Below are 288,358 nucleotides of genomic sequence, written 5' to 3'. Positions count from 1 at the left end.
AGGGCCTGCGGCCTTATGGGGTTTCAGTGTGCGTAGTAGGCTACTGACTTCATTCGAAATGCTAAGCATCGTGGGGTATAGCGGATAATAGGAAGACCCTCGTGAAGTATGTGGTGAAATAATATAATGTTATCTTCAACATAATGATTGGCATGAGGCGTAAATTGTAATTCCAGTGTGTAAACAAATACTTCAGCTCTTTCCTCTGCGTACAATATAAGGCCTTGTGGACCATGAAGCGGCATGTTGCGAGGATAGGTTTGTGTGAAAGGGACTTAGCCAGGAGCCAGAAATCTCGGCTGTTGGGGGTAAGGAAAGCTATCTTTTTATCCTGTGCTTTGATCTGTAGACGATGAAGACGTTTGGTGAGACGGGATTTGAACATGTTGTAGAGTTGCATGAAACGAGGATGGTGAGTGCGCTGCAAATTTTTTCGTGTCCAGCGTTTCAAATGAAGTCTTAGCTTCGTGCGGAGATCTTCGTTTGAAGTATTAATGAACGTTAGAAGTGAAGAATTTGTACCGATTTTGTAAGCGATCTTTACTAAGGCAGTAGGATTGGATACTGTTACATCAATATCGGATGTGGTGTGTAATGACGAGCGCAAGTTGACCATAGTGGTTGAGTGCTGGCCATAGATGGCCCAGTCGTTACTCTTGGATGGTGGTGGAGCAATATGTTGGATAGTATCCGAATGGCTGTAGGCGACGTAAACTGAGTTATGGTCCGAGTCGAGAGCATTAACAATTCACGTTGAAAAAGAATATTGATATTATTATGAAGCATCATATGTAACAGGTCTGGCATCCCCCCATTGCGCGGAAAGGGAGTTGGTTCTTGTGGTGCTAATGGAATGAGTTGGATTCGTGGTAAAGAAGTAACTATTGTGTTGCCAGAGCAGTTGAAGCGACGAGAATTCCAGGAAAAATGGTTGGCACTGAGATCACCAGCTATTGTGATTCTGGGTCCCAGGTAGCGGACTGCAATGAAATCTTCTTATTGAAGAATGGCTCATGGAAGTTTGTAAACAGAAATAATATTAACGGATGAATTCGCTTCTAAAAGTTTCGTGCCTGTAGCCTCAATGGTATGTAGGTCTGGAAGTAGAATTTGCTGATATGCAAGATGCCGCTTAATGATGATAACAGTGCCTCCTTTTGGTGTGGAGTCGATCTTTACGAATGACTTCATAGTTTCTGGGAGTAAATTTATTTGGTGTTTTAGCCAGGTTTCAGAAAGTAAGGCGATGTCTGAGTGTCGTTCATGAAAAAATTGTTGGAAGAGAGTTTTTTTACGGTGAAGACCTTCAGCATTCCTATATATCATATTGAGTTGTCTCTGTCGCCTAGTCTGGGCCATTCAAATATGTCAACTATTAAATACATGATGATCCTGATATTTTCTATAGTATGCGTGGCTGCTTCGTATTGAGTAATTTCTTGTTTACGCCTAGCAAGAATATTTGATAATTGTAATCCTTTGAATAAGTCCAGCAGCTCATTAACAGTAGATGCAAATTCAATGGTTTTAGCAGGATTATTGGCAGTCGACTCAGTTGTGGGAGGCGTTGTGACTTTTTTAGCATAGGTACTTGAATCTTTGATAGTTAACCTTGGCGAAGAGTCAGAAGCATCTCTAGAGAGAGGAGATATGGCAGGTGTCTTGAGAACCGTGGCAGAGGTATCATTTTTGGCCTTTTGACGCGTTTCTTCTTCTGTTTTAAAGATAATTCATCCTCTGTAATTAGTAGGGTGGTTCGTCAAGGTCAAGGTCAAGGTATTAATGGCTGGTTTGATACTAGATTGATTCCCGGAACTACTCAAAGTCGATTACCTCATATATGTGTTAGATGAATATCTTGATATAAGTCCAGAGCTTGGAGTTAAAGAATGAGCGGACACCGACGTAGACTTATTACTAAAAATGATAGGAATACGTTCCTTGACGACGACCAGAAGAATTTTGCTGACGGGAGGAATTGCTGGATGCTGGAGGAAGGGCATTCAAACGTTCTTCATCATGAGATTTTTATATTTTTTAAATTTTCTTATGGTTTTCTTGGTATGCGGTATGAGTATCGAGGTGGTTCCAATATCTTGTAGTATAAGTATGTTGGAATTCCGAAGGTGAGTCCAAAATTTACGTGCTTGGGTCGGAAAAACAGTCCTGAGATAGAGAAGATCCAGATCTTCATGAAGTTGTGCGATGCTAGTGTCTCGACCTTGGCCGGTGATTATGCGTGCAGCTTTATTGTGAACGATCTGTAATTTGTTGTGGTGTGTTGGAGCAGCAATAGACCAAACTTGATCTGCATAGAGCATCATGGATCGGATGTACAAACTCTAGTATGATGATAAAGTTGATGTGATTGCAATAAAAGTCGTTGTGTGGCTTTTCTGGCGATTGTTGAGAGATGATGTTGGAAAGGATGCTTGCGATCCAGGTAAATGCCGAGATAGCGGACTCCTGGTTGAGGGAGGAGGTGTTGATGCTGGAGAGTTATGTTGAGTGCTGGATGAACTCAGCTTTTGAAAAACTGAACTAATGTGGTTTTATCGGCATTAATTTTGATGCGCCAGCTTCTAGCCCAATCAATTAGAAGATCCAAATGTTGCGGGAGCCAAATTTGAGCATAACGTAGATTGGGATGAAATATGAAGAAAGCCGTGTCATCTGCAAATATAGACATCAGAGACTGAGGAATGGTGAATATGTCCGTTGCATACAAGTTGTACAGAAGAGGAGCCAAGCAAGATCCCTGAGGTACACCAGGGGTTAGTGGACAAGACGTAGAAATTGCTTTGGGCAATTTCACTGAGAATATACTTTGATGTAGATAACAAGATACGATGTTGAGATATTGCATTGGAAAGGGTTGAGGACGTAGTTTATACAATCACCCAGAGTGTCAAACCTTATCAAACGCTGTTCCATATCCAAAAATAGACCAATCGAGTGCGACTGGTCGTTAAAATTATAGCAGATTCGTTCCATTAGGCGAAGAAGTTCAGGTATAGTACTGAATCCAGAGGGAAAGCCAAACTGATGATCTGGAAGTAGATGATGGTCAAACACATGCTTTTGTAGGTGACGTCGAAGTAGATGTTGGATCACTTTTCTAAGTTGCGACAGAAGGCTTATAGGGCGATAGTTCTATGATAATTTGTAATCTTTTCCTGGTTTTGGAAGCATGATTATTCGAGCATGTTTCCAAGTTGTGTGGAAGTGTCCAATACGTAATATAGCATATTATATGTTGGATATTTGAATGACCGCTATGTTTGGGTAGTTCTTCAGAGCAGATGCAGATATTTGATCCGGGCTAGCTGCCTTATCTGGGTTTAATGAGCGTAGTAGTCGACTGACTTCTACCGGTGTGATGAGCATTGCCGGGTCCAGCGGAGAGTCCGGAATATCCTGATGGAGATAGTGATGAACTAATCTAATGGTGTCTTCATCATAATGATTTTCATGAGGCGTGAATTGAAGTTCCAGTGTGTCTGCAAATGCTTCAGCCTTTTCTTCAGCGTAAAATATGTGGCCTTGTGAAACATGAAGTGGCGTGTTGCGAGGACTAGGAGTTTGAGAGAGCGACTTAGCCAGGAGGAAGAAGTCTCTGCTGTTAGGTGTAAGTGAAGCTATCTTTTTATCAAAAGCTTGAATATGCAGACGATTGAGGCGTTTGGTGAGACGAGATGTCAACTTGTACAGTTGCTGGAAGCAAGGATGGTGGATGCGCTGCCAATTTTTGCTAGCCCAAAGTTTGAGATGAATGAGTAGCCTCGTGCGGAGATTTTCACCAGAAGTATGAGTGAACGTTGAAGGTGAAAAGGTTGTAGCAATTTTGTAAGTACTATTGATGTGGGCCGTAAGTTTGGAAATTGTTTCGTAAATATCTGATGCTGTGTGCAATGGCGAGCGTAAATTGACCATAGAGTTTAATTACTGGCGACAGAAATCCCAGTTAGTGCTCTGCGATGGTGGTAAGGTAATATGTTCGATGGTGTCCAGATGGCCGAAGGTGATGTAAGCCGGGTTATGATCCGAGTCTTTCCTGGTGTTACGTCGTTGTAGAGCATCATATCTAACTCACCTGGCATCCCTCATTGCGCTAATGGAATGAGTTGAATCCGAGGTATGCTCCTACTAAAGCGTTACCAGTTCTTTTGAAGCGACGAGAGTTCCAGAAGAAATGTTTGGCGTTAAGATCGCCAGCTATTATAAATCTAGGTCCCAGATTGCGAAGTGCTATGGGATCTTCTAATTGGAAGAGGACTCCTGGAGGTCAATAGTTTGAGAGGATGATGACTGGTGATTGCGGTGCCAAAAGTAGAATACCGGTATTCTCAATGTTATAGAGATCTGGAAGATGCAGTTGCTGATAGAGAAGATGACTCGTAATGATGATAGTAGTGCCTTCTTTGTTTGTGTGAAGCCTATCGTCGTGAATGACATCGTAGTTACGTATTGTGAAGCGATTTTTTTGTTTTCAGTAATGTTTCAGAGAGTAAGGCGATGTCTATGTTTCTTTCATGAAAAAAGAGTTGAAAGAGAATTTCTGATGATTTAGTCCTTCGGAATTCCAAAATATCATATGTATTTGTCTCTGGCCCTTAGTCTGAACCATCATCAAACATGTCAACTACTAAGTCCATGAAGATTTTGATTTTGACTATAGTATCTGTAGCTGCGTTGAAATTGGTGATTGCTTGTTTGAGTTTAGCAAGAATTTTGGAGAGATGTAATCCTTTGAAGAGGTCGATAAGTTATTTAACAGTAGATGCAAAATCACTTCAGTGGAAGGAGCCGGGGAGGTCGAATTAGTTGCAGGAGACGTTGTGGCTTTCTAAGCATAGGTGGATGAATTGTTGGTAGGCAAGTTGGATGAAGAGTCTTGAGCATCTCTAGATGAAGGAGGCGTGACAGGTGACTGGAGTATTTGATCAGATGTTCCTTTTTTGACCTTTTGGCGTCTTTCTTTTTCTTTTTTAAAGACAATGCAACCTCTGTAATTAGCAGGGTGATTCTCACTACAGTTACAGCAATATGCACCGTCATCTCTGGTTTTCTTTGTGCAGGTGGAAGTGAGATGCATCGCTTTACATTTGAGACAACGAGGAGTCGCGTAACATGTTTGCTTACCATGGCCCAATCGTTGACATCTAAAACATTGAAGAAATTCAGCAGATTTGTAGCGTTCAATTTTGACACAATAACCGAGAATGTATTGGCAATTGTATGTGGATTGTGCTTCTTTGTTTTTTCCAATGAGACTAGGAAAAGAGGAAGAAGAATGCGACTCCATCAATTTTCCTTTTCCATTTCAATTGCGTAATATTTATTACTGGAAAATCTTGATCTATTAAATCCTAGTATATGTCTTCAGTGGTGGTGTCAATATGCAATTTACGTATTACAGCTTTAACAGGTTGGCCTTTTGGTCTAGTTTCAGTGGAGTATTAGTAGCCACTCTGCTTACAGAATGTAATCAGGGTATCATAATCGTCTTTTGTGCTGCATGTGAAGCGTATAAAGTCTTGTGATTGAAAGTATTTAGGTTGTTTTTTTGCAAACAGCCATCTATTTGTGAAATGGAATTTTTCCCTTACTCTATAAACGTACAGACATTTCGGGGTGTTAGAAGGTAACTTCTTATTTGAACAATTGACGACTGTTTTTATGGGTGTCATCCATTTATTGAGATGTATATCTTAGGCTCTCTGTGTGAGAATCAGTGGCCTTGCTGAGAGGAGAAAATTTATTTTGGTTCTGAAAGTCAACTATAGATTGGATTCCTGATGAGGGATTAATATGGCGACAACGACAAGTCTTCTTAGGATTACGTTGCTTAAATGGGGCTTCTTTAGTAGCATCTGTCTCCATTTCTTGACATAGTAAATCCAAATATTCAACATTAGAGTCAATTTGGGTTATCATTTCGGTTTCAGCTTGATCCATATTTGAAGGTGAGGTGTTGGATGCAGTCAGTGCAGATGAAGAATCAGAATTCATGGTGGGCAGAATGTATCCTAACGTACTATATTCGTATTCAAGTTGGGAACTCGTAAGAGAGACGTTCTTGACGTTTGTAAAGGAAGGGGCAATAATGTCCAGAATGCCTTTACAATTGCCATTTATATTCAACGTGTGTTTATCCAAGAGCAGAATTTTATGAAATTTAGTTGATTTATTCAGTTTTTCTTTGTTCTTTTAATTTTTGCGCCAAATGTGATGAACAGCGATATAGGTACTGCTCAGTGTGAAGTAAGCTCTTATTATCAGGGTTGTTCCATCCATCCATGTTTTCGACAGTTTCAATTCTAGATTTCCTGTTTCATATGAAAGCCCTGCCTCGCATGGGAAGTAAAAAGCATATGACGTGGTAGGCATACGATGTTGAAACACAGACTCGCAACTGTCGCAGCCTCAAACAGTATGGGTAATAAATGTAGAGATGATATTTAATGAATTACAAGAAGGAAGAACGAGGTTGGCTGGTTTAAGTGCATCGGGCTTGTTGATTGGCCTACAGTTTGTCCTATCGGTGGTGTCTGGAGTGGCCCTCATAAGGGTGTGGTCCTATACAGTGGTTGTTGTTCCAATTAGTCTTGAAGATCTTCTAAGATTTCACAGAAGATGATCAACTTGGTGAATATGTCGCGAGCTGTCTTGATTTGGTGGAAGCGTTTGTGGATGTCTCGAAGCAGTCTTCCAAGTTGCAAATCTTGAAATTAATGAATGATTTCGATCCAATACTCATCTGGGGCTGGTGTGGAAAAGGATGTTGGAATTGACGACTTCTTGAATGTAGTACTCGTTTTGTTAGCATATGAAGGTTGTGGTGTCTTCTTGGGTGCTTGTTCAGGTACAGAATCTGACGAAAGAGGAGGAAAGTCCTGAGGTGAAGGTAACTTCTCCTTGGTAGTTCGTCTTGATAACACTCGGTGGATGGTTGGGCATCTGGGATAGTTTGCAGGATGACCACCTCCACAGTTAGGGCACTTCACCGCACTGTCTTGATTGTTTCGTGTACATTCATATGTGAGATGTCCTGCGGCGTACTTAACACAACGGGTGTTAGCGTGGCATGATGATTGGGTGTGCCCAAGGCGCTGCCAACGATAACACTGAATATATGATCTTGCCTTGAACGGTTCTATTTTGATTTTATAAAATTTCAGATATTGCAAATCGAAGATGCTGTTAATATTGGGCGTCTTTAGTAGTGTGACTAGGAAGAGGGGAAAAGGGGTTCCACCTCGCCCTTACAACTGGTGCACTGAGAGAGCAGGATAAGCACGGTTTTCTAAGCCTTGTTTGATGTTGGCCAATGAGGTATCAATGGGTAGCTGGCGAATAACAACTTTGAGTACTTTTTCTTTCTTGACTGTATCCAGCGCATATTGCAATTTAAACTCCTTACAGAAGTTAATTAAGGCATTAAAGTCTTCTTGATTATTGCATTGAAACTTGATCTTATCTGAATAGACAGCACAGTGTGGGATCTCTTTGCAAACTGCGGTGGCGCCGTGAGTTAGCTTGTAGCCCTTATCAGATGGATAATCATAAATGGTTAGAGATTTAATGATACGTTGCAGGTTAGGAGTAATAGTAGTCCTAGATTTCGCTGAAGGTTTATCATTGCTGGTGGAGTCTTGAGAGGAGATATCCATGTTCCCAGCGCCAGTCTCCGCAGGAGGATCAGGTGCTGCTAATGGAGCATAACCATTAGTTGTTGCAACAGTTGAAGCTATTGATGGTCTTGGTTTAAGGGTACATTTCGGTTTTTTGAAAGTACGTTCTTCAGGATGTGAGTGAGTCTGGGCCAGAGGGGGATGAGTATCCGCAGCACTAGTATTTATTAAAAATGAAGTAAAAATATTATAATCAAAGTCTTGCCCTGTTGCTGCTTTTAGCTCATATGAGATATTAAAGATGTCAAGATCGACTTGACGATAACGCATCTCAATATATTTCGGAAGGTCTGCCGTGTGACGCCCGAAGCTCCTGGAGCTCCATATCCAGATGTCCGAAGCTCCTGGAGCCTCTTCCACTTAAATGACACATCCACTCTGGCTCAACCTGCTCTTTTTAGGAACACTGTTCCATCTGCTAATACTGAGGATGACTATATGCAGACTGTTTTACCAGATTCAGAGGACGAAGTAAACTCTAGCTATAACAAAGACTTAATGATGGCTTCCAACCAGTCAAAGGAAAGCATGCTTTTAAACAAAGCGCTAATACACATCAAAATGCCACTCTGAAAACAACGAATAATTATGCACCTCTGGGCAATTTATCTGCAGATGAAACTACGAGAGGCTCTTCACCCTGCTCTACCACTCACTCCACAGCTGGAAACCCAAGCCACGCTGTATTTACGTCTACGGAATCCAGGATAAATACGCTTTCACAAAATCTATCCTTGCTACTTGCAAAGACAAACCACATTCCGCAAAGGTCAATGATTTCATCCAGTTCAAATGTAGTACAAGAGAAGATTGCGATAAAATTGAAGCTTTTGCCAGCAAAATGGTCATGAATACGCCACCAAGCTACCACGCAAGGCACAGCTTCTAAAAGTACTTATCCGGAAACTACCGCTTGATACTCCAGTTGCAGATATCAAACAAGAGTTGCTTGATCTAGTATACCCGGTTGAGGAAGTACATCAGCTACGAGGCAAATCACAAAACTCCGAGGATAGATCGCCATTGCCGCTTTTCCTTGCTACAAAATTATTATTTTACAAAAAATTCACGAAGTTCAGAAATATATAACGAAAAATACCTGTTAAGCTACCGCATCACTGTTCAACCTTACCGCCCTAGGAATTTTTGCAGTGCTACAACTGCCAACGCCTTGGGCACTCCAAAGTTCCATGCAAAGCCAAGCCCAGATGCGTCAAGTGCAACGGATACCACCTTTCTCGCCTTTGCAATAAAAAAGAGCGCAATACCCAGCTTTCTGCAAAAACTGTCACGGCGATTATCCAGCCAACTTTCGTGGATGCCTGTTTTTTGTGCAAGAGAAGAAACGTTGTGAACAACAAAAAAGTGCCAATACAGAACGACGCAACTTGTCCAAGGACACCAATCGCAATCTCCTCCAAAGGAGTATTTTCCCTCTTTACCCACCAAGTCCACAGGCACCCAGGTTCCTCCTCTTCATCCACTTCTGCCACTCGCTCTCCAGAGTCTAACGCTTGGACAATACTAACTCTTCTTCGGACGTGACCAGCACATTCAAGGACATTTTCCAGCTATTTTAAGATCTCAATCTCAAGCGTGTTTTTTCCATAAATACAAAACTACCACCGATCAATTTGAGCGACTCACCATACTTGCAGAAACACCCATGGATATTTTAGATGATGGCAGCGACTAAACTGTTACGACGCAATCTCAAGATCACCTTCTGGAAAACTGAAAGAATTCGCACCCAAACGCAGGAGTTCAAGCACTTCCTTACTTTTCATAATATTGATCTGGCACACTTACAAGTAACTTCTCTTACTCCACAAATAACTTGGAAGATGCGGAATTACTCTAGCATCCGTTCAGACAGGCCCACACCTAAAGGCAGGAGTGCTATCCTATCAAAAACCACTTAGCATACGAAGTTGTTGCACCACAGTTGGACTCGTTCGAAGTTACAATCATAAAAGTTTTCACGCCAGCTGACCCTATTTACATTGTCTCAGCTTACAAGGCACCACCGAAACTACTCTGCATAGAAGACTTAAGGAAACTATGTCAGCTGGGCACTCACGTCTTAATTCCTGGTTACGTAAATGCAAAGCACCCTTCTTGGAACACTAGAGTTCGCAATAGGACAGGAACAAGACTTGAAGCAAACCTCAACAACCTAGATCTCACTGCCACGGCGCCCACTGAACCTACGCACTTTCCTCGTCATCTAGGCAATCCTGATATTCTGGACATGGTTCTCTACGCCAACATCAGTATCACCAAGAACCCTGTTTCCATATCGGCATTTTATTCAGACCATAACCCTGTCATCATGGAAATTCAACATTCTCACTCTGCTCCTGCACCACATGTTCCTACTACCACCTGAGTAAACTGGAACGAGTATCGCCATTTACTTCATGACTCTTTGGACACTCGCCTTCCGCTCACCACGTCCGAGCTTGTTGATACAGCTATTCACAAGATCACCAGCACCATCAAAAGCATTTACATTCGCACTTCTAACCGAATCTCCTCTGCCGCTTACCTGAACACCTCCGAGGAAAAACGCACTCAAGCCCTCTTGAATCTCAAGCATTGGGCTCGACGCAATGACATCCTGATTATCGCCAGATCTACAATAGACTTCAACTTCGCATCAAAAAGCGCCTCCTTCGTCTTCAATGTCAACACTGGGACCCCAAGCTGAAATCTCTCACAACTCCAAACAAGGACTTCTGGCGCCTTATCAAATTGTTGTTGCTATTTTCCATGCAGTTGGAAAATGTCGTGTACGAAGAATAGCATTGGTGATTCTGCATAACTGTACTATTGCTTTTCGTGGAAATTGCTTTAGTGCTGACGAAGGAATGTCATCCGGGTCAGCTGCTTTGTTAGGATGCAAAACACGAAGAGTTCTTTTTATTTCTGATGGTATAGATAGTTGATTTGCTCCTAGATTAACAGGTAAAGTTCTTGACTACTGTGTCGATGGACTTGGAATATTGTGTCTTCATCATAAACGTCTTGATGAGTTTGAAATTGTTGTTCCATTGCATTTCCGAATGCTTCTACTTTTTCTTCAGAATCAAAACGTAATCCTTGTGGTGTCTGTAATGGCAGGTTGTTTGAAGAAGTTGATGTTTTGCTGAGTGAGTTCAGTAACCTCCAAAATTCTCCTTTACTAAGTGTGATGTTGGCAACGTTTTCTTCCCACGATTGTATATTTAGTCTTTGGAGACGTTTAGACACTTTTTGTTTGAATTTGTTGCAGGGTTGTTTAAATTGTGGGTGACGTGTACGTTGCCAATTTTTGCGAGCCCAATGTTTGATGGCAATTAGTAACTTAGTGCAAGCTTTTTCACCTGTTGCCGTAGATGGACGATTGTTGATAGAAGTGGTGGAAAGTTTGAACGCACTGATAATGTGTGCAGTGAAGTGTTTAACGGTGTCATCTATGTCTGATTCTCTATGTAGCAGTGAGTGGAGATCCACTAATTCCGAGAGGAGTTGTTTATGGTTTTGGAGGTATCCCAGTTAGTAGTTTTGGATGTTTGTGATTTATGTTGTTGTATGGTGGTGAGATGGCTAAACTCAGCACCCAGTGGGTTATGATCAGAGTCCAGATCACTGATTGATTCAACTGATGGAAAGATTGTTACGTTATCATAAATCATTATATCCAGGATATCAGGTTGTGCTCCATTTCTTGGATAGTAGGCCGGTTCTGTTGGGGCCATGGGTGTAAGATGAAGATTTGGTAAAGCCTATTCCAGGATTATACCGGCTCTATTGATTCTTCGAGAGTTTCATAGGGGATGTTTGGCATTCAGATCTCCGGCTTTATGACACGTAGTCCAAGGATGTGCAGAAGTGTGAGGTCATTGGGATCCAGTTGTACTATTGGTCGTTTAGAAACAGAGATGATGTTCAGATTAGCTTGTGCTGCGAGAAGATGAATATCTGTAGCTTCAAGGGAGTTGAAAGCAGGAAGTGTTAGCTGAATGTACGGTAGATCTAGTTTTATTATTATGGTTGTGCCACCTTTATATGTGTGAATTCTGTCAGTTCTAATTACCCGATAATTTCGGATTTTCAATAAGATATTAGGTTTTAGCCATGTTTCTGAGATTAAAGCAAGTCTATTTTTTTATTATGTAGAAAGTGCTGGAGTCATGTCTTTGACGATATATTCCTTGTGCATTCCAGAAAATGATTGACAGTTGTGGTCTGATCTTATTTGGCGCCATCGTCGAATATTTCCAGGATAGTATCCATGACTATTGTGATTTTTGTAATTGTGTCTGAAGCCGTTTTTGTATTCCTTTTTTAAGGTGCTCAATAATGTACTGGAATTTGAGTCCATGAAAGGGCTCCACTATTTCTTTGAATGATGCTGTAAAGTCTGCAAATAAAGAAGTGGTTTCAGTTGATAGTGGTGTTGTTTTGGTAGAGTCCTTTGTTTGATGAGCATAATTAGTCTTCTTCGGCAGTGGAGGAAATTCAGTTGTTGTATCAGTTGCTGGTGATGTTGAGTTTTTGGTCTTGTTTGTAGTAGAGTTTGATGAGGACGATTTATTGTCCTTAGAGGTATGCTTGTCTTTGGTTCTGCGCTCTTTTTCTCTTTGAAAGACAGGACAGCCTCTATAGTTGGCAGGATGATCTCCACCGCAGTTCCGGCAGTAAGGCGGTGTACTTTTATCTTTCTTAGGGCATGTTATTGTAAGGTGTTCTTCCTGGCATTTCAGACAGCGAGGCTTAGCGTGGCAACTTTATTTGGCATGGGCAAGACGCTGACATCTCAAACATTGTAAATACAATTGTGGTTTGTAGGGTTCAATAGCTACTCGACAGTAAAGTATGGAGCGGCAGTCATAAATCTTGCGTTAGTGGTGTTTTTTTCAAAATATACTAGAAATAATGGTATTGGAATGCTAGTGTTATCTATTTTGCTGCGTCCCCTCATTTGTGTCATCTTTTCTACTGGGAGATTTTTGTCAAGTAATGCATTTTTTATAGCTTGAGAGTTGGTTTCACCAGGGAGTTGACGATTGACAACTTTTAACGGCTGATCTTTTTACGGGTCTCCCATGCATATTGATATTGTTGAGCTTCGCAGTAGTTAATTACTTTGGTGTAGCCATTTGCAGTTTTGCTGGTGAATAATACTGGTGGATATTCAAGATTCTGAACCAGTGTAGATGTGAGATTGAACTTTTTGTCTACTTGATAAACATACAGTCCTTTTGGTAATGCTGTAGTTGTTTTTGAAGTTGTTGGATTGGTGCCACTGACGGTAGCATCCATTTACAGATTGTCAGATAGAAATGAAGAATTGCTATCAGTTGAATAGTCATCTTCGCTAGATAAAGGAGAATACTTGTTAGCTGTGTTGAAGTTAACCAAGAATTGTACTCAATTGGTGGCAGTCAATTTGGAGGGTTTGAGAGCCCTCTCCGGAGGAAGACGTTGACATTTTCTTTCTGTTTCGATATCCAGAGGCATTGCATTATCATCGGAAAAATATTCCATATTTTCAGAATGTGCTTTATGAATGGTGTTTGTCCCCATCTCTTCTTCACTTGTATCCACTGATGTAGTTGATGTGGTAGGTATTTGATTAAGATGGCTCATTAGTAGCTTTAATTTTGGCTCTGCGATTAATGCTGTAGCGGCCAGTTTTGGCATTGGATCGGCTGAAAAAGCCGTAGTTATATGGTTTATTAATTCTTTTTCCAATCTTCCGATTAGCAGTAGCAGTAATTTATTTTTCATCAACAATTCTTTCGTTATTTTGCTTTTTCACAAAAGCGCGGGAAAATTTTGCAAAATTAGTCACAGACTGTTCGTCTATAACAACTCAGCATTATTTGGTTTAAATGTTCTCTTGGACATTTTAAAGCGACGTTCTTCTGTTACAAAAGTTGTATCTGACCGAGTTTTGTTTTCCAGGTCAGCTACTGGAGCTCCACCCGAGGATTCATGCTTGGAGGCAGGTTTACTATTACTCATGACGCACTAGTAAAACCTGACGGTAAACTACGATCTCAGCTCTGCAAATCTCTCTCCCCACGCTTCTTTATGGGCATCCTCTATATTATAGACATAACATAGAAGATGTGTCGAGAGCGGAACGCTGTTAGATAAGGAAAATCACCAACAACTTTCAAAATGATGATGTCAAACCATATTACGAATAATTTCGACTACTACCAATTAAACATGCAATACTCAAACTCAACATAAAGTAGAGAGATAGAACTTTGGAAGAACAGTGCTTCAAAGATAATTTCACCGACTCTGACAGAACCCCAACGAATCCACCAAAAACTACCCTTCATACTATCCTAACAATTTAAAAAAGAGACTTACAATCTACACGTAAACCCTAACCATACTCAGGCACGTTCTCCATCAGCCTCGTTTCAATCTAACCAAATAGAACCATCTTTACTCCTTAGCCCAAAATTACACACGCTCACTACCACACAAACTCTTTTACGAGTACAACCAAACTAGCACACGAAACATGATATCAACCTCATACACTGAATCTCAGAGCCACAGATAGAGTGCCGCTTCTTTTTCTATTCTCTTGTATCTGACACATTTATCGGTGTCGAGTTTTAGGTTCCTGTTGAGAAACCCTGCCTCTTATATGAGCTGAATGAGCATATGTAGTAAATGCTTAGGAACTGATGTTGAAGGGCAACTGTCGCACCTTCATTGTAGTATCGGAACCTGACCTGACCTGACTGTATTTGACAAATTGAGTGCGTGAGTACAGGGTTTCGTTGGAAACCCCTGCCTCGTATTTAAGGTAAGAGCATATGAGTTGGAGTGCATATAAGGTTAAAAGGGAAGTGCAACTGTCGCGACTTCCACTACGATTTTTTTTCAGTAAGTGTAGTCAGGTTCAGGTTTTAGGTCTTGAGTCGGCTGGAGTGCATAGCTTCTAGTTGATAGGCCCAAGTAGATGGTATTACTCTGGAGGTTGAGGACGAACATAAATGTGTCGAGTAGCTGGGATAGTGCCAATGTTTTTGAGAGAATCATGAGGTGAGGCCTGGAGTTGTAACCAAAACTTTCTTGAGTAGGCAGTCATCAGTTCGTGCAGATAAGGTAGTCCTGTATCTTCATGAAGTTGCAATATCATTGTACCTCGACTATGGACAGTGATGAGTCTGATGGCATGGTTTTGAAGAATTTGTAATTTGCGTTTATGCGTCTGGGCGGCATGTTGCCATGCAGGATGAGCATAGAGGAGCACTGGTCGGATGAGTTGCTTGTAGATGAGTAGTTTTGTTTCCAGTGTAAAGCCAGAGGAACGTAGCAAACATGTCAGTTCTTGAAGTCTCTGTTGTGCTTTGCCGGTGATTTGATGGATGTGTTGTTTAAATGTGAGTTTTCGATGCAACGTGATTCCTAGATACCTTACTAGGTTGGCCTGAGGTAATTGGTGGTTATCAAAGAAAAGTTGGATAGGAGGTGGTCGTGGACATTTAGAGAAGTATAGTACAATGGTTTAAGCAGGATTAATCTTGATGCGCCATTTAGTCGTCCAAGCAGCAAGAAGATTCAGCTGGCGTTCCATCCATAAGGTCGTAAAGCGGAGATTTCTGTTTGAAGCGATTAAGGCAGTGTCATCCGCAAAAGTGGCAATAGTGGTGTGTGCTGTTGGAAGATCAGCGGTATATAGTAAGTAAAGTAGTGGAGATAAACAAGATCCTTGAGGGACGCCTGCTTCTATGGTATAGACTGATGATATTGATGTTTGATATCGAACTTGGAATTTGCGGACGGAGTCCACAAGTGCGAGGTAATATGATGGCAATCCCAGGTGGTGAAGCTTGTAAAGGAGGCTTTCTTCACATCGATAAACACTGCTAGGGATGGAGCACGATTGTTGAGATTCTGGACAAGATGTTCCACTACTCTCGTAAGCTGTGCTGTGGTGCTGAACGTTAGTTGAAAGCCAAATTGGTGACTGGGAATTAGGTGGTTATCCTGAGTAAATCGGAAAAGTCGTGCATACAGAAGGCGTTCCATTATCTTGCTTAAGTGAGAGAGGAGGCTGATTGGTCGGTAATTTTCAGGGAATAATTGATTCTTCCCTGGTTTCGGTATCATGCAGATGGTTGCGATTTTCCAGGATGAAGGAAAGTGTCCTGTGAGGAGCATGGCGTTAAAAATCCGGCACAATATGATTGCTAATTTCCGTGGAGCATTCTTGAGAGCTGCTGCAGCAATGCGGTCAGAACCGGCGGCCTTCGTTGGGTTGAGGCGTTTCAGTAGATGTGTAACTTCTCTGGGAGTGCACAGTTGATGAGCTGGAAGAGGTAGGGCAGGCAATGGTTGATTAAGGAAGCGGCGAACCTTCTGATGGTACGTTCGTCTACCGGATCAGCGTTGGGTTGAAATTGGTCGTAAAGTTGTAGGGCACAAACCTGTGCTTTATCTTGATGGTCAAAGACTAAGGCATTTGGGCCATGAAGCTGTTGGATGTGCTAAAATTTGGATTTCGTGAGAGCACGAGTCAGTCGCCAGAAGTCCTTGGAAGCTGAAGGAAGAGATTTGAGTTTGTCATCCCATTGTTTGTAGTGTAGGCGTAGAAGTAGTTTCTTGATTTTCTGTTGTAGACAGTTGTAAATGTGCTTGTATTCAGGATGACGCAGATGCTGCCATTGGTGACGTGCCCAGTTCTTCAGTAGAAGTAAAGCCCGTGTTCGGTGTTCTTCAGGCGAAGTAGAAGGTTGATCTGCAGAGGCGGTCTTGTGAGTTGAACGTATGTAGACGCTGTTGATAGAAGACGTGAGTCGTTGAACCGCTTGGTCAATGAGGGCAGGTGAAGAAACTGGAATACGGGTGTCGAGAGTATCGTGGAGCAGTTGTCGGTATTCGTCCCAGTTGACTGTAGTGATGAGTGGAAGACGTCTGGTTGGTGGAACGTGAGTATGCTGAATTTCCAATAAAACTGGATTGTGATCTGAATTTAGTTCGGAAATGAAAGTTGGAGCGGATGTGATTGTTATATTTGCTGTTAGTAACATGCCCAATATATCCGGGTATCGAGGAAAATGTGTCGGTTCTCCTGGAGCTGTTGCGAGAAGCTCAAGGAGGTGAAGGTGCGCTTTCAAAGTAATTCCTGTCCTGTTCCTGACGTTTGAGTTCCGTGAAGGGTGTTTTTCGTTAATACCGCCAGCTATTAGGACGTGATGCCCCAATTGTCGGAGTTTTTGTAGGTGTGCGACGTTTAGCTTCTTCGGTGGTGATTTATAGGCGGATACTATGAAAAGAGGAACTTGAGGCGTAAGTACTTTAATTATTGTAACTTCCAGGGTGTCCAATGTTGGAGCTGGAACTTCTTCATAGGGAATGTGAATTTTTAAAAGAATGGCCGTGCCGCCCTTATGAGTTCTCCGAACTGTACGGATGACGGTGTAGTTCCTGACCTTCCATTGGATTGCCGGTGTTAGAAAAGTTTCTTGTAGGAGTGCTATATCAACCTGACGGTAGTTTAAGAATTTGGAGAATTCCAAAGTTTGTGATCTGACTCCTTCTGCGTTCCAATACGCTATCGTCAGCTGATGCCTTATTGAATTAGTCGCTGCCATTATCAAGGATGTCCATGAAGATTTCAGTAACTACAGTAAGTTTTTCAAAGTGATCGGAAGTGTTTCGGATTTTCTAAAGACCGGTCTTGTGTTTCGTGAATATTTTCTTAAGATTAAGATCCTTATATAGTTGGGGGACTTCTTTTAAAGTGCTAGTCATCTCTGAGGGAGAGTCAGAGGTAGAATTTGTCTGTTCGGAAGGTGGAGAAGAGGTGCTGCCATCGGTTAAGTCTTGACGAGTAGTTGGCCTTTGAGATGTTGCAGGAACGTTTGCTGGAAGTGATGGAAAGTCCTTGGGAGAGGTGAGGTTAGAAGGCGTAGTTTTACTTGAGTTTGCTTGTTGATTCTTGGTAGTTTTCTGCTGTTCTCTGCGTTGTTTTTCTTGAATAAAGACGGGGCAGCCACGATAATTGGCAGGATGATCTCCATGGCAATTATGGCAGTAAGCTGGAGTAGTGCGATCCGTTTTATTATAAAGGCGAGTTAAGTGGAAACCAGAACATTTCAAGCATCGAGGTTTGGCTCGGCAAGAGTTTTGGGAGTGGCCAAGTCTCTGGTAGTTATAACATTGTAGGAATTCCGCTGGGTGGTACGGTTCCACAGTGATTCTGTAACTGAGCAGGTACTTTTCATTAAAGATTGTTTGACTTTTAGCATTTTTGGTAAAAGTTGCTAGGAACAGTAGGAGTGGTTTCCTTGCATCTGTGTCTGTTTTCTTGCCTCTTAATTGATGGACTTCTTGCACAGGATATTCCAGGTAGATTAGGTCGTCTTTGATGTCCTGAACAGGTGTGTTGGTCGGCAGTTTGCGTATAATTACCTTGAGAAGTTGAGATTGCTTAGGCAGTTCAGTGGCGTATTCAATGTTATTATTTTGGCAGAATGTTGCTATTTTGTCCTAATCTTCTTGTGAGCTGCACTTGAATTGTATGACGTCTCCTGTCTGATGAGCGTGAAATTGCTTGGTTCAGTTGGGGAGTAAGGATTTAGAGAAGTTTTTCTCTACCCCATACACATAGAGACATCTTGGTTTGCGGAGTTTGGAAGGACCCTGGGTACTAGAGGTTGAAGGCAAGTCGGTTGTAGCATCAAAGGTGATCCCACCAAGCGGATCAAATTTATTCGTGGTTTTCAGATTGGAGGTTGGTGAGTCCTTGGAACGTTGTTTAAAGGCATGCTTAGGTTTGCCTGGCTCAAAACCATCAGAGAAACGTTGTTTCTTATTACCTGAGTGCTCATCTTCAGAGTCTGGTAAGTCTGTTTGCATAAAGTCGTCATTCTCAATTGCATCTGAGGTGGTGTCCCTAATAAGAGCCGGTTTTCCTGAATTCAGAGAAAATTGTGGAGAAAGGGACGCGCCAAACTGCTGGAGATGATCATCTGAGATGTGTTGCCCATTGCAATACGAACATTGAGGTGTTTCAGATAACTGACTGTTAGAACAAGCAGTGTCTGTAGTCAAGGAAAGAGTACGATTACGGCTGGCTAGCTGAATAGCAGCACGAAGTGCGTCAAATGTGTTCACATTTACTGTACCAGCAAATTTCTGGTACAGTGCAGTTGTACTGAGTGCGAAGAAAATTGCATTGTTCTTCAGTGATTCATGGAGTTTCTCTAGAACCCACGCTGAATTGTTGTTTTCTGAGGTTCTGACATGTATTTCCTCCAACTGGAGTGATTCCGAGTTGTCGTATTCTTTATTTAGAGCAATTTTTGCTTCGTTTCTTTGTTGCGTGAAAAACGCGGGAATAATTGCAAAAGCGCGGGAACTTGTGACGAGTAGTGATATAAACCGTCCGTGACAAACGAACTCAGCTCTTATTCTAGTATCGGAACGGTAATGATGATGAAGAATGATGGTGATTATGAATGATTGGTGAAGTGAGCGAGAAGTCGCTAGTGATTGGCTGTTGAGCTTGTTCTTTGCTGGATCTTTATTGGCTGGCACTTATCCAATGGTGTTCACTGGAGTGGCCCTCATAAGGATGTGGTCCTAGTTATGTATTCCGGTTAATCAGAGTTTCTTCTATTATTGCTAAAAAGAGATGAGTTTGTCAAAAAGGCCAGGTGCTGCTTTAATTCGATGATAACGTCTATGAAGAGCTGGAAGGAGTCGCTGAAGTTGCTGGTCGTGAAACAAGGTGAGTAGATCACGCAGACTTGAAACTGACTCTCCTATTGTAGATGGTGATAGTGATGTGATTATAGTTTTTAATCAATTGGAGGAAATACTTTTTTTTCAGCACATTTAGATTTGAAGTTCTTTTTGGATGTGGATACAGATGGAGTGTCTCATGATAGAAGTGGAAAATCCTGTGGTTGAGGTAACTTTTAGAGAGTAGAACATCTTAACAATATTCGATGTATCATGGGGATTTGGTGTAGTTCGCTGGGTGACCACCGCAATTAGGATACTTCACTGCACTGTCTTGAAAGTTTCTCGAACATTCATGCGTGAGATGACCTCCAGCGCACTTAACGCAACGAAGGTTGACATACCAGGATGACTGCGTACGTCCAAGACGCTGGCATTGATAGCTCTGGACATAAGGTCTTGCTTTATATAATTCAACTCTTATTTTGTAAAGTTCAAGATATTGTACCTCAAAGATACTATTAACTTTGGGTGTCTTTCGTAACGACACTAAGAAGAGGGGTAGTGGCACTCCTCCTCGACTTTTCAATTGTTGGACAGAGAGACTGGGATAACCACGATTCTCTAAATCTTGTTTGATATTAACCAATACGGTGTCTATTGGTAGCTGTCTAATAACTAATTTAAGAAATCTTTCTTTTTTAACTGAATCCAATGCATATTGTAATTTGAATTGTTTACACACTTCGATCAAAGCGGTGTATTCTTCTTGGTTGTTACACTGAAATTTTATTCTATCTGGGTGAACTGCGAAATGCGGAGTCTCTTTGCAAACAGTAATGGCACCATGAGTTAGTTTATATCCTTTTTCACTGCGGTAATCTTAAATTGTTAGATATTTAATAGTGCGTATAAATCTAGGCGTAGTCCTATTCCGTGGTTTCCATACAGCCACTCTCGTTCTCGTTCTGGTATCTGACAGGTTTTTTTGGTGGGAGTACCAGGTTCTTAATTAGGAACCCCTGCCTCCTATTTCCTGCTGAAAAGGCATATGAATTAAACGCATGTGAGATGATATCGAAGGGCAACTGTCGCATCTTCGTTGTAGTATCTGAAGTGTTGGAATGATGGAGAATGAGAGTGATCTGAATGATTGGCGATTTTAACGAGCCACTTGCCAACTTGCCAACTTATAATGACGGATTATTGAACTACTGAGTTCCGAGACTAGAATGTCCCTTGCCTCGCATATGAAGTAGCCAGTGAATTCAATAAACATACAACGTATAACTTAGGAATGGCCGGTTTCCGACGGCGACTCATTGAAGTCTTGTATGAAGAGTTCTAGTTTTATTTTAGAGGATGAAAACTGGTAAGGAGAGAGATTGGAAGAATTGAAGGATTAGTGGGCTAGGATTGGTGGAAGTGCAGGGCCAATGGGATTTGGGCAGTACAGTGGCTCTAAAACGGGTTTTGGTCCTGTATAGTAGTTTTGATTCAATTAATCTTGAAGTTCTTCCAAAATTTCACACAATATAATAATCTTGGTGAAAATATCTGTAGCTGTCTTGATTTTATTGTAACGTGTATGAAGAGCTCGAAGAAGTCGTTGAATTTGCAAATCTTGTAATAAATGAAAGAGATCTCGCCAACTTGCTGCTGGTTCGTCTGTATAAGATGATGGTTGAGAAAGGGCCGTCTGGAATGTGGAACTTGTTTTCTTGGATATGAAGTTTGAGGGTTCGTCGTGGGTATAGGTTCAGGTATTACTTCGGGAGAGAAAGGGGGAAAGTCTTGAGGTTTAGGTACCTTTTTTGAGTAGATCGTATTGACAAAACTCAATGAATTGTTGGACATCTTAGATAATTTGCAGGATGACCACCTCCACAATTAGGGCATTTCACGGCATCATATTGAACTTTGCGGGTACATTCATAAGTGAGATGTCTTCGGGCGTACATGACGCAACGTGGGTTTGCATGGCATGATGATTGGGTGTGTCCAAGGGGTTGACAGCGATAGCACTGAATGTATGGTCGAGCTTTAAACGGTTCGATTTTGATTTTGTAAAACTCTAAGTATTGTAATTCAAAAATACTATTAGATGTAGGCGTCTTTAGTAAGGTCATTAGGAAGAGGAGAAAGTGGTTTCCACCTCGACCTTTGAGTTGTTGCACTGAAAGAGTGGGACATCCACGATTTTCCAGGTCTTGTTTAATGTTGGCCACTGAAGTTTCAATGGGGAGTTGACGAATTACAACCTTAAGGACTTTTTCTATCTTGACGGAATTTAGCGCATATTGCAGTTTAAATTATTTGCAGAAGTTTATCAATGCAGAGTAGTCTTCTTGATTATTGCATTGGAAATTTATTCTATCTGAATAAACGGAACAATACGGAATCTCTTTACAGACTGTGCTGGCGCCATGGGTGAGCTTCTGTCCCTTATCATGAGGGTATTCATATATGGTTAAAGATTTCATAGTGCGCTGTGGATTTGGAATAAGGTTGATCTTGCTTTGCTCGGTAAAATCCTGAGAAGAAGTATCCTGAGAGGAAATATCCATATTCTCTGCACCTGATTCTGCAAGGGGATCAGGTGTTGCTAATGGAGTATAACTATTTGTTATGCGAAGAGTTAAAGGTAACAATGGTCTTGATTTAGCTGTACGTTTTGGCTTTTTAAAGGGGCGATCCTCAAGGGGGGAATTGGTGTTGACTTTTTGAAAGTCAGTATCTTCAGTGCGAATTGCCTTTAAAAAAGAAGTAAAGATATTATAATCAAATTCTTGTCCAGTTATTTTCTTCAGTTCAGGAGACAGAATAAACATATCAGCAACCGTCCGATGATATTCCTTACGGAGTTCCTCTGGAAGGATATCGACCTGGGTTTCTCAGGGGCCAGGTATTAGCCTGGGAGCACGACACTCGAGACATTCCTGAGACATTGGATTTTCAGACGTAATCTTGAATATGTTAAGGAGAAACGAATTATGTTTCCTTAATAAATACTGTTGTTTCTCACGTAATTCTTCAATAGCCTCTGCTTGGTCCGACATTGGAGAACGAAAAGTACAGGTCCGTCTCCGTTAAACTCAGCTATTGTGTATAACGAGCCTCTCTCTCTCTCTCTCTCTCTCTCTCTCTCTCTCTCTCTCTCTCTCTCTCTCTTGTATTTGACAGTTTGCCATGTGGGAGTACCGGGTTCCTGCTGGATCCCTTGCCTTCTATCTATGCTGTAAGAGCATGTGAGTTAGTACCATGGGTATGTATTGTCTAAGGGCGACTGTCGCACCTTGAATGACGTATATGATTTTTTCTGATCGTTCTGGCTAGTAGCGGTGGTGTTCTAGCTGATGTTAGCACTAGATGGTGTTATGATCACTGAGGAAGCTATGGTCGAGCGTAGATCTCTCGTATGGCTGGTAGAGTGCCGATTTGGCGAAGGATATCATGATCTGCGTTCTGAAGCTTCTGCCAGAATCTTCGTGAATGGACAGTCGTTATCATGTCTAGAGGGGGTATGCCGGTATCTTCATGAAGCTGTGCTACTCTCGTACCACGACTGTGTCCTGTAATGATGCATAATGCGTAATTTTGCACTCTTTGTAGCTTGACGAGGTGAGTTTTCGGTGCATGGCTCCATGCAGGGGGAGCATATAAGAGTCCAGGGCGGATGACGTGCTTGTAGACAAGAAGCTTTGTGTTGAGGCTAAGTGCTGGCGATCGAGGGGGACAGGTAAGTGTGTGAAGACGCTGGAGCGTTTTCGTGGCGACAGTCTGTATATGTGGCCCTAGAGTGAGCTTTCTGTCTAGTTGCACATCTAAATAGGTGACGTTGTCATTTTGCGGTAAGTGATGTTGTCCGTAGAATAGCGTAACTGCCGGTGGTCGGTATGCTTTCGTAAAGTGGATCACATAGGATTTCTGTGGGTTTATTTTGATGCGCTACAGCGTAGCCCAGTCTTCGACGACATGTAGATGTCGCTAAAGTCGGTGAGCTGCGAAACGGAGATTATGGTGAAAAGCAAAGAGAGCTCTATCTTCTGCAAAGGTGCCGACAGTCGTAGTTGTAGTAGTGGGGAAATCAGCGGTGTATAAGTTGTAGAGCAGAGGGGATAAACAAGAACCTTGTGGGACACCAGCTGTCATGGGATAGGGATCGGATAACGCTGGGTCTTGAGGTACTTGAAAACTTCGTGCATCTAGAAAGGAGGCGATTAAGGCCGTGAAATAAGTATGGAAACCCATATGATGTTGTTTGTAAATCAGACCCGCATGCCAGACGCGGTCAAATGTTTTTTCCACGTCCAAAAAAGCTGCTAGTACATGCAATTTATGGTTAAGTTGCTTAACGATAGCTTCCACTAATCTGGTGAGTTGGGCCGTCATACCGAAATCTGGTCTGAAGCCAAACTGATGGACAGGCACTAGATTGTGGTCCAGAGTGAAAGTGAGAATTCGACCGGTATAGTGGTCTTTCCAGAACTTTGCTTAGATGACAGAGGCTTATGGCTTCTGCTAAGCTTATGGGTTAATAATGATGGGGGAAGAGATGATTTTTCCCCGGTTTCGTAAGCATTCATATAATAGCCTTTTTCCAGGAAGTTTGAAAATGTGAATGTATAAGCATGGCATTGAAAAGGCGAGATAAGAGAACAACAAGTTTCCTGGGGGAGTTCTTCAAAGCAGCAGCAGGAATATGATCCGGACCAGCAGCCTTTCCTGTGAGGAGGCGTTTGGGAACTAAATTGACTTCTCGGGGTGTGGGGAGCAGATGATGCGGTAATGGTGTTACTGGATGAGCGTGAGAGAGAAAGCTATGTACTCGACGAATTGTGTCCTCATCACTGGGTTCTACATTACGCTGGAATTGGACGCTCAGTTGTTCAGCAAAGACTGTTGCTATGTGGTTATAAATCGGCTGGAAGACTGGTATGCGGTGAGGTTGCCAAATTTTGCGGGCTCAGTTCTTGAAATAAATAAGAGCAGAAGTACGTTTGGCATCAGGAGATCTCTGTGAAGAAGAAGAAGAAGTTCTTCTGGTGGCTTGGTGGTAAGCGCTTTGAAGAGAAGCACTAAGTTGAAGAACAGCGTGGTCTATATCAGCGGAATTTTGAAGTAGTATCTGGGTATTGAGCATATCGTGAAGTAGAGAACGATAATAATCCCAGTCTGTAATTGAGATCTGTGGGATCTGAGTTGCACGCAAGACATGCTGAGCTTGGATGCAGAAGATAACAGTGTTATGATCAGAGTTCAATGCCGAAACGGAGATTGGACCTTCAGTGAGCGTCACGTTGGCGAACAAACCATGTCGAATACATCCGAATGGCCGAATTTGGGCACGTATGTGGGCTCCCTAGGGGCAGTGGCGAAGAAATCTAATCTGTCCAAGTGAGCTTTCAAGGTTTGGCCGGCGGTGTTGTGCACTGTCGAGTGCCAGGCTGGATGTTTGGCACTGAGATCTTCAATTACGACAACTAGGACACCGAGTTCTTATCGCTGGTGGTCGTCTGTCACTAAGGTCTTCGGAGGTTGCTTGTAGGCTGAAAGGATATAGATGGGTTCGTTAGCCGTCAATACTTTCATTGTGGTAGCTTCTAAGGAGTTCATTGGCGGGGGCCTGATTTCTTCATAGGGGAGGTATTTCTTGATGGATATTGCTGTGCCGCCTTTCGGCTTATGAGGGTCGTAGCGGATGATGTTGTAGTTTCTGAGTTTCCAGGACAGATGTGGATTGAGAAAGGTTTTTTGAAGCAGAGCAATATCAATGTGATGCGAGTCTAAGAAATGTTGAAATTCATTGGTTTGTGCATGCGTGCCGTTAGCATTCCATGTGAAAATCTTGAGGTGTCTGCTGATGTGTTTAGTCGCAGGCATTATCTATGAGATCAACAATGAGTTCAGCACCTATTGTTATCTTAGTGAATGTATCCTGTGTTTGTTTGAATTTGTGAAGGCCAGTTTTTTAGTTTCTCTAGAAATTTGGCAAGCTGAAGACCTTTAAAATGTTCCAGGACTTCCTAGAGTGTGGTGCCAAGTCCGATGTAGAATTTTCAGTGGACGGAGTAGAATCCGTATCAGCAGTCTGTTTCAGTCTTGATTCATAATTAGTTGGTGAAGTCAAATCAGCCTGGCGATTGGGAGCGGTTTCTTTCTCAGGAGGATCTCTTGGTAACGTCGGTGTAGGCGGAGTTGGAGATTTTTGTTTTTCTCTTCTTTCCTTTCCGCGAAGGAAGACCGGGCATCCTCTGAAATTAGCTGGATGGTCTCCAGAGCAATTAGCACAGCGAGCTGCTTGACTCCTGTCAGTTTTGGGGCAATTTCTTGTATGATGTTGACCTGAGCTGCTGACACATCGTGGTGCAGCATGACATTGCGATTGTGAATGACCCAATCTCTGACAGTTGTAGCACTGTAGAAATTCTGTTGGACGATATTGTTCCACCTGTATCCTATAACTGAGAAGATATGGTGTTTGGAAGATTGTTTGACACTTTTCGTTGCAAGTGAAGGTGGCTAAAAACAAGGGAAGAGGTACTTTGTCGTCAGAGAGAAATTTTCCTCGAAATTTAACTTTTGACTGTACCGTAAAGTCCTGATGAAGGAGATCTTCGTTGATGTCTTCTACTGGAGTGTCCAGGATGAGTTTCCTAATGACAACCTTGAGAGGTTTAGCCTTGCGTGGAAGTTCAGTGGCATATTGACATTTTTCATGTTTGCAGAAGCTTTCAATTTTTTCATATGCTGGAACACTGGAGCACTGGAACACTGGAAGCGTATGTAGTCGCCTGTTTCCGTTGCTTTAGGCTCAACTTTACATGGTTGAATCAGATATTTTGTCAATGTGTATTGATCTCGGATGCCGCAAACAAAGATAGATTTGGGTTTGATCATCCCTTTCTTGCCAGCATCTTTCTCGGTAGGAGTGTCTTGTATTTGGAGGTCCTTGGAAGCAGAGTCATCAGTAGTGGGAGTCGAATCTTGAGCAAGGGCAGCAAATCTGTTTTTATGTTGAAAATCCACTATAGACTGGATCCTCGAAGAAGCCGTGGACTTTCGTCTGCGTTTAGCTTTTTCCGTTGTTGGTATCTTAAACGTATTGGCTTCTGCGTCTTGAACAACGTTCATGTCACTTTCTGTACAATCTGAATGGTCAGTGTTGGAATCAGGAGTAAGAGGCAGTCTGGATTCATGTGAAGACATGAGTGTCGTGGGTGAGGAAGACGAAGTTGAAGAAGCTTGCAGTTGCGTGATCCTTGAAAGAGCCTTTTGTTCTAGCATATTCAGGTTGACTTCCATCTTAGGTGAATGTGCAAGTTGCACAGGTGGTCCCCGTACTGGTAGTCGTGAATCCATGGTGGTAGATGACGCATCTACCTTGGTAGATGAGTTTAGAGCAATTGTATTGCCCGAATTTGCAATGTTAATACTTTGATTCCACAGCGTGTGTGATTCCGAGTTGCAGATAATCTTGTTGGCTTCAGTTTAGACGAAAGTCTTCGTAAATAGCTTGAAATCTTAACGAGGAATTGCGCGCGAAGTTAACGGAGCAATGATTACAGTGACTGCTCGCTGTTCCGCTGTTGTATTTGACGGGTTTTGTTAGTTTGGAGTACCGGGTTCGGGATGAGCCCTTGCCTCCTATTTGTATTGAGAGAAAATCATGAATTACAAGGTATTAGAGCTCAAAAATGGTCGGAGACCAAGGCCGACGCATATAGAATTTTTTAAAATATTTTTTACGGTGATGTAGGCATTGCATGCGTGAAACGTGGAGGGTCGAGTTGACCTAAGTCTTGTAATAGTGGATCGTCGGAGTGACGAAGCTTTCTCCAGAATTGCCGGGATAGTTCCTGAAGATAGTCTGGAAGCAGTGGAAGTTCTAGGTCCTCCAGTAGTTGTTGGATTCTTGTGGATCTATCATGGCCAGAGATCATTCTTGCTGCTTTATTTTGCACCAGCTGAAGCGTGTGGCGATGTGTTTGTGCTGCATGACTCCAAACTGGATGACCATAGATCATTGCTGAGCGAATATACATCTTGTATAAGGTAATGCGAGTTGACAGTTTCATCTGATGAGAGTGGAGAAGACAGTATATAGCCAGTAATCGTTCCTGAGCTCTCTGGGCTGTGGTAGTGAGATGTGACTTAAAGGTGAGTTTCCTGTCGAGGTATAAACCCAAGTATTTGACTCCTGGTTGAGGTATTATGCGCTGTTGATTTAAGAATATGTTGAGCTGGTGTTGCATGTGGCCACGTGAAAAGTGCACTAGTTCTGTTTTGGTTGCGTTGATTTTAATTCTCCATTTCAACATCCAGTCGGTGAGAAGATCAAGGTGTCGCTGTAACCATATTTCAGCATAGCGTATGTTTCGGCTGTATGTGAAGATGGCCGTGTCATCAGCGAAAGTTGCTATCATGGAATGTACAGTGGTTGGGATATCTGCTGTGTAGAGATTATATAATAGGGGAGCAAGGCAGGAGCCTTGTGGTACACCGGCTATGATTGATCGTGATGTGGAGATGGTTGAAGTAAATTTGACTTTGAAGGTTCAATCTTGAAGATAGGAGTCCAGGAGTTGTAGATATGGCGATGGTTGTTGCTGTAGGCGGAGTTTGTACAGTAGTCCAGGATGCCAAACTTTGTCGAAAGCTTTCTCCACGTCTAAAAATAGTCCTAAGGTGTGGGCCTTGTCATTGAAGTTGTATGTGATTCGTTCGACTATAGTTCTGTAACCAGGTTTGAAACCAAATTGATATTCTGGTAACAGAGAATGTTCTTGAACATGACGCTGTAGACGAATGTGTAGAACTCGTTCAATGATTTTGCTTAAATTTGATAATAAACTGATAGGCCGGTAATGCTGGAGGAATTTAGGATCTTTTCCTGGCTTTGGAAGCATGATGATGTGAGCTTCTCTCCAAGCAGGTGGAAAATGTCCTGTTGCAAGCATTACTTTGAAGATGCGACTGAGTTGGACAGCAACTATTCTTGGTGCATGTTTGAGCGCAGCTGATGGAATGCCATCTGGTCCGGCGGCCTTATTGGGATTCAGGGAACGAAGTATTTGACTTACTTCATCTGGAGTGGTGTATTGCTTGGCTTCTAATGGTTGATACGGAAGATCTTGTCTGTTGAGTCGATGTACTTGTTGAAGGGTGTGGTCATCGAGAGCATCGGCGAATGCTTCAGCTTTATCTGCAGGATCAAATAGTAGTCCATTGGGCGATTGTAGCGGAAGATTTGTGGAGATAGTTCTTTTGCTAAGGGAATGAGCCAGTTTCCAGAATTCTTTGTCTCCTGGTGAGAGTGAGGCTACTTTTGGTTCCCAGTTTTGGATGTTGTTACGTTGAAGGCACTTGGTGATGCGTGTCTTCAGTTTGTTGTACAGATGTTTGTATGGCAGTGGTCGTGTGGTTTGCCATCTTTTCCGGCCCAGCGTTTTAGGAAGATGAGGAATGATGTTCTGGCTTCCACTCCTGAGGAAGGCTTGTCTTCGTTAGTGCAGGTTGTAGTTGAAAGCTTGAGAGCACTGTTGATGTGTGCTGTGAAGGAAGCTATTGTTGCATCTATTTCGGCTGGTGTCGTTAATGGTGACCGTAAATTGACGAGCTGAGTGAGAAGGCAACGATAGGCGTCCCAGTCTGTTGATTTGGTGATGGATGGTCGGAATTGCTAGACTGTATGGAGATGGTTGAATTCAACATAAACATCCGAATCGAGTGCGTTGACTGACTCCAGAGGTGGTAAAACGGTCACATTATCATAGAGCATCATGTCCAGTATGTCCGGTGGTGCACCATTACGAGGAAAAGAGGTCGGTTCTAGTGGAGCCAAGGGAGTGAGGCGAAGATTAGGTAGTGCAGCTGCTAATGTGTTGCCTGCACGATTGGTTCTCCTGGAGTTCCAACGGGGATGCTTCTCATTAATGTCTCCTGCGATGATGATATGTGGTCCAAGTCGATGAAGAGTGATGAAGTCATGTGGATCAAGAGGCGTGGTTGGTCTTTTGTAGACGGAGATTATATGAAGGTTGGTGTTTGATGCTAATAATGTAATTCCTGTTGCTTCTACGGAATGTAGTGCCGGCAGTTGTAACAAGTTGTATGGTAGGTCTCGTTTTATAATGATGGCTGTTCCTCCTTTTGGTATGTGAAGACGGTCGGTCCTGATGACATTATAATTTCTAATCTTAAACTGAGTGCAGGGTTTTAGATGCGTTTCTGAAATAAGGGCGATGTGTATGTTGCGTTCCTGTAAAAAGTGTTGAAAGTCATGGCGTTGTCTGTTGATTCCTTCTGCATTCCAGAAGATCATGTTGAGTTGGCGGTGTAGTTTATTTTGTGCCATCATCAAAGATGTCCATTACGGTGTCCATGATGATCGTGAATTTAGTAATGACATCAGGAGCTGTTTTGAATTTCTGAATGCCCTTTTTCAACTGGTCCAGAATGCGAGTTAGATTTAGACCACGGAATAATTCCAGGATTTCCTTGAATGATGAAGCGAAGTCTCCAACAGATGCTGTAGAAGTGGATGAGGTAGTTGTTTGAGTTGATGGAGTGACTCTCTGAGCATAGGTAGGCTGCGTAGTTTTCTCTGAGGTTGTCGAGGTTGATGTAGATGGAGTGGCTGGAGTTGATGAAGTGGATGTATCAGAAGCGTTTGTGTTTGCTTCAGTGGAAGTCGTAGATTTAGCTTTGGTTCTGCTTTCTTTTTCTTTCTGGAAGGCTATGCAGCCACGATAGTTCGCGGGATGATCTCCTCCGCAATTCCAGCAGTATGCTGCAGTTGTCCTGTCCTTTTTGGAGCACTAGGATGTTAAGTGATTTTCTTTGCACTTGAGACATCGCGGAGTAGCATGACATGATAGTTGAGCGTGTCCAAGTCGCTGGCAACGGAAGCATTGGAGATATTCTTGCGGTTTGTAGGCTTCAACATGGATTCTATAGTAGAGTATATATTTACAGTTGTAGATGTTAGAAGTAAATGATGTTTTATCCAGAGACACTAGAAAAAGTGGAAGTGGAATACGTTTTTGATCCAGTTTGCTCCTGCCCATCATCTGTGTAACCTTCTGAACGGGGAATTTTTGATTTAGTAAGTCTTGCTTAATGTCGTTGGGATCTGTGTCCACTGGGAGCTGTCTGATTACTACTTTTGTATGTTGATCTTGCTTTCTGGTTTCTAAAGCATAATCTTTATGAGTCGTTTTACAGTAAGCTATAATCTTCTCATAATCTGCTGCTGTTTTGCAGGTGAACTTGACATAGTCTTTGGCCTGATATAATGTTGGTGGTTGCTGACAACTGCTGGTGATGGTGGAAGTGAAGGGAAATTTCTTGTCAATATCATATACGTAGATCCCTTTGGGCATGCAGGATGGCGGAGATTTGCGAGACGTTTGTGCTGAGGATGGAGAATCTTGACTGTTTGATAAAACATGAGTGGTGCTAGATGAGTTTTCAGTTTCTGCAATCTGTGCGTTCGCTAAAGGTGGGTCATTCATATTGGCTAATGGAGTAAATTTGTTAATTTGTTGAAATTCCACCATAGAATTTATATTGAAGTTGTTTGCAGCTTTCCTTCGCTTGCAGGTGCGTTTTAGCTTTGGGTGCTTAAAGGGTCCAGCCGCATGTGCATCAGTTTCAATCTCATGTTCTGATGAGGATGCTGCAGAGTATTCTGAGGTGGTGTCGTGATTGGGAAGTGGGGGATTTTCCTCCTGAAGCTTCTGATGACGTGCCGCAGCGTCTGTAGACGTTAGCAGATGATGAGGTTGAGTTTCCATTGTTTGCGGTATATAGCCTAACGTAGTGAATTGTGGATTCAGTGATATGTTGGCCAAGGCTATCGTTTCATAAGCTTTGACATTTGGTTTAATTGAGCCGTTGAATTTGCAGTGCTATCTTGAGTGGCAAGCCCCCCTGGGGGTGAGAGTGCCTGATAGAGATCAGAATTTTGAAGAATTTCTGTTATTTTTGCTGTGAAAGCCGGATTTTCAATGGGAGTTTCTTGTGAGTTTAACGTGCGTGTTGCCGAAGCAACAAATCGACGAAGAAAATCTTTATTTTGAGGTGTTTTCTTTGTTTTACCGATTTTGGCGTTTAAATTGAAGAGCAGCGATATAGGTCCCTTCTCCTCTAAACTCAGCTCTTATTATTGACTGCTCGGTTCTAACTCAGATCTTATTATAACGAGAACTATAATCGACCCTATCATTTATACTTCGGTAACGCACAACATTGAAATCACAAACAGTAAACAAAGCAACAAATTCAGTGACGTGTTTCGTAAACTCCTTGCCATACCAGTTTATACATTGCGCTTTGCAAAATGGAATAAATCGCTAGAATCCCGTCTCTGCATGCTTGGCAGAGAAAAGTTATTAATTTTGATTGATTAATTGAGAAAACTAATAGCAGTTTGATTCCACCAGCATCAATCCTCAGTTGGAAATTGCGTCGGATTTTCAAAAACAACAATGTCATCTCCTTTTAAACTCTACTTTAAATCTCAAATACCAAGTATTTCCAATACAAGGCAAGTGTTTGGCGATCAAACTCTGTACTCAGAAGAAAATAAATGTCATGTAATGATTGTGATTGCGATTTCAAAATGATTGTCGATATCATATTCATAGGACTATCCCTCAGACTACAGTTCGCTGAGATCATTAGGGATGTTCCGCTGCTACCTGATGCTGCCCCCTTCTTCAGATAATGAATAATATTAAATCTTCAAGGCAAGCATCTGTGATTTCTCATGTAGCTGCGACGCCATCACCTCCTCAAATTAAAGTGCCTTTCACTCCAGGAAATAAACACTGAACTAACTATCAGACGATGAATTTAAACTACTAAACGGACTTGTAAACCTGTTTCTTCTACTCCGCAAACAACCGTTCCCACTTTAATTAAAATTTTGGCCCTTACAAGTGCCGAACTACCGGAGGATTTAACGGATACAACGCCTGTCTTTTCTCATGCTCTTACTGAGACCATCAGTCAGAAATGTCCCAAGCCTCCTATGTTCTCATTTATGAAAGAATACATTAAGGTTAAGTGCCCTCAGCACGAAGATTATGCCATTATTCAGGACATTTTTTTGATGCTCAACATCTTCAGTGCGCCACTGAAATCAGAAAGAAAATAGACACTATTAAAATGGTCATTAGGAACTTACCTCTGGATACAAAGATGCCTGGCAAAGCTCTTCACGAAAAAGACTTCCCAGGATTTAACATCACTCAGCTATATAGTTATAATCGACCTACAGCCATGGGAAGAACACATCTTCCACTGATTTTAGTGACCTTACGGAAAACCCTCCGTGCCAGTACTACTTTTAAAGAAGATTTACTACTATCGATGAAGATTCGTGTTGAACCTTACCAGAAGAAGGCTTATTTAGAATGTTATAAGTGCCAGCGCTTTTACCATGCCCAAAGCACTTGCCACCCTGTGTCAAATGTGCCAGATTACATTGCACATAAGAGTGCTCCAAATTCGATAGACTAATACCTGCCAAACGAGCTAACTGTCAAGGGGCCCACTCCGCCAATTATTCCGGCTGCCCACATATTGACAAGCTCATTCAAACCAGGTCCAAGCACCAGAGTTACACGCCACCAGCATCTCGCACCTCTTCATTCCAGACCACTCCTTTTGTGTCTAAGGATGATCAGTCCCAGTGACCACTATCGAAGAAAACTGACGACAACAGTACCACTATACCAGATGTTTTTTCATCGCTAAAATCAGGGATTACAGGCTCTCCAAAAGTTACTTCCGACGATAAAGAACTGATTCAGTTCTTAAAGAACATCAATCTTTTAAGACTTATGTACATTTTTCGAAACATGTTTCAAAGCTAAAGGAAGCCACAAACTTCTTTACCAAAATGTCCATCTCTATTGACATGGTCTCTACACTTTTCCACTAAAGTTCAGTATTCCAGTACAGGACCACGTCCCTCAGGAGAGAAACTCCAGACAACTCCATTAGTTATCATACTTATCAATCAGGATACTCAGTTCTCGTCAATGTCAAATCTCCATCTCCAGAAACCGACAAGAGAAATTGAGCAAACATCAAGCTTTTTCAATCACTCAATCACATCATTGAAGGTAGTTGCCACCTACTACCAATTTCATCATACATTGGAAATTGCGCCTCTCTTTTCCAAACTATTTCATTTGCATGAACTCAAACAATCATTACCAGCAATATGAGGCAAGGTTTCATCTAATGAACCTGGTACTCAACATGAAAAAAACCGTCATATACCTGATTGATGGATTGATTGATAGCGGTACCATAATGATAACAAGAGGTTAGTTACAGCGAGGAAGACCTGAATCACTGAGTTCGCTTTTTTCCAAAAAGCTATCTGTCTGTAAATAACGAAGAAAAATTAAATCAGATAATGTAGTAAGACTTGATAAATACTGATCTGACTCTGGATAAAATTTGAGTTTGCTTCTTACGCAATGACAAGAACAAACGCTTGAAATATATTCTTGATATTCCTGCTGATTCAAGACAATTAAACACTTTCATATTGTGTCTGATACAGCCTGTACTTGGTGTTCAGGATTACATACTAGTGATCATAATCGTGACAATTATGGACCTTCGGAAATGACTAGAAATGACTCTCCAGCTCCAAATGTTACTAAATCGGAGAATTCTGCTTCCTCGCAGATGCAACCTAGTACAGGATGTCTTTAGAACATTTCCGAGGATAATTGCTAGACAACAAATGAAAGGCTAAACATACATTTAAACTGAAAGACGAACACAGTGTTCCTGTTCCGATCACGAACAACTTTAATCACATTGCTGAGTCCATGGAACCTACTGAAGACTCAGTTAGTCACATGGAAAAACATCTCCTGGAAAAGAAGAAGAAACACCTCCTGCTTCTAAAGCTAGTCCTGAAATTCCAAGAAAGATGAAATCTTTGAGTATATATGATTACCCGGTAAACAAGTGATATAAACTTACTCATGGAACATCTTTCGTATACAAAGAAATTCCTCACTGGTCAGTCTGCTCAGACCGCACTAAATTCGCCCCTAACTCTCAAGCTGACTACGATGCACTCATTCATTATTGTAAAGAGTTCAAATTACAATACACCTTAGAAATGGCTAAACAAACATCTCTGATTAAAGTGGTAATCCGTAAGTTACCTATTGATACATCCATTATTAATATTACAACAGATTTACTGAACAAAAAGTACCCTGTCCTCTTAGTGCAAAATATGAAAGGGAAATAGGGGCAGCCCGTACCCATATTTCTAGTGGCAAACCGCAAATAGCAAAGACGATTTATGAGCTACAATTCTTTGAATTTTATCGTATCAAAGTGGAGCCAAAAAGAGCACAACCTTTCATTCAATGCTACACATGTCAAAGAATCGGACATACGCAAACCTTTTGTTCCGCCAACCCACGATGTGTTAAATGTGCAGGACCTCACCTTTGCTATGAGTTCACACAAAAGTCTCAGGATGACGCTGTCAAGTGTCCAAATTGAGGAGGAGGACACTCCGCAAATTATCGAGGGTACACCATGACTCACAAGATACTGTCCCGGAGATCACTCCAATCAAAAATTCCATCACAGAAAGATTTTCCGCCCTTGACAGCAAATTCAATTCCTGATCTACCATATCTACCGCAGCCTCAAGATACTTATGCCAAGAGGACACATTCCACTTTTCAGAAGTTGAGAACATCGATTCTTGACACCGACTCTTAAGTTGGCAATAGCCTGTTATGGAAGATATCATAAACTTATTTCGAGACCCACAACTCACGAAACCCATTTCTGCTATTAGACGCAGATCACGACGTCTGACAATAGCACGAGACTTTTTCAGAAAATTATGTATTCTTTGTGAAATCACAGATGACTTCACTGCCGATCAAAAGTGGTTTTGCTTTGAGCGCCAATCCGGAACAGCTTTCGTATGAAGCTGCCAGTAGCAAACTAACAGCTAACTCCGACATACTACAAATAAAGTTATGAAATCGTCTTGGCGATCTTAACATGGAAGATCGTTAACCCTGTGCACAGAATTAAAAGAAGCATACTGTATCTTTCAAGAATTTCGGACGAGAAGAGACTTAGAGTGAAGAAACTATGCTTGATGTTACGCCGAATCCTAAAGATTTCCGCACACCGGGAAATGAAAATCGTAAATGCAAACTCTGGCAAGGACCACATACAATGTTTGACCATAAAATTCATTATGGTGATTCTTGTGTTACTTTCAAATCTGAAGATAGTGCAAGCACCAGCTCATTTTATGTTTAGATTCCCTGTCCTCCTCTACCTACTCAGAAAACAATTCAAACCTTCAATAAATTTCGGGCTCTTTCAAGTGCGAATGATATAGAAGAAGGAATGATTTTGGCGGATGACTCTCAGCCTCGCCGTGCAAAGGCTCCTGTTTCTCTCCGTCCATCTGCAAAAGGGTATAAAATGAGTCATGGTCCTTCAGACCTCTGTAAATATATACCTTATTTTGCTGTCTGCTGAGAATGGGGCGAAGTTTCAATGTGTGAATGAAGAAGACTACCATAGATTGGAACAGTTCTGTAAAGAATACATCTTTTCCTACTCTATGGATACCGCACCTAGTGACCGTTACCTTAAGGTAGTTATGCGCAAGCTTTCAATAAACACTAAGTTGTATAATATAAAAATTGATCTTACTAATACAGGCTATGAATTCGTAAATGTACAACAACTGACAGTGATAAATAAAAATATCATCCCAAATGTTCTTCTTACCTTACCAAAAACAACAACTTCCAAGCCAATTTTTGAACTCACCTATTTGGAATTCTACACAGTCTCTGTAGAACCATACCGAGCCAGGACCTGTATTCAGTGTTTTCGACGTCAACGATTAGGTCATACACAGTCTTTCTGTTATGTCATCCTAAATGCATGAAATGTGCCAACGATCACTTCAGATACCAATGTCCTCATAATAATGATGAAAAGCCATGTACGTATGCCAATTGTGGCAAATACCAGTATGCTAACTATAGGGGATGCACTATTATCAAACGTTTCAAGCATGTCGTGCTGCAGCTGATGTCAAACCTAAACAAGAAGACTTCCCGTTACAGGAGGATCAATCTACTCCTGTCAACCAGACGCGTGCTGAAATTATATCTTCCTACGCTAAGGCAGTCATTTCCAACATACATCCTTTTCAGCCTCCTGTGGACTCTTCAGATGATGCAAGAACTTCTTCACATTTTTCGAGGCCTACCATTCTCTGCCTTTATACATGCTGTCACGAAGAAAATGCCTCAACTACGCCGAGCGTCAAACACCTATAGCAAAATGACAATACTTTTGGAAATCCTAGCTGACTTCATTTAATATCTACGTCAAGCAGTATCTCTTCTGGTCAAGTTTTGTCTGGATGACAAATGATGAGAGTTCCATACCCTTATGAGGACCACGCAACTTTGTATTCCATTGGATATTTCAACTGTCAATAAGAAACTGAATACCTTTAAATGTCATATAACGCTTCGTACCACGTCAGAAGTTAGTTCTTTCGTAAAACACAAGACTTACCAGGCAAAACTCAAATATTGTACAGGGAATGTCATCTATCTCCAGAAGTAAGTGACAGGTGCAGCTTTTGTTACCACTTCATATACAGATATCTCAAATTCTGCTTCATTGCATGTACGAGGCAAGTTCTTCTATCCCGGTACTCAACTTCGCAAAATTGTCATTATTTTCTGTTCCTGTGTGTGCAAACAAAAAAAAATACATCACCCTCGAACATTTAACATTGTAATTTACAATACTAACAGGATTTTTGACATTCGCTTACCCCGCAATTCACATGCCACACCACTAGCCGGTTACGTAGACATACAACACGTTTGGTAGTAGACACAATTCACACTCAAACGTTCCTATGATGTCTTATGCCACTGCAATCGCAATCATTACATGACATTTATTTCTTTAAGAACCGAGTTCTATCGCCAAACTCTTGCCTCGAATTGGAAGTAGCTTATATTTGAGTTTAAGAGAAGATGACATTTTTTTTTTGGAAAAGCAGACGCAGTTTCCAACTGAGGATTGATGTTGGTGAAATCATATTGCTAACAGTTGTGTTGAATCAATCAATCAAATGAATAACTTTACTTTGCAGCGAGCCGAGATGGGCTTCTAGCAATTAATGCTATTTCGCCCAGTGAAATGCACAAAATGGTATGACAAGGAGTTATTCAAACGAGTCACTGAATTTGTTGCTTCGTTTATTGTGTGTGATTCCGATGTTGTGCGTTTCAAAAAATAAATGATATGGTAACCTGAGCAATAGTTTTGATCCTCATCTGTCCTTTAGAGTTTGCGTGCGCTTTTTGCGGTGAAGGCTTGATTGTTGAGAACTTTGTAGCTTATTGGGGGTGTGGGTATCCATAGATTTGTCGATTCACTCTGCTTTTTCTAGTTTCTTGTAAAGTCTGATGCAGTGAGTAATGTAGCCTGTGCCAGAACTTTCTTGAAATTGCTTCGATGATTTCTTTGAGATATGCTATTTCCAGATATTCGTGTAATTGTGTGATCCTTGTGTCTTTGGAGTGACCAGTTATTAGTCGGGGAGCGTAGTTTTTCACAATTTGCAGAGGTTGAATATCAGTTTTCGAGGCATATTTTCATGCTGGGCAGGCGTACAGCATGGTTGATCGGACCATTCTGTTATAGATGTGGATTTTGGTGTGAGTTTCCAGCTGTGGAGATCGGAGGAGACAACTTAGTACTCTGAGACGGTTTGTGGTTCTAGTGGTCATGCGTTGCAGGCGTAGCTTAAGAGTTAGTTTTCTATCGAAGATAATTCCCAGGTATGAGGTACTTTCTTCCTGTGGGAGACGTTGGTGGTCATAGTACACTTCTGCAGATATAAAGATCACACAAAAATCATAAAGAAGAAACTATCTAACACATACTGATGTGGAACTGTGACAGTCACGTTCCACAAAGAAAGACAAATGCAACACACTAACATACTCGAAACACACATAAGAGGCAGGGGTTTCAAGTAAGCCCGGAACTCAGAAAAAGAACTGGTCAATAATACCTTTGACCTTCAATAGTTTTGATGTTCTTTACTCTTATTAGCCACCTGCAGCAAATAAAGATCGACAAATGGATACTTCAACCAATGAGGAAAAAGAAACACATGATGTAAAAACCTGTACATATGCTGATTGTTGCGGTTATCTCAGAATCAAAAGAAAAGTTAAATCGTTGACTGTGTATGGTTACCTGAAAAGAGACACCCATGGTACTATCCAAGCATGTAACAAATTAACATACTGTCCAGTCTATTCTGACTGCATAAAATTTAGATGTCAATCTAATTCCGATTATAAAAAGCTGATCTACTACTGCAAACATTTCAAGTTTCAGTATGCATTAGAAATGATCACAAATGAACCACTGATTAAAGTGGTCATTCGTAAATTACGAGTTGACAAAAACCTGGATAATATTAACATAGATCCAACAAAACGAGAATACTCTGTAGTACTAGTACAGCAACTCACAGGACGTTCTGGGAAACCCTTCCGCCTTTTTCTGGTTACATTACGCAAGACTGCAAATGTTTTAACAATTCATCAGCTACCATACATTGACTTTCACTGCATTTCTCTGGAACCATATAAACCTACATTGTTTATACAATGTTACCGATGTCAAAGTTTTGGACACATCCAATTATAGTATGGTGCTGAACCAATCTGTATGAAATGTGAGAATCTCATCTTACGTGTGAATGTACAAAACCATCCTCAGACGTTCCAGCAAAATGTCTGAACTATGGAGAAGGTCGCCCAGGAATCTTGCAAGGCTGTCCAGTTCTCCATAAAATAATATCACGACGTAAGAATAAACAGAAAGTATTTTGTGAAGAATACTTTCCTGCTTTCACATCTGAATCTCCAGCTGTGCCCTTTGGCCCGCAGCGGTTCCTGCAGACACGTATTCCAAGCGGACGACCACTGTGCCTAAAACACAGGCTAATTTCACTTCTAAAGCTGACACTTCCTAAGAAGATACTTCTATAGACGATATTCTCGCTGATACAGAACTTACTTTAACACAACTTCTGAATATCCTTAGAGATCCACAGCTATATTATCTATTAAAAGCATTCAAGAAGAGACTTCCGTGGGCGTCATACTCCTGTGCAGGTAATTCAAGTTGATTCGGTTGGCTGAGTAGAAGCCGTCCGGACTGAATTCCTCGTGATCCCACGCAGAGAAAAATTTCAACTTTCTTCAAATGAGCGAAATGTTAAGTTCACACTATTTGGGTACTATATTTTCGTGGGTATAAATGGCACAACGTGCCTCATCTTTGTATTGAGGTCAGCGAACTTTTGGAGATCAACTGTTTCTTTCTTGTTGTGTATGTATAGAATATTATGCCGGTAGTCATCTGAAGGAAATTCTTCTGGTTGTGAGGATGACGTGACCCATTCTACGGAAGGGCTGGAGAAACGGCCCTTTCCTTTTGTGAACGTTTCTTGTACGTTGTTTTCCTCTTAGGCATGTTGACACGTCTTGTTGCGAGCAACTCTCCAATTGAAATGAATTGCGCGCAGTAACTAACTAACTAACTAAATAATAACTTTATTCTGCAGCAGGCAGAAATGGGCTTCTAGCAAATTGCTATTTCGCTTAGTGCAATGTAGGATTGGAATGGTAATCAGTTTTCAAAAACAAGTCGCAGTTTGCAGTTTTATCTTGACAAATTAATCGATTTTGAGTTACGCGCTACGCAGACCATTTCTCGTATATGTAGCGAAAATTGTATTTGAGGTGTCTCTCCATGATTGTAAGCCGAATCACCAACTGTCACTGATTTCTGCAGGTATGGGTATTCCAATGCATGATTTTAGTCCTACAAAGCTGCGATGCTGGGCAGTGCTGTAAAGGGAGAATGGGTGCTGGAAGCGTTTCGGATTTCTGATAGCCAGGTACGTGAGCCAATGGGGCGGCCTGGAGTGGCTCTGATAAGGGTGTGGTCCTGTACATAGAGAAGATCCTTGGTTAATTGAAGAACTCAGCAATCATGTCGATAAAGATGGACATTTTGCTGAACATTTCTTTTTCTTTTTTGAATTTTGGCACATATTTCTTAAGAATATGAAGTAATCTTATGAGATCGAAGTCTTTCAATAATTGAAGGAAGTCTTTAAAGGAGTTGGCAGTATTGTCTTCTGCAGCTGGATGGGATGAATCAGATGGTGGAAGGGGGGACAGGAGGCCCGGTCTTCTGTACGAGGAAAGTTCTTGGTAGCACGTGTGGGTAATTGGCGCTTTTGTGGTTCTGTTGTTTCAGATGAAGTAGTCTTGATGCTTTTCCCTTGGATAAGGTGCTGGATTCTAGGACACCTTGAATAGTTCGCCGGGTAGTCCCCAGCACAATTGTCACACTTGTCAGGCGTGAGTTGGTCTTCTTTCTACAGGCAAAAATCCAATGGTCTCCAGCATATTTTACACAACAGGGTTGCGCTTTCCATGTACTTTAGCCATGGCCAAAACGCTGACAGTTATAGCACTGTAAGTATGCTTTTGAATGGCATTGCTCTATACGAACTTTCACCTGAAGAAATAGATCTATTTTGAAAATTGAGGTTGCTTGAAGTGTTTTTCGCACAGTCACTAGGAAAAGGGGAATGAAAATTTTCCCCAACATTCCTTGAGTGTCCCATTTAGACAGTTGTGTAACTAAGAGAACTGGATAATCTTTCTCTTTCAGTACAGAAACAATGTCATCAACTGCTGTGTCAAGTGGTAAGTTACGTTTCACTGCTTTGATGACGTCGTTCTTTATCTTTATTTCTGTGGAATACTCAAGGTTTTCTTCTGAACAGAGTTTTTGAATAACTGAAAAGTCCTCTTGGAGAGCACATTTAATCTTGAGGAAACCTTTCATGAAGCGAAAGTTGGGGGTTTCTTTACACTTCTTCTGCATCTTGGCGATGAGGTCATAACCTCGATGATACGGGCAATTGTGTATATATACATCCTTGTTTTGGAAGATTCACTAGTAGCATCCATCGGTTCAGTGTCATGATCGGCTCCTGCAAGGGCCTCAAATTTGTTAGAGGTGAAAACAGTTGGTGCAGGTTTAATAGATGATTTACAAGTCCTTTTAGACAAGTGACACTCAGCGTCATTTGGATCTGAATTTTGGTGACGGCCTGGAGTAGAGATGGTTGAATTCCCCTGTGACACCGAATGTATTAGTTGCAAAGGCGCTTGTTGATAGTTTGGTGTGGTCGTGATGACAGAAGAGGAGGAAGAGACGGTCTTGGAAGAAACAGAGTAGACACCATAGGCCTACCGGAGGTGCATTGTCAAATGTGGTCCTGAACAGTACCGACACTCCCCGTCAAAATCCCGAAGAGTGTGGGTGTCAGATTGAAGTGGATCATCAGGAACATACCATTCGTATCTTCGATCGGTACCAGTATGATCTCTGAGATACAGAACACGTTTGGTAGTCTTCATTGTATTATCGTGAGAGTTATGCTTCATGCGTCGCTACTTTCCCTACTCTGAATGAACAATCGGTCGGTCGGTCGGTGTATTGACAGTTGCAATGCTAGAGTACCGGGTTTCCAGTTTCAGGTTGTCATCTGTAGGTGGTTGTGAAGTCTTCAATCCCTGATTTAGGCCAGGAAGCAACTTCTGGTGAACTGGTAAGGTTGGCATCCGTTTTCAGTAATGGCGGCCAAGGTCGTTGATCATTTGTGAGTCCTGGAGGTGTGGTCTTAGATGAAAAGGTGCGAGGTGCAGGCGGCGATGAAGTCCGTTGTTTTGTCCTGGTCTGGATGAGGCTCTGGATTCGTGGGCATCCAGTGTAGTTGGCAGGGTGATCCTCTTCGCAGTTGGCACATTTGGCAGACGTTGTTTTATCTGTTTTCGGGCATTGATAAGTCCAGTGTAAACTACCACATTTAACGCAACGTGGCTGAGCATGAGAGCGTGGCCCAGGTTCTGAGATCGGTAACATTGTAGGTAGTTTTTTTTTTTGTGGTAAGGTTCTACAGGAACCTTCATTGACAGTAATATTTCTTCCTTGAAAATAATGGAGGCACGTAGGGTTTTGCGTAATATCACAAGATACAACGGAAGAAAAGCTTTTCCTTGGCTTGAAGAGCGGTTAGGTTCGTGGTATCAATTGGCAGGTTCCTGTAGACTGCTTTGATGGTATCCGTCTTCTTCCGAGTCTCTGTGGCGTATTGAAGGTTCTGAGCCGCACAGATGTCTTGAATAGTAGCTTAGTCGTCTTGGAGTTCATACTTCAATTTAAGGTAACCTTTCATGAATGAAATGGTAGGTGACCTCTTGCATTTCTGACTGATAAGTTCAGTATGAGCGTATCCCCTTTGGTAGGGACAGTCATAAATAAATAGCCATGTGTGAGAAACAGTAGGAGTTGTATCCATGGAATCTTCTGATAAGTCGGCACTTGTAAGGGCCGAATGTTTGTTAGAAGTAGGTACTGGAGGCGGTGGAGTGGAAGTAACAGGTTTATACGTTCTTTTTGCAGGCTGAAATCCATCATCTGGAGGTTCAAGCACATGTTTAATTCCAGAAATTCAGTTTGTGTTTTACGTCCTATGATTATGCCAGTTAGGCTAAAGGAGACGGTGATGATGAGTAATGAAGAAAGTGGGATGAAACGGGAGAACCCCGAGAAATCCCACGCACAAGGTATTGGTCCACCACAAAGTTCACTTGGTTGGGGCTGGGATCGAACCCGGGACCCCAAGCACCAGAGGTGAACGCTCTACCTCGGAGCAACAGCGGCCCATTTCCAGAAGTTGAAGGCGCTGTAACCTGAGGGGGAGATGATGCTGTAGATATAGGCGAAGTTGCAGAGGCTTGAGTTGAGGTTTTCATCTGACACACTAGTTGAAGAATTGCAAGAGCGTCAAGATGTGCAGGAATATCTTTAACCAAATCATCAAACTTCATCCCTCGAGAGGGTCCAATGAGTTTGATGTCGGCAATCATTTTGACATCATTATTCAGCGAAGGGAAGATGGATTGCATCAGGGGTGAGAAGGTCGTCCGGGTTGATAGAAGAAAGTGTCGTCACTTGGGTAATAGAAGGAGTATTATCTGGAGAAGGCATGTTCTTTAAAGTTCTTTGTTCTTAGATAAACGCGCGAAATTGCCGAGAGCAGTTATACAAGGCGTCCGTCTCATAAGAACTCAGCTCTTGTTCTATTGCTTTCAAAGTCATCGAAAGGTCCGAAAGGTGCGAAAGGATGTCGTGACAAATTGATCGGCTTTGAGTTCCAGGTAGAAGTACCTATGCCTCATATGTGAGTTGTAAATATCATTTATGGTATCTGCATGTGAGGTGAAGAATGAAACAGCGCCTGTCGCTGGTTCGTTGAGAAATTGGAAGTGCTGGTGTTGTGATAGTGTGTGTGTATTTTTATTCGTGATGCGCTGGAGTGTATTTGTTGAGGCTTTCGAAACTTACGATGTTAATGAGATGGTTAACTTGTGTGCAGCAAAGGTGCTGGTAGGGAAGTTGATGCTGGAAGGTTAGATGTTGATGGTGCCCAAGAGAAGATCTTAAGGAGGCTGACGTCTGGCATAAATGTAACGTTGAGATGGTACTGTTCCAATACTTTGAAGGATATCATGGTTTGAATTTTTGATGGATTGCCAGAAAGTTCTTCGGCGTTGTTAGAGAACTTCATCCAGAAGTGGTAAGTCCAAGTCTTCATGGAGTTGGTCTATTCTGTTATCGCGGAAAATGACCAGTGATGTGACGCGCTCAATAGTTCTGGACAACCTGTAGTTTGGCTCTGTAGGAACGAGCAGCATGTTGCCATGCTGGACTTGCATATAACATGGATTGAATCATTGTTTTGCAGACATACTTTTTGGTATCCATGGTAAGCTGTGGAGAACGTAGGAGACAGGTGAGTTGAACAAGTCGCTGGCGTGCTCTGGAAGCGAGGAATATGAGATGTTGACGAAATGTTAGTTTCCTGCCCATATGTATTCCTAGATATTTGATGCTGATGCGTTGTGGAAGAGGTTGATTGTTGAAGTTGAGGTGAACTGGGGTATCATATCTGCGTTTCGAAAATACTATCACTATTGTTTTCTCAGGATTGATCTGATCCGCCACTGAGCCTTCCAATCCTAAATACGGTTAAGATGCCCTTGGATCCACAGTTGAGCGAATTTGACATTGCGACCAGAAGCAAAGATGGCTGCATCATCAGCGAAGGTTACTAGGTAGGTGTTGTTGGTCGTTGGAAAATCAGCAGTGTATACATTGTAGAGGAGTGGCGATAGACAAAAGGTTTGCGGTACTTCTGCTGCAATAGGGAAGATGTCGGAGAACGTAGCCTCGTAGCGTACCTGAAATGTCCTATCCTGTAGGAACACCGCGTTGAGGGTAACTAATTGTGAAGGAAAGCCAAGATAATGGAGCTTGTATATTAGGCCCGCATGCCAGACTCGATCAAAGGCTCGAGCAACATCCAGAAACACTCCTATAACTCTTTCTCGATCGTTGAGGCTCTGAGTGATTTTTCTGTGATCCTCGGGAGTTGTGCGGTGGTACTGAAAGGCGAACTGATGTGGAGGCAGGAGATGTTTTTCTACTGTGCTAAGTAGTCGGCGGTAAAGTAGCCGTTCAATAGTCGTACTTAGATGAATAAGTAAGCTGATGGGACGATAGTTCTGGGGGAAAGGAGGGTTCTTCACCGCCGTCGGAAGCATACAGACTGTAGCCATCTTCCATGACTTGGGGTAGTATCCGGTCCTCAGAATGGAGTTAAAGATCCTGCATCGAAGGACAGAGAGTTTCCTATGTGCTCTTTTCAGTACAAGCGGGGAAATGTGATCGGGAGCAGATGCTTTGTTTGTTGGCAGCTTGCGGATGATTGTTGACACTTCACGAGGAGTGAAGAGAAGATGAGGTTCTATGGTTGTGTGTGAGACTCTGGTGCGCAGGAAGCGATGAACGCGCGGGATATTATGCTCATCGATATTGTCATAGTTTGGTTGAAATTGAGTCTCCAACTGATGAGCGAAGGTGTCCGCTTTACTGATGGAGTCAAAGACGAGTCCTTGAGGTCTATTCAAGGGATGGGTGTGCTTGGTTCCTGACGAGGAATAGGCACCAGAAATGGTGAATGACGGCTGAAAAAGATTGGAGTTTATTATTCCAGGAGGCTTCTTGAAGGCGATGAAGGTGAAGTTTTGAGTTCCCAGGAGAGAAAGTTGTATAGCTTTTTGAAGTTCGGATGACAAAGACGCTGCCATTTTTTCCAGAAATCTTGTAGGAAACCAGAACCATTCTTCGTAGGTGGTCTGACGAGAGGATGCTTGAGGAGCGTACAGATCTCGTTGTCAGTGAGTGAGCACTGGTAATCGCTGGAGTAACCTGGTGAACAGCACTATGAAGATCTTATGTGGTAAAGAGACGGGTGCGATGGTCGATGAGTTGGTGAAGTTATTTGCAGTATGCGTCCCAGTCTGTTGAGCGGGTCATTTCAAGATGAACAGTGGGGATGGTATAGTAATGTTGTATTGTGAGCAAAACTGGGTTATGGTCCGAATCCAAAGCATGAATGGAGGCCGGGTCTTCTATGATGGTAACATTCATATAGAGTACGGTAGCCAAGACATCTGGAGATCCAAAATGTCTAGGAAAATCCGTTGGTTCAGTGGGCGCCGTGGCTTGTAGATCGAGTTCTGCTAGATGAGTTTCAATACTTATTCCAGTGGTGTTGTTGAAGTTCTAGTGCCAGCTGGCATGCTTGGCGTTGAGGTCTCTTCCAATTAGAATCCGAGAGCCGAGAAGTCGCAGCTACCTGAGATGATTTATTGCAATGCAACGTCGTGGCTGTTTATAGGCGGAGATGATGAAACGAGGTTCATGTGGCAAAAGTAGTTTAATGATGGTTACTTCCAGAGAGACCAATGGTGGCGCTGGAATGACTTCATAAGGAATGTAGTGTTTCAACACTATTCCAGTGCCGCCTTTGCTGGTTGGCCGGCAGGGCTAATGACGGTATAATTTCGAATGTTCCATCAAACGGGATGTTTTAGAAAAGTTTCTTGCAATAGTGCAACATCCACAAGTGTGAAATTCGGTGAGGAACTGTTGAAATTCAAGACGCTGTGAAGACACTCCATTGGCATTCTAGTAACATATCTTGAGATGGTGAGACTGGGATTTAGTCCGTGCCATTATCTATGATATCGACGAATATTTCCACAAGTGCTGTGATTTTTTCGAAATGATCGGTAGCAGTTTTGACTTTGCGTAAACCAGCTTTGAGTTTCTGGATTATGGTTGATAAGTTGAGGTCTTTAAAAAACTGTAAAATCTCCTTCAAAGATGAGCCTAAGCCAGTATCCGGTGGTGATTCTGAAGGGGGACGAGATTCATTCCCAGTGTTGGCGGTTTTTGAAGCATATGATGGCGGAGGACGAACTGGAGGTGATGGAAGCGTGGGGTAGTCGTTTTCTGTAGTAGGCGTCGGAGTTGAAGGTTTAGGTGTGGCTTGTTTCTGTTTGGCCCGCCGTTGTCGTTCCAATTCAAAGACATAGCAGCCCCTGAAATTGGCCGGGTATTCTTTCCCACAATTCACAAAAAGCTGATTCTTTTCGTGATTTTTTGGTGCAGTCTGTTAAAATGCGCTTGTGGACATTTGAGACATTGTGGTGTCGCATGACATGTGTTCTAGGAATGTCCCAAACGTTCACATCGGTAGCATTGTAAGTAGTCGCTCGGTTTGTGTGGCTCTACGGCGATACGGTAGCATAGAAGATCCTTTAGTCCATAGATTCGTTGAATATTTGGTGTTTTCTGGAAGGATGCGAGAAAGAGAGGTAGTGCAACTTTGGTATTAGATCTCTGGGTTTTTCTCCTTAGTTGGTGTACGGCAACAACAAGGAATTCAAGGACCTCGGGATCTTCTTTAATATCCTCGACTGGAGTGTCTATTGGCAATTTACGAATGACTACTTTCAGTAGCTGGTCTTTTTCAGTTATTCAGTGGCGTACTGATAATTATTTTCGTTGTCAGCTGAAGAAGAGCAGGTAAATTGTATGAAGTCTCCAGATTGAAAGGCTTTTGTTTTGATTCTGCATGTTCGTTGAAGAGTCCCAGTAAAGGTGAATTTATTTTGTACACCCTAAACATATAAGCATTTTGGCTTGCCTGTTGGGGTAGTAGAGTTTGTGGTGCCTGATGACGTGGATGGATCAGATGTCGTGGCGTTATTATGGGCCTCAGAGGATAGGTTCCTCAAGTGGGAGTATTTATTCGTGAGTTGAACAGTAGACGTCGAGTGCGGAGTCTTCCTGGGAGCAAAAGATTTTTTTCCTTTCACTGTGATAAAATCATCCAAATTAGCGGTGGACAGACGTTGCTTCTTGTTCTGTAGAGGGACGGAAGAATCTTCGGTGTCATCCGCGTCCATTTCATAATCAAGTATAGGCTTCTAAGCTTCTTGTATAGTGGCTCGTGTAAGGGCCGATCCTGTAGTGGATACAGCTGGGAGGTTGTTCATGGAGGACAAAGCAGACTGCTGATCCAATAGTTGAGAGCTTGTGTTGGAGGAGCTATAAATCACTGAGCTATTAGACGTGTGCCCTGAAAGTGAGGAAAGCGTCAAGATTGGTTGGTTGCTTATAGCTTGTTCAACTCCACGTTTGATGTTAGCAAATGATGGTATCTCCACTTGTTGTACAATGGCGTTGAATTGTTCTTGTGTCAAATGACTTTGACAAAACAGTTCGTTGACTTGTAGCTGGTCATTTTGTGCGAGATTCCCACAGAGAGAATTATTTATGTCCTGTTGAACCATATTGCTGCATGTGTTGTTAGTATCGTGGCTAAAATCCAGACTGTATGACGCCGAACAAAGTTTGAAACGTTTGACTGATCAATCTTCCTTTTTCCCGCTGTTTTTCAAAAACGCGGGAACTCTTTTATTTTCCCGCGAAAACCTTACATCGATTTTCACAGAAATTTCCAGGTAAAATGCGCTCCGGGATAAGTCTTGATTATTTCCTGCACAGCTGTGGGTCTGTCCGGTGCTGGATTGAGATTGGACGCTTGAAGCAATTCTGAGTCCTGAGTGGTAGATAAGTTATCCAATGAGGCGGCCTGGAATGGAACTCATAAGAGTGTGGTCCTGGAAGTGTGCTGATCTTGGGTTAATAGAAGATCTACGAATGTAACGATTGTTAACTTCGAGAACATGTCTTGTTCGGATTTTAACTTAGGCAGTTAGCGTTGGAGAATAGATAAAAGTCTGAAAATATCGAAATCTTCCAGCAGTTTCAAGAGTTCCTTGAGGGTAGCTGCAGTGTCTTGAGGATGCGAGTTGGTGGTCTCAGGTCGTGGGAGAGAAGGCTAATTCTTCTTGTCATCGTTGTTGGAATTCAGAGGACCATGCGCTGGCAAGGACTTCTGGGCATCTGTGTTTGCTGGGGTGACGGTCAGTTGTTGTTTCCCCATAAGGAGGCTCTGAATTCGAGAGCAACCAGACAAATTCGCTGGATGATCCCCGGCGCAATTCACACATTTGGCTGAAGTACTGCGGTCTTGTTTGGTGCAAGCATAGGTCAAGTGATCACTGACACACTTCACACATTTGAGATTTGCCTGACACGTACTCTGTCCGTGGCCAAACGCCTATATTTGTAACATTGGAGGTAATTTTTTGGTTGGTAGGCTTCAATACGAACTTTGAAGTTCAGAAGAAGGTGTTCTTTGAAGATAGAAGCTGGACGTAGCGTTTTCTTCAGTGATACCAGGAAAAGGGGAAGAGGAATCTTCCCCTTACTGGATGATCTGTCGCGAGTGGTCAGTTGGATAACTGACAGGATAGGGTATCCCTTGTCTTCAAGAGCACGAGAGATGTCTTGAGTGCTAGTGTATCGGTGGGCAGGTTAAGGATCACTGCTTTGACGATATACTGCTTTTTGCGGGGTTCGGTGGCATATTGAAGTCGTTCATCGGTACAGATGTCTTGGATGTCGATGTAGTCTTCTTGTAATCGGCATTTCATATTGTTAAATCCTTTCAGGAATTGGAAAGTTGGTGTTTCCTTGCACTTTTTCTGCATCATAGCTTTTAATTCATAGCCCTTGTGATAGGGGCAGTCATATATATATATAGCCAGATGGTGGAGAAAACAGTAGTCGTCTCCATTGGTTCCTCTTCTTTTTCGTCTCTTGTAAGAGCCGCAAACTTGGATGTCACTACAGGTGAAACAGGTGGAGTGCTCGATTTGCAGGTCTTCTTAAGGGGGGGTGAAAGTCGTCCGCAAGCGAAACCATGCTCTCTTGAGAGGTATGCGCTGAAGATTTAGGCGTGTTTCTTTCAAAGTAAGAATTGCCATCCGCTATCACTGCCGCTCTGTAGGCATCCGGGGACAGATTAGTAGAGGAAGCTGGAGAGGTTGTCTTCATTGTTGGCAGAATTTCTCCGTAAACCTCGCGGTGATGTAGCATAAGGTGGGGGCCAGAACACCTGACCTGACCTGACTGTATTTAATAGTTGAGTGTTTGCGTATCGGGTTCAGTAGAAACCCCTGCCTCGTATTTAAGGTAATTGTGTGTGAATTGGAGGGCATACTAAGTGATATGAGACGTGCGACTGTCGCGACTTCCACTACGATTTTTTAAGGAATAGGAGTTGTTTTAGTCCGGTTCAGGTTTGAGGATCTCGAGTCGTAATCTGGAGTGCATAACTTCTAGTTGGTAAGCCCCAAGTAGATGGTATTAATTTGGAGGTTGATGGCGAACATAAATCTGGCGAGTAGCTGGAATAGTGCCAATGCTGTTAAGGGAGTATGATCTGAAGTGCGAAGTTGTAACCAAAACTTCCGAGAGTAGATAGTTATCAGTTCTTGGAGGTAAGGTAGTCCTGTATCTTCATGAAGTTGCTGGATAGTTGTATCTCGGCTGTGGCCTGTGCATCGTCTGATGGCACGGTTTTGAAGGATTTGTAATTTTCATTTGTGCCTTTTGGCGGCATGTTGCCATGCAGGGTGAGCATACAGAAGCGCTGGCCGAATGAGTTGCTTGTAGATAAGTAGTTTAGTTTGTGGTGATTTGGTGGATGTGCTGTTGAAATGTTAGTTTTCTATCCAATGTTAGGCCTAGATATTTCAGTTGGTTGGCCTGAGGCAACTGATGGTTTTCATAGAAATGTGCATAGGAGGTGGGCGCCGATACTTAGAGAAGTATAGGACGATGGTTTTAGCAGAATTGATCTTAATGCTGGTTTAGCCGTCCAAAAAGCAAGAAGATCCAGCGGGCGTTGCATCCATAAGGTCTCAAAGCGGAGATTTCGATTTGAAGAGATGAAGGCAGTCTCATCCGCAAATGTGGCAATTGTGGTATGTGCTGTAGTTGGAAATACAGTAACGGAGATAAGCAAGATCCTTGAGGGAAGCCTGCTTCGATGGAGTAAACTGATGACAATGACGTTTGATGGCGAACCTGAAATCTGCGGTCATGAAGCAAGGAGTCCACTAGTGCGAGATAATATGATGGCAAGCCCAGCTGATGAAGCTTATACCATTTACCGAGGAGGAAACCATGCCAGACGCGGTTAAAGGCTTTGTCCGCATCTATAAATACTGCTATGGATGGGGCACGGTTGTTGAGGTTCTGGACAAGATGTTCTGGACAAAACGTTCGACTACTCTGGTGAGTTGTGCAGTAGTGCTGAACGTAGTTGGAAGCCAAATTGATGACTGGGAAACAGTTGATTATCATGAGTAAAACGTAATAAGCATACGTATAGAAGGCGTTCAATTATCTTGATTAGGTGAAAGGGGAGGCTTGTTGGCCGGTAATTTTGAGGGAGGACTTGGTTTTTCCCCGGTTTCAGTATCATACAGATGGTTGCTATTTTCCACTTGGAGAGAATGTGCCCTGTGAGGAGCATGGCGTTAAAAATCCGACACAATAGGATTGCTAATTTCCTTTGAGCATTTTTGAGAGCTGCTGCAGCAATGTGGTCAGGTCCGGCGGCTTTCGTTGGGTTGAGGCGTTTGAGTAGATTTGAGACTTCACGAAGAGTACACAGTTAATAAGCTGGTAGAGGTTGTGCCGGCAATGGTTGACGAAGGAAGCGGCGAACTTGGCGGATGGTACGTCCATCTACTGGATCACCGTTCGGTTGAAATTGGTCGAAGAGTTGTGGCGCGAAGACCTGTGCTTTATTGCGATTATCAAAGACTAAACCGGTCGGACCATAAAGCGGTTGGGTGTGCTGTAACTTGGATTTCGTGAGAGCGCGAGTTAGGCGTCAGAAGTCCTTGGAAGGTGAGGGAAGAGATTTTAGTTTGTCATCCCATCGTTGGTAATGTAGGCATAGTAGTCGTTTCTTGGTTTTTTGTTGTAGGCGGTTGTAGAGGTGTTTGAAGGCTGGATGACGCTCCCGCTGCCATTGGTAACGTGCCCAGTTCTTTAGTGGAAGTAAGGCCCGTGTTGTGTTTCCTTCAGGTGAAATAGAAGGTTGTTCTGGAGAGGAGCTCTCGTGAGTTGAACGAATGTAGACGCTGTTGATTGATGATGTATGTAGTTGGACTCCTTGATCAATAAGTGCAGGTGAAGAAACTGGAATACGGGTGTCGAGAATATCTTGGAGCATTTGTCGGTATTCATCCCAGTTGACTGTGGTGATGAGTGGAAGACGTCTGGTTATTGGAGCATGAGTATTCTGAATTACCAACAAAAGGGGGTTATGATCTAATTAAGTTCGGAAATGGAAGTTGGAGCGGATGTGATGATGATATTTGCTAATAATACTATGTCCAGTATATCCGGATTGCCTAGGTATCGTGGAAAATGTGTCGGTTCTCTTGGAGCTGTTGCAAGAAGATCAAGGTTGTGAAGGTGTGCTTCCAAAGTAAATCCTGTCCTGTTCCTGACCTTTGAGTTCCGTGAAGGGTTTTCTGCGTTAAGATGAGGTACGATGCACCAGTTGTCGGAATTTTTGGAGATCAGCTATGTTTAGCTTCTTTGGTGGTGATTTGTAAGCGGAAACGATGAAAAGAGGGCCTTGAGGCGTGAGTATTTTAATTATTGTAACTTCCAGGGTGTCCAGTGTTGGGGCTGGAACTTCTTGATATGGAATGTGTTGTTTTAAAAGAATAGTCGTGTCGCCTTTAAGAGTTGGTCGATCCGAGCGGATGATGGTGTAGTTCCTGACTTTCCATTGGATTGCCGGTGTGAAAAAAGTTTCTTGTAATAGTGCGATATCAACCTGCTGGAAGATTAAGAATTTTGTGAATTCCAAAATGAGTGATCTTATTCCTTCTGCGTTCCAATATGCGATCTTCAAGTGACGCCGTATTGAATTAGTCGCTGCCATTATCAAGGATGTCCATGAAACTTTCAGCAACCAAGTTTTTGAAAGTGATCTGAAGTGTTTCTAATCTTCTGGCGACCAGTCTTGTGTGTAGTGAATATCTTCCTAAGATTAACTTCTTTGGATTACTTCTTTCAAAGTGCTAGCCATCGCTGAGGAAGAGTCAGAGGTAGAATTTAACTGCTCGGAAGGTGAAGAAGAAGTGCTGCCATCTGTTGAGTCTTGGTGAGGAATTGGTCTTTGAGGTGGTGGAGGAGTTTTTGTTGGAAGTGATGGAATATCCTTGGAAGAGGAGAAATCGTTACATGTAGATTTATGTGAGTTTGCAGGTTGTTGATTATTCGTTTTCTGCTGTTCTCTGCGTTGTTTTTCTTGGATGAAGACGGGACAACCACGGCAATTTGCAGGATGATTTCCATGACAGTTATAGCAGAAAGCTGGAGTGCTGCGGTCTTTTTTTTTATCACAAAGTCGGGTGAGATGGAATCCAGAACAGTTCAATCATCCTGGTTTGGCTTTGCAACAGTTTTGGGAGTGGCCAAGTCTCTCGCAGTTATAGCGTTGTACGAATTCAGCCGGGCGGAATGGTTCGACAGTGATTCTGTAACTGAGCAGGTACTTTTCATTATAAATTTCTTTACTTTTAGCATTTTTAGTAAAAGTTGCTAGGAACAGGGTGAGTGGTTTCCTTGCATCTGTATCTGTTTTCTTTCCACGTAACTGATGCACTTCTTGTACAGGATATTCCAAATAGATGAAGTCGTTTTTGATATCTTGAACAGGTGTTTCAATCGGCAATTTACGTATTATTGCCTTTAGAAGTTGCCATTGTTAGGTAGTTCAGTGGCATATTCAATTCCATTTGTTTGACAGAAGGTTGAGATTTTATCATAATCTTCTTGTGATCTGCATTTGAACTGTATGAAATCTACGGTTTGAAGAGCGTGAGAATGCTTGATGCAGGTGGCGAGTAAAGATCTAGTAAAAGCGTATTTTTCACAATTCCATACACATAGAGGAATCTTGGTTTGCGTGGTTTGGAAGTAGTTTGGCTGGTAGAGGTGGAAGGCAGGCCAGATGAAGTATCAGAGGTGATCCCACCAAGCGTAGCAAATTTATTCTGGGTTTTCATATGAGAAGCTGAAGAGTCAATTGAACGTTGTTTAAAGGCATGTTTGGTTTAACTGTTACAAAATCATCAGAGAAACGTTGTTTCTTATTGCCTGTGTGGTCATCATCTTTAGAATCTGGTAAGTCAGTCTGCACAAAATCTTCATTGGTTATTGCATCTGAGGTGGTGTCTCTAATCAGAGCCGGTTGGCCGAAATCCATTGAAAATTGTGGAGAAACGGACGCGCCTGGGGCGCCAAACTGCTGGAGATGATCATCTGACGTGTGTGATTCATGGCAATTGGAACACTGAGTTGTTTCGGAGAACTTACTGTTAAAACAAGCAGTGTCTGCAGTTGGTGAAAGACTACCGTTACGGCTAGCCAGCTTACAGCTGCATGAAGTGCTTCAAATGTGTTGACATTAACTGTACCAGCAAATTTCTCGTGTTGAGCTGCTGTTCATTTGTATTTAGTGCGAAGAAAGTTTCATTGTTCTTCTGTTATTAACGGAGTCTGGCTGGAATCCATACTTAAATTGTGAAGTTTTGAGTTTTTGACATGAAATTGTTCCAACTGGAGTGATTCCGAGTTGTGGTATTTTTTTTTGGTTCATTTTTTTTGTATTATTTGCTTTTTGCGTGAAAAAGACGGGAATATTTAGAAAACCGCGGAAACTTGTCACGAGTAGTAATATAGACCGTCCGTGACAAACGAACTCAGCTCTTATTCATTCCGGAACACCATCCATCCATCCATGTATTTGACAGTTTCAATTCTAGAGTATCGGGATTCATATGAAACCCCTGCCTCGCATGGGAAGGAAAAAGCGTATGACGCAACTGTCGCAGCCTCAAACAGTATGAGTAATGAATGTAGAGATGATATTTAATGAATTGCAAGAAGGAGGAACGAGATTGGCCGGTTTAAGTGCATCGGGCTTGATGAGTGGCTGACAGCTTGTCTTATCGGTGTTGTCTGGAGTGGCCCTCATACGGATATGGTCCTGTATAGTGGTTGTTGTTTCAATTAGTCTTGAAGATCTTCTAAGATTTCACAGAAGATTATCAACTTGGTGAGTATGTCGGGAGCAATCTTGATTTGGTGGAAGCGTTTCTGGATGGCTGGAAGCAGTTTCGAAGTTACAAATATTGAAATAATTGAAGGAGGTCGATCCAATATTCAGCTGGGGCTGGTGTGAAAGAGATTGTTGGAATTGACGACTTCTTGAATGCAGTACTCGTTTTGTCAGCATATGAAGGTTGTGGTGTCTTCTTGGGGACGAAAGAGGGGGAAAGTCCTGAGGTGTAGGCAACTTCTCCTTGGTAGTTCGTCTTGATAACACTCGGTGGATGGTTGGGCATCTCGGATAGTTTGCAGGATGACCACCTCCACAGTAGGGCACTTCACTTCACTGTCTTGATTGTTTCGTGTACATTCATATGTGAGATGTCCTGCGGCGCACTTAACACAACGGGGGTTAGCGTGGCATGATGATTGGGTGTGCCCAAGGCGCTGGGAACGATAACACTGAATATATGGACTTGCCTCGAACGGTTCTATTTTGATTTTATAAAATTCCAGAAATAGCCAATCGAAGATGCTGTTAAAATTGGGCGTCTTGAGTAGTGTCACTAGGAAGAGGGGAAATGGGGTTCCTCCTCGTCCTTTCAACTGTTGCACTGAGAGAACAGGATAACCACGGTTTTCTAAGTCTTGTTTGATGTTGGCCAATGAGGTATCAATGGGTAGCTGGCGAATAACAACTTTGAGTACTTTTCTTTCTTGACTGTATCCAGCGCATATTGCAATTTAAACTCCTTACAGAAGTTAATTAAGGCATTAAAGTCTTCTTGATTATTGCATTGAAACTTGATCTTATCTGAATAGACAGCACAGTGGGGGATCTCTTTGCAAACTGCGGTGGCGCCGTGAGTTAGCTCGTAGCCCTTATCAGATGGATAATCATAAATGGTTAGATATTTAATTATACGTTGCAAGTTAGGAGTAAGAGGAGTTCTAGGTTTCGCTGAATGTTTATCAGTATTGGTAGAATCTTGAGAGGAGATATCCATGTTTTCAGCGCCAGGCTCCTCAGGAGGATCAGGTGCTGCTAATGGAGCACAACCAATAGTTGTTTCAACATTTGGAGCTATTGATGGTCTTGGTTTAAGGGTACATTTCGGTTTTTAAAAGTACGTTCTTCAGGATGTGAGTGAGTCTGGGCCTGAGGGGGATGAGTATCCGCAGCACTAGTATTAATTAAAAATGAAGTAAAAATATTATAATCGAAGTCTTGCCCTGTTGCTGGTTTCAGCTCATATGAGATATTAAAGATGTCAAGATCGACTTGACGATAACGCATCACAATATCCTTCGAAAGGTCTGCCGTGCGAAGGCCGCATGGGCCAGGTAGTTGTCTGGAAGACCGACAGACTTTACAATCTTGAAATGGTGGATTTTCAGATGTAATCTTGCCGACGTGAAGAAGAAACTCTTTATTCAACCTTAACAATTCCTGTTGTTTTACCCGTAAGTCTTCAATATATTGCGCTTGGTCCGACATTGGAGAGCAATTACACGAGGTCCGTCTCCGTGAAACTCAGCTCTTGTTCTATTCCGGAACACCGAAGGTGCAAAAGTGCGAAGGTTGTCTTGACTACTTCTTCGAATCAAAGTACGAGATAAAATACCTATGCCTCTTATTTGATGTTGGACTCATTTGAAGTGATCTCTTTTGTATTAATTGGTGAATCAACAACTGTCGTTGATTCTTTTGTGTACGTGTTGTTTTTTATTTTTTTCTGAGATGTGTGTGTGTAATTTTTATTTGTTGTGTTATTTTATTTGAGTTGCTTCCATTGCTCCTTCGTTATGATTTCGCGCCTGGTGAACGGTTTGGCGTAGCGATTTGCTGAGGGTGGTGGATTGAAGAGATGTCCAAGAAAATATGTTAAGGTGGCTGAGGTCTGGCATAAATTTGACGATGTGCTGGTACATGTCCAATGCGGTTGAGTATATCATGTGGTGATCTTTGAAGCGAATTCCAGAAATGTCTTTTGCCTTTGCAAATGAGTTCATCAAGGTATGGGAGGTCTAGGTATTCGTGCGATTCGAGTGTTACGGGAGTGACCGGTGATTTGTCCAGCTGCGAAGTTTTGTACTGTTTGGAGTTTGGCTCGGTATGAGTGAGCTGCATGATGCCATACTGGGCTTCCATAGAACATTAGGGAGTGGATCATCATACAGTAGATATGTTTCGTCGTGTCCAAAGTCAATTGAGGTGAGCGAAGTAGGCAAGATAATCTGTCAAGTCGCTAACGAGCACGGAGAGCGGGAGATAGGATATGTTGGCGAAAGGTATGTTTCCCGTCTAACTGGAATCCTAAGTATTTGGTGGATGTAACTTGCTGTAGTTGTTGACCATGAAAAGTTGGGTGGACAGGAATGTCCGACCAATGTTTTGAGAAAACTATTACAATTGTTTTTTCAGGATTTATTTCTATTCGCCAGCGCGTGGTCTTCGATGCGATAGCTGCGTGTATTTGATGTTTCTGCTGGAAGCAAACAGAGCCGTATCGTCTGCGAATGTAGATGTAAAGGTGTTCAATTGTCGTCGGAAAATCTGCAGTGTACAGGATATAAAGAAGCGGCGACAGAAATGAGCCCTTTGGAACGCCTGCTTCGATTTGAAGTATCTCCGAGTATGTGGATTCGTAACGCACTTGAAATGGGCGGTTTTCGAGGAATGCCTGGATGACAGCTATGAGATGAGGTGGAACGTCAAATTTGTGAAGTTTATACAGAAGATCATCATGCCAGACTCGGTCGAAAGCTCGAGCAACGTCTAAAAGTACTGCTGTTACAACCTCTCGGTCGTTTAGGATTTGGATGATTGTTTCGGAGACTCGTAAGTTTGGCTGTTGTGTTGAATATTGGTTTGAATGCATACTGGTGTGGATGTATCAGATGATGTTCTTCAGCAAATTATCACAGTCTTCTATGAAGCAAACGTTTTATTATTTTACTCAAGTTGCTGAGTAGGCTTATCAGTCTATGCTTCTGGGGGAAGAGATGGTTTTTCCCAGTCTTCGGTTACATGCAGATGGTTGCTAGCTTCCATGATTGGGGATAGTATCCTAACTTCAGTATGGCGTTGAAGATCCTGCACAGTAAAACAGATAGTTTTCTCGGAGTTTTCTTCAATTGAAGTGGATAGATGTGATCTGGTCCTGCTGCTTTATGATTTTGAAGCTTTTAAATTACTGTTGAGACCTCTTGAGATTAGCTGAGCAGGTTAGGTGCAAGATCTCGAGGTGGAGCCCTAGTCCTTAAATAGCGGTGTACCCTTCGAATATTAAGTTCGTCTATATGCTCGTGGTTTGGTTGAAACTGATTTTGCAGTTGATGAGCGAAAGTATTAGCTTTTTCTTCAGACTTGAAGACAAGTTCTCTGGGTTCATGGAGCGGTTGTGTATGTTTGGGGCCTTGTGATGATAAACTGCGTACCAAACGCCAAAAGTAATGTTTAGCTTTGGAGTAAGATCGAAGGCGATTGTTCCAGTTGACTTCTTGAGTACGGTGAAGACGTAATTTCAGTTTCCAAGCTAGGAAGTTATATAAGGATTTGAATATAGAATGACGTAGCTGTTGCCATTTCTTCCGAGCACATCTTTTGAATGAAGCTGAGATTGAAGTGCGGTAATCATTACTTCAGGTTGGCGTAGGAGTTCGGACAGAGGTGGTCGCTATATGGTATGCACTTGATATGGCTGCAGTGAGTTGAGCGATAGCATCCTCTAGTTCTTCGGTTGTGCTAAGAGGAGTTCTTAGGTCAATGAGTTCCTTGAGTTGAAGGCAGTACACGTCACAATCTGTATTGCAAATTGATGGAAGATGAGTAGTAGGAGTGGTATAATCCTGTTGGATGGTGAGAAGTACCGGATTATGGTCAGAGTTCCAGGCTGGGATCGAGATTGGATCTTCAATTACGGTGACATTCATATAGAGGACTTTGTCCAGAATATCCGGAGATCCCCGTCCTCTTGAGAAGAACGTAGGTTCCGTTGGTGCAGATGCTTGAAGATCAAGAGGTGAGCTTCGATGGTGATTCCAGTCGTGTTGTTTACATGTGAGTGCTAAGCTGCATGCTTTGCGTTCAAGACACCCCGATTAAAACTCTTGAACCTAAGAGACGAAGTTTGTCAAGATAATCCTGGATCCTGCATCCTGAAGGAAAGTGATCGGCTCTGACTTCCGGGCTTCATAAAGCCCCTGCCTCGTATATGTGTTGAAGAGAGTATTTAAAATGTGTCCCCATGGGTCACAGCCGAATCAGCAACTGTCGCTGATTTCTACGGGTATTGGTGTTCGAAATCGTGAGGTGGCATTCCTGCAAAATGCGATGGTGAGCAGATAGTTTTGAAGAAATCGAAGAGCGTCTGGTGCTAAAGGAAGAACAGATGTTATGTTGAAAGCAGGCGAATCATGATTGGCTGTCGGTATAACCAATGAGCTTCGGTGTTGCGTGGTTCTCATAAGGGTGTGGTCCTTGCATCGAGTATGCATGTGCTAAAGTTTTAGATAAAGTCAGTTAGAATTTCCGGAAGAATGGCCAATTTGCTGAATTTGTCTGTTGCTTGACGAATTGATGACATCTTGAGTTTAACAGCCCGGAAGAAGGCAGTAAATGGAAGGTCTCGGAGCAGCCGAAGTAGTTCTTGCAGGCCAGAGCTATCGTTAGAGGATATATCAGTAGAATCGTTCCGTTCAGAAGTTTTGTGAGCATATGTAGGTTTGCGAGATGTAGAGGTTGGAGGTGGTGGTTCAGCACTTGTAAGCAGCGATGGGAAGTCTTGTTCGGTGAGTTTGGGAGCCGGTGAGGCCTTCCTAGACTGAATCTTCTTGAGTAGCGGACATCCATTAATGTTTGCCCTGTGCCTTTGATCACAATTTGCGCACTTAGAGGAAGAGCAATTGGTGCATAGATAGGTGTAATGTTCGGCCGCACATTTCATGCATCTGGCTTTAGCTGCACAGAACGATTGAGTGTGCCCCAACTGCTGACATCGATAACACTGTATAAAGTTTTTCGCTCTGTAAAGTTCTACGGATATCTTGTAGAATTCGAAGTAAGTAAATTCATAAATAGCTTGAGCTATTGGTGTCTTGCTAAGCGTTACAAGAAAAGGTCGAAGAGTTGCTTCTTGCTTCCCCGTCATCTGTTGAACATTTAAACCGTTGTATTCCTTATTGGTAAGGTCAATCTTGATGTTATCCAGCTGGGTGTCAATGGGTAGATGACGGATCATAACTTTAAGATGGCAGTCCATTGGTACAGTGTCCATAGAGTATGTGAAGTTATATTCTTTACAGGGTTGAGCAGTTTTTGGTAGTCCTCTTGGTTGTTTCATTAAAATTTTAACCTCTTCTTGGTGACTGTACAGTAAGGTATTTTACTACTGAGGGCAGTAGCACCGTGACTCTTTTTGTATGCCTTTTCAGGTGGAAACTCGTAAATATAAAAATTCCTAATCTTCCGGCAGCGGAGAGGAGAGGTTGGAGTTTTAGCGGTGGAAGTAATATCCACAGGTGTCATATCTACTGTAGTATCTTCGGCTCTTGACAGGGCCGCTAACTTGTTGGTAGTAGTAATTGGCTTCAGTGTTGATGGAAGTGAAGGCCGGCAGGCCTCTTTGGCAGGTTGGAATTGGTTACCAAACGATTCGTCATTCGGAACAGGAGCTAGTCTTTTCTGATCTTTCTCGTCATAAAATATTATATGTTCGGAGTATTCATGTGGACCCAAACAGCAGTAGCATTTACCTTTTCTGCCGTTAGTGTTAAGATCTAACACCTTCGGATCGTCTGGCGGCTATAAACATATTCGAGTAAAAACAAGCAACATGTATTGGAGATTCAACGTCTTATTTTCTTCCATGGTAAGATGATCAGCAGTCGTGTGTGGGCCACTACATCAGTTACATTGTGGATGGTCTGTGCGTAAGCTATCGGAAGAACCACACAAGGTGCAGATCCTTTCTTGTCGACTTGAAGGTGTCGTTGAAGTCGACATGTTTGTGTTTTTCGTCGTTAAATTAGTTGACATAAGATTTTGGCGGGAAATCACGAGAACGAGCAACAAAGGTCCAACTCCTGATGGTCTCAGCTCTTATTATACAAGGTGCAGATTCATGTTGCAGGTTGCAGGTTCATCTTGACAAATTGATCGGTTCTGAGTTTCCGGCTACCTCAAGCCCCTGCCTCCTATATTTGTTGAAATGAGTATTGGAAATGTGTACCCATGAGTGACAGCGAAATCAGCAACTGTGCCTGATTTCTACGGGTATTGGTGTTCGACATCGGGAGGTGAGATTCCTGCAAAGTGCGATGTTCAGCAGATGGTTTTGAAGAAATGGAAGAAAGTCTGGCGCAAAAGGAAGGACAGATGCTACATGGAAAGCAGGCGGATTATGATTGGCTGTCGGTTTAAGCAATGAGCTTCGTTGTTGCGTTGTCCTCATAAGTGTGTGGTCCTGTACGTCTGGTATGAATGTGCCAAGGTTTTTAAATAAAGTCAGTGAGAATTTCCAGAGGAATATCCAATTTGCTGAATTTGTCTGTTGCTTGACGAATGGATGACATCTTGAGTTTAACAGCTCTTATGAAGGCAGTAAATGGGTCTAGGAGCAGCTGAAGTAGTTCTTGCAGGCCGGTGCTATCGTCAGAACATTGATCAGGGGGATCATTCTGTTCAGAAGTTTTGTGAGCATAAGTAGGTTTGTGAGATGTAGAGGTCGGATGTGGTGGTTCAGCATTTGTAGGCAGCGATGGGAACTCTTGTTTGGTGAGGTTGAGAGCCGGTAGGGCCCTCCTAGACTGAATCTTCTTGAGTAGCGGTCATCCATTAATGTTTGCCCTGTGCCTTTGATCACAATTTGCAGACTTATAGGAAGAGCTATTGGTGCATTGATAGGTGTAATGTTCGGTCGCACATATCATGCATCTGGGTTTAGCTGCACAGAACGATTGAGTGTGCTGCAACCTCTGACATCGATAACAATGGATAAAGTTTTTCGCTCTGTAAGGTTCTACGGAGATCTTGTAGAATTCGAGGTAAGATCATTAATAGCTTGAGCTGTTGGTGTTCCACTAAGCGTCACAAGAAAAAGTGGAAGAGGTTCTTTTTCCTTCCCCGTAAGCTGTTGCATGTTTAAAACGTTGTAGCCTCTGTTGGCAAGACCGATCTTGATGTTGTCTGGCTGGGTGCCAAGAGGTAGATGACGGATCACAACTTTAAGATGGCAGTCCATTGGTACAATGTCCATAGAGTATGTGAAGTGAAATTATTTACAGTAGTTGATTAGTTTTTGGTAATCCTCTTGGTTAATGCACTGAAATTTAAAGGTGTCCTTGGTGACTGCACAGTAAGGTATTTCGCTACAAAGGGCAGTAGCACCATGACTGATTTTGTATGCCTTGTCACGTGGAAAGTCGTAAATATAAAAATTCCTAATCTTCCGGCGGCGGACAGGGGAGCCTCGAGTTTGAACGGGGGAAGTACCATCCACAGGTGTCATATCTACTGTAGTATCTTCGGCTCTTGAGAGGGCCGCTAACTTGTTGGTAGTAGTAATTGGCTTCGGTGTTGATGGAGGTGAAGGCCGGCAGGCCTTTTTGGCAGGTTGGAATTGGTTACCAAACGATTCGTCATTCTGAACAGGAGCTGGTCTTTTCTGATCTTTCTCGTCATAAAATATTATATGTACGGAGTAGTCATGTGAACCCAAACAGCGGTAGCATTTACCTTTTCTGCCATTAGTGTTAAGATCTAACACCTTCGGATCGTCTGGCAGCTCTAAACATATTCGAGTATAAGCAGCGACATGTATTGTAGTTTCAAAGTCTTAGTTTCTTCCATGGTAAAATGATCAGCAGTCGTGTGTGGGCCACTACATCTGTGTGTACATCTGTGTGTCATTACATTGTGGATGGTCTGTGCGTAAGTGATCGGAAGAACCACACAAGGAGCAAATCCTTTCTTTCTGACTTGAAGGTGTCGCGGAAGTTGACATGTTAGTGTTTTTCATCGTTAAATTAGGTGAAAAAAGATTTTGACGGGAAATCACGAGAACGAGCAACAAAGGTCCCACTCTCGATGGTCTCAGCTCTTATTATAAGAGGTGCAGGTTTCAGGTTGCAGGTTAATCTTGACAAATTGATCGGTACTGAGTTCCTGGCTAGCTAAAGCCCTTCCTCGTATATGTGGTGAAAAGAGTATTTGAAATATGTCCCCATGAGTGACAGCCGAATCAACAACTGTCGCTGATTTCTACGGGTATTAGTGTTCGAAATAGTGAAGTGAGATTCCTGCAAAGTACGCAGGTTTGTTGTGACAATGTATCGAGTGGGAGCTCCGGGCTACCCAAAGCCCTTGCCTGTTATTTGTCGTGAGATTGTATGCGAAGTGTGCGATTTCTTCGGGTATAAGTTGTACGTTGCTGTGTTTGAAGTACCTGCAAAGCTGCGTGTCTGATCGGATGGTCATTGGCTGATTGCCAGAGTGATGCTGGTGAAGTAAAAGGCGAAGCTGATATGGTGATTATGCCAATCGGATATGCCAATCGGATGGTCGTTGGTTCTCGCAGAGAAGGTGATGCTATGTGCGTAGAACTGGGTGGTGGTCCTGGGAGTCCCAGAGAAGATGTTATGCTGGCTGAGGTCTGACATAGATATGACGATGTGGTGGTACAGTGCCGATGTTGCGAAGTACATCATATGGTGAACGTTGCGTGGAGTGTCACAATGTTTGACGTCTATGGAGGATGGTTTCATCTAGGTATGACAGATCTAAGTCCTCGTGCAGCTGTGCAATTCTAGTGTCCCGAGAGTGACCGGTGATTTGTCTTGCTGCAAAGTTCTGAACAATTTGTAGTTTAGCTCGGTGGGATAGGGCTGCGTGATGCCATACAGGGCATGCATAAAGCATCATGGAGCGTATCATTGCGCACTGAACGTGTTTTTTTCGTTTGAAACTTGAGCTGTGAGGAGCGGAGTAGACAGGAGAGTTGACCTAATGGCTGACGAGCACGTTTAGCGAGGTAGAGGAGATGATGGAAAAGACGATCACAGCTGTTTTCTCTGGGTTAATGCCATTACGCCAGCGAGTGGTCCAGTCTTCAATACGATGTAAATGGCGTTGCGTCCGGAGTTGAGCATATTTGATGTTCCTGCTAGAAGCAAAGATGGCGGCATCATCAGCAAAGGTTGCTGCGTAGGTATTGGAGGTCGTGGGAAAGTCAGCAGTATATAGATTCTATAGCAGCGGTGACAGGCAGGATCCTTGTGGGACACCAGCCCTGATGAAGGCAGTAAATTTAAGGTCTCGGAGCAGCTGAAGTAGTTCTTGTAGGCCGGTGCTATCGTCAGAACATTGATCAGTGGGATCGTTCTGTTCAGAAGTTTTGTGAGCATAAGTGGGTTTGCGAGATGTAGAGATTTGGGGTGGTGGTTGAGCATTTTTAGGGAGCGATGGGAAGTGGTCTTCGGTGAGTTTGGGAGCCCTGTCTATCACGTTTTTGTGAAAAAATAGTTGGAACGTTTATCGCGTTTTCGGATGCAAAATCATATTATATAGACATAGTGGGTTGTAGTATTGCAACCTTGCCCCCCGAAGCTTGGATCCCTTAGAAGAAAAAAATGCATGCGCACCTGGTGAATTGGGTAACGAATTGAGTTCAGTCGATCATTCGACACATAGTCATACATTTTGCCGTAGTGCACAGCAGCACCTGAGACATATCAAAGTAGCACATGAATTAGGCGAAAGTCCGTGCGTTTCCTCAATTCACCTAGGAAACATAGAAAATATTAACTAACATAAAATAATCCGTATATATATTTAATTTATTTGCAATAAAATGAATAAAAAACAATATGTTCACTCATAACTACGGTAAGTGCGTTAAATGCTGATGTAAGAACAAATATGAAACAAGGCAGAGAATAGAAAATAAAAATGAAGTTAAAGGGAATAAATATTTAGGCTTGGTTGTTATTAGTATGAACAAACTGGGTAATAAAATGTTAAAATCGACATAAAATAATGAAATTAAAACAAGGATTGAAATAAAAGTCTATACATTGGAAATAGGCCAGGGAGTTTGCAAGGCAGATGTGTGCGACACGCGTTACTTTATAGATTCTCTTCATTGAACTATAGTAAGCAGTACGAAGATGATACTTTGCGTATAATCACAGGAAGGACTGAAGTTAATTACCGTGGCAATGTAATTATTTATTGATAAGTATTTCCATGTTAAATTATGAAAATTATAAGCACAAGGAGGGTGAAAAAACAGCGTGACCGAGATAGCAATGAGTGAAATATAAAATAGAAAAGCGTATAAAAACAAATCCCTTTTGTGTTATGTGGAATAAAGTTTCTTCTAGCCAGTAATAAAGAATAGGATCTGGTGCATTCATTGAATACCTGAAAAAAAATAGTTTATCCAAATAGAAGGAAAAACACTTATTGTTGTGGCAACTACGAAATTCTGTTTACCTCAGCCCGCCTCAGCAAGTACTTTCTATCCGATCCGCGCTCCGTAACCAAACTGAACGAACGAGCACGCGAAAAATTTCATTCTTCAGTATCGATGAGTTTATTGCAGAAAGCATTGGCAGATACGGCATCAACACCTGCAGCCCTAGCACAGGCTTCTCCAAAAAGTCTGCAAAGCCTAAGAAACCAAGAACAACACCTTCTCATCCAAGAATATCAGAAATGGTGAACAACGCAATCAAGAATTAGGAGGAAAGAATAGGAACTACACTGCAAGCTATTAAGAAATACATCTCTCAGAACTACAAAGTGGGTGCCGAGAAGCTTGCTCCATTTATCAAGAAATACTTGAGAAGTGCAGTTGCTTCTGGGTCATTGGTTCAGACCAAGGGAAAAGGTACATCTAGATAGTTTAAGCTTAGTGCTTCATCGCTGAAGGAGAAGCCTGAAGGTGGATCTTCAACCAAGGCGAAACGATCAGCATCAATGGAGAAGAAGCCTGCGAAAAAGCCAGCAGCTAAACGTCCCAAGAAGACTGGTGAAAAGAAAAAGGCTGCTGCTCCCAAACCTAAGAAATCACCATCTAAAGTGAAGAAGGCAAACACTCTCAAAAAGCCGAAGACCCCGAAGACAATAGAAGGCTACAGCAAAACCAAAAATTGCTAAGAAGGCTGCACCAAAGAAGTAAATGTGTCAGTAATTCAACTGACATTTTAAAACGGCTAGTTGAGAAGAGTAAAATTGTGCTTTTCCTATCATTATCAAATGTTAATTCGTAGCAATGTATAGTAAACACGCAAGGGACTTTGAGTTTTCTTTTTAACCGAAGCACTTCTGGTGGTAAGTGCTTTATAAAAGAGGGGGATTGAGGGTGGGCAAAGAAATCTTTCATGGGTGTGAACAATGGAGTACTCGAAAAAAATCGGAATGTCAATTTATGATCACCTACTTTTTCCTTGTTCCTATCTTCAAGTAGCGAAACATTGGAGAAAACGCACTTAATGCATGTGTCAGAAATACTCTTCTTGAGGCTGACTAGGTTCGATTCTCGGCGGGAGCTCATGTGGTTCGGATTGCACGTTAATAAGTACTTCCACGTTTCATATAGCCTCGCTGCTGAAAGGGACACTAAACTAAAATCAACTCCTTTCGAGAAAATGAGAGAAATGTTCGAACTTGTTACAACTCCTAAAAGTGATGTAGAATATATTTCAATTTAACGTCGTACAATTATGATTTTTCTGCTAGGGGAGACGGGTGATTAAGGCTAATGAATGAATGAAAACTTTATGGAATGAGAAAGTATGAGGAAAAGGGACACGCTAGTGACCCCGGACACAGTCTTATAATTCTCAATTTTGCTATAAACAAAAATAGTAATACCAGCAGCAGAAATGTAGGTCTACAATTGAATTGATGATAAGTACAGAAGCACACTTACTTAAAGAAAGTCTAGTTTAACGTTTGCATTCAATAGCAGCGACTTCTGACAAAATAATATTAAATTTTAATACTTTTGCTATATTGGAAGAAGCACACATTTTGCCTGCGACTTCTATCATATTAATAACGTTCACAAGGGCAAACAGGGGTTGAATTGAAGTTAACTTATGCAACATATGGGAAAATCGAACCCTTGAGCAGATGCAACGAAGATAATCAATCGGTAAACATAGGGGAAAACTAAAAGAATATACTTGAAAGATAGGATGATATACGAAACGACAGCAAAACGAAGATAGATCTATTAAGTATGCAACATACGACGTGAGGATGTTGGAAAAAGAAACTTTTTGTGATTGCAGATCAGCATGAATTTCGTAAAGTCTTATTTGGGTATTGACTCCTCTGATGACACATATATACGTCGGCTGATTGTGGTTGTTTGCTGTGACAGTCCTGGCAGGTGTTGGTCTTTACATCTTTTTGTGGGTTTCTTTGTCTTCTTCCATGTCTTGTGATGTTGTCTTCTCTTTTGGTTGGTGTGTTTCTGCTTTGGTAGGGCTGACTTCCATCTGTGGAAGTGAGCGTCATCCTTCTGTGCAGGTAATTCAAGATTGATTCGGTTGGCTGAGTAGAAGTCGTCCTGACCGAATTCCTCGCGATCCCATGCAGAGAAAAATTCTCGACTTTCTTCAAATGAGCGAAATGTTAAGTTCACACTATTTGGGTACTATATTTTCGTGGGCATAAATGGCACGACGTGCTTCATCTTTGTATTGAGATCAGCGAACTTCTGGAGATTAACTGTTTCTTTCATGTTGTGTATGTATACTACATTATGGCCGTAATCATCTGAAGGAAATTCTTCTGGTTGTCAGATGACGTGGCTGATTCTACGGAAGGGGCTGGAGAAATTGTCCTTTCCTGTTTTGAACGTTTCTTGTACGTTGTTTTCCTCTTAAGCATGTTGACACGTCTTGTTGCGAGCAACTCTCCAATTGAAATGAATTGCGCGTCCTAACTAACTAACTAACTAATTAATAACTTTACTCTGCAGTAGGTAAAAATGGGCTTCTAGGAAATTGGTATTTTGCCTAGTGCAATATAGGAATGGAATGGCAAGCAGCTTTCGAAAACAGGTCGCAGTTTGCAGTTTGTAGTTTTATCTTCACAAATTAATCGATTTTGAGTTCCGCGCTACTCAGCCCATGCCTCGTATATGCAGTGAAAATTGTATTTGGGGTGTTTCTCCATGATTGTAAGCCGAATCAGCAACTGTCGCTGATTTCTGCGGGTATGGGTATTCCAATGCATGATTTTAGTCCTACAAAGTTGCGATGCTGGGCAGTGCCGAAAAGGGAGAATGGGTACTGGAAGCGTTTCGGATTTCTGATAGGCAGATACGTGAGCCAATGGGGCGGCCTGGAGTGGCTCTGATAAGGGTGTGGTCCTGTACATAGGGAAGATCCTTGGTTAATTGAAGAACTCAGCAATCATGTCGATAAAGATGGACATTTTGCTGAACATGTCTTTTTCTTCTTTGAATTTTGGCACATATTTCTTAAGAATAGGAAGTAATCTTATGAGATCGAAGTCTTTCAATAATTGAAGGAAGTCTTTAAAGAAGTTGGCAGTATTGTCTTCTGCAGCTGGATTGGATGATCCAGATGGTGGAAGGGGGGACAGGACGCCCGGTCTTCTGTACGAGGAAAGTTCTTGGTAGCACGTGTGGGTAATTGGCGCTTTTGTGGTTCTGTTGTTTCAGATGAAGTAGTCTTAATGTTTTTTCCTTGGATTAGGCGCTGGATTCTAGGACATCTTGAATAGTTCGCCGGGTAGTCCCCCGCACAATTGACACACTTGTTAGGCGTGAGTCGGTCTCCGGCATATTTTACACAACGGGGTTGCGCTCTGCATGTACTTTAGCCATGGCCAAAACGCTGTAAGTATGCTTTTGAATGGAATTGCTCTACGCGAACTTTCACATGAAGCAATAGATCTTTGAAAATTGAGGTTGCTTGGCGTCTTTTCCCCATAGTCACGATGAAAATGGGAAGGAAAGTTTTCCCTTGCGGTTCTTGAGTGTTCCGTTTGGTCTGTTGTATAACTGAGAGGACTGGATAATCTTTCTCTTTCAGTGCAGAAACAATATCATCAACTGCAGTGTCAAGTGGCAACATACATATCACTGTTTTGATTATATAATTCTTTTTCTTTAATTTTGTGGCATACTCGCGGTTTTCTTCTGAACAGCGTTCTTGAATAGCTGAAAAGTGCTCCTAGACAGTACATTTGATCTTGAGGAAACCTTTCATAAAACGAAAGGTAGAGGCTTCTTTGCACTTCTTCTGTATCTTGGCGATGATACGGCAGTTGTATACGTACATCCAAGTTTTGGAAGACTCGCTCGTAGCATCCATCGGCTCTGTGTCATTATCAGCTCTTGCAAGGACAGCAAATTTGTTAGAGGGAGGAACAGGTGTTGCAGGTTCATTAGATAATTTACACGTCTTTTTAGGTAAGTGAAATTCTGCGTCTTTTGTGTCTGGGTTTGAGTGACGGTCTGGAGAAGAGGGGGGCTGAATTGCCCGCGCCACAAACTGAAACATTTGCAAAGCCGCGTGTTCGTAATTAGGTGTGGTCGTGTGGACAGGAGGGGAGGAAGAGACGGTCTTGGAAGAAACAGAGTCTTCACCATAGGCCTGCCGGTGGTGCAACTCCAAATGTGGTCCTGAGGAATTTGCGGTATTGTGCTCTGGTGCTGAAGGGGATGAATCTTTCTCCGGAAGAGGAGGCCATGAGGCCCGGTCGTCTGTGCTGGAAAAAGTCTTGGTAGGTTGCGTGGTTAATTGGTTCTTGGGAATCTCCTTATTTCAGATGAAGTGGTCTTATTATTTTTCTTCTGGAGAAGGCGTTGAATTTTAGGACATCCTGAGTGGTTTGCTGGGTGATCTCCCGTACAACTGATGCATTTGGCAGGCGTGAGCTTACCCCGTTTTTCACAAGCAAAAGTCCAGTGGTTACTGGCACATTTGACACATCGGGGTTGCGCTTTGCAAGTACTTTGGCCATGGCCAAAACGCTGACACTTATAGCACTATAGGTAGGCTTTGGAATGATATTGCTGTACACGAATCTTCATATGAAGTAAGAGATCTTCTTTAAAATGTAGCTGACCCGGAGTGTTTTCTGCATAATCACTAGAAAAAGGGGAAATAAAGTTTTCCCCGACGGTTCTTGAATGTTCCGTTTGGAGAATTGAATGACTGAAAGGACTGGATAGCCTTTTTCCTTCAACTCAGAGATAATGGCATCCAAGTTTGCCAAGTTATAATGACGGTTTATTGAGCTACTGAGTTCCGAGACTGTAAAGTCCCTTGCCTCGCATTGGTGGTAGAGATAGAATTGAATAAACAGACAACTTAGAACTCATAATAGCCGGATACCGACGCCGACTCATTGAAGTCTTGTTTGAAGTGTTCTGAAAGCTTATCTTGAAGGTGAAAGCTGGTAAAGGAGGGAGATTGGACAATTTGATGAGATTGCGGCCTGGGAGTGGCTGGGAGTGAAGGGCCAATGAGAGTTAGCCAGTACAGTGGCTCTAAAAGAGGTTTTGGTCCTGTATATTGGAGTTATTCAATTAGTCTTGGAGATTTTCGAGAATTTCACAGATGATGAGCTTAGTGAAAACATCTGGAGCTGTCTTGATTTCACGGAAACGTTTATGAACGGCTTGAAAGAGTCTTGGTAGTTGCAGATCTTGAAATAGATTAAGTAGGTCTTGCCAACTGACAGGTGTTTCCTCTGTAGAAGATGATGATGATTAAGATTGTGACGGCTTGAATGAAGTACTTGCTTTTTCGACACAGGAATGTTTTAGATTCTTCTTAGGTGCAGGTTCAGATGTGGATCCAGGCCGAAGGGGGAGGGGGAAAGTCCTAAGGTTGAAGTAACTTGTCCTGGGTAGGTCTTCTTGACAATACTCGATGAATTGTCGGGCATCTGGAATAGTTTCCAGGGTGACCACCTCCGCAGTTGGGGCATTTCACTGCACAGTCTTGGCTCTTGCGGGTAAATTCGTAAGTAAGATAACCTCCGGCGCACTTGACGCAACGGGGATTGGCGTGGCAGGATGATTGGGTGTGCCCAAGGCGCTGACAACGATAACATTGGACATATGGTCTGGCTTTATACGGTTCTATCTTGATTTTGTAAAATTCTAGATATTCCATATCAAAGATATTTTTAGTAGTGGATATCTTCACTAAAGTCACTAGGAAGAGGGGAAAAGGGTCCAGCCTCCACCTTTCATTTGTTGCACAGAAATTGTGGGATACCCACGGTTTTCCAGGTCCTGTTTGATGTTAGTAACTGAAGCGTCAATGGGTAGTTCCCTGATGACGACTTTCAATGTTTTTTTTTTTCATTTTTGACGGAATCAAGCGCATATTGAAATTTGTATTCCTTACAAATGTCTATTAATTCAATATAATCATCTTGGTTATTGCACTGAAACTTGATTCTGTCTGGATAGACAGCACAAGAGGGTGTCTCTTTACAAACGGCACTAGCACCATGAGTTAACGTGTAAGCCTTATCAGTGGGGTAGTCATAGATGGTTAATGATTTAATAGTTCGTTGAATATTAGTCTTCAGCTTCGTCCTAGGTTGGTCTCAATGATTGTCGATGTTGGTAGAATCGTGGGATGAGATATCCAATGACTACACCTGACACTTCAGGGGAGTCTGGGGCCACTAATGAAGTATAACTATTGTTCACTGGAAGGGTCGAAGTGGCAAGTAGTCGTGGTTTAATAGTACGTTTTGGCTTCTTAAAGGGGCGATCCCCAATGGGAGAATTGGTTCTGACTTTTGGAAGGCCAGTATCTTCAGTGCTAAAAGTCTTCAAGAAAGAAGTAAAGATGTTGTTATCAAACTCTTGTCCAGTTAGTTTCTTCAGTTTTAGAGACAGGCTAAACATATCGGCCACAGTCCGATGATATTCTTGATGTAGTTCCTCTGGAAGGATGTCTATAGGGGTTTCACAGGGGCCAGGTATTTGCCTGGGAAAACGACACTCCAGACATTCCTGAGATATCGGATTGTCAGATGTAATCTTGAATGTGTTAAGGAGAAACGATTGACGTTGCCTTATTAAATCCTGTTGTTGCTCACGCAAGTCTGTAATAACCGCTTCTTGATCCAACATTGGAGAACGAAAAATTATAGGTCCGTCTCCGTCAAACTCAGCTCTTGTGTATAGAGATAATGGCGTCGACATCAGTGTCAAGCAATAACGACACGATTGTGGCTGCGTATATAGTGTGTAATGCCGAAGTTGTGCGTTACAAAAAATATGATGGTAGTTGTGCTGGTTTATATGGATCTGTTTCTGTGGCTCTGAATTTAGAATTGGTTATTGTCGTTGTTCATGTGTACTAATTAGTTGTAATTAACTTCATATAGTTTTGGGTGTTGTTTATGTATGTGCGTGATGTTTATAAGTAGGGTTGGTTTTATTTGGATTGGTTGAAAGGTGGGGTGGAGAACGTGCTGAGGTAGAGTTTATGAGTGGATTATTTTGCTTTCTTTGCATTGCTAGGAGGGAATGCAAGGTGGTTATGGGCGGGTCTGTGAAAGTTCTCTCTTCATTCGTGAAGTTATTGTTGAAGAACCTTTTTTTTTGTAGAATTCTGTCTCTGTATCTTTCATTTAGTTTGATGATTACATCTTTAATAAGTTGACGCTTGTATTTGTCGTAATATGCCTTAATGTCATCTTGATAATTTTTCGTGATTCCCCTTAGCCAAAAGCGCTCTACACGAGATCCATCTGCGATGTTGTGCTTATTGTATAATGGATGACCATAGAGGAGTATAGGACAAATAGCCATTTTCTATAAATATATTTTATTTTTCATGCTCAACGAGGGATTCATACATATACCGCTGAGGGCTATGATGGTGCGGATAGTACGTCTTCTAGAATCTTGTAAATGAGCGTTAAGATTAAGTCGCTTGTCAAACATCACTCCTAAATATTTAGCTGTATTGTGATTGAGATCTTTTGATTTTGAATGGTAATGTTGTTACGGGTGTCCTTAAATGGAATGTCGACGTCTACGATGTGGTATAAAGAGGATGAGTTGCGTTTTTCGAGGATTGAGTTGCAGTTACCGTTTATGACAGCAGAGCGCAAATTCAGCAATGTGTTTATGTAGTCAAGCGTGAGCAGAGTGTAGGACCAATAGGCAGTGTCGTCTGCAAATAATCCTAGTTTTGTTTTAAATTTGGGATTGATGGGAGTGTCCTCAACATATAGAAGGTATATTAAAGGTGCTATGGTTGAGCCTTGCGGTACACCTCGTTGGTTGTGAATATCATTGGAGTATTGGTTATTTATTTTTATCTTTGTAGTTCTGTCAGTTAGGAAATTATGAATCCACCGTATGAATGTTGTAGGTATATTGTAGTTGGTAAGCTTGCATAGAAGACCATCATGGCATACAGAGTAGAACCCACCTGTGTGATCCACGAATGAAGCACCTGTGTTATGTCCTTTTGCAAATGCTTTTTGAATGTCGTGGCAAATTCTCACTAGTTGGTCGATGGTGCTGTGTTGTGACCGAAACCCGACTTGCTGTGAAATGAGTAGATTGATATTGAGGTGATATTGGTGAAGTCTAATAACCACAAATTTTGTATGAAGAAGTGGTGGAGCAGCTTTCAGATGCTGTGTGGTTATCTTATTCGGGCCTGGTGCTGCGTTCTTCCTTCGTTTTATAGCATCACCAACTTCTAATGGATGAATAGGTTCCAAAAGGGCTGTAATGGATGGTGGATAATTATCAGCTAAATCTGCATCGGTTAGGTCCTCCAAATTGGTTATTATTGGCTTCATTTTAAGTGCGACTTCTTCAATATGGTGCTGTTCTAGTGTCTTAGCTAGTGGATCTTGGAACTTGGTAGTAAATACATTAAGTTGTTGATGTTGAAGTTAAGAAGTTAAGATGTTGAAGTTTTTCCTGGTCAGTAGGGAGATGGATGTTGTCGATAGCATCTGGCAGTTGCATTTTGGTAGAGGTTTTATAAAGTTTTCTAATTTCTTGCCAAAATTTGGATTTATGGTCTCTTTGTAGATCGTTGAGTTTAGTGCAAAAGCTATGGAATTTTTCTTCTCTGGGTAATTTCATCATAGTCTGGTAATAAGATTAAGATTGTTAGTTCCATTTTGGTAACTGGTGATCGGTATTTTTTATATGTTTTCTAAAGTTAGCGTATGTGACGAATATTATTGACTATTTCTTCCGTAGACGTTCCATTCCTGCAATAATCCTGATCGTAGGGATAAATGTTTTGTCAGCATTTTGAAGAATATTAGTTACTTCAGTTCCGGCATCTTCGATGGATTGTGGCGTGTGAATGATGTTGATCTTCTGAAGGTTCTCTTCTACGCTTGTTTTATAACTGTCCAAATCCGCATTTTTGAAGTCTTTAATAGTGTGATATTCAACTGGTCATCTTGGATTATGAAGAGTGAGGTGCGATGCCAGATGATCTAATGAAAGGTTTTGTTCAGTATGGATAATGGTTTTAAACTTGAACAATCCAGCGGTGCAGAAAATTTTATCCGGTTTGGTGTCTATTTCTTCTGGCAGTTGTGCGAAGCATGTTGGTCCAGGAATTTTGAGCTGAATTAGTAGGCTATTTATGATGTATTGTAATACTTTCTTGCCATTCGTGTTTGTAGTTGGATCACCTAAAATTTCGTGCTGAGAATTCATATCAAGAGCAAGAAGGAGGTTGGGAAAGTTGCAAGGTAATCTAATAACGGAAAGAAGTTTGTTCTGTCAGCACTGAGATTATTGTAGATGGTATCTATGTGGATAAAGGTTCGAAGTTGGATTTTAACGAGTAGATGTGTGGTTGTTTGATCATAGAGGTTTGTAGGTATTGAGCTGACTGTGCATTTTATGCCTTTTCTGAGTAGTATTGCAGGTCACCCTGATGCAGTTATCCGGGCTTGTCTGATGATATGGTAGCCTTGTGAAGAGACTCTCACGGATTTTGTAAAGTGAGTCTCATTGATGATTGCAATATCAATGGAGTTGTCTTGAAGATATGTCATAATTCTGCCATTTTACTGCGTAATCCTTGAATATTGATATATAGTATTTTGATTAAGGTGGTGTAGATGAAGCCTTTCCCAAGCAAAGCCCTTTCGTACACATCTTGTCATCTTGAGTTATATTTGGGTATATTTATGTAGGCATAACCTTGTGTGGAGTTGAGGATGTTGATTTTCTAGTTGAAGATGGCTTCAGTGGCTTTCCTAATTGAGCTATGCAGGGACTGAGTCTCAGATGTTTTCGTTGCTAAAGTGAGCACTGCGGTGACCCATTGGAGAATATTGTGGGTAATTTCTTCTATTGCTTCTTTGATAGCTTCGTTTACTGGAAGAGCCGGAGAAGAAGTAGTTTGCTGAGCTGCTGGAGTATCTTGATTTAATGGTGGTTTTTCAGTGTGTGAAGTAATGTCTTCAGAAGTCTTCTGATGTGCAGTCTTCGATTTGTTTATTTGATATATATTTAATTGGTATGTTAGGATCCTCACTGCTAGCTGTAGTGGGTCGTTTTGGACAATTACTACTTCCAGTTTTATGGCCGCTTGTTTTACAGGTTGCACAAAAAGGTGTGTTGCCAGTGATACGACATTTATGGTTAGAAGTGCGGTGTACACCACATTTGAAATAGTGTTCCATGGCATTACAGGTTGCTGCGAGATGTCCATGTTGGAAACATTTAGAGCAAGGGAGTGGTCTACCTTGACTCTTACTAGCTTCTACTTGATAGTAGTAATCGTCGATGACAATTCCGTTCTTGATTAAATTGCTTATTTGTTCTCGGATGTAGGAAAAAAGTCTCAAAAGTGGTATTGGTCCACTGTGAGATTTAATTTGAATGATGTTATAGAAGTCGATGGATTGACTTTTGAGTTCATCCCTTATTTCATCTAGAGAGTAACTGAGGTCTACGCCGGTGATGACACAGCTGAAGGTAGCTTTTGGGGTTTGAGTGTTCCGTTTACGTCCTTCGTTTGTGTGCCATGTTTTGTCATAAGTAAACTCAGAAGTTTGGTGAAGATCCAAGAATCGCAGTTTCTCGTCCATGGTGTTAAACTTAATACGGATGCCACGAATGTTTTTAACGAAGTATATAGTATATTTAATGTTTGGCTGTCTCTCAGTGATTTTTTTATTTAGAGTTTTCTTCTCATGAAATTCTGAATGAAGGTTACTAATAGTGACGCAGAAATCGTCGGATCCTTGGATAGTGGGTTGATCAATAGATGGCGTTGCGTGTCTCCTTTTGGTTGCTGCAGGCAATTCTTCAATATCCTTTTGGTGAGGTTTTATAGGATTGCTGTCATCAAAATCTGCTTCATGTGAATTGTTACTTTTTGTATCGTATGTAGTAGGTTTACTGAAGTCGCTTTGATGTTTAGGTCTTGGGGGGTGGAGAGTCAGGATCAGAAGAGATGGTGTTACTGCTGCTACTACTGAAATTGTTCTCAATTCTAGTTTTGATGATTATATCCGAAAAATCAGTTCCTTGAAAGGACTGCCTTTGGAGAGAAATGGTGAAGGTGATGAATGGACGGCTTGGATTGGAGGATTTTCCTCTGATCATACGCAGATGTATTCACTGCTGCGCAACGAGTCACTTCGTAGTTGGCGAGTAGTTGTAGCCTGATCCATTTCTGCTTCTTTCTTCTGGGATGTAGTTTGCATAGGTTTCCCAGGAGCGGTGAGGTCCTTGGGTTTCCTTCCTACAGTCTTCATGGTGATTTGGCCTACCTGATATACTGATAGAACACCACATAGTAGTAGGTGTATATGCGACTGGGAGGGGGTGGAAGGGTTTTTGTTTGTGTGTAAATCTGTATATGTATGAGTATATGAGTGTTGAGTGTTGGAAATCCTTTCGTATAGGTATCAGGGTATCAGGTATCAGGGATTGCTATGTTGTTTGTGAGTGCGTGTCTTTCTGAGGTAGTCTAACTAGGCTGCTGTCCCTTCGTGACTAGCTATCCCAACCCGCTTCCCGGCTGTCGACAAAGCCTGAACATACGAGAGTTCGTACTCAGAGCTCGGATACTGAAGAGGGCCAGGGAAGCTGAGTTATAACTATTTCTTCAGGTGCGTCAACGGTCAACAATGTCGGGCGGCAGTAATAAAATTTAGCTCTTGTGGCTCTAAGAAGGGCCGGGGGTGGTGGCAGCGAACGGAGCTGATACCGGGTATCAAGTCAAGTGACTCTTAGAAAGTCTGTTTCCCCAGTTAAGGCAAGTTCTATAAAGAGCAAAACCGTTAAATCAAGCTATTTCTCATTAGATAAAGTCAATCGAAAAGGACAGTTCCCATTGGTTTAGACACGTTTTGTGTTTTTCTTCGTGCTTTCCTTGCATGATCGAAGGAACAAACCCACGAGATCTTGGGGCTTCGGCTGCTGGTCATTCCGATAAAAACGTGCCTAGCGAACGGAACTTGTATAACGTTCTTTCAGCGCCTAAACGGTTACGCGACGCTCCCAAAAAATATACTGCTTGGTGTTTGAACACATAGCATATTCCTCTGTCACAACATAGCTAAATCTTTTACCAATAAAGATCAGGGGAATATCCTATCGCGTGATTCGTTTGAAAATAAAAAGAAAGCAAGTGATACGCCTAATAGTGACAGACCGGCTCTTGCAAGAGCCACTTTGACCAAAAAATAGTTGACGTGACGTTAGGACGCCCTGCAACCGCCTGAATTTTTCTCTTGACTTTGGCAGCCCCGACCCTCCCAGGCACCATGATTCGCCCTGGTCTTGGTGTATGCACAGGCTTGGATCGATAGTCAGGGGCGACCTGAAGACAGCAGAGTTAAAGGAGGGACAGGTACAGCGGATTGGCTCAGGGACCCTCAATAACACAGATATAAGCCTCCGGAAACCTTGCGGTGTTAGGCAAAGGATTGCCACACCATCCAAGCACAAATACACTACAAAACGCACCAAACCGGGCTTCACCAGACTGGAAACCCGGTACACACCAGACACATATAAGTTACAAATAAATAAGTAAAATATAGGAACAAAAAATAAATCAATAAATAAATGCTTACATAAATTTACATCTATTAATATCAATAGTTAACAACATAAAACAAATGGAAAACAATCAATGTTTACAACACGAAGAAACACAAACACCACCACAGCTAGGAAGTCACCAGGCCTACCCCAGAATCAGCCGTCACTAAAGAAGGAAGCTGAGATGAGAGCGGAAAATAAGAGCGTCAAGTAAAATACATCTAACCTACCTGCGCAATAAGCATGGGCATACCACCAAGATACAACCCAGACCGGAAATCCACATCACCACCCAACACGTAAGGCAGAAAAGAGGAAGGAGAGCTTCTGGGGAAATCCAGCAAATGGTGCAACAGTGAAAGAAATAGAGCCTCCCCCAGCTGACTACCCGGGATAGCAAAAACGAAGGACACTGGCCAGAGAAGATGAGACCATGCCCTCAAAATCCAATAAGAAGAGTGCAAGAGTGAGCAGCCCACATACCAATATGAACACACATGAAACGGGTGGCCATGAAAAGGACCAAATGTAAATATACTAAAGATATACGAAACACCAACAAAAGAAGCCCAATACGTAAAACACAGCATCCTAAAAGAACGAGGAAGCAAACTCTACAACCAAAGCCTCTCCACTCAGACGAAGAGGAAGACAACTACCAATCAATGAACCCAGGCGAAAACTCCAACAAACGCTATCCAGAAGTTCGAAACCCTGAGAAATACTCTCCAGATCCAGGGACCACCTCAGAGGAGAAAACGTCGTCGTACATGGAGAACAACAACATCAGTATCACCAACACAGAAGAAAGCTCATGATTGGTCAATTCACCGACCAATGGAAACGCACCATTGTCCAGATCATCAGCAAATTAGAAGACACACTCTGCCTACTCAGCGACCAATGAGAGAGCTCCTTTGGCAAGCAACCCACACAATGACAGAGCATCAGCGAACAGCGCATCGACCAATCAGACAACTCTTTCGGCCATCTCTCCGACCTATGAGAACACACCTATGGCCAGCACGCCTTCACCATCTAAAAAAGGGGTAACACCTGGAACACCCTCAATAAGTGCTTACTCTCCCCAGAACAAATTTTCCCCCTTTAAATATGGCAACATAGAAACAAACAGGAAACATCTCTAAACGCCCAATAACAAGTCACGAAAAGAAACAGGGACAGAACCATCGGACTGCAAAGCGGCGCCCAACCACATCAAGATCACGCAACCAACAAACAAAAATCACACTAACCGACTGCAACTCTCTGCATCAATCTCAATATATATTCTACCATATATCACCGATGTTATCCAACAGCAAACAAGAACATTCTGGAACCGTCTTCGGCACTCTGATTATCGTACACTCAACACCATAGGCCATCTACAACCACGAAGAATATTATTCAAGATGCCAAATCCATAGATTACTGGACTATCGTGTACCTAAAATCATCATTTTCTACGAATACGAACATGTTTACACTGAAGGCAGTGCAGTTACTTTTTGGTCATTTATTGTTACGCTCGGCAATGCTGACTATCAGCCCGCTCAGTAAACTCACTACGTCGGGGTGCGTGGGAAGGATTGTCAAACTCTATCCACCGTGTCCTCTGAATGGGAAGGACCACTAGTGCTTTTACCATTTTAAAAACAAATTGTGTGTATTGGTTGTATGTGCCAACACTTACTGGAATTTTTCTCAGTCGATAGACTGCAAACTGTCCGCAATAGTTGCGTTCAACTGTGATGACGGACGTTGTGTGCGCATTCAACAGCAGGAAATACATTTTGTTGTTGTGTGAGCGCCATCTGGAAAAATGGTCGTCTTACGAATTGTGAGTATTTGAATCAAAAGTTGGAGTACCTAATAAGAATACTTCTTACACATTTGTGACATACTGAGCAGTAGAAAAAAATTATAAAGGATACAATATTTTTCCAATACCCTGTTTATACTAGAAGGCTGAGTTGAATTTATTTTGCATATTTAGTCGTTAACTTCACATAACTCCTTCTCTTGCTTTTGCTTGTGTGCAAAGTGTTAAAACTATTACGGCAAAGGAATGAAGTTAGAGAGAAGAGTACAGCGTTCTATCAATGTTAATGATAATGTTCAGTTAGTAAGAAGACATTTTCTAAAATTACCATGAGATTTCTTTTTTCAATTATCATTACTATTTTACATTCTTGTAGTTGTACATAATGCAACCTTAGGCCTACCTGATGTGCTGCAAAGCGTTTGCGCAATACTTTTTCATTGTGAGAAATACTCATATACGATTCGTGAAATCAAAATAATGTCTACGCAATAAGAAGCAATTAGTTATTAGAATCACATTAACTAGTTACATTGTGTATGATCATAAAGGGCCAGGGCGATGATTGGATCTTGATGGACGTGGAAAGCTGATAGGTGATGTGACTGGTATTGTGATCAATGGTTGGTTGGTGTGGATGTCTGAGGAGAGGTGAAACCATTAGTGGAAGTGGTTATTTTAGTGGTGAACCCCCGATGAAATATACAGGAAACTTGTGCGCAAACATCCAGCAATAGCCAAGCTCCATGGTACCATACATACATACATACAAACACAGAGCAGAACGATGCGTTATTTTGGCTTTATTTGTTTTGACACCGACAATAATTCACATAATGGTGTTTATCACCAGCGCAATTTTTCTCAGAAAGAATGTTGATTGAATAGGTCGCCAAGACTATTATGGGCAGCCACGTCATGCCTTTTTCGTGTCGATCGCGGGCGAAGTGAGTGCGATATTTTTTCCTTTCTCGACAATATTGATTGAATAGGACGACAACACTTTTACGGGCACGTGACGTGCTCTTTTTCGCCCGGATCGCGAGCGAAGTGGGCGCGAAATTTTCATCTTTTTTCTCTTTTTAATTCTTATTTTCCTTTTTTTCTTTAACAAAAAATATTGATTTGATAGAACGCCAATCTTTTACGGGGTGCCACGTCGTTTAGTTATTTTTCTAACAGTGTTTCTGTCTAGAGCCCCGCCAAGTGAACATTGTGGTAAACAAAAACCGTGTTCGTGGGTTTCCACGGTGTTCTCCCGTTTCCTCCCACTTTCTTCATTCCACCATTTCACGCATTTTCCATAATCACCGTCTCTTTCAGCCTAACCGGCATAATCGTGGGACGTAAAACTTAAAGATTTCATTTTTAATTTATTTTTTCACTTTTTTTTCTTTCGATATTATTGATTTAATAGGACGGTAACACTTTTACGGGGTGCCAGGTCGTTTACTTGTTTCTAACAGCTGTGCAACCTGTATGGCCAGCGGGAAGCTTGACGCACAATAGGGTGTCTAGCCGACGGAAAACAATGCTTATTTCTCCAGGAAGCGGTGTGTGTATATGTGTTGTTTCAGTTTTCACTTTATTTAACGCACAACCCTTGTCTACAGTTTTTCTCTTTATACAAAGAGTAGACTCTTTGCTGGTGACCACACCTTTGTTAACACCGCAAGGTTTCCGCGTATGTCACGGAGTCTTCAGCTGCGAAACTCGGCATCTTCAATTCTTGAAAGCAGAATTCTTCTCTTTGTCGTCCTCCTCGGGGATCAATTCAACCGCCGTTTCAGTCGGTCCTTGTATTGACAGTTTTATGAGGGAGTACCGGGCTTCAACTTTAGCCCCTTCATCGCATTGGAAGTGAAGAGCATGTGACGTAGTTGACATACGACGTGAAAACACAGAGACGCAACTGTCGCAGCCTCCAACAGTATATGTGATGTAGATAAGGTCTATTATTTGTACTGAGTTCTTTCTATAACGAAAATGTGATTTAGTGCTGCTTAAGACTGAGTGGTCTGATTGGTTGTCAGTTTGCCAATGGAGTTGTCCGGAGTGGTCCTCATAATTGTGTGGTCCTGTACATTGGAAGATTCTTGGTTAGTTGAAGAACTGTGCAATCATGTCAATGAATATTGATATCTTGCTGAACATGTCTTTGTCTTCTCTGAATCTTGGTACATATTCGTTGAGGATAGGAAGTAATCTGAAGAGATCGAATTCTTTCAATAATTGAAGAAAGTCTTTAAGGGGGTTGTTAGTATTGTCGTCTGGAACTGGAGTAGATGCATCAGATTGTGGAAGGGAAGGCCATAAGGTCCGGTCTTCTGTACGGAGAGAGTTCCTGGAAGTATGTGTGGGTGATGAGCTCTTTTGTTGTGCTGGTGATTCAGATAAAGTGGCCTTCATGTTTTCCCCTTGAATAAGGCGCTGGATTCGTGTATATCCTGTATAGTTCGCCGGGTGATCGCCCGCACAATTGGCACACTTAGCAGGCGTGAGTTGGTCTTGTTTCTACAGGCAAAAGTCCAATGGTCTCCTGCACATTTTACACAACGGGGTTGCGCTTTGCACGTATTTTGGCCATGGCCAAAACGCTGACATTTATAACACTGTAAATACGCTTAAGAATGGTATTGCTCGATGCGAACCTTCACATGAAGCAATAGATCTTCTTTAAAAATTGACGTTGCTCGAAGTGTTTTTCGCATAGTCAAACTGAAGGGTATCATCAGGTACGTACCACTCATATCGATGATCGGTACGGCAATCTCTAAGACAGATAACACGTTTGGTAGTTTTCATGATATTAGCTTTTGATTGTCCGCCATTTCGGTCGGTCGGTTTATTGACAGTTGCAATGCTAGAGTACCGGGTTTCCAGTCAAGCCCCTGGCTCTCAGTTGTAGTGAAGAGCATGTGACGTAGGTAGCATGCGAAGTAGATACAGAGACGCGACTTTCGCAGTCTCGAACAGTATATGTCATGTAGTTAAGTTCTGCATTTTGTACTTAGTTGTGTCGAGAACAAAGAACGGGATTGGGCCCTGGCGAGAAACCGAGCGATGCGATTGGTTGTTGAAGCTGCCAATGATGTTGTCTGGAGTGGTCCTGATAAGGGAAGTGGTCCTGTACGGAGAGATTGAACTCAGTGAAAAAGTGCAGAGACCATGTCGATAAAAACTGACATTTTGGTGAAAACATCCGTGGCTTCTTTAAGTTTTGGAACGTGCTGACGAACTATGTTCACAAATCTTGAGATATTAAATTCCTTCAAGTGTTGAAGCAGTTCTTTGAGGGTATTGAGATTGTCATCTGTTGGTGGTTGTGAGGAGTCTGTCTTCCCTGACTTAGGCCAGGAAGGAACGTCTGGTGAATTGGGAAGGTTTGCACTCGTTTTCTGTAATGACGACAATTGTCGCTGATCATTTGTGGGTCCTGGAGGTGTGGTCTTAGATGAAGAGGTGCGAGGCGCAGGCGGCGACGAAGACCGTTGTTTGGTCCTCGTCTGGATGAGGCTATGGATTCGTGGGCATCCAGCGTAGTTAGCAGGGTGATCTCCTTCGCAGTTGGCATATTTGGCAGGCGTTGTTTTATCTGTTTTCGGGCATTGATAAGTCCAGTGTAAACTAGCACATTTGACACAACGTGGCTGAACATGACAGGTGCTTTGGGCATGGCCCAGTCGCTGGCATCGGTAACATTGTAGGTAGGGCTTTTTGTGATAAGGTTCAACAGGAATCTTCATTGAGAGTAATAGTTCTTCCTTGAAAATAGTGGAGACACCTAGGGTCTTCCATAAAGTCACAATGGAAGAAAAGTTTTCCCCTGGTTTGAAGATCGATTATTAGTATATAATTGGGTCACGTTAAGCACTGGGTAGTCCTTGTCTTGAAGTACTGTGTTGATGTCAGAAATCGAGGTATCAAATGGCAGGGTTCTGATAACTGCTTTGTCAGTTTTCTCCCGAGCCTCTGTGGCGTATTGAAGGTTTTGAGCGGCACAAAAGTCTTGAATAGCGATGTAGTTGTCTTGGAGTTCACACTTCACTTTAATGTAACCTTTCATGAATGAAAAGGTAGGTGACTCTTTGCATTTCTGACTGATAAGATCAGTAAGAGCGTATCCCTTTTGGTAGAGACAGTCATAAATATATAGCCATGTGTGAGAGACAGTAGGAGTAGTATGCATGGAGTCTTTTGATAAGGCGGCACTTGTAAGGATCGAATATTTGTTAGAAGTAGGTAATGCAAGCGGTGGAGTAGAAGTAACAGGTTTATACGTTCTTTTTGCAGGCTGAAATCCATCATCTAGAGGTTCAAGCACATGTTTATTGCCAGAAGTGGAAGGCGCTGTAACCTGAGAGGGAGATGATGCTGGGGATATAGGCGAAGTTGCAGAGGCTTTAGTTGAGGTTTTCATCTGAAACACTAGTTGAAGAATTGCAAGAGCATCAGGATGTGCAGGAATATCTTTAATAATATCATTAAACTTCATACTTCGAGAGGTTCCAATGAGTATGATGTCGGCAATCATTTTGACATCGTTATTCAGCGAAGCTTGCTTGTAGGAAAGATGGATTGCATCAGGGGAGAGAAGGTCGTCCGTGTTGATAGAAGAGAGTGTCGTTATTTGAGTAATAGCCGGAGTATTATCTGGAGAAGTCATGTTCGTTGAAGCTCTTTGTTCTTAGAAAAACGCGCAAAATTTTCGAGAGCAGTGATACAAGGCGTCCGTCTCATTGTTCGCCATTTCAGAAAAAAAGAACAAACAGAAAAATTATAAATAATGACGCCCCTCAGGATAGCCCGCGTCCTGAAAGAGAGTAAGGCATTCACCATCTGTCTACATGCCTCTGCTCACATGCAATTAGTAAACTATAGCATATGTCGGGTGACCGCCATTTCATCCATCCATCCATGTATGTGACAGTTTCGATGCTGGAGTCCCGGGTTTCCGCGGAAATCCCTGCTTCGCATGTGAAGTAAAAAGCATATGACGTGGTAGGCATATGATGTTGAAAACAGAGACGCAACTGTCGCAGCCTCGAACAGTATATGTGATAGACATTTAGACGTATCTGTTGTTTGCAAGAAGGAGGAACGAGATTGGCTGGTTTAAGTTCTCTGAGGTTTATGATTGGCTGTCACCTCGTCCTATTGGTGGTATCTAGAGTAATAAGGGTGTGGTCCGGTAAGGTGGGTTTGATTGTGTTAGTCCTGAAGATCATCTAATATTTCGCAGAATATTATACGTTTACTGAATATGTCAGGAGCTGCCTTGATTTGTTGATAACGTTTCTGGATGGCTGGAAGCACTCTATGAAGTTGGAATTCTTGAAACAGGTTAAGTATATCGTGCCAGTTTGCCGGTGGTTCTGATGTGGGAAATGATGTTTGAATGGTCGACTTCTTGGATGTTGCACTGGTTTTGTCAGCATATGAAGGTTGTTCCGTCTTCTTTGGTTCAGGTTCAGGTTCAGAATCTGATGAGAGAGGGGGAAAGTCTTGAGTTGTAGGTAGCTTCTTCTGTGTGGATCGTCTTGATAATACTCGGTGGATGGTGGGGCATCTTGGAAAATTTGCAGGGATGTTACCTCCGCAATTTGGGCACTTCACTTCATTGTCTGGAACTTTGTGCGTGCATTCGTAAGTGAGATGGCCTCCCGCGCACTGGACACAGCAGGGATTAGCGAAACATGACGATCGGATGTGCCCAAGACGCTGACAGCGATAACATTGGACATAGGATCTTGCTTTAAACGGTTCAATCTTGATTTTGTAGAATTCGAGATATTCCAGGTTAAATATACTTTTTATAGTGGGCGTCCGTTCTAGAGTCAGAAGGAAGAGGGGAAAGAGGATTCCACCTCGTCCTTTCATCTGCAGAGATTGTGGGATAACCCCGATTTTCCAGATCCTGTTTGATGTTTTTCACTGAGGCATCTATGGGTAATTGTCTGATGACGACTTTCAAGGTTTTTTTTTCTTTTGACTGAATCGAGCGTATTGGAGTTTGTTGTCCTTGCAGAACTCTATCAAAGCAAGATAGTCTTCTTGGTTGTTGAATTGAAACTTGATTCTGTCTGGATAGACAGCGAAGGATGGGATCTCTTCGCATACCGTGCTAGCTCCATGAGTCAACATATATCCCTTATTATGAGGGTATTCGTATATGGTTACCGATTTAATAGTTCGTGGAAGATTGACAGTGGAATTAGTCCTAGTTTTCTCGGACTGATTGGCAATGTTTGAACAATCTGGAGATGAAATATCCATGGTTTCTGCACCTGACACCTCGGGGGGGGATCAAGGGTTGCTAGTGGAGTCTACCTATTATTGACGGTACGTTTCGGTTTCTTGAAGGTCCGTTCTTCTGGATTGGGGTTCGTGTGAGCCTGAGAAGAGCCAATATCTTCAGCATTAGTTTGCCGTGAAAAGGAAGTAAAGAGGTTGTTATCATAGTCTTGTACAGTTTCCTTTTTTAATTCATAGGAGATATTAAACACATCACCTACAATTTCACGATAGCGCAGAATGAGATCCTTTGGAAGTTTATCTACATGAGGGCCGCATGGGCCAGGTAATTGCCGGGGAGATCTACATTTCTCACATTTATGAAACAGGGGGTTTTCAGAGGTAATCTTGGGTATATCAAGAAGAAACTCTTTTTTCTTCCGTAACAATTCTTGTTGTTTTTCGCGTAAGTCTTCAACATATTTTGCTTTTTCCGACATTGGAGCACAATTACACGTGGTCTTCCTCCGTCAAACTCAGCTCTTTTTCTCTGATATGATAGATATAAGTAAATAGATAGACGACCGCCATTTCATACTGAGAAAACAGCTTTGTTTAGTTTTCACATGAGACCCCGAACTGAGCTACGAGAAGCAAGGAATCTGATTGGTCGGAGAGACGCAACATCGCCGGCCAATCACATGGCTTCATTCCCCGATTGTATGGTATATAACTGAAGCGATAGCCATACACAGAGTTAGATGTTTACGAGTGAAACCGCGTGTTTTCGTGCTCCTCGAAAACCTATTTATTTTGTGGGAAATAAACTTTATTTCATAGCAAATTCTTATTTATCGTGTGCATAAACACTATTCCATCATTTTCAGCGATTTTCAGTGCAGTGCAAAGACTTTTGGTGGTTATTTGAGTTTTATTCAGTGTGCATGGTGTAGCTAGCAGTAGAAGTAGGACTAGCGTAGCTGTAGCTAGCACAAAGCACACTACCCACAATAACCGCCATGTCACAGGTGCCACAGGTGAACGTGACAAATTGATCGAGTTTGGGTATCGGGCTAGAAGCCCATACCTCGTATAGGAGAAGATAATCCATATGAAGTGTCGGCATTTGAAATGTGAACCAAATCAGCCACTGTCGCTGATTTCCAGGGAATGTGGAGTCTGGTAGAAGTCTTGTATAGTGCCTGGGCAGCTGTGAATCTGGTCGTTGCTGATGAGAGAGTAGTAGCGCTGGGAGCTGAGAAGAGTCCTTATTCGCAGCGGCGATGACCAGTGAGGCGGTCTGGAGTGGCCCTCATAAGGGTGTGGTCCTGTATATATGGAAAGGTCGAGATTAATTGAAGAATTCACTAAGCATGTCAATGAAGATTGACAGCTTGTTGAACAGGTCTTTTTCTTCTTTCAGTTTCGGCATATACTTCTTGAGGATAGGGAGTAATTTGAAGAGATCAAAGTCCTTCAATAGTTGAAGAAGGTCCTTAAAGGAATGAAGATCCTTCAGTGTCCTAAGGTGATCCTTAAAGGAAGATCCTTCAGTGTCTTCTGGTACTGAAGGAGATGTATCTTTCTTCGGAAGAGGAGGCCATGAGGTCCGGTCGTCTGTACTGGAAAATGTCTTGGTAGGCTTTGTGATTGGTGGGGTCGTGGGAGTCGGCGTTATTTCAGATGAAGCGGTCTTGTTGGTTTTCCCCTGGAGAAGGCGTTGAATTTTAGGACATCCTGAGTAGTTTGCAGGGTGATCTCCCGTGCAATTGACGCATTTAGCAGACGTGAGCTGGTCTCGTTTTTTACACTCAAAAGTCCAGTGGTCACCGGCACATTTGACACATCTAGGTTATGCTTTACAAGTACTTTGGCCATGGCACTTATAACGTTGTAAATAGGCTTTAGAACGATATTGTTCAATGCGAATCTTCATATGAAGTAGTAGGTCTTCTTTAAAAATTGATGTGCCTCGCAGTGTTTTTCGCATTGTCACTAAGAAAAGGGGAAAGAAAGTTTTCCCTATTGGTTCTTGAATGTTCCGTTAGATAATTGTATGACTGAAAGGACGGGATAACCTTTGTCTTTCAGTTCAGAAATGATGGCATCAATATCGGTGTCAAGGTCCAAGTGACGAATCACTGCTTTGATGACGTCATTCTTTTTCTGTATTTCTGTTGCGTATTCGAACTTTTCTTCTGAGCAGATTTCTTGTATAGCAGAAAAATCCTCCTGCAGAGTACACTTGATCTTGATGAAGCCTTTCATTAAGCGAAAAGTGGGGGTTTCTTTGCACTTCCGCTGTATCTTGGCTTTGAGTTCATAACCCCGATAATACGGGCAGTTGTATATATACATCCAAGTTTTGGATGTTTCGTTAGTAGCATCCATTGGTTCTGGATCGGTGTTGGCTCCTGTAAGAGCCGCAAATTTGTTTGAAGTAGGAACCAGAGTGACAGGTTACACTGAGAAAATGGTTTTGTTCCGTTTTCACGTGCGACCCCGAACTCAGCTACGAGAAGCTTGGAATCTGATTGGTCGGAGAGACGCATCCTCGTCAGCCAATCACAGTGTTCCATCACCCCGTGCGTATGATACATAAGTGAAGCGACAGCCATGAACTTTCGCAGGATCTGAGGAGCCGGCAAAGGCATTGTGATAAGCTGAGTTAGAAGTTTTCTCTCTATCGTGCGTGTGTAGTGTTCGGGAGTGCTCCGGGTATCGGAAGTAGGTCTTTACCCTTCCAGGGAGACGCTACACCCAGAGACATAGGTTAGAGAAACCGCTCTCTCAATAATAATAATAAGGAATAACTAGCTTGACTTTCGGCCCTTTCAGTTTACGTATATATATACGTAAACTAGGAAAAAACCACCGAATTACATATATCAGTTATAATTTAGTGGTAATTAGTGAAAGTATATAAGTAGTTTTAATGTAGTGTAAATAGTGAAAGTGTGCAAGTGTAGGCAAAAAAGTAGTGTAACTCAGCTAGTGCAATCATCAGAATGGGAAGAAGTAAAAAAAGATGAAGAAGAAAATGTACGCAACGCCCAACATGCTGGATGCGGCGAAGACCCTAGTAAAAATAATTAGAGCAGCAACCGGTAAGTTGGCGAATGACGTAACTAACTCACATAGCTATAGTAACAATAGTACATCAGATAGTGACACAAGTTCAGACAGTAGTAGTTTGGCTTCTAGCACTAAAAGTAAGGTTAGCAATAAAAGTGTTACATTTAGAGAGGAATTTGATTTACTGCTACCGTTACTTTTACAGCTATTCTCAAAGATAGATAAGGAGCAGGTTAGACAAGGACTCAACAATATTTTTTCAGACGTATCAGATGCTGTATTTTCACAATTAGATATCAGCACAGACACAGACTCAGAGAACTCAAACCGCGAGACAGCTGCTAGGACGAGGGGGCAACCTTTGCAGACATTCTACGCAACAAACAAGAGAAGACAAACAACAACAGACAACGAAATCAACACTAAGACTAACAATACTGGAAGTTCCCACCAATATATATCACTCACAGACGAGACTTTCAGACAATTTCCAGATTACACGGAAACATCCGGCTAAACTAACATCACAAAGTTATAAGATCACTGCGTGGAATCACGAAACTAGCAATCAAATATTAGATTACGTAAACAGACACATTGTAGAGCACACCCCATGCAGCTAAGAAAGAGAACATTAAGGCCAAGATGGTAGTAAGTGGCTACCTCTTGACATGCCTATACAAGAGATTGAAGGCGGCGAGTTAAACAGGGTTCTGAACACAGAGCTGATCACTGCCCACCAGATGACGAAACGATAATACATAGACACTAAGGACAAGACAAAGGGCATGAAAAAGGCTCCAATGCCATTATTTTTGATCAAGCTGCCAGACTTAACGAAAAAGAAAGATCTCGAGTGTTTGTAGCACATTTTGTGTATGTTAGTCAAGGTCGAAGAGTAAAGGTCTCTCCCCAAGTGATTTGATACAGTGTCATAGATGTCAGGGTTTCTTGCATTCGGCAAGCAACTGCAAGAAGAACCTAAGTGTGTCAAATGTGGTATGGGGCACTGGACTGTTGATTGCAGAAAGCGAGTTGAAGATCCGCCTACCTGTGCAAATTGCAACGGACCCCACGCAAGCAGTTACAGAGGCTGTGCGGAATATAAGAGTTTCCTGGCCCTTAAGTCGGGCAGCACAAAAATAGGGGCTAAAAGAACCAGACGCGCGACAAACAAGACTGCTGACACTAACACACGATAAATAAACGATGTAGCTTCCACCTCAACTCAACAGGCACCTAGACGTACCCCCCAGAACAGACGCAACGCTCTCAGAAATCCGAGACATCACACAGAAAGCTCTTCATCAGACGGCGAGACATACATAAACACGAAGTCGACAAAAGATGCTACCCCCAGCAAACGACGGACAAGAAACAATAACACCAATACAGAGACGAAACGCAAAGACAATACACAGGGATAATCGAACGACAAACAGACCACGGACAGAAGACCACCTATCATAGAACAGAATATAAACTCTAAACTTAACTTCTTGGAATTCCAGATTGCAGGTACTAAAGATATAGACTCGATTTTTTGTCACGTACAAAATTTCTTAATGTATTTCATTAGATGGGTAGGAAAACTACTAAAATGCAGCTTAACTCCATAAGAAAGAGATGGGTAAAAACTAAACAGCAATAATACGGTCAAAATACTTGCCTGGAATAAATGCGGGCTCAATGAAAAAAAAAAAAGATGAAGTCGCGAACTATTTGCAAGAAAATGAAATAGATGTAGGATTAATTAGTGAAAGGAACCTAATGACTCAAACACAGGAAAAAAATTTCGAACTTTACAATTTATAGGAACGACAAAAATGCACAAACAAGTAAACTAGGGGCACTAGCTCTTGTTAGGAAAAACGTCGATCATTCAGAAATTAAACTACCTATGCTCATCAGCGTAGAGATTACAGGTATAAAAATATATTTAAAAAACCAACCCATAACGGTTGTCGGTATATACAACTTCCCGTCCATACCAATTAACACAGATGACATACGGAAATTAGCAAATATCGCCCCAGCCGTACTACTAGCAGGGAACTTCAACTGTAAACATCCTCTCTTTTGCTGTAGAACAACTAACAATAACGGAATGAGGCTATACAACTACATGCAGGGATCCCCCTTTCAAGTATTATCGCAACATAGGCCAACTCATTATCCCCCAAATGGCAACAGACCAGATGTCTTAAACTATGCTCTGCATAAAAACATTAACGGCACCTTGGAAATTTACACTGAAAATGAACATACATTCACACCACCAACCGACCGTCGTTACAGTAAACGGGAACTCTGAGCTAGCGACTGACCAACTCGGTTTTAATTATAAAAAAGCAAATTGGAAAATATTTAAAAAAAGAAGTAGAAAAATGCATTCCAGACAAATATGAGATAGTTAACAATGACAACATAGATCAGGCAGTTGAGATACTAACTAAGGCTATCCAAAATGCAACTATAAATGCAGTACCCAAATTCTCAAATACCGGTAGTCAATCAATACCCTCTAAGCTACCACAAAGTATTAAAGACATAATTCAACTTAGAAATAGATTAGGAAAAATCTATCAATCCAATAGAAACCCAATCACTAAATATCACATTAATAGACTAAGAAGAACTATCAAATCGGAAATTAAAAACTACAAGGTGTATATTTGGGACAGAAAAGCACAATCCTTAAAATTCACAGACGGTAGTATTTGGAAAATAACTAAGAACCTTACGAAACCTTACACTCCCACCCCCTCCCTCCACGGAGAAAATGGGCTGATATATACAGCTAAAGAAAAAGCTAACGCAGTCGCTGACACGCTTGAGAAAACTTTCAGACCTAATGACATTTGGAAGAATAGAAGGCACGAAAGAATTGTCAAGCAAAAAATAAATTCAATTAAATTGGCAGATGCACAAACATCTGCAAAACGAACCAATAAAAACGAAATTACAAAACTAATTTCAAGATTAAAACTACTAAAGGCTCTTTGTCATGACAATATACAAAACATTTGTATCAAATATTTGCCGCAAAAAGCAATTCAATTTCTAGTTCAAACCATAAACGCAATAATGAGAGTAGCCTACTTTCCCAAAAATGGAAAATGGTCAAAGTAATAGCATGACCTAAACCAGGTGAAGACCCCTTGTTCCCACAAAACTATAGACCAATTAGCTTACTATGCACAATGGCCAAACTTACGGAATCAGTGTTGCTTACAAGACTCAAAAGACATATTAAACACACAACACTTTAATAGATGAACAATTTGGTTTTAGAAATCACCACTCAACTACGCAACAACTAGTAAGATTAATTGAACACATCACTGATAGCTACAATAAAAACAAAGGCACAGCAGCCTTATTTCTAGACATTGAAAAGGCGTCTGGATCGAAGGCCTACTCTACAAACTTAGTAGCATTGGTATCCCAGATATCTGCATAAAAATCTTAATGGCTTACTTGAGTAATAGGACGTTCTATGTAAAAGTAGGATCAGCGCAATCCAGCTCCCGGGAGATACAAGCAGGCGTTCCACAGGGATCATTATTGGGACCGTTATTATTCAACCTATATATAAACGATATACCGAAACACAACGACACGAACGTGGTGCTATTCGCAGACGACACATGCATCTTCGCTAATAGTTGGCAACCCAACCAAGCCGTGAAATATATACAAAGGCATGTACCACAATTGGAAGAATGGTTCGAAAAATGGAAAATCAAAATTAATGGAAATAAATGTGAAGACATGTACTTTACCAAGAGCAAGAAGACGCCGACACAACAAGTAAAAGTTTTCAATGAACCAGTACGATGGTCAATAAAAGCAAAGTACCTGGGAGTATTTCTAGATTCCAAACTAACTTTCAAGGAACATATCAACATACAAATCGGGAAAGCCACCGGCAGGGCTAATGAACTCAAAAGCCTACTAAATAGCCAAAATATTAGCGAACATGCAAAAGCAATACTCTACAAAACATTAATAAGACCAATATTAACATACGCAGCCCCAGCGTAGGGACATGCTCTGAAGACCAACATACGTAAACTACAAATTTTTCAAAACAATCAAAATAATTACTAACTGCCCAAGATACACCAGACTAATCCCACTACAATATAAACTCAACATCCTACCCATCGCGGAGGTAATCAGAAACTTAGCCATTAAATTCTACACAAACAAAGAAAAATCAGAAAACCAACTGATATCAATACTAGATAACTATGACATAGGACCATACAACAAGCACAAAAGACCGAAACAACTTTTAACTTAGAGAACAAATTGCAATTCACATGTACTCAGGTGATAAATAATTGTAATTACTAACTATAATCCCCTTGTAAATAACTCTATAACCATCATATTATAAAATATATTAAGATAACCTATAGTAAAAAAATTAAGAAATACAAGATTAAAAAATAAATAAGAAAAAACCGTAAAACAAAAAAAAACTAAAAAAATAAATAAATAAAAAGCAAACAAAAAGAACTATTCTATGAAAGAACAATCACATATATATGTTTAGGTTATGAGCATAAAATGTTTAAATATGTGTATAAGTGTGTGTGAATATTTATTTTATAAGACCAAAAGTATAATGACAAAAAATTGTGTATATATTGTATTGTGTATATATTAGGTGTATATAGTGTATTAATATATATAGGAGCAAAAATATGTAAATAATTTATCCTGTAACTAACCCAATCATAATATGACGTAAATGAGACATGTAAATTACTAATGACAAATGCAACACAAGACTCTTTCCAGGTCCAGATGACGAACAAGCACAGAAGAAGGCCAGATGACTGCGGATTGCATGACAAAAAAATAACAACAACCTCACTGACAAAACACTTCCCCACTATAGACTACACAGAATTGCATAAAACTAAAATTATTAAACTAGGTTAAATTCAAGTAACTACAAGTGAACTATTAAGTACAGACAAGTTTACATGGATTTTTGCCCCCCTTCTAAAGTAGTTTTGCCATGTAAATACTAAAGCATGCAGCACGACCGATTATGTGTTTTTTTTCTGGTTTCCAGGTTTTTTTATCCCTGTATCAAAACAAAATAACTCTTCTATCGCGCTATCCTATTTTCTTGTTTACCCTTCCTTCTTCTATCTTACACAATGGCTACAGACTCGCGTGTAAATGTCTTCCAGAAAGATTGAAACCGCGACATACACCCACCGACATAACCTGTAGGTTACTAACTGCATGGAAGAGAGGCATGTAGAATGTTGGTTGATTCCTTACTCTCTATCCAGGACGCTGGCGTTCCTGAGGGGCGTCCTTTTTTCTAACTTCTGTTTCTGTTTCAAAACCTTCGCAGCCAATTGGATCTCATGAAAACGGGAAGATCAGGCTTGCGGACCTCGCTTATGCAAGGGTTTGATTAGTATGGCTTTGGTGCCGGCCCTTAACGAAATGTTTACTTGCTGTTTACTGCAGTGATATATTGGAATATAGCCGGCTAAGGCATTGTGCGCGAATGCGAAAGACACCGCTCTCTACGGAAAAATATTGGCGGGAGTGAGCTTGCGGATCTTGCTCGGGCAAGGGCCTAGTAGTTAGTGTCTGGGTAAAGACCCTATTAGTGCTAGCTCAACCCGTAAACAGTGGTCAGGTGATTAAAGACTACGGTCCTTTTCAGAGCCAGAGCCAACCAACTTAAATATTCTGCCAGTTTACTAAATCTGGCCCTTTTGAGGTCCACTGTCAACGTAAATCTGCGGTAAAAATAAAAAAGCCCATCTTGAGACTTCAGTGTAATAAGTGTATTATTAAACAGTTAAAGTAAATATATCACCGCTAGTGCATTAATGACTTCCAAGGCAAAGCAGACCGTTTTAACTCTAATGTGTGGAAACGGCACATTATTGGTAAACCTTTGGACTAAAATAATTAGTGTGTAATGTAAGTTTTTAGTGAAACACTCTATAGTATAAATAACTACCTCTTAGTGTAATCAAAACCCATCAAGAAATAGGACTCAGTGCTAAATCATTATATAACGCGATTTTAAGCTTCAGTGTGGAAAACGTACAACAGTAATGAAAACGAAACAAACAACAGATCGTATATTAGTATAATATTAGTGTGGCAAATAGAGTGTATAATAGTGTGCTAGAGGAGGGAAAAAATGCCAAGTTATTAAAGTAATTAGAGCAAAATAGGCAGCGCTTTATAGTGCAATAAATAGCTAAATTTAGAGCAAACCAAATATACTAACATCCAGAGACAACAAGTAATAAAATAAATAAAAGTAAAGACCTCATAACCATCGTATCAAACCTTAGTATGATCTAGTATAGTGTAGTGATCAAAATAAGTTTTTTATACTTAGTGTAGTGATGTAGTGAACTAAATAAAGTCTTATATTCCATAGCTATTTATAGCCAAGTGAATATAGTGATAGTATAACGCAAATGATTATAGTGAAGTGAAAATAGTGATAGTTCACAACGGAGGAACCAATCACACCGAACAGGCAGGCAGCAACGGAGACCCTGGTACAAGTAGCTAACGGCTGTGGCACAAGTAAGTCTGATACATATACTGAATTATTTCCAAATGTGACAAATTCATGCATTTCAGATTACGACTCATACTTACTATCCAAGCAACGGCAACAGGCCAGACGTGCTAGACTTCGCATTACATAAAAACATTAATTACAATCTTGAAATTGTCACTTCAAATGACTTAGACTCTGACCACATTCCAATCGTAGTGACGATTAAAGACAAGCCGGATACACAAGAACCGAATAAGATACTAGACCATAAAAACGCAAGATGAGACGATTTTAGAAAAACAATAGAAAATCGGATTCCAACGAAGTACAACTTCAGAAACATAAACGATATAGATAAAGCCATTAAACTACTGAACCATACAATAACAGGTGCCATACACATAACCATCCCACATAAATCGAAACGGGATCTTAAACCACTCTTACCCCTTATATTAAAGATCTAATTAATTACTCTATAAAAGTTAGAAGAAAATTCCACAAAACCAGAAACCCATTTCACCGAGAAGAGGCAAATAAACTACGACACATCGTACGGTCTGAAATATCAGACTTTCGCAGACACCAATGGGCCAATAAAAATACAGAATCTAAACGTTAATGACAACTCAGTTTGGAAATTGACTAAAAACTTAACAAAACCCTATACACCCACACCGTTCTTACAAGGGGAGAGGGCTTTGCTTTTAGTGACAATGACGAAGCAAACGCCCTCGCAGACTCCCTAGGAAAGTCATTCCAGCCAAATACTGAACCATCTAACCCAGCACACGATAGAATTGTCAGAAGGACGGTAGATGAATTCCTCACTAAAGTCCTTACAGATAAACTAGCAAAAGTAACTCCTCAAGAAGTAAGCGGAATTCTGGAGAAATTAAAACCACACAAAGCAGCCGGCCCAGATGACATACAAAATATAGCTTAAAAATCTTCTAATAACGGCAATAAAGTATTTCACAGATAATAAAATGCTCCAACTAGCTTGCTTCCCCAAAGACTGGAAAACAGCTAAAGTAACATCACTGCCAAAACCAGGAAAATATCCTAAATTCGCTCAAAATTATAGGCTGATCAGCTTGCTAAGCACAATGGCAAAACTGATGGAAGCCACAATTTTTAGAAGAATGGGAAAACATCAATACCAATAACATCATACGTAACGAACAATTTGGCTTTAGAAGGAAACACTCTACCGTCCATCAACTAACACGACTAGTTGAAAACATTCCACAAGCTTTCAATAAGAGGCAAGCAACTGTGAGTGTTTTTAGATATAGAAAAAGCATTCGACCGCGTCTGGACGACAGGCCTTTTATACAAATTAATAAGACTGAAATTTCCGGACAAGCTTGTCCACCTAGTAAAGTCTTACCTGCAGAACAGAAGTTTTACGTAAGTGTTGGACAGGAATCCTCCACATTAAGAAACATTATGGCAGGTGTCCCACAAGGCTCCCTAATAGACCCCACCTTATTTAGCATCTTTGTGAACGATATTCCGGAATCTAATAACACAAACATAGCTCTTTTTGCCGATGACACTTACCTATTTGCAAATAGTTGGCAACCAAACAAAGCATGCGAATATATAGAGAAACACTTACAGAAGTTGGAACAATGGTTTGCTAAATGGAAAATTAAAGTCAATGTCAGTAAAAGCGAAGCGGTATATTTCACTAAAAGACAGAAAACAGACAACCGCCAAAATTATTCAACAAGGACATAAATTGGAAAAATTCAGCAAAATATTTAGGAATAACCTTAGACTCAAAATGAACTTTCAAAACACACATAACTAACCAACTCAATAAAGCATCAGGTAAATTGACTGAACTCAAATGCTTAATGGTAAATAATCAATTAAGTCACAAACCAAAAAGCATATCATATAAAACAATCATAAGACCAATTACTACATACGGTGCACCAGCATGGGGTGATGCAGCGAGAACATAAATTGGATACAATTATTCCAGAACAAATAATTAAACTCATGACCACATGCCCGAGATACACTAGACTTAAACCACTACAAGAACAATTAAACGTGGAATTAGTAGATGACCACCTAAGAGAAAATACAAGGAAATTCTATGACAACACCCCACAAGTGAAGAACACGTTAATCATGAACTTAGGAAAATATAACGTCCATCACCACCTCAAAGATAAAAGTCCACTGAATATCCTCTACCAAAACCCACCCAAATAAAAGAAACAAACATACTATCAACTCTCTCCCTCCACCCCGTCTACTTAAAAAAAGAAAAAGAAAAATATATAAAAATAAATAAATAAAAAATAACAAATGTAAAAAATTAAAAAAAAAAACTTTAAAAAATCAATAATAATAATAGCAAAAAATGGTTGTGTTAAAGTATGAGTGTGATAGAATAGTATGAATGCGTGAAAGAGTGTGCACAAGCGAAATATGAAATGCGCGGGGGGCGAGGGAGGGAGAAAAAATAAATTTAAGTAACAAATAAGCTGAAACTAAATTCACTCACCCAAGAGTCTCAACAAATACAGAGTATATCATCAAGACCATCCTCTGAAATAAAATCGAACACCTACTAATTGTTAATCAAGCTTCCTAAGTCTCGTTCCACTCCAATAACAGATGACGACCTTGGCGTAAAAATAGGATCAGAAAGACGGCCACACATGCATGTTATCAAAGGAAAAATAACACTGTCCCCAACTAACAATACACTTCCCAAATTACTGACAATTCAACAGATTAACTTAAAACTCAGATAGTTTGCTCCAACACAGTAACAGATCTTTACATGGATTTTTGCCACCCCTTCCCTGTGTGGTTTTGCCATGTAAGTTGTCTTATGCATGCAGCATGACCGATTAGGGTTTTTCCCCTGGTTTCCAGGTTTTTTGTCCCTCTCAAATCAAAATAATGTTCTCTCCCACTTTCCTATCATCTATTTTACCCTTCCTTCCTTCTATTTACACAACCTTAGATTCGCGTGTATATCTCTCCGTCTAAGATAGAAGCCGCGAGATGCAGTCCCACACGACAGATGCTATAGACTACTAACTGCAAGTGAGGAGAGGCATGTAGACATATGGTTGACGCCTTACTCTCTATCAGGACGCGGACTTTCAGGACTTCCTCTCTATCAGGAGTGGAGAGGGCCGCCGCAAGATATAGTCCCAACAACGCTCCGCACCTTTGAAGGCACAACTCTGTCGCCAGCGAAGGCGTCGTGGTTGGCCTGGCTGATGTCATCCCCCCTCCTCCGGCTACAAGCTCAATACAAGTCTTCCCTCCTGGAAACTCCCGGAAGACTAGAACCAAGTGAAGTGGCAACCACCAGAATTATTGGATGGTTGAGCAGTCGATTGGCGTGTTTTCCCACTTATAGTTGGTTTTACCATCTTGCCAACAATTGGTGTGATACCGATTTTCTCTGGGTTTTTTATTCTTCTTCTTCAAACGTCTTCTTCCTTCTTGGTCCTTGAAAGGGCCGATTAGTAATATGAGTGTGTGTTATATGTGTGAAATTAGAATTTAGACGTGCTGGTGGATGATGTATTTGTGCAGTCCTTTAGTTAGCACCGCAGGGTATCCAGGCCTGCAATGTTGGTGTGTATGTGAAAGTATTGATGTATTTTTGGTTTGATCCTAAATTCCCTACTTCAATCGTCCCGTTGGAATTGATTAATTCTAATCGCTTCCCGGCGGTCAGCAAAGATTGTTCAATCTAGAGCCCCTACTCTAAGCTCGAAACTCTAGAGGGCCAGGGATGCGTGTAGTATTAATCAGTCCGTTCGTTTTGTCACTCTTCAACACTGTCGGGGAGGGAATATGGAAGATATAATTTAGCTCACTGGCTCTAAGAATGGCAAGATAAATTCTGTTTTAAGAAAAGCGGAACTATCCACATTAGGCAAAGTCTTGTTGTGTCTTTAGTAATAGCTGTGAAATGTAGTTGTAAATGAATAATACGGTCTAGTGTCTTAGTTTCTGTATTTTAAATCTGAAGCAAAAACAAACTTTTTAACGTTTTAAACCGATAGTAAGAACAATTTATCCGGGCACTGCCTGTCCCAAAGACTTCTTTTAACTTAGGTTTAATTCAGTCGCGGACTACACGCGGACTCAACTTGCCACGAACTATTCGGGGAAATTGCTTAAGCTTGAAAGATATGTGCGACCCGTCAAGTCAAGTTATATAAATAGCAAAACCGTTAAATCAAACTATTTCTCATTGGATAAAGTCAGTCGGAAAGGACAGTTCTCATTGGCTTAGACACGTTGTTTTTCCTCCATGCTTTCCCTGCATGATCGAAGGAAAAAAAAACACCAGTTCTTAGGGCTTGGGCTGAATTCCCGGATGTAAAGTGTAAACAAACAGCCCGTGTGTTTACCGTTCTAATCTTTTCAGTGATTTTTTAGTGGAAAAATAAACTTTGTCACTAAATAAACACTTGAAACTAAACCTTAATATTACCGCGCATAAACTGTGGAAATTTGATAGTTTTACGTGCAGTGAAAATGTTGTGGAGTGTTTTTTGTGTTTTGTAGAGTAGTGTGAGCATGCCGCATGCTAACTGATACAAAGCACTCCATTCCAGGGACTAAGACAGTCGGTCAGAAAACAGTCTTGATAGAACGCGGACGGAGTAGAAATCATCCTCCAATGATTGGCTGTATCGCCTCGCAGAGCTCATCTACCATTGGCCCAGCTGACCACGCCTCCTCAGTTACACGTAATAGGAGAGACAAGCAGCGAGAAGGCTCAGTCTGCCTCTCGGAGGAAGCGTGAGTGCATTAGAGTGCACGAAGAAGAAAAATTAGTGTCCCTCCCAAGAATAAATCTTACAATCTGTAAATACTGTACATAGAACACTGCCATATAAACACTTTCAGTGGAACCGAACATAGTCCACTGGCGGTTTTTAGCCCCCTTACCAGTATCTCAGTGTGAAATACAAACAAATTCGTCCAATGTGAGTGACATTTCCCTAGTAAAGTGAAACAAAAAACAGAACAACACCAAACTAAAATACTACTGGAGGGTTCTAGCCTCTTACTAGTACCAAAGAGACAAAAACAAAGTAACCCAAATTTAAACAGTGTCACCTTTTTAGTGGGTGTTTTGAGGATTCTCCAAACAACAGTATATCTGAATATAAGACAAAAAACCCTACTGGAGGTTTCTAAAACCCCTTACCAGTAACCCAGCGACAATTCAAACTAGGTGATTGTGAATCTTAATAGTGTCACCGCCCGAGTGAAGTGAAACAAAATTGCGACTTTTTAATATCATAGTCAAAATAGCTACTTAATGGTTTTAGCCCATTACAAGTAACCCAGTAACGTACAATCAAGGAAATCCCGAGTAGTGTCAGTGTCATTTCGAAGTAGTGTCACAACAAGAAAGCAAAATAGACACCATACCGTCCCTAAATGCATTTTCCACATGACCAAGCGTCGCCCCTAAAGGATGTCACTTCAATCATCACAGCTGCGGAAGAGGCATCCCCCTCCCCGCGGAAAGGAAGTGACGAAGAAGTACAATGAGGTGCAATTCACAGAGCTAGGCAAGGGTCCCAACCCACGCCAAGCCAACGTCACGCCAACTCCCAAACCCGAAGCAAGACCAGATGACGAGACAACACCCACATCAGCGGCTTCTCCCTCAATCCCCGCCGGAACGTCCGTTTGGCCCGCTCCGCCATTTCTAGATGCAAACCTAACCAGAAACCAAGAGCCCAACACTGAAGGAGCGGCAATTAAAACACCCGAAGATGAAACCGTTCTGGATTCCAACTCCCCAAGTACCATGCCAAACCAAAAGAACCTTCACTGCTACCAATACTGTTTCCCACATTGAATCGATACAACCCTCTCAGAGTCAATCAGGATCTGACAACAGAAGAGGAACAAGCAGGAACGGAAGACATGGAGGTGACGTCCGATGCTGACCCCCCTGCACCCTCTCTCCCCAAACTCTCCGCATGGAAGATAACCCCACTGTACATATACGACGTGGTGAAGAAAAGCACGTTCGCCAAAACACTCAGAGCCACCTGTTCAGTGCCTCCCAAATACTTCAAGATCGCCGACTTTGTGAAGATGTACTGTGCCACAGAACCGAATTTGCAAAAATCGAAGCCTATCTGAACGAAACAGGACATGCGTACTCCACCGAAATCATGAAGACTACACGCCCCTGAAGGTCGAGATAGACACCATCCACCAGATGAAAGGAAGGCCAGACAACAAAGGAGAGCGTCCCCTCTTCTTGATCCAACTTCGAGAAACATCTCAGACATCATCCATCTACGTCGTCTGATATGTACTCAATTATTGGGTTGAAGTAGAACTATACAGAGGAACAGATCTCCTCCAATGTTTCCTCTGGCAGAGGGTCGGACACTGCCAGCAAACATATCGTGCCACCGCCCGCTGCGTCAAATGTGGAGGACCACACGAAACCAAAGTTTGCGCCAAGAAGAACAGAGAAACCGCAACGACGTGCGCACACTGCAACGGCCCGCATCGTTCGAACTACAAGGGATGCAGCAACCTAAAGCAGGAAAGGCCAAAAAACCCAGAAGATCTCCACATCATCTGACACGGAAGAAAAGAAGAGAACGAACCAGGAGCACACCCAGCGACCAAAACCTCACCATGACCCACCCTTTCCAGCAACAGAGGGAGAAGCCAACACCAGCACCACCACCACTCCACCAGCAAACACCACCCCAGAGCCCAAGCCCACCACCTCAAAACGCCGCAACCAATCAACCAAAGGAAAACTCGTTTCATGTCAGAAGAACAAGTCTGTCCGGAAACCCAGTGTTACCCAGGAGGTAAAAGTGACAGAAGAAGTGTCCTTAGCCACGACCCTCAAGGACCTCCTCGGTCTTCTGAAAGGCCTCAACGTCCGTACATTTTCTCCAAGCTGAAGGCGGGACTCCAGAAAATTATGACAACTAAAGAACCTCTATCCAAATTCACGGTTGCCGTGGAAGTCGCAGCCGAAATTCTTGATGATGATACGGACTAATCATGCAGTGGTCCGCAACATCAGAGTGGCGAGCTGGAACGCTGACGGAATACAAGCCAAGAAAGCAGAACTCCGGACTTTCTCACTCGTGAGAACATTGATGTAGCCTTGATCAATGAAACACATCTGAAACCGAAAGTCCACTTGAGCATAAGGAATTACACTCAACACCTCACGGACCGCCACCCAGGAAGGATGGGAAACGGTGATACTGATTAAAAATCAAATAGCCCACGACCAGCTCCCACTCCCCACACTAACCTTCCTCGAAGCAACCGGAGTGACCATTAACTCACCAGATGGACCTGTGCATGTAATTGTGGCCTACCGCCCCCATGCACACAATCTACACCCCCAGACCTATACATCCTGCAACAATTGGGACATCGCATCCTCATCGCCGGGGACCTCAACTGTAAACAACCAGCGTGGAACGGAAGGGTGGCGAACCACAACGGACGTCTACTACATCAAGCACTCACAAGCAGGAACTTCATCCTGGATGCTCTAACCGAACTACGCACTACCCCAAAAACAGTGGTCCACCGTACGTCCTGAATATGACCCTGTCAAAGAACATCGCCATTGTTGACGGCCTAGATGTCATCACCGATCTGCATTCTGATCTTATACCCATAGTATTCATAGTCGAACTCAGCCTCCGTATTCCCACCAGAAGAATCCCCAAGATTCCACAATTAGACAGTGACATGCACACGCAGCATCTATCCGTGATGGTGGACCCGCGGGTGCCAGTACCTGGCCCAGTCCCAATTGACGCAGTTGTAACATCCCTCACCGCATCCATACTATCCGCCTACAGGATGGCCACAAGCAACCACGTCACCCAGCACCAACAGGAATCCAATGATCTGTGGACAAAGGCACTCGTCTACTTCAAGCGATGGGCTCGCCGACAATGGCAAAGAACACGCCACCTTCGTTGGAAAACGTGCGGAACTTTCTCAGCAAACGAGTGAAGAACAAGTTACATAGACAACGACTCCAACAATGGAACGACAAACTCCAATCCCTGGACACTCCATCCCGCGATTTCTGGCGTCTGGTCAAAACGTTCACAAAACCCACAAGCACAACCGGCACCCAAGCTATAAGAGGACCAAATGGCTTACTCTTCAAACCCGAAGAACACACAGTTTGCAGAGCACCTCAGCACCGTGTTCAAGGATCATCCCGACCCTCCGGATGCAGACATCCAGGAAGAAGTAAAACAGACTCTACAAACTCTCCAACAAGAGGCTCCCTTACCACCCACAGCAGTAACCACCCCAAGAGAAGTCCGCAAGACCATCTAGCAAATCTCTACACATAGAGCAGCAGAGCCGGACAAGATCACGCCAGTAGCCCTCAAGTACGCACCTCGGAAAGTCATTGTGCTCCTCTGCAGTATAGCCAACGCTATGTTTGCAACAGGACATTTCCATTCAGCGTGGAAGGAAGCCCGTCTCATCCTCATCGCCAAACCAGAAACAGCCAGGACGGAATCCAAAAACTACAGACCTATCAGCTTGCTCTCACATAGGAGCAAAATTGTGCAGAGACTGAAACAACGCAGGATAAATGATCACATCTATGAACAGAAGATCTTCCCACCACACCAGTTTGGATTTCGCCCTGACCACATCACTGCCCTTCAACCAGTGCGAGTAGTAGACAGGATCACTTACCAATATAACGTCGGAGGTCACACAATCGGATAGGGATGCGCACGAGTCGAGACATGTATTGACTCTCGACTCGAGTCGAATTCGAGTCGAGACACACTTTGCAAAATTCGAGACGACTCGAGACAAACGTATTTCTCGACTCGAATTTTCGAGTCGAAACATGAGACGAGTCGAGACTACTCATAAAAATCTCGAATGTCTCGAAATTTTTTCCATAATTTTTAAAATTATTTTGAAGGAAGTATTCACTCAGGAACAGCCTTGAAAGCAATTACAGCATTTATTTCTTTAGAAAGGTATAGAACACATAAATTTAATGGTTGACCTTTGGAGATCAAGACTTCATTTTCAGCTGAATTCAGTTAATTGAAACTAATAATTAATGTAGTGATATTTGATTCTACTTCAAATATAATAATAATAATAATAATAATAATAATAATAATAATAATAATAATAATATAATAATAAGTAAAGTACTTTGTTTTAAAGGTTTAAAACGTTTTAAACAAAAAACATGTTTTAAACATAAAAAACGTTCTTTTTGTTCTCTTTTTAAAAAAACGTTTTTTTCCAACCTGCTTTCCATGATATCTACATACTAAATTTGTAATTTAATACCTGTTTTAGCGTACTGATTATGATACGTTGACCTTTAAATTTTACATGCAAAGCAACAACAGGATTTTTCGGTTATTGTTTTACATTTAGAGTAATGACCGGATTTTCCCGATGGCTAGGGCGGGAGTTTCCCAATTTAAGACATTTACTGACCGGACTTATGGGACCTCTTCCAGCATAACTCCGTTGTTGCATAATAACACCAAGGCGAAACAAACTTATTTCTGTCAATATATAATATAAATACATAAAGCAAAATACCTAAATCCAATAAACCTGGTTTAAACCAAATAAACTAGCTTAAACTCCCCCCAAAACAACGGGGTTTTGGCATTTTCAAAAACAACCATGATTCTTGCCAACCCTGGTTACTTTTGTATATAGGAGGTTAAAACATCTTATTATATACATTGGTTGATCTTTTGGAATTCATTATGTAAATATGTTGAGAAGTAAAATTGTTTGAAATATCTTTTCGAAATTCATGGTTTATTTTTAACGTTTTATATTATTGTCGACATCAGCCACTAAGTAAATGACTTTTTGTCTTATAGAGAAGCGAAACAAAATCTACTTTATGAATTTAAAGCAGAATTTTGAAAAAAAGCCCAAAATTTTCCAAGCAAAAAAGCGAAGCAGAAAAAACCGAGTTTTTTTCAAAAAGTCGTTTGTTTCCCGAGCCCTTGCATCTGTATTCACAACATTATCCAATGGGTCACCGCAGTTCTCACATTAGCCATGAAACCAACTGAAACCCAGACTCTGCATATTTTAATTAAGAAAGCTACAGCTGCCACCTTCCACGAAAAAATCAATATCCTCAACTCAACGCAAGGATACGCCTATATAAATATTCCAAAACATAATCAAAATAGACGAGATGTGCAGGACTAAAACTGCCACTGGAGTCGCTACAAATACATCATCCATCACCAAAATCATGTTTATCGACATCCAAGGACTTCGTAACAAAATGATGGAACTGCTCACTTACATTCAAGATCACAAGATAGACATCACCATCATCAATGAGACCGATTTCACCAAAAACTTTAATATCTATTTGCAAGGTTACAACATCATTCGACAGGACCGCATCACCCCCTCTGGAGGCACGACAATCATCCTCAAAAAAGAAATAAAATACTCAGAGTGCTCCATTCCTACTAATCTAAAGGATGCCACGACTATTCCGCTACTCATCAAAATTCAACTCCAAACGCCTATCCATATCGCTACCTTTTATAATAATCCTAGCACTGATGTAACCAAGTCCTTCCCTTTACTAAACTACTTTGCAACTGTTCCCAATCCTCTACTCGCTCTAGACATTAATTCCCAGCATGAACTCCTTGGAGACCCAACAACCAACACCAATGGCAGAAAATTACTACAATACCTTATTGATAGCTCTCTAATTCAGCTCAAAATTCCAGGACCACCACGGCTCGCTCAACGTCCGGAAGAAATTGATACTAAACCAGATAAAATCTTTTGCACCAATGGAATACTAAAATTCAGACCAACCATACATATTGAACAAGATTTGCCATCTGACCATCTCGCTGTGCACATTAACCTTCAAAATCCTAAACTTCCAGGTGAGTTTCTCACCATGAACAATTTCGAGCATGCAAACTGGGAAGAGTACAAAGATAGCATAACTACGGACCTCCAGAAAATAGATATCCTTCAAACTCCGCATTCAATAGAACAAGCCGCAAATGCAATTGCCAGCGCCATACAACAAGCAGATCGCAACTTTATACCTACTAAAACTATTATCCCGGGCTTAGATCGATTACCGCAAGAAATCATCAAAAATACAAGACACAAGAGATATCTACAAAGTACCTACAATCAACATCGTTCACGAATCACCAAACTTGAACTTAACAATCTAATCGTACAATCAAAATCAAAATAAGAACATTTCGGGAAGAACAATTTAACTCGTTTTGCGAGAAACTCAACTAATTACATAAGGAGAATATCTCCAAATTTTGGTTTGAAATTAAAAAAAAACTACGGAAAACCAAAACTAAACTAAGACTACCAAACACCATCGACAACATTTACTTACCAACCGACGAAGGTATACTCCAACATCTAACCAACGCTTTCTCATTAAATTTTCAGGAACCTCCGCCAAATTCACCGCAACAACATTCCATTGGCGAATTAGCTCACACAATTAAGACAATCATCGCTTACCATGAAGATTTGACTGATACTGATCTTGCAGATGACCATCCACCTTCCATCGCCGACCTACTAGATCCTGTCCACCCAATGGAAGTTGAAGAAGCTATCTTAAGCAGGAAGAATTCAGCTCCAGGACCTGACAGGATCACCACACAACATTTAAAAGCTGCCCCACCAATATTTCATGCCAAACTCGCCGAATTATACACCGCTAGTCCTTTCACTGGTTATGTACCTTCTACTTGGAAGATATCACACACCATTCTCCTATCCAAACCAGGAAAACCGCCTAACCTCACTTCAAATGTTCGCCCAATAGCACTCACTAATATTTTCTCTAAAATCATGGAAAAAGTCCTAGTCAGAAGGCTTCACATATATCTGAACAGCATCAAACTTATATTACCACAGCAAGCAGGCTTTAGACCTCAACATAGCACCATTGACCAACTAATGAGAATATGCCACGACATACAGATCGCCTTTTCTAAAGGACATGTCACTGGTGCAGCGTTCCTGGATCTCACAGGTGCATCTGATTCCGTCTGGCATGATGGCCTTCTGTGCAAACTTACCTATTACAATTTACCTACAACTATAATTAGATGGATACATAACTTTTAATCCGACAGGACCACTCGTATCAAACTCAACAATCAGTACTCCAACAATATTCCTATCCAACGAGGAGTTCCACAAGGGTTGACAATTGCACCACTAATGTCAACGATATGTCAACGATACACCCATAAACTAGAAGTTTACCACAAAACTTGGACTTTTTGCTGATGACACTGCCTACTGGACCTCCACATTGCTTACGCGCAATGTTCTCAATCGATTAAGACAGCAAGTAAATGAATTTGAAAAATGGTGCTGACAATGGAAACTACAGCTTAACCCCAAGAAAACTCAGCTCATCCTCTTCATCCCACCTCGCAGACGCCGACACTCCATTAAGGACATACGAAATAAAATTAAAATTCAAAATCAAGAGGTCTCAGTTACAACAACAGACAAATATCTTGGAGTTCTCCTTGATAAACGACCAACTCTCAATTCTCATATACAGGAGGTCAGAAAGCGTGCTATCCGCACTATAATAGGCATAACCCTACTTTGAACATCAAAAATAAGCTTTACCTATACAAATTATTATTCGCCCCACGCTCATCTATGGACATCCTCTCTTCACTAGACATAATGTAGCAGACGTGTCGAGAGCAGAACGCTACTGGATAAGAAAAATCACAAACAACCTCCAGGTTGAAGACATTAAGCCATACTAGAAGCAATTTTGTTTACTACCAATAAAAGATGTTGTTTTCAAGCTCAATAGAAAATACAAAGAAAAATGTTGGACAAAAAGTTCTTCAAAGATAACTTCACCGACCTTGAAAGAATACCAACGAACCCACCCAAAACCTCCTTTCATGCTATCTTATCCATGTAAAAGAAAAGCCATTCTAATACACTTAAATCCCAATAATTCTTAAGCACGTTCCTCACCACCCGTCTCCCAAAGTCTAACCAATGAAACTTATCCATTTCTCAACTTAACTACACACACCCATACTACAAAACTCTCAAAAGTCCCAAACTAGCACATCAAATTTAAAAAAAACCCTCATGCAGCACAACTCCGACTCACATATACAGAGCCACCAGTTCACCAGTTATTCATGACAATTTTATTTGTGAGTTCCGAGCTCTGTTGAGGAGCTCCTGCCTCTTCCAAGTGATGTTGAATAATATGATGCTGAGAAAAAAAACGTAAATTGAATTGTGATCGGAGGCAACTGTCGCCTCTTACAGTGCTTGTTTTTTTTCTTTTTTTTAAGGTTGTGGCATCTTGAATGATCTAGGTTGTAGGCGGCCTATGTTGTTGTGTGTGCGGTAGTCAGAGTGGCGAAGACGGTTCCAGAATGTTCTTGTTTGCTGTTGGATGACTTCAGTGATGTATGGCAGGTCTAGGTCTTCACGAAGTTGTTGAATACGAATATCCTTGGAGTGGCCAGAAATGCAGCATGCTGCTGCATTTTGTACTCGCTGGAGCTGTAGAAAATGTGTGGGGGCTGCATGAGCCCATGCTGGATGCCCATATAGCAGTTGAGAGAGGATAAGCATGTTATAGGTTCTAACACGAGCAGAATGACTGAAGAATCTGGATCTTAGAATACATGAGACCTGTTGTAATGTGATTTTTGCACGAGCTGCTTGGCGATGAAGATGATCTTTGAATGTTAATTTCCGATCAAGGTAGATGCCTAGGTATTTTACGCCTGGTTGTGGGTTGATAGGATGTCCATTTAACTGGAGTTCAATTGGTCTATGTTTGTAGGTTCTCGTGAAATGAACTAGCGTTGTTTTCTGAGGATTGGTGGCAATTCGCCACTTTTCCATCCAGTCTTCAATTTGATGAAGATGAGTCTGTAGAGCTGTGGTAGCATAGCGTATATTTTTGTTCTGAGCAAAAATGGCGGTATCATCCGCAAATGTTGCTATTGTGGTATTAGGCCTGGTAGGAAGATCTGAGGTATATATTGAGTATAATATCGGCGAGAGACAGGACTCTTGCGGGACTCCTGCAGTGATGGGTGTTGTCTTGACAGTGCCTGATTAATGCGGACTCTGAAGTAACGATGTTGAAGAAAGGACTGTATTAAGAGGATGAGTGATGGTGGAAAGTTCTGAAGATGAAGTTTGTATATGAGACCATGATGCCAAACTCGGTCGAAAGCTTTGACAATATCCAAAAGTATGCCCAAAGTTTGTGCTTTTTCGTTGAATCCATAGGTGATGAGTTCAACCAGTCTAGTGAGTTGAGCTGTAGCACCATGTTGTGGCCGAAACCCAAACTGGTGATCTGGTAGCAGTTCTTGAGACTGGAGGTGGTATAGGAGCTTCTGGAGAATGATTTTTTCCACAACTTTGGATATAGGTTTAGTAGACTAATAGGGCGATGCTTTTGTGGAAATTTGTAGTCTTTGCCGGGTTTTGGTATCATGATGATAAGTACTTCTTTCCAAGGAGTTGGATAGTTTCCAATTCGTAGGAAGACATGATAGATGTTACATATTAGTACATATAATTTGCGTGGTCCATATTTGAGAGCTGAAGACGGAATTCTATCAGGTCCAGCAGCTTTGCGAGGATGTAAAGTCCTTACAATTTTCTGGATTGCACGGGGAGTAGTTAGTAAATCGGGTTGGAGTTGCGTTCTTGGATGGTAGTTGTTGATGAAACGGTGAACAGTTTCAATGTGGAGATTATCATAAGGTTACGGATTTAAACTGAATTGGTCTTCCATTGTTTCGGCAAAAACATTAGCTTTTTCGTGATCTGTGAATACTAGTCCTTGAGGTCCTTGTATTGGTTGATTGGAAGATGGGTTGGTGGTGCGAAGGTTTTTCACAAGCTTCCAGAAGTCATGATTTTGTCCTGTAATGTGAGATAGCTTGTTCTCCCATTGTTGTAACCTGATGCGTTTTAAACGATTTCGGACTGTTTTGGTGAGGTGATTGTAAAGAGCATGAATTGTAGGATGTTGGGTAGATTGCCAAAGTTTGCGAATCCAACGTTTGAGATGAATTAGAAACTGGGTGCGTAATTCTTCATGCGGAGAATAGTGGTACTGAGGCTCCAGCTTGGTTGATGCTAGTTGATAGGCACTGTTAATTGCGGCTTCTAAATGGTCCACTGCATGATCTATGTCTTCTGGGGTATGGAGTGGAATTTGGAGTTGTAGAATGGTTGTCAGTATGGTTTTGTAGCGATCCCAATTAGTTACTGTTTCTGATGGTGGCGGTGGCACTGAAGATGTATGAAGATGGTTAACTTCCGTATAAACAGGATTGTGATCAGAAGAGAAGGCGTTGACTGATTCTGGAAGGGCTGTGAATTGAACGTAATTGAACAATAACATATCAAGTACATCCGGGCGACCTCCATTATACGGGAAGTGTGTTGGTTCAACTCTGCGGTAGGCGAGAGTTTGATTCTATTTAAGTCAGCTGCTAATAGATCACCAGTATGATTACCGCGTCTTGCATGCCAAAAAACGTGTTTGGCGTTGAGATCACCAGCTATGATAATCTTGGGATGGAGATTTCTCAGACGAAGCAGATCATCGGTGTGAAGTGGAGTACGTGGTGGACGATAAGCTGTGATGAAATGGATGGTTGATTGTGACGTATGAAGTGCAATGCCCAACGCTTCCAAGGATTGTAGGTTTGGTAATTGCAGGATTGTATATGGTAATTTCTTCTTGATTAAAATGGCTAAGACACCACCAGGCGTGTGTCGGTCGAGACGTAATATGTCATAGTTGCGAATGCTGAATTTTATGGATGGTTTTAACTTGGTTTCCTGAAGAAGTACGATGTCTATGTATCGTTCTTGGAGTAGATATTGGAAATCTTGTTTCTGTGTGAGGATGCCATCTGCGTTCCATGAAAGAAGGTGAATGGTGCGATGAATAGTCGTATTATTGGGTGCCATCATCAAAGATATCAGCGATGACTTTCTATCATGATCTGAAACTTGCTAAAGGAATCAGTGGCTGTTTTTAATTTTTGGAGTCCAGTCTTCGCTTTGCGTATTATAGTTGTAAGGTTAAGGCCTCGAAAGAGTTCTATTAGTTCTTTGATTCCAGAGAAGATTTCTGTCATGTTGGTAGTATCTGCTTCTTGTGTGGTCGGCTGTTCATGTAACGTCTTGGCATAGGTATTTTTGGGATTGGCGGAAGGATGGTCCGAAGGAGGATCAACAGTGATTTGAGGATCTGTCGTGGAATTTTTCTTGGAAGGGGGAAAGACTTTCTTGTTTTGGAGTCTGCGTTCCTTTTCCTGTTGAAATATAGGGCATCCTCGAAAGTTTGCTGGATGGTTCCCTTGACAATTGCAGCAAACAGCTGGGTCTTCACGTGACAGCGTGGTGTTGCTTTGCAGGTAGCTTGACTGTGTCCTAATCTTTGGCATTGAAAACACTGCAAAAATTCCTGAGCTTTATAGGGCTGAACTAGTATTTTGTAGTGCAACAGATATTGCAGATCATAAATGGTTTTATTTAGGGCGTTTTATCCAAAAATACCAGAAACAGAGGGAGAGGAATGCGATTGATGGTATCCTTGCCGCGTCCTTTCATTTGTTTCACTTCTTGAATTGGAAAACCTTCAGCTAGTAGACTTCCTTGATTTCACTGACAGGTGTGTCCACAGGAAGTTTTCGTATGACAGCTTTAAAGGGCAAGTCCTTTTTGGCTGTTTCCGTGGCGTATTTAAGTTTTACAGTGTCACAATATGCAAGTATTTTTCATAGTCAGCATTTTCCTTGCAAGTAAATTTGATGGAATCTTTGGTATGCTGTACTTTAGTTTCACCATGAAGGGTGGCAACAAGCGACCTTGTGAATTCATGTGTTTTTTTGAATTTCGTAAATGTAGATTAATTTTGGTTGAGGCTTTTTTGGACTTGAAGAAGTTTCTTTAGAGACAGTAATCATGTTGTCTCGTTGGTCCTGAAGTGTCGTGAATCGGTTGAAGTTTACAAGCGAGTTTATGTTTTCTCCGTTAGGGTTCTGTCCATTTTGTCTTCTGGCTACTTTTTTGGATTTTTATATTCTTCGCTAATTTCATCGGCATCTGCTTGCATTCCATTGACAGCATGTTTTAGATCTGGGTGATGGCCTGATACAGACGGCGGCTGGAATTGCGGGGCAGAGCAATTCAGCATTCTTTGTTCAGATGGGGTTGGATTAATTGGATAGGTTTCTGTTATTGAAATCTGCCTTTGTGGAGGAATAGCACCTAATCCTGTATATTGATATTGTAAGTCATTTGTCGTCATGGCGGATGTTGCATTTTGAAAGAGGCTTAGTTTCATCTTGAAGTTCAGGCCCCCCGGGGGCTAGTACGCTGGGTGACTAGTTTGGTTTGACGAAATAACGTCAATTTTGATGTTACAAGCCACTAATTTGGCTGTATTTTCTTGTATTTCTCGAGAGAAATAAAACTTGTGTGACGCCGATTCTCTATTTTGACTTTTTTGCTATGAAATAGCTTATATTTATCACAAAAACGAAAGCGTGGGAATTGTAACAAAAGCGCGGGAATTTCTCTGGAGCAGCGATACAGTCCACTATCACTGACAAACTCAGCTCTTATTATGTTTGAGTTTGTTGTAGAGTTGTATATATTGTGGATGACGTGTACGTTGCCAGTTTTTGCGAGCCCAATGTTTGATGGCTATTAGTAAGTTGGTGCGAGCTTCTTGTCCTGTTGCCGTAGATGATGGATTGTTGATAGAGGATGTGGAGAGCTTGAAGGAGCTGACGACATGTGCAGTAAAGTGGTTAACGGTGTCATCTATATCTGATTCTGTTTTTAACGGTGAGTGAAGATCCACTAGTTCTGTGAGGAGTAGTTTGTAGTTGTCCCAGTTCGTAGCTTTGGAGATTGGTGATTTATGGCGTTGGATAGTGGTGAGATGGCTAAACTCTACATACATTGGGTTATTGTAAGAGTCCAGATTACTGATGGAGTGAAGTGAAAGAAAGATTGTGACGTTATCGTATAGTATCATGTCCAGAATGTCCGGTTGTGCTCCATTTTGTGGGTAGTAGATTGGTTCTGTTGGGGCCATGGGTATAAGATAAAGATTTGGTAAAGCCTGTTCCAGGATTACCAGCTCTATTAGTTCTTCGGGAGTTCCATAGGGTGTGTTTGACATTCAGATCTCCGGCTATTGTGACTCGTGGTCCAAGGCTATGCAGTAGTGTGAGATCATTGGGATCCATTTGCGCTGATGGTGGCTTGTAGACTGAAATGATATTTAGATTAGCCTGTGCTGCGAGAATTTGGGTTCCTGTAGCTTCAATGGAGTTGAGAGCAGGAAGTTGTAGCTGAATATACGGTAGATCTCTTTTTACTATTATGGTTGTGCCACCTTTACATATTTGAATTCTGTCAGTTATGATTACCTGATAGTTCCGGATTTTAAATGAGACATTGGCTTTTAGCCATGTTTCTGAGATTAGTGCAATATCTATTTTTCTATCACGTATGAAGTGTTGGAGTTCATCTCTTTGACGGTTGTTCTTTCTGCATTCCAGAAAATCAAATATTTCCATGATTGTATCCATGACTATTGTGAGTTTTGTAATTGTGTCTGAAGAGGATTTGAATTTTTGAATTCCTGTTTTAAGATGTTCAAGAATGTGCTGGAATTTGAGTCCACGGAAGAGCCGGCTATTTCTTTGAATGATGCTGTGAAGTCTGGAAATGAAGAAGTGGCTTCAGTTCATGGTGGGATTGTTTTGGTAGAGTCCTTCGTTTGTTGAGCATAAGTTGTTTTCTTCGGCAGTGGAGGATATTCAGTTGCTGAATCAATTACTGGTGTTCTTGAGTTCTTGTTATTCTTGTTTGTAGTAGTTCTTGATGAGGAGGATTTGTTGTGAATAGTGGTATTCTTGGCTTTGATTCTGCGCTCTTTTTCTCTTTGGAAGACAGGAAGCCCCTTATCCTTCCCTGGGGTATGTTGATGTGAGGTGCTCTTCCTTGCATTTCAAGCAGCGGGGCTTGGCGTGGTAGCTTTGTTGGGCATGTCCAAGACGTTGGCATCTGAAACATCGTAAATATTCTTGTGGTTTGTATGGTTCTATAGCTATGTTTCCGAGTAGCAGTAATTTGTCTTTTATCAGCAATTCTTTCGTTATTTTACTTTTTTACAAAAGCGCGGGACTTTTTACAAAAGTGGGGGAAAATCTTGCAAAATTCGTCACAGACCGCTCGTCTATAACAACTTATCTCTTATTATAAATTGTTGGTCGGTCGGTGTCGGTCGGTCAGTGTATTGACAGCTTTGCTACTGGAGTACCGGGCTTCAAATTTAGCCCCAGCCTCGCATTGGATGTAAAGAGCATGTGACGTACATGGCATGCGATGTGAAACACAGAGACGCAACTGTCGCAGCCCCTAAAAGTATATGTGATGTAGGTAAGGTTTACTATTTGTTCTGAGTTGTTGCTATAACGAAGAACGTGATTTGATGCTGGCTTGAAACGGAGTGATCTGATTGGTCTTGAATTTGCCAATGGAGTTGTCCGGAGTGGCCCTCATAAGGGTGTCGTCCGGTACAGTGGAAGAGTCTTGGGTAGTTGAAGAACTCAGCAATTATGTCAATGAAGATGGACATCTTGCTGAACATGTCATTTTCTTCTCTGAATTTGGGCACATATTTCTTGAAAATAGGAAGTAATCTCAAGAGATCGAATTCTTTCAATAATTGAAGAAATTCTTTAAAGGAGTTGGTAGAATTGTCTGGAGCTGAGGTAGATGAATCAGATTGTGGAAAGGGAGGCCATAAGGTCCGGTCTGCTGTACGGTGAGAGATCTTGGTAGAACGTGTAGATGATGAGCTCTTTTGTTGTGCTGTTGTTTCAGATGAAGTGGTCTTCACGTTTTTCCCTTGCATAAGGCGCTAGATTCGAGGACAGCCTTCCGGCGTCGGGATGTGGCGCCCTCATCGCCCAGTTCTTCGGAACTGCAATCAGCCACTGGTCCTCCAGGTTGGGGGTTGTGCCGGGCCGATCACCCGGCATTTAAAACCTGCGATCGAGCATAGTTAAAAATATAAGCCTCGGATGTGGACTGCTCTTTTAGAAGAGAACCTTGAAATGGACTGGTTTTGCTTTTGGATTTTCTTGGATGACGCTGGACCCGGGGCCGTGGGACGGAGGAGTGCAGCGCATGCGCACCCAGCAGGACCGGAAGGAGTGATGCCCTGAAAGGGAATGCTGGGAGTCCGCGTTGCGGGAATCTCCAATGAACCATTGGTTCCTCCCCTTACACGGTGGGACGTGGGTTCTCTCAAAAGTACCCATCAGTCGGCTGTGCAAGTGGCTCTGCCTCCTTGTCATTTTGCCTTGGTGTCACAGCTTAGCTTGCTGACAAGGGTCATGCAGGTAGGACCTGCCAGCCTCGTTGGCCGCTTCGAACAATGACGGGGAAGCTGAGAGGATTTTGGGCTTTCTATAGTTATGGCTACGCATCAACCACCCACCCAGGACAGAGAGAGAGAGGAAAAGCTTGGTCTTGCACCAAGATATTTAATTATTAATGATAGATCAAGTGATACCGTTGGAGCATTAAGTAAATTGTCACCGTTCATCGTCAACTTCATCACATTGCCACAGGAACGTTTCCTCCTGGCCATATTCGCAAATTACGGAATGGGACGCTCCTTGTTCAAACGACCACAGAAAAACAGTCACAATTACTTCTAGCTAGTACGCAGTTAGGACCTGTTCCTATTCTGGTTGAGCCTCATCGACAACTAAACACTAGCAAAGGAGTTATCACTTGCTTCGATTTGAGACAGTTACCAGAGGCGGAAATATGTGTCGAACTTAAGGATAGCCATGTGACAGACGTCCATCGAATTACTACGAAGAAAAATGGTACAATACAGCCCACGGATTCGTATGTCATTACTTTCGCTTTACCTGACCTTCCAACCCATTTGAACGTTGCTTACCACCGATTGAAGGTCCGCCCGTACATACCACTACCCTTACGGTGCTTTAACTGCCAACATTTTGGCCACTCAGCCCCTTCTTGCCATGCCTCTGCCATTTGTGGCAATTGTTGTTCTGCAGCTCATGGTTCGGCGCCGTGTGTGGCCCCATCGAAGTGCACTAATTGTAAAGGTGACCACCCAGCTTGGTCACGTGACTGTCCTAATTTTATGGCTGAGAAGAATATCCGTGAATTGATGGTAATCGAGAAGATCTCCGCCGCTGAGGCTAAACAAAGACTACAGCCAAAAGTCAACTTAGGCACCAGTTTCTCTTCCCTTCTAAAGACCAGCAGATCCCAAGGTACTCAGAAAGTCAATTCTGCTACCCAAACTGACGTTGAGGTTCGCAGTGCGCTAGTCTCTTCCAAGGCGTCCCGTACCACTGCTTCTTCTGTGAACCCAGGACTATCCCGCATGAAGCACCGATCATCATCCGCTTCGCAGCCTAAGCTTCCATTGACAGATCGTTCGCCTCCACGAATTGTTAAGCCCATTCCTGCTTCTCAGCCTCCTGCCGCTGCGGCAGCTGGCTCTATCTCGTCTGCTCCTACTCACTCCATAACTCAGTTTTTGAAGCAGTCAAACAGCCAGCCTCCTACCCAACCCCTCACTAAGAAGGAACAAAAAAAAAACAGCTCCAGGCTCAAGTTTCGAAAGCTGTCTCTCCCTCTTCCACTGCTTCTTCTACCAAGGCATCGAAGAAATCTTCACGCACCCAGTCTTCTAGCCCACCTGGGGCGAAGAAACAGAAGCATACGTCACGTAGTCCACCTAATGATGACGAGTCTCTTATGGATGATATGGTGGAGGAGGAGCTCGATGATTTTACCCGTGTGGAAGGCCGTGAAAAAGGCAAACGCAGTACCTCGCTTCTTGTTCTCGGTGCTTGTTGAACATGTCTCTTCTTTAATGGAATTTAAATGGCTATTCCACTCACTACGAGAAATTTAAGCAGTTATTGACATTGTTTCATCCTACCATATTCTGTCTTCAGAAAACGCATTTTACCTCTACTAGCAACTCAGTTTTCTGGTTACACTGTATATCGTCATAATCAGCTTACTGCAGGTCGTGCAGCAGGTGGTGTAGCAATTGGGGTCTCTGATGCTTACCATTCTGCTCTCATCCATGTGAATAGTGCTTTCCAGCTTATAGCTGTTCGTGTCTTCTTAAGACAACCTGTTTCCTTTTGTTGTATCTACCTTACGCGTCATGACGTCTTTACTGCTGTCGATCTTGAACAGATTGCCCGACAGCTTCCATCCCCATTTCAGTTTGTGGGTGACTTTAACTCCTACCATGCACTGTGGGGCTCTCCTCGTACTGAGCCGCGAGGTCAAGAGATTTCCACTTTCCTTGACAACACTAACTCATTGCTCCTCAATGATGGCAGTCCCACACATTTTACTACTGCTACTGGTACCTACTCTCATTTGGACCTCTCCATTTGCAGTCCTCAACTTGGTGCCCATCTTACTTGGCGCGTGCATGATGATCTCTGTGGCAGTGACCACTTTCCTATTCTTGTGCATGGTCTTTCGCTCATCCATTCTGCTCTGTTCACTGCCTACAATCTACTTCGAGCAGACTGGGATCATTTTTCCGCCACTTTTCATTTCACTTTAGAACCTCGTTTTACTGTTGATGGTCATTGTGAGGCCTTTCAGCAGAGTATCCTGGCAGCTGCACACGACTCTATTCCTATCTATGCTGGTTCCCGGTGTAAACGCACCGTTCCTTGGTGGTCAGAGGAGATTCGTGACGCTATTCTGGCCCGACGTCGAGCACTCTGTACTTTTCATCGTGCTCCTACAGCTGATAATTTGGCTCAATTTCGTCTTCTTCGTGCTGGAGCCCGCTATCTGAATAAGCAAGCTAAGCGTCATAGCTGGCGCACTTATGTTTCTTCTCTTACTGCGGGCAGCTCCATGACAGCGGTCTGGTCGCAAATTCGTCGTCTACAGGGACATGTTTCCTCCGTTGCGGTTCCATCCTTTATTATCGATGGTGTAATGGTCACTGATCAGGACAGAATTGCTGCTGCATTCGGTCGTCATTTTGCGGATGTCTCCAGTTCTACTCACTACTACGCTGGATTCCTCACTTATAAACAACGCACCGAACGTACGCCACTTCAGTTCCGCTCTGCAACCGCTGAAGCTTACAATCTGCCTTTTACTACTGCTGAACTTGCTGCTGTTTTGGATTCTACGAAGGACACGGCACCTGGTCCTGATGGCATCTGTTATGCTATGCTCCGGCACCTACCTGACGATGGCAAGCAACATCTTCTTGACCTGTACAATCGCATCTGGCTTGAAGACTCTTTCCCTGATTCCTGGCGTGAAGCATACATTATTCCTATTTTGAAGCCTGCTAAACCTGCCACATCCATTGGAAGCTACCGCCCGATCGCCTTGACTAGCTGTCTGTGTAAAATTTTGGAGAAGATGATCAATACCCGCTTAGTCTGGTTTCTTGAACACCATGGCCTCATTTCCAATCTTCAGTGTGGCTTTCGGCGCTTCCGTTCCACTACTGATCATTTGGCGCATCTTGAAAGTGCTATTCAGGATGCATTTCGTCATCAAGAACATCTGATAGCCATCTTCTTTGACCTTGAAAAGGCCTATGACACCGCTTGGCGATATGGCATTTTGAGGCAACTCCATCTCTGGGACTTACGTGGCCACTTGGCTCTCCTCATCCAGAATTTTCTCCAACAACGTTCTTTTCGAGTCAAGCTTGGAGCTACTCTCTCTGCTCCGTTTCCACAAGAGAATGGCGTTCCACAGGGTAGTATGTTGAGTGTCACATTGTTTGCTATTGCAGTGAACAGTGTGATGTCGCAGCTCTCCCCTCCTGTTCATGGGCTGCTTTATGTGGATGACTTTACTATCTACTGTCGCTCACGTGATCTCCGTACAGTTACTCGCCAGTTTCAGTTAGTGCTCAACCGCCTTCACCGATGGTCTTCCACTACTGGTTTCAGCTTTTCTCTCATCAAAACACACTGCGTACATTTTTGTCGCCTTCGTCACTGTGCCTATGATCCTGAGCGGTTCCTTGGCTGTTCTCGATTGACCTATGTGGATCATGTTCGTTTTCTGGGCTTGGAGTTTGACCGACGACTTACCTGGGCTGTTCACGTTCGAGACCTGAAGTACCGCTGTCTCCGCTCCATGAACTTACTACGTCTGGTGCCCCATCTTTCGTGGGGTGCTGACCGTGTGGTGATGTTGCGTCTATATCGTAGCCTCATCCGCTCCCAATTGGATTATGGCCGTGTTGCATATGGTTCTGCTCGACCTTCCATCCTACGTCATCTGGATTCTGTACATCATCTTGGCCTTCGTTTGGCGCTTGGAGCTTTCCGAACTAGCCCTATTCCTAGTCTCTATGTCGAGGCTCATGAACCATCTCTTTCCCACTGTCGGAACTGCCTGCTCCTGCGCTATTACATACATATCCGTGCCGTACCTGACCATCCTTCGGCCTTTGCCCTTGAGGCTGGTGCTCGCTATGACAGATATCAAGCACGACCTACTGCTACCCGGCCTTTTGGCATTCGTGCTATAGACCTTGGGGCTTCTCTTGGACTCGATGTCCCTTCCATCTATCCATTGGGCCTCCTGCCCATTCCTCCATGGACAGTTCTTCCACCAGTTGTCAGCTTTCATCTAACGCAATTTAAGAAGTCTGTTACCAGCAATCAACAATTTTGTCAGGAGTTCTTCTCTTTTCTGTATGCGCACCGTACCTACGCTGTCTTCTACACGGATGGTTCGAAGCAAGAAGATTCTGTTGGCTGTGCCTTCGTCACGGATGATCATAGCGCTGGCTTGAAGCTCCATCCTACTTCCACTGTGTTCACTGCTGAATTGGTAGCTATCCTGGAAACTCTGTATTATATTCGTCGACGCCATCTCCGACATGTTCTCCTGTGCTCTGACTCCAGCAGCGCTTTACATAGCCTCACAAATGTGTCAACTGCAGATGTGCACCCTATAGTTCAGCAAATTCTACTCTCTTGCCATTCCTTACGACTAGCAGGTTGCGATGTCCAATTTTGTTGGGTGCCTGGCCATGCTGGTATTCCAGGGAACGAGCGTGCTGACCGTGTTGCCAAAGAAGCTGCCCTTACAGGACCTGAGTATCCGTCACCGGTTCCCAGCTCTGATATTCGCCCTGTAATCAACCGTCTTCTCCTTCAGCGCTGGCAGACAAACTGGGATGAGCACCTTCAGAATAAATTGCATGCTGTCAAGCCGCGACTTGGTGTTTGGGCCACGAGTTCTCGTCCTTCAAGACTGGAAGTACAACCATTGGCACGATTACGTATCGGGCACAGCCATCTGACCCATGGCTACCTGTTACGTCGTCAGAACCCGCCTTCCTGCACCCAGTGTGGTGCGTTCCTGACCATCCGCCACCTTCTTGTGGAATGTGTTCTTCTTGCTCCTGAGCGAGCCCGCCTTGGCTTACCAGCTGATCTGTCTACCTTGTTTGGAGACGATGTCCAGATGATCCAGAAAGTTTTGCCCCTTCCAGGATTGATGAGACCACGTGACACTCATCTAAAGTCGAAAAAGTATGTCTTCAAACACTAGTTTCTTCAATTTTCTTCAAAACTGTCTTATTTGGTATAAATATGTTGTTAGGTAACATCTCAACAATATAACATATGTCATTTTTATATATATTATATTGTTGGGCATTGCACCTAACTACTATATACTAAAGGCTATATCTCCGAAACTTCTGCACATATTTTAACGAAATAAAGCTCAAATTGAAGAGCATTGCCCCCTTTATGATGTGAGTGCAAGCAGAGTCCTCTACCGTAGAAGCGAAGTTACCTTGTATATATCATATTTGGTACTTTCTTTTTTTTTCAGAATATAACAGATTTTATACCATAATATGTCTCATTGCCTCATAACAATATGGCTGACGAATGAGAACCGAGGGGTAAGAACATGTACCATTCAGAACTACATACAGCGCACTCGGTATATGGTGCATTTTCTTCATTTCTTGATGAAAAAACAATAATTTTATACTATTAAGGGTTGAAATTTTGCATCACCCTGTATATTTTTTCTACACAACTACCAAATATACTACCTAAGTGTTGTACACGTGATAAAGGGGAAAGAAAATCTATAGATTACAACAAAAAAATGTAAAAAATGAAGTTAGTACCTGTTGTTATACTTGAAGCAATTTAACCCTTGCAGGATTGATGAGACCACGTGACACTCATCTTAAGTCGAGAAAGTATGTCTTCAAACACTATTTTCTTCAATTTTCTTCAAAACTGTACTATTTGGTATAAATATGTTGTTAGGTAACATCTCAACAATATAACATATGTCATTTTTATATATATTATATTGTTGGGCATTGCACCTAACAACTATATACTAAAGGCTATATCTCCGAAACTTCTGCACATATTTTAACGAAATAAAGCTCAAATTGAAGAGCATTGCCCCCTTTATGATGTGAGTGCAAGCAGAGTCCTCTACCGTAGAAGGGAAGTTACCTTGTATATATCATATTTGGTGCTTTCTAACTGCTTTTTTTCAGAATATAACAGATTTTATCCCATAATATGTCTCATTGCCTCATAACAATATGGCTGACGAATGACAACCGAGGGGTAAGAACATGTACCATTCAGAACTACATACAGCGCACTCGGTATATGGTGCATTTTCTTCATTTCTTGATGTAAAAACAATAATTTTATACTATTAACGGTTGAAATTTTGCATCACCCTGTATATTTTTTCTACACAACTACCAAATATACTACCTAAGTGTTGACACATGATAAAGGGGAAAGAAAATCTATAGGTTACAACAAAAAATGTAAAAAATGAAGTTAGTACCTGTTGTTATACTTGAAGCAATTTAACCCTTGCAGGATTGATGAGACCACGTGACGCTCATCTTAAGTCGAAAAAGTATGTCTTCTAACACTATTTTCTTCAATTTTCTTCAAAACTGTACTATTTGGTATAAATATGTTGTTAGGTAACATCTCAACAATATAACATATGTCATTTTTATATATATTATATTGTTGTGCATTGCACCTAACAACTATATACTAAAGGCTATATCTCCGAAACTTCTGCACATATTTTAACGAAATAAAGCTCAAATTGAAGAGCATTGCCCCTTTATGATGTGAGTGCAAGCAGAGTCCTCTACCGTAGAAGGGAAGTTACCTTGTATATATCATATTTGGTACTTTTTTTTTTCAGAATATAACAGATTTTATCCCATAATATGTCTCATTGCCTCATAACAATATGGCTGACGAATGAGAACCGAGGGGTAAGAACATGTACCATTCAGAGCTACATACAGCGCACTCGGTATATGGTGCATTTTCTTTATTTCTTGATGAAAAAACAATAATTTTATACTATTAAGGGTTGAAGTTTTGCATCACCCTGTATATTTTTTCTACACAACTACCAAATATACTACCTAAGTGTTGCACACATGATAAAGGGGAAAGAAAATCTATAGGTTACAACAAAAAATGTGAAAAATTAAGTTAGTACCTGTTGTTATACTTGAAGCAATTTAACCCCTGCAGGATTGATGAGACCACGTGACACTCATCTTAAGTCGAAAAAGTATGTCTTCAAACACTATTTTCTTCAATTTTCTTCAAAACTGTCTTATTTGGTATAAATATGTTGTTACTTAACATCTCAACAATATAACATATGTCATTTTTATATATATTATATTGTTGGGCATTGCACCTAACTACTATATACTAAAGGCTATATCTCCGAAACTTCTGCACATATTTTAACGAAATAAAGCTCAAATTGAAGAGCATTGCCCCCTTTATGATGTGAGTGCAAGCAGAGTCCTCTACCGTAGAAGGGAAGTTACCTTGTATATATCATATTTGGTGCTTTCTAACTGCTTTTTTTCAGAATATAACAGATTTTATCCCATAATATGTCTCATTGCCTCATAACAATATGGCTGACGAATGAGAACCGAGGGGTAAGAACATGTACCATTCAGAACTACATACAGCGCACTCGGTATATGGTGCATTTTCTTCATTTCTTGATGAAAAAACAATAATTTTATACTATTAAGTGTTGAAATTTTGCATCACCCTGTATATTTTTTCTACACAACTACCAAATATACTACCTAAGTGTTGTACACATGATAAAGGGGAAAGAAAATCTATAGATTACAACAAAAAATGTAAAAAATGAAGTTAGTACCTGTTGTTATACTTGAAGCAATTTAACCCTTGCAGGATTGATGAGACCACGTGACACTCATCTTAAGCCGAGAAAGTATGTCTTCAAACACTATTTTCTTCAATTTTCTTCAAAACTGTACTATTTGGTATAAATATGTTGTTAGGTAACATCTCAACAATATAACATATGTCATTTTTATATATATTATATTGTTGTGCATTGCACCTAACAACTATATACTAAAGGCTATATCTCCGAAACTTCTGCACATATTTTAACGAAATAAAGCTCAAATTGAAGAGCATTGCCCCCTTTATGATGTGAGTGCAAGCAGAGTCCTCTACCGTAGAAGGGAAGTTACCTTGTATATATCATATTTGGTGCTTTCTAACTGCTTTTTTTCAGAATATAACAGATTTTATCCCATAATATGTCTCATTGCCTCATAACAATATGGCTGACGAATGACAACCGAGGGGTAAGAACATGTACCATTCAGAACTACATACAGCGCACTCGGTATATGGTGCATTTTCTTCATTTCTTGATGAAAAAACAATAATTTTATACTATTAAGGGTTGAAATTTTGCATCACCCTGTATATTTTTTCTACACAACTACCAAATATACTACCTAAGTGTTGCACACATGATAAAGGGGAAAGAAAATCTATAGGTTACAACAAAAAATGTAAAAAATGAAGTTAGTACCTGTTGTTATACTTGAAGCAATTTAACCCTTGCAGGATTGATGAGACCACGTGACACTCATCTTAAGTCGAAAAAGTATGTCTTCAAACACTATTTTCTTCAATTTTCTTCAAAACTGTCTTATTTGGTATAAATATGTTGTTAGGTAACATCTCAACAATATAACATATGTCATTTTTATATATATTATATTGTTGGGCATTGCACCTAACTACTATATACAAAAGGCTATATCTCCGAAACTTCTGCACATATTTTAACGAAATAAAGCTCAAATTGAAGAGCATTGCCCCCTTTATGATGTGAGTGCAAGCAGAGTCCTCTACCGTAGAAGGGAAGTTACCTTGTATATATCATATTTGGTGATTTCTGTTTTTTTTTTCAGAATATAACAGATTTTATCCCATAATATGTCTCATTGCCTCATAACAATATGGCTGACGAATGACAACCGAGGGGTAAGAACATGTACCATTCAGAACTACATACAGCGCACTCGGTATATGGTGCATTTTCTTCATTTCTTGATGAAAAAACAATAATTTTATACTATTAAGGGTTGAAATTTTGCATCCCCCTGTATATTTTTTCTACACAACTACCAAATATACTACCTAAGTGTTGTACACATGATAAAGGGGAAAGAAAATCTATAGATTACAACAAAAAATGTAAAAAATGAAGTTAGTACCTGTTGTTATACTTGAAGCAATTTAACCCTTGCAGGATTGATGAGACCACGTGACACTCATCTTAAGTCGAGAAAGTATGTCTTCAAACACTATTTTCTTCAATTTTCTTCACAACTGTACTATTTGGTATAAATATGTTGTTAGGTAACATCTCAACAATATAACATATGTCATTTTTATATATATTATATTGTTGTGCATTGCACCTAACAACTATATACTAAAGGCTATATCTCCGAAACTTCTGCACATATTTTAACGAATTAAAGCTCAAATTGAAGAGCATTGCCCCCTTTATGATGTGAGTGCAAGCAGAGTCCTCTACCGTAGAAGGGAAGTTACCTTGTATATATCATATTTGGTGCTTTCTAACTGTTTTTTTCAGAATATAACAGATTTTATCCCATAATATGTCTCATTGCCTCATAACAATATGGCTGACGAATGACAACCGAGGGGTAAGAACATGTACCATTCATAACTACATACAGCGCACTCGGTATATGGTGCATTTTCTTTATTTCTTGATGAAAAAACAATAATTTTATACTATTAAGGGTCGAAATTTTGCATCACCCTGTATATTTTTTCTACACAACTACCAAATATACTACCTAAGTGTTGTACACATGATAAAGGGGAAAGAAAATCTATAGATTACAACAAAAAAATGTAAAAAATGAAGTTAGTACCTGTTGTTATACTTAAAGCAATTTAACCCTTGCAGGATTGATGAGACCACGTGACACTCATCTTAAGTCGAGAAAGTATGTCTTCAAACACTATTTTCTTCAATTTTCTTCAAAACTGTACTATTTGGTATAAATATGTTGTTAGGTAACATCTCAACAATATAACATATGTCATTTTTATATATATTATATTGTTGGGCATTGCACCTAACTACTATATACTAAAGGCTATATCTCCGAAACTTCTGCACATATTTTAACGAAATAAAGCTCAAATTGAAGAGCATTGCCCCCTTTATGATGTGAGTGCAAGCAGAGTCCTCTACCGTAGAAGGGAAGTTACCTTGTATATATCATATTTGGTACTTTCTAACTGTTTTTTTTTTCAGAATATAACAGATTTTATCCCATAATATGTCTCATTGCCTCATAACAATATGGCTGACGAATGAGAACCGAGGGGTAAGAACATGTACCATTCAGAACTACATACAGCGCACTCGGTATATGGTGCATTTTCTTTATTTCTTGATGAAAAAACAATAACTTTATAGTATTAAGGGTTGAAATTTTGCATCACCCTGTATATTTTTTCAACACAACTACCAAATATACTACCTAAGGTTGCACACATGACGAAGGGGAAAGAAAATCTATAGATTACAACCAAAAATGTAAAAAATGAAGTTAGTACCTGTTGTTATACTTGAAGCAATTTAACCCTTGCAGGATTGATGAGACCACGTGACACTCATCTTAAGTCGAGAAAGTATGTCTTCAAACACTATTTTCTTCAATTTTCTTTAAAACTGTACTATTTGGTATAAATATGTTGTTAGGTAACATCTCAACAATATAACATATGTCATTTTTATATATATTATATTGTTGGGCATTGCACCTAACTACTATATACTAAAGGCTATATCTCCGAAACTTCTGCACATATTTTAACGAAATAAAGCTCAAATTGAAGAGCATTGCCCCCTTTATGATGTGAGTGCAAGCAGAGTCCTCTACCGTAGAAGGGAAGTTACCTTGTATATATCATATTTGGGGCTTTCTAACTGTTTTTTTCAGAATATAACAGATTTTATACCATAATATGTCTCATTGCCTCATAACAATATGGCTGACGAATGACAACCGAGGGGTAAGAACATGTACCATTCAGAACTACATACAGCGCACTCGGTATATGGTGCATTTTCTTCATTTCTTGATGAAAAAACAATAATTTTATACTATTAAGGGTTGAAATTTTGCATCACCCTGTATATTTTTTCTACACAACTACCAAATATACTACCTAAGTGTTGTACACATGATAAAGGGGAAAGAAAATCTATAGATTACAACAAAAAATGTAAAAAATGAAGTTAGTACCTGTTGTTATACTTGAAGCAATTTAACCCTTGCAGGATTGATGAGACCACGTGACACTCATCTTAAGTCGAGAAAGTATGTCTTCAAACACTATTTTCTTCAATTTTCTTCAAAACTGTACTATTTGGTATAAATATGTTGTTAGGTAACATCTCAACAATATAACATATGTCATTTTTATATATATTATATTGTTGTGCATTGCACCTAACAACTATATACTAAAGGCTATATCTCCGAAACTTCTGCACATATTTTAACGAATTAAAGCTCAAATTGAAGAGCATTGCCCCCTTTATGATGTGAGTGCAAGCAGAGTCCTCTACCGTAGAAGGGAAGTTACCTTGTATATATCATATTTGGTGCTTTCTAACTGCTTTTTTTCAGAATATAACAGATTTTATCCCATAATATGTCTCATTGCCTCATAACAATATGGCTGACGAATGACAACCGAGGGGCAAGAACATGTACCATTCAGAACTACATACAGCGCACTCGGTATATGGTGCATTTTCTTCATTTCTTGATGAATAAACAATAATTTTATACTATTAAGGGTTGAAATTTTGCATCACTCTGTATATTTTTTCTACACAACTACCAAATATACTACCTAAGTGTTGTACACATGATAAAGGGGAAAGAAAATCTATAGATTACAACAAAAAATGTAAAAAATGAAGTTAGTACCTGTTGTTATACTTGAAGCAATTTAACCCTTGCAGGATTGATGAGACCACGTGACACTCATCTTAAGTCGAGAAAGTATGTCTTCAAACACTATTTTCTTCAATTTTCTTCAAAACTGTACTATTTGGTATAAATATGTTGTTAGGTAACATCTCAACAATATAACATATGTCATTTTTATATATATTATATTGTTGTGCATTGCACCTAACAACTATATACTAAAGGCTATATCTCCGAAACTTCTGCACATATTTTAACGAATTAAAGCTCAAATTGAAGAGCATTGCCCCCTTTATGATGTGAGTGCAAGCAGAGTCCTCTACCGTAGAAGGGAAGTTACCTTGTATATATCATATTTGGTGCTTTCTGTTTTTTTCAGAATATAACAGATTTTATCCCATAATATGTCTCATTGCCTCATAACAATATGGCTGACGAATGACAACCGAGGGGTAAGAACATGTACCATTCATAACTACATACAGCCCACTCGGTATATGGTGCATTTTCTTCATTTCTTGATGAAAAAACAATAATTTTATACTATTAAGGGTTGAAATTTTGCATCACCCTGTATATTTTTTCTACACAACTACCAAATATACTACCTAAGTGTTGTACACATGATAAAGGGGAAAGAAAATCTATAGGTTACAACAAAAAAATGTAAAAAATGAAGTTAGTACCTGTTGTTATACTTGAAGCAATTTAACCCTTGCAGGATTGATGAGACCACGTGACACTCATCTTAAGTCGAGAAAGTATGTCTTCAAACACTATTTTCTTCAATTTTCTTCAAAACTGTACTATTTGGTATAAATATGTTGTTAGGTAACATCTCAACAATATAACATATGTCATTTTTATATATATTATATTGTTGTGCATTGCACCTAACAACTATATACTAAAGGCTATATCTCCGAAACTTCTGCACATATTTTAACGAATTAAAGCTCAAATTGAAGAGCATTGCCCCCTTTATGATGTGAGTGCAAGCAGAGTCCTCTACCGTAGAAGGGAAGTTACCTTGTATATATCATATTTGGTGCTTTCTAACTGCTTTTTTTCAGAATATAACAGATTTTATCCCATAATATGTCTCATTGCCTCATAACAATATGGCTGACGAATGAGAACCGAGGGGTAAGAACATGTACCATTCAGAACTACATACAGCGCACTCGGTATATGGTGCATTTTCTTTATTTCTTGATGAAAAAACAATAACTTTATAGTATTAAGGGTTGAAATTTTGCATCACCCTGTATATTTTTTCAACACAACTACCAAATATACTACCTAAGGTTGCACACATGACGAAGGGGAAAGAAAATCTATAGATTACAACCAAAAATGTAAAAAATGAAGTTAGTACCTGTTGTTATACTTGAAGCAATTTAACCCTTGCAGGATTGATGAGACCACGTGACACTCATCTTAAGTCGAGAAAGTATGTCTTCAAACACTATTTTCTTCAATTTTCTTTAAAACTGTACTATTTGGTATAAATATGTTGTTAGGTAACATCTCAACAATATAACATATGTCATTTTTATATATATTATATTGTTGGGCATTGCACCTAACTACTATATACTAAAGGCTATATCTCCGAAACTTCTGCACATATTTTAACGAAATAAAGCTCAAATTGAAGACCATTGCCCCCTTTATGATGTGAGTGCAAGCAGAGTCCTCTACCGTAGAAGGGAAGTTACCTTGTATATATCATATTTGGGGCTTTCTAACTGTTTTTTTCAGAATATAACAGATTTTATACCATAATATGTCTCATTGCCTCATAACAATATGGCTGACGAATGACAACCGAGGGGTAAGAACATGTACCATTCAGAACTACATACAGCGCACTCGGTATATGGTGCATTTTCTTCATTTCTTGATGAAAAAACAATAATTTTATACTATTAAGGGTTGAAATTTTGCATCACCCTGTATATTTTTTCTACACAACTACCAAATATACTACCTAAGTGTTGTACACATGATAAAGGGGAAAGAAAATCTATAGATTACAACAAAAAATGTAAAAAATGAAGTTAGTACCTGTTGTTATACTTGAAGCAATTTAACCCTTGCAGGATTGATGAGACCACGTGACACTCATCTTAAGTCGAGAAAGTATGTCTTCAAACACTATTTTCTTCAATTTTCTTCAAAACTGTACTATTTGGTATAAATATGTTGTTAGGTAACATCTCAACAATATAACATATGTCATTTTTATATATATTATATTGTTGTGCATTGCACCTAACAACTATATACTAAAGGCTATATCTCCGAAACTTCTGCACATATTTTAACGAATTAAAGCTCAAATTGAAGAGCATTGCCCCCTTTATGATGTGAGTGCAAGCAGAGTCCTCTACCGTAGAAGGGAAGTTACCTTGTATATATCATATTTGGTGCTTTCTAACTGCTTTTTTTCAGAATATAACAGATTTTATCCCATAATATGTCTCATTGCCTCATAACAATATGGCTGACGAATGACAACCGAGGGGCAAGAACATGTACCATTCAGAACTACATACAGCGCACTCGGTATATGGTGCATTTTCTTCATTTCTTGATGAATAAACAATAATTTTATACTATTAAGGGTTGAAATTTTGCATCACTCTGTATATTTTTTCTACACAACTACCAAATATACTACCTAAGTGTTGTACACATGATAAAGGGGAAAGAAAATCTATAGATTACAACAAAAAATGTAAAAAATGAAGTTAGTACCTGTTGTTATACTTGAAGCAATTTAACCCTTGCAGGATTGATGAGACCACGTGACACTCATCTTAAGTCGAGAAAGTATGTCTTCAAACACTATTTTCTTCAATTTTCTTCAAAACTGTACTATTTGGTATAAATATGTTGTTAGGTAACATCTCAACAATATAACATATGTCATTTTTATATATATTATATTGTTGTGCATTGCACCTAACAACTATATACTAAAGGCTATATCTCCGAAACTTCTGCACATATTTTAACGAATTAAAGCTCAAATTGAAGAGCATTGCCCCCTTTATGATGTGAGTGCAAGCAGAGTCCTCTACCGTAGAAGGGAAGTTACCTTGTATATATCATATTTGGTGCTTTCTAACTGCTTTTTTTCAGAATATAACAGATTTTATCCCATAATATGTCTCATTGCCTCATAACAATATGGCTGACGAATGACAACCGAGGGGTAAGAACATGTACCATTCATAACTACATACAGCGCACTCGGTATATGGTGCATTTTCTTCATTTCTTGATGAAAAAACAATAATTTTATACTATTAAGGGTTGAAATTTTGCATCACCCTGTATATTTTTTCTACACAACTACCAAATATACTACCTAAGTGTTGTACACATGATAAAGGGGAAAGAAAATCTATAGGTTACAACAAAAAAATGTAAAAAATGAAGTTAGTACCTGTTGTTATACTTGAAGCAATTTAACCCTTGCAGGATTGATGAGACCACGTGACACTCATCTTAAGTCGAGAAAGTATGTCTTCAAACACTATTTTCTTCAATTTTCTTCAAAACTGTACTATTTGGTATAAATATGTTGTTAGGTAACATCTCAACAATATAACATATGTCATTTTTATATATATTATATTGTTGTGCATTGCACCTAACAACTATATACTAAAGGCTATATCTCCGAAACTTCTGCACATATTTTAACGAATTAAAGCTCAAATTGAAGAGCATTGCCCCCTTTATGATGTGAGTGCAAGCAGAGTCCTCTACCGTAGAAGGGAAGTTACCTTGTATATATCATATTTGGTGCTTTCTAACTGCTTTTTTTCAGAATATAACAGATTTTATCCCATAATATGTCTCATTGCCTCATAACAATATGGCTGACGAATGACAACCGAGGGGTAAGAACATGTACCATTCAGAACTACATACAGCGCACTCGGTATATGGTGCATTTTCTTCATTTCTTGATGAAAAAACAATAATTTTATACTATTAAGGGTTGAAATTTTGCATCACCCTGTATATTTTTTCTACACAACTACCAAATATACTACCTAAGTGTTGCACACATGATAAAGGGGAAAGAAAATCTATAGGTTACAACAAAAAATGTAAAAAATGAAGTTAGTACCTGTTGTTATACTTGAAGCAATTTAACACTTGCAGGATTGATGAGACCACGTGACACTCATCTTAAGTCGAAAAAGTATGTCTTCAAACACTATTTTCTTCAATTTTCTTCAAAACTGTCTTATTTGGTATAAATATGTTGTTAGGTAACATCTCAACAATATAACATATGTCATTTTTATATATATTATATTGTTGTGCATTGCACCTAACAACTATATACTAAAGGCTATATCTCCGAAACTTCTGCACATATTTTAACGAAATAAAGCTCAAATTGAAGAGCATTGCCCCCTTTATGATGTGAGTGCAAGCAGAGTCCTCTACCGTAGAAGGGAAGTTACCTTGTATATATCATATTTGGTGCTTTCTAACTGCTTTTTTTCAGAATATAACAGATTTTATCCCATAATATGTCTCATTGCCTCATAACAATATGGCTGACGAATGACAACCGAGGGGTAAGAACATGTACCATTCAGAACTACATACAGCGCACTCGGTATATGGTGCATTTTCTTCATTTCTTGATGAAAAAACAATAATTTTATACTATTAAGGGTTGAAATTTTGCATCACCCTGTATATTTTTTCTACACAACTACCAAATATACTACCTAAGTGTTGTACACATGATAAAGGGGAAAGAAAATCTATAGATTACAGCAAAAAAATGTAAAAAATGAAGTTAGTACCTGTTGTTATACTTGAAGCAATTTAACCCTTGCAGGATTGATGAGACCACGTGACACTCATCTTAAGTCGAGAAAGTATGTCTTCAAACACTATTTTCTTCAATTTTCTTCAAAACTGTACTATTTGGTATAAATATGTTGTTAGGTAACATCTCAACAATATAACATATGTCATTTTTATATATATTATATTGTTGGGCATTGCACCTAACTACTATATACAAAAGGCTATATCTCCGAAACTTCTGCACATATTTTAACGAAATAAAGCTCAAATTGAAGAGCATTGCCCCCTTTATGATGTGAGTGCAAGCAGAGTCCTCTACCGTAGAAGGGAAGTTACCTTGTATATATCATATTTGGTGCTTTCTAACTGCTTTTTTTCAGAATATAACAGATTTTATCCCATAATATGTCTCATTGCCTCATAACAATATGGCTGACGAATGACAACCGAGGGGTAAGAACATGTACCATTCAGAACTACATACAGCGCACTCGGTATATGGTGCATTTTCTTCATTTCTTGATGAAAAAACAATAATTTTATACTATTAAGGGTTGAAATTTTGCATCCCCCTGTATATTTTTTCTACACAACTACCAAATATACTACCTAAGTGTTGTACACATGATAAAGGGGAAAGAAAATCTATAGATTACAACAAAAAATGTAAAAAATGAAGTTAGTACCTGTTGTTATACTTGAAGCAATTTAACCCTTGCAGGATTGATGAGACCACGTGACACTCATCTTAAGTCGAGAAAGTATGTCTTCAAACACTATTTTCTTCAATTTTCTTCACAACTGTACTATTTGGTATAAATATGTTGTTAGGTAACATCTCAACAATATAACATATGTCATTTTTATATATATTATATTGTTGTGCATTGCACCTAACAACTATATACTAAAGGCTATATCTCCGAAACTTCTGCACATATTTTAACGAATTAAAGCTCAAATTGAAGAGCATTGCCCCCTTTATGATGTGAGTGCAAGCAGAGTCCTCTACCGTAGAAGGGAAGTTACCTTGTATATATCATATTTGGTGCTTTCTAACTGTTTTTTTCAGAATATAACAGATTTTATCCCATAATATGTCTCATTGCCTCATAACAATATGGCTGACGAATGACAACCGAGGGGTAAGAACATGTACCATTCATAACTACATACAGCGCACTCGGTATATGGTGCATTTTCTTCATTTCTTGATGAAAAAACAATAATTTTATACTATTAAGGGTTGAAATTTTGCATCACCCTGTATATTTTTTCTACACAACTACCAAATATACTACCTAAGTGTTGTACACATGATAAAGGGGAAAGAAAATCTATAGATTACAACAAAAAAATGTAAAAAATGAAGTTAGTACCTGTTGTTATACTTAAAGCAATTTAACCCTTGCAGGATTGATGAGACCACGTGACACTCATCTTAAGTCGAGAAAGTATGTCTTCAAACACTATTTTCTTCAATTTTCTTCAAAACTGTACTATTTGGTATAAATATGTTGTTAGGTAACATCTCAACAATATAACATATGTCATTTTTATATATATTATATTGTTGGGCATTGCACCTAACTACTATATACTAAAGGCTATATCTCCGAAACTTCTGCACATATTTTAACGAAATAAAGCTCAAATTGAAGAGCATTGCCCCCTTTATGATGTGAGTGCAAGCAGAGTCCTCTACCGTAGAAGGAAAGTTACCTTGTATATATCATATTTGGTACTTTCTAACTGTTTTTTTTTTTCAGAATATAACAGATTTTATCCCATAATATGTCTCATTGCCTCATAACAATATGGCTGACGAATGAGAACCGAGGGGTAAGAACATGTACCATTCAGAACTACATACAGCGCACTCGGTATATGGTGCATTTTCTTTATTTCTTGATGAAAAAACAATAACTTTATAGTATTAAGGGTTGAAATTTTGCATCACCCTGTATATTTTTTCAACACAACTACCAAATATACTACCTAAGGTTGCACACATGACGAAGGGGAAAGAAAATCTATAGATTACAACCAAAAATGTAAAAAATGAAGTTAGTACCTGTTGTTATACTTGAAGCAATTTAACCCTTGCAGGATTGATGAGACCACGTGACACTCATCTTAAGTCGAGAAAGTATGTCTTCAAACACTATTTTCTTCAATTTTCTTCAAAACTGTACTATTTGGTATAAATATGTTGTTAGGTAACATCTCAACAATATAACATATGTCATTTTTATATATATTATATTGTTGTGCATTGCACCTAACAACTATATACTAAAGGCTATATCTCCGAAACTTCTGCACATATTTTAACGAATTAAAGCTCAAATTGAAGAGCATTGCCCCCTTTATGATGTGAGTGCAAGCAGAGTCCTCTACCGTAGAAGGGAAGTTACCTTGTATATATCATATTTGGTGCTTTCTAACTGCTTTTTTTCAGAATATAACAGATTTTATCCCATAATATGTCTCATTGCCTCATAACAATATGGCTGACGAATGACAACCGAGGGGCAAGAACATGTACCATTCAGAACTACATACAGCGCACTCGGTATATGGTGCATTTTCTTCATTTCTTGATGAATAAACAATAATTTTATACTATTAAGGGTTGAAATTTTGCATCACTCTGTATATTTTTTCTACACAACTACCAAATATACTACCTAAGTGTTGTACACATGATAAAGGGGAAAGAAAATCTATAGATTACAACAAAAAATGTAAAAAATGAAGTTAGTACCTGTTGTTATACTTGAAGCAATTTAACCCTTGCAGGATTGATGAGACCACGTGACACTCATCTTAAGTCGAGAAAGTATGTCTTCAAACACTATTTTCTTCAATTTTCTTCAAAACTGTACTATTTGGTATAAATATGTTGTTAGGTAACATCTCAACAATATAACATATGTCATTTTTATATATATTATATTGTTGTGCATTGCACCTAACAACTATATACTAAAGGCTATATCTCCGAAACTTCTGCACATATTTTAACGAAATAAAGCTCAAATTGAAGAGCATTGCCCCCTTTATGATGTGAGTGCAAGCAGAGTCCTCTACCGTAGAAGGGAAGTTACCTTGTATATATCATATTTGGTGCTTTCTAACTGCTTTTTTTCAGAATATAACAGATTTTATCCCATAATATGTCTCATTGCCTCATAACAATATGGCTGACGAATGACAACCGAGGGGTAAGAACATGTACCATTCAGAACTACATACAGCGCACTCGGTATATGGTGCATTTTCTTCATTTCTTGATGAAAAAACAATAATTTTATACTATTAAGGGTTGAAATTTTGCATCACCCTGTATATTTTTTCTACACAACTACCAAATATACTACCTAAGTGTTGTACACATGATAAAGGGGAAAGAAAATCTATAGATTACAACAAAAAAATGTAAAAAATGAAGTTAGTACCTGTTGTTATACTTGAAGCAATTTAACCCTTGCAGGATTGATGAGACCACCTGACACTCATCTTAAGTCGAGAAAGTATGTCTTCAAACACTATTTTCTTCAATTTTCTTCACAACTGTACTATTTGGTATAAATATGTTGTTAGGTAACATCTCAACAATATAACATATGTCATTTTTATATATATTATATTGTTGTGCATTGCACCTAACAACTATATACTAAAGGCTATATCTCCGAAACTTCTGCACATATTTTAACGAAATAAAGCTCAAATTGAAGAGCATTGCCCCCTTTATGATGTGAGTGCAAGCAGAGTCCTCTACCGTAGAAGGGAAGTTACCTTGTATATATCATATTTGGGGCTTTCTAACTGTTTTTTTCAGAATATAACAGATTTTATACCATAATATGTCTCATTGCCTCATAACAATATGGCTGACGAATGACAACCGAGGGGTAAGAACATGTACCATTCAGAACTACATACAGCGCACTCGGTATATGGTGCATTTTCTTCATTTCTTGATGAAAAAACAATAATTTTATACTATTAAGGGTTGAAATTTTGCATCACCCTGTATATTTTTTCTACACAACTACCAAATATACTACCTAAGTGTTGTACACATGATAAAGGGGAAAGAAAATCTATAGGTTACAACAAAAAAATGTAAAAAATGAAGTTAGTACCTGTTGTTATACTTGAAGCAATTTAACCCTTGCAGGATTGATGAGACCACGTGACACTCATCTTAAGTCGAGAAAGTATGTCTTCAAACACTATTTTCTTCAATTTTCTTCAAAACTGTACTATTTGGTATAAATATGTTGTTAGGTAACATCTCAACAATATAACATATGTCATATTTATATATATTATATTGTTGTGCATTGCACCTAACTTCTATATACAAAAGGCTATATCTCCGAAACTTCTGCACATATTTTAACGAAATAAAGCTCAAATTGAAGAGCATTGCCCCCTTTATGATGTGAGTGCAAGCAGAGTCCTCTACCGTAGAAGGGAAGTTACCTTGTATATATCATATTTGGTGCTTTCTAACTGCTTTTTTTCAGAATATAACAGATTTTATCCCATAATATGTCTCATTGCCTCATAACAATATGGCTGACGAATGACAACCGAGGGGTAAGAACATGTACCATTCAGAACTACATACAGCGCACTCGGTATATGGTGCATTTTCTTCATTTCTTGATGAAAAAACAATAATTTTATACTATTAAGGGTTGAAATTTTGCATCCCCCTGTATATTTTTTCTACACAACTACCAAATATACTACCTAAGTGTTGTACACATGATAAAGGGGAAAGAAAATCTATAGATTACAACAAAAAATGTAAAAAATGAAGTTAGTACCTGTTGTTATACTTGAAGCAATTTAACCCTTGCAGGATTGATGAGACCACGTGACACTCATCTTAAGTCGAGAAAGTATGTCTTCAAACACTATTTTCTTCAATTTTCTTCACAACTGTACTATTTGGTATAAATATGTTGTTAGGTAACATCTCAACAATATAACATATGTCATTTTTATATATATTATATTGTTGTGCATTGCACTTAACAACTATATACTAAAGGCTATATCTCCGAAACTTCTGCACATATTTTAACGAATTAAAGCTCAAATTGAAGAGCATTGCCCCCTTTATGATGTGAGTGCAAGCAGAGTCCTCTACCGTAGAAGGGAAGTTACCTTGTATATATCATATTTGGTGCTTTCTAACTGTTTTTTTCAGAATATAACAGATTTTATCCCATAATATGTCTCATTGCCTCATAACAATATGGCTGACGAATGACAACCGAGGGGTAAGAACATGTACCATTCATAACTACATACAGCGCACTCGGTATATGGTGCATTTTCTTCATTTCTTGATGAAAAGCAATAATTTTATACTATTAAGGGTTGAAATTTTGCATCACCCTGTATATTTTTTCTACACAACTACCAAATATACTACCTAAGTGTTGTACACATGATAAAGGGGAAAGAAAATCTATAGATTACAACAAAAAAATGTAAAAAATGAAGTTAGTACCTGTTGTTATACTTAAAGCAATTTAACCCTTGCAGGATTGATGAGACCACGTGACACTCATCTTAAGTCGAGAAAGTATGTCTTCAAACACTATTTTCTTCAATTTTCTTCAAAACTGTACTATTTGGTATAAATATGTTGTTAGGTAACATCTCAACAATATAACATATGTCATTTTTATATATATTATATTGTTGGGCATTGCACCTAACTACTATATACTAAAGGCTATATCTCCGAAACTTCTGCACATATTTTAACGAAATAAAGCTCAAATTGAAGAGCATTGCCCCCTTTATGATGTGAGTGCAAGCAGAGTCCTCTACCGTAGAAGGGAAGTTACCTTGTATATATCATATTTGGTACTTTCTAACTGTTTTTTTTTTTCAGAATATAACAGATTTTATCCCATAATATGTCTCATTGCCTCATAACAATATGGCTGACGAATGAGAACCGAGGGGTAAGAACATGTACCATTCAGAACTACATACAGCGCACTCGGTATATGGTGCATTTTCTTTATTTCTTGATGAAAAAACAATAACTTTATAGTATTAAGGGTTGAAATTTTGCATCACCCTGTATATTTTTTCAACACAACTACCAAATATACTACCTAAGTGTTGCACACATGACGAAGGGGAAAGAAAATCTATAGATTACAACCAAAAATGTAAAAAATGAAGTTAGTACCTGTTGTTATACTTGAAGCAATTTAACCCTTGCAGGATTGATGAGACCACGTGACACTCATCTTAAGTCGAGAAAGTATGTCTTCAAACACTATTTTCTTCAATTTTCTTTAAAACTGTACTATTTGGTATAAATATGTTGTTAGGTAACATCTCAACAATATAACATATGTCATTTTTATATATATTATATTGTTGGGCATTGCACCTAACTACTATATACTAAAGGCTATATCTCCGAAACTTCTGCACATATTTTAACGAAATAAAGCTCAAATTGAAGAGCATTGCCCCCTTTATGATGTGAGTGCAAGCAGAGTCCTCTACCGTAGAAGGGAAGTTACCTTGTATATATCATATTTGGGGCTTTCTAACTGTTTTTTTCAGAATATAACAGATTTTATACCATAATATGTCTCATTGCCTCATAACAATATGGCTGACGAATGACAACCGAGGGGTAAGAACATGTACCATTCAGAACTACATACAGCGCACTCGGTATATGGTGCATTTTCTTCATTTCTTGATGAAAAAACAATAATTTTATACTATTAAGGGTTGAAATTTTGCATCACCCTGTATATTTTTTCTACACAACTACCAAATATACTACCTAAGTGTTGTACACATGATAAAGGGGAAAGAAAATCTATAGATTACAACAAAAAATGTAAAAAATGAAGTTAGTACCTGTTGTTATACTTGAAGCAATTTAACCCTTGCAGGATTGATGAGACCACGTGACACTCATCTTAAGTCGAGAAAGTATGTCTTCAAACACTATTTTCTTCAATTTTCTTCAAAACTGTCTTATTTGGTATAAATATGTTGTTAGGTAACATCTCAACAATATAACATATGTCATTTTTATATATATTATATTGTTGTGCATTGCACCTAACAACTATATACTAAAGGCTATATCTCCGATACTTCTGCACATATTTTAACGAAATAAAGCTCAAATTGAAGAGCATTGCCCCCTTTATGATGTGAGTGCAAGCAGAGTCCTCTACCGTAGAAGGGAAGTTACCTTGTATATATCATATTTGGTGCTTTCTAACTGCTTTTTTTCAGAATATAACAGATTTTATCCCATAATATGTCTCATTGCCTCATAACAATATGGCTGACGAATGACAACCGAGGGGTAAGAACATGTACCATTCAGAACTACATACAGCGCACTCGGTATATGGTGCATTTTCTTCATTTCTTGATGAAAAAACAATAATTTTATACTATTAAGGTTTGAAATTTTGCATCACCCTGTATATTTTTTCTACACAACTACCAAATATACTACCTAAGTGTTGTACACATGATAAAGGGGAAAGAAAATCTATAGATTACAACAAAAAAATGTAAAAAATGAAGTTAGTACCTGTTGTTATACTTGAAGCAATTTAACCCTTGCAGGATTGATGAGACCACGTGACACTCATCTTAAGTCGAGAAAGTATGTCTTCAAACACTATTTTCTTCAATTTTCTTCAAAACTGTACTATTTGTTATAAATATGTTGTTAGGTAACATCTCAACAATATAACATATGTCATTTTTATATATATTATATTGTTGGGCATTGCACCTAACTACTATATACAAAAGGCTATATCTCCGAAACTTCTGCACATATTTTAACGAAATAAAGCTCAAATTGAAGAGCATTGCCCCCTTTATGATGTGAGTGCAAGCAGATTCCTCTACCGTAGAAGGGAAGTTACCTTGTATATATCATATTTGGGGCTTTCTAACTGTTTTTTTCAGAATATAACAGATTTTATCCCATAATATGTCTCATTGCCTCATAACAATATGGCTGACGAATGAGAACCGAGGGGTAAGAACATGTACGATTCAGAACTACATACAGCGCACTCGGTATATGGTGCATTTTCTTCATTTCTTGATGAAAAAACAATAATTTTATACTATTAAGGGTTGAAATTTTGCATCACCCTGTATATTTTTTCTACACAACTACCAAATATACTACCTAAGTGTTGTACACATGATAAAGGGGAAAGAAAATCTATAGATTACAACAAAAAAATGTAAAAAATGAAGTTAGTACCTGTTGTTATACTTGAAGCAATTTAACCCTTGCAGGATTGATGAGACCACGTGACACTCATCTTAAGTCGAGAAAGTATGTCTTCAAACACTATTTTCTTCAATTTTCTTCAAAACTGTACTATTTGGTATAAATATGTTGTTAGGTAACATCTCAACAATATAACATATGTCATATTTATATATATTATATTGTTGGGCATTGCACCTAACTACTATATACAAAAGGCTATATCTCCGAAACTTCTGCACATATTTTAACGAAATAAAGCTCAAATTGAAGAGCATTGCCCCCTTTATGATGTGAGTGCAAGCAGAGTCCTCTACCGTAGAAGGGAAGTTACCTTGTATATATCATATTTGGTGCTTTCTAACTGCTTTTTTTCAGAATATAACAGATTTTATCCCATAATATGTCTCATTGCCTCATAACAATATGGCTGACGAATGACAACCGAGGGGTAAGAACATGTACCATTCAGAACTACATACAGCGCACTCGGTATATGGTGCATTTTCTTCATTTCTTGATGAAAAAACAATAATTTTATACTATTAAGGGTTGAAATTTTGCATCCCCCTGTATATTTTTTCTACACAACTACCAAATATACTACCTAAGTGTTGTACACATGATAAAGGGGAAAGAAAATCTATAGATTACAACAAAAAATGTAAAAAATGAAGTTAGTACCTGTTGTTATACTTGAAGCAATTTAACCCTTGCAGGATTGATGAGACCACGTGACACTCATCTTAAGTCGAGAAAGTATGTCTTCAAACACTATTTTCTTCAATTTTCTTCACAACTGTACTATTTGGTATAAATATGTTGTTAGGTAACATCTCAACAATATAACATATGTCATTTTTATATATATTATATTGTTGTGCATTGCACCTAACAACTATATACTAAAGGCTATATCTCCGAAACTTCTGCACATATTTTAACGAATTAAAGCTCAAATTGAAGAGCATTGCCCCCTTTATGATGTGAGTGCAAGCAGAGTCCTCTACCGTAGAAGGGAAGTTACCTTGTATATATCATATTTGGTGCTTTCTAACTGTTTTTTTCAGAATATAACAGATTTTATCCCATAATATGTCTCATTGCCTCATAACAATATGGCTGACGAATGACAACCGAGGGGTAAGAACATGTACCATTCATAACTACATACAGCGCACTCGGTATATGGTGCATTTTCTTCATTTCTTGATGAAAAAACAATAATTTTATACTATTAAGGGTTGAAATTTTGCATCACCCTGTATATTTTTTCTACACAACTACCAAATATACTACCTAAGTGTTGTACACATGATAAAGGGGAAAGAAAATCTATAGATTACAACAAAAAAATGTAAAAAATGAAGTTAGTACCTGTTGTTATACTTAAAGCAATTTAACCCTTGCAGGATTGATGAGACCACGTGACACTCATCTTAAGTCGAGAAAGTATGTCTTCAAACACTATTTTCTTCAATTTTCTTCAAAACTGTACTATTTGGTATAAATATGTTGTTAGGTAACATCTCAACAATATAACATATGTCATTTTTATATATATTATATTGTTGGGCATTGCACCTAACTACTATATACTAAAGGCTATATCTCCGAAACTTCTGCACATATTTTAACGAAATAAAGCTCAAATTGAAGAGCATTGCCCCCTTTATGATGTGAGTGCAAGCAGAGTCCTCTACCGTAGAAGGGAAGTTACCTTGTATATATCATATTTGGTACTTTCTAACTGTTTTTTTTTTCAGAATATAACAGATTTTATCCCATAATATGTCTCATTGCCTCATAACAATATGGCTGACGAATGAGAACCGAGGGGTAAGAACATGTACCATTCAGAACTACATACAGCGCACTCGGTATATGGTGCATTTTCTTTATTTCTTGATGAAAAAACAATAACTTTATAGTATTAAGGGTTGAAATTTTGCATCACCCTGTATATTTTTTCAACACAACTACCAAATATACTACCTAAGTGTTGCACACATGACGAAGGGGAAAGAAAATCTATAGATTACAACCAAAAATGTAAAAAATGAAGTTAGTACCTGTTGTTATACTTGAAGCAATTTAACCCTTGCAGGATTGATGAGACCACGTGACACTCATCTTAAGTCGAGAAAGTATGTCTTCAAACACTATTTTCTTCAATTTTCTTTAAAACTGTACTATTTGGTATAAATATGTTGTTAGGTAACATCTCAACAATATAACATATGTCATTTTTATATATATTATATTGTTGGGCATTGCACCTAACTACTATATACTAAAGGCTATATCTCCGAAACTTCTGCACATATTTTAACGAAATAAAGCTCAAATTGAAGAGCATTGCCCCCTTTATGATGTGAGTGCAAGCAGAGTCCTCTACCGTAGAAGGGAAGTTACCTTGTATATATCATATTTGGGGCTTTCTAACTGTTTTTTTCAGAATATAACAGATTTTATACCATAATATGTCTCATTGCCTCATAACAATATGGCTGACGAATGACAACCGAGGGGTAAGAACATGTACCATTCAGAACTACATACAGCGCACTCGGTATATGGTGCATTTTCTTCATTTCTTGATGAAAAAACAATAATTTTATACTATTAAGGGTTGAAATTTTGCATCACCCTGTATATTTTTTCTACACAACTACCAAATATACTACCTAAGTGTTGTACACATGATAAAGGGGAAAGAAAATCTATAGATTACAACAAAAAATGTAAAAAATGAAGTTAGTACCTGTTGTTATACTTGAAGCAATTTAACCCTTGCAGGATTGATGAGACCACGTGACACTCATCTTAAGTCGAGAAAGTATGTCTTCAAACACTATTTTCTTCAATTTTCTTCAAAACTGTACTATTTGGTATAAATATGTTGTTAGGTAACATCTCAACAATATAACATATGTCATTTTTATATATATTATATTGTTGTGCATTGCACCTAACAACTATATACTAAAGGCTATATCTCCGAAACTTCTGCACATATTTTAACGAATTAAAGCTCAAATTGAAGAGCATTGCCCCCTTTATGATGTGAGTGCAAGCAGAGTCCTCTACCGTAGAAGGGAAGTTACCTTGTATATATCATATTTGGTGCTTTCTAACTGCTTTTTTTCAGAATATAACAGATTTTATCCCATAATATGTCTCATTGCCTCATAACAATATGGCTGACGAATGACAACCGAGGGGCAAGAACATGTACCATTCAGAACTACATACAGCGCACTCGGTATATGGTGCATTTTCTTCATTTCTTGATGAATAAACAATAATTTTATACTATTAAGGGTTGAAATTTTGCATCACTCTGTATATTTTTTCTACACAACTACCAAATATACTACCTAAGTGTTGTACACATGATAAAGGGGAAAGAAAATCTATAGATTACAACAAATAATGTAAAAAATGAACTTAGTACCTGTTGTTATACTTGAAGCAATTTAACCCTTGCAGGATTGATGAGACCACGTGACACTCATCTTAAGTCGAGAAAGTATGTCTTCAAACACTATTTTCTTCAATTTTCTTCAAAACTGTACTATTTGGTATAAATATGTTGTTAGGTAACATCTCAACAATATAACATATGTCATTTTTATATATATTATATTGTTGTGCATTGCACCTAACAACTATATACTAAAGGCTATATCTCCGAAACTTCTGCACATATTTTAACGAATTAAAGCTCAAATTGAAGAGCATTGCCCCCTTTATGATGTGAGTGCAAGCAGAGTCCTCTACCGTAGAAGGGAAGTTACCTTGTATATATCATATTTGGTGCTTTCTGTTTTTTTCAGAATATAACAGATTTTATCCCATAATATGTCTCATTGCCTCATAACAATATGGCTGACGAATGACAACCGAGGGGTAAGAACATGTACCATTCATAACTACATACAGCGCACTCGGTATATGGTGCATTTTCTTCATTTCTTGATGAAAAAACAATAATTTTATACTATTAAGGGTTGAAATTTTGCATCACCCTGTATATTTTTTCTACACAACTACCAAATATACTACCTAAGTGTTGTACACATGATAAAGGGGAAAGAAAATCTATAGGTTACAACAAAAAAATGTAAAAAATGAAGTTAGTACCTGTTGTTATACTTGAAGCAATTTAACCCTTGCAGGATTGATGAGACCACGTGACACTCATCTTAAGTCGAGAAAGTATGTCTTCAAACACTATTTTCTTCAATTTTCTTCAAAACTGTACTATTTGGTATAAATATGTTGTTAGGTAACATCTCAACAATATAACATATGTCATTTTTATATATATTATATTGTTGTGCATTGCACCTAACAACTATATACTAAAGGCTATATCTCCGAAACTTCTGCACATATTTTAACGAATTAAAGCTCAAATTGAAGAGCATTGCCCCCTTTATGATGTGAGTGCAAGCAGATTCCTCTACCGTAGAAGGGAAGTTACCTTGTATATATCATATTTGGGGCTTTCTAACTGTTTTTTTCAGAATATAACAGATTTTATCCCATAATATGTCTCATTGCCTCATAACAATATGGCTGACGAATGAGAACCGAGGGGTAAGAACATGTACGATTCAGAACTACATACAGCGCACTCGGTATATGGTGCATTTTCTTCATTTCTTGATGAAAAAACAATAATTTTATACTATTAAGGGTTGAAATTTTGCATCACCCTGTATATTTTTTCTACACAACTACCAAATATACTACCTAAGTGTTGTACACATGATAAAGGGGAAAGAAAATCTATAGATTACAACAAAAAAATGTAAAAAATGAAGTTAGTACCTGTTGTTATACTTGAAGCAATTTAACCCTTGCAGGATTGATGAGACCACGTGACACTCATCTTAAGTCGAGAAAGTATGTCTTCAAACACTATTTTGTTCAATTTTCTTCAAAACTGTACTATTTGGTATAAATATGTTGTTAGGTAACATCTCAACAATATAACATATGTCATTTTTATATATATTATATTGTTGGGCATTGCACCTAACTACTATATACAAAAGGCTATATCTCCGAAACTTCTGCACATATTTTAACGAATTAAAGCTCAAATTGAAGAGCATTGCCCCTTTATGATGTGAGTGCAAGCAGAGTCCTCTACCGTAGAAGGGAAGTTACCTTGTATATATCATATTTGGTACTTTCTAACTGTTTTTTTCAGAATATAACAGATTTTATCCCATAATATGTCTCATTGCCTCATAACAATATGGCTGACGAATGAGAACCGAGGGGTAAGAACATGTACCATTCAGAACTACATACAGCGCACTCGGTATATGGTGCATTTTCTTCATTTCTTGATGAAAAAACAATAATTTTATACTATTAAGGGTTGAAGTTTTGCATCACCCTGTATATTTTTTCTACACAACTACCAAATATACTACCTAAGTGTTGCACACATGATAAAGGGGAAAGAAAATCTATAGATTACAACCAAAAATGTAAAAAATGAAGTTAGTACCTGTTGTTATACTTGAAGCAATTTAACCCTTGCAGGATTGTTGAGACCACGTGACACTCATCTTAAGTCGAAAAAGTATGTCTTCAAACACTATTTTCTTCAATTTTCTTCAAAACTGTACTATTTGGTATAAATATGTTGTTAGGTAACATCTCAACAATATAACATATGTCATTTTTATATATATTATATTGTTGGGCATTGCACCTAACAACTATATACTAAAGGCTATATCTCCGAAACTTCTGCACATATTTTAACGAAATAAAGCTCAAATTGAAGAGCATTGCCCCCTTTATGATATGAGTGCAAGCAGAGTCCTCTACCGTAGAAGGGAAGTTACCTTGTAGATATCATATTTGGTGCTTTCTAACTGTTTTTTTCAGAATATAACAGATTTTATCCCATAATATGTCTCATTGCCTCATAACAATATGGCTGACGAATGACAACCGAGGGGTAAGAACATGTACCATTCATAACTACATACAGCGCACTCGGTATATGGTGCATTTTCTTCATTTCTTGATGAAAAACAATAATTTTATACTATTAAGGGTTGAAATTTTGCATCACCCTGTATATTTTTTCTACACAACTACCAAATATACTACCTAAGTGTTGCACACATGACGAAGGGGAAAGAAAATCTATAGATTACAACCAAAAATGTAAAAAATGAAGTTAGTACCTGTTGTTATACTTGAAGCAATTTAACCCTTGCAGGATTGATGAGACCACGTGACACTCATCTTAAGTCGAGAAAGTATGTCTTCAAACACTATTTTCTTCAATTTTCTTTAAAACTGTACTATTTGGTATAAATATGTTGTTAGGTAACATCTCAACAATATAACATATGTCATTTTTATATATATTATATTGTTGGGCATTGCACCTAACTACTATATACTAAAGGCTATATCTCCGAAACTTCTGCACATATTTTAACGAAATAAAGCTCAAATTGAAGAGCATTGCCCCCTTTATGATGTGAGTGCAAGCAGAGTCCTCTACCGTAGAAGGGAAGTTACCTTGTATATATCATATTTGGGGCTTTCTAACTGTTTTTTTCAGAATATAACAGATTTTATACCATAATATGTCTCATTGCCTCATAACAATATGGCTGACGAATGACAACCGAGGGGTAAGAACATGTACCATTCAGAACTACATACAGCGCACTCGGTATATGGTGCATTTTCTTCATTTCTTGATGAAAAAACAATAATTTTATACTATTAAGGGTTGAAATTTTGCATCACCCTGTATATTTTTTCTACACAACTACCAAATATACTACCTAAGTGTTGTACACATGATAAAGGGGAAAGAAAATCTATAGATTACAACAAAAAATGTAAAAAATGAAGTTAGTACCTGTTGTTATACTTGAAGCAATTTAACCCTTGCAGGATTGATGAGACCACGTGACACTCATCTTAAGTCGAGAAAGTATGTCTTCAAACACTATTTTCTTCAATTTTCTTCAAAACTGTACTATTTGGTATAAATATGTTGTTAGGTAACATCTCAACAATATAACATATGTCATTTTTATATATATTATATTGTTGTGCATTGCACCTAACAACTATATACTAAAGGCTATATCTCCGAAACTTCTGCACATATTTTAACGAATTAAAGCTCAAATTGAAGAGCATTGCCCCCTTTATGATGTGAGTGCAAGCAGAGTCCTCTACCGTAGAAGGGAAGTTACCTTGTATATATCATATTTGGTGCTTTCTAACTGCTTTTTTTCAGAATATAACAGATTTTATCCCATAATATGTCTCATTGCCTCATAACAATATGGCTGACGTATGACAACCGAGGGGCAAGAACATGTACCATTCAGAACTACATACAGCGCACTCGGTATATGGTGCATTTTCTTCATTTCTTGATGAATAAACAATAATTTTATACTATTAAGGGTTGAAATTTTGGATCACTCTGTATATTTTTTCTACACAACTACCAAATATACTACCTAAGTGTTGTACACATGATAAAGGGGAAAGAAAATCTATAGATTACAACAAATAATGTAAAAAATGAACTTAGTACCTGTTGTTATACTTGAAGCAATTTAACCCTTGCAGGATTGATGAGACCACGTGACACTCATCTTAAGTCGAGAAAGTATGTCTTCAAACACTATTTTCTTCAATTTTCTTCAAAACTGTACTATTTGGTATAAATATGTTGTTAGGTAACATCTCAACAATATAACATATGTCATTTTTATATATATTATATTGTTGTGCATTGCACCTAACAACTATATACTAAAGGCTATATCTCCGAAACTTCTGCACATATTTTAACGAATTAAAGCTCAAATTGAAGAGCATTGCCCCCTTTATGATGTGAGTGCAAGCAGAGTCTCTACCGTAGAAGGGAAGTTACCTTGTATATATCATATTTGGTGCTTTCTGTTTTTTTCAGAATATAACAGATTTTATCCCATAATATGTCTCATTGCCTCATAACAATATGGCTGACGAATGACAACCGAGGGGTAAGAACATGTACCATTCATAACTACATACAGCGCACTCGGTATATGGTGCATTTTCTTCATTTCTTGATGAAAAAACAATAATTTTATACTATTAAGGGTTGAAATTTTGCATCACCCTGTATATTTTTTCTACACAACTACCAAATATACTACCTAAGTGTTGTACACATGATAAAGGGGAAAGAAAATCTATAGGTTACAACAAAAAAATGTAAAAAATGAAGTTAGTACCTGTTGTTATACTTGAAGCAATTTAACCCTTGCAGGATTGATGAGACCACGTGACACTCATCTTAAGTCGAGAAAGTATGTCTTCAAAACACTATTTTCTTCAATTTTCTTCAAAACTGTACTATTTGGTATAAATATGTTGTTAGGTAACATCTCAACAATATAACATATGTCATTTTTATATATATTATATTGTTGTGCATTGCACCTAACAACTATATACTAAAGGCTATATCTCCGAAACTTCTGCACATATTTTAACGAATTAAAGCTCAAATTGAAGAGCATTGCCCCCTTTATGATGTGAGTGCAAGCAGATTCCTCTACCGTAGAAGGGAAGTTACCTTGTATATATCATATTTGGGGCTTTCTAACTGTTTTTTTCAGATATAACAGATTTTATCCCATAATATGTCTCATTGCCTCATAACAATATGGCTGACGAATGAGAACCGAGGGGTAAGAACATGTACGATTCAGAACTACATACAGCGCACTCGGTATATGGTGCATTTTCTTCATTTCTTGATGAAAAAACAATAATTTTATACTATTAAGGGTTGAAATTTTGCATCACCCTGTATATTTTTTCTACACAACTACCAAATATACTACCTAAGTGTTGTACACATGATAAAGGGGAAAGAAAATCTATAGATTACAACAAAAAAATGTAAAAAATGAAGTTAGTACCTGTTGTTATACTTGAAGCAATTTAACCCTTGCAGGATTGATGAGACCACGTGACACTCATCTTAAGTCGAGAAAGTATGTCTTCAAACACTATTTTGTTCAATTTTCTTCAAAACTGTACTATTTGGTATAAATATGTTGTTAGGTAACATCTCAACAATATAACATATGTCATTTTTATATATATTATATTGTTGGGCATTGCACCTAACTACTATATACAAAAGGCTATATCTCCGAAACTTCTGCACATATTTTAACGAATTAAAGCTCAAATTGAAGAGCATTGCCCCCTTTATGATGTGAGTGCAAGCAGAGTCCTCTACCGTAGAAGGGAAGTTACCTTGTATATATCATATTTGGTACTTTCTAACTGTTTTTTTCAGAATATAACAGATTTTATCCCATAATATGTCTCATTGCCTCATAACAATATGGCTGACGAATGAGAACCGAGGGGTAAGAACATGTACCATTCAGAACTACATACAGCGCACTCGGTATATGGTGCATTTTCTTCATTTCTTGATGAAAAAACAATAATTTTATACTATTAAGGGTTGAAGTTTTGCATCACCCTGTATATTTTTTCTACACAACTACCAAATATACTACCTAAGTGTTGCACACATGATAAAGGGGAAAGAAAATCTATAGATTACAACCAAAAATGTAAAAAATGAAGTTAGTACCTGTTGTTATACTTGAAGCAATTTAACCCTTGCAGGATTGTTGAGACCACGTGACACTCATCTTAAGTCGAAAAAGTATGTCTTCAAACACTATTTTCTTCAATTTTCTTCAAAACTGTACTATTTGGTATAAATATGTTGTTAGGTAACATCTCAACAATATAACATATGTCATTTTTATATATATTATATTGTTGGGCATTGCACCTAACAACTATATACTAAAGGCTATATCTCCGAAACTTCTGCACATATTTTAACGAAATAAAGCTCAAATTGAAGAGCATTGCCCCCTTTATGATGTGAGTGCAAGCAGAGTCCTCTACCGTAGAAGGGAAGTTACCTTGTATATATCATATTTGGTACTTTCTGTTTTTTTTTTTCTTCAGAATGTAACAGATTTTATCCCATAATATGTCTCATTGCCTCATAACAATATGGCTGACGAATGACAACCGAGGGGTAAGAACATGTACCATTCATAACTACATACAGCGCACTCGGTATATGGTGCATTTTCTTCATTTCTTGATGAAAAACAATAATTTTATACTATTAAGGGTTGAAATTTTGCATCACCCTGTATATTTTTTCTACACAACTACCAAATATACTACCTAAGTGTTGTACACATGATAAAGGGGAAAGAAAATCTATAGATTACAACAAAAAAATGTAAAAAATGAAGTTAGTACCTGTTGTTATACTTGAAGCAATTTAACCCTTGCAGGATTGATGAGACCACGTGACACTCATCTTAAGTCGAGAAAATATGTCTTCAAACACTATTTTCTTCAATTTTCTTCAAAACTGTACTATTTGGTATAAATATGTTGTTAGGTAACATCTCAACAATATAACATATGTCATTTTTATATATATTATATTGTTGGGCATTGCACCTAACTACTATATACTAAAGGCTATATCTCCGAAACTTCTGCACATATTTTAACGAAATAAAGCTCAAATTGAAGAGCATTGCCCCCTTTATGATGTGAGTGCAAGCAGAGTCCTCTACCGTAGAAGGGAAGTTACCTTGTATATATCATATTTGGTACTTTCTAACTGTTTTTTTCAGAATATAACAGATTTTATCCCATAATATGTCTCATTGCCTCATAACAATATGGCTGACGAATGAGAACCGAGGGGTAAGAACATGTACCATTCAGAACTACATACAGCGCACTCGGTATATGGTGCATTTTCTTCATTTCTTGATGAAAAAACAATAATTTTATACTATTAAGGGTTGAAGTTTTGCATCACCCTGTATATTTTTTCTACACAACTACCAAATATACTACCTAAGTGTTGCACACATGATAAAGGGGAAAGAAAATCTATAGATTACAACCAAAAATGTAAAAAATGAAGTTAGTACCTGTTGTTATACTTGAAGCAATTTAACCCTTGCAGGATTGTTGAGACCACGTGACACTCATCTTAAGTCGAAAAAGTATGTCTTCAAACACTATTTTCTTCAATTTTCTTCAAAACTGTACTATTTGGTATAAATATGTTGTTAGGTAACATCTCAACAATATAACATATGTCATTTTTATATATATTATATTGTTGGGCATTGCACCTAACAACTATATACTAAAGGCTATATCTCCGAAACTTCTGCACATATTTTAACGAAATAAAGCTCAAATTGAAGAGCATTGCCCCCTTTATGATATGAGTGCAAGCAGAGTCCTCTACCGTAGAAGGGAAGTTACCTTGTAGATATCATATTTGGTGCTTTCTAACTGTTTTTTTCAGAATATAACAGATTTTATCCCATAATATGTCTCATTGCCTCATAACAATATGGCTGACGAATGACAACCGAGGGGTAAGAACATGTACCATTCAGAACTACATACAGCGTACTCGGTATATGGTGCATTTTCTTCATTTCTTGATGAAAAACAATAATTTTATACTATTAAGGGTTGAAATTTTGCATCACCCTGTATATTTTTTCTACACAACTACCAAATATACTACCTAAGTGTTGTACACATGATAAAGGGGAAAGAAAATCTATAGATTACAACAAAAAAATGTAAAAAATGAAGTTAGTACCTGTTGTTATACTTGAAGCAATTTAACCCTTGCAGGATTGATGAGACCACGTGACACTCATCTTAAGCCGAGAAAGTATGTCTTCAAACACTATTTTCTTCAATTTTCTTCAAAACTGTACTATTTGGTATAAATATGTTGTTAGGTAACATCTCAACAATATAACATATGTCATTTTTATATATATTATATTGTTGGGCATTGCACCTAACTACTATATACTAAAGGCTATATCTCCGAAACTTCTGCACATATTTTAACGAAATAAAGCTCAAATTGAAGAGCATTGCCCCCTTTATGATGTGAGTGCAAGCAGAGTCCTCTACCGTAGAAGGGAAGTTACCTTGTATATATCATATTTGGTACTTTCTAACTGTTTTTTTTTCAGAATATAACAGATTTTATCCCATAATATGTCTCATTGCCTCATAACAATATGGCTGACGAATGAGAACCGAGGGGTAAGAACATGTACGATTCAGAACTACATACAGCGCACTCGGTATATGGTGCATTTTCTTCATTTCTTGATGAAAAAACAATAATTTTATACTATTAAGGGTTGAAATTTTGCATCACCCTGTATATTTTTTCTACACAACTACCAAATATACTACCTAAGTGTTGTACACATGATAAAGGGGAAAGAAAATCTATAGATTACAACAAAAAATGTAAAAAATGAAGTTAGTACCTGTTGTTATACTTGAAGCAATTTAACCCTTGCAGGATTGATGAGACCACGTGACACTCATCTTAAGCCGAGAAAGTATGTCTTCAAACACTATTTTCTTCAATTTTCTTCAAAACTGTACTATTTGGTATAAATATGTTGTTAGGTAACATCTCAACAATATAACATATGTCATTTTTATATATATTATATTGTTGGGCATTGCACCTAACTACTATATACTAAAGGCTATATCTCCGAAACTTCTGCACATATTTTAACGAAATAAAGCTCAAATTGAAGAGCATTGCCCCCTTTATGATGTGAGTGCAAGCAGAGTCCTCTACCGTAGAAGGGAAGTTACCTTGTATATATCGTATTTGGTACTTTCTAACTGTTTTTTTTTTCAGAATATAACAGATTTTATCCCATAATATGTCTCATTGCCTCATAACAATATGGCTGGCGAATGAGAACCGAGGGGTAAGAACATGTACCATTCAGAACTACATACAGCGCACTCGGTATATGGTGCATTTTCTTCATTTCTTGATGAAAAAAGAATAATTTTATACTATTAAGGGTTGAAATTTTGCATCACCCTGTATATTTTTTCTACACAACTACCAAATATACTACCTAAGTGTTGTACACATGATAAAGGGGAAAGAAAATCTATAGATTACAACAAAAAATGTAAAAAATGAAGTTAGTACCTGTTGTTATACTTGAAGCAATTTAACCCTTGCAGGATTGATGAGACCACGTGACACTCATCTTAAGTCGAGAAAGTATGTCTTCAAACACTATTTTCTTCAATTTTCTTCACAACTGTACTATTTGGTATAAATATTTTGTTATGTAACATCTCAACAATATAACATATGTCATTTTTATATATATTATATTGTTGGGCATTGCACCTAACTACTATATACTAAAGGCTATATCTCCGAAACTTCTGCACATATTTTAACGAAATAAAGCTCAAATTGAAGAGCATTGCCCCCTTTATGATGTGAGTGCAAGCAGAGTCCTCTACCGTAGAAGAGAAGTTACCTTGTATATATCATATTTGGGGCTTTCTAACTGTTTTTTTCAGAATATAACAGATTTTATCCCATAATATGTCTCATTGCCTCATAACAATATGGCTGACGAATGAGAACCGAGGGGTAAGAACATGTACGATTCAGAACTACATACAGCGCACTCGGTATATGGTGCATTTTCTTCATTTCTTGATGAAAAAACAATAATTTTATACTATTAAGGGTTGAAATTTTGCATCACCCTGTATATTTTTTCTACACAACTACCAAATATACTACCTAAGTGTTGTACACATGATAAAGGGGAAAGAAAATCTATAGATTACAACAAAAAATGTAAAAAATGAAGTTAGTACCTGTTGTTATACTTGAAGCAATTTAACCCTTGCAGGATTGATGAGACCACGTGACACTCATCTTAAGCCGAGAAAGTATATCTTCAAACACTATTTTCTTCAATTTTCTTCAAAACTGTACTATTTGGTATAAATATGTTGTTAGGTAACATCTCAACAATATAACATATGTCATTTTTATATATATTATATTGTTGGGCATTGCACCTAACTACTATATACTAAAGGCTATATCTCCGAAACTTCTGCACATATTTTAACGAAATAAAGCTCAAATTGAAGAGCATTGCCCCCTTTATGATGTGAGTGCAAGCAGAGTCCTCTACCGTAGAAGGGAAGTTACCTTGTATATATCGTATTTGGTACTTTCTAACTGTTTTTTTTTTCAGAATATAACAGATTTTATCCCATAATATGTCTCATTGCCTCATAACAATATGGCTGGCGAATGAGAACCGAAAGGTAAGAACATGTACCATTCAGAACTACATACAGCGCACTCGGTATATGGTGCATTTTCTTCATTTCTTGATGAAAAAACAATAATTTTATACTATTAAGGGTTGAAATTTTGCATCACCCTGTATATTTTTTCTACACAACTACCAAATATACTACCTAAGTGTTGTACACATGATAAAGGGGAAAGAAAATCTATAGATTACAACAAAAAATGTAAAAAATGAAGTTAGTACCTGTTGTTATACTTGAAGCAATTTAACCCTTGCAGGATTGATGAGACCACGTGACACTCATCTTAAGTCGAGAAAGTATGTCTTCAAACACTATTTTCTTCAATTTTCTTCACAACTGTACTATTTGGTATAAATATTTTGTTATGTAACATCTCAACAATATAACATATGTCATTTTTATATATATTATATTGTTGGGCATTGCACCTAACTACTATATACTAAAGGCTATATCTCCGAAACTTCTGCACATATTTTAACGAAATAAAGCTCAAATTGAAGAGCATTGCCCCCTTTATGATGTGAGTGCAAGCAGAGTCCTCTACCGTAGAAGAGAAGTTACCTTGTATATATCATATTTGGGGCTTTCTAACTGTTTTTTTCAGAATATAACAGATTTTATACCATAATATGTCTCATTGCCTCATAACAATATGGCTGACGAATGACAACCGAGGGGCAAGAACATGTACCATTCAGAACTACATACAGCGCACTCGGTATATGGTGCATTTTCTTCATTTCTTGATGAATAAACAATAATTTTATACTATTAAGGGTTGAAATTTTGCATCACCCTGTATATTTTTTCTACACAACTACCAAATATACTACCTAAGTGTTGTACACATGATAAAGGGGAAAGAAAATCTATAGATTACAACAAAAAATGTAAAAAATGAAGTTAGTACCTGTTGTTATACTTGAAGCAATTTAACCCTTGCAGGATTGATGAGACCACGTGACACTCATCTTAAGCCGAGAAAGTATGTCTTCAAACACTATTTTCTTCAATTTTCTTCAAAACTGTACTATTTGGTATAAATATGTTGTTAGGTAACATCTCAACAATATAACATATGTCATTTTTATATATATTATATTGTTGGGCATTGCACCTAACTACTATATACTAAAGGCTATATCTCCGAAACTTCTGCACATATTTTAACGAAATAAAGCTCAAATTGAAGAGCATTGCCCCCTTTATGATGTGAGTGCAAGCAGAGTCCTCTACCGTAGAAGGGAAGTTACCTTGTATATATCATATTTGGTGCTTTCTAACTGTTTTTTTCAGAATATAACAGATTTTATCCCATAATATGTCTCATTGCCTCATAACAATATGGCTGACGAATGACAACCGAGGGGTAAGAACATGTACCATTCATAACTACATACAGCGCACTCGGTATATGGTGCATTTTCTTCATTTCTTGATGAAAAAACTATAATTTTATACTATTAAGGGTTGAAATTTTGCATCACCCTGTATATTTTTTCTACACAACTACCAAATATACTACCTAAGTGTTGTACACATGATAAAGGGGATAGAAAATCTATAGATTACAACAAAAAATGTAAAAAATGAAGTTAGTACCTGTTGTTATACTTGAAGCAATTTAACCCTTGCAGGATTGATGAGACCACGTGACACTCATCTTAAGTCGAGGAAGTATGTCTTCAAACACTATTTTCTTCAATTTTCTTCAAAACTGTACTATTTGGTATAAATATGTTGTTAGGTAACATCTCAACAATATAACATATGTCATTTTTATATATATTATATTGTTGTGCATTGCACCTAACAACTATATACTAAAGGCTATATCTCCGAAACTTCTGCACATATTTTAACGAATTAAAGCTCAAATTGAAGAGCATTGCCCCCTTTATGATGTGAGTGCAAGCAGAGTCCTCTACCGTAGAAGGGAAGTTACCTTGTATATATCATATTTGGTGATTTCTGTTTTTTTTTTTTCAGAATATAACAGATTTTATCCCATAATATGTCTCATTGCCTCATAACAATATGGCTGACGAATGACAACCGAGGGGTAAGAACATGTACCATTCATAACTACATACAGCGCACTCGGTATATGGTGCATTTTCTTCATTTCTTGATGAAAAAACAATAATTTTATACTATTAAGGGTTGAAATTTTGCATCACCCTGTATATTTTTTCTACACAACTACCAAATATACTGCCTAAGTGTTGCACACATGATAAAGGGGAAAGAAAATCTTTAGATTACAACAAAAAATGTAAAAAATGAAGTTAGTACCTGTTGTTATACTTGAAGCAATTTAACCCTTGCAGGATTGATGAGACCACGTGACACTCATCTTAAGTCGAGAAAGTATGTCTTCAAACACTATTTTCTTCAATTTTCTTCAAAACTGTACTATTTGGTATAAATATGTTGTTAGCTAACATCTCAACAATATAACATATGTCATTTTTATATATATTATATTGTTGGGCATTGCACCTAACTACTATATACTAAAGGCTATATCTCCGAAACTTCTGCACATATTTTAACGAAATAAAGCTCAAATTGAAGAGCATTGCCCCCTTTATGATGTGAGTGCAAGCAGAGTCCTCTACCGTAGAAGGGAAGTTACCTTGTATATATCATATTTGGTACTTTCTGTTTTTTTTTTCAGAATATAACAGATTTTATCCCATAATATGTCTCATTGCCTCATAACAATATGGCTGACGAATGAGAACCGAGGGGTAAGAACACGTACGATTCAGAACTACATACACCGCACTCGGTATATGGTGCATTTTCTTTATTTCTTGATGAAAAAACAATAACTTTATAGTATTAAGGGTTGAAATTTTGCATCACCCTGTACATTTTTTCAACACAACTACCAAATATACTACCTAAGTGATGCACACATGACGAAGGGGAAAGAAAATCTATAGATTACAACAAAAAATGTAAAAAATGAATTTAGTACCTGTTGTTATACTTGAAGCAATTTAACCCTTGCAGGATTGATGAGACCACGTGACGCTCATCTTAAGTCGAAAAAGTATGTCTTCTAACACTATTTTCTTCAATTTTCTTCAAAACTGTACTATTTGGTATAAATATGTTGTTAGGTAACATCTCAACAATATAACATATGTCATTTTTATATATATTATATTGTTGTGCATTGCACCTAACAACTATATACTAAAGGCTATATCTCCAAAACTTCTGCACATATTTTAACGAAATAAAGCTCAAATTGAAGAGCATTGCCCCCTTTATGATGTGAGTGCAAGCAGAGTCCTCTACCGTAGAAGGGAAGTTACCTTGTATATATCATATTTGGGGCTTTCTAACTGTTTTTTCAGAATATAACAGATTTTATACCATAATATGTCTCATTGCCTCATAACAATATGGCTGACGAATGAGAACCGAGGGGTAAGAACATGTACCATTCAGAGCTACATACAGCGCACTAGGTATATGGTGCATTTTCTTTATTTCTTGATGAAAAAACAATAATTTTATACTATTAAGGGTTGAAGTTTTGCATCACCCTGTATATTTTTTCTACACAACTACCAAATATACTACCTAAGTGTTGACACATGATAAAGGGGAAAGAAAATCTATAGGTTACAACAAAAAATGTAAAAAATGAAGTTAGTACCTGTTGTTATACTTGAAGCAATTTAACCCTTGCAGGATTGATGAGACCACGTGACACTCATCTTAAGTCGAGAAAGTATGTCTTCAAACACTATTTTCTTCAATTTTCTTCAAAACTGTACTATTTGGTATAAATATGTTGTTAGGTAACATCTCAACAATATAACATATGTCATTTTTATATATATTATATTGTTGGGCATTGCACCTAACTACTATATACTAAAGGCTATATCTCCGAAACTTCTGCACATATTTTAACGAAATAAAGCTCAAATTGAAGAGCATTGCCCCCTTTATGATGTGAGTGCAAGCAGAGTCCTCTACCGTAGAAGGAAAGTTACCTTGTATATATCATATTTGGGGCTTTCTAACTGTTTTTTTCAGAATATAACAGATTTTATACCATAATATGTCTCATTGCCTCATAACAATATGGCTGACGAATGAGAACCGAGGGGTAAGAACACGTACGATTCAGAACTACATACAGCGCACTCGGTATATGGTGCATTTTCTTTATTTCTTGATGAAAAAACAATAACTTTATAGTATTAAGGTTTGAAATTTTGCATCACCCTGTACATTTTTTCAACACAACTACCAAATATACTACCTAAGTGATGCACACATGACGAAGGGGAAAGAAAATCTATAGATTACAACAAAAAATGTAAAAAATGAATTTAGTACCTGTTGTTATACTTGAAGCAATTTAACCCTTGCAGGATTGATGAGACCACGTGACGCTCATCTTAAGTCGAAAAAGTATGTCTTCTAACACTATTTTCTTCAATTTTCTTCAAAACTGTACTATTTGGTATAAATATGTTGTTAGGTAACATCTCAACAATATAACATATGTCATTTTTATATATATTATATTGTTGTGCATTGCACCTAACTACTATATACTAAAGGCTATATCTCCAAAACTTCTGCACATATTTTAACGAAATAAAGCTCAAATTGAAGAGCATTGCCCCCTTTATGATGTGAGTGCAAGCAGAGTCCTCTACCGTAGAAGGGAAGTTACCTTGTATATATCATATTTGGGGCTTTCTAACTGTTTTTTTCAGAATATAACAGATTTTATACCATAATATGTCTCATTGCCTCATAACAATATGGCTGACGAATGAGAATCGAGGGGTAAGAACATGTACCATTCAGAGCTACATACAGCGCACTAGGTATATGGTGCATTTTCTTTATTTCTTGATGAAAAAACAATAATTTTATACTATTAAGGGTTGAAGTTTTGCATCACCCTGTATATTTTTTCTACACAACTACCAAATATACTACCTAAGTGTTGACACATGATAAAGGGGAAAGAAAATCTATAGGTTACAACAAAAAATGTAAAAAATGAAGTTAGTACCTGTTGTTATACTTGAAGCAATTTAACCCTTGCAGGATTGATGAGACCACGTGACACTCATCTTAAGTCGAGAAAGTATGTCTTCAAACACTATTTTCTTCAATTTTCTTCAAAACTGTACTATTTGGTATAAATATGTTGTTAGGTAACATCTCAACAATATAACATATGTCATTTTTATATATATTATATTGTTGGGCATTGCACCTAACTACTATATACTAAAGGCTATATCTCCGAAACTTCTGCACATATTTTAACGAAATAAAGCTCAAATTGAAGAGCATTGCCCCCTTTATGATGTGAGTGCAAGCAGAGTCCTCTACCGTAGAAGGAAAGTTACCTTGTATATATCATATTTGGGGCTTTCTAACTGTTTTTTTCAGAATATAACAGATTTTATACCATAATATGTCTCATTGCCTCATAACAATATGGCTGACGAATGAGAACCGAGGGGTAAGAACATGTACCATTCAGAGCTACATACAGCGCACTCGGTATATGGTGCATTTTCTTTATTTCTTGATGAAAAAACAATAATTTTATACTATTAAGGGTTGAAGTTTTGCATCACCCTGTATATTTTTTCTACACAACTACCAAATATACTACCTAAGTGTTGCACACATGATAAAGGGGAAAGAAAATCTATAGGTTACAACAAAAAATGTAAAAAATGAAGTTAGTACCTGTTGTTATACTTGAAGCAATTTAACCCCTGCAGGATTGATGAGAGCACGTGACACTCATCTTAAGTCGAAAAAGTATGTCTTCAAACACTATTTTCTTCAATTTTCTTCAAAACTGTCTTATTTGGTATAAATATGTTGTTAGGTAACATCTCAACAATATAACATATGTCATTTTTATATATATTATATTGATGGGCATTGCACCTAACTACTATATACTAAAGGCTATATCTCCGAAACTTCTGCACATATTTTAACGAAATAAAGCTCAAATTGAAGAGCATTGCCCCCTTTATGATGTGAGTGCAAGCAGAGTCCTCTACCGGAGAAGGGAAGTTACCTTGTATATATCATATTTATTACTTTCTGTTTTTTTTCAGAATATAACAGATTTTATCCCATAATATGTCTCATTGCCTCATAACAATATGGCTGACGAATGACAACCGAGGGGTAAGAACATGTACCATTCAGAGCTAAATACAGCGCACTCGGTATATGGTGCATTTTCTTTATTTCTTGATGAAAAAACAATAACTTTATAGTATTAAGGGTTGAAATTTTGCATCACCCTGTACATTTTTTCAACACAACTACCAAATATACTACCTAAGTGTTGCACACATGACGAAGGGGAAAGAAAATCTATAGATTACAACAAAAAATGTAAAAAATGAATTTAGTACCTGTTGTTATACTTGAAGCAATTTAACCCTTGCAGGATTGATGAGACCACGTGACGCTCATCTTAAGTCGAAAAAGTATGTCTTCTAACACTATTTTCTTCAATTTTCTTCAAAACTGTACTATTTGGTATAAATATGTTATTAGGTAACATCTCAACAATATAACATATGTCATTTTTATATATATTATATTGTTGTGCATTGCACCTAACAACTATATACTAAAGGCTATATCTCCAAAACTTCTGCACATATTTTAACGAAATAAAGCTCAAATTGAAGAGCATTGCCCCCTTTATGATGTGAGTGCAAGCAGAGTCCTCTACCGTAGAAGGGAAGTTACCTTGTATATATCATATTTGGGGCTTTCTAACTGTTTTTTTCAGAATATAACAGATTTTATACCATAATATGTCTCATTGCCTCATAACAATATGGCTGACGAATGACAACCGAAGGGCAAGAACATGTACCATTCAGAACTACATACAGCGCACTCGGTATATGGTGCATTTTCTTCATTTCTTGATGAAAAAACAATAATTTTATACTATTAAGGGTTGAAATTTTGCATCACCCTGTATATTTTTTCTACACAACTACCAAATATACTACCTAAGTGTTGTACACATGATAAAGGGGAAAGAAAATCTATAGATTACAACAAAAAATGTAAAAAATGAAGTTAGTACCTGTTGTTATACTTGAAGCAATTTAACCCTTGCAGGATTGATGAGACCACGTGACACTCATCTTAAGCCGAGAAAGTATGTCTTCAAACACTATTTTCTTCAATTTTCTTCAAAACTGTACTATTTGGTATAAATATGTTGTTAGGTAACATCTCAACAATATAACATATGTCATTTTTATATATATTATATTGTTGGGCATTGCACCTAACTACTATATACTAAAGGCTATATCTCCGAAACTTCTGCACATATTTTAACGAAATAAAGCTCAAATTGAAGAGCATTGCCCCCTTTATGATGTGAGTGCAAGCAGAGTCCTCTACCGTAGAAGGGAAGTTACCTTGTATATATCATATTTGGTGCTTTCTAACTGTTTTTTTCAGAATATAACAGATTTTATCCCATAATATGTCTCATTGCCTCATAACAATATGGCTGACGAATGACAACCGAGGGGTAAGAACATGTACCATTCATAACTACATACAGCGCACTCGGTATATGGTGCATTTTCTTCATTTCTTGATGAAAAAACTATAATTTTATACTATTAAGGGTTGAAATTTTGCATCACCCTGTATATTTTTTCTACACAACTACCAAATATACTGCCTAAGTGTTGCACACATGATAAAGGGGAAAGAAAATCTATAGATTACAACAAAAAATGTAAAAAATGAAGTTAGTACCTGTTGTTATACTTGAAGCAATTTAACCCTTGCAGGATTGATGAGACCACGTGACACTCATCTTAAGTCGAGAAAGTATGTCTTCAAACACTATTTTCTTCAATTTTCTTCAAAACTGTACTATTTGGTATAAATATGTTGTTAGCTAACATCTCAACAATATAACATATGTCATTTTTATATATATTATATTGTTGGGCATTGCACCTAACTACTATATACTAAAGGCTATATCTCCGAAACTTCTGCACATATTTTAACGAAATAAAGCTCAAATTGAAGAGCATTGCCCCCTTTATGATGTGAGTGCAAGCAGAGTCCTCTACCGTAGAAGGGAAGTTACCTTGTATATATCATATTTGGTACTTTCTGTTTTTTTTTTCAGAATATAACAGATTTTATCCCATAATATGTCTCATTGCCTCATAACAATATGGCTGACGAATGAGAACCGAGGGGTAAGAACACGTACGATTCAGAACTACATACAGCGCACTCGGTATATGGTGCATTTTCTTTATTTCTTGATGAAAAAACAATAACTTTATAGTATTAAGGGTTGAAATTTTGCATCACCCTGTACATTTTTTCAACACAACTACCAAATATACTACCTAAGTGATGCACACATGACGAAGGGGAAAGAAAATCTATAGATTACAACAAAAAATGTAAAAAATGAATTTAGTACCTGTTGTTATACTTGAAGCAATTTAACCCTTGCAGGATTGATGAGACCACGTGACGCTCATCTTAAGTCGAAAAAGTATGTCTTCTAACACTATTTTCTTCAATTTTCTTCAAAACTGTACTATTTGGTATAAATATGTTGTTAGGTAACATCTCAACAATATAACATATGTCATTTTTATATATATTATATTGTTGTGCATTGCACCTAACAACTATATACTAAAGGCTATATCTCCAAAACTTCTGCACATATTTTAACGAAATAAAGCTCAAATTGAAGAGCATTGCCCCCTTTATGATGTGAGTGCAAGCAGAGTCCTCTACCGTAGAAGGGAAGTTACCTTGTATATATCATATTTGGGGCTTTCTAACTGTTTTTTCAGAATATAACAGATTTTATACCATAATATGTCTCATTGCCTCATAACAATATGGCTGACGAATGAGAACCGAGGGGTAAGAACATGTACCATTCAGAGCTACATACAGCGCACTAGGTATATGGTGCATTTTCTTTATTTCTTGATGAAAAAACAATAATTTTATACTATTAAGGGTTGAAGTTTTGCATCACCCTGTATATTTTTTCTACACAACTACCAAATATACTACCTAAGTGTTGCACACATGATAAAGGGGAAAGAAAATCTATAGGTTACAACAAAAAATGTAAAAAATGAAGTTAGTACCTGTTGTTATACTTGAAGCAATTTAACCCCTGCAGGATTGATAAGACCACGTGACACTCATCTTAAGTCGAAAAAGTATGTCTTCAAACACTATTTTCTTCAATTTTCTTCAAAACTGTCTTATTTGGTATAAATATGTTGTTAGGTAACATCTCAACAATATAACATATGTCATTTTTATATATATTATATTGTTGGGCATTGCACCTAACTACTATATACTAAAGGCTATATCTCCGAAACTTCTGCACATATTTTAACGAAATAAAGCTCAAATTGAAGAGCATTGCCCCCTTTATGATGTGAGTGCAAGCAGAGTCCTCTACCGTAGAAGGGAAGTTACCTTGTATATATCATATTTGGTACTTTCTGTTTTTTTTTCAGAATATAACAGATTTTATCCCATAATATGTCTCATTGCCTCATAACAATATGGCTGACGAATGAGAACCGAGGGGTAAGAACACGTACGATTCAGAACTACATACAGCGCACTCGGTATATGGTGCATTTTCTTTATTTCTTGATGAAAAAACAATAACTTTATAGTATTAAGGGTTGAAATTTTGCATCACCCTGTACATTTTTTCAACACAACTACCAAATATACTACCTAAGTGATGCACACATGACGAAGGGGAAAGAAAATCTATAGATTACAACAAAAAATGTAAAAAATGAATTTAGTACCTGTTGTTATACTTGAAGCAATTTAACCCTTGCAGGATTGATGAGACCACGTGACGCTCATCTTAAGTCGAAAAAGTATGTCTTCTAACACTATTTTCTTCAATTTTCTTCAAAACTGTACTATTTGGTATAAATATGTTGTTAGGTAACATCTCAACAATATAACATATGTCATTTTTATATATATTATATTGTTGTGCATTGCACCTAACAACTATATACTAAAGGCTATATCTCCAAAACTTCTGCACATATTTTAACGAAATAAAGCTCAAATTGAAGAGCATTGCCCCCTTTATGATGTGAGTGCAAGCAGAGTCCTCTACCGTAGAAGGGAAGTTACCTTGTATATATCATATTTGGGGCTTTCTAACTGTTTTTTTCAGAATATAACAGATTTTATACCATAATATGTCTCATTGCCTCATAACAATATGGCTGACGAATGACAACCGAAGGGCAAGAACATGTACCTTTCAGAACTACATACAGCGCACTCGGTATATGGTGCATTTTCTTCATTTCTTGATGAAAAAACAATAATTTTATACTATTAAGGGTTGAAATTTTGCATCACCCTGTATATTTTTTCTACACAACTACCAAATATACTACCTAAGTGTTGTACACATGATAAAGGGGAAAGAAAATCTATAGATTACAACAAAAAATGTAAAAAATGAAGTTAGTACCTGTTGTTATACTTGAAGCAATTTAACCCTTGCAGGATTGATGAGACCACGTGACACTCATCTTAAGCCGAGAAAGTATGTCTTCAAACACTATTTTCTTCAATTTTCTTCAAAACTGTACTATTTGGTATAAATATGTTGTTAGGTAACATCTCAACAATATAACATATGTCATTTTTATATATATTATATTGTTGGGCATTGCACCTAACTACTATATACTAAAGGCTATATCTCCGAAACTTCTGCACATATTTTAACGAAATAAAGCTCAAATTGAAGAGCATTGCCCCCTTTATGATGTGAGTGCAAGCAGAGTCCTCTACCGTAGAAGGGAAGTTACCTTGTATATATCATATTTGGTGCTTTCTAACTGTTTTTTTCAGAATATAACAGATTTTATCCCATAATATGTCTCATTGCCTCATAACAATATGGCTGACGAATGACAACCGAGGGGTAAGAACATGTACCATTCAGAACTACATACAGCGCACTCGGTATATGGTGCATTTTCTTCATTTCTTGATGAAAAAACTATAATTTTATACTATTAAGGGTTGAAATTTTGCATCACCCTGTATATTTTTTCTACACAACTACCAAATATACTGCCTAAGTGTTGCACACATGATAAAGGGGAAAGAAAATCTATAGATTACAACAAAAAATGTAAAAAATGAAGTTAGTACCTGTTGTTATACTTGAAGCAATTTAACCCTTGCAGGATTGATGAGACCACGTGACACTCATCTTAAGTCGAGAAAGTATGTCTTCAAACACTATTTTCTTCAATTTTCTTCAAAACTGTACTATTTGGTATAAATATGTTGTTAGCTAACATCTCAACAATATAACATATGTCATTTTTATATATATTATATTGTTGGGCATTGCACCTAACTACTATATACTAAAGGCTATATCTCCGAAACTTCTGCACATATTTTAACGAAATAAAGCTCAAATTGAAGAGCATTGCCCCCTTTATGATGTGAGTGCAAGCAGAGTCCTCTACCGTAGAAGGGAAGTTACCTTGTATATATCATATTTGGTACTTTCTGTTTTTTTTTTCAGAATATAACAGATTTTATCCCATAATATGTCTCATTGCCTCATAACAATATGGCTGACGAATGAGAACCGAGGGGTAAGAACACGTACGATTCAGAACTACATACAGCGCACTCGGTATATGGTGCATTTTCTTTATTTCTTGATGAAAAAACAATAACTTTATAGTATTAAGGGTTGAAATTTTGCATCACCCTGTACATTTTTTCAACACAACTACCAAATATACTACCTAAGTGATGCACACATGACGAAGGGGAAAGAAAATCTATAGATTACAACAAAAAATGTAAAAAATGAATTTAGTACCTGTTGTTATACTTGAAGCAATTTAACCCTTGCAGGATTGATGAGACCACGTGACGCTCATCTTAAGTCGAAAAAGTATGTCTTCTAACACTATTTTCTTCAATTTTCTTCAAAACTGTACTATTTGGTATAAATATGTTGTTAGGTAACATCTCAACAATATAACATATGTCATTTTTATATATATTATATTGTTGTGCATTGCACCTAACAACTATATACTAAAGGCTATATCTCCAAAACTTCTGCACATATTTTAACGAAATAAAGCTCAAATTGAAGAGCATTGCCCCCTTTATGATGTGAGTGCAAGCAGAGTCCTCTACCGTAGAAGGGAAGTTACCTTGTATATATCATATTTGGGGCTTTCTAACTGTTTTTTCAGAATATAACAGATTTTATACCATAATATGTCTCATTGCCTCATAACAATATGGCTGACGAATGAGAACCGAGGGGTAAGAACATGTACCATTCAGAGCTACATACAGCGCACTAGGTATATGGTGCATTTTCTTTATTTCTTGATGAAAAAACAATAATTTTATACTATTAAGGGTTGAAGTTTTGCATCACCCTGTATATTTTTTCTACACAACTACCAAATATACTACCTAAGTGTTGCACACATGATAAAGGGGAAAGAAAATCTATAGGTTACAACAAAAAATGTAAAAAATGAAGTTAGTACCTGTTGTTATACTTGAAGCAATTTAACCCCTGCAGGATTGATAAGACCACGTGACACTCATCTTAAGTCGAAAAAGTATGTCTTCAAACACTATTTTCTTCAATTTTCTTCAAAACTGTCTTATTTGGTATAAATATGTTGTTAGGTAACATCTCAACAATATAACATATGTCATTTTTATATATATTATATTGTTGGGCATTGCACCTAACTACTATATACTAAAGGCTATATCTCCGAAACTTCTGCACATATTTTAACGAAATAAAGCTCAAATTGAAGAGCATTGCCCCCTTTATGATGTGAGTGCAAGCAGAGTCCTCTACCGTAGAAGGGAAGTTACCTTGTATATATCATATTTGGTACTTTCTGTTTTTTTTTCAGAATATAACAGATTTTATCCCATAATATGTCTCATTGCCTCATAACAATATGGCTGACGAATGAGAACCGAGGGGTAAGAACACGTACGATTCAGAACTACATACAGCGCACTCGGTATATGGTGCATTTTCTTTATTTCTTGATGAAAAAACAATAACTTTATAGTATTAAGGGTTGAAATTTTGCATCACCCTGTACATTTTTTCAACACAACTACCAAATATACTACCTAAGTGATGCACACATGACGAAGGGGAAAGAAAATCTATAGATTACAACAAAAAATGTAAAAAATGAATTTAGTACCTGTTGTTATACTTGAAGCAATTTAACCCTTGCAGGATTGATGAGACCACGTGACGCTCATCTTAAGTCGAAAAAGTATGTCTTCTAACACTATTTTCTTCAATTTTCTTCAAAACTGTACTATTTGGTATAAATATGTTGTTAGGTAACATCTCAACAATATAACATATGTCATTTTTATATATATTATATTGTTGTGCATTGCACCTAACAACTATATACTAAAGGCTATATCTCCAAAACTTCTGCACATATTTTAACGAAATAAAGCTCAAATTGAAGAGCATTGCCCCCTTTATGATGTGAGTGCAAGCAGAGTCCTTTACCGTAGAAGGGAAGTTACCTTGTATATATCATATTTGGGGCTTTCTAACTGTTTTTTTCAGAATATAACAGATTTTATACCATAATATGTCTCATTGCCTCATAACAATATGGCTGACGAATGAGAACCGAGGGGTAAGAACATGTACCATTCAGAGCTACATACAGCGCACTAGGTATATGGTGCATTTTCTTTATTTCTTGATGAAAAAACAATAATTTTATACTATTAAGGGTTGAAGTTTTGCATCACCCTGTATATTTTTTCTACACAACTACCAAATATACTACCTAAGTGTTGACACATGATAAAGGGGAAAGAAAATCTATAGGTTACAACAAAAAATGTAAAAAATGAAGTTAGTACCTGTTGTTATACTTGAAGCAATTTAACCCTTGCAGGATTGATGAGACCACGTGACACTCATCTTAAGTCGAGAAAGTATGTCTTCAAACACTATTTTCTTCAATTTTCTTCAAAACTGTACTATTTGGTATAAATATGTTGTTAGGTAACATCTCAACAATATAACATATGTCATTTTTATATATATTATATTGTTGGGCATTGCACCTAACTACTATATACTAAAGGCTATATCTCCGAAACTTCTGCACATATTTTAACGAAATAAAGCTCAAATTGAAGAGCATTGCCCCCTTTATGATGTGAGTGCAAGCAGAGTCCTCTACCGTAGAAGGAAAGTTACCTTGTATATATCATATTTGGGGCTTTCTAACTGTTTTTTTCAGAATATAACAGATTTTATACCATAATATGTCTCATTGCCTCATAACAATATGGCTGACGAATGAGAACCGAGGGGTAAGAACATGTACCATTCAGAGCTACATACAGCGCACTCGGTATATGGTGCATTTTCTTTATTTCTTGATGAAAAAACAATAATTTTATACTATTAAGGGTTGAAGTTTTGCATCACCCTGTATATTTTTTCTACACAACTACCAAATATACTACCTAAGTGTTGCACAAATGATAAAGGGGAAAGAAAATCTATAGGTTACAACAAAAAATGTAAAAAATGAAGTTAGTACCTGTTGTTATACTTGAAGCAATTTAACCCCTGCAGGATTGATGAGAGCACGTGACACTCATCTTAAGTCGAAAAAGTATGTCTTCAAACACTATTTTCTTCAATTTTCTTCAAAACTGTCTTATTTGGTATAAATATGTTGTTAGGTAACATCTCAACAATATAACATATGTCATTTTTATATATATTATATTGATGGGCATTGCAACTAACTACTATATACTAAAGGCTATATCTCCGAAACTTCTGCACACATTTTAACGAAATAAAGCTCAAATTGAAGAGCATTGCCCGGTTTATGATGTGAGTGCAAGCAGAGTCCTCTACCGTAGAAGGGAAGTTACCTTGTATATATCATATTTATTACTTTCTGTTTTTTTTTCAGAATATAACAGATTTTATCCCATAATATGTCTCATTGCCTCATAACAATATGGCTGACGAATGACAACCGAGGGGTAAGAACATGTACCATTCAGAGCTACATACAGCGCACTCGGTATATGGTGCATTTTCTTTATTTCTTGATGAAAAAACAATAACTTTATAGTATTAAGGGTTGAAATTTTGCATCACCCTGTACATTTTTTCAACACAACTACAAAATATACTACCTAAGTGTTGCACACATGACGAAGGGGAAAGAAAATCTATAGATTACAACAAAAAATGTAAAAAATGAATTTAGTACCTGTTGTTATACTTGAAGCAATTTAACCCTTGCAGGATTGATGAGACCACGTGACGCTCATCTTAAGTCGAAAAAGTATGTCTTCTAACACTATTTTCTTCAATTTTCTTCAAAACTGTACTATTTGGTATAAATATGTTATTAGGTAACATCTCAACAATATAACATATGTCATTTTTATATATATTATATTGTTGTGCATTGCACCTAACAACTATATACTAAAGGCTATATCTCCAAAACTTCTGCACATATTTTAACGAAATAAAGCTCAAATTGAAGAGCATTGCCCCCTTTATGATGTGAGTGCAAGCAGAGTCCTCTACCGTAGAAGGGAAGTTACCTTGTATATATCATATTTATTACTTTCTGTTTTTTTTTTTCAGAATATAACAGATTTTATACCATAATATGTCTCATTGCCTCATAACAATATGGCTGACGAATGACAACCGAGGGGTAAGAACATGTACCATTCAGAGCTACATACAGCGCACTCGGTATATGGTGCATTTTCTTTATTTCTTGATGAAAAAACAATAACTTTATAGTATTAAGGGTTGAAATTTTGCATCACCCTGTACATTTTTTCAACACAACTACCAAATATACTACCTAAGTGTTGCACACATGACGAAGGGGAAAGAAAATCTATAGATTACAACAAAAAATGTAAAAAATGAATTTAGTACCTGTTGTTATACTTGAAGCAATTTAACCCTTGCAGGATTGATGAGACCACGTAACACTCATCTTAAGTCGAGAAAGTATGTCTTCAAACACTATTTTCTTCAATTTTCTTCAAAACTGTACTATTTGGTATAAATATGTTGTTAGGTAACATCTCAACAATATAACATATGTCATTTTTATATATATTATATTGTTGGGCATTGCACCTAACTACTATATACTAAAGGCTATATCTCCGAAACTTCTGCACATATTTTAACGAAATAAAGCTCAAATTGAAGAGCATTGCCCCCTTTATGATGTGAGTGCAAGCAGAGTCCTCTACCGTAGAAGGGAAGTTACCTTGTATATATCATATTTATTACTTTCTGTTTTTTTTTTCAGAATATAACAGATTTTATACCATAATATGTCTCATTGCCTCATAACAATATGGCTGACGAATGAGAACCGAGGGGTAAGAACATGTACCATTCAGAGCTACATACAGCGCACTCGGTATATGGTGCATTTTCTTTATTTCTTGATGAAAAAACAATAATTTTTTACTATTAAGGGTTGAAGTTTTGCATCACCCTGTATATTTTTTCTACACAACTACCAAATATACTACCTAAGTGTTGACACATGATAAAGGGGAAAGAAAATCTATAGGTTACAACAAAAAATGTAAAAAATGAAGTTAGTACCTGTTGTTATACTTGAAGCAATTTAACCCTTGCAGGATTGATGAGACCACGTGACGCTCATCTTAAGTCGAAAAAGTATGTCTTCTAACACTATTTTCTTCAATTTTCTTCAAAACTGTACTATTTGGTATAAATATGTTGTTAGGTAACATCTCAACAATATAACATATGTCATTTTTATATATATTATATTGTTGTGCATTGCACCTAACAACTATATACTAAAGGCTATATCTCCGAAACTTCTGCACATATTTTAACGAAATAAAGCTCAAATTGAAGAGCATTGCCTCCTTTATGATGTGAGTGCAAGCAGAGTCCTCTACCGTAGAAGGGAAGTTACCTTGTATATATCATATTTGGTACTTTCTGTTTTTTTTTTCTTCAGAATGTAACAGATTTTATCCCATAATATGTCTCATTGCCTCATAACAATATGGCTGACGAATGAGAACCGAGGGGTAAGAACATGTACCATTCAGAACTACATACAGCGCACTCGGTATATGGTGCATTTTCTTCATTTCTTGATGAAAAAACAATAATTTTATACTATTAAGGGTTGAAATTTTGCATCACCCTGTATATTTTTTCTACACAACTACCAAATATACTACCTAAGTGTTGTACACATGATAAAGGGGAAAGAAAATCTATAGATTACAACAAATAATGTAAAAAATGAACTTAGTACCTGTTGTTATACTTGAAGCAATTTAACCCTTGCAGGATTGATGAGACCACGTGACACTCATCTTAAGCCGAGAAAGTATGTCTTCAAACACTATTTTCTTCAATTTTCTTCAAAACTGTACTATTTGGTATAAATATGTTGTTAGGTAACATCTCAACAATATAACATATGTCATTTTTATATATATTATATTGTTGGGCATTGCACCTAACTACTATATACTAAAGGCTATATCTCCGAAACTTCTGCACATATTTTAACGAAATAAAGCTCAAATTGAAGAGCATTGCCCCCTTTATGATGTGAGTGCAAGCAGAGTCCTCTACCGTAGAAGGGAAGTTACCTTGTATATATCATATTTGGGGCTTTCTAACTGTTTTTTTTCAGAATATAACAGATTTTATACCATAATATGTCTCATTGCCTCATAACAATATGGCTGACGAATGACAACCGAGGGGTAAGAACATGTACCATTCAGAACTACATACAGCGCACTCGGTATATGGTGCATTTTCTTCATTTCTTGATGAAAAAACAATAATTTTATACTATTAAGGGTTGAAATTTTGCATCACCCTGTATATTTTTTCTACACAACTACCAAATATACTACCTAAGTGTTGTACACATGATAAAGGGGAAAGAAAATCTATAGATTACAACAAAAAAATGTAAAAAATGAAGTTAGTACCTGTTGTTATACTTGAAGCAATTTAACCCTTGCAGGATTGATGAGACCACGTGACACTCATCTTAAGTCGAGAAAGTATGTCTTCAAACACTATTTTCTTCAATTTTCTTCAAAACTGTACTATTTGGTATAAATATGTTGTTAGGTAACATCTCAACAATATAACATATGTCATTTTTATATATATTATATTGTTGGGCATTGCACCTAACTACTATATACTAAAGGCTATATCTCCGAAACTTCTGCACATATTTTAACGAAATAAAGCTCAAATTGAAGAGCATTGCCCCCTTTATGATGTGAGTGCAAGCAGAGTCCTCTACCGTAGAAGGGAAGTTACCTTGTATATATCATATTTATTACTTTCTGTTTTTTTTTTCAGAATATAACAGATTTTATCCCATAATATGTCTCATTGCCTCATAACAATATGGCTGACGAATGACAACCGAGGGGTAAGAACATGTACCATTCAGAGCTACATACAGCGCACTCGGTATATGGTGCATTTTCTTTATTTCTTGATGAAAAAACAATAATTTTATACTATTAAGGGTTGAAGTTTTGCATCACCCTGTATATTTTTTCTACACAACTACCAAATATACTACCTAAGTGTTGCACACATGATAAAGGGGAAAGAAAATCTATAGGTTACAACAAAAAATGTAAAAAATGAAGTTAGTACCTGTTGTTATACTTGAAGCAATTTAACACTTGCAGGATTGATGAGACCACGTGACACTCATCTTAAGTCGAAAAAGTATGTCTTCAAACACTATTTTCTTCAATTTTCTTCAAAACTGTCTTATTTGGTATAAATATGTTGTTAGGTAACATCTCAACAATATAACATATGTCATTTTTATATATATTATATTGTTGTGCATTGCACCTAACAACTATATACTAAAGGCTATATCTCCGAAACTTCTGCACATATTTTAACGAAATAAAGCTCAAATTGAAGAGCATTGCCCCCTTTATGATGTGAGTGCAAGCAGAGTCCTCTACCGTAGAAGGGAAGTTACCTTGTATATATCATATTTGGTGCTTTCTAACTGCTTTTTTTCAGAATATAACAGATTTTATCCCATAATATGTCTCATTGCCTCATAACAATATGGCTGACGAATGACAACCGAGGGGTAAGAACATGTACCATTCAGAACTACATACAGCGCACTCGGTATATGGTGCATTTTCTTCATTTCTTGATGAAAAAACAATAATTTTATACTATTAAGGGTTGAAATTTTGCATCACCCTGTATATTTTTTCTACACAACTACCAAATATACTACCTAAGTGTTGTACACATGATAAAGGGGAAAGAAAATCTATAGATTACAACAAAAAAAATGTAAAAAATGAAGTTAGTACCTGTTGTTATACTTGAAGCAATTTAACCCTTGCAGGATTGATGAGACCACGTGACACTCATCTTAAGTCGAGAAAGTATGTCTTCAAACACTATTTTCTTCAATTTTCTTCAAAACTGTACTATTTGGTATAAATATGTTGTTAGGTAACATCTCAACAATATAACATATGTCATTTTTATATATATTATATTGTTGGGCATTGCACCCAACTACTATATACAAAAGGCTATATCTCCGAAACTTCTGCACATATTTTAACGAAATAAAGCTCAAATTGAAGAGCATTGCCCCCTTTATGATGTGAGTGCAAGCAGAGTCCTCTACCGTAGAAGGGAAGTTACCTTGTATATATCATATTTGGTACTTTCTAACTTTTTTTTTTAGAATATAACAGATTTTATCCCATAATATGTCTCATTGCCTCATAACAATATGGCTGACGAATGACAACCGAGGGGTAAGAACATGTACCATTCAGAACTACATACAGCGCACTCGGTATATGGTGCATTTTCTTCATTTCTTGATGAAAAAACAATAATTTTATACTATTAAGGGTTGAAATTTTGCATCACCCTGTATATTTTTTCTACACAACTACCAAATATACTACCTAAGTGTTGTACACATGATAAAGGGGAAAGAAAATCTATAGATTACAACAAAAAATGTAAAAAATGAAGTTAGTACCTGTTGTTATACTTGAAGCAATTTAACCCTTGCAGGATTGATGAGACCACGTGACACTCATCTTAAGCCGAGAAAGTATGTCTTCAAACACTATTTTCTTCAATTTTCTTCAAAACTGTACTATTTGGTATAAATATGTTGTTAGGTAACATCTCAACAATATAACATATGTCATTTTTATATATATTATATTGTTGGGCATTGCACCTAACTACTATATACTAAAGGCTATATCTCCGAAACTTCTGCACATATTTTAACGAAATAAAGCTCAAATTGAAGAGCATTGCCCCCTTTATGATGTGAGTGCAAGCAGAGTCCTCTACCGTAGAAGGGAAGTTACCTTGTATATATCGTATTTGGTACTTTCTAACTGTTTTTTTTTCAGAATATAACAGATTTTATCCCATAATATGTCTCATTGCCTCATAACAATATGGCTGGCGAATGAGAACCGAGGGGTAAGAACATGTACCATTCAGAACTACATACAGCGCACTCGGTATATGGTGCATTTTCTTCATTTCTTGATGAAAAAACAATAATTTTATACTATTAAGGGTTGAAATTTTGCATCCCCCTGTATATTTTTTCTACACAACTACCAAATATACTACCTAAGTGTTTTACACATGATAAAGGGGAAAGAAAATCTATAGATTACAACAAAAAATGTAAAAAATGAAGTTAGTACCTGTTGTTATACTTGAAGCAATTTAACCCTTGCAGGATTGATGAGACCACGTGACACTCATCTTAAGTCGAGAAAGTATGTCTTCAAACACTATTTTCTTCAATTTTCTTCACAACTGTACTATTTGGTATAAATATGTTGTTAGGTAACATCTCAACAATATAACATATGTCATTTTTATATATATTATATTGTTGTGCATTGCACCTAACAACTATATACTAAAGGCTATATCTCCGAAACTTCTGCACATATTTTAACGAATTAAAGCTCAAATTGAAGAGCATTGCCCCCTTTATGATGTGAGTGCAAGCAGAGTCCTCTACCGTAGAAGGGAAGTTACCTTGTATATATCATATTTGGTGCTTTCTAACTGTTTTTTTCAGAATATAACAGATTTTATCCCATAATATGTCTCATTGCCTCATAACAATATGGCTGACGAATGACAACCGAGGGGTAAGAACATGTACCATTCATAACTACATACAGCGCACTCGGTATATGGTGCATTTTCTTCATTTCTTGATGAAAAAACAATAATTTTATACTATTAAGGGTTGAAATTTTGCATCACCCTGTATATTTTTTCTACACAACTACCAAATATACTACCTAAGTGTTGTACACATGATAAAGGGGAAAGAAAATCTATAGATTACAACAAAAAAATGTAAAAAATGAAGTTAGTACCTGTTGTTATACTTGAAGCAATTTAACCCTTGTAGGATTGATGAGACCACGTGACACTCATCTTAAGTCGAGAAAGTATGTCTTCAAACACTATTTTCTTCAATTTTCTTCAAAACTGTACTATTTGGTATAAATATGTTGTTAGGTAACATCTCAACAATATAACATATGTCATTTTTATATATATTATATTGTTGGGCATTGCACCTAACTACTATATACTAAAGGCTATATCTCCGAAACTTCTGCACATATTTTAACGAAATAAAGCTCAAATTGAAGAGCATTGCCCCCTTTATGATGTGAGTGCAAGCAGAGTCCTCTACCGTAGAAGGGAAGTTACCTTGTATATATCATATTTGGTACTTTCTAACTGTTTTTTTTTTTCAGAATATAACAGATTTTATCCCATAATATGTCTCATTGCCTCATAACAATATGGCTGACGAATGAGAACCGAGGGGTAAGAACATGTACCATTCAGAACTACATACAGCGCACTCGGTATATGGTGCATTTTCTTTATTTCTTGATGAAAAAACAATAACTTTATAGTATTAAGGGTTGAAATTTTGCATCACCCTGTATATTTTTTCAACACAACTACCAAATATACTACCTAAGTGTTGCACACATGACGAAGGGGAAAGAAAATCTATAGATTACAACCAAAAATGTAAAAAATGAAGTTAGTACCTGTTGTTATACTTGAAGCAATTTAACCCTTGCAGGATTGATGAGACCACGTGACACTCATCTTAAGTCGAAAAAGTATGTCTTCAAACACTATTTTCTTCAATTTTCTTCAAAACTGTACTATTTGGTATAAATATGTTGTTAGGTAACATCTCAACAATATAACATATGTCATTTTTATATATATTATATTGTTGGGCATTGCACCTAACTACTATATACTAAAGGCTATATCTCCGAAACTTCTGCACATATTTTAACGAAATAAAGCTCAAATTGAAGAGCATTGCCCCCTTTATGATGTGAGTGCAAGCAGAGTCCTCTACCGTAGAAGGGAAGTTACCTTGTATATATCATATTTGGGGCTTTCTAACTGTTTTTTTCAGAATATAACAGATTTTATACCATAATATGTCTCATTGCCTCATAACAATATGGCTGACGAATGACAACCGAGGGGTAAGAACATGTACCATTCAGAACTACATACAGCGCACTCGGTATATGGTGCATTTTCTTCATTTCTTGATGAAAAAACAATAATTTTATACTATTAAGGGTTGAAATTTTGCATCACCCTGTATATTTTTTCTACACAACTACCAAATATACTACCTAAGTGTTGTACACATGATAAAGGGGAAAGAAAATCTATAGATTACAACAAAAAATGTAAAAAATGAAGTTAGTACCTGTTGTTATACTTGAAGCAATTTAACCCTTGCAGGATTGATGAGACCACGTGACACTCATCTTAAGTCGAGAAAGTATGTCTTCAAACACTATTTTCTTCAATTTTCTTCAAAACTGTACTATTTGGTATAAATATGTTGTTAGGTAACATCTCAACAATATAACATATGTCATTTTTATATATATTATATTGTTGTGCATTGCACCTAACAACTATATACTAAAGGCTATATCTCCGAAACTTCTGCACATATTTTAACGAATTAAAGCTCAAATTGAAGAGCATTGCCCCCTTTATGATGTGAGTGCAAGCAGAGTCCTCTACCGTAGAAGGGAAGTTACCTTGTATATATCATATTTGGTGCTTTCTAACTGCTTTTTTTCAGAATATAACAGATTTTATCCCACAATATGTCTCATTGCCTCATAACAATATGGCTGACGAATGACAACCGAGGGGCAAGAACATGTACCATTCAGAACTACATACAGCGCACTCGGTATATGGTGCATTTTCTTCATTTCTTGATGAATAAACAATAATTTTATACTATTAAGGGTTGAAATTTTGCATCACCCTGTATATTTTTTCTACACAACTACCAAATATACTACCTAAGTGTTGTACACATGATAAAGGGGAAAGAAAATCTATAGATTACAACAAAAAATGTAAAAAATGAAGTTAGTACCTGTTGTTATACTTGAAGCAATTTAACCCTTGCAGGATTGATGAGACCACGTGACACTCATCTTAAGTCGAGAAAGTATGTCTTCAAACACTATTTTCTTCAATTTTCTTCAAAACTGTACTATTTGGTATAAATATGTTGTTAGGTAACATCTCAACAATATAACATATGTCATTTTTATATATATTATATTGTTGTGCATTGCACCTAACAACTATATACTAAAGGCTATATCTCCGAAACTTCTGCACATATTTTAACGAATTAAAGCTCAAATTGAAGAGCATTGCCCCCTTTATGATGTGAGTGCAAGCAGAGTCCTCTACCGTAGAAGGGAAGTTACCTTGTATATATCATATTTGGTGCTTTCTAACTGTTTTTTTCAGAATATAACAGATTTTATCCCATAATATGTCTCATTGCCTCATAACAATATGGCTGACGAATGACAACCGAGGGGTAAGAACATGTACCATTCATAACTACATACAGCGCACTCGGTATATGGTGCATTTTCTTCATTTCTTGATGAAAAAACAATAATTTTATACTATTAAGGGTTGAAATTTTGCATCACCCTGTATATTTTTTCTACACAACTACTAAATATACTACCTAAGTGTTGTACACATGATAAAGGGGAAAGAAAATCTATAGGTTACAACAAAAAAATGTAAAAAATGAAGTTAGTACCTGTTGTTATACTTGAAGCAATTTAACCCTTGCAGGATTGATGAGACCACCTGACACTCATCTTAAGTCGAGAAAGTATGTCTTCAAACACTATTTTCTTCAATTTTCTTCAAAACTGTACTATTTGGTATAAATATGTTGTTAGGTAACATCTCAACAATATAACATATGTCATTTTTATATATATTATATTGTTGTGCATTGCACCTAACAACTATATACTAAAGGCTATATCTCCGAAACTTCTGCACATATTTTAACGAATTAAAGCTCAAATTGAAGAGCATTGCCCCCTTTATGATGTGAGTGCAAGCAGAGTCCTCTACCGTAGAAGGGAAGTTACCTTGTATATATCATATTTGGGGCTTTCTAACTGTTTTTTTCAGAATATAACAGATTTTATACCATAATATGTCTCATTGCCTCATAACAATATGGCTGACGAATGACAACCGAGGGGTAAGAACATGTACCATTCAGAACTACATACAGCGCACTCGGTATATGGTGCATTTTCTTCATTTCTTGATGAAAAAACAATAATTTTATACTATTAAGGGTTGAAATTTTGCATCACCCTGTATATTTTTTCTACACAACTACCAAATATACTACCTAAGTGTTGTACACATGATAAAGGGGAAAGAAAATCTATAGATTACAACAAAAAAATGTAAAAAATGAAGTTAGTACCTGTTGTTATACTTGAAGCAATTTAACCCTTGCAGGATTGATGAGACCACGTGACACTCATCTTAAGTCGAGAAAGTATGTCTTCAAACACTATTTTGTTCAATTTTCTTCAAAACTGTACTATTTGGTATAAATATGTTGTTAGGTAACATCTCAACAATATAACATATGTCATTTTTATATATTTTATATTGTTGGGCATTGCACCTAACAACTATATACTAAAGGCTATATCTCCGAAACTTCTGCACATATTTTAACGAAATAAAGCTCAAATTGAAGAGCATTGCCCCCTTTATGATATGAGTGCAAGAAGAGTCCTCTACCGTAGAAGGGAAGTTACCTTGTAGATATCATATTTGGTGCTTTCTAACTGTTTTTTTCAGAATATAACAGATTTTATCCCATAATATGTCTCATTGCCTCATAACAATATGGCTGACGAATGACAACCGAGGGGTAAGAACATGTACCATTCAGAACTACATACAGCGCACTCGGTATATGGTGCATTTTCTTCATTTCTTGATGAAAAACAATAATTTTATAATATTAAGGGTTGAAATTTTGCATCACCCTGTATATTTTTTCTACACAACTACCAAATATACTACCTAAGTGTTGTACACATGATAAAGGGGAAAGAAAATCTATAGATTACAACAAAAAAATGTAAAAAATGAAGTTAGTACCTGTTGTTATACTTGAAGCAATTTAACCCTTGCAGGATTGATGAGACCACGTGACACTCATCTTAAGTCGAGAAAGTATGTCTTCAAACACTATTTTCTTCAATTTTCTTCAAAACTGTACTATTTGGTATAAATATGTTGTTAGGTAACATCTCAACAATATAACATATGTCATTTTTATATATATTATATTGTTGGGCATTGCACCTAACTACTATATACTAAAGGCTATATCTCCGAAACTTCTGCACATATTTTAACGAAATAAAGCTCAAATTGAAGAGCATTGCCCCCTTTATGACGTGAGTGCAAGCAGAGTCCTCTACCGTAGAAGGGAAGTTACCTTGTATATATCATATTTGGTACTTTCTAACTGTTTTTTTTTTCAGAATATAACAGATTTTATCCCATAATATGTCTCATTGCCTCATAACAATATGGCTGACGAATGAGAACCGAGGGGTAAGAACATGTACGATTCAGAACTACATACAGCGCACTCGGTATATGGTGCATTTTCTTCATTTCTTGATGAAAAAACAATAATTTTATACTATTAAGGGTTGAAATTTTGCATCACCCTGTATATTTTTTCTACACAACTACCAAATATACTACCTAAGTGTTGTACACATGATAAAGGGGAAAGAAAATCTATAGATTACAACAAAAAATGTAAAAAATGAAGTTAGTACCTGTTGTTATACTTGAAGCAATTTAACCCTTGCAGGATTGATGAGACCACGTGACACTCATCTTAAGCCGAGAAAGTATGTCTTCAAACACTATTTTCTTCAATTTTCTTCAAAACTGTACTATTTGGTATAAATATGTTGTTAGGTAACATCTCAACAATATAACATATGTCATTTTTATATATATTATATTGTTGGGCATTGCACCTAACTACTATATACTAAAGGCTATATCTCCGAAACTTCTGCACATATTTTAACGAAATAAAGCTCAAATTGAAGAGCATTGCCCCCTTTATGATGTGAGTGCAAGCAGAGTCCTCTACCGTAGAAGGGAAGTTACCTTGTATATATCGTATTTGGTACTTTCTAACTGTTTTTTTTTCAGAATATAACAGATTTTATCCCATAATATGTCTCATTGCCTCATAACAATATGGCTGGCGAATGAGAACCGAGGGGTAAGAACATGTACCATTCAGAACTACATACAGCGCACTCGGTATATGGTGCATTTTCTTCATTTCTTGATGAAAAAAGAATAATTTTATACTATTAAGGGTTGAAATTTTGCATCACCCTGTATATTTTTTCTACACAACTACCAAATATACTACCTAAGTGTTGTACACATGATAAAGGGGAAAGAAAATCTATAGATTACAACAAAAAATGTAAAAAATGAAGTTAGTACCTGTTGTTATACTTGAAGCAATTTAACCCTTGCAGGATTGATGAGACCACGTGACACTCATCTTAAGTCGAGAAAGTATGTCTTCAAACACTATTTTCTTCAATTTTCTTCACAACTGTACTATTTGGTATAAATATTTTGTTATGTAACATCTCAACAATATAACATATGTCATTTTTATATATATTATATTGTTGGGCATTGCACCTAACTACTATATACTAAAGGCTATATCTCCGAAACTTCTGCACATATTTTAACGAAATAAAGCTCAAATTGAAGAGCATTGCCCCCTTTATGATGTGAGTGCAAGCAGAGTCCTCTACCGTAGAAGAGAAGTTACCTTGTATATATCATATTTGGGGCTTTCTAACTGTTTTTTTCAGAATATAACAGATTTTATCCCATAATATGTCTCATTGCCTCATAACAATATGGCTGACGAATGAGAACCGAGGGGTAAGAACATGTACGATTCAGAACTACATACAGCGCACTCGGTATATGGTGCATTTTCTTCATTTCTTGATGAAAAAACAATAATTTTATACTATTAAGGGTTGAAATTTTGCATCACCCTGTATATTTTTTCTACACAACTACCAAATATACTACCTAAGTGTTGTACACATGATAAAGGGGAAAGAAAATCTATAGATTACAACAAAAAATGTAAAAAATGAAGTTAGTACCTGTTGTTATACTTGAAGCAATTTAACCCTTGCAGGATTGATGAGACCACGTGACACTCATCTTAAGCCGAGAAAGTATGTCTTCAAACACTATTTTCTTCAATTTTCTTCAAAACTGTACTATTTGGTATAAATATGTTGTTAGGTAACATCTCAACAATATAACATATGTCATTTTTATATATATTATATTGTTGGGCATTGCACCTAACTACTATATACTAAAGGCTATATCTCCGAAACTTCTGCACATATTTTAACGAAATAAAGCTCAAATTGAAGAGCATTGCCCCCTTTATGATGTGAGTGCAAGCAGAGTCCTCTACCGTAGAAGGGAAGTTACCTTGTATATATCGTATTTGGTACTTTCTAACTGTTTTTTTTTCAGAATATAACAGATTTTATCCCATAATATGTCTCATTGCCTCATAACAATATGGCTGGCGAACGAGAACCGAAAGGTAAGAACATGTACCATTCAGAACTACATACAGCGCACTCGGTATATGGTGCATTTTCTTCATTTCTTGATGAAAAAACAATAATTTTATACTATTAAGGGTTGAAATTTTGCATCACCCTGTATATTTTTTCTACACAACTACCAAATATACTACCTAAGTGTTGTACACATGATAAAGGGGAAAGAAAATCTATAGATTACAACAAAAAATGTAAAAAATGAAGTTAGTACCTGTTGTTATACTTGAAGCAATTTAACCCTTGCAGGATTGATGAGACCACGTGACACTCATCTTAAGTCGAGAAAGTATGTCTTCAAACACTATTTTCTTCAATTTTCTTCAAAACTGTACTATTTGGTATAAATATGTTGTTAGGTAACATCTCAACAATATAACATATGTCATTTTTATATATATTATATTGTTGTGCATTGCACCTAACAACTATATACTAAAGGCTATATCTCCGAAACTTCTGCACATATTTTAACGAATTAAAGCTCAAATTGAAGAGCATTGCCCCCTTTATGATGTGAGTGCAAGAAGAGTCCTCTACCGTAGAAGGGAAGTTACCTTGTAGATATCATATTTGGGGCTTTCTAACTGTTTTTTTCAGAATATAACAGATTTTATCCCATAATATGTCTCATTGCCTCATAACAATATGGCTGACGAATGAGAACCGAGGGGTAAGAACATGTACGATTCAGAACTACATACAGCGCACTCGGTATATGGTGCATTTTCTTCATTTCTTGATGAAAAAACAATAATTTTATACTATTAAGGGTTGAAATTTTGCATCACCCTGTATATTTTTTCTACACAACTACCAAATATACTACCTAAGTGTTGTACACATGATAAAGGGGAAAGAAAATCTATAGATTACAACAAAAAATGTAAAAAATGAAGTTAGTACCTGTTGTTATACTTGAAGCAATTTAACCCTTGCAGGATTGATGAGACCACGTGACACTCATCTTAAGTCGAGAAAGTATGTCTTCAAACACTATTTTCTTCAATTTTCTTCAAAACTGTACTATTTGGTATAAATATGTTGTTAGGTAACATCTCAACAATATAACATATGTCATTTTTATATATATTATATTGTTGTGCATTGCACCTAACAACTATATACTAAAGGCTATATCTCCGAAACTTCTGCACATATTTTAACGAATTAAAGCTCAAATTGAAGAGCATTGCCCCCTTTATGATGTGAGTGCAAGCAGAGTCCTCTACCGTAGAAGGGAAGTTACCTTGTATATATCATATTTGGTGCTTTCTAACTGTTTTTTTCAGAATATAACAGATTTTATCCCATAATATGTCTCATTGCCTCATAACAATATGGCTGACGAATGACAACCGAGGGGTAAGAACATGTACCATTCATAACTACATACAGCGCACTCGGTATATGGTGCATTTTCTTCATTTCTTGATGAAAAAACAATAATTTTATACTATTAAGGGTTGAAATTTTGCATCACCCTGTATATTTTTTCTACACAACTACCAAATATACTACCTAAGTGTTGTACACATGATAAAGGGGAAAGAAAATCTATAGGTTACAACAAAAAAATGTAAAAAATGAAGTTAGTACCTGTTGTTATACTTGAAGCAATTTAACCCTTGCAGGATTGATGAGACCACGTGACACTCATCTTAAGTCGAGAAAGTATGTCTTCAAACACTATTTTCTTCAATTTTCTTCAAAACTGTACTATTTGGTATAAATATGTTGTTAGGTAACATCTCAACAATATAACATATGTCATTTTTATATATATTATATTGTTGTGCATTGCACCTAACAACTATATACTAAAGGCTATATCTCCGAAACTTCTGCACATATTTTAACGAATTAAAGCTCAAATTGAAGAGCATTGCCCCCTTTATGATGTGAGTGCAAGCAGAGTCCTCTACCGTAGAAGGGAAGTTACCTTGTATATATCATATTTGGGGCTTTCTAACTGTTTTTTTCAGAATATAACAGATTTTATACCATAATATGTCTCATTGCCTCATAACAATATGGCTGACGAATGACAACCGAGGGGTAAGAACATGTACCATTCAGAACTACATACAGCGCACTCGGTATATGGTGCATTTTCTTCATTTCTTGATGAAAAAACAATAATTTTATACTATTAAGGGTTGAAATTTTGCATCACCCTGTATATTTTTTCTACACAACTACCAAATATACTACCTAAGTGTTGTACACATGATAAAGGGGAAAGAAAATCTATAGATTACAACAAAAAAATGTAAAAAATGAAGTTAGTACCTGTTGTTATACTTGAAGCAATTTAACCCTTGCAGGATTGATGAGACCACGTGACACTCATCTTAAGTCGAGAAAGTATGTCTTCAAACACTATTTTGTTCAATTTTCTTCAAAACTGTACTATTTGGTATAAATATGTTGTTAGGTAACATCTCAACAATATAACATATGTCATTTTTATATATTTTATATTGTTGGGCATTGCACCTAACAACTATATACTAAAGGCTATATCTCCGAAACTTCTGCACATATTTTAACGAAATAAAGCTCAAATTGAAGAGCATTGCCCCCTTTATGATATGAGTGCAAGAAGAGTCCTCTACCGTAGAAGGGAAGTTACCTTGTAGATATCATATTTGGTGCTTTCTAACTGTTTTTTTCAGAATATAACAGATTTTATCCCATAATATGTCTCATTGCCTCATAACAATATGGCTGACGAATGACAACCGAGGGGTAAGAACATGTACCATTCAGAACTACATACAGCGCACTCGGTATATGGTGCATTTTCTTCATTTCTTGATGAAAAACAATAATTTTATAATATTAAGGGTTGAAATTTTGCATCACCCTGTATATTTTTTCTACACAACTACCAAATATACTACCTAAGTGTTGTACACATGATAAAGGGGAAAGAAAATCTATAGATTACAACAAAAAAATGTAAAAAATGAAGTTAGTACCTGTTGTTATACTTGAAGCAATTTAACCCTTGCAGGATTGATGAGACCACGTGACACTCATCTTAAGTCGAGAAAGTATGTCTTCAAACACTATTTTCTTCAATTTTCTTCAAAACTGTACTATTTGGTATAAATATGTTGTTAGGTAACATCTCAACAATATAACATATGTCATTTTTATATATATTATATTGTTGGGCAATGCACCTAACTACTATATACTAAAGGCTATATCTCCGAAACTTCTGCACATATTTTAACGAAATAAAGCTCAAATTGAAGAGCATTGCCCCCTTTATGATGTGAGTGCAAGAAGAGTCCTCTACCGTAGAAGGGAAGTTACCTTGTAGATATCATATTTGGGGCTTTCTAACTGTTTTTTTCAGAATATAACAGATTTTATCCCATAATATGTCTCATTGCCTCATAACAATATGGCTGACGAATGAGAACCGAGGGGTAAGAACATGTACGATTCAGAACTACATACAGCGCACTCGGTATATGGTGCATTTTCTTCATTTCTTGATGAAAAAACAATAATTTTATACTATTAAGGGTTGAAATTTTGCATCACCCTGTATATTTTTTCTACACAACTACCAAATATACTACCTAAGTGTTGTACACATGATAAAGGGGAAAGAAAATCTATAGATTACAACAAAAAATGTAAAAAATGAAGTTAGTACCTGTTGTTATACTTGAAGCAATTTAACCCTTGCAGGATTGATGAGACCACGTGACACTCATCTTAAGTCGAGAAAGTATGTCTTCAAACACTATTTTCTTCAATTTTCTTCAAAACTGTACTATTTGGTATAAATATGTTGTTAGGTAACATCTCAACAATATAACATATGTCATTTTTATATATATTATATTGTTGTGCATTGCACCTAACAACTATATACTAAAGGCTATATCTCCGAAACTTCTGCACATATTTTAACGAATTAAAGCTCAAATTGAAGAGCATTGCCCCCTTTATGATGTGAGTGCAAGCAGAGTCCTCTACCGTAGAAGGGAAGTTACCTTGTATATATCATATTTGGTGCTTTCTAACTGTTTTTTTCAGAATATAACAGATTTTATCCCATAATATGTCTCATTGCCTCATAACAATATGGCTGACGAATGACAACCGAGGGGTAAGAACATGTACCATTCATAACTACATACAGCGCACTCGGTATATGGTGCATTTTCTTCATTTCTTGATGAAAAAACAATAATTTTATACTATTAAGGGTTGAAATTTTGCATCACCCTGTATATTTTTTCTACACAACTACCAAATATACTACCTAAGTGTTGTACACATGATAAAGGGGAAAGAAAATCTATAGGTTACAACAAAAAAATGTAAAAAATGAAGTTAGTACCTGTTGTTATACTTGAAGCAATTTAACCCTTGCAGGATTGATGAGACCACGTGACACTCATCTTAAGTCGAGAAAGTATGTCTTCAAACACTATTTTCTTCAATTTTCTTCAAAACTGTACTATTTGGTATAAATATGTTGTTAGGTAACATCTCAACAATATAACATATGTCATTTTTATATATATTATATTGTTGTGCATTGCACCTAACAACTATATACTAAAGGCTATATCTCCGAAACTTCTGCACATATTTTAACGAATTAAAGCTCAAATTGAAGAGCATTGCCCCCTTTATGATGTGAGTGCAAGCAGAGTCCTCTACCGTAGAAGGGAAGTTACCTTGTATATATCATATTTGGGGCTTTCTAACTGTTTTTTTCAGAATATAACAGATTTTATACCATAATATGTCTCATTGCCTCATAACAATATGGCTGACGAATGACAACCGAGGGGTAAGAACATGTACCATTCAGAACTACATACAGCGCACTCGGTATATGGTGCATTTTCTTCATTTCTTGATGAAAAAACAATAATTTTATACTATTAAGGGTTGAAATTTTGCATCACCCTGTATATTTTTTCTACACAACTACCAAATATACTACCTAAGTGTTGTACACATGATAAAGGGGAAAGAAAATCTATAGATTACAACAAAAAAATGTAAAAAATGAAGTTAGTACCTGTTGTTATACTTGAAGCAATTTAACCCTTGCAGGATTGATGAGACCACGTGACACTCATCTTAAGTCGAGAAAGTATGTCTTCAAACACTATTTTGTTCAATTTTCTTCAAAACTGTACTATTTGGTATAAATATGTTGTTAGGTAACATCTCAACAATATAACATATGTCATTTTTATATATTTTATATTGTTGGGCATTGCACCTAACAACTATATACTAAAGGCTATATCTCCGAAACTTCTGCACATATTTTAACGAAATAAAGCTCAAATTGAAGAGCATTGCCCCCTTTATGATATGAGTGCAAGAAGAGTCCTCTACCGTAGAAGGGAAGTTACCTTGTAGATATCATATTTGGTGCTTTCTAACTGTTTTTTTCAGAATATAACAGATTTTATCCCATAATATGTCTCATTGCCTCATAACAATATGGCTGACGAATGACAACCGAGGGGTAAGAACATGTACCATTCAGAACTACATACAGCGCACTCGGTATATGGTGCATTTTCTTCATTTCTTGATGAAAAACAATAATTTTATAATATTAAGGGTTGAAATTTTGCATCACCCTGTATATTTTTTCTACACAACTACCAAATATACTACCTAAGTGTTGTACACATGATAAAGGGGAAAGAAAATCTATAGATTACAACAAAAAAATGTAAAAAATGAAGTTAGTACCTGTTGTTATACTTGAAGCAATTTAACCCTTGCAGGATTGATGAGACCACGTGACACTCATCTTAAGTCGAGAAAGTATGTCTTCAAACACTATTTTCTTCAATTTTCTTCAAAACTGTACTATTTGGTATAAATATGTTGTTAGGTAACATCTCAACAATATAACATATGTCATTTTTATATATATTATATTGTTGGGCAATGCACCTAACTACTATATACTAAAGGCTATATCTCCGAAACTTCTGCACATATTTTAACGAAATAAAGCTCAAATTGAAGAGCATTGCCCCCTTTATGATGTGAGTGCAAGCAGAGTCCTCTACCGTAGAAGGGAAGTTACCTTGTATATATCATATTTGGTACTTTCTAACTGTTTTTTTTTTCAGAATATAACAGATTTTATCCCATAATATGTCTCATTGCCTCATAACAATATGGCTGACGAATGAGAACCGAGGGGTAAGAACATGTACGATTCAGAACTACATACAGCGCACTCGGTATATGGTGCATTTTCTTCATTTCTTGATGAAAAAACAATAATTTTATACTATTAAGGGTTGAAATTTTGCATCACCCTGTATATTTTTTCTACACAACTACCAAATATACTACCTAAGTGTTGTACACATGATAAAGGGGAAAGAAAATCTATAGATTACAACAAAAAATGTAAAAAATGAAGTTAGTACCTGTTGTTATACTTGAAGCAATTTAACCCTTGCAGGATTGATGAGACCACGTGACACTCATCTTAAGTCGAGAAAGTATGTCTTCAAACACTATTTTCTTCAATTTTCTTCACAACTGTACTATTTGGTATAAATATTTTGTTATGTAACATCTCAACAATATAACATATGTCATTTTTATATATATTATATTGTTGGGCATTGCACCTAACTACTATATACTAAAGGCTATATCTCCGAAACTTCTGCACATATTTTAACGAAATAAAGCTCAAATTGAAGAGCATTGCCCCCTTTATGATGTGAGTGCAAGCAGAGTCCTCTACCGTAGAAGAGAAGTTACCTTGTATATATCATATTTGGGGCTTTCTAACTGTTTTTTTCAGAATATAACAGATTTTATCCCATAATATGTCTCATTGCCTCATAACAATATGGCTGACGAATGAGAACCGAGGGGTAAGAACATGTACGATTCAGAACTACATACAGCGCACTCGGTATATGGTGCATTTTCTTCATTTCTTGATGAAAAAACAATAATTTTATACTATTAAGGGATGAAATTTTGCATCACCCTGTATATTTTTTCTACACAACTACCAAATATACTACCTAAGTGTTGTACACATGATAAAGGGGAAAGAAAATCTATAGATTACAACAAAAAATGTAAAAAATGAAGTTAGTACCTGTTGTTATACTTGAAGCAATTTAACCCTTGCAGGATTGATGAGACCACGTGACACTCATCTTAAGCCGAGAAAGTATGTCTTCAAACACTATTTTCTTCAATTTTCTTCAAAACTGTACTATTTGGTATAAATATGTTGTTAGGTAACATCTCAACAATATAACATATGTCATTTTTATATATATTATATTGTTGGGCATTGCACCTAACTACTATATACTAAAGGCTATATCTCCGAAACTTCTGCACATATTTTAACGAAATAAAGCTCAAATTGAAGAGCATTGCCCCCTTTATGATGTGAGTGCAAGCAGAGTCCTCTACCGTAGAAGGGAAGTTACCTTGTATATATCGTATTTGGTACTTTCTAACTGTTTTTTTTTCAGAATATAACAGATTTTATCCCATAATATGTCTCATTGCCTCATAACAATATGGCTGACGAATGAGAACCGAGGGGTAAGAACATGTACCATTCAGAACTACATACAGCGCACTCGGTATATGGTGCATTTTCTTTATTTCTTGATGAAAAAACAATAATTTTATAGTATTAAGGGTTGAAGTTTTGGATCACCCTGTATATTTTTTCTACACAACTACCAAATATACTACCTAAGTGTTGCACACATGATAAAGGGGAAAGAAAATCTATAGATTACAACAAAAAATGTAAAAAATGAAGTTAGTACCTGTTGTTATACTTGAAGCAATTTAACCCTTGCAGGATTGATGAGACCACGTGACACTCATCTTAAGTCGAAAAAGTATGTCTTCAAACACTATTTTCTTCAATTTTCTTCAAAACTGTACTATTTGGTATAAATATGTTGTTAGGTAACATCTCAACAATATAACATATGTCATTTTTATATATATTATATTGTTGGGCATTGCACCTAACTACTATATACTAAAGGCTATATCTCCGAAACTTCTGCACATATTTTAACGAAATAAAGCTCAAATTGAAGAGCATTGCCCCCTTTATGATGTGAGTGCAAGCAGAGTCCTCTACCGTAGAAGGGAAGTTACCTTGTATATATCGTATTTGGTACTTTCTAACTGTTTTTTTTTCAGAATATAACAGATTTTATCCCATAATATGTCTCATTGCCTCATAACAATATGGCTGGCGAACGAGAACCGAAAGGTAAGAACATGTACCATTCAGAACTACATACAGCGCACTCGGTATATGGTGCATTTTCTTCATTTCTTGATGAAAAAACAATAATTTTATACTATTAAGGGTTGAAATTTTGCATCACCCTGTATATTTTTTCTACACAACTACCAAATATACTACCTAAGTGTTGTACACATGATAAAGGGGAAAGAAAATCTATAGATTACAACAAAAAATGTAAAAAATGAAGTTAGTACCTGTTGTTATACTTGAAGCAATTTAACCCTTGCAGGATTGATGAGACCACGTGACACTCATCTTAAGTCGAGAAAGTATGTCTTCAAACACTATTTTCTTCAATTTTCTTCAAAACTGTACTATTTGGTATAAATATGTTGTTAGGTAACATCTCAACAATATAACATATGTCATTTTTATATATATTATATTGTTGTGCATTGCACCTAACAACTATATACTAAAGGCTATATCTCCGAAACTTCTGCACATATTTTAACGAATTAAAGCTCAAATTGAAGAGCATTGCCCCCTTTATGATGTGAGTGCAAGAAGAGTCCTCTACCGTAGAAGGGAAGTTACCTTGTAGATATCATATTTGGGGCTTTCTAACTGTTTTTTTCAGAATATAACAGATTTTATCCCATAATATGTCTCATTGCCTCATAACAATATGGCTGACGAATGAGAACCGAGGGGTAAGAACATGTACGATTCAGAACTACATACAGCGCACTCGGTATATGGTGCATTTTCTTCATTTCTTGATGAAAAAACAATAATTTTATACTATTAAGGGTTGAAATTTTGCATCACCCTGTATATTTTTTCTACACAACTACCAAATATACTACCTAAGTGTTGTACACATGATAAAGGGGAAAGAAAATCTATAGATTACAACAAAAAATGTAAAAAATGAAGTTAGTACCTGTTGTTATACTTGAAGCAATTTAACCCTTGCAGGATTGATGAGACCACGTGACACTCATCTTAAGTCGAGAAAGTATGTCTTCAAACACTATTTTCTTCAATTTTCTTCAAAACTGTACTATTTGGTATAAATATGTTGTTAGGTAACATCTCAACAATATAACATATGTCATTTTTATATATATTATATTGTTGTGCATTGCACCTAACAACTATATACTAAAGGCTATATCTCCGAAACTTCTGCACATATTTTAACGAATTAAAGCTCAAATTGAAGAGCATTGCCCCCTTTATGATGTGAGTGCAAGCAGAGTCCTCTACCGTAGAAGGGAAGTTACCTTGTATATATCATATTTGGTGCTTTCTAACTGTTTTTTTCAGAATATAACAGATTTTATCCCATAATATGTCTCATTGCCTCATAACAATATGGCTGACGAATGACAACCGAGGGGTAAGAACATGTACCATTCATAACTACATACAGCGCACTCGGTATATGGTGCATTTTCTTCATTTCTTGATGAAAAAACAATAATTTTATACTATTAAGGGTTGAAATTTTGCATCACCCTGTATATTTTTTCTACACAACTACCAAATATACTACCTAAGTGTTGTACACATGATAAAGGGGAAAGAAAATCTATAGGTTACAACAAAAAAATGTAAAAAATGAAGTTAGTACCTGTTGTTATACTTGAAGCAATTTAACCCTTGCAGGATTGATGAGACCACGTGACACTCATCTTAAGTCGAGAAAGTATGTCTTCAAACACTATTTTCTTCAATTTTCTTCAAAACTGTACTATTTGGTATAAATATGTTGTTAGGTAACATCTCAACAATATAACATATGTCATTTTTATATATATTATATTGTTGTGCATTGCACCTAACAACTATATACTAAAGGCTATATCTCCGAAACTTCTGCACATATTTTAACGAATTAAAGCTCAAATTGAAGAGCATTGCCCCCTTTATGATGTGAGTGCAAGCAGAGTCCTCTACCGTAGAAGGGAAGTTACCTTGTATATATCATATTTGGGGCTTTCTAACTGTTTTTTTCAGAATATAACAGATTTTATACCATAATATGTCTCATTGCCTCATAACAATATGGCTGACGAATGACAACCGAGGGGTAAGAACATGTACCATTCAGAACTACATACAGCGCACTCGGTATATGGTGCATTTTCTTCATTTCTTGATGAAAAAACAATAATTTTATACTATTAAGGGTTGAAATTTTGCATCACCCTGTATATTTTTTCTACACAACTACCAAATATACTACCTAAGTGTTGTACACATGATAAAGGGGAAAGAAAATCTATAGATTACAACAAAAAAATGTAAAAAATGAAGTTAGTACCTGTTGTTATACTTGAAGCAATTTAACCCTTGCAGGATTGATGAGACCACGTGACACTCATCTTAAGTCGAGAAAGTATGTCTTCAAACACTATTTTGTTCAATTTTCTTCAAAACTGTACTATTTGGTATAAATATGTTGTTAGGTAACATCTCAACAATATAACATATGTCATTTTTATATATTTTATATTGTTGGGCATTGCACCTAACAACTATATACTAAAGGCTATATCTCCGAAACTTCTGCACATATTTTAACGAAATAAAGCTCAAATTGAAGAGCATTGCCCCCTTTATGATATGAGTGCAAGAAGAGTCCTCTACCGTAGAAGGGAAGTTACCTTGTAGATATCATATTTGGTGCTTTCTAACTGTTTTTTTCAGAATATAACAGATTTTATCCCATAATATGTCTCATTGCCTCATAACAATATGGCTGACGAATGACAACCGAGGGGTAAGAACATGTACCATTCAGAACTACATACAGCGCACTCGGTATATGGTGCATTTTCTTCATTTCTTGATGAAAAACAATAATTTTATAATATTAAGGGTTGAAATTTTGCATCACCCTGTATATTTTTTCTACACAACTACCAAATATACTACCTAAGTGTTGTACACATGATAAAGGGGAAAGAAAATCTATAGATTACAACAAAAAAATGTAAAAAATGAAGTTAGTACCTGTTGTTATACTTGAAGCAATTTAACCCTTGCAGGATTGATGAGACCACGTGACACTCATCTTAAGTCGAGAAAGTATGTCTTCAAACACTATTTTCTTCAATTTTCTTCAAAACTGTACTATTTGGTATAAATATGTTGTTAGGTAACATCTCAACAATATAACATATGTCATTTTTATATATATTATATTGTTGGGCATTGCACCTAACTACTATATACTAAAGGCTATATCTCCGAAACTTCTGCACATATTTTAACGAAATAAAGCTCAAATTGAAGAGCATTGCCCCCTTTATGATGTGAGTGCAAGCAGAGTCCTCTACCGTAGAAGGGAAGTTACCTTGTATATATCATATTTGGTACTTTCTAACTGTTTTTTTTTTCAGAATATAACAGATTTTATCCCATAATATGTCTCATTGCCTCATAACAATATGGCTGACGAATGAGAACCGAGGGGTAAGAACATGTACGATTCAGAACTACATACAGCGCACTCGGTATATGGTGCATTTTCTTCATTTCTTGATGAAAAAACAATAATTTTATACTATTAAGGGTTGAAATTTTGCATCACCCTGTATATTTTTTCTACACAACTACCAAATATACTACCTAAGTGTTGTACACATGATAAAGGGGAAAGAAAATCTATAGATTACAACAAAAAATGTAAAAAATGAAGTTAGTACCTGTTGTTATACTTGAAGCAATTTAACCCTTGCAGGATTGATGAGACCACGTGACACTCATCTTAAGTCGAGAAAGTATGTCTTCAAACACTATTTTCTTCAATTTTCTTCACAACTGTACTATTTGGTATAAATATTTTGTTATGTAACATCTCAACAATATAACATATGTCATTTTTATATATATTATATTGTTGGGCATTGCACCTAACTACTATATACTAAAGGCTATATCTCCGAAACTTCTGCACATATTTTAACGAAATAAAGCTCAAATTGAAGAGCATTGCCCCCTTTATGATGTGAGTGCAAGCAGAGTCCTCTACCGTAGAAGAGAAGTTACCTTGTATATATCATATTTGGGGCTTTCTAACTGTTTTTTTCAGAATATAACAGATTTTATCCCATAATATGTCTCATTGCCTCATAACAATATGGCTGACGAATGAGAACCGAGGGGTAAGAACATGTACGATTCAGAACTACATACAGCGCACTCGGTATATGGTGCATTTTCTTCATTTCTTGATGAAAAAACAATAATTTTATACTATTAAGGGATGAAATTTTGCATCACCCTGTATATTTTTTCTACACAACTACCAAATATACTACCTAAGTGTTGTACACATGATAAAGGGGAAAGAAAATCTATAGATTACAACAAAAAATGTAAAAAATGAAGTTAGTACCTGTTGTTATACTTGAAGCAATTTAACCCTTGCAGGATTGATGAGACCACGTGACACTCATCTTAAGCCGAGAAAGTATGTCTTCAAACACTATTTTCTTCAATTTTCTTCAAAACTGTACTATTTGGTATAAATATGTTGTTAGGTAACATCTCAACAATATAACATATGTCATTTTTATATATATTATATTGTTGGGCATTGCACCTAACTACTATATACTAAAGGCTATATCTCCGAAACTTCTGCACATATTTTAACGAAATAAAGCTCAAATTGAAGAGCATTGCCCCCTTTATGATGTGAGTGCAAGCAGAGTCCTCTACCGTAGAAGGGAAGTTACCTTGTATATATCGTATTTGGTACTTTCTAACTGTTTTTTTTTCAGAATATAACAGATTTTATCCCATAATATGTCTCATTGCCTCATAACAATATGGCTGACGAATGAGAACCGAGGGGTAAGAACATGTACCATTCAGAACTACATACAGCGCACTCGGTATATGGTGCATTTTCTTTATTTCTTGATGAAAAAACAATAACTTTATAGTATTAAGGGTTGAAGTTTTGGATCACCCTGTATATTTTTTCTACACAACTACCAAATATACTACCTAAGTGTTGCACACATGATAAAGGGGAAAGAAAATCTATAGATTACAACAAAAAATGTAAAAAATGAAGTTAGTACCTGTTGTTATACTTGAAGCAATTTAACCCTTGCAGGATTGATGAGACCACGTGACACTCATCTTAAGTCGAAAAAGTATGTCTTCAAACACTATTTTCTTCAATTTTCTTCAAAACTGTACTATTTGGTATAAATATGTTGTTAGGTAACATCTCAACAATATAACATATGTCATTTTTATATATATTATATTGTTGTGCATTGCACCTAACAACTATATACTAAAGGCTATATCTCCGAAACTTCTGCACATATTTTAACGAAATAAAGCTCAAATTGAAGAGCATTGCCCTCTTTATGATGTGAGTGCAAGCAGAGTCCTCTACCGTAGAAGGGAAGTTACCTTGTATATATCATATTTGGTACTTTCTAACTGTTTTTTTGCAGAATATAACAGATTTTATACCATAATATGTCTCATTGCCTCATAACAATATGGCTGACGAATGAGAACCGAGGGGTAAGAACATGTACCATTCAGAACTACATACAGCGCACTCGGTATATGGTGCATTTTCTTTATTTCTTGATGAAAAAACAATAATTTTATACTATTAAGGGTTGAAGTTTTGCATCACCCTGTATATTTTTTCTACACAACTACCAAATATACTACCTAAGTGTTGCACACATGATAAAGGGGAAAGAAAATCTATAGATTACAACAAAAAATGTAAAAAATGAAGTTAGTACCTGTTGTTATACTTGAAGCAATTTAACCCTTGCAGGATTGATGAGACCACGTGACACTCATCTTAAGTCGAAAAAGTATGTCTTCAAACACTATTTTCTTCAATTTTCTTCAAAACTGTACTATTTGGTATAAATATGTTGTTAGGTAACATCTCAACAATATAACATATGTCATTTTTATATATATTATATTGTTGGGCATTGCACCTATCTACTATATACTAAAGGCTATATCTCCGAAACTTCTGCACATATTTTAACGAAATAAAGCTCAAATTGAAGAGCATTGCCCCCTTTATGATGTGAGTGCAAGCAGAGTCCTCTACCGTAGAAGGGAAGTTACCTTGTATATATCATATTTGGTACTTTCTAACTGTTTTTTGCAGAATATAACAGATTTTATACCATAATATGTCTCATTGCCTCATAACAATATGGCTGACGAATGAGAACCGAGGGGTAAGAACATGTACTATTCAGAACTACATACAGCGCACTCGGTATATGGTGCATTTTCTTTATTTCTTGATGAAAAAACAATAATTTTATACTATTAAGGGTTGAAGTTTTGCATCACCCTGTATATTTTTTCAACACAACTACCAAATATACTACCTAAGTGTTGCACACATGACGAAGGGGAAAGAAAATCTATAGATTACAACAAAAAATGTAAAAAATGAAGTTAGTACCTGTTGTTATACTTGAAGCAATTTAACCCTTGCAGGATTGATGAGACCACGTGACACTCATATTAAGTCGAAAAAGTATGTCTTCAAACACTATTTTCTTCAATTTTCTTCAAAACTGTCTTATTTGGTATAAATATGTTGTTAGGTAACATCTCAACAATATAACATATGTCATTTTTATATATATTATATTGTTGGGCATTGCACCTAACTACTATATACTAAAGGCTATATCTCCGAAACTTCTGCACATATTTTAACGAATTAAAGCTCAAATTGAAGAGCATTGCCCCCTTTATGATGTGAGTGCAAGCAGAGTCCTCTACCGTAGAAGGGAAGTTACCTTGTATATATCATATTTGGTACTTTCTAACTGTTTTTTGCAGAATATAACAGATTTTATACCATAATATGTCTCATTGCCTCATAACAATATGGCTGACGAATGAGAACCGAGGGGTAAGAACATGTACTATTCAGAACTACATACAGCGCACTCGGTATATGGTGCATTTTCTTTATTTCTTGATGAAAAAACAATAATTTTATACTATTAAGGGTTGAAGTTTTGCATCACCCTGTATATTTTTTCAACACAACTACCAAATATACTACCTAAGTGTTGCACACATGACGAAGGGGAAGGAAAATCTATAGATTACAACAAAAAATGTAAAAAATGAAGTTAGTACCTGTTGTTATACTTGAAGCAATTTAACCCTTGCAGGATTGATGAGACCACGTGACACTCATCTTAAGTCGAAAAAGTATGTCTTCAAACACTATTTTCTTCAATTTTCTTCAAAACTGTACTATTTGGTATAAATATGTTGTTAGGTAACATCTCAACAATATAACATATGTCATTTTTATATATATTATACTAGCAGCGTTCACCCCGCTTCGCTGCGGTCACCCCGGAACGCAATAAACTTTGTTACTTAGATAATTTTTACTTTTTCGCTTTCAAATTGCAGTAAATGTTAACATTATAGCGCCTCTCATTTATGTTAACCCGCCGAGTGACACGGTCATGCGGGTTGCATATAAATACGTTTATTTTTATACCTATGATGAACTAACAAAGGATTTGTACGTTATGGACACTTGAATGGTCAATTATCTCAAGACACTGGTAATTCAAAATTAAAGTGATATGATAAAAACCATCTAGGGTCCAAATCCTAATAACCCCCCAAAAATAAAAGAAATTGGTTCAGCCGTATTAGCGTGATGAGGGAACAAAGGATTTGTACGTTCTCTTTTATAATATAGATTGTTGTGCATTGCACCTAACAACTATATACTAAAGGCTATATCTCCGAAACTTCTGCACATATTTTAACGAAATAAAGCTCAAATTGAAGAGCATTGCCCCCTTTATGATGTGAGTGCAAGCAGAGTCCTCTACCGTAGAAGGGAAGTTACCTTGTATATATCATATTTGGTACTTTCTAACTGTTTTTTGCAGAATATAACAGATTTTATACCATAATATGTCTCATTGCCTCATAACAATATGGCTGACGAATGAGAACCGAGGGCTAAGAACATGTACCATTCAGAACTACATACAGCGCACTCGGTATATGGTGCATTTTCTTTATTTCTTGATGAAAAAACAATAATTTTATAGTATTAAGGGTTGAAGTTTTGGATCACCCTGTATATTTTTTCTACACAACTACCAAATATACTACCTAAGTGTTGCACACATGATAAAGGGGAAAGAAAATCTATAGATTACAACAAAAAATGTAAAAAATGAAGTTAGTACCTGTTGTTATACTTGAAGCAATTTAACCCTTGCAGGATTGATGAGACCACGTGACACTCATCTTAAGTCGAAAAAGTATGTCTTCAAACACTATTTTCTTCAATTTTCTTCAAAACTGTACTATTTGGTATAAATATGTTGTTAGGTAACATCTCAACAACATAACATATGTCATTTTTATATATATTATATTGTTGTGCATTGCACCTAACAACTATATACTAAAGGCTATATCTCCGAAACTTCTGCACATATTTTAACGAAATAAAGCTCAAATTGAAGAGCATTGCCCTCTTTATGATGTGAGTGCAAGCAGAGTCCTCTACCGTAGAAGGGAAGTTACCTTGTATATATCATATTTGGTACTTTCTAACTGTTTTTTTGCAGAATATAACAGATTTTATACCATAATATGTCTCATTGCCTCATAACAATATGGCTGACGAATGAGAACCGAGGGGTAAGAACATGTACCATTCAGAACTACATACAGCGCACTCGGTATATGGTGCATTTTCTTTATTTCTTGATGAAAAAACAATAATTTTATACTATTAAGGGTTGAAGTTTTGCATCACCCTGTATATTTTTTCTACACAACTACCAAATATACTACCTAAGTGTTGCACACATGATAAAGGGGAAAGAAAATCTATAGATTACAACAAAAAATGTAAAAAATGAAGTTAGTACCTGTTGTTATACTTGAAGCAATTTAACCCTTGCAGGATTGATGAGACCACGGGACACTCATCTTAAGTCGAAAAAGTATGTCTTCAAACACTATTTTCTTCAATTTTCTTCAAAACTGTCTTATTTGGTATAAATATGTTGTTAGGTAACATCTCAACAATATAACATATGTCATTTTTATATGTATTATATTGTTGGACATTGCACCTAACTACTATATACTAAAGGCTATATCTCCGAAACTTCTGCACATATTTTAACGAATTAAAGCTCAAATTGAAGAGCATTGCCCTCTTTATGATGTGAGTGCAAGCAGAGTCCTCTACCGTAGAAGGGAAGTTACCTTGTATATATCATATTTGGTACTTTCTTCACCCTGTATATTTTTTCAACACAACTACCAAATATACTACCTAAGTGTTGCACACATGACGAAGGGGAAAGAAAATCTATAGATTACAACAAAAAATGTAAAAAATGAAGTTAGTACCTGTTGTTATACTTGAAGCAGGATTGATGAGACCACGTGACACTCATCTTAAGTCGAAAAAGTATGTCTTCAAACACTATTTTCTTCAATTTTCTTCAAAACTGTACTATTTGGTATAAATATGTTGTTAGGTAACATCTCAACAATATAACATATGTCATTTTTATATATATTATACTAGCAGCGTTCACCCCGCTTCGCTGCGGTCACCCCGGAACGCAATAAACTTTGTTACTTAGATAATTTTTACTTTTTCGCTTTCAAATTGCAGTAAATGTTAACATTATAGCGCCTCTCATTTATGTTAACCCGCCGAGTGACACGGTCATGCGGGTTGCATATAAATACGTTTATTTTTATACCTATGATGAACTAACAAAGGATTTGTACGTTATGGACACTTGAATGGTCAATTATCTCAAGACACTGGTAATTCAAAATTAAAGTGATATGATAAAAACCATCTAGGGTCCAAATCCTAATAACCCCCCAAAAATAAAAGAAATTGGTTCAGCCGTATTAGCGTGATGAGGGAACAAAGGATTTGTACTTTCTCTTTTATAATATAGATTGTTGTGCATTGCACCTAACAACTATATACTAAAGGCTATATCTCCGAAACTTCTGCACATATTTTAACGAAATAAAGCTCAAATTGAAGAGCATTGCCCCCTTTATGATGTGAGTGCAAGCAGAGTCCTCTACCGTAGAAGGGAAGTTACCTTGTATATATCATATTTGGTACTTTCTAACTGTTTTTTGCAGAATATAACAGATTTTATACCATAATATGTCTCATTGCCTCATAACAATATGGCTGACGAATGAGAACCGAGGGGTAAGAACATGTACTATTCAGAACTACATACAGCGCACTCGGTATATGGTGCATTTTCTTTATTTCTTGATGAAAAAACAATAATTTTATACTATTAAGGGTTGAAGTTTTGCATCACCCTGTATATTTTTTCAACACAACTACCAAATATACTACCTAAGTGTTGCACACATGACGAAGGGGAAGGAAAATCTATAGATTACAACAAAAAATGTAAAAAATGAAGTTAGTACCTGTTGTTATACTTGAAGCAATTTAACCCTTGCAGGATTGATGAGACCACGTGACACTCATCTTAAGTCGAAAAAGTATGTCTTCAAACACTATTTTCTTCAATTTTCTTCAAAACTGTACTATTTGGTATAAATATGTTGTTAGGTAACATCTCAACAATATAACATATGTCATTTTTATATATATTATACTAGCAGCGTTCACCCCGCTTCGCTGCGGTCACCCCGGAACGCAATAAACTTTGTTACTTAGATAATTTTTACTTTTTCGCTTTCAAATTGCAGTAAATGTTAACATTATAGCGCCTCTCATTTATGTTAACCCGCCGAGTGACACGGTCATGCGGGTTGCATATAAATACGTTTATTTTTATACCTATGATGAACTAACAAAGGATTTGTACGTTATGGACACTTGAATGGTCAATTATCTCAAGACACTGGTAATTCAAAATTAAAGTGATATGATAAAAACCATCTAGGGTCCAAATCCTAATAACCCCCCAAAAATAAAAGAAATTGGTTCAGCCGTATTAGCGTGATGAGGGAACAAAGGATTTGTACGTTCTCTTTTATAATATAGATTGTTGTGCATTGCACCTAACAACTATATACTAAAGGCTATATCTCCGAAACTTCTGCACATATTTTAACGAAATAAAGCTCAAATTGAAGAGCATTGCCCCCTTTATGATGTGAGTGCAAGCAGAGTCCTCTACCGTAGAAGGGAAGTTACCTTGTATATATCATATTTGGTACTTTCTAACTGTTTTTTGCAGAATATAACAGATTTTATACCATAATATGTCTCATTGCCTCATAACAATATGGCTGACGAATGAGAACCGAGGGCTAAGAACATGTACCATTCAGAACTACATACAGCGCACTCGGTATATGGTGCATTTTCTTTATTTCTTGATGAAAAAACAATAATTTTATAGTATTAAGGGTTGAAGTTTTGGATCACCCTGTATATTTTTTCTACACAACTACCAAATATACTACCTAAGTGTTGCACACATGATAAAGGGGAAAGAAAATCTATAGATTACAACAAAAAATGTAAAAAATGAAGTTAGTACCTGTTGTTATACTTGAAGCAATTTAACCCTTGCAGGATTGATGAGACCACGTGACACTCATCTTAAGTCGAAAAAGTATGTCTTCAAACACTATTTTCTTCAATTTTCTTCAAAACTGTACTATTTGGTATAAATATGTTGTTAGGTAACATCTCAACAACATAACATATGTCATTTTTATATATATTATATTGTTGTGCATTGCACCTAACAACTATATACTAAAGGCTATATCTCCGAAACTTCTGCACATATTTTAACGAAATAAAGCTCAAATTGAAGAGCATTGCCCTCTTTATGATGTGAGTGCAAGCAGAGTCCTCTACCGTAGAAGGGAAGTTACCTTGTATATATCATATTTGGTACTTTCTAACTGTTTTTTTGCAGAATATAACAGATTTTATACCATAATATGTCTCATTGCCTCATAACAATATGGCTGACGAATGAGAACCGAGGGGTAAGAACATGTACCATTCAGAACTACATACAGCGCACTCGGTATATGGTGCATTTTCTTTATTTCTTGATGAAAAAACAATAATTTTATACTATTAAGGGTTGAAGTTTTGCATCACCCTGTATATTTTTTCTACACAACTACCAAATATACTACCTAAGTGTTGCACACATGATAAAGGGGAAAGAAAATCTATAGATTACAACAAAAAATGTAAAAAATGAAGTTAGTACCTGTTGTTATACTTGAAGCAATTTAACCCTTGCAGGATTGATGAGACCACGGGACACTCATCTTAAGTCGAAAAAGTATGTCTTCAAACACTATTTTCTTCAATTTTCTTCAAAACTGTCTTATTTGGTATAAATATGTTGTTAGGTAACATCTCAACAATATAACATATGTCATTTTTATATGTATTATATTGTTGGACATTGCACCTAACTACTATATACTAAAGGCTATATCTCCGAAACTTCTGCACATATTTTAACGAATTAAAGCTCAAATTGAAGAGCATTGCCCTCTTTATGATGTGAGTGCAAGCAGAGTCCTCTACCGTAGAAGGGAAGTTACCTTGTATATATCATATTTGGTACTTTCTTCACCCTGTATATTTTTTCAACACAACTACCAAATATACTACCTAAGTGTTGCACACATGACGAAGGGGAAAGAAAATCTATAGATTACAACAAAAAATGTAAAAAATGAAGTTAGTACCTGTTGTTATACTTGAAGCAGGATTGATGAGACCACGTGACACTCATCTTAAGTCGAAAAAGTATGTCTTCAAACACTATTTTCTTCAATTTTCTTCAAAACTGTACTATTTGGTATAAATATGTTGTTAGGTAACATCTCAACAATATAACATATGTCATTTTTATATATATTATACTAGCAGCGTTCACCCCGCTTCGCTGCGGTCACCCCGGAACGCAATAAACTTTGTTACTTAGATAATTTTTACTTTTTCGCTTTCAAATTGCAGTAAATGTTAACATTATAGCGCCTCTCATTTATGTTAACCCGCCGAGTGACACGGTCATGCGGGTTGCATATAAATACGTTTATTTTTATACCTATGATGAACTAACAAAGGATTTGTACGTTATGGACACTTGAATGGTCAATTATCTCAAGACACTGGTAATTCAAAATTAAAGTGATATGATAAAAACCATCTAGGGTCCAAATCCTAATAACCCCCCAAAAATAAAAGAAATTGGTTCAGCCGTATTAGCGTGATGAGGGAACAAAGGATTTGTACTTTCTCTTTTATAATATAGATTGTTGTGCATTGCACCTAACAACTATATACTAAAGGCTATATCTCCGAAACTTCTGCACATATTTTAACGAAATAAAGCTCAAATTGAAGAGCATTGCCCCCTTTATGATGTGAGTGCAAGCAGAGTCCTCTACCGGAGAAGGGAAGTTACCTTGTATATATCATATTTGGTACTTTCTAACTGTTTTTTGCAGAATATAACAGATTTTATACCATAATATGTCTCATTGCCTCATAACAATATGGCTGACGAATGAGAACCGAGGGGTAAGAACATGTACCATTCAGAACTACATACAGCGCACTCGGTATATGGTGCATTTTCTTTATTTCTTGATGAAAAAACAATAATTTTATACTAGTAAGGGTTGAAGTTCTGCATCACCCTGTATATTTTTTCAACACAACTACCAAATATACTACCTAAGTGTTGCACACATGATGAAGGGGAAAGAAAATCTATAGGTTACAACAAAAAATGTAAAAAATGAAGTTAGTACCTGTTGTTATACTTGAAGCAATTTAACCCTTGCAGGATTGATGAGACCACGTGACACTCATCTTAAGTCGAAAAAGTATGTCTTCAAACACTATTTTCTTCAATTTTCTTCAAAACTGTACTATTTGGTATAAATATGTTGTTAGGTAACATCTCAACAATATAACATATGTCATTTTTATATATATTATACTAGCAGCGTTCACCCCGCTTCGCTGCGGTCACCCCGGAACGCAATAAACTTTGTTACTTAGATAATTTTTACTTTTTCGCTTTCAAATTGCAGTAAATGTTAACATTATAGCGCCTGTCATTTATGTTAACCCGCCGAGTGACACGGTCATGCGGGTTGCATATAATTACGTTTATTTTTATACCTATGATGAACTAACAAAGGATTTGTACGTTATGGACACTTGAATGGTCAATTATCTCAAGACACTGGTAATTCAAAATTAAAGTGATATGATAAAAACCATCTAGGGTCCAAATCCTAATAACCCCCCAAAAATAAAAGAAATTGGTTCAGCCGTATTAGCGTGATGAGGGAACAAAGGATTTGTACGTTCTCTTTTATAATATAGATTGTTGTGCATTGCACCTAACAACTATATACTAAAGGCTATATCTCCGAAACTTCTGCACATATTTTAACGAAATAAAGCTCAAATTGAAGAGCATTGCCCTCTTTATGATGTGAGTGCAAGCAGAGTCCTCTACCGAAGAAGGGAAGATACCTTGTATATATCATATTTGGGGCTTTCTAACTTTTTTTTTCAGAATATAACAGATTTTATCCCATAATATGTCTCATTGCCTCATAACAATATGGCTGACGAATGAGAACCGAGGGGTAAGAACATGTACCATTCAGAACTACATACAGCGCACTCGGTATATGGTGCATTTTCTTTATTTCTTGATGAAAAAACAATAATTTTATAGTTAAGGGTTGAAGTTTTGGATCACCCTGTATATTTTTTCTACACAACTACCAAATATACTACCTAAGTGTTGCACACATGATAAAGGGGAAAGAAAATCTATAGATTACAACAAAAAATGTAAAAAATGAAGTTAGTACCTGTTGTTATACTTGAAGCAATTTAACCCTTGCAGGATTGATGAGACCACGTGACACTCATCTTAAGTCGAAAAAGTATGTCTTCAAACACTATTTTCTTCAATTTTCTTCAAAACTGTACTATTTGGTATAAATATGTTGTTAGGTAACATCTCAACAATATAACATATGTCATTTTTATATATATTATATTGTTGTGCATTGCACCTAACAACTATATACTAAAGGCTATATCTCCGAAACTTCTGCACATATTTTAACGAAATAAAGCTCAAATTGAAGAGCATTGCCCTCTTTATGATGTGAGTGCAAGCAGAGTCCTCTACCGTAGAAGGGAAGTTACCTTGTATATATCATATTTGGTACTTTCTAACTGTTTTTTTGCAGAATATAACAGATTTTATACCATAATATGTCTCATTGCCTCATAACAATATGGCTGACGAATGAGAACCGAGGGGTAAGAACATGTACCATTCAGAACTACATACAGCGCACTCGGTATATGGTGCATTTTCTTTATTTCTTGATGAAAAAACAATAATTTTATACTATTAAGGGTTGAAGTTTTGCATCACCCTGTATATTTTTTCTACACAACTACCAAATATACTACCTAAGTGTTGCACACATGATGAAGGGGAAAGAAAATCTATAGGTTACAACAAAAAATGTAAAAAATGAAGTTAGTACCTGTTGTTATACTTGAAGCAATTTAACCCTTGCAGGATTGATGAGACCACGTGACACTCATCTTAAGTCGAAAAAGTATGTCTTCAAACACTATTTTCTTCAATTTTCTTCAAAACTGTACTATTTGGTATAAATATGTTGTTAGGTAACATCTCAACAATATAACATATGTCATTTTTATATATATTATACTAGCAGCGTTCACCCCGCTTCGCTGCGGTCACCCCGGAACGCAATAAACTTTGTTACTTAGATAATTTTTACTTTTTCGCTTTCAAATTGCAGTAAATGTTAACATTATAGCGCCTGTCATTTATGTTAACCCGCCGAGTGACACGGTCATGCGGGTTGCATATAATTACGTTTATTTTTATACCTATGATGAACTAACAAAGGATTTGTACGTTATGGACACTTGAATGGTCAATTATCTCAAGACACTGGTAATTCAAAATTAAAGTGATATGATAAAAACCATCTAGGGTCCAAATCCTAATAACCCCCCAAAAATAAAAGAAATTGGTTCAGCCGTATTAGCGTGATGAGGGAACAAAGGATTTGTACGTTCTCTTTTATAATATAGATTGTTGTGCATTGCACCTAACAACTATATACTAAAGGCTATATCTCCGAAACTTCTGCACATATTTTAACGAAATAAAGCTCAAATTGAAGAGCATTGCCCTCTTTATGATGTGAGTGCAAGCAGAGTCCTCTACCGAAGAAGGGAAGATACCTTGTATATATCATATTTGGGGCTTTCTAACTTTTTTTTTCAGAATATAACAGATTTTATCCCATAATATGTCTCATTGCCTCATAACAATATGGCTGACGAATGAGAACCGAGGGGTAAGAACATGTACCATTCAGAACTACATACAGCGCACTCGGTATATGGTGCATTTTCTTTATTTCTTGATGAAAAAACAATAATTTTATAGTATTAAGGGTTGAAGTTTTGGATCACCCTGTATATTTTTTCTACACAACTACCAAATATACTACCTAAGTGTTGCACACATGATAAAGGGGAAAGAAAATCTATAGATTACAACAAAAAATGTAAAAAATGAAGTTAGTACCTGTTGTTATACTTGAAGCAATTTAACCCTTGCAGGATTGATGAGACCACGTGACACTCATCTTAAGTCGAAAAAGTATGTCTTCAAACACTATTTTCTTCAATTTTCTTCAAAACTGTCTTATTTGGTATAAATATGTTGTTAGGTAACATCTCAACAATATAACATATGTCATTTTTATATATATTATATTGTTGGGCATTGCACCTATCTACTATATACTAAAGGCTATATCTCCGAAACTTCTGCACATATTTTAACGAAATAAAGCTCAAATTGAAGAGCATTGCCCCCTTTATGATGTGAGTGCAAGCAGAGTCCTCTACCGTAGAAGGGAAGTTACCTTGTATATATCATATTTGGTACTTTCTAACTGTTTTTTGCAGAATATAACAGATTTTATACCATAATATGTCTCATTGCCTCATAACAATATGGCTGACGAATGAGAACCGAGGGGTAAGAACATGTACTATTCAGAACTACATACAGCGCACTCGGTATATGGTGCATTTTCTTTATTTCTTGATGAAAAAACAATAATTTTATACTATTAAGGGTTGAAGTTTTGCATCACCCTGTATATTTTTTCAACACAACTACCAAATATACTACCTAAGTGTTGCACACATGACGAAGGGGAAAGAAAATCTATAGATTACAACAAAAAATGTAAAAAATGAAGTTAGTACCTGTTGTTATACTTGAAGCAATTTAACCCTTGCAGGATTGATGAGACCACGTGACACTCATCTTAAGTCGAAAAAGTATGTCTTCAAACACTATTTTCTTCAATTTTCTTCAAAACTGTCTTATTTGGTATAAATATGTTGTTAGGTAACATCTCAACAATATAACATATGTCATTTTTATATATATTATATTGTTGGGCATTGCACCTAACTACTATATACTAAAGGCTATATCTCCGAAACTTCTGCACATATTTTAACGAATTAAAGCTCAAATTGAAGAGCATTGCCCCCTTTATGATGTGAGTGCAAGCAGAGTCCTCTACCGTAGAAGGGAAGTTACCTTGTATATATCATATTTGGTACTTTCTAACTGTTTTTTGCAGAATATAACAGATTTTATACCATAATATGTCTCATTGCCTCATAACAATATGGCTGACGAATGAGAACCGAGGGGTAAGAACATGTACTATTCAGAACTACATACAGCGCACTCGGTATATGGTGCATTTTCTTTATTTCTTGATGAAAAAACAATAATTTTATACTATTAAGGGTTGAAGTTTTGCATCACCCTGTATATTTTTTCAACACAACTACCAAATATACTACCTAAGTGTAGCACACATGACGAAGGGGAAGGAAAATCTATAGATTACAACAAAAAATGTAAAAAATGAAGTTAGTACCTGTTGTTATACTTGAAGCAATTTAACCCTTGCAGGATTGATGAGACCACGTGACACTCATCTTAAGTCGAAAAAGTATGTCTTCAAACACTATTTTCTTCAATTTTCTTCAAAACTGTACTATTTGGTATAAATATGTTGTTAGGTAACATCTCAACAATATAACATATGTCATTTTTATATATATTATACTAGCAGCGTTCACCCCGCTTCGCTGCGGTCACCCCGGAACGCAATAAACTTTGTTACTTAGATAATTTTTACTTTTTCGCTTTCAAATTGCAGTAAATGTTAACATTATAGCGCCTGTCATTTATGTTAACCCGCCGAGTGACACGGTCATGCGGGTTGCATATAAATACGTTTATTTTTATACCTATGATGAACTAACAAAGGATTTGTACGTTATGGACACTTGAATGGTCAATTATCTCAAGACACTGGTAATTCAAAATTAAAGTGATATGATAAAAACCATCTAGGGTCCAAATCCTAATAACCCCCCAAAAATAAAAGAAATTGGTTCAGCCGTATTAGCGTGATGAGGGAACAAAGGATTTGTACGTTCTCTTTTATAATATAGATTGTTGTGCATTGCACCTAACAACTATATACTAAAGGCTATATCTCCGAAACTTCTGCACATATTTTAACGAAATAAAGCTCAAATTGAAGAGCATTGCCCCCTTTATGATGTGAGTGCAAGCAGAGTCCTCTACCGAAGAAGGGAAGATACCTTGTATATATCATATTTGGGGCTTTCTAACTGTTTTTTTTTTCAGAATATAACAGATTTTATCCCATAATATGTCTCATTGCCTCATAACAATATGGCTGACGAATGAGAACCGAGGGGTAAGAACATGTACCATTCAGAACTACATACAGCGCACTCGGTATATGGTGCATTTTCTTTATTTCTTGATGAAAAAACAATAATTTTATAGTATTAAGGGTTGAAGTTTTGGATCACCCTGTATATTTTTTCTACACAACTACCAAATATACTACCTAAGTGTTGCACACATGATAAAGGGGAAAGAAAATCTATAGATTACAACAAAAAATGTAAAAAATGAAGTTAGTACCTGTTGTTATACTTGAAGCAATTTAACCCTTGCAGGATTGATGAGACCACGTGACACTCATCTTAAGTCGAAAAAGTATGTCTTCAAACACTATTTTCTTCAATTTTCTTCAAAACTGTACTATTTGGTATAAATATGTTGTTAGGTAACATCTCAACAATATAACATATGTCATTTTTATATATATTATATTGTTGTGCATTGCACCTAGCAACTATATACTAAAGGCTATATCTCCGAAACTTCTGCACATATTTTAACGAAATAAAGCTCAAATTGAAGAGCATTGCCCTCTTTATGATGTGAGTGCAAGCAGAGTCCTCTACCGTAGAAGGGAAGTTACCTTGTATATATCATATTTGGTACTTTCTAACTGTTTTTTTGCAGAATATAACAGATTTTATACCATAATATGTCTCATTGCCTCATAACAATATGGCTGACGAATGAGAACCGAGGGGTAAGAACATGTACCATTCAGAACTACATACAGCGCACTCGGTATATGGTGCATTTTCTTTATTTCTTGATGAAAAAACAATAATTTTATACTATTAAGGGTTGAAGTTTTGCATCACCCTGTATATTTTTTCTACACAACTACCAAATATACTACCTAAGTGTTGCACACATGATAAAGGGGAAAGAAAATCTATAGATTACAACAAAAAATGTAAAAAATGAAATTAGTACCTGTTGTTATACTTGAAGCAATTTAACCCTTGCAGGATTGATGAGACCACGTGACACTCATCTTAAGTCGAAAAAGTATGTCTTCAAACACTATTTTCTTCAATTTTCTTCAAAACTGTCTTATTTGGTATAAATATGTTGTTAGGTAACATCTCAACAATATAACATATGTCATTTTTATATATATTATATTGTTGGGCATTGCACCTATCTACTATATACTAAAGGCTATATCTCCGAAACTTCTGCACATATTTTAACGAAATAAAGCTCAAATTGAAGAGCATTGCCCCCTTTATGATGTGAGTGCAAGCAGAGTCCTCTACCGTAGAAGGGAAGTTACCTTGTATATATCATATTTGGTACTTTCTAACTGTTTTTTGCAGAATATAACAGATTTTATACCATAATATGTCTCATTGCCTCATAACAATATGGCTGACGAATGAGAACCGAGGGGTAAGAACATGTACTATTCAGAACTACATACAGCGCACTCGGTATATGGTGCATTTTCTTTATTTCTTGATGAAAAAACAATAATTTTATACTATTAAGGGTTGAAGTTTTGCATCACCCTGTATATTTTTTCAACACAACTACCAAATATACTACCTAAGTGTTGCACACATGACGAAAGGGAAAGAAAATCTATAGATTACAACAAAAAATGTAAAAAATGAAGTTAGTACCTGTTGTTATACTTGAAGCAATTTAACCCTTGCAGGATTGATGAGACCACGTGACACTCATCTTAAGTCGAAAAAGTATGTCTTCAAACACTATTTTCTTCAATTTTCTTCAAAACTGTCTTATTTGGTATAAATATGTTGTTAGGTAACATCTCAACAATATAACATATGTCATTTTTATATATATTATATTGTTGGGCATTGCACCTAACTACTATATACTAAAGGCTATATCTCCGAAACTTCTGCACATATTTTAACGAATTAAAGCTCAAATTGAAGAGCATTGCCCCCTTTATGATGTGAGTGCAAGCAGAGTCCTCTACCGTAGAAGGGAAGTTACCTTGTATATATCATATTTGGTACTTTCTAACTGTTTTTTGCAGAATATAACAGATTTTATACCATAATATGTCTCATTGCCTCATAACAATATGGCTGACGAATGAGAACCGAGGGGTAAGAACATGTACTATTCAGAACTACATACAGCGCACTCGGTATATGGTGCATTTTCTTTATTTCTTGATGAAAAAACAATAATTTTATACTATTAAGGGTTGAAGTTTTGCATCACCCTGTATATTTTTTCAACACAACTACCAAATATACTACCTAAGTGTTGCACACATGACGAAGGGGAAAGAAAATCTATAGATTACAACAAAAAATGTAAAAAATGAAGTTAGTACCTGTTGTTATACTTGAAGCAATTTAACCCTTGCAGGATTGATGAGACCACGTGACACTCATCTTAAGTCGAAAAAGTATGTCTTCAAACACTATTTTCTTCAATTTTCTTCAAAACTGTCTTATTTGGTATAAATATGTTGTTAGGTAACATCTCAACAATATAACATATGTCATTTTTATATATATTATATTGTTGGGCATTGCACCTAACTACTATATACTAAAGGCTATATCTCCGAAACTTCTGCACATATTTTAACGAATTAAAGCTCAAATTGAAGAGCATTGCCCCCTTTATGATGTGAGTGCAAGCAGAGTCCTCTACCGTAGAAGGGAAGTTACCTTGTATATATCATATTTGGTACTTTCTAACTGTTTTTTGCAGAATATAACAGATTTTATACCATAATATGTCTCATTGCCTCATAACAATATGGCTGACGAATGAGAACCGAGGGGTAAGAACATGTACTATTCAGAACTACATACAGCGCACTCGGTATATGGTGCATTTTCTTTATTTCTTGATGAAAAAACAATAATTTTATACTATTAAGGGTTGAAGTTTTGCATCACCCTGTATATTTTTTCAACACAACTACCAAATATACTACCTAAGTGTTGCACACATGACGAAGGGGAAAGAAAATCTATAGATTACAACAAAAAATGTAAAAAATGAAGTTAGTACCTGTTGTTATACTTGAAGCAATTTAACCCTTGCAGGATTGATGAGACCACGTGACACTCATCTTAAGTCGAAAAAGTATGTCTTCAAACACTATTTTCTTCAATTTTCTTCAAAACTGTCTTATTTGGTATAAATATGTTGTTAGGTAACATCTCAACAATATAACATATGTCATTTTTATATATATTATATTGTTGGGCATTGCACCTAACTACTATATACTAAAGGCTATATCTCCGAAACTTCTGCACATATTTTAACGAATTAAAGCTCAAATTGAAGAGCATTGCCCCCTTTATGATGTGAGTGCAAGCAGAGTCCTCTACCGTAGAAGGGAAGTTACCTTGTATATATCATATTTGGTACTTTCTAACTGTTTTTTGCAGAATATAACAGATTTTATACCATAATATGTCTCATTGCCTCATAACAATATGGCTGACGAATGAGAACCGAGGGGTAAGAACATGTACTATTCAGAACTACATACAGCGCACTCGGTATATGGTGCATTTTCTTTATTTCTTGATGAAAAAACAATAATTTTATACTATTAAGGGTTGAAGTTTTGCATCACCCTGTATATTTTTTCAACACAACTACCAAATATACTACCTAAGTGTTGCACACATGACGAAGGGGAAGGAAAATCTATAGATTACAACAAAAAATGTAAAAAATGAAGTTAGTACCTGTTGTTATACTTGAAGCAATTTAACCCTTGCAGGATTGATGAGACCACGTGACACTCATCTTAAGTCGAAAAAGTATGTCTTCAAACACTATTTTCTTCAATTTTCTTCAAAACTGTACTATTTGGTATAAATATGTTGTTAGGTAACATCTCAACAATATAACATATGTCATTTTTATATATATTATACTAGCAGCGTTCACCCCGCTTCGCTGCGGTCACCCCGGAACGCAATAAACTTTGTTACTTAGATAATTTTTACTTTTTCGCTTTCAAATTGCAGTAAATGTTAACATTATAGCGCCTGTCATTTATGTTAACCCGCCGAGTGACACGGTCATGCGGGTTGCATATAAATACGTTTATTTTTATACCTATGATGAACTAACAAAGGATTTGTACGTTATGGACACTTGAATGGTCAATTATCTCAAGACACTGGTAATTCAAAATTAAAGTGATATGATAAAAACCATCTAGGGTCCAAATCCTAATAACCCCCCAAAAATAAAAGAAATTGGTTCAGCCGTATTAGCGTGATGAGGGAACAAAGGATTTGTACGTTCTCTTTTATAATATAGATTGTTGTGCATTGCACCTAACAACTATATACTAAAGGCTATATCTCCGAAACTTCTGCACATATTTTAACGAAATAAAGCTCAAATTGAAGAGCATTGCCCCCTTTATGATGTGAGTGCAAGCAGAGTCCTCTACCGAAGAAGGGAAGATACCTTGTATATATCATATTTGGGGCTTTCTAACTGTTTTTTTTTCAGAATATAACAGATTTTATCCCATAATATGTCTCATTGCCTCATAACAATATGGCTGACGAATGAGAACCGAGGGGTAAGAACATGTACCATTCAGAACTACATACAGCGCACTCGGTATATGGTGCATTTTCTTTATTTCTTGATGAAAAAACAATAATTTTATAGTATTAAGGGTTGAAGTTTTGGATCACCCTGTATATTTTTTCTACACAACTACCAAATATACTACCTAAGTGTTGCACACATGATAAAGGGGAAAGAAAATCTATAGATTACAACAAAAAATGTAAAAAATGAAGTTAGTACCTGTTGTTATACTTGAAGCAATTTAACCCTTGCAGGATTGATGAGACCACGTGACACTCATCTTAAGTCGAAAAAGTATGTCTTCAAACACTATTTTCTTCAATTTTCTTCAAAACTGTACTATTTGGTATAAATATGTTGTTAGGTAACATCTCAACAATATAACATATGTCATTTTTATATATATTATATTGTTGTGCATTGCACCTAGCAACTATATACTAAAGGCTATATCTCCGAAACTTCTGCACATATTTTAACGAAATAAAGCTCAAATTGAAGAGCATTGCCCTCTTTATGATGTGAGTGCAAGCAGAGGCCTCTACCGTAGAAGGGAAGTTACCTTGTATATATCATATTTGGTACTTTCTAACTGTTTTTTTGCAGAATATAACAGATTTTATACCATAATATGTCTCATTGCCTCATAACAATATGGCTGACGAATGAGAACCGAGGGGTAAGAACATGTACCATTCAGAACTACATACAGCGCACTCGGTATATGGTGCATTTTCTTTATTTCTTGATGAAAAAACAATAATTTTATACTATTAAGGGTTGAAGTTTTGCATCACCCTGTATATTTTTTCTACACAACTACCAAATATACTACCTAAGTGTTGCACACATGATAAAGGGGAAAGAAAATCTATAGATTACAACAAAAAATGTAAAAAATGAAGTTAGTACCTGTTGTTATACTTGAAGCAATTTAACCCTTGCAGGATTGATGAGACCACGTGACACTCATCTTAAGTCGAAAAAGTATGTCTTCAAACACTATTTTCTTCAATTTTCTTCAAAACTGTCTTATTTGGTATAAATATGTTGTTAGGTAACATCTCAACAATATAACATATGTCATTTTTATATATATTATATTGTTGGACATTGCACCTAACTACTATATACTAAAGGCTATATCTCCGAAACTTCTGCACATATTTTAACGTATTAAAGCTCAAATTGAAGAGCATTGCCCTCTTTATGATGTGATTGCAAGCAGAGTCCTCTACCGTAGAAGGGAAGTTACCTTGTATATATCATATTTGGTACTTTCTAACTGTTTTTTTGCAGAATATAACAGATTTTATACCATAATATGTCTCATTGCCTCATAACAATATGGCTGACGAATGAGAACCGAGGGGTAAGAACATGTACCATTCAGAACTACATACAGCGCACTCGGTATATGGTGCATTTTCTTTATTTCTTGATGAAAAAACAATAATTTTATACTATTAAGGGTTGAAGTTTTGGATCACCCTGTATATTTTTTCTACACAACTACCAAATATACTACCTAAGTGTTGCACACATGATAAAGGGGAAAGAAAATCTATAGATTACAACAAAAAATGTAAAAAATGAAGTTAGTACCTGTTGTTATACTTGAAGCAATTTAACCCTTGCAGGATTGATGAGACCACGTGACACTCATCTTAAGTCGAAAAAGTATGTCTTCAAACACTATTTTCTTCAATTTTCTTCAAAACTGTCTTATTTGGTATAAATATGTTGTTAGGTAACATCTCAACAATATAACATATGTCATTTTTATATATATTATATTGTTGGGCATTGCACCTAACTACTATATACTAAAGGCTATATCTCCGAAACTTCTGCACATATTTTAACGAATTAAAGCTCAAATTGAAGAGCATTGCCCCCTTTATGATGTGAGTGCAAGCAGAGTCCTCTACCGTAGAAGGGAAGTTACCTTGTATATATCATATTTGGTACTTTCTAACTGTTTTTTGCAGAATATAACAGATTTTATACCATAATATGTCTCATTGCCTCATAACAATATGGCTGACGAATGAGAACCGAGGGGTAAGAACATGTACTATTCAGAACTACATACAGCGCACTCGGTATATGGTGCATTTTCTTTATTTCTTGATGAAAAAACAATAATTTTATACTATTAAGGGTTGAAGTTTTGCATCACCCTGTATATTTTTTCAACACAACTACCAAATATACTACCTAAGTGTTGCACACATGACGAAGGGGAAAGAAAATCTATAGATTACAACAAAAAATGTAAAAAATGAAGTTAGTACCTGTTGTTATACTTGAAGCAATTTAACCCTTGCAGGATTGATGAGACCACGTGACACTCATCTTAAGTCGAAAAAGTATGTCTTCAAACACTATTTTCTTCAATTTTCTTCAAAACTGTACTATTTGGTATAAATATGTTGTTAGGTAACATCTCAACAATATAACATATGTCATTTTTATATATATTATACTAGCAGCGTTCACCCCGCTTCGCTGCGGTCACCCCGGAACGCAATAAACTTTGTTACTTAGATAATTTTTACTTTTTCGCTTTCAAATTGCAGTAAATGTTAACATTATAGCGCCTCTCATTTATGTTAACCCGCCGAGTGACACGGTCATGCGGGTTGCATATAAATACGTTTATTTTTATACCTATGATGAACTAACAAAGGATTTGTACGTTATGGACACTTGAATGGTCAATTATCTCAAGACACTGGTAATTCAAAATTAAAGTGATATGATAAAAACCATCTAGGGTCCAAATCCTAATAACCCCCCAAAAATAAAAGAAATTGGTTCAGCCGTATTAGCGTGATGAGGGAACAAAGGATTTGTACGTTCTCTTTTATAATATAGATTGTTGTGCATTGCACCTAACAACTATATACTAAAGGCTATATCTCCGAAACTTCTGCACATATTTTAACGAAATAAAGCTCAAATTGAAGAGCATTGCCCCCTTTATGATGTGAGTGCAAGCAGAGTCCTCTACCGAAGAAGGGAAGATACCTTGTATATATCTTATTTGGGGCTTTCTAACTGTTTTTTTTTTCAGAATATATCAGATTTTATCCCATAATATGTCTCATTGCCTCATAACAATATGGCTGACGAATGAGAACCGAGGGGTAAGAACATGTACCATTCAGAACTACATACAGCGCACTCGGTATATGGTGCATTTTCTTTATTTCTTGATGAAAAAACAATAATTTTATAGTATTAAGGGTTGAAGTTTTGGATCACCCTGTATATTTTTTCTACACAACTACCAAATATACTACCTAAGTGTTGCACACATGATAAAGGGGAAAGAAAATCTATAGATTACAACAAAAAATGTAAAAAATGAAGTTAGTACCTGTTGTTATACTTGAAGCAATTTAACCCTTGCAGGATTGATGAGACCACGTGACACTCATCTTAAGTCGAAAAAGTATGTCTTCAAACACTATTTTCTTCAATTTTCTTCAAAACTGTACTATTTGGTATAAATATGTTGTTAGGTAACATCTCAACAATATAACATATGTCATTTTTATATATATTATACTAGCAGCGTTCACCCCGCTTCGCTGCGGTCACCCCGGAACGCAATAAACTTTGTTACTTAGATAATTTTTACTTTTTCGCTTTCAAATTGCAGTAAATGTTAACATTATAGCGCCTGTCATTTATGTTAACCCGCCGAGTGACACGGTCATGCGGGTTGCATATAAATACGTTTATTTTTATACCTATGATGAACTAACAAAGGATTTGTACGTTATGGACACTTGAATGGTCAATTATCTCAAGACACTGGTAATTCAAAATTAAAGTGATATGATAAAAACCATCTAGGGTCCAAATCCTAATAACCCCCCAAAAATAAAAGAAATTGGTTCAGCCGTATTAGCGTGATGAGGGAACAAAGGATTTGTACGTTCTCTTTTATAATATAGATTGTTGTGCATTGCACCTAACAACTATATACTAAAGGCTATATCTCCGAAACTTCTGCACATATTTTAACGAAATAAAGCTCAAATTGAAGAGCATTGCCCCCTTTATGATGTGAGTGCAAGCAGAGTCCTCTACCGAAGAAGGGAAGATACCTTGTATATATCATATTTGGGGCTTTCTAACTGTTTTTTTTTCAGAATATAACAGATTTTATCCCATAATATGTCTCATTGCCTCATAACAATATGGCTGACGAATGAGAACCGAGGGGTAAGAACATGTACCATTCAGAACTACATACAGCGCACTCGGTATATGGTGCATTTTCTTTATTTCTTGATGAAAAAACAATAATTTTATAGTATTAAGGGTTGAAGTTTTGGATCACCCTGTATATTTTTTCTACACAACTACCAAATATACTACCTAAGTGTTGCACACATGATAAAGGGGAAAGAAAATCTATAGATTACAACAAAAAATGTAAAAAATGAAGTTAGTACCTGTTGTTATACTTGAAGCAATTTAACCCTTGCAGGATTGATGAGACTACGTGACACTCATCTTAAGTCGAAAAAGTATGTCTTCAAACACTATTTTCTTCAATTTTCTTCAAAACTGTACTATTTGGTATAAATATGTTGTTAGGTAACATCTCAACAATATAACATATGTCATTTTTATATATATTATATTGTTGTGCATTGCACCTAGCAACTATATACTAAAGGCTATATCTCCGAAACTTCTGCACATATTTTAACGAAATAAAGCTCAAATTGAAGAGCATTGCCCTCTTTATGATGTGAGTGCAAGCAGAGGCCTCTACCGTAGAAGGGAAGTTACCTTGTATATATCATATTTGGTACTTTCTAACTGTTTTTTTGCAGAATATAACAGATTTTATACCATAATATGTCTCATTGCCTCATAACAATATGGCTGACGAATGAGAACCGAGGGGTAAGAACATGTACCATTCAGAACTACATACAGCGCACTCGGTATATGGTGCATTTTCTTTATTTCTTGATGAAAAAACAATAATTTTATACTATTAAGGGTTGAAGTTTTGCATCACCCTGTATATTTTTTCTACACAACTACCAAATATACTACCTAAGTGTTGCACACATGATAAAGGGGAAAGAAAATCTATAGATTACAACAAAAAATGTAAAAAATGAAGTTAGTACCTGTTGTTATACTTGAAGCAATTTAACCCTTGCAGGATTGATGAGACCACGTGACACTCATCTTAAGTCGAAAAAGTATGTCTTCAAACACTATTTTCTTCAATTTTCTTCAAAACTGTCTTATTTGGTATAAATATGTTGTTAGGTAACATCTCAACAATATAACATATGTCATTTTTATATATATTATATTGTTGGACATTGCACCTAACTACTATATACTAAAGGCTATATCTCCGAAACTTCTGCACATATTTTAACGTATTAAAGCTCAAATTGAAGAGCATTGCCCTCTTTATGATGTGATTGCAAGCAGAGTCCTCTACCGTAGAAGGGAAGTTACCTTGTATATATCATATTTGGTACTTTCTAACTGTTTTTTTGCAGAATATAACAGATTTTATACCATAATATGTCTCATTGCCTCATAACAATATGGCTGACGAATGAGAACCGAGGGGTAAGAACATGTACCATTCAGAACTACATACAGCGCACTCGGTATATGGTGCATTTTCTTTATTTCTTGATGAAAAAACAATAATTTTATACTATTAAGGGTTGAAGTTTTGGATCACCCTGTATATTTTTTCTACACAACTACCAAATATACTACCTAAGTGTTGCACACATGATAAAGGGGAAAGAAAATCTATAGATTACAACAAAAAATGTAAAAAATGAAGTTAGTACCTGTTGTTATACTTGAAGCAATTTAACCCTTGCAGGATTGATGAGACCACGTGACACTCATCTTAAGTCGAAAAAGTATGTCTTCAAACACTATTTTCTTCAATTTTCTTCAAAACTGTCTTATTTGGTATAAATATGTTGTTAGGTAACATCTCAACAATATAACATATGTCATTTTTATATATATTATATTGTTGGGCATTGCACCTAACTACTATATACTAAAGGCTATATCTCCGAAACTTCTGCACATATTTTAACGAATTAAAGCTCAAATTGAAGAGCATTGCCCCCTTTATGATGTGAGTGCAAGCAGAGTCCTCTACCGTAGAAGGGAAGTTACCTTGTATATATCATATTTGGTACTTTCTAACTGTTTTCTGCAGAATATAACAGATTTTATACCATAATATGTCTCATTGCCTCATAACAATATGGCTGACGAATGAGAACCGAGGGGTAAGAACATGTACTATTCAGAACTACATACAGCGCACTCGGTATATGGTGCATTTTCTTTATTTCTTGATGAAAAAACAATAATTTTATACTATTAAGGGTTGAAGTTTTGCATCACCCTGTATATTTTTTCAACACAACTACCAAATATACTACCTAAGTGTTGCACACATGACGAAGGGGAAAGAAAATCTATAGATTACAACAAAAAATGTAAAAAATGAAGTTAGTACCTGTTGTTATACTTGAAGCAATTTAACCCTTGCAGGATTGATGAGACCACGTGACACTCATCTTAAGTCGAAAAAGTATGTCTTCAAACACTATTTTCTTCAATTTTCTTCAAAACTGTACTATTTGGTATAAATATGTTGTTAGGTAACATCTCAACAATATAACATATGTCATTTTTATATATATTATACTAGCAGCGTTCACCCCGCTTCGCTGCGGTCACCCCGGAACGCAATAAACTTTGTTACTTAGATAATTTTTACTTTTTCGCTTTCAAATTGCAGTAAATGTTAACATTATAGCGCCTCTCATTTATGTTAACCCGCCGAGTGACACGGTCATGCGGGTTGCATATAAATACGTTTATTTTTATACCTATGATGAACTAACAAAGGATTTGTACGTTATGGACACTTGAATGGTCAATTATCTCAAGACACTGGTAATTCAAAATTAAAGTGATATGATAAAAACCATCTAGGGTCCAAATCCTAATAACCCCCCAAAAATAAAAGAAATTGGTTCAGCCGTATTAGCGTGATGAGGGAACAAAGGATTTGTACGTTCTCTTTTATAATATAGATTGTTGTGCATTGCACCTAACAACTATATACTAAAGGCTATATCTCCGAAACTTCTGCACATATTTTAACGAAATAAAGCTCAAATTGAAGAGCATTGCCCCCTTTATGATGTGAGTGCAAGCAGAGTCCTCTACCGAAGAAGGGAAGATACCTTGTATATATCTTATTTGGGGCTTTCTAACTGTTTTTTTTTTCAGAATATATCAGATTTTATCCCATAATATGTCTCATTGCCTCATAACAATATGGCTGACGAATGAGAACCGAGGGGTAAGAACATGTACCATTCAGAACTACATACAGCGCACTCGGTATATGGTGCATTTTCTTTATTTCTTGATGAAAAAACAATAATTTTATAGTATTAAGGGTTGAAGTTTTGGATCACCCTGTATATTTTTTCTACACAACTACCAAATATACTACCTAAGTGTTGCACACATGATAAAGGGGAAAGAAAATCTATAGATTACAACAAAAAATGTAAAAAATTAAGTTAGTACCTGTTGTTATACTTGAAGCAATTTAACCCTTGCAGGATTGATGAGACCACGTGACACTCATCTTAAGTCGAAAAAGTATGTCTTCAAACACTATTTTCTTCAATTTTCTTCAAAACTGTCTTATTTGGTATAAATATGTTGTTAGGTAACATCTCAACAATATAACATATGTCATTTTTATATATATTATATTGTTGTGCATTGCACCTATCTACTATATACTAAAGGCTATATCTCCGAAACTTCTGCACATATTTTAACGAATTAAAGCTCAAATTGAAGAGCATTGCCCTCTTTATGATGTGAGTGCAAGCAGAGTCCTCTACCGTAGAAGGGAAGTTACCTTGTATATATCATATTTGGTACTTTCTAACTGTTTTTTTGCAGAATATAACAGATTTTATACCATAATATGTCTCATTGCCTCATAACAATATGGCTGACGAATGAGAACCGAGGGGTAAGAACATGTACCATTCAGAACTACATACAGCGCACTCGGTATATGGTGCATTTCTTTTATTTCTTGATGAAAAAACAATAATTTTATACTATTAAGGGTTGAAGTTTTGGATCACCCTGTATATTTTTTCTACACAACTACCAAATATACTACCTAAGTGTTGCACACATGATAAAGGGGAAAGAAAATCTATAGATTACAACAAAAAATGTAAAAAATGAAGTTAGTACCTGTTGTTATACTTGAAGCAATTTAACCCTTGCAGGATTGATGAGACCACGTGACACTCATCTTAAGTCGAAAAAGTATGTCTTCAAACACTATTTTCTTCAATTTTCTTCAAAACTGTCTTATTTGGTATAAATATGTTGTTAGGTAACATCTCAACAATATAACATATGTCATTTTTATATATATTATATTGTTGGGCATTGCACCTAACTACTATATACTAAAGGCTATATCTCCGAAACTTCTGCACATATTTTAACGAATTAAAGCTCAAATTGAAGAGCATTGCCCCCTTTATGATGTGAGTGCAAGCAGAGTCCTCTACCGTAGAAGGGAAGTTACCTTGTATATATCATATTTGGTACTTTCTAACTGTTTTTTGCAGAATATAACAGATTTTATACCATAATATGTCTCATTGCCTCATAACAATATGGCTGACGAATGAGAACCGAGGGGTAAGAACATGTACTATTCAGAACTACATACAGCGCACTCGGTATATGGTGCATTTTCTTTATTTCTTGATGAAAAAACAATAATTTTATACTATTAAGGGTTGAAGTTTTGCATCACCCTGTATATTTTTTCAACACAACTACCAAATATACTACCTAAGTGTTGCACACATGACGAAGGGGAAAGAAAATCTATAGATTACAACAAAAAATGTAAAAAATGAAGTTAGTACCTGTTGTTATACTTGAAGCAATTTAACCCTTGCAGGATTGATGAGACCACGTGACACTCATCTTAAGTCGAAAAAGTATGTCTTCAAACACTATTTTCTTCAATTTTCTTCAAAACTGTACTATTTGGTATAAATATGTTGTTAGGTAACATCTCAACAATATAACATATGTCATTTTTATATATATTATACTAGCAGCGTTCACCCCGCTTCGCTGCGGTCACCCCGGAACGCAATAAACTTTGTTACTTAGATAATTTTTACTTTTTCGCTTTCAAATTGCAGTAAATGTTAACATTATAGCGCCTCTCATTTATGTTAACCCGCCGAGTGACACGGTCATGCGGGTTGCATATAAATAAGTTTATTTTTATACCTATGATGAACTAACAAAGGATTTGTACGTTATGGACACTTGAATGGTCAATTATCTCAAGACACTGGTAATTCAAAATTAAAGTGATATGATAAAAACCATCTAGGGTCCAAATCCTAATAACCCCCCAAAAATAAAAGAAATTGGTTCAGCCGTATTAGCGTGATGAGGGAACAAAGGATTTGTACGTTCTCTTTTATAATATAGATTGTTGTGCATTGCACCTAACAACTATATACTAAAGGCTATATCTCCGAAACTTCTGCACATATTTTAACGAAATAAAGCTCAAATTGAAGAGCATTGCCCCCTTTATGATGTGAGTGCAAGCAGAGTCCTCTACCGAAGAAGGGAAGATACCTTGTATATATCATATTTGGGGCTTTCTAACTGTTTTTTTTCAGAATATAACAGATTTTATCCCATAATATGTCTCATTGCCTCATAACAATATGGCTGACGAATGAGAACCGAGGGGTAAGAACATGTACCATTCAGAACTACATACAGCGCACTCGGTATATGGTGCATTTTCTTTATTTCTTGATGAAAAAACAATAATTTTATAGTATTAAGGGTTGAAGTTTTGGATCACCCTGTATATTTTTTCTACACAACTACCAAATATACTACCTAAGTGTTGCACACATGATAAAGGGGAAAGAAAATCTATAGATTACAACAAAAAATGTAAAAAATGAAGTTAGTACCTGTTGTTATACTTGAAGCAATTTAACCCTTGCAGGATTGATGAGACCACGTGACACTCATCTTAAGTCGAAAAAGTATGTCTTCAAACACTATTTTCTTCAATTTTCTTCAAAACTGTACTATTTGGTATAAATATGTTGTTAGGTAACATCTCAACAATATAACATATGTCATTTTTATATATATTATATTGTTGTGCATTGCACCTAACAACTATATACTAAAGGCTATATCTCCGAAACTTCTGCACATATTTTAACGAAATAAAGCTCAAATTGAAGAGCATTGCCCTCTTTATGATGTGAGTGCAAGCAGAGTCCTCTACCGTAGAAGGGAAGTTACCTTGTATATATCATATTTGGTACTTTCTAACTGTTTTTTTGCAGAATATAACAGATTTTATACCATAATATGTCTCATTGCCTCATAACAATATGGCTGACGAATGAGAACCGAGGGGTAAGAACATGTACCATTCAGAACTACATACAGCGCACTCGGTATATGGTGCATTTTCTTTATTTCTTGATGAAAAAACAATAATTTTATACTATTAAGGGTTGAAGTTTTGCATCACCCTGTATATTTTTTCTACACAACTACCAAATATACTACCTAAGTGTTGCACACATGATGAAGGGGAAAGAAAATCTATAGGTTACAACAAAAAATGTAAAAAATGAAGTTAGTACCTGTTGTTATACTTGAAGCAATTTAACCCTTGCAGGATTGATGAGACCACGTGACACTCATCTTAAGTCGAAAAAGTATGTCTTCAAACACCATTTTCTTCAATTTTCTTCAAAACTGTACTATTTGGTATAAATATGTTGTTAGGTAACATCTCAACAATATAACATATGTCATTTTTATATATATTATACTAGCAGCGTTCACCCCGCTTCGCTGCGGTCACCCCGGAACGCAATAAACTTTGTTACTTAGATAATTTTTACTTTTTCGCTTTCAAATTGCAGTAAATGTTAACATTATAGCGCCTGTCATTTATGTTAACCCGCCGAGTGACACGGTCATGCGGGTTGCATATAATTACGTTTATTTTTATACCTATGATGAACTAACAAAGGATTTGTACGTTATGGACACTTGAATGGTCAATTATCTCAAGACACTGGTAATTCAAAATTAAAGTGATATGATAAAAACCATCTAGGGTCCAAATCCTAATAACCCCCCAAAAATAAAAGAAATTGGTTCAGCCGTATTAGCGTGATGAGGGAACAAAGGATTTGTACGTTCTCTTTTATAATATAGATTGTTGTGCATTGCACCTAACAACTATATACTAAAGGCTATATCTCCGAAACTTCTGCACATATTTTAACGAAATAAAGCTCAAATTGAAGAGCATTGCCCTCTTTATGATGTGAGTGCAAGCAGAGTCCTCTACCGAAGAAGGGAAGATACCTTGTATATATCATATTTGGGGCTTTCTAACTTTTTTTTTCAGAATATAACAGATTTTATCCCATAATATGTCTCATTGCCTCATAACAATATGGCTGACGAATGAGAACCGAGGGGTAAGAACATGTACCATTCAGAACTACATACAGCGCACTCGGTATATGGTGCATTTTCTTTATTTCTTGATGAAAAAACAATAATTTTATAGTATTTAGGGTTGAAGTTTTGGATCACCCTGTATATTTTTTCTACACAACTACCAAATATACTACCTAAGTGTTGCACACATGATAAAGGGGAAAGAAAATCTATAGATTACAACAAAAAATGTAAAAAATGAAGTTAGTACCTGTTGTTATACTTGAAGCAATTTAACCCTTGCAGGATTGATGAGACCACGTGACACTCATCTTAAGTCGAAAAAGTATGTCTTCAAACACTATTTTCTTCAATTTTCTTCAAAACTGTACTATTTGGTATAAATATGTTGTTAGGTAACATCTCAACAATATAACATATGTCATTTTTATATATATTATATTGTTGTGCATTGCACCTAACAACTATATACTAAAGGCTATATCTCCGAAACTTCTGCACATATTTTAACGAAATAAAGCTCAAATTGAAGAGCATTGCCCTCTTTATGATGTGAGTGCAAGCAGAGTCCTCTACCGTAGAAGGGAAGTTACCTTGTATATATCATATTTGGTACTTTCTAACTGTTTTTTTGCAGAATATAACAGATTTTATACCATAATATGTCTCATTGCCTCATAACAATATGGCTGACGAATGAGAACCGAGGGGTAAGAACATGTACCATTCAGAACTACATACAGCGCACTCGGTATATGGTGCATTTTCTTTATTTCTTGATGAAAAAACAATAATTTTATACTATTAAGGGTTGAAGTTTTGGATCACCCTGTATATTTTTTCTACACAACTACCAAATATACTACCTAAGTGTTGCACACATGATAAAGGGGAAAGAAAATCTATAGATTACAACAAAAAATGTAAAAAATGAAGTTAGTACCTGTTGTTATACTTGAAGCAATTTAACCCTTGCAGGATTGATGAGACCACGTGACACTCATCTTAAGTCGAAAAAGTATGTCTTCAAACACTATTTTCTTCAATTTTCTTCAAAACTGTCTTATTTGGTATAAATATGTTGTTAGGTAACATCTCAACAATATAACATATGTCATTTTTATATATATTATATTGTTGGGCATTGCACCTAACTACTATATACTAAAGGCTATATCTCCGAAACTTCTGCACATATTTTAACGAATTAAAGCTCAAATTGAAGAGCATTGCCCCCTTTATGATGTGAGTGCAAGCAGAGTCCTCTACCGTAGAAGGGAAGTTACCTTGTATATATCATATTTGGGGCTTTCTAACTGTTTTTTTTTTCAGAATATAACAGATTTTATCCCATAATATGTCTCATTGCCTCATAACAATATGGCTGACGAATGACAACCGAGGGGTAAGAACATGTACCATTCAGAACTACATACAGCGCACTCGGTATATGGTGCATTTTCTTTATTTCTTGATGAAAAAACAATAATTTTATAGTATTAAGGGTTGAAATTTTGCATCACCCTGTATATTTTTTCAACACAACTACCAAATATACTACCTAAGTGTTGCACACATGACGAAGGGGAAAGAAAATCTATAGATTACAACAAAAAATGTAAAAAATGAAGTTAGTACCTGTTGTTATACTTGAAGCAATTTAACCCTTGCAGGATTGATGAGACCACGTGACACTCATCTTAAGTCGAAAAAGTATGTCTTCAAACACTATTTTCTTCAATTTTCTTCAAAACTGTACTATTTGGTATAAATATGTTGTTAGGTAACATCTCAACAATATAACATATGTCATTTTTATATATATTATACTAGCAGCGTTCACCCCGCTTCGCTGCGGTCACCCCGGAACGCAATAAACTTTGTTACTTAGATAATTTTTACTTTTTCGCTTTCAAATTGCAGTAAATGTTAACATTATAGCGCCTCTCATTTATGTTAACCCGCCGAGTGACACGGTCATGCGGGTTGCATATAAATACGTTTATTTTTATACCTATGATGAACTAACAAAGGATTTGTACGTTATGGACACTTGAATGGTCAATTATCTCAAGACACTGGTAATTCAAAATTAAAGTGATATGATAAAAACCATCTAGGGTCCAAATCCTAATAACCCCCCAAAAATAAAAGAAATTGGTTCAGCCGTATTAGCGTGATGAGGGAACAAAGGATTTGTACGTTCTCTTTTATAATATAGATTGTTGTGCATTGCACCTAACAACTATATACTAAAGGCTATATCTCCGAAACTTCTGCACATATTTTAACGAAATAAAGCTCAAATTGAAGAGCATTGCCCCCTTTATGATGTGAGTGCAAGCAGAGTCCTCTACCGAAGAAGGGAAGATACCTTGTATATATCATATTTGGGGCTTTCTAACTGTTTTTTTGCAGAATATAACAGATTTTATCCCATAATATGTCTCATTGCCTCATAACAATATGGCTGACGAATGAGAACCGAGGGGTAAGAACATGTACCATTCAGAACTACATACAGCGCACTCGGTATATGGTGCATTTTCTTTATTTCTTGATGAAAAAACAATAATTTTATAGTATTAAGGGTTGAAGTTTTGGATCACCCTGTATATTTTTTCTACACAACTACCAAATATACTACCTAAGTGTTGCACACATGATAAAGGGGAAAGAAAATCTATAGATTACAACAAAAAATGTAAAAAATGAAGTTAGTACCTGTTGTTATACTTGAAGCAATTTAACCCTTGCAGGATTGATGAGACCACGTGACACTCATCTTAAGTCGAAAAAGTATGTCTTCAAACACTATTTTCTTCAATTTTCTTCAAAACTGTACTATTTGGTATAAATATGTTGTTAGGTAACATCTCAACAATATAACATATGTCATTTTTATATATATTATATTGTTGTGCATTGCACCTAACTACTATATACTAAAGGCTATATCTCCGAAACTTCTGCACATATTTTAACGAAATAAAGCTCAAATTGAAGAGCATTGCCCTCTTTATGATGTGAGTGCAAGCAGAGTCCTCTACCGTAGAAGGGAAGTTACCTTGTATATATCATATTTGGTACTTTCTAACTGTTTTTTTGCAGAATATAACAGATTTTATACCATAATATGTCTCATTGCCTCATAACAATATGGCTGACGAATGAGAACCGAGGGGTAAGAACATGTACCATTCAGAACTACATACAGCGCACTCGGTATATGGTGCATTTTCTTTATTTCTTGATGAAAAAACAATAATTTTATACTATTAAGGGTTGAAGTTTTGCATCACCCTGTATATTTTTTCTACACAACTACCAAATATACTACCTAAGTGTTGCACACATGATGAAGGGGAAAGAAAATCTATAGGTTACAACAAAAAATGTAAAAAATGAAGTTAGTACCTGTTGTTATACTTGAAGCAATTTAACCCTTGCAGGATTGATGAGACCACGTGACACTCATCTTAAGTCGAAAAAGTATGTCTTCAAACACCATTTTCTTCAATTTTCTTCAAAACTGTACTATTTGGTATAAATATGTTGTTAGGTAACATCTCAACAATATAACATATGTCATTTTTATATATATTATACTAGCAGCGTTCACCCCGCTTCGCTGCGGTCACCCCGGAACGCAATAAACTTTGTTACTTAGATAATTTTTACTTTTTCGCTTTCAAATTGCAGTAAATGTTAACATTATAGCGCCTGTCATTTATGTTAACCCGCCGAGTGACACGGTCATGCGGGTTGCATATAATTACGTTTATTTTTATACCTATGATGAACTAACAAAGGATTTGTACGTTATGGACACTTGAATGGTCAATTATCTCAAGACACTGGTAATTCAAAATTAAAGTGATATGATAAAAACCATCTAGGGTCCAAATCCTAATAACCCCCCAAAAATAAAAGAAATTGGTTCAGCCGTATTAGCGTGATGAGGGAACAAAGGATTTGTACGTTCTCTTTTATAATATAGATTGTTGTGCATTGCACCTAACAACTATATACTAAAGGCTATATCTCCGAAACTTCTGCACATATTTTAACGAAATAAAGCTCAAATTGAAGAGCATTGCCCCCTTTATGATGTGAGTGCAAGCAGAGTCCTCTACCGAAGAAGGGAAGATACCTTGTATATATCATATTTGGGGCTTTCTAACTGTTTTTTTTCAGAATATAACAGATTTTATCCCATAATATGTCTCATTGCCTCATAACAATATGGCTGACGAATGAGAACCGAGGGGTAAGAACATGTACCATTCAGAACTACATACAGCGCACTCGGTATATGGTGCATTTTCTTTATTTCTTGATGAAAAAACAATAATTTTATACTATTAAGGGTTGAAGTTTTGGATCACCCTGTATATTTTTTCTACACAACTACCAAATATACTACCTAAGTGTTGCACACATGATAAAGGGGAAAGAAAATCTATAGATTACAACAAAAAATGTAAAAAATGAAGTTAGTACCTGTTGTTATACTTGAAGCAATTTAACCCTTGCAGGATTGATGAGACCACGTGACACTCATCTTAAGTCGAAAAAGTATGTCTTCAAACACTATTTTCTTCAATTTTCTTCAAAACTGTCTTATTTGGTATAAATATGTTGTTAGGTAACATCTCAACAATATAACATATGTCATTTTTATATATATTATATTGTTGGGCATTGCACCTAACTACTATATACTAAAGGCTATATCTCCGAAACTTCTGCACATATTTTAACGAATTAAAGCTCAAATTGAAGAGCATTGCCCCCTTTATGATGTGAGTGCAAGCAGAGTCCTCTACCGTAGGAAGGGAAGTTACCTTGTATATATCATATTTGGGGCTTTCTAACTGTTTTTTTTTTTCAGAATATAACAGATTTTATCCCATAATATGTCTCATTGCCTCATAACAATATGGCTGACGAATGACAACCGAGGGGTAAGAACATGTACCATTCAGAACTACATACAGCGCACTCGGTATATGGTGCATTTTCTTTATTTCTTGATGAAAAAACAATAATTTTATAGTATTAAGGGTTGAAGTTTTGGATCACCCTGTATATTTTTTCAACACAACTACCAAATATACTACCTAAGTGTTGCACACATGACGAAGGGGAAAGAAAATCTATAGATTACAACAAAAAATGTAAAAAATGAAGTTAAGTACCTGTTGTTATACTTGAAGCAATTTAACCCTTGCAGGATTGATGAGACCACGTGACACTCATCTTAAGTCGAAAAAGTATGTCTTCAAACACTATTTTCTTCAATTTTCTTCAAAACTGTACTTGGTATAAATATGTTGTTAGGTAACATCTCAACAATATAACATATGTCATTTTTATATATATTATACTAGCAGCGTTCACCCCGCTTCGCTGCGGTCACCCCGGAACGCAATAAACTTTGTTACTTAGATAATTTTTACTTTTTCGCTTTCAAATTGCAGTAAATGTTAACATTATAGCGCCTCTCATTTATGTTAACCCGCCGAGTGACACGGTCATGCGGGTTGGATATAAATACGTTTATTTTTATACCTATGATGAACTAACAAAGGATTTGTACGTTATGGACACTTGAATGGTCAATTATCTCAAGACACTGGTAATTCAAAATTAAAGTGATATGATAAAAACCATCTAGGGTCCAAATCCTAATAACCCCCCAAAAATAAAAGAAATTGGTTCAGCCGTATTAGCGTGATGAGGGAACAAAGGATTTGTACGTTCTCTTTTATAATATAGATTGTTGTGCATTGCACCTAACAACTATATACTAAAGGCTATATCTCCGAAACTTCTGCACATATTTTAACGAAATAAAGCTCAAATTGAAGAGCATTGCCCCCTTTATGATGTGAGTGCAAGCAGAGTCCTCTACCGAAGAAGGGAAGATACCTTGTATATATCATATTTGGGGCTTTCTAACTGTTTTTTTTCAGAATATAACAGATTTTATCCCATAATATGTCTCATTGCCTCATAACAATATGGCTGACGAATGAGAACCGAGGGGTAAGAACATGTACCATTCAGAACTACATACAGCGCACTCGGTATATGGTGCATTTTCTTTATTTCTTGATGAAAAAACAATAATTTTATACTATTAAGGGTTGAAGTTTTGGATCACCCTGTATATTTTTTCTACACAACTACCAAATATACTACCTAAGTGTTGCACACATGATAAAGGGGAAAGAAAATCTATAGATTACAACAAAAAATGTAAAAAATGAAGTTAGTACCTGTTGTTATACTTGAAGCAATTTAACCCTTGCAGGATTGATGAGACCACGTGACACTCATCTTAAGTCGAAAAAGTATGTCTTCAAACACTATTTTCTTCAATTTTCTTCAAAACTGTACTATTTGGTATAAATATGTTGTTAGGTAACATCTCAACAATATAACATATGTCATTTTTATATATATTATATTGTTGTGCATTGCACCTAACAACTATATACTAAAGGCTATATCTCCGAAACTTCTGCACATATTTTAACGAAATAAAGCTCAAATTGAAGAGCATTGCCCTCTTTATGATGTGAGTGCAAGCAGAGTCCTCTACCGTAGAAGGGAAGTTACCTTGTATATATCATATTTGGTACTTTCTAACTGTTTTTTTGCAGAATATAACAGATTTTATACCATAATATGTCTCATTGCCTCATAACAATATGGCTGACGAATGAGAACCGAGGGGTAAGAACATGTACCATTCAGAACTACATACAGCGCACTCGGTATATGGTGCATTTTCTTTATTTCTTGATGAAAAAACAATAATTTTATACTATTAAGGGTTGAAGTTTTGCATCACCCTGTATATTTTTTCTACACAACTACCAAATATACTACCTAAGTGTTGCACACATGATGAAGGGGAAAGAAAATCTATAGGTTACAACAAAAAATGTAAAAAATGAAGTTAGTACCTGTTGTTATACTTGAAGCAATTTAACCCTTGCAGGATTGATGAGATCACGTGACACTCATCTTAAGTCGAAAAAGTATGTCTTCAAACACCATTTTCTTCAATTTTCTTCAAAACTGTACTATTTGGTATAAATATGTTGTTAGGTAACATCTCAACAATATAACATATGTCATTTTTATATATATTATACTAGCAGCGTTCACCCCGCTTCGCTGCGGTCACCCCGGAACGCAATAAACTTTGTTACTTAGATAATTTTTACTTTTTCGCTTTCAAATTGCAGTAAATGTTAACATTATAGCGCCTGTCATTTATGTTAACCCGCCGAGTGACACGGTCATGCGGGTTGCATATAATTACGTTTATTTTTATACCTATGATGAACTAACAAAGGATTTGTACGTTATGGACACTTGAATGGTCAATTATCTCAAGACACTGGTAATTCAAAATTAAAGTGATATGATAAAAACCATCTAGGGTCCAAATCCTAATAACCCCCCAAAAATAAAAGAAATTGGTTCAGCCGTATTAGCGTGATGAGGGAACAAAGGATTTGTACGTTCTCTTTTATAATATAGATTGTTGTGCATTGCACCTAACAACTATATACTAAAGGCTATATCTCCGAAACTTCTGCACATATTTTAACGAAATAAAGCTCAAATTGAAGAGCATTGCCCCCTTTATGATGTGAGTGCAAGCAGAGTCCTCTACCGAAGAAGGGAAGATACCTTGTATATATCATATTTGGGGCTTTCTAACTGTTTTTTTTCAGAATATAACAGATTTTATCCCATAATATGTCTCATTGCCTCATAACAATATGGCTGACGAATGAGAACCGAGGGGTAAGAACATGTACCATTCAGAACTACATACAGCGCACTCGGTATATGGTGCATTTTCTTTATTTCTTGATGAAAAAACAATAATTTTATAGTATTAAGGGTTGAAGTTTTGGATCACCCTGTATATTTTTTCTACACAACTACCAAATATACTACCTAAGTGTTGCACACATGATAAAGGGGAAAGAAAATCTATAGATTACAACAAAAAATGTAAAAAATGAAGTTAGTACCTGTTGTTATACTTGAAGCAATTTAACCCTTGCAGGATTGATGAGACCACGTGACACTCATCTTAAGTCGAAAAAGTATGTCTTCAAACACTATTTTCTTCAATTTTCTTCAAAACTGTACTATTTGGTATAAATATGTTGTTAGGTAACATCTCAACAATATAACATATGTCATTTTTATATATATTATATTGTTGTGCATTGCACCTAACAACTATATACTAAAGGCTATATCTCCGAAACTTCTGCACATATTTTAACGAAATAAAGCTCAAATTGAAGAGCATTGCCCTCTTTATGATGTGAGTGCAAGCAGAGTCCTCTACCGTAGAAGGGAAGTTACCTTGTATATATCATATTTGGTACTTTCTAACTGTTTTTTTGCAGAATATAACAGATTTTATACCATAATATGTCTCATTGCCTCATAACAATATGGCTGACGAATGAGAACCGAGGGGTAAGAACATGTACCATTCAGAACTACATACAGCGCACTCGGTATATGGTGCATTTTCTTTATTTCTTGATGAAAAAACAATAATTTTATACTATTAAGGGTTGAAGTTTTGCATCACCCTGTATATTTTTTCTACACAACTACCAAATATACTACCTAAGTGTTGCACACATGATGAAGGGGAAAGAAAATCTATAGGTTACAACAAAAAATGTAAAAAATGAAGTTAGTACCTGTTGTTATACTTGAAGCAATTTAACCCTTGCAGGATTGATGAGACCACGTGACACTCATCTTAAGTCGAAAAAGTATGTCTTCAAACACCATTTTCTTCAATTTTCTTCAAAACTGTACTATTTGGTATAAATATGTTGTTAGGTAACATCTCAACAATATAACATATGTCATTTTTATATATATTATACTAGCAGCGTTCACCCCGCTTCGCTGCGGTCACCCCGGAACGCAATAAACTTTGTTACTTAGATAATTTTTACTTTTTCGCTTTCAAATTGCAGTAAATGTTAACATTATAGCGCCTGTCATTTATGTTAACCCGCCGAGTGACACGGTCATGCGGGTTGCATATAATTACGTTTATTTTTATACCTATGATGAACTAACAAAGGATTTGTACGTTATGGACACTTGAATGGTCAATTATCTCAAGACACTGGTAATTCAAAATTAAAGTGATATGATAAAAACCATCTAGGGTCCAAATCCTAATAACCCCCCAAAAATAAAAGAAATTGGTTCAGCCGTATTAGCGTGATGAGGGAACAAAGGATTTGTACGTTCTCTTTTATAATATAGATTGTTGTGCATTGCACCTAACAACTATATACTAAAGGCTATATCTCCGAAACTTCTGCACATATTTTAACGAAATAAAGCTCAAATTGAAGAGCATTGCCCTCTTTATGATGTGAGTGCAAGCAGAGTCCTCTACCGAAGAAGGGAAGATACCTTGTATATATCATATTTGGGGCTTTCTAACTTTTTTTTTCAGAATATAACAGATTTTATCCCATAATATGTCTCATTGCCTCATAACAATATGGCTGACGAATGAGAACCGAGGGGTAAGAACATGTACCATTCAGAACTACATACAGCGCACTCGGTATATGGTGCATTTTCTTTATTTCTTGATGAAAAAACAATAATTTTATAGTATTTAGGGTTGAAGTTTTGGATCACCCTGTATATTTTTTCTACACAACTACCAAATATACTACCTAAGTGTTGCACACATGATAAAGGGGAAAGAAAATCTATAGATTACAACAAAAAATGTAAAAAATGAAGTTAGTACCTGTTGTTATACTTGAAGCAATTTAACCCTTGCAGGATTGATGAGACCACGTGACACTCATCTTAAGTCGAAAAAGTATGTCTTCAAACACCATTTTCTTCAATTTTCTTCAAAACTGTACTATTTGGTATAAATATGTTGTTAGGTAACATCTCAACAATATAACATATGTCATTTTTATATATATTATACTAGCAGCGTTCACCCCGCTTCGCTGCGGTCACCCCGGAACGCAATAAACTTTGTTACTTAGATAATTTTTACTTTTTCGCTTTCAAATTGCAGTAAATGTTAACATTATAGCGCCTGTCATTTATGTTAACCCGCCGAGTGACACGGTCATGCGGGTTGCATATAATTACGTTTATTTTTATACCTATGATGAACTAACAAAGGATTTGTACGTTATGGACACTTGAATGGTCAATTATCTCAAGACACTGGTAATTCAAAATTAAAGTGATATGATAAAAACCATCTAGGGTCCAAATCCTAATAACCCCCCAAAAATAAAAGAAATTGGTTCAGCCGTATTAGCGTGATGAGGGAACAAAGGATTTGTACGTTCTCTTTTATAATATAGATTGTTGTGCATTGCACCTAACAACTATATACTAAAGGCTATATCTCCGAAACTTCTGCACATATTTTAACGAAATAAAGCTCAAATTGAAGAGCATTGCCCTCTTTATGATGTGAGTGCAAGCAGAGTCCTCTACCGAAGAAGGGAAGATACCTTGTATATATCATATTTGGGGCTTTCTAACTTTTTTTTTCAGAATATAACAGATTTTATCCCATAATATGTCTCATTGCCTCATAACAATATGGCTGACGAATGAGAACCGAGGGGTAAGAACATGTACCATTCAGAACTACATACAGCGCACTCGGTATATGGTGCATTTTCTTTATTTCTTGATGAAAAAACAATAATTTTATAGTATTTAGGGTTGAAGTTTTGGATCACCCTGTATATTTTTTCTACACAACTACCAAATATACTACCTAAGTGTTGCACACATGATAAAGGGGAAAGAAAATCTATAGATTACAACAAAAAATGTAAAAAATGAAGTTAGTACCTGTTGTTATACTTGAAGCAATTTAACCCTTGCAGGATTGATGAGACCACGTGACACTCATCTTAAGTCGAAAAAGTATGTCTTCAAACACTATTTTCTTCAATTTTCTTCAAAACTGTACTATTTGGTATAAATATGTTGTTAGGTAACATCTCAACAATATAACATATGTCATTTTTATATATATTATATTGTTGGGCATTGCACCTAACTACTATATACTAAAGGCTATATCTCCGAAACTTCTGCACATATTTTAACGAATTAAAGCTCAAATTGAAGAGCATTGCCCCCTTTATGATGTGAGTGCAAGCAGAGTCCTCTACCGTAGAAGGGAAGTTACCTTGTATATATCATATTTGGTACTTTCTAACTGTTTTTTGCAGAATATAACAGATTTTATACCATAATATGTCTCATTGCCTCATAACAATATGGCTGACGAATGAGAACCGAGGGGTAAGAACATGTACTATTCAGAACTACATACAGCGCACTCGGTATATGGTGCATTTTCTTTATTTCTTGATGAAAAAACAATAATTTTATACTATTAAGGGTTGAAGTTTTGCATCACCCTGTATATTTTTTCAACACAACTACCAAATATACTACCTAAGTGTTGCACACATGACGAAGGGGAAAGAAAATCTATAGATTACAACAAAAAATGTAAAAAATGAAGTTAGTACCTGTTGTTATACTTGAAGCAATTTAACCCTTGCAGGATTGATGAGACCACGTGACACTCATCTTAAGTCGAAAAAGTATGTCTTCAAACACTATTTTCTTCAATTTTCTTCAAAACTGTACTATTTGGTATAAATATGTTGTTAGGTAACATCTCAACAATATAACATATGTCATTTTTATATATATTATACTAGCAGCGTTCACCCCGCTTCGCTGCGGTCACCCCGGAACGCAATAAACTTTGTTACTTAGATAATTTTTACTTTTTCGCTTTCAAATTGCAGTAAATGTTAACATTATAGCGCCTCTCATTTATGTTAACCCGCCGAGTGACACGGTCATGCGGGTTGCATATAAATACGTTTATTTTTATACCTATGATGAACTAACAAAGGATTTGTACGTTATGGACACTTGAATGGTCAATTATCTCAAGACACTGGTAATTCAAAATTAAAGTGATATGATAAAAACCATCTAGGGTCCAAATCCTAATAACCCCCCAAAAATAAAAGAAATTGGTTCAGCCGTATTAGCGTGATGAGGGAACAAAGGATTTGTACGTTCTCTTTTATAATATAGATTGTTGTGCATTGCACCTAACAACTATATACTAAAGGCTATATCTCCGAAACTTCTGCACATATTTTAACGAAATAAAGCTCAAATTGAAGAGCATTGCCCCCTTTATGATGTGAGTGCAAGCAGAGTCCTCTACCGTAGAAGGGAAGTTACCTTGTATATATCATATTTGGTACTTTCAAACTGTTTTTTGCAGAATATAACAGATTTTATACCATAATATGTCTCATTGCCTCATAACAATATGGCTGACGAATGAGAACCGAGGGGTAAGAACATGTACCATTCAGAACTACATACAGCGCACTCGGTATATGGTGCATTTTCTTTATTTCTTGATGAAAAAACAATAATTTTATACTATTAAGGGTTGAAGTTTTGCATCACCCTGTATATTTTTTCTACACAACTACCAAATATACTACCTAAGTGTTGCACACATGATGAAGGGGAAAGAAAATCTATAGGTTACAACAAAAAATGTAAAAAATGAAGTTAGTACCTGTTGTTATACTTGAAGCAATTTAACCCTTGCAGGATTGATGAGACCACGTGACACTCATCTTAAGTCGAAAAAGTATGTCTTCAAACACCATTTTCTTCAATTTTCTTCAAAACTGTACTATTTGGTATAAATATGTTGTTAGGTAACATCTCAACAATATAACATATGTCATTTTTATATATATTATACTAGCAGCGTTCACCCCGCTTCGCTGCGGTCACCCCGGAACGCAATAAACTTTGTTACTTAGATAATTTTTACTTTTTCGCTTTCAAATTGCAGTAAATGTTAACATTATAGCGCCTCTCATTTATGTTAACCCGCCGAGTGACACGGTCATGCGGGTTGCATATAAATACGTTTATTTTTATACCTATGATGAACTAACAAAGGATTTGTACGTTATGGACACTTGAATGGTCAATTATCTCAAGACACTGGTAATTCAAAATTAAAGTGATATGATAAAAACCATCTAGGGTCCAAATCCTAATAACCCCCCAAAAATAAAAGAAATTGGTTCAGCCGTATTAGCGTGATGAGGGAACAAAGGATTTGTACGTTCTCTTTTATAATATAGATTGTTGTGCATTGCACCTAACAACTATATACTAAAGGCTATATCTCCGAAACTTCTGCACATATTTTAACGAAATAAAGCTCAAATTGAAGAGCATTGCCCTCTTTATGATGTGAGTGCAAGCAGAGTCCTCTACCGAAGAAGGGAAGATACCTTGTATATATCATATTTGGGGCTTTCTAACTTTTTTTTTTCAGAATATAACAGATTTTATCCCATAATATGTCTCATTGCCTCATAACAATATGGCTGACGAATGAGAACCGAGGGGTAAGAACATGTACCATTCAGAACTACATACAGCGCACTCGGTATATGGTGCATTTTCTTTATTTCTTGATGAAAAAACAATAATTTTATAGTATTTAGGGTTGAAGTTTTGGATCACCCTGTATATTTTTTCTACACAACTACCAAATATACTACCTAAGTGTTGCACACATGATAAAGGGGAAAGAAAATCTATAGATTACAACAAAAAATGTAAAAAATGAAGTTAGTACCTGTTGTTATACTTGAAGCAATTTAACCATTGCAGGATTGATGAGACCACGTGACACTCATCTTAAGTCGAAAAAGTATGTCTTCAAACACTATTTTCTTCAATTTTCTTCAAAACTGTACTATTTGGTATAAATATGTTGTTAGGTAACATCTCAACAATATAACATATGTCATTTTTATATATATTATATTGTTGTGCATTGCACCTAACAACTATATACTAAAGGCTATATCTCCGAAACTTCTGCACATATTTTAACGAAATAAAGCTCAAATTGAAGAGCATTGCCCTCTTTATGATGTGAGTGCAAGCAGAGTCCTCTACCGTAGAAGGGAAGTTACCTTGTATATATCATATTTGGTACTTTCTAACTGTTTTTTTGCAGAATATAACAGATTTTATACCATAATATGTCTCATTGCCTCATAACAATATGGCTGACGAATGAGAACCGAGGGGTAAGAACATGTACCATTCAGAACTACATACAGCGCACTCGGTATATGGTGCATTTTCTTTATTTCTTGATGAAAAAACAATAATTTTATACTATTAAGGGTTGAAGTTTTGCATCACCCTGTATATTTTTTCTACACAACTACCAAATATACTACCTAAGTGTTGCACACATGATGAAGGGGAAAGAAAATCTATAGGTTACAACAAAAAATGTAAAAAATGAAGTTAGTACCTGTTGTTATACTTGAAGCAATTTAACCCTTGCAGGATTGATGAGACCACGTGACACTCATCTTAAGTCGAAAAAGTATGTCTTCAAACACCATTTTCTTCAATTTTCTTCAAAACTGTACTATTTGGTATAAATATGTTGTTAGGTAACATCTCAACAATATAACATATGTCATTTTTATATATATTATACTAGCAGCGTTCACCCCGCTTCGCTGCGGTCACCCCGGAACGCAATAAACTTTGTTACTTAGATAATTTTTACTTTTTCGCTTTCAAATTGCAGTAAATGTTAACATTATAGCGCCTGTCATTTATGTTAACCCGCCGAGTGACACGGTCATGCGGGTTGCATATAATTACGTTTATTTTTATACCTATGATGAACTAACAAAGGATTTGTACGTTATGGACACTTGAATGGTCAATTATCTCAAGACACTGGTAATTCAAAATTAAAGTGATATGATAAAAACCATCTAGGGTCCAAATCCTAATAACCCCCCAAAAATAAAAGAAATTGGTTCAGCCGTATTAGCGTGATGAGGGAACAAAGGATTTGTACGTTCTCTTTTATAATATAGATTGTTGTGCATTGCACCTAACAACTATATACTAAAGGCTATATCTCCGAAACTTCTGCACATATTTTAACGAAATAAAGCTCAAATTGAAGAGCATTGCCCTCTTTATGATGTGAGTGCAAGCAGAGTCCTCTACCGAAGAAGGGAAGATACCTTGTATATATCATATTTGGGGCTTTCTAACTTTTTTTTTCAGAATATAACAGATTTTATCCCATAATATGTCTCATTGCCTCATAACAATATGGCTGACGAATGAGAACCGAGGGGTAAGAACATGTACCATTCAGAACTACATACAGCGCACTCGGTATATGGTGCATTTTCTTTATTTCTTGATGAAAAAACAATAATTTTATAGTATTTAGGGTTGAAGTTTTGGATCACCCTGTATATTTTTTCTACACAACTACCAAATATACTACCTAAGTGTTGCACACATGATAAAGGGGAAAGAAAATCTATAGATTACAACAAAAAATGTAAAAAATGAAGTTAGTACCTGTTGTTATACTTGAAGCAATTTAACCCTTGCAGGATTGATGAGACCACGTGACACTCATCTTAAGTCGAAAAAGTATGTCTTCAAACACTATTTTCTTCAATTTTCTTCAAAACTGTACTATTTGGTATAAATATGTTGTTAGGTAACATCTCAACAATATAACATATGTCATTTTTATATATATTATATTGTTGTGCATTGCACCTAACAACTATATACTAAAGGCTATATCTCCGAAACTTCTGCACATATTTTAACGAAATAAAGCTCAAATTGAAGAGCATTGCCCTCTTTATGATGTGAGTGCAAGCAGAGTCCTCTACCGTAGAAGGGAAGTTACCTTGTATATATCATATTTGGTACTTTCTAACTGTTTTTTTGCAGAATATAACAGATTTTATACCATAATATGTCTCATTGCCTCATAACAATATGGCTGACGAATGAGAACCGAGGGGTAAGAACATGTACCATTCAGAACTACATACAGCGCACTCGGTATATGGTGCATTTTCTTTATTTCTTGATGAAAAAACAATAATATTATACTATTAAGGGTTGAAGTTTTGGATCACCCTGTATATTTTTTCTACACAACTACCAAATATACTACCTAAGTGTTGCACACATGATAAAGGGGAAAGAAAATCTATAGATTACAACAAAAAATGTAAAAAATGAAGTTAGTACCTGTTGTTATACTTGAAGCAATTTAACCCTTGCAGGATTGATGAGACCACGTGACACTCATCTTAAGTCGAAAAAGTATGTCTTCAAACACTATTTTCTTCAATTTTCTTCAAAACTGTCTTATTTGGTATAAATATGTTGTTAGGTAACATCTCAACAATATAACATATGTCATTTTTATATATATTATATTGTTGGGCATTGCACCTAACTACTATATACTAAAGGCTATATCTCCGAAACTTCTGCACATATTTTAACGAATTAAAGCTCAAATTGAAGAGCATTGCCCCCTTTATGATGTGAGTGCAAGCAGAGTCCTCTACCGTAGAAGGGAAGTTACCTTGTATATATCATATTTGGGGCTTTCTAACTGTTTTTTTTTTTCAGAATATAACAGATTTTATCCCATAATATGTCTCCTTGCCTCATAACAATATGGCTGACGAATGACAACCGAGGGGTAAGAACATGTACCATTCAGAACTACATACAGCGCACTCGGTATATGGTGCATTTTCTTTATTTCTTGATGAAAAAACAATAATTTTATAGTATTAAGGGTTGAAATTTTGCATCACCCTGTATATTTTTTCAACACAACTACCAAATATACTACCTAAGTGTTGCACACATGACGAAGGGGAAAGAAAATCTATAGATTACAACAAAAAATGTAAAAAATGAAGTTAGTACCTGTTGTTATACTTGAAGCAATTTAACCCTTGCAGGATTGATGAGACCACGTGACACTCATCTTAAGTCGAAAAAGTATGTCTTCAAACACTATTTTCTTCAATTTTCTTCAAAACTGTACTATTTGGTATAAATATGTTGTTAGGTAACATCTCAACAATATAACATATGTCATTTTTATATATATTATACTAGCAGCGTTCACCCCGCTTCGCTGCGGTCACCCCGGAACGCAATAAACTTTGTTACTTAGATAATTTTTACTTTTTCGCTTTCAAATTGCAGTAAATGTTAACATTATAGCGCCTGTCATTTATGTTAACCCGCCGAGTGACACGGCCATGCGGGTTGCATATAATTACGTTTATTTTTATACCTATGATGAACTAACAAAGGATTTGTACGTTATGGACACTTGAATGGTCAATTATCTCAAGACACTGGTAATTCAAAATTAAAGTGATATGATAAAAACCATCTAGGGTCCAAATCCTAATAACCCCCCAAAAATAAAAGAAATTGGTTCAGCCGTATTAGCGTGATGAGGGAACAAAGGATTTGTACGTTCTCTTTTATAATATAGATTGTTGTGCATTGCACCTAACAACTATATACTAAAGGCTATATCTCCGAAACTTCTGCACATATTTTAACGAAATAAAGCTCAAATTGAAGAGCATTGCCCCCTTTATGATGTGAGTGCAAGCAGAGTCCTCTACCGTAGAAGGGAAGTTACCTTGTATATATCATATTTGGTACTTTCTAACTGTTTTTTTGCAGAATATAACAGATTTTATACCATAATATGTCTCATTGCCTCATAACAATATGGCTGACGAATGAGAACCGAGGGGTAAGAACATGTACCATTCAGAACTACATACAGCGCACTCGGTATATGGTGCATTTTCTTTATTTCTTGATGAAAAAACAATAATTTTATACTATTAAGGGTTGAAGTTTTGGATCACCCTGTATATTTTTTCTACACAACTACCAAATATACTACCAAAGTGTTGCACACATGATAAAGGGGAAAGAAAATCTATAGATTACAACAAAAAATGTAAAAAATGAAGTTAGTACCTGTTGTTATACTTGAAGCAATTTAACCCTTGCAGGATTGATGAGACCACGTGACACTCATCTTAAGTCGAAAAAGTATGTCTTCAAACACTATTTTCTTCAATTTTCTTCAAAACTGTACTATTTGGTATAAATATGTTGTTAGGTAACATCTCAACAATATAACATATGTCATTTTTATATATATTATACTAGCAGCGTTCACCCCGCTTCGCTGCGGTCACCCCGGAACGCAATAAACTTTGTTACTTAGATAATTTTTACTTTTTCGCTTTCAAATTGCAGTAAATGTTAACATTATATCGCCTGTCATTTATGTTAACCCGCCGAGTGACACGGCCATGCGGGTTGCATATAATTACGTTTATTTTTATACCTATGATGAACTAACAAAGGATTTGTACGTTATGGACACTTGAATGGTCAATTATCTCAAGACACTGGTAATTCAAAATTAAAGTGATATGATAAAAACCATCTAGGGTCCAAATCCTAATAACCCCCCAAAAATAAAAGAAATTGGTTCAGCCGTATTAGCGTGATGAGGGAACAAAGGATTTGTACGTTCTCTTTTATAATATAGATTGTTGTGCATTGCACCTAACAACTATATACTAAAGGCTATATCTCCGAAACTTCTGCACATATTTTAACGAAATAAAGCTCAAATTGAAGAGCATTGCCCCCTTTATGATGTGAGTGCAAGCAGAGTCCTCTACCGTAGAAGGGAAGTTACCTTGTATATATCATATTTGGTACTTTCTAACTGTTTTTTTGCAGAATATAACAGATTTTATACCATAATATGTCTCATTGCCTCATAACAATATGGCTGACGAATGAGAACCGAGGGGTAAGAACATGTACCATTCAGAACTACATACAGCGCACTCGGTATATGGTGCATTTTCTTTATTTCTTGATGAAAAAACAATAATTTTATACTATTAAGGGTTGAAGTTTTGGATCACCCTGTATATTTTTTCTACACAACTACCAAATATACTACCTAAGTGTTGCACACATGATAAAGGGGAAAGAAAATCTATAGATTACAACAAAAAATGTAAAAAATGAAGTTAGTACCTGTTGTTATACTTGAAGCAATTTAACCCTTGCAGGATTGATGAGACCACGTAACACTCATCTTAAGTCGAAAAAGTATGTCTTCAAACACTATTTTCTTCAATTTTCTTCAAAACTGTACTATTTGGTATAAATATGTTGTTAGGTAACATCTCAACAATATAACATATGTCATTTTTATATATATTATATTGTTGTGCATTGCACCTAACAACTATATACTAAAGGCTATATCTCCGAAACTTCTGCACATATTTTAACGAAATAAAGCTCAAATTGAAGAGCATTGCCCTCTTTATGATGTGAGTGCAAGCAGAGTCCTCTACCGTAGAAGGGAAGTTACCTTGTATATATCATATTTGGTACTTTCTAACTGTTTTTTTGCAGAATATAACAGATTTTATACCATAATATGTCTCATTGCCTCATAACAATATGGCTGACGAATGAGAACCGAGGGGTAAGAACATGTACCATTCAGAACTACATACAGCGCACTCGGTATATGGTGCATTTTCTTTATTTCTTGATGAAAAAACAATAATTTTATACTATTAAGGGTTGAAGTTTTGCATCACCCTGTATATTTTTTCTACACAACTACCAAATATACTACCTAAGTGTTGCACACATGATGAAGGGGAAAGAAAATCTATAGGTTACAACAAAAAATGTAAAAAATGAAGTTAGTACCTGTTGTTATACTTGAAGCAATTTAACCCTTGCAGGATTGATGAGACCACGTGACACTCATCTTAAGTCGAAAAAGTAGGTCTTCAAACACTATTTTCTTCAATTTTCTTCAAAACTGTACTATTTGGTATAAATATGTTGTTAGGTAACATCTCAACAATATAACATATGTCATTTTTATATATATTATACTAGCAGCGTTCACCCCGCTTCGCTGCGGTCACCCCGGAACGCAATAAACTTTGTTACTTAGATAATTTTTACTTTTTCGCTTTCAAATTGCAGTAAATGTTAACATTATAGCGCCTGTCATTTATGTTAACCCGCCGAGTGACACGGTCATGCGGGTTGCATATAATTACGTTTATTTTTATACCTATGATGAACTAACAAAGGATTTGTACGTTATGGACACTTGAATGGTCAATTATCTCAAGACACTGGTAATTCAAAATTAAAGTGATATGATAAAAACCATCTAGGGTCCAAATCCTAATAACCCCCCAAAAATAAAAGAAATTGGTTCAGCCGTATTAGCGTGATGAGGGAACAAAGGATTTGTACGTTCTCTTTTATAATATAGATTGTTGTGCATTGCACCTAACAACTATATACTAAAGGCTATATCTCCGAAACTTCTGCACATATTTTAACGAAATAAAGCTCAAATTGAAGAGCATTGCCCCCTTTATGATGTGAGTGCAAGCAGAGTCCTCTACCGAAGAAGGGATGATACCTTGTATATATCATATTTGGGGCTTTCTAACTGTTTTTTTTTTTCAGAATATAACAGATTTTATCCCATAATATGTCTCATTGCCTCATAACAATATGGCTGACGAATGAGAACCGAGGGGTAAGAACATGTACCATTCAGAACTACATACAGCGCACTCGGTATATGGTGCATTTTCTTTATTTCTTGATGAAAAAACAATAATTTTATACTATTAAGGGTTGAAGTTTTGGATCACCCTGTATATTTTTTCTACACAACTACCAAATATACTACCTAAGTGTTGCACACATGATAAAGGGGAAAGAAAATCTATAGATTACAACAAAAAATGTAAAAAATGAAGTTAGTACCTGTTGTTATACTTGAAGCAATTTAACCCTTGCAGGATTGATGAGACCACGTGACACTCATCTTAAGTCGAAAAAGTATGTCTTCAAACACTATTTTCTTCAATTTTCTTCAAAACTGTACTATTTGGTATAAATATGTTGTTAGGTAACATCTCAACAATATAACATATGTCATTTTTATATATATTATACTAGCAGCGTTCACCCCGCTTCGCTGCGGTCACCCCGGAACGCAATAAACTTTGTTACTTAGATAATTTTTACTTTTTCGCTTTCAAATTGCAGTAAATGTTAACATTATAGCGCCTGTCATTTATGTTAACCCGCCGAGTGACACGGCCATGCGGGTTGCATATAATTACGTTTATTTTTATACCTATGATGAACTAACAAAGGATTTGTACGTTATGGACACTTGAATGGTCAATTATCTCAAGACACTGGTAATTCAAAATTAAAGTGATATGATAAAAACCATCTAGGGTCCAAATCCTAATAACCCCCCAAAAATAAAAGAAATTGGTTCAGCCGTATTAGCGTGATGAGGGAACAAAGGATTTGTACGTTCTCTTTTATAATATAGATTGTTGTGCATTGCACCTAACAACTATATACTAAAGGCTATATCTCCGAAACTTCTGCACATATTTTAACGAAATAAAGCTCAAATTGAAGAGCATTGCCCCCTTTATGATGTGAGTGCAAGCAGAGTCCTCTACCGTAGAAGGGAAGTTACCTTGTATATATCATATTTGGTACTTTCTAACTGTTTTTTTGCAGAATATAACAGATTTTATACCATAATATGTCTCATTGCCTCATAACAATATGGCTGACGAATGAGAACCGAGGGGTAAGAACATGTACCATTCAGAACTACATACAGCGCACTCGGTATATGGTGCATTTTCTTTATTTCTTGATGAAAAAACAATAATTTTATACTATTAAGGGTTGAAGTTTTGGATCACCCTGTATATTTTTTCTACACAACTACCAAATATACTACCTAAGTGTTGCACACATGATAAAGGGGAAAGAAAATCTATAGATTACAACAAAAAATGTAAAAAATGAAGTTAGTACCTGTTGTTATACTTGAAGCAATTTAACCCTTGCAGGATTGATGAGACCACGTGACACTCATCTTAAGTCGAAAAAGTATGTCTTCAAACACTATTTTCTTCAATTTTCTTCAAAACTGTACTATTTGGTATAAATATGTTGTTAGGTAACATCTCAACAATATAACATATGTCATTTTTATATATATTATATTGTTGTGCATTGCACCTAACAACTATATACTAAAGGCTATATCTCCGAAACTTCTGCACATATTTTAACGAAATAAAGCTCAAATTGAAGAGCATTGCCCTCTTTATGATGTGAGTGCAAGCAGAGTCCTCTACCGTAGAAGGGAAGTTACCTTGTATATATCATATTTGGTACTTTCTAACTGTTTTTTTGCAGAATATAACAGATTTTATACCATAATATGTCTCATTGCCTCATAACAATATGGCTGACGAATGAGAACCGAGGGGTAAGAACATGTACCATTCAGAACTACATACAGCGCACTCGGTATATGGTGCATTTTCTTTATTTCTTGATGAAAAAACAATAATTTTATACTATTAAGGGTTGAAGTTTTGGATCACCCTGTATATTTTTTCTACACAACTACCAAATATACTACCTAAGTGTTGCACACATGATAAAGGGGAAAGAAAATCTATAGATTACAACAAAAAATGTAAAAAATGAAGTTAGTACCTGTTGTTATACTTGAAGCAATTTAACCCTTGCAGGATTGATGAGACCACGTGACACTCATCTTAAGTCGAAAAAGTATGTCTTCAAACACTATTTTCTTCAATTTTCTTCAAAACTGTCTTATTTGGTATAAATATGTTGTTAGGTAACATCTCAACAATATAACATATGTCATTTTTATATATATTATATTGTTGTGCATTGCACCTAACAACTATATACTAAAGGCTATATCTCCGAAACTTCTGCACATATTTTAACGAAATAAAGCTCAAATTGAAGAGCATTGCCCTCTTTATGATGTGAGTGCAAGCAGAGTCCTCTACCGTAGAAGGGAAGTTACCTTGTATATATCATATTTGGTACTTTCTAACTGTTTTTTTGCAGAATATAACAGATTTTATACCATAATATGTCTCATTGCCTCATAACAATATGGCTGACGAATGAGAACCGAGGGGTAAGAACATGTACCATTCAGAACTACATACAGCGCACTCGGTATATGGTGCATTTTCTTTATTTCTTGATGAAAAAACAATAATTTTATACTATTAAGGGTTGAAGTTTTGCATCACCCTGTATATTTTTTCTACACAACTACCAAATATACTACCTAAGTGTTGCACACATGATGAAGGGGAAAGAAAATCTATAGGTTACAACAAAAAATGTAAAAAATGAAGTTAGTACCTGTTGTTATACTTGAAGCAATTTAACCCTTGCAGGATTGATGAGACCACGTGACACTCATCTTAAGTCGAAAAAGTAGGTCTTCAAACACTATTTTCTTCAATTTTCTTCAAAACTGTACTATTTGGTATAAATATGTTGTTAGGTAACATCTCAACAATATAACATATGTCATTTTTATATATATTATACTAGCAGCGTTCACCCCGCTTCGCTGCGGTCACCCCGGAACGCAATAAACTTTGTTACTTAGATAATTTTTACTTTTTCGCTTTCAAATTGCAGTAAATGTTAACATTATAGCGCCTGTCATTTATGTTAACCCGCCGAGTGACACGGTCATGCGGGTTGCATATAATTACGTTTATTTTTATACCTATGATGAACTAACAAAGGATTTGTACGTTATGGACACTTGAATGGTCAATTATCTCAAGACACTGGTAATTCAAAATTAAAGTGATATGATAAAAACCATCTAGGGTCCAAATCCTAATAACCCCCCAAAAATAAAAGAAATTGGTTCAGCCGTATTAGCGTGATGAGGGAACAAAGGATTTGTACGTTCTCTTTTATAATATAGATTGTTGTGCATTGCACCTAACAACTATATACTAAAGGCTATATCTCCGAAACTTCTGCACATATTTTAACGAAATAAAGCTCAAATTGAAGAGCATTGCCCCCTTTATGATGTGAGTGCAAGCAGAGTCCTCTACCGAAGAAGGGATGATACCTTGTATATATCATATTTGGGGCTTTCTAACTGTTTTTTTTTTCAGAATATAACAGATTTTATCCCATAATATGTCTCATTGCCTCATAACAATATGGCTGACGAATGAGAACCGAGGGGTAAGAACATGTACCATTCAGAACTACATACAGCGCACTCGGTATATGGTGCATTTTCTTTATTTCTTGATGAAAAAACAATAATTTTATACTATTAAGGGTTGAAGTTTTGGATCACCCTGTATATTTTTTCTACACAACTACCAAATATACTACCTAAGTGTTGCACACATGATAAAGGGGAAAGAAAATCTATAGATTACAACAAAAAATGTAAAAAATGAAGTTAGTACCTGTTGTTATACTTGAAGCAATTTAACCCTTGCAGGATTGATGAGACCACGTGACACTCATCTTAAGTCGAAAAAGTATGTCTTCAAACACTATTTTCTTCAATTTTCTTCAAAACTGTACTATTTGGTATAAATATGTTGTTAGGTAACATCTCAACAATATAACATATGTCATTTTTATATATATTATACTAGCAGCGTTCACCCCGCTTCGCTGCGGTCACCCCGGAACGCAATAAACTTTGTTACTTAGATAATTTTTACTTTTTCGCTTTCAAATTGCAGTAAATGTTAACATTATAGCGCCTGTCATTTATGTTAACCCGCCGAGTGACACGGCCATGCGGGTTGCATATAATTACGTTTATTTTTATACCTATGATGAACTAACAAAGGATTTGTACGTTATGGACACTTGAATGGTCAATTATCTCAAGACACTGGTAATTCAAAATTAAAGTGATATGATAAAAACCATCTAGGGTCCAAATCCTAATAACCCCCCAAAAATAAAAGAAATTGGTTCAGCCGTATTAGCGTGATGAGGGAACAAAGGATTTGTACGTTCTCTTTTATAATATAGATTGTTGTGCATTGCACCTAACAACTATATACTAAAGGCTATATCTCCGAAACTTCTGCACATATTTTAACGAAATAAAGCTCAAATTGAAGAGCATTGCCCCCTTTATGATGTGAGTGCAAGCAGAGTCCTCTACCGTAGAAGGGAAGTTACCTTGTATATATCATATTTGGTACTTTCTAACTGTTTTTTTGCAGAATATAACAGATTTTATACCATAATATGTCTCATTGCCTCATAACAATATGGCTGACGAATGAGAACCGAGGGGTAAGAACATGTACCATTCAGAACTACATACAGCGCACTCGGTATATGGTGCATTTTCTTTATTTCTTGATGAAAAAACAATAATTTTATACTATTAAGGGTTGAAGTTTTGGATCACCCTGTATATTTTTTCTACACAACTACCAAATATACTACCTAAGTGTTGCACACATGATAAAGGGGAAAGAAAATCTATAGATTACAACAAAAAATGTAAAAAATGAAGTTAGTACCTGTTGTTATACTTGAAGCAATTTAACCCTTGCAGGATTGATGAGACCACGTGACACTCATCTTAAGTCGAAAAAGTATGTCTTCAAACACTATTTTCTTCAATTTTCTTCAAAACTGTACTATTTGGTATAAATATGTTGTTAGGTAACATCTCAACAATATAACATATGTCATTTTTATATATATTATATTGTTGTGCATTGCACCTAACAACTATATACTAAAGGCTATATCTCCGAAACTTCTGCACATATTTTAACGAAATAAAGCTCAAATTGAAGAGCATTGCCCTCTTTATGATGTGAGTGCAAGCAGAGTCCTCTACCGTAGAAGGGAAGTTACCTTGTATATATCATATTTGGTACTTTCTAACTGTTTTTTTGCAGAATATAACAGATTTTATACCATAATATGTCTCATTGCCTCATAACAATATGGCTGACGAATGAGAACCGAGGGGTAAGAACATGTACCATTCAGAACTACATACAGCGCACTCGGTATATGGTGCATTTTCTTTATTTCTTGATGAAAAAACAATAATTTTATACTATTAAGGGTTGAAGTTTTGGATCACCCTGTATATTTTTTCTACACAACTACCAAATATACTACCTAAGTGTTGCACACATGATAAAGGGGAAAGAAAATCTATAGATTACAACAAAAAATGTAAAAAATGAAGTTAGTACCTGTTGTTATACTTGAAGCAATTTAACCCTTGCAGGATTGATGAGACCACGTGACACTCATCTTAAGTCGAAAAAGTATGTCTTCAAACACTATTTTCTTCAATTTTCTTCAAAACTGTCTTATTTGGTATAAATATGTTGTTAGGTAACATCTCAACAATATAACATATGTCATTTTTATATATATTATATTGTTGGGCATTGCACCTAACTACTATATACTAAAGGCTATATCTCCGAAACTTCTGCACATATTTTAACGAATTAAAGCTCAAATTGAAGAGCATTGCCCCCTTTATGATGTGAGTGCAAGCAGAGTCCTCTACCGAAGAAGGGATGATACCTTGTATATATCATATTTGGGGCTTTCTAACTGTTTTTTTTTCAGAATATAACAGATTTTATCCCATAATATGTCTCATTGCCTCATAACAATATGGCTGACGAATGAGAACCGAGGGGTAAGAACATGTACCATTCAGAACTACATACAGCGCACTCGGTATATGGTGCATTTTCTTTATTTCTTGATGAAAAAACAATAATTTTATACTATTAAGGGTTGAAGTTTTGGATCACCCTGTATATTTTTTCTACACAACTACCAAATATACTACCTAAGTGTTGCACACATGATAAAGGGGAAAGAAAATCTATAGATTACAACAAAAAATGTAAAAAATGAAGTTAGTACCTGTTGTTATACTTGAAGCAATTTAACCCTTGCAGGATTGATGAGACCACGTGACACTCATCTTAAGTCGAAAAAGTATGTCTTCAAACACTATTTTCTTCAATTTTCTTCAAAACTGTACTATTTGGTATAAATATGTTGTTAGGTAACATCTCAACAATATAACATATGTCATTTTTATATATATTATACTAGCAGCGTTCACCCCGCTTCGCTGCGGTCACCCCGGAACGCAATAAACTTTGTTACTTAGATAATTTTTACTTTTTCGCTTTCAAATTGCAGTAAATGTTAACATTATAGCGCCTGTCATTTATGTTAACCCGCCGAGTGACACGGCCATGCGGGTTGCATATAATTACGTTTATTTTTATACCTATGATGAACTAACAAAGGATTTGTACGTTATGGACACTTGAATGGTCAATTATCTCAAGACACTGGTAATTCAAAATTAAAGTGATATGATAAAAACCATCTAGGGTCCAAATCCTAATAACCCCCCAAAAATAAAAGAAATTGGTTCAGCCGTATTAGCGTGATGAGGGAACAAAGGATTTGTACGTTCTCTTTTATAATATAGATTGTTGTGCATTGCACCTAACAACTATATACTAAAGGCTATATCTCCGAAACTTCTGCACATATTTTAACGAAATAAAGCTCAAATTGAAGAGCATTGCCCCCTTTATGATGTGAGTGCAAGCAGAGTCCTCTACCGTAGAAGGGAAGTTACCTTGTATATATCATATTTGGTACTTTCTAACTGTTTTTTTGCAGAATATAACAGATTTTATACCATAATATGTCTCATTGCCTCATAACAATATGGCTGACGAATGAGAACCGAGGGGTAAGAACATGTACCATTCAGAACTACATACAGCGCACTCGGTATATGGTGCATTTTCTTTATTTCTTGATGAAAAAACAATAATTTTATACTATTAAGGGTTGAAGTTTTGGATCACCCTGTATATTTTTTCTACACAACTACCAAATATACTACCTAAGTGTTGCACACATGATAAAGGGGAAAGAAAATCTATAGATTACAACAAAAAATGTAAAAAATGAAGTTAGTACCTGTTGTTATACTTGAAGCAATTTAACCCTTGCAGGATTGATGAGACCACGTGACACTCATCTTAAGTCGAAAAAGTATGTCTTCAAACACTATTTTCTTCAATTTTCTTCAAAACTGTACTATTTGGTATAAATATGTTGTTAGGTAACATCTCAACAATATAACATATGTCATTTTTATATATATTATATTGTTGTGCATTGCACCTAACAACTATATACTAAAGGCTATATCTCCGAAACTTCTGCACATATTTTAACGAAATAAAGCTCAAATTGAAGAGCATTGCCCTCTTTATGATGTGAGTGCAAGCAGAGTCCTCTACCGTAGAAGGGAAGTTACCTTGTATATATCATATTTGGTACTTTCTAACTGTTTTTTTGCAGAATATAACAGATTTTATACCATAATATGTCTCATTGCCTCATAACAATATGGCTGACGAATGAGAACCGAGGGGTAAGAACATGTACCATTCAGAACTACATACAGCGCACTCGGTATATGGTGCATTTTCTTTATTTCTTGATGAAAAAACAATAATTTTATACTATTAAGGGTTGAAGTTTTGGATCACCCTGTATATTTTTTCTACACAACTACCAAATATACTACCTAAGTGTTGCACACATGATAAAGGGGAAAGAAAATCTATAGATTACAACAAAAAATGTAAAAAATGAAGTTAGTACCTGTTGTTATACTTGAAGCAATTTAACCCTTGCAGGATTGATGAGACCACGTGACACTCATCTTAAGTCGAAAAAGTATGTCTTCAAACACTATTTTCTTCAATTTTCTTCAAAACTGTCTTATTTGGTATAAATATGTTGTTAGGTAACATCTCAACAATATAACATATGTCATTTTTATATATATTATATTGTTGGGCATTGCACCTAACTACTATATACTAAAGGCTATATCTCCGAAACTTCTGCACATATTTTAACGAATTAAAGCTCAAATTGAAGAGCATTGCCCCCTTTATGATGTGAGTGCAAGCAGAGTCCTCTACCGAAGAAGGGATGATACCTTGTATATATCATATTTGGGGCTTTCTAACTGTTTTTTTTTTCAGAATATAACAGATTTTATCCCATAATATGTCTCATTGCCTCATAACAATATGGCTGACGAATGAGAACCGAGGGGTAAGAACATGTACCATTCAGAACTACATACAGCGCACTCGGTATATGGTGCATTTTCTTTATTTCTTGATGAAAAAACAATAATTTTATACTATTAAGGGTTGAAGTTTTGGATCACCCTGTATATTTTTTCTACACAACTACCAAATATACTACCTAAGTGTTGCACACATGATAAAGGGGAAAGAAAATCTATAGATTACAACAAAAAATGTAAAAAATGAAGTTAGTACCTGTTGTTATACTTGAAGCAATTTAACCCTTGCAGGATTGATGAGACCACGTGACACTCATCTTAAGTCGAAAAAGTATGTCTTCAAACACTATTTTCTTCAATTTTCTTCAAAACTGTACTATTTGGTATAAATATGTTGTTAGGTAACATCTCAACAATATAACATATGTCATTTTTATATATATTATACTAGCAGCGTTCACCCCGCTTCGCTGCGGTCACCCCGGAACGCAATAAACTTTGTTACTTAGATAATTTTTACTTTTTCGCTTTCAAATTGCAGTAAATGTTAACATTATAGCGCCTGTCATTTATGTTAACCCGCCGAGTGACACGGCCATGCGGGTTGCATATAATTACGTTTATTTTTATACCTATGATGAACTAACAAAGGATTTGTACGTTATGGACACTTGAATGGTCAATTATCTCAAGACACTGGTAATTCAAAATTAAAGTGATATGATAAAAACCATCTAGGGTCCAAATCCTAATAACCCCCCAAAAATAAAAGAAATTGGTTCAGCCGTATTAGCGTGATGAGGGAACAAAGGATTTGTACGTTCTCTTTTATAATATAGATTGTTGTGCATTGCACCTAACAACTATATACTAAAGGCTATATCTCCGAAACTTCTGCACATATTTTAACGAAATAAAGCTCAAATTGAAGAGCATTGCCCCCTTTATGATGTGAGTGCAAGCAGAGTCCTCTACCGTAGAAGGGAAGTTACCTTGTATATATCATATTTGGTACTTTCTAACTGTTTTTTTGCAGAATATAACAGATTTTATACCATAATATGTCTCATTGCCTCATAACAATATGGCTGACGAATGAGAACCGAGGGGTAAGAACATGTACCATTCAGAACTACATACAGCGCACTCGGTATATGGTGCATTTTCTTTATTTCTTGATGAAAAAACAATAATTTTATACTATTAAGGGTTGAAGTTTTGGATCACCCTGTATATTTTTTCTACACAACTACCAAATATACTACCTAAGTGTTGCACACATGATAAAGGGGAAAGAAAATCTATAGATTACAACAAAAAATGTAAAAAATGAAGTTAGTACCTGTTGTTATACTTGAAGCAATTTAACCCTTGCAGGATTGATGAGACCACGTGACACTCATCTTAAGTCGAAAAAGTATGTCTTCAAACACTATTTTCTTCAATTTTCTTCAAAACTGTACTATTTGGTATAAATATGTTGTTAGGTAACATCTCAACAATATAACATATGTCATTTTTATATATATTATATTGTTGTGCATTGCACCTAACAACTATATACTAAAGGCTATATCTCCGAAACTTCTGCACATATTTTAACGAAATAAAGCTCAAATTGAAGAGCATTGCCCTCTTTATGATGTGAGTGCAAGCAGAGTCCTCTACCGTAGAAGGGAAGTTACCTTGTATATATCATATTTGGTACTTTCTAACTGTTTTTTTGCAGAATATAACAGATTTTATACCATAATATGTCTCATTGCCTCATAACAATATGGCTGACGAATGAGAACCGAGGGGTAAGAACATGTACCATTCAGAACTACATACAGCGCACTCGGTATATGGTGCATTTTCTTTATTTCTTGATGAAAAAACAATAATTTTATACTATTAAGGGTTGAAGTTTTGGATCACCCTGTATATTTTTTCTACACAACTACCAAATATACTACCTAAGTGTTGCACACATGATAAAGGGGAAAGAAAATCTATAGATTACAACAAAAAATGTAAAAAATGAAGTTAGTACCTGTTGTTATACTTGAAGCAATTTAACCCTTGCAGGATTGATGAGACCACGTGACACTCATCTTAAGTCGAAAAAGTATGTCTTCAAACACTATTTTCTTCAATTTTCTTCAAAACTGTCTTATTTGGTATAAATATGTTGTTAGGTAACATCTCAACAATATAACATATGTCATTTTTATATATATTATATTGTTGGGCATTGCACCTAACTACTATATACTAAAGGCTATATCTCCGAAACTTCTGCACATATTTTAACGAATTAAAGCTCAAATTGAAGAGCATTGCCCCCTTTATGATGTGAGTGCAAGCAGAGTCCTCTACCGAAGAAGGGATGATACCTTGTATATATCATATTTGGGGCTTTCTAACTGTTTTTTTTTTTTCAGAATATAACAGATTTTATCCCATAATATGTCTCATTGCCTCATAACAATATGGCTGACGAATGAGAACCGAGGGGTAAGAACATGTACCATTCAGAACTACATACAGCGCACTCGGTATATGGTGCATTTTCTTTATTTCTTGATGAAAAAACAATAATTTTATACTATTAAGGGTTGAAGTTTTGGATCACCCTGTATATTTTTTCTACACAACTACCAAATATACTACCTAAGTGTTGCACACATGATAAAGGGGAAAGAAAATCTATAGATTACAACAAAAAATGTAAAAAATGAAGTTAGTACCTGTTGTTATACTTGAAGCAATTTAACCCTTGCAGGATTGATGAGACCACGTGACACTCATCTTAAGTCGAAAAAGTATGTCTTCAAACACTATTTTCTTCAATTTTCTTCAAAACTGTACTATTTGGTATAAATATGTTGTTAGGTAACATCTCAACAATATAACATATGTCATTTTTATATATATTATACTAGCAGCGTTCACCCCGCTTCGCTGCGGTCACCCCGGAACGCAATAAACTTTGTTACTTAGATAATTTTTACTTTTTCGCTTTCAAATTGCAGTAAATGTTAACATTATAGCGCCTGTCATTTATGTTAACCCGCCGAGTGACACGGCCATGCGGGTTGCATATAATTACGTTTATTTTTATACCTATGATGAACTAACAAAGGATTTGTACGTTATGGACACTTGAATGGTCAATTATCTCAAGACACTGGTAATTCAAAATTAAAGTGATATGATAAAAACCATCTAGGGTCCAAATCCTAATAACCCCCCAAAAATAAAAGAAATTGGTTCAGCCGTATTAGCGTGATGAGGGAACAAAGGATTTGTACGTTCTCTTTTATAATATAGATTGTTGTGCATTGCACCTAACAACTATATACTAAAGGCTATATCTCCGAAACTTCTGCACATATTTTAACGAAATAAAGCTCAAATTGAAGAGCATTGCCCCCTTTATGATGTGAGTGCAAGCAGAGTCCTCTACCGTAGAAGGGAAGTTACCTTGTATATATCATATTTGGTACTTTCTAACTGTTTTTTTGCAGAATATAACAGATTTTATACCATAATATGTCTCATTGCCTCATAACAATATGGCTGACGAATGAGAACCGAGGGGTAAGAACATGTACCATTCAGAACTACATACAGCGCACTCGGTATATGGTGCATTTTCTTTATTTCTTGATGAAAAAACAATAATTTTATACTATTAAGGGTTGAAGTTTTGGATCACCCTGTATATTTTTTCTACACAACTACCAAATATACTACCTAAGTGTTGCACACATGATAAAGGGGAAAGAAAATCTATAGATTACAACAAAAAATGTAAAAAATGAAGTTAGTACCTGTTGTTATACTTGAAGCAATTTAACCCTTGCAGGATTGATGAGACCACGTGACACTCATCTTAAGTCGAAAAAGTATGTCTTCAAACACTATTTTCTTCAATTTTCTTCAAAACTGTACTATTTGGTATAAATATGTTGTTAGGTAACATCTCAACAATATAACATATGTCATTTTTATATATATTATATTGTTGTGCATTGCACCTAACAACTATATACTAAAGGCTATATCTCCGAAACTTCTGCACATATTTTAACGAAATAAAGCTCAAATTGAAGAGCATTGCCCTCTTTATGATGTGAGTGCAAGCAGAGTCCTCTACCGTAGAAGGGAAGTTACCTTGTATATATCATATTTGGTACTTTCTAACTGTTTTTTTGCAGAATATAACAGATTTTATACCATAATATGTCTCATTGCCTCATAACAATATGGCTGACGAATGAGAACCGAGGGGTAAGAACATGTACCATTCAGAACTACATACAGCGCACTCGGTATATGGTGCATTTTCTTTATTTCTTGATGAAAAAACAATAATTTTATACTATTAAGGGTTGAAGTTTTGGATCACCCTGTATATTTTTTCTACACAACTACCAAATATACTACCTAAGTGTTGCACACATGATAAAGGGGAAAGAAAATCTATAGATTACAACAAAAAATGTAAAAAATGAAGTTAGTACCTGTTGTTATACTTGAAGCAATTTAACCCTTGCAGGATTGATGAGACCACGTGACACTCATCTTAAGTCGAAAAAGTATGTCTTCAAACACTATTTTCTTCAATTTTCTTCAAAACTGTCTTATTTGGTATAAATATGTTGTTAGGTAACATCTCAACAATATAACATATGTCATTTTTATATATATTATATTGTTGGGCATTGCACCTAACTACTATATACTAAAGGCTATATCTCCGAAACTTCTGCACATATTTTAACGAATTAAAGCTCAAATTGAAGAGCATTGCCCCCTTTATGATGTGAGTGCAAGCAGAGTCCTCTACCGAAGAAGGGATGATACCTTGTATATATCATATTTGGGGCTTTCTAACTGTTTTTTTTTTTTTCAGAATATAACAGATTTTATCCCATAATATGTCTCATTGCCTCATAACAATATGGCTGACGAATGAGAACCGAGGGGTAAGAACATGTACCATTCAGAACTACATACAGCGCACTCGGTATATGGTGCATTTTCTTTATTTCTTGATGAAAAAACAATAATTTTATACTATTAAGGGTTGAAGTTTTGGATCACCCTGTATATTTTTTCTACACAACTACCAAATATACTACCTAAGTGTTGCACACATGATAAAGGGGAAAGAAAATCTATAGATTACAACAAAAAATGTAAAAAATGAAGTTAGTACCTGTTGTTATACTTGAAGCAATTTAACCCTTGCAGGATTGATGAGACCACGTGACACTCATCTTAAGTCGAAAAAGTATGTCTTCAAACACTATTTTCTTCAATTTTCTTCAAAACTGTACTATTTGGTATAAATATGTTGTTAGGTAACATCTCAACAATATAACATATGTCATTTTTATATATATTATACTAGCAGCGTTCACCCCGCTTCGCTGCGGTCACCCCGGAACGCAATAAACTTTGTTACTTAGATAATTTTTACTTTTTCGCTTTCAAATTGCAGTAAATGTTAACATTATAGCGCCTGTCATTTATGTTAACCCGCCGAGTGACACGGCCATGCGGGTTGCATATAATTACGTTTATTTTTATACCTATGATGAACTAACAAAGGATTTGTACGTTATGGACACTTGAATGGTCAATTATCTCAAGACACTGGTAATTCAAAATTAAAGTGATATGATAAAAACCATCTAGGGTCCAAATCCTAATAACCCCCCAAAAATAAAAGAAATTGGTTCAGCCGTATTAGCGTGATGAGGGAACAAAGGATTTGTACGTTCTCTTTTATAATATAGATTGTTGTGCATTGCACCTAACAACTATATACTAAAGGCTATATCTCCGAAACTTCTGCACATATTTTAACGAAATAAAGCTCAAATTGAAGAGCATTGCCCCCTTTATGATGTGAGTGCAAGCAGAGTCCTCTACCGTAGAAGGGAAGTTACCTTGTATATATCATATTTGGTACTTTCTAACTGTTTTTTTGCAGAATATAACAGATTTTATACCATAATATGTCTCATTGCCTCATAACAATATGGCTGACGAATGAGAACCGAGGGGTAAGAACATGTACCATTCAGAACTACATACAGCGCACTCGGTATATGGTGCATTTTCTTTATTTCTTGATGAAAAAACAATAATTTTATACTATTAAGGGTTGAAGTTTTGGATCACCCTGTATATTTTTTCTACACAACTACCAAATATACTACCTAAGTGTTGCACACATGATAAAGGGGAAAGAAAATCTATAGATTACAACAAAAAATGTAAAAAATGAAGTTAGTACCTGTTGTTATACTTGAAGCAATTTAACCCTTGCAGGATTGATGAGACCACGTGACACTCATCTTAAGTCGAAAAAGTATGTCTTCAAACACTATTTTCTTCAATTTTCTTCAAAACTGTACTATTTGGTATAAATATGTTGTTAGGTAACATCTCAACAATATAACATATGTCATTTTTATATATATTATATTGTTGTGCATTGCACCTAACAACTATATACTAAAGGCTATATCTCCGAAACTTCTGCACATATTTTAACGAAATAAAGCTCAAATTGAAGAGCATTGCCCTCTTTATGATGTGAGTGCAAGCAGAGTCCTCTACCGTAGAAGGGAAGTTACCTTGTATATATCATATTTGGTACTTTCTAACTGTTTTTTTGCAGAATATAACAGATTTTATACCATAATATGTCTCATTGCCTCATAACAATATGGCTGACGAATGAGAACCGAGGGGTAAGAACATGTACCATTCAGAACTACATACAGCGCACTCGGTATATGGTGCATTTTCTTTATTTCTTGATGAAAAAACAATAATTTTATACTATTAAGGGTTGAAGTTTTGGTTCACCCTGTATATTTTTTCTACACAACTACCAAATATACTACCTAAGTGTTGCACACATGATAAAGGGGAAAGAAAATCTATAGATTACAACAAAAAATGTAAAAAATGAAGTTAGTACCTGTTGTTATACTTGAAGCAATTTAACCCTTGCAGGATTGATGAGACCACGTGACACTCATCTTAAGTCGAAAAAGTATGTCTTCAAACACTATTTTCTTCAATTTTCTTCAAAACTGTCTTATTTGGTATAAATATGTTGTTAGGTAACATCTCAACAATATAACATATGTCATTTTTATATATATTATATTGTTGGGCATTGCACCTAACTACTATATACTAAAGGCTATATCTCCGAAACTTCTGCACATATTTTAACGAATTAAAGCTCAAATTGAAGAGCATTGCCCCCTTTATGATGTGAGTGCAAGCAGAGTCCTCTACCGTAGAAGGGAAGTTACCTTGTATATATCATATTTGGGGCTTTCTAACTGTTTTTTTTTTCAGAATATAACAGATTTTATCCCATAATATGTCTCATTGCCTCATAACAATATGGCTGACGAATGACAACCGAGGGGTAAGAACATGTACCATTCAGAACTACATACAGCGCACTCGGTATATGGTGCATTTTCTTTATTTCTTGATGAAAAAACAATAATTTTATAGTATTAAGGGTTGAAATTTTGCATCACCCTGTATATTTTTTCAACACAACTACCAAATATACTACCTAAGTGTTGCACACATGACGAAGGGGAAAGAAAATCTATAGATTACAACAGAAAATGTAAAAAATGAAGTTAGTACCTGTTGTTATACTTGAAGCAATTTAACCCTTGCAGGATTGATGAGACCACGTGACACTCATCTTAAGTCGAAAAAGTATGTCTTCAAACACTATTTTCTTCAATTTTCTTCAAAACTGTACTATTTGGTATAAATATGTTGTTAGGTAACATCTCAACAATATAACATATGTCATTTTTATATATATTATACTAGCAGCGTTCACCCCGCTTCGCTGCGGTCACCCCGGAACGCAATAAACTTTGTTACTTAGATAATTTTTACTTTTTCGCTTTCAAATTGCAGTAAATGTTAACATTATAGCGCCTGTCATTTATGTTAACCCGCCGAGTGACACGGTCATGCGGGTTGCATATAATTACGTTTATTTTTATACCTATGATGAACTAACAAAGGATTTGTACGTTATGGACACTTGAATGGTCAATTATCTCAAGACACTGGTAATTCAAAATTAAAGTGATATGATAAAAACCATCTAGGGTCCAAATCCTAATAACCCCCCAAAAATAAAAGAAATTGGTTCAGCCGTATTAGCGTGATGAGGGAACAAAGGATTTGTACGTTCTCTTTTATAATATAGATTGTTGTGCATTGCACCTAACAACTATATACTAAAGGCTATATCTCCGAAACTTCTGCACATATTTTAACGAAATAAAGCTCAAATTGAAGAGCATTGCCCCCTTTATGATGTGAGTGCAAGCAGAGTCCTCTACCGAAGAAGGGATGATACCTTGTATATATCATATTTGGGGCTTTCTAACTGTTTTTTTTTCAGAATATAACAGATTTTATCCCATAATATGTCTCATTGCCTCATAACAATATGGCTGACGAATGAGAACCGAGGGGTAAGAACATGTACCATTCAGAACTACATACAGCGCACTCGGTATATGGTGCATTTTCTTTATTTCTTGATGAAAAAACAATAATTTTATACTATTAAGGGTTGAAGTTTTGGATCACCCTGTATATTTTTTCTACACAACTACCAAATATACTACCTAAGTGTTGCACACATGATAAAGGGGAAAGAAAATCTATAGATTACAACAAAAAATGTAAAAAATGAAGTTAGTACCTGTTGTTATACTTGAAGCAATTTAACCCTTGCAGGATTGATGAGACCACGTGACACTCATCTTAAGTCGAAAAAGTATGTCTTCAAACACTATTTTCTTCAATTTTCTTCAAAACTGTACTATTTGGTATAAATATGTTGTTAGGTAACATCTCAACAATATAACATATGTCATTTTTATATATATTATATTGTTGTGCATTGCACCTAACAACTATATACTAAAGGCTATATCTCCGAAACTTCTGCACATATTTTAACGAAATAAAGCTCAAATTGAAGAGCATTGCCCTCTTTATGATGTAAGTGCAAGCAGAGTCCTCTACCGTAGAAGGGAAGTTACCTTGTATATATCATATTTGGTACTTTCTAACTGTTTTTTTGCAGAATATAACAGATTTTATACCATAATATGTCTCATTGCCTCATAACAATATGGCTGACGAATGAGAACCGAGGGGTAAGAACATGTACCATTCAGAACTACATACAGCGCACTCGGTATATGGTGCATTTTCTTTATTTCTTGATGAAAAAACAATAATTTTATACTATTAAGGGTTGAAGTTTTGGATCACCCTGTATATTTTTTCTACACAACTACCAAATATACTACCTAAGTGTTGCACACATGATAAAGGGGAAAGAAAATCTATAGATTACAACAAAAAATGTAAAAAATGAAGTTAGTACCTGTTGTTATACTTGAAGCAATTTAACCCTTGCAGGATTGATGAGACCACGTGACACTCATCTTAAGTCGAAAAAGTATGTCTTCAAACACTATTTTCTTCAATTTTCTTCAAAACTGTCTTATTTGGTATAAATATGTTGTTAGGTAACATCTCAACAATATAACATATGTCATTTTTATATATATTATATTGTTGGGCATTGCACCTAACTACTATATACTAAAGGCTATATCTCCGAAACTTCTGCACATATTTTAACGAATTAAAGCTCAAATTGAAGAGCATTGCCCCCTTTATGATGTGAGTGCAAGCAGAGTCCTCTACCGTAGAAGGGAAGTTACCTTGTATATATCATATTTGGGGCTTTCTAACTGTTTTTTTTTTCAGAATATAACAGATTTTATCCCATAATATGTCTCATTGCCTCATAACAATATGGCTGACGAATGACAACCGAGGGGTAAGAACATATACCATTCAGAACTACATACAGCGCACTCGGTATATGGTGCATTTTCTTTATTTCTTGATGAAAAAACAATAATTTTATAGTATTAAGGGTTGAAATTTTGCATCACCCTGTATATTTTTTCAACACAACTACCAAATATACTACCTAAGTGTTGCACACATGACGAAGGGGAAAGAAAATCTATAGATTACAACAAAAAATGTAAAAAATGAAGTTAGTACCTGTTGTTATACTTGAAGCAATTTAACCCTTGCAGGATTGATGAGACCACGTGACACTCATCTTAAGTCGAAAAAGTATGTCTTCAAACACTATTTTCTTCAATTTTCTTCAAAACTGTACTATTTGGTATAAATATGTTGTTAGGTAACATCTCAACAATATAACATATGTCATTTTTATATATATTATACTAGCAGCGTTCACCCCGCTTCGCTGCGGTCACCCCGGAACGCAATAAACTTTGTTACTTAGATAATTTTTACTTTTTCGCTTTCAAATTGCAGTAAATGTTAACATTATAGCGCCTGTCATTTATGTTAACCCGCCGAGTGACACGGCCATGCGGGTTGCATATAATTACGTTTATTTTTATACCTATGATGAACTAACAAAGGATTTGTACGTTATGGACACTTGAATGGTCAATTATCTCAAGACACTGGTAATTCAAAATTAAAGTGATATGATAAAAACCATCTAGGGTCCAAATCCTAATAACCCCCCAAAAATAAAAGAAATTGGTTCAGCCGTATTAGCGTGATGAGGGAACAAAGGATTTGTACGTTCTCTTTTATAATATAGATTGTTGTGCATTGCACCTAACAACTATATACTAAAGGCTATATCTCCGAAACTTCTGCACATATTTTAACGAAATAAAGCTCAAATTGAAGAGCATTGCCCCCTTTATGATGTGAGTGCAAGCAGAGTCCTCTACCGAAGAAGGGAAGATACCTTGTATATATCATATTTGGGGCTTTCTAACTGTTTTTTTTTTCAGAATATAACAGATTTTATCCCATAATATGTCTCATTGCCTCATAACAATATGGCTGACGAATGAGAACCGAGGGGTAAGAACATGTACCATTCAGAACTACATACAGCGCACTCGGTATATGGTGCATTTTCTTTATTTCTTGATGAAAAAACAATAATTTTATAGTATTAAGGGTTGAAGTTTTGGATCACCCTGTATATTTTTTCTACACAACTACCAAATATACTACCTAAGTGTTGCACACATGATAAAGGGGAAAGAAAATCTATAGATTACAACAAAAAATGTAAAAAATGAAGTTAGTACCTGTTGTTATACTTGAAGCAATTTAACCCTTGCAGGATTGATGAGACCACGTGACACTCATCTTAAGTCGAAAAAGTATGTCTTCAAACACTATTTTCTTCAATTTTCTTCAAAACTGTACTATTTGGTATAAATATGTTGTTAGGTAACATCTCAACAATATAACATATGTCATTTTTATATATATTATATTGTTGTGCATTGCACCTAACAACTATATACTAAAGGCTATATCTCCGAAACTTCTGCACATATTTTAACGAAATAAAGCTCAAATTGAAGAGCATTGCCCTCTTTATGATGTGAGTGCAAGCAGAGTCCTCTACCGTAGAAGGGAAGTTACCTTGTATATATCATATTTGGTACTTTCTAACTGTTTTTTTGCAGAATATAACAGATTTTATACCATAATATGTCTCATTGCCTCATAACAATATGGCTGACGAATGAGAATCGAGGGGTAAGAACATGTACCATTCAGAACTACATACAGCGCACTCGGTATATGGTGCATTTTCTTTATTTCTTGATGAAAAAACAATAATTTTATACTATTAAGGGTTGAAGTTTTGCATCACCCTGTATATTTTTTCTACACAACTACCAAATATACTACCTAAGTGTTGCACACATGATGAAGGGGAAAGAAAATCTATAGGTTACAACAAAAAATGTAAAAAATGAAGTTAGTACCTGTTGTTATACTTGAAGCAATTTAACCCTTGCAGGATTGATGAGACCACGTGACACTCATCTTAAGTCGAAAAAGTATGTCTTCAAACACTATTTTCTTCAATTTTCTTCAAAACTGTACTATTTGGTATAAATATGTTGTTAGGTAACATCTCAACAATATAACATATGTCATTTTTATATATATTATATTGTTGGGCATTGCACCTAACTACTATATACTAAAGGCTATATCTCCGAAACTTCTGCACATATTTTAACGAATTAAAGCTCAAATTGAAGAGCATTGCCCCCTTTATGATGTGAGTGCAAGCAGAGTCCTCTACCGTAGAAGGGAAGTTACCTTGTATATATCATATTTGGGGCTTTCTAACTGTTTTTTTTTTCAGAATATAACAGATTTTATCCCATAATATGTCTCATTGCCTCATAACAATATGGCTGACGAATGACAACCGAGGGGTAAGAACATATACCATTCAGAACTACATACAGCGCACTCGGTATATGGTGCATTTTCTTTATTTCTTGATGAAAAAACAATAATTTTATAGTATTAAGGGTTGAAATTTTGCATCACCCTGTATATTTTTTCAACACAACTACCAAATATACTACCTAAGTGTTGCACACATGACGAAGGGGAAAGAAAATCTATAGATTACAACAAAAAATGTAAAAAATGAAGTTAGTACCTGTTGTTATACTTGAAGCAATTTAACCCTTGCAGGATTGATGAGACCACGTGACACTCATCTTAAGTCGAAAAAGTATGTCTTCAAACACTATTTTCTTCAATTTTCTTCAAAACTGTACTATTTGGTATAAATATGTTGTTAGGTAATATCTCAACAATATAACATATGTCATTTTTATATATACTATACTAGCAGCGTTCACCCCGCTTCGCTGCGGTCACCCCGGAACGCAATAAACTTTGTTACTTAGATAATTTTTACTTTTTCGCTTTCAAATTGCAGTAAATGTTAACATTATAGCGCCTCTCATTTATGTTAACCCGCCGAGTGACACGGTCATGCGGGTTGCATATAAATACGTTTATTTTTATACCTATGATGAACTAACAAAGGATTTGTACGTTATGGACACTTGAATGGTCAATTATCTCAAGACACTGGTAATTCAAAATTAAAGTGATATGATAAAAACCATGTAGGGTCCAAATCCTAATAACCCCCCAAAAATAAAAGAAATTGGTTCAGCCGTATTAGCGTGATGAGGGAACAAAGTATTTGTACGTTCTCTTTTATAATATAGATTGTTGTGCATTGCACCTAACAACTATATACTAAAGGCTATATCTCCGAAACTTCTGCACATATTTTAACGAAATAAAGCTCAAATTGAAGAGCATTGCCCCCTTTATGATGTGAGTGCAAGCAGAGTCCTCTACCGAAGAAGGGAAGATACCTTGTATATATCATATTTGGGGCTTTCTAACTGTTTTTTTTTTCAGAATATAACAGATTTTATCCCATAATATGTCTCATTGCCTCATAACAATATGGCTGACGAATGAGAACCGAGGGGTAAGAACATGTACCATTCAGAACTACATACAGCGCACTCGGTATATGGTGCATTTTCTTTATTTCTTGATGAAAAAACAATAATTTTATAGTATTAAGGGTTGAAGTTTTGGATCACCCTGTATATTTTTTCTACACAACTACCAAATATACTACCTAAGTGTTGCACACATGATAAAGGGGAAAGAAAATCTATAGATTACAACAAAAAATGTAAAAAATGAAGTTAGTACCTGTTGTTATACTTGAAGCAATTTAACCCTTGCAGGATTGATGAGACCACGTGACACTCATCTTAAGTCGAAAAAGTATGTCTTCAAACACTATTTTCTTCAATTTTCTTCAAAACTGTACTATTTGGTATAAATATGTTGTTAGGTAACATCTCAACAATATAACATATGTCATTTTTATATATATTATATTGTTGTGCATTCCACCTAACAACTATATACTAAAGGCTATATCTCCGAAACTTCTGCACATATTTTAACGAAATAAAGCTCAAATTGAAGAGCATTGCCCTCTTTATGATGTGAGTGCAAGCAGAGTCCTCTACCGTAGAAGGGAAGTTACCTTGTATATATCATATTTGGTACTTTCTAACTGTTTTTTTTGCAGAATATAACAGATTTTATCCCATAATATGTCTCATTGCCTCATAACAATATGGCTGACGAATGACAACCGAGGGGTAAGAACATATACCATTCAGAACTACATACAGCGCACTCGGTATATGGTGCATTTTCTTTATTTCTTGATGAAAAAACAATAATTTTATACTATTAAGGGTTGAAGTTTTGGATCACCCTGTATATTTTTTCTACACAACTACCAAATATACTACCTAAGTGTTGCACACATGATAAAGGGGAAAGAAAATCTATAGATTACAACAAAAAATGTAAAAAATGAAGTTAGTACCTGTTGTTATACTTGAAGCAATTTAACCCTTGCAGGATTGATGAGACCACGTGACACTCATCTTAAGTCGAAAAAGTATGTCTTCAAACACTATTTTCTTCAATTTTCTTCAAAACTGTCTTATTTGGTATAAATATGTTGTTAGGTAACATCTCAACAATATAACATATGTCATTTTTATATATATTATATTGTTGGGCATTGCACCTAACTACTATATACTAAAGGCTATATCTCCGAAACTTCTGCACATATTTTAACGAATTAAAGCTCAAATTGAAGAGCATTGCCCCCTTTATGATGTGAGTGCAAGCAGAGTCCTCTACCTTAGAAGGGAAGTTACCTTGTATATATCATATTTGGGGCTTTCTAACTGTTTTTTTTTTTTCAGAATATAACAGATTTTATCCCATAATATGTCTCATTGCCTCATAACAATATGGCTGACGAATGACAACCGAGGGGTAAGAACATATACCATTCAGAACTACATACAGCGCACTCGGTATATGGTGCATTTTCTTTATTTCTTGATGAAAAAACAATAATTTTATAGTATTAAGGGTTGAAATTTTGCATCACCCTGTATATTTTTTCAACACAACTACCAAATATACTACCTAAGTGTTGCACACATGACGAAGGGGAAAGAAAATCTATAGATTACAACAAAAAATGTAAAAAATGAAGTTAGTACCTGTTGTTATACTTGAAGCAATTTAACCCTTGCAGGATTGATGAGACCACGTGACACTCATCTTAAGTCGAAAAAGTATGTCTTCAAACACTATTTTCTTCAATTTTCTTCAAAACTGTACTATTTGGTATAAATATGTTGTTAGGTAACATCTCAACAATATAACATATGTCATTTTTATATATATTATACTAGCAGCGTTCACCCCGCTTCGCTGCGGTCACCCCGGAACGCAATAAACATTGTTACTTAGATAATTTTTACTTTTTCGCTTTCAAATTGCAGTAAATGTTAACATTATAGCGCCTCTCATTTATGTTAACCCGCCGAGTGACACGGTCATGCGGGTTGCATATAAATACGTTTATTTTTATACCTATGATGAACTAACAAAGGATTTGTACGTTATGGACACTTGAATGGTCAATTATCTCAAGACACTGGTAATTCAAAATTAAAGTGATATGATAAAAACCATCTAGGGTCCAAATCCTAATAACCCCCCAAAAATAAAAGAAATTGGTTCAGCCGTATTAGCGTGATGAGGGAACAAAGGATTTGTACGTTCTTTTTTATAATATAGATTGTTGTGCATTGCACCTAACAACTATATACTAAAGGCTATATCTCCGAAACTTCTGCACATATTTTAACGAATTAAAGCTCAAATTGAAGAGCATTGCCCTCTTTATGATGTGAGTGCAAGCAGAGTCCTCTACCGTAGAAGGGAAGTTACCTTGTATATATCATATTTGGGGCTTTCTAACTGTTTTTTTTTCAGAATATAACAGATTTTATCCCATAATATGTCTCATTGCCTCATAACAATATGGCTGACGAATGAGAACCGAGGGGTAAGAACATGTACCATTCAGAACTACATACAGCGCACTCGGTATATGGTGCATTTTCTTTATTTCTTGATGAAAAAACAATAATTTTATAGTATTAAGGGTTGAAGTTTTGGATCACCCTGTATATTTTTTCTACACAACTACCAAATATACTACCTAAGTGTTGCACACATGATAAAGGGGAAAGAAAATCTATAGATTACAACAAAAAATGTAAAAAATGAAGTTAGTACCTGTTGTTATACTTGAAGCAATTTAACCCTTGCAGGATTGATGAGACCACGTGACACTCATCTTAAGTCGAAAAAGTATGTCTTCAAACACTATTTTCTTCAATTTTCTTCAAAACTGTACTATTTGGTATAAATATGTTGTTAGGTAACATCTCAACAATATAACATATGTCATTTTTATATATATTATACTAGCAGCGTTCACCCCGCTTCGCTGCGGTCACCCCGGAACGCAATAAACTTTGTTACTTAGATAATTTTTACTTTTTCGCTTTCAAATTGCAGTAAATGTTAACATTATAGCGCCTGTCATTTATGTTAACCCGCCGAGTGACACGGTCATGCGGGTTGCATATAATTACGTTTATTTTTATACCTATGATGAACTAACAAAGGATTTGTACGTTATGGACACTTGAATGGTCAATTATCTCAAGACACTGGTAATTCAAAATTAAAGTGATATGATAAAAACCATCTAGGGTCCAAATCCTAATAACCCCCCAAAAATAAAAGAAATTGGTTCAGCCGTATTAGCGTGATGAGGGAACAAAGGATTTGTACGTTCTCTTTTATAATATAGATTGTTGTGCATTGCACCTAACAACTATATACTAAAGGCTATATCTCCGAAACTTCTGCACATATTTTAACGAAATAAAGCTCAAATTGAAGAGCATTGCCCCCTTTATGATGTGAGTGCAAGCAGAGTCCTCTACCGAAGAAGGGAAGATACCTTGTATATATCATATTTGGGGCTTTCTAACTGTTTTTTTTTCAGAATATAACAGATTTTATCCCATAATATGTCTCATTGCCTCATAACAATATGGCTGACGAATGAGAACCGAGGGGTAAGAACATGTACCATTCAGAACTACATACAGCGCACTCGGTATATGGTGCATTTTCTTTATTTCTTGATGAAAAAACAATAATTTTATAGTATTAAGCGTTGAAGTTTTGGATCACCCTGTATATTTTTTATACACAACTACCAAATATACTACCTAAGTGTTGCACACATGATAAAGGGGAAAGAAAATCTATAGATTACAACAAAAAATGTAAAAAGTGAAGTTAGTACCTGTTGTTATACTTGAAGCAATTTAACCCTTGCAGGATTGATGAGACCACGTGACACTCATCTTAAGTCGAAAAAGTATGTCTTCAAACACTATTTTCTTCAATTTTCTTCAAAACTGTACTATTTGGTATAAATATGTTGTTAGGTAACATCTCAACAATATAACATATGTCATTTTTATATATATTATATTGTTGTGCATTGCACCTAACAACTATATACTAAAGGCTATATCTCCGAAACTTCTGCACATATTTTAACGAAATAAAGCTCAAATTGAAGAGCATTGCCCTCTTTATGATGTGAGTGCAAGCAGAGTCCTCTACCGTAGAAGGGAAGTTACCTTGTATATATCATATTTGGTACTTTCTAACTGTTTTTTTGCAGAATATAACAGATTTTATACCATAATATGTCTCATTGCCTCATAACAATATGGCTGACGAATGAGAACCGAGGGGTAAGAACATGTACCATTCAGAACTACATACAGCGCACTCGGTATATGGTGCATTTTCTTTATTTCTTGATGAAAAAACAATAATTTTATACTATTAAGGGTTGAAGTTTTGCATCACCCTGTATATTTTTTCTACACAACTACCAAATATACTACCTAAGTGTTGCACACATGATGAAGGGGAAAGAAAATCTATAGGTTACAACAAAAAATGTAAAAAATGAAGTTAGTACCTGTTGTTATACTTGAAGCAATTTAACCCTTGCAGGATTGATGAGACCACGTGACACTCATCTTAAGTCGAAAAAGTATGTCTTCAAACACTATTTTCTTCAATTTTCTTCAAAACTGTACTATTTGGTATAAATATGTTGTTAGGTAACATCTCAACAATATAACATATGTCATTTTTATATATATTATATTGTTGTGCATTGCACCTAACAACTATATACTAAAGGCTATATCTCCGAAACTTCTGCACATATTTTAACGAAATAAAGCTCAAATTGAAGAGCATTGCCCTCTTTATGATGTGAGTGCAAGCAGAGTCCTCTACCGTAGAAGGGAAGTTACCTTGTATATATCATATTTGGTACTTTCTAACTGTTTTTTTGCAGAATATAACAGATTTTATACCATAATATGTCTCATTGCCTCATAACAATATGGCTGACGAATGACAACCGAGGGGTAAGAACATATACCATTCAGAACTACATACAGCGCACTCGGTATATGGTGCATTTTCTTTATTTCTTGATGAAAAAACAATAATTTTATAGTATTAAGGGTTGAAATTTTGCATCACCCTGTATATTTTTTCAACACAACTACCAAATATACTACCTAAGTGTTGCACACATGACGAAGGGGAAAGAAAATCTATAGATTACAACAAAAAATGTAAAAAATGAAGTTAGTACCTGTTGTTATACTTGAAGCAATTTAACCCTTGCAGGATTGATGAGACCACGTGACACTCATCTTAAGTCGAAAAAGTATGTCTTCAAACACTATTTTCTTCAATTTTCTTCAAAACTGTACTATTTGGTATAAATATGTTGTTAGGTAACATCTCAACAATATAACATATGTCATTTTTATATATATTATACTAGCAGCGTTCACCCCGCTTCGCTGCGGTCACCCCGGAACGCAATAAACTTTGTTACTTAGATAATTTTTACTTTTTCGCTTTCAAATTGCAGTAAATGTTAACATTATAGCGCCTCTCATTTATGTTAACCCGCCGAGTGACACGGTCATGCGGGTTGCATATAAATACGTTTATTTTTATACCTATGATGAACTAACAAAGGATTTGTACGTTATGGACACTTGAATGGTCAATTATCTCAAGACACTGGTAATTCAAAATTAAAGTGATATGATAAAAACCATCTAGGGTCCAAATCCTAATAACCCCCCAAAAATAAAAGAAATTGGTTCAGCCGTATTAGCGTGATGAGGGAACAAAGTATTTGTACGTTCTCTTTTATAATATAGATTGTTGTGCATTGCACCTAACAACTATATACTAAAGGCTATATCTCCGAAACTTCTGCACATATTTTAACGAAATAAAGCTCAAATTGAAGAGCATTGCCCCCATTATGATGTGAGTGCAAGCAGAGTCCTCTACCGAAGAAGGGAAGATACCTTGTATATATCATATTTGGGGCTTTCTAACTGTTTTTTTTTCAGAATATAACAGATTTTATCCCATAATATGTCTCATTGCCTCATAACAATATGGCTGACGAATGACAACCGAGGGGTAAGAACATATACCATTCAGAACTACATACAGCGCACTCGGTATATGGTGCATTTTCTTTATTTCTTGATGAAAAAACAATAATTTTATAGTATTAAGGGTTGAAATTTTGCATCACCCTGTATATTTTTTCAACACAACTACCAAATATACTACCTAAGTGTTGCACACATGACGAAGGGGAAAGAAAATCTATAGATTACAACAAAAAATGTAAAAAATGAAGTTAGTACCTGTTGTTATACTTGAAGCAATTTAACCCTTGCAGGATTGATGAGACCACGTGACACTCATCTTAAGTCGAAAAAGTATGTCTTCAAACACTATTTTCTTCAATTTTCTTCAAAACTGTACTATTTGGTATAAATATGTTGTTAGGTAACATCTCAACAATATAACATATGTCATTTTTATATATATTATATTGTTGTGCATTGCACCTAACAACTATATACTAAAGGCTATATCTCCGAAACTTCTGCACATATTTTAACGAAATAAAGCTCAAATTGAAGAGCATTGCCCCCTTTATGATGTGAGTGCAAGCAGAGTCCTCTACCGAAGAAGGGAAGATACCTTGTATATATCATATTTGGGGCTTTCTAACTGTTTTTTTTTTCAGAATATAACAGATTTTATCCCATAATATGTCTCATTGCCTCATAACAATATGGCTGACGAATGAGAACCGAGGGGTAAGAACATGTACCATTCAGAACTACATACAGCGCACTCGGTATATGGTGCATTTTCTTTATTTCTTGATGAAAAAACAATAATTTTATAGTATTAAGGGTTGAAGTTTTGGATCACCCTGTATATTTTTTCTACACAACTACCAAATATACTACCTAAGTGTTGCACACATGATAAAGGGGAAAGAAAATCTATAGATTACAACAAAAAATGTAAAAAATGAAGTTAGTACCTGTTGTTATACTTGAAGCAATTTAACCCTTGCAGGATTGATGAGACCACGTGACACTCATCTTAAGTCGAAAAAGTATGTCTTCAAACACTATTTTCTTCAATTTTCTTCAAAACTGTACTATTTGGTATAAATATGTTGTTAGGTAACATCTCAACAATATAACATATGTCATTTTTATATATATTATATTGTTGTGCATTGCACCTAACAACTATATACTAAAGGCTATATCTCCGAAACTTCTGCACATATTTTAACGAAATAAAGCTCAAATTGAAGAGCATTGCCCTCTTTATGATGTGAGTGCAAGCAGAGTCCTCTACCGTAGAAGGGAAGTTACCTTGTATATATCATATTTGGTACTTTCTAACTGTTTTTTTGCAGAATATAACAGATTTTATACCATAATATGTCTCATTGCCTCATAACAATATGGCTGACGAATGAGAACCGAGGGGTAAGAACATGTACCATTCAGAACTACATACAGCGCACTCGGTATATGGTGCATTTTCTTTATTTCTTGATGAAAAAACAATAATTTTATACTATTAAGGGTTGAAGTTTTGCATCACCCTGTATATTTTTTCTACACAACTACCAAATATACTACCTAAGTGTTGCACACATGATGAAGGGGAAAGAAAATCTATAGGTTACAACAAAAAATGTAAAAAATGAAGTTAGTACCTGTTGTTATACTTGAAGCAATTTAACCCTTGCAGGATTGATGAGACCACGTGACACTCATCTTAAGTCGAAAAAGTATGTCTTCAAACACTATTTTCTTCAATTTTCTTCAAAACTGTACTATTTGGTATAAATATGTTGTTAGGTAACATCTCAACAATATAACATATGTCATTTTTATATATATTATACTAGCAGCGTTCACCCCGCTTCGCTGCGGTCACCCCGGAACGCAATAAACTTTGTTACTTAGATAATTTTTACTTTTTCGCTTTCAAATTGCAGTAAATGTTAACATTATAGCGCCTGTCATTTATGTTAACCCGCCGAGTGACACGGTCATGCGGGTTGCATATAATTACGTTTATTTTTATACCTATGATGAACTAACAAAGGATTTGTACGTTATGGACACTTGAATGGTCAATTATCTCAAGACACTGGTAATTCAAAATTAAAGTGATATGATAAAAACCATCTAGGGTCCAAATCCTAATAACCCCCCAAAAATAAAAGAAATTGGTTCAGCCGTATTAGCGTGATGAGGGAACAAAGGATTTGTACGTTCTCTTTTATAATATAGATTGTTGTGCATTGCACCTAACAACTATATACTAAAGGCTATATCTCCGAAACTTCTGCACATATTTTAACGAAATAAAGCTCAAATTGAAGAGCATTGCCCCCTTTATGATGTGAGTGCAAGCAGAGTCCTCTACCGAAGAAGGGAAGATACCTTGTATATATCATATTTGGGGCTTTCTAACTGTTTTTTTTTCAGAATATAACAGATTTTATCCCATAATATGTCTCATTGCCTCATAACAATATGGCTGACGAATGAGAACCGAGGGGTAAGAACATGTACCATTCAGAACTACATACAGCGCACTCGGTATATGGTGCATTTTCTTTATTTCTTGATGAAAAAACAATAATTTTATAGTATTAAGGGTTGAAGTTTTGGATCACCCTGTATATTTTTTCTACACAACTACCAAATATACTACCTAAGTGTTGCACACATGATAAAGGGGAAAGAAAATCTATAGATTACAACAAAAAATGTAAAAAATGAAGTTAGTACCTGTTGTTATACTTGAAGCAATTTAACCCTTGCAGGATTGATGAGACCACGTGACACTCATCTTAAGTCGAAAAAGTATGTCTTCAAACACTATTTTCTTCAATTTTCTTCAAAACTGTACTATTTGGTATAAATATGTTGTTAGGTAACATCTCAACAATATAACATATGTCATTTTTATATATATTATATTGTTGTGCATTGCACCTAACAACTATATACTAAAGGCTATATCTCCGAAACTTCTGCACATATTTTAACGAAATAAAGCTCAAATTGAAGAGCATTGCCCTCTTTATGATGTGAGTGCAAGCAGAGTCCTCTACCGTAGAAGGGAAGTTACCTTGTATATATCATATTTGGTACTTTCTAACTGTTTATTTGCAGAATATAACAGATTTTATACCATAATATGTCTCATTGCCTCATAACAATATGGCTGACGAATGAGAACCGAGGGGTAAGAACATGTACCATTCAGAACTACATACAGCGCACTCGGTATATGGTGCATTTTCTTTATTTCTTGATGAAAAAACAATAATTTTATACTATTAAGGGTTGAAGTTTTGCATCACCCTGTATATTTTTTCTACACAACTACCAAATATACTACCTAAGTGTTGCACACATGATGAAGGGGAAAGAAAATCTATAGGTTACAACAAAAAATGTAAAAAATGAAGTTAGTACCTGTTGTTATACTTGAAGCAATTTAACCCTTGCAGGATTGATGAGACCACGTGACACTCATCTTAAGTCGAAAAAGTATGTCTTCAAACACTATTTTCTTCAATTTTCTTCAAAACTGTACTATTTGGTATAAATATGTTGTTAGGTAACATCTCAACAATATAACATATGTCATTTTTATATATATTATATTGTTGGGCATTGCACCTAACTACTATATACTAAAGGCTATATCTCCGAAACTTCTGCACATATTTTAACGAATTAAAGCTCAAATTGAAGAGCATTGCCCCCTTTATGATGTGAGTGCAAGCAGAGTCCTCTACCGTAGAAGGGAAGTTACCTTGTATATATCATATTTGGGGCTTTCTAACTGTTTTTTTTTTCAGAATATAACAGATTTTATCCCATAATATGTCTCATTGCCTCATAACAATATGGCTGACGAATGACAACCGAGGGGTAAGAACATATACCATTCAGAACTACATACAGCGCACTCGGTATATGGTGCATTTTCTTTATTTCTTGATGAAAAAACAATAATTTTATAGTATTAAGGGTTGAAATTTTGCATCACCCTGTATATTTTTTCAACACAACTACCAAATATACTACCTAAGTGTTGCACACATGACGAAGGGGAAAGAAAATCTATAGATTACAACAAAAAATGTAAAAAATGAAGTTAGTACCTGTTGTTATACTTGAAGCAATTTAACCCTTGCAGGATTGATGAGACCACGTGACACTCATCTTAAGTCGAAAAAGTATGTCTTCAAACACTATTTTCTTCAATTTTCTTCAAAACTGTACTATTTGGTATAAATATGTTGTTAGGTAACATCTCAACAATATAACATATGTCATTTTTATATATATTATACTAGCAGCGTTCACCCCGCTTCGCTGCGGTCACCCCGGAACGCAATAAACTTTGTTACTTAGATAATTTTTACTTTTTCGCTTTCAAATTGCAGTAAATGTTAACATTATAGCGCCTCTCATTTATGTTAACCCGCCGAGTGACACGGTCATGCGGGTTGCATATAAATACGTTTATTTTTATACCTATGATGAACTAACAAAGGATTTGTACGTTATGGACACTTGAATGGTCAATTATCTCAAGACACTGGTAATTCAAAATTAAAGTGATATGATAAAAACCATCTAGGGTCCAAATCCTAATAACCCCCCAAAAATAAAAGAAATTGGTTCAGCCGTATTAGCGTGATGAGGGAACAAATTATTTGTACGTTCTCTTTTATAATATAGATTGTTGTGCATTGCACCTAACAACTATATACTAAAGGCTATATCTCCGAAACTTCTGCACATATTTTAACGAAATAAAGCTCAAATTGAAGAGCATTGCCCCCTTTATGATGTGAGTGCAAGCAGAGTCCTCTACCGAAGAAGGGAAGATACCTTGTATATATCATATTTGGGGCTTTCTAACTGTTTTTTTTTCAGAATATAACAGATTTTATCCCATAATATGTCTCATTGCCTCATAACAATATGGCTGACGAATGAGAACCGAGGGGTAAGAACATGTACCATTCAGAACTACATACAGCGCACTCGGTATATGGTGCATTTTCTTTATTTCTTGATGAAAAAACAATAATTTTATAGTATTAAGGGTTGAAGTTTTGGATCACCCTGTATATTTTTTCTACACAACTACCAAATATACTACCTAAGTGTTGCACACATGATAAAGGGGAAAGAAAATCTATAGATTACAACAAAAAATGTAAAAAATGAAGTTAGTACCTGTTGTTATACTTGAAGCAATTTAACCCTTGCAGGATTGATGAGACCACGTGACACTCATCTTAAGTCGAAAAAGTATGTCTTCAAACACTATTTTCTTCAATTTTCTTCAAAACTGTACTATTTGGTATAAATATGTTGTTAGGTAACATCTCAACAATATAACATATGTCATTTTTATATATATTATATTGTTGTGCATTGCACCTAACAACTATATACTAAAGGCTATATCTCCGAAACTTCTGCACATATTTTAACGAAATAAAGCTCAAATTGAAGAGCATTGCCCTCTTTATGATGTGAGTGCAAGCAGAGTCCTCTACCGTAGAAGGGAAGTTACCTTGTATATATCATATTTGGTACTTTCTAACTGTTTTTTTTTGCAGAATATAACAGATTTTATCCCATAATATGTCTCATTGCCTCATAACAATATGGCTGACGAATGACAACCGAGGGGTAAGAACATATACCATTCAGAACTACATACAGCGCACTCGGTATATGGTGCATTTTCTTTATTTCTTGATGAAAAAACAATAATTTTATACTATTAAGGGTTGAAGTTTTGGATCACCCTGTATATTTTTTCTACACAACTACCAAATATACTACCTAAGTGTTGCACACATGATAAAGGGGAAAGAAAATCTATAGATTACAACAAAAAATGTAAAAAATGAAGTTAGTACCTGTTGTTATACTTGAAGCAATTTAACCCTTGCAGGATTGATGAGACCACGTGACACTCATCTTAAGTCGAAAAAGTATGTCTTCAAACACTATTTTCTTCAATTTTCTTCAAAACTGTCTTATTTGGTATAAATATGTTGTTAGGTAACATCTCAACAATATAACATATGTCATTTTTATATATATTATATTGTTGGGCATTGCACCTAACTACTATATACTAAAGGCTATATCTCCGAAACTTCTGCACATATTTTAACGAATTAAAGCTCAAATTGAAGAGCATTGCCCCCTTTATGATGTGAGTGCAAGCAGAGTCCTCTACCTTAGAAGGGAAGTTACCTTGTATATATCATATTTGGGGCTTTCTAACTGTTTTTTTTTCAGAATATAACAGATTTTATCCCATAATATGTCTCATTGCCTCATAACAATATGGCTGACGAATGACAACCGAGGGGTAAGAACATATACCATTCAGAACTACATACAGCGCACTCGGTATATGGTGCATTTTCTTTATTTCTTGATGAAAAAACAATAATTTTATAGTATTAAGGGTTGAAATTTTGCATCACCCTGTATATTTTTTCAACACAACTACCAAATATACTACCTAAGTGTTGCACACATGACGAAGGGGAAAGAAAATCTATAGATTACAACAAAAAATGTAAAAAATGAAGTTAGTACCTGTTGTTATACTTGAAGCAATTTAACCCTTGCAGGATTGATGAGACCACGTGACACTCATCTTAAGTCGAAAAAGTATGTCTTCAAACACTATTTTCTTCAATTTTCTTCAAAACTGTACTATTTGGTATAAATATGTTGTTAGGTAACATCTCAACAATATAACATATGTCATTTTTATATATATTATACTAGCAGCGTTCACCCCGCTTCGCTGCGGTCACCCCGGAACGCAATAAACATTGTTACTTAGATAATTTTTACTTTTTCGCTTTCAAATTGCAGTAAATGTTAACATTATAGCGCCTCTCATTTATGTTAACCCGCCGAGTGACACGGTCATGCGGGTTGCATATAAATACGTTTATTTTTATACCTATGATGAACTAACAAAGGATTTGTACGTTATGGACACTTGAATGGTCAATTATCTCAAGACACTGGTAATTCAAAATTAAAGTGATATGATAAAAACCATCTAGGGTCCAAATCCTAATAACCCCCCAAAAATAAAAGAAATTGGTTCAGCCGTATTAGCGTGATGAGGGAACAAAGGATTTGTACGTTCTTTTTTATAATATAGATTGTTGTGCATTGCACCTAACAACTATATACTAAAGGCTATATCTCCGAAACTTCTGCACATATTTTAACGAATTAAAGCTCAAATTGAAGAGCATTGCCCTCTTTATGATGTGAGTGCAAGCAGAGTCCTCTACCGTAGAAGGGAAGTTACCTTGTATATATCATATTTGGGGCTTTCTAACTGTTTTTTTTTCAGAATATAACAGATTTTATCCCATAATATGTCTCATTGCCTCATAACAATATGGCTGACGAATGAGAACCGAGGGGTAAGAACATGTACCATTCAGAACTACATACAGCGCACTCGGTATATGGTGCATTTTCTTTATTTCTTGATGAAAAAACAATAATTTTATAGTATTAAGGGTTGAAGTTTTGGATCACCCTGTATATTTTTTCTACACAACTACCAAATATACAACCTAAGTGTTGCACACATGATAAAGGGGAAAGAAAATCTATAGATTACAACAAAAAATGTAAAAAATGAAGTTAGTACCTGTTGTTATACTTGAAGCAATTTAACCCTTGCAGGATTGATGAGACCACGTGACACTCATCTTAAGTCGAAAAAGTATGTCTTCAAACACTATTTTCTTCAATTTTCTTCAAAACTGTACTATTTGGTATAAATATGTTGTTAGGTAACATCTCAACAATATAACATATGTCATTTTTATATATATTATATTGTTGTGCATTGCACCTAACAACTATATACTAAAGGCTATATCTCCGAAACTTCTGCACATATTTTAACGAATTAAAGCTCAAATTGAAGAGCATTGCCCCCTTTATGATGTGAGTGCAAGCAGAGTCCTCTACCGAAGAAGGGAAGATACCTTGTATATATCATATTTGGGGCTTTCTAACTGTTTTTTTTTTCAGAATATAACAGATTTTATCCCATAATATGTCTCATTGCCTCATAACAATATGGCTGACGAATGAGAACCGAGGGGTAAGAACATGTACCATTCAGAACTACATACAGCGCACTCGGTATATGGTGCATTTTCTTTATTTCTTGATGAAAAAACAATAATTTTATAGTATTAAGGGTTGAAGTTTTGGATCACCCTGTATATTTTTTCTACACAACTACCAAATATACTACCTAAGTGTTGCACACATGATAAAGGGGAAAGAAAATCTATAGATTACAACAAAAAATGTAAAAAATGAAGTTAGTACCTGTTGTTATACTTGAAGCAATTTAACCCTTGCAGGATTGATGAGACCACGTGACACTCATCTTAAGTCGAAAAAGTATGTCTTCAAACACTATTTTCTTCAATTTTCTTCAAAACTGTACTATTTGGTATAAATATGTTGTTAGGTAACATCTCAACAATATAACATATGTCATTTTTATATATATTATATTGTTGTGCATTGCACCTAACAACTATATACTAAAGGCTATATCTCCGAAACTTCTGCACATATTTTAACGAAATAAAGCTCAAATTGAAGAGCATTGCCCTCTTTATGATGTGAGTGCAAGCAGAGTCCTCTACCGTAGAAGGGAAGTTACCTTGTATATATCATATTTGGTACTTTCTAACTGTTTTTTTTTGCAGAATATAACAGATTTTATCCCATAATATGTCTCATTGCATCATAACAATATGGCTGACGAATGACAACCGAGGGGTAAGAACATATACCATTCAGAACTACATACAGCGCACTCGGTATATGGTGCATTTTCTTTATTTCTTGATGAAAAAACAATAATTTTATACTATTAAGGGTTGAAGTTTTGGATCACCCTGTATATTTTTTCTACACAACTACCAAATATACTACCTAAGTGTTGCACACATGATAAAGGGGAAAGAAAATCTATAGATTACAACAAAAAATGTAAAAAATGAAGTTAGTACCTGTTGTTATACTTGAAGCAATTTAACCCTTGCAGGATTGATGAGACCACGTGACACTCATCTTAAGTCGAAAAAGTATGTCTTCAAACACTATTTTCTTCAATTTTCTTCAAAACTGTCTTATTTGGTATAAATATGTTGTTAGGTAACATCTCAACAATATAACATATGTCATTTTTATATATATTATATTGTTGGGCATTGCACCTAACTACTATATACTAAAGGCTATATCTCCGAAACTTCTGCACATATTTTAACGAATTAAAGCTCAAATTGAAGAGCATTGCCCCCTTTATGATGTGAGTGCAAGCAGAGTCCTCTACCTTAGAAGGGAAGTTACCTTGTATATATCATATTTGGGGCTTTCTAACTGTTTTTTTTTTCAGAATATAACAGATTTTATCCCATAATATGTCTCATTGCCTCATAACAATATGGCTGACGAATGACAACCGAGGGGTAAGAACATATACCATTCAGAACTACATACAGCGCACTCGGTATATGGTGCATTTTCTTTATTTCTTGATGAAAAAACAATAATTTTATAGTATTAAGGGTTGAAATTTTGCATCACCCTGTATATTTTTTCAACACAACTACCAAATATACTACCTAAGTGTTGCACACATGACGAAGGGGAAAGAAAATCTATAGATTACAACAAAAAATGTAAAAAATGAAGTTAGTACCTGTTGTTATACTTGAAGCAATTTAACCCTTGCAGGATTGATGAGACCACGTGACACTCATCTTAAGTCGAAAAAGTATGTCTTCAAACACTATTTTCTTCAATTTTCTTCAAAACTGTACTATTTGGTATAAATATGTTGTTAGGTAACATCTCAACAATATAACATATGTCATTTTTATATATATTATACTAGCAGCGTTCACCCCGCTTCGCTGCGGTCACCCCGGAACGCAATAAACATTGTTACTTAGATAATTTTTACTTTTTCGCTTTCAAATTGCAGTAAATGTTAACATTATAGCGCCTCTCATTTATGTTAACCCGCCGAGTGACACGGTCATGCGGGTTGCATATAAATACGTTTATTTTTATACCTATGATGAACTAACAAAGGATTTGTACGTTATGGACACTTGAATGGTCAATTATCTCAAGACACTGGTAATTCAAAATTAAAGTGATATGATAAAAACCATCTAGGGTCCAAATCCTAATAACCCCCCAAAAATAAAAGAAATTGGTTCAGCCGTATTAGCGTGATGAGGGAACAAAGGATTTGTACGTTCTTTTTTATAATATAGATTGTTGTGCATTGCACCTAACAACTATATACTAAAGGCTATATCTCCGAAACTTCTGCACATATTTTAACGAATTAAAGCTCAAATTGAAGAGCATTGCCCTCTTTATGATGTGAGTGCAAGGAGAGTCCTCTACCGTAGAAGGGAAGTTACCTTGTATATATCATATTTGGGGCTTTCTAACTGTTTTTTTTTCAGAATATAACAGATTTTATCCCATAATATGTCTCATTGCCTCATAACAATATGGCTGACGAATGAGAACCGAGGGGTAAGAACATGTACCATTCAGAACTACATACAGCGCACTCGGTATATGGTGCATTTTCTTTATTTCTTGATGAAAAAACAATAATTTTATAGTATTAAGGGTTGAAGTTTTGGATCACCCTGTATATTTTTTCTACACAACTACCAAATATACTACCTAAGTGTTGCACACATGATAAAGGGGAAAGAAAATCTATAGATTACAACAAAAAATGTAAAAAATGAAGTTAGTACCTGTTGTTATACTTGAAGCAATTTAACCCTTGCAGGATTGATGAGACCACGTGACACTCATCTTAAGTCGAAAAAGTATGTCTTCAAACACTATTTTCTTCAATTTTCTTCAAAACTGTACTATTTGGTATAAATATGTTGTTAGGTAACATCTCAACAATATAACATATGTCATTTTTATATATATTATACTAGCAGCGTTCACCCCGCTTCGCTGCGGTCACCCCGGAACGCAATAAACTTTGTTACTTAGATAATTTTTACTTTTTCGCTTTCAAATTGCAGTAAATGTTAACATTATAGCGCCTGTCATTTATGTTAACCCGCCGAGTGACACGGTCATGCGGGTTGCATATAATTACGTTTATTTTTATACCTATGATGAACTAACAAAGGATTTGTACGTTATGGACACTTGAATGGTCAATTATCTCAAGACACTGGTAATTCAAAATTAAAGTGATATGATAAAAACCATCTAGGGTCCAAATCCTAATAACCCCCCAAAAATAAAAGAAATTGGTTCAGCCGTATTAGCGTGATGAGGGAACAAAGGATTTGTACGTTCTGTTTTATAATATAGATTGTTGTGCATTGCACCTAACAACTATATACTAAAGGCTATATCTCCGAAACTTCTGCACATATTTTAACGAAATAAAGCTCAAATTGAAGAGCATTGCCCCCTTTATGATGTGAGTGCAAGCAGAGTCCTCTACCGAAGAAGGGAAGATACCTTGTATATATCATATTTGGGGCTTTCTAACTGTTTTTTTTTTCAGAATATAACAGATTTTATCCCATAATATGTCTCATTGCCTCATAACAATATGGCTGACGAATGAGAACCGAGGGGTAAGAACATGTACCATTCAGAACTACATACAGCGCACTCGGTATATGGTGCATTTTCTTTATTTCTTGATGAAAAAACAATAATTTTATAGTATTAAGCGTTGAAGTTTTGGATCACCCTGTATATTTTTTATACACAACTACCAAATATACTACCTAAGTGTTGCACACATGATAAAGGGGAAAGAAAATCTATAGATTACAACAAAAAATGTAAAAAGTGAAGTTAGTACCTGTTGTTATACTTGAAGCAATTTAACCCTTGCAGGATTGATGAGACCACGTGACACT

This window comes from Thermobia domestica, chromosome 18 (assembly GCF_964235325.1).
Source record: "Thermobia domestica chromosome 18, izTheDome1.hap1.1, whole genome shotgun sequence".
NCBI lineage: Eukaryota > Metazoa > Arthropoda > Insecta > Zygentoma > Lepismatidae > Thermobia > Thermobia domestica.
Note: the sequence above shows the minus strand (reverse complement) of the source record.